The sequence below is a fragment of the Arvicanthis niloticus genome, chromosome 12, assembly GCF_011762505.2.
Source record: "Arvicanthis niloticus isolate mArvNil1 chromosome 12, mArvNil1.pat.X, whole genome shotgun sequence".
NCBI classification, from domain to species: domain Eukaryota; kingdom Metazoa; phylum Chordata; class Mammalia; order Rodentia; family Muridae; genus Arvicanthis; species Arvicanthis niloticus.
This window is the reverse complement of record NC_047669.1, coordinates 67217391-67465132: the sequence shown is the minus strand read 5'-3', so window position 1 is coordinate 67465132 and position 247742 is coordinate 67217391. Positions and strand designations below refer to the sequence as shown.

General features: G+C 38.5%; 1 protein-coding gene and 1 long non-coding RNA gene across 2 annotated transcripts; one reads left to right on the top strand and one right to left on the bottom strand.

The window, feature by feature from the left end:
* The first annotated feature begins 73922 nt into the window (after positions 1-73922).
* Positions 73923-166525, top strand: Cyyr1 (cysteine and tyrosine rich 1). The gene is made up of 4 exons (XM_034514719.2): positions 73923-74314; positions 79510-79612; positions 151743-151897; positions 161890-166525. The coding sequence occupies exons 1-4, from the start codon at positions 73927-73929 to the stop codon at positions 162054-162056; spliced, it is 813 nt and encodes a 270-aa protein (XP_034370610.2). The 5' UTR covers positions 73923-73926; the 3' UTR covers positions 162057-166525.
* A 10160-nt stretch (positions 166526-176685) lies between these two features.
* Positions 176686-222525, bottom strand: LOC143444082 (uncharacterized). The gene is made up of 4 exons (XR_013113626.1): positions 222371-222525; positions 184310-184387; positions 182334-182443; positions 176686-178047 (listed from the first exon to the last, which is right to left on the bottom strand). It is a non-coding gene; the product is annotated as an uncharacterized LOC143444082 (long non-coding RNA).
* Between the last annotated feature and the right edge of the window lie 25217 nt (positions 222526-247742).

Sequence of the window (247742 nt, the reverse complement as noted above, 5' to 3'; positions counted from 1 at the left end):
TACTTGTATCAGCTTGTTAATAACTCCAGAAAATGAACATGAAGAAGTGCCACTAAGGACATCTATTTTAAAATTAAAATTGCTCACTTGTAAAAGTTTCATATCAGGCATGAGCCTCCCATTACTTTCCAGCAGAAGCAAATGTTAAGTTTATGGAAAGTCAGACCCTTGCCTCATTAGTGGAAGGTTGATGATTAGGGATGGTGAACTTGACCTTTGGACCAAATGGACCAAACGATCATCTAGTGACAGCACTGGAATGAGGATGACCTTCATTCCTGTCTGTCAATCAAGTTGACTAGACACTGCAAAGACATAGACACAGGGTTACAAGAAATATAAAACATAAAATTTAAACGGATTAAATTTTTTGATTTCTATTTTCTTAAGCTCTCTTCTTCATTGTCCTTGTTCAGTTGTAAATGCAGAAGGAAAAAAATCACAGCAATATCTATATCCATTCATATATATGACCTTGCAGTCATAAAGACTAAAATCATTTTTATTTCCTATTCTTAACCAAAATTGCAAAAAATCCACATTTGTAACATGTTAATGCTTATTATTAAAATGAAGAACCATTAAGTGAGCATAAATTTCTGATTGTAAAATAAAATTTTAGCAGCTAGAAACCATTCCTAATTCCAAAGACTTCAAAACCTGTGGAACAGAGAGTGAAAGCATTAGTAAGTTTTACACACAAAATTTAAAGAAATAAACATAAGATTAAAAATTAAAAAAAAAAGAACACAAGTTTTCTATTAAAATATACCAACAAGAATCTGTAATGAAAACAAAAAACTATGGTCTTTGAACAACATATCATACTAGAAAATAATCAACACAATTTAATCAGAGTTAATACTTAAAGTACATTAAGAAGACAATCCCAAGATCTATGTTTACTCTACATACAAAGCTAATTTTTATAAATTTGATGTTAAATAATTTGTTTCTTCATAATATTTTCATTGAAAATTATTTAATTCACTTCAGATGTACTACATGTGTGGTAAACCCCAAAAGCATGTTTCCACGTCCCACAGTTGAGCAAAATTTATACAAAAACAAGTCTGCATTTAACATCTTAATGCATATATAGTACAAATGAATAAGTTGACTTTGATACCTATTGATGTTTACACCTTGTTTGTTATTATTTCATTTTGTGGGGTTTCATGTTTCACCAACAATAACTTAAAAATATTTCAGCATTTTTTTTTTGTCAAATTGTAGAGTTACAGAAAAAAAAATGACAAAGAAACATATCCTCAAGGCATAGTGCTGGTGTTATTGGCCTGAAATTACCTTTTTACAAAGATTGCTTTGAAAAATTGTTAACTCAGTGAATCTAATATTAATCTTTATCAATTTTGCTTTTTGTATAGCTGAGAGAACAGAGGCTAATTTATATAATTGAGTAGACAGGAAAAACCATTGATACATTCTTCATTTTGCTGATTTGTTGAATTTAAGATAATTTTAAAGTGAAATAATGCTTCTAGCCACTTTTTGGTTACCCTGTGAGAAAAGGCATCCCAACGGTTTGTGAAATGAGAGAATATCTGTAATGATTTCCCCTTTATAGGCTTTCAAAATGGTTTGCTTCTTATGATATTTATTATAAGAACATTGGGCCTTTAACACTATGTCAATATTAGAGATCTACATTAAATAGAATATTCCATCGGATAAAAATATTCAAAATGACACTGAAGAATCAAACAAATAATCCCTAAATTTATTAAGATGTCAGCCATATGGTACTCTATCCACCCGTCAATATAAGAATGAAATAAAATATTCCAAAAATACAGGTTAGAAATGGCTGAGCAGATTTGGTATGCATGACAATGCCTTGAATATTGGCTAGCAACATGCCTACATTTCTGAAAAAGCATGTGTTTAAATACAACCACAAAACAAGATGTATTTATTTGCCATGAGACCCATTCACTCCCTAAATTTTCAAACCCATTTTCTTTCTGTTTTTATTACATTTTCCTTAGCCTCAAATAGAAACTGTTAATATACCATTTAAAAAATGAGAATTTTAAACAAGCATTGCATGAAACCATTAGATCAGTTCATTCTAAGTGCATCATTGGTGTTGGTTTTTAATCTCAGCTCTCTTCTCCCCTCATTGGGTACATCCACTTTCATTAACATTCAGGGAGCTACGTGCAGGAATTAAGGAAAAGACTGTTCTTTCAGAGTAATGTGGCCAGAGGATTATGACATCATTATTCACCCTTCTGGTTCTGTACTCATAGTCAACATCATTTAGCTATCTCAGATACACCTTAGCAGGAGCTAAGGTGGGAGGAGATGAGGAGAGGAAGAGGAGTAAAGGAGAGAAAGAGGAGGAGTAAAGGAGAGGAAGAGGAAAAGGAAGAGGAGGAGCTAATGAGAGACAGAGAAGGAGAGAAATGGACATGGAGGCTGATGTTTACTTGTTTGTAGCAGTCAAAGGTAGCTAGGTTGTGTATTGGGTTATACCTCTGATTGTAAGAGTATCTTGTTATTGATCATTACTAAATATATAAGCCTTTGGATAATTTAAGCTTTAGAGTCTCATCTGTGCTGAGCCCATGTGGTTGGTGGGATGGTCCAGGCACTGTCCAGCTTTGCAGAGACAGCGTGGAAGATTGGCAAAGCCATATCTCATGCTGGCATCTCGTGGGTGGCAGGGCTGGTGTTTCTGGTTTGGCTGTTTCTAGCTGAGGCACTCATGTGGCCTCATGGCCTCAGAACATGGCGCCTGATCTAGGCAGAGATGCTGCAGCCTAGACAGTCGGCTTCACCAGAGGCCATTTTTAAATAATTACTACAACACACCTCAGCCTGGTTTTATCAACAGGGATCTACAGGGCCATTCTTTGTCCCTTGCTAATTACTTACACTATAATTGTGCACAAAGGTAAGCATAGTAGAACAGGTATTTACAAACTGAGAGAAATGATTCAAATGATTTCTTTTTCTAAAATCTGCTCACTTCCATGAGTGAAAATTTATTAAATTCTGCCTATGAATATGCTAGGTGCTATTGAGGAGCCAACAAGAGAAAAACCCTGACATATTTGTGCACATAACTTGAAGAAACAGCACAACATTAAATAAACAAAGCAATTTTAATGTGTGTCTTTTCGTGGCTTATGAATTTTTGGCATGAGTCATGATGAATGTTCAAAACTGTCTTCAAAGTTATCTTAATGTTACATATAGGCAAGCCCATCTTATTGACATTTTAGGTTTGTATGCTATTGTCATTTATAGAATTAAAGTGACTTTTATTCATATTTCATTCTGAAAATACACATTGATCCATGTGTGGGACTGAGTGTTCCCGTGTATGCAATTTTGTGTGTCTGCAGGTCCATACTTCTGTAAAAATGCACACATACATGCATGTGCTCGAATGTGGAGGACATCTGACAATACCACATCACACGCATTTGTGGATAGTGTTTACCATTACTAAGCTGAGGCTGGGAGTTAAAACAAAAAACAAACAATCAAATAAAAGAACAACAACAACAAAAAAACAACCCTGGGTGAAAAACAACAGCTTATCAAACTCTCTTTATTCCTGAACTAAAGCCAGTATGACTTGTAATAAAAATTGAAAAATGCTAGTTGACCATTGAGAAGAAAAACTACTAAGTCTGAAGTGAGGGCCCAGAGAGGTGAGCTAGTGAGGGAGAACATGACTCCACCAGAAACCAGAACACCTTGGAAAGTATCACCAACAAGACCTCACATCCTACAAGGTTGAACACAGTGGGAGTAAAGCAAGAAAATTGTTGTCTACTGAAGTCTTAAGACTAAAGATGGCGTTCACTGAAGATCAGCAGACACAGAAAGCAGAGGGGCCCCTTAAATAAATTATCCAGATATAATATTCTCTGTGGGTGATTTCCTGCCTTTTATTACCAAACTGTCTTACAGGGATGCTCTGTGCTTGGTATTTGAGTGATTCACTAAAGCATCTTCAGGTCCTTACAACAGAAACAGTACCAACAATCTGGTAGAAACATTAGCTCTTTTGAAAAGCAGGCAGGAGGTTTAACAGGTTTCACTCTTCCACCAAAGCACCAGGAAAGAAACACTGAAATTGGCTTCACAATCTCTTAATTAGTTAGTCTTTGAGTCAGAAGAATCCAGTCAAGCACACATACTAGTAGAAATTCTAAGGTCAGCTATATTCAGGTGGTCAGGTTTTTTTTTTTTTTTTTTTTTTTTTTTTGGTTTTTGGAGACAGGGTTTCTCTGTGTAGCCCTGGCTGTCCTGGAACTCACTCTGTAGACCAGGCTGGCCTTGAACTCAGAAATCCACCTGCCTCTGCCTCCCAAATGCTGGGATTAAAGGCAGGTGCTACCACTGGTCAGTTTTTAAGATTAGACAAGAAAAACTCTATCTCATTTTTCATTTCTTTTTACTTTTACTTAATTTAACGTAAAGTTTTTATATTATTATTATATTTAATTAAGTTAAATAAAAATAATATAAGATAGTAAAAAATTATACATTCAATTAAGTTAATTAAAAATAAAATAATATAAAATTTTGTATTCTAATAAGTTAAATAAAATGGGGGAATGGGGTTTAAAAACAACTTAATTTTTGGTTCAATTTGTGAAAACCTTTCTGTTTCACACTTTGAGTTACAATTTTATCTAACTAGTTCAGATTGTTTTTAAGCAAGGAATATGAGACAGAATTTTCCATGCACAAACTATACTAATTATTAACACCTAAATTATATAAATAATAGTTTTATTTTCTGTCAAATCAAGCTCCTGTCCTCCAAATACTCCTCATTAGCATATCCAACAGAAGAACATTAGATACCCAATAAAATGAATAAGGCAAATGAGCTAAAAACAAATTATAATATATTTCTTCAAGATTCAGACAATGTTAATATACCACTGACAACTCTTAAAATTTCACAGGCTAAAGATCTCATTAAAAATTAGATTCTACATAAGTAACAGTTTTGACTTTTAGAGTCAGGGTCAAGTATTCATACTTTTTAAAAAAATATACATTGATGAAGTCTCTTGCTCTTTCTGGCACAATCTAAATATATAAAGATGGTCATCCTGCCCTTGCTTATAGCTGTTCTCAGTTTTATATGGAGATAAAACACAGTCCTTTATCATAATACATTCATGTTTAGAGCCATAAAAGTCTCTCTTCAACTGAATAGTGTATTCCTCTGCTCCATTTATAATGCAAAATGAAGATCACCAACTGCTTCATCTATTTAAATTATCAAATAAGTTTATAATTACTAAATAAAGAAATATAATTTTCATCATGAATACCTTTACTGGGTATTTTTCTCCTAAGTGATGGTATGGTCAGCTGTATCATCAAATTATGTGATTTAGGGTTAAATGATTCTCTCATATATTCATATTTTCATTATGGTATTTTCATATTTCATATTTAAATTGCTTGAAATTACTTTAACTTCTTTTATTTTTAGTAGAAACAGTCATTATTATGACATACTGATAATTTTAAAATGGGAAAACCATATTCCTTAGATATATAAACTAAAAACAGGCTTAAGTATTTGGAAAGCTACCCTCTCAACTGGGCATCACTCTGGAAAAAGATTCCTGGGACTTTTTTTCTCTGCAGTAGTTCTTTGCCTTCCTTAGTCTTTGGAGACTATAGTCAGTTATCCTCAGATTACCCAAATGTGACAGTATAAATGTTCCTGTAATGATCATGGCAAACAGAAGTCCTAACACAGCAAAAGAATGGAGTCAACAGTAGTGTGTCAGAGAGCCAAGAGTGAAGGTCATTTGGATCTGCAACGAAATTTGCAAAGCATGTAAGGGTGTTTTTTTAGCCAGCATGCATGTATTGCTAATTTGAGCATTGTCTGTCACATTCCATGCACTATGACAAATGGCTGAGATAATCAACATGCAAAAAGGACAGATATATCATGATACATAGATGATAGATGGATGGATGGATAGATAGATAGATAGATAGATAGATAGATAGATACATACATACATACATACATACATAGACAGGCAGACAGACAGACAGATAGACAGATAGGTAGAGTTTCACAGCTATAGAGATTCTAGTCTTTGATCATTTGTCTCCATTGATTTGGGTCCAATGGAAGAATGGTACAACATGGCAGAAGAGTGGTGGAAGGAATCACTTGTCTCATCATGGAAAAGCAAGAAAATGGACAGGGCTAGGAATCATCTGTCTCTAAAAGCATCCCTCAATGAGCTAAAGTCCTTCCACTATCCCCCACCTCCCTAGATAACACAGCATCTGAATGTGCACGTGATGTGCCAGCTGACTTAAGCCAAGCTCGAATGAGGATCGTGAGCCCAAAAGTAGAGCAAAAATATTTGAAAAACTAGTTTTTCCAGGAAAGGGTGTGAGAACACATTTAACTTGGCAGACAAGGGACATACAGACAAGGCAGCTGAAACTGTCAAATGAGATTAGCACTATTAAAAGATGACACTATCTATGTGATGCTCGTTTGGCAGGTATGCAGAGCATAAGTGTTAAAAGTCTTAGGAGAAAATGCATGGTAGTGCTAGAATTTGAGGAGCCCTTCAGTGGGCTATGCATGAATTTTTAAAAGAAATCTAAGTTGCATTAAAAGCACCAAGGTGTTGAAGATGTCAGGAACATAAGCCATCTCCTGAGGAAAGCTTCAGGCTCTGAGTAAAGTTAGCACAAAAAAGGCCATGTATGTGACAAGAGGTGGGATCATAGGGGCAGGACTTCCAAAGGCTATTGGAGCCTTCATCGTGATACTATGTGCCTCAGATCCTGCATATGCTGTTACTATACTAATCTTGCTGGCTTAGAATTTCTCTATAGTCTTTTGTCTTCCCATTTCTCCTTTCTGGAATGGAAACATTTACTCTGACAAGAAACACAGGAACAAAATCTTGGTATGGACAGGAGACTTGAAATGTTGTTTTTTCTGTCTGTGAAGCAAAAGCTTCACATAATACAATGGGTTTGAGCAAGTCAGTGTTTTATGATATTCTTTTAAGGTGTATTAAATGGAGACATAAAAAGAGAACATATTTATTGGGTAATATATGATATGCACATCTATATATGAGGCAACTTTTAAATCAGTGTAAGCATATTTATTTCCACTAACAGTTATTATTTCACTGTGGCAAAAAGTGTCCAACATCCTTTCTTCTAGCCTTTGCAATCTGTTAAGTACATTTTCACTACTTACAGATAACATACTGTGGAACAGAAAAATAGAACTTACTGACAGATTTCAACTATGACTGAACATGAATCCACCAACTATCTCCAACACACAATTTTTTATAACATCCTAGAAACTGTAGTCATCATGGCCTGTCTACCTTATGAATAAGGTAAGCCTTCTAAAATCCCTCCAATTATATTTCTCTTTCTTTAAAAGTGGCTTAAATAAACCCCTTGTTTTAATTGACAGAAGTCTTTAGAAGAGGCAAAATGGTGAACCGAAAGAACAAAAGTTTTGTTGATTGAAAAAGCATTGGGAATTTTTTGGTTTTGTTAAAATTATATTTAATTGTTCTTGTCAATATAATTCTGGAATTCAATATGAAATTCACAGTCCCTAGGTAAGTTTTTATTCAAGTCGGGAAAATACAAATTTGATTAGCTATGATATTGTAATGGCTGGTTTTGTGTCAACCTGACACAAGCTAGAGTTATCACAGAGAAAGGAGCCTCCCTTGAGGAAATGCCTCCAGGAGATAAAGCTATAAGGCATTTTCCCTATTAGTGATCAAGAGTGGGAGAGCCCATTGTGGGAGGTGCCATCCCTGGGCTGGTAGTCCTGGGTTCTATAAGAAAGAAAGCTGAGCAAGCCAGGGGAAGCAAGCCAGTAAGTAACATCCCTCCATGGCCTCTGCATCAGCTCCTGCTTCCTGACCTGCCTGAGTTCCAGTCCTGACTTCCTTTGGTGATGAACAGCAATGTGGAAGCTTAAGCTGAATAAACCCTTTCCTCTACAATTTGCTTTTTGGTCATTATGTTTTATGCAGGAATGGAAACCCTGACTAAGTCAGATACTTATTCCAGGAAATTAAAATTTGAATTTTGTGATTTTGCTGACTGTACTTAAATACACTTTTACTTTTTTATTTGATATTTTATTTATTTACATTTCACATGCCACCCCTTTCCCATTTTTCCTCCTTAGAAGCCCCCTATTCCATTCTCCCTCCTCCTTTTTGCTTTTAAACTATTTTAATTACATTCAAATATTACAGTGAGTTCTAGGTTAAGGAACTAGCAATACAATAGATGCAAATAGTAAAGGAACAAGCAAGACAATAAACACAAATAGTCAAAGAACAAACAAGGCAATAAACAAAGTTCCATGAACACTCCTGTAATCACTGTTTCTAAGGGCTTATCAGGATGATCAAAATATCTGAGCCTATTCCCTGTCCTAGCATAAAGTCATTTTCATGTCTGAATCCTACTTCGTTGTTCTAGACTAAAATTTAGATTCCTGCCTGAAATTACTTTTTTGTTGTAGCTTAATGTCTGATTCCTGCCTGAAGCCCAGTTCCTTGTCTTTGGCCAGTGTCATATTCCTGCCAAGCAGCCCATTTCCTTGTCCTTGGCCCATGTCAGATTCTTGCCAAGGAGCCTTTAAAGCTTTCCACTTCTCGCCCTTTTTTATTTCATAAACAAGACTGAGCCTGTCTTAGGTCATTCTGACAAGAATGCCTTCCTTACCCATCATGGAATATGCATTATCAAAAGCAATGCATTTATGTCTTAGGTTGATAAGGCTCTGTGCAGAACCTTACCTGTCCTTGGCTTGCCAGTCTGTTAAATTAATAACTCTGTCTAGGGGTTCATTTTCAGTTTTAATCCATGTACTTTGGCTGCCAACATGTTGACGTTGTTAAAGACAAGATTTAACACAATGGGCAGGAATAAAGGTATTCCGAAGACAAAAAGGGCTAGCGTGATCAAGCTATATATGCCATTCTTGAAGCTTGACCAAAATAGAAACACTGAGCTCAGGCCATGGGTAATTTTATCAGCAGTATCTGCTATATCAACACTCAGCAGAGCAGCATTCTTTAAATTCATAAGCTCAATATGAAAACTTAAAACATCTAGAGGTGTTAGAATTATGACAAGTACACTGTAAGTGTCTAATTTTTTCCTAATTATAACTACCACTGTAAATTTTATCATCCATTTCTAATTTAGATTCTCCAGCCCAAAGTCTAAGTGAAAGACTAATGAAGAGGAAGAGGGAGATGGGTGGGAGGGTAGAGAGAGAGGGAAGGCATGTTGATAGCTAACTGATGTCAGAAAGTATTCATGAAGGGACTTTAAGAGGTGATGACATGAGAGCTCTTCACAAATAAGTGGCTCCTGTTAAGGTAGAAGTGTTAGTTATGAACATGGATTTGCTGTACAGGCAAAGCATCTCTGTTTTTCTCTTTCTACACTGTGCATGTTTTCTTGACCTCTTTTCACTGTTTGGTAGAACCCAGAAGCCCTACCGAGATGCTAAGACATGCTCTTGGGCTTCCTAGCTTAGAGAGGCAGGATTAAAATAAGCTTCTATCATTTAGGAGTTGCCTATCTTGTGGTGTTTTATTACAGTGGCAGAAAACAGGCCAACACTATTCCCACCTCTCTCTCTCCTTCTCATTTTGTCCCCACTCTCTTGTTCCACATCTCTTCCCCTTACTTGGTTTGTTCTCCTCCCCAATCCTCCTCTTGTCTAGTCAAGGACTTGGTGTAATCCTCTTAAAACTGATCTCCATAGAAGCATTATGAAAATTCCAGTTAACTTTTCCATTTTAAGGTAGGGACTAAAGACCAAGAAGTTTAAATGAATTTTCTAGGTAGTAAATGAGTATCTAAGATATTATACCAAAATCATTTTATTTAGCTAAAGAATGTTTAATGTTAATCTTATACGCATCACTAATTATCACATATATTAGTATGTATTAATATTTATAAATGGAATTTTAGAATCTCACTGACCTCCAAATATTTTCTCTATTTTTGTTTAAAAAGTAGTAAGTCCTTAATGATATAAATGTTTTTCATATTCCACAAGAAAAAATATGACTCAGCAATAAACAGAACAAAAATTGACTCACAAAATTGAGAAACCATTTATCAAATCTAGAAGTACTATTGTAGATATTTATTCCTTCCAACTTTTCAAAATGTCACTCTGAAAATTTAACACCAGGGGAAATAATTTCATCCATGTTTTTAACATTTCAATTTCATCTGGTACTGTGCTCTCTGCATCAAAGAAGAAAGCTCACCTCAAGCCAGACAGTTCTGAGACTGAATTACTCTTGGCTTGTCAAACAAGCAACATATTTTATTACATTAGATTTCAAGAAAAGGAGAGGAGAGGTATAGTTAGTTTATAAATTATAGATGTTTATTTGCATTCTGATTCTGAAGGAGGGGGAAATGAGGGGAATGAAGGGGAGAGGTCAAGAGGAAAGGGGAGGGGAAGGAGTAGGAATGGAGGAGAGGGGAGGGAGTGGATGACTACATGCCACTTTGATTTACTTCAGTTTCTTCTAAAACCTAAGCTCAAATTTAATGACCAATCTAAAAATATTGAGGGATCGAATCCTTAAAAGGTGATCAGTTTATGACTGTAGGCATTAACAATGTTATCACTGATAAATCTTTGGTAGCTCTAATGAAGTTGAATGCACAAAAGCCAGCATACAACCATATGTTGAAATGCACATATTTATAAAAGTGGAAGGAATGTTAAATAATTATTAATAATACCAGAAGACTGGTATTGAAGAGTTACTCCATGCCCTCAAGACCTAAGGTTACTCAAGTGCCTGGGGTCAAAGTCCATCTTTGCCACTCAACAGCCATGTTACCTTAGATGAATTCTGTAGCTCTCTGTATCTGTAAAGTAAATGTGCTCACAGCTTGAAGACTGAATGAATGAACATTTGTAAAATTTCTGGTATGTAATAAGCACCACATGCTTTGGGTTATCTCTTTCACTAAATAATAAATGCTAAGTGATTTATTAGGCACAATCCAGTCTGGAAAAAAAACAAAAAACAAAAACAAACAAACAAACAAAACCTCATGCTAAAGATTTCAAGCAGAGAAGAGTTAATAGAAATTCTATGATTTTTTTTTTCTGTAAGTCAAGTGTTTTTAGTGGTATTTAAAGACTAGAAGAACAAAAGAATATGAGCATTATCAAAAAATACAAAAGGCCACACATGGCCTTTTGACCATGAAATCAGAAACCCATTTACGCCCATAAGCTTAAGTGCTCCTGGGTTGCTAGAATCTTCCACTGTTCTGGTTGCTGGAGTGTGAAGCTTTCCTAAATCTATCAGAAAGTATTTGAAAAGAACAGCTAGATGTTTCCGTTTTTCTTCCTTTCTAAGTTGACGTCGGTTCTCACCAGAGGCTGAACCTCATAAGATACAGCTCTGAGGCAATATAGGAGATAGTGTTGACCAATAGCTAGCCCCAAAGATGTAGGAGAGGCTCAGGTGAACTCTAACCTCAGCCTGAGACTATGAAGAGCTTGCCTCTAAGATAGACACCTCTTTTTAAGTAAGGAGACACATTCATCATTGTCATTTGCTGATAGTGGAGAAAAGGCCTAACCTCCCAGGCACTGCTTAGATATGTGTAGAGTCCCACCCACCTAAAGTAATTCTCAGAAAGGTATGGCCTTTGATTTCTTAGACGTCAATACCATACTTCTACATGGATACTCTGTAGGCTATTTCAAATGATATTTTTGTCTTTTCATATTATTAAATTTGAAACAGACTTCAAATGTTGTCAAATCATTGCCTATGTTAGCAATTATTATTAATGAATAGAAAAATATAATGTCTCTAAAATTTCTAAGTCATTTAACTGTGAACAGGAACCCCAAATCAGCAATATCTATTCAGCTAAAGCTCTTTGGTGTTGTGCTGCTTAATACAGATTAAATTATGTATTTATAACATCATCTATCTATCGATCTATCATGTCTGCATCCGGTTTATTTATATGACAGCTTGCTTCAGAAAGTATTTAATCTTTTTTAAAATATACATCATATGATGATATTACTAACATTTAGTACATGAAGTGAAAGAAAGAAAGAAAGAAAGAAAGAAAGAAAGAAAGAAAGAAAGAAAGAAAGAGAAAGAAAGAAAGAATGAATTTGGGGAAAGTTAACTGAGGTCATAAATAACACTAATGGCCAGATGTATATGCTGTCTTTGACTCTGGATGAAGATCTCCTGTCCATTAAATGTGAACAGAAGTTGAAGCTGGTATTCAGTAGAGGGGGCAGTCACATCAGCATGCACCAGACAACTGTATCCCAGTAACCATAAAATAAAAATAAGCCAATTGCTCAAGACTGCAGTCAATACAGTCCCATAAAGTTGATGAATCTGTTTCTCAAAGAAAATGGCATCTCTCAAAAAAAAAAAAAAAAAAAAAAAAAAAAAAAAAAAAAAAAAAAAAAAAAAAAAAAAAACTTTACAAATAAAAACAGCTCAGTGCCACTGGCTGTTCCTACACATGCATCTATTAAAACCTCCAAAGAGACTAAACAGAATGTAATTTCATTTCAGTTTCACAAAATTATAAATTGACCTTTGTAATAGTATAGCTTGGAATACAAGTGTAGTTAAACTTGTACCTTACTATAATTACATCAGCTTATTTAGGTGGAGATTACAATACATTTCCAAGAGATGGTAAAACTTTCCTATATGGTCTGAAATTCTATAAATTCAAGGTGAAAAGTCCGAGTTGTATATTGTTTTCTGAAAATAATTTATTTTATTATTTTTTTACGCTTGTGTGTTGCCCACATGCATACTTATGACATGGCAACAGATCCTCTCCAATTGGAGTTACAGACAGCTGTGAACTGCCACGTGGAAGCTTGGACTTAAACTTAGGGTCTCTGGAAGAGCAGTGAGTGTTCTTAACTGCTGGACTCATCTCTCCAGCCTGAGGTACAAAAGGTTGTGAAGATAAAAAGGACACAGAGGAAAATTGAGTTACCCATCTATGGTCACAGCCTAAAGAAGAGAAACAAGCCCAAGGTAGCCATTGACTACAAGCTAGTTTCTCTAGACATGTGCTGAATGTAGCCCACTGTTATTCCAAAACTTATTTCAGCTCTGAGAGAGACAGAGACAGAGACAGAGACAGAGACAGAGACAGAGACAGAGACACACACACACACAGAGAGAGAGAGAGAGAGAGAGAGAGAGAGAGAGAGAGAGAGAGAGAGAGAGAGAGAGAGAGCATTCGAGCCCTGCTCCAATCTGACCTCTGGGCTCACTGGCCAGGATCACTAATCTGACATGTTTGAGAGGAGGCTATCAGTTACTCAAGCTGAGAGCCTCTCTGGTTAATAAGCAAATAAAGTGAAAAGCTAACAAGGTACTTCTCTTTCTCTCTCTGTCTCTCTCTGTCTCTCTCTCTCTGTCTTTGTATCTCTCTCTCTGTCTCTATCTCTCCCCTCTCTCTTCGCTCTTCCCATCTTCCCAAGTGTGGATGTGTATGCGGGTGTGTGTGTGTGTGTGTGTGTGTGTGTGTGTGTGTGTGTGAATTAAATGTATTCATCATCGAGTGTCTTTCTCAATTGCTGTCCATTTTACTTTTTAGACAGGATCTCTCACTGAAACCAGAGCTCACCATGTCCTTACGGATAACTGTCCATCAAGCCTTAGAATCCTCTTGTCTCCACTTCTTCAGCTCTGAGGTCATGGGAGTGCACTGTCACAGCTGGCTTTTTATATATAGGTGCTTAGGATCAAACTCAGGTTGTCACACTCCTGAGACAAGCATTTTACTGACTTAGTCACTGTCATTCCAATGCTTATCATTTGATGTTTATCATTCAGAAAACCAACATGAGACTGGGTGGAGCTACCATTTTTGTTGTATCTCAGCCATTGCTTCACGTCTGGGCATTTTTACTTGTTTATTTTTGATGATGCATATTTTCCTTTATATTTCATACTTAAAATGCTTTTGATCACCTAAGTAAAATTTCTCTCATATGTATCCTTCCAAAGACTCATGTAATATACTACCCCAATCAAAAAACATGTACTTTGGAATTATTAATTATATACCAGAAAAATTCAATTCCATTTTTTAATGCCAGGCTTGTACCATATATTTTCCATGAGAGATTAAAAAACAAACAAAAAAAAAAACAAAAAACAAAACCTCTTTATGGCTTCAATCTTTAGCTGTTTGCCTAAGATTTAAATTTTTTTGAACATTTCAATATTTGGTCAGAGCAGCATAAATCAGCAGGTATGAACATTTCAATGAGTTTCTAAGGTCTTAGAAACCTTTTTATAGAAAGAAGGCGGTTTATATTTCTCCACCATTCTTAGAAAATTATCAGTAACTATGGCCTACCTATTTTGAGAGAACAAAGTCTCTAGCCAGTTATTCTGTTTGCTTTATGTAGTATTGAACTCAGCACCTCTAGAATTATCATCCCTAGGGCGAAAACATACCATACCATACCACACCACACCACACCACACCACACCACACCACACCACACCACAGCACACCATACCATACCATACCATACCACTACCTCTTTCTCTCTGCCTGTCACTCCTCCTCTCTACCTTCAAACTCTACAGGCCCATGAGGTACTAGCATCCTGGGTCATAGAACACATTGGAAGGAAGGATCATGAATTGCAAAAGAACAAATGGAAACGAGCACAATCAGTGCTTGCAACTCAGAGCCCGCATAAGGCAATGTGGCAGGGACACATTGTTTAGTATGATTTGAATGTGGCATTTTCTGTGGTGAGATGCTACCAACAGTCTCATCAGGATTCAACATGTGTCAATTGACATCACGCCCTTACATCAGGCTCTGAAATTTTTTTCTCCGACCATCCATATGGTCTTTTGTAGGTCAGCTTTGATACTCAGCTTTGATTGTTAGCTAACTTGCTTATATCTTCCCAATCCCATCCTTGGCATTAGCCTTTGTGTGTGTGTGTGTGTGTGTGTGTGTGTGTGTGTGTGTGTGTTTCCAAGTTGTAAAAGCAGACACAAATCCTTAAATAAGGATATAGTGGATTTGGACAAGTTACCTAGAATGATAAAATCTTACGTCAACAACTATGATTAAGTCAATATGGATTGAGCAAATCATCTCTGCCTAATGTATTTATGTAGAAAAGTTATGTGGCACAACCTGGAGCTCTGCTGTGACAGCACTGAGTCACACAAAAGCCAAATGGTATGGATAGAAGGCAGAAACCCAGAGAACCTGCTGCTTCTCTACTTTACTATGAAGAAAAAAGAAAACAAAACAAAACACCTTGTGGCTTAGAAGGAAAAAAGCAGTAGTGTCAGCTAGTTTCCAGGAAAAATTCCTGCAGGAGCATCCTTTACTGCCTAAGGAAGATGACTAGCCTGTAACGGTTGCCATTTGAAAGCCATGCTCCAGAATTGTAAGCTTCAACATGGAATTTTTAAAATCAGGTAAGCTCTGTTCTAATGGAGATTTACAGGCCTCTCTCAATCTTCAGAACATAATGCATTCAAGAGGGGTTTGCTTTTCTCTTTTTAAAATTCTCCTATCTCCATTAAATATAGACACAGGCTTGTGCTGGTTACTGTGACAAAGGCCAAACCAGTGAAGGCAGCTGAATTATTTTTGCAGGCACAGAGGCAAGCTCTTCTTGTTCTAGAAGCTAATTAAGATGAAGATTTGCTTGGCACGCAATTCTGCTTCCTTAACATCTTTTATATTGAAGTCATTTGACGTAAGAGCATCCTACACAGTCCTCGCTGACCCGGAAAGTACAAAGGATAACTGGTAAAAAGAACCACAATGAGTGATCACTATGAATAACTTGCTGGAAAAAATGTCTCAGACGTGAAGGGCATTTTAATAATAACTCACCACCCTGCTCTAGTAGTCTTAAGGACCAGAGGAGCACAAAGAAAAGAATTGAAATTACACAGTCCTGCTTGTTATAATTTAAAGATATTTTGAGCTAAATTTAGACATATTTTTGGAATGTGGTAGCTTGCTTGGTTGGAGCCAGCTTAATGCAAGATGCTAGTAGTGAAACCTAATCAATAATAAACTATATTTGTATACTTCATGTTTTGTTCTTACTGAGTCTCATTTATATCAGCACAATGTTTTAAAAGTATGCTTCATTTGAAAAGCCATGCCATGCAAAGCAGTTTAAACTGGTTGTATAGTCCCTTATTTTAAAAACAGGACTTCTTTTCTACAACAACTAGTATTGCTGTGAGTGTACACATCTGCTTCATGTGTGACATACATGATGCAGAACACTCCACATATACTTTTCAAATGGAAGTTTTTTTTTTTTTTAATTTCAACTTTTAGCAATTGTGCATAATTTCCTGAGGCTACCCTATCAGATGGCTCTATTAGCATATACCAGTACCACGTACCAGGTACCTTTAAAAACAGAAAAATTTTGTTTGCCTTTCTGTAATTTGGGAGTTCAAGATCAAGGTGTTGGCAGAGTGTTGTCTTCCGAGTGCTATGGAGAGTGTGTTCCATTTTTCTCTAAAAAGAACTGGCTTCCCAGTTTTAGAACTATCACCTAGATCTCTCTGCCTCTCCATGCAAATCCCTGCCCATTATAAGAGGAGTAATCATGTTGAATTAAACATCCTCTCCACTCCAGTAAGACCCTATCCTGACTTAATTACAGACTCTTCCATGACCTCATTTCTATGTCAAGCTATATTTTGAGTATATTTGCAAGTAAGGAGTCAATCTGTGGATTTATAGAGCGTGGTTCTACACATAAGAGCATAAGCATCACATAAAAAAAGGTGAGTCTTTGGTGCTATTTTGGTACAATTATTCCATCTAGAAAGGCAAGTCATGTTTGATCACTAAGTTTCAGAATATTAAAATCAGCCTATGCCCTGGTTGCCCTTACCTTATCAGACATGTCTCTTTGGGGGCTTCCTATGGTTTATGGTCGATGTGTAGCTTTGTGACAACAGAAGCAAATTTCCTTGAAAGTGTCATGTAGGAAACAAAGGCATATAAAACCACTGTCCTCATTTTTGTATATCCTGTTCACCAGGATGGTCTTCTAAAAAATTCCTTCACAAGTAGATATGGGTTTCTCTATATTAAAGGTTCTAGCCAGTCACTGAACTCTGGATATAAATGGGAAAGTCTTTTCCTGCTCTTTGCAGGACAAGTTTCTGTGCTTCCCATCACAGTTCTTTGAGTTTGCAAAGGAAAGCCCACAGTGGCTGCTTCACTTTCAACCTTGACTTCTCAATTGTTCTCAACCCTGTCTCATATCTCCCTTGTTTAATTTTCCCTTTCCAAGTTCATTTTCCTCATCTGCATAAGTGCTTAAGCACAGCAAGCATTACTACACAAGCTATTACAATGTTCTTGTCTGTTCATTTCACCGTCTATCATTTACGTATACTTTACGATGGCCATTTCCTTCGGGAATGGATTGCAAGTCATTGCCTGTCTGGTACTTTTGAACACAGTGCACTTATGTTTTTGAGTGTGCAATTTTTCAGTGTTTTTTTTTAAATATTAAACTTTGTCATTAATTGAAACAGCTTGATTTTTCATCTTCTTTTAAATGGAGTTTTTAATTTAAAAAAATTGAAATGGAATTAACACATATATTTGTGAGGCATAATGTGATATTTCAAAACATGTATACTAAATGGAACAATCTCATTTGAGCAATTAACTCATCTATCGACTCAAACATTTATCATTCATGATGAGAATATTCACAATCTCTTTTCACAGCTCTTTGAAAATAAACAATAATTTTATTGTTAATTACAGTCACACCATGATGCAATTTTAAAAACCCTAGAACTCAATCATGCTATCTTTCTCCACACTGACCAGCCTAGAATCTTGTTTTAAAGACTTGCTAAGGTGTATACCGTGTAATATGGGACTCTGACACATTACTGAGCAACTACTTTTCTCTCTGCCTCTTTGATGAGCAAGTTTTCAATATGGACATTTTTTTCTGTTGTGTTAACAAATAAAATATAGTCTTGCTTGCCTTTTGTGAGTTCTTGGGATTGCTTAGCTGACATCATGCCACCCATGCCTTTCCCAAACTCTTAGCTTGTCACCCAACACATATGAACATCCTGGTGTTCAGCAACAGAGACAATGCTATCCCTGCATAGATCTCTACAACTCTTTCTCATATAGTTTTATCCTTGCAAGAATCCTTGGAAACTGCTATGGAATCATTGTTAAAAAGTTATGTAGGCGCCCATGAAATCAGGAAGACCTGTGTGCTAGTTACTTGCTATAGCAAAATGCCTGAAAGAAACATCTTTTTAAAAAAGAAAGATGGCAGAGACATGCTTTAATGGGTAGAACCTGACATACCGAGTCTGATCCCAGAACCCACAGAAAGAGGAGAAGACAAGCTCCTTAAAATTGTCCCATGACTTCCACACTCCTAAAGAAAAGTTATTCTTCCTCCCAAGCATCCATCAGTCACTCATCACTAGGTGTGGGACATATGGCTACGTTCTCTTCATACTGGAATTTTTATTGACTTGATATTCTTTAGATTATCACAGCTATCAAGAGTTCTTTATACAGCAACCATACCATGTCGAGAGCACAGCATTATATAGCTCTCCTCCCCGATCTCACGTTTTGTTTTTTTCCTACCCATTCTTCCGTGATGTACCCTGAGCTTTAGGGTTGGGAAGGAGATGTTGATCCAGTCACTTACTCTCAGCATGCTGAACATTTTCGAGTCAGTGCAATAAACAGTCTCTCTAATGTTGAGGGCAGAACACAAATCTATGGGTATAAGCAGAAATAGTTAGAAGTCAGCTTGACAACACAACCATTTGGCCATCAGTAGGTTCTTCCTTAGAGCTTAGGAGTTTCTTACTTGGGTTTGACATAAAGTTTTTTAAAGCTGGTTTTAATCATAGGTAAATGTTGAACTTATACATATATTTTCTCCATATGACATTATATAACCATATGACATTTATTCTTTATTTGATCAAGTTAGTAAACCATGTCAGTCATTCTTTTAATTATACTTATCTTACTGGAAATAAGCTCCCCTTGCAGATAAAATTCTCTGAAATATCTTAGGGAAAGTAATTATGAATATGTCAAAGTTTTTCTTGAAAATTTTTCACAAAAGCTATTTAGGAATATGACAGTTTAGATAATTCCTCTTGGAGGGATATTTTTGTCAAGGAAAGGCTGTGTGATAACCATTGGATTAAAGAGAACTGAGCTGTGTTGAGATTTAAGTGCTTTAGGCTTCCTGAGGCTGACCGTGGTTAGGACATTATGCTGTTCATTGGTGATTTCAATGTTAGTGTCCTGTAACTGCAGGCTTTCCTACCCGTGCATAAGTTCCCTGAACCTGTGTAACTTCTTATATATGAATAAATCCCCAGGCCAATGGCTTTGGCTTGTTTCCACTAGCTCATAGCTCATTTTTCCTGTTTAAAGCAGTCTATGTCATGTTACATGGCTGGTTATCTAGTCCTCAGATTCATTTGAGCATCTTCCTCAGTGTCATGACCAATCTCCAGCTTACAACTCAAACCCAGAATTCCTTTCTCTTGGCAGGCTGTTCTACCTTCTAATCCTGCCTCAGTGCATTGGCCAATCAACATTGTATTGACAGGTGAGTGTTTTTACACAGTGCCCAAGAGATTATCTCTACATTGTAGTCTATCAGAAAAGTCCCAGAGAATTTCATCATGAACAGTAGTTATTTCCAATGTGATTCAGTCACATACTGGGCTGTAAAATTCTGTAGACTTAAGATTTGTTTAGGAGTTTCTTTGGTAGACTTGCATTTGAACCCATTGCCTTTCACATGCCAAACAAAGCACTTTATCATCCAAGCTACCTCTCTAGCACCAGAAAAAATTCAATTTGAGGTAAACTGTTTGCTTTATATTGAACCGGGTCAAGAAAAACTATAAAATCTGGCTAAGATTTTTTCATTTGTAGCAAGAACAATAATTAATACTTAACAATCAGGGGTTGAAGGAATAGTGTTATGAGAAACAAGAAGGGGTTTGTGGTATGTTGTTGAGTCCAACTAGTCACTATAGTATGGCGAGTACCCTCTGATCCATCATCTACATTTCTAGTTATTTAATATAGAGGACTAATCATGAATGTTCATTTATGTAAGTAAATTGAGATTTTCCTTATAATTCATGTGCTGAAAACAGGTAAGAAAGGTAAAGTAGTGAAAAGGAGAGTGGGAAAGAGTGAAATGACTGTCAGGAGGTGTGTGGTAATACCTAAGATCCATTACTAGATTAAATAATTCTGAGCAGCTATTCAAATGACCTTTTAGTAAGACTTTAGTAACATGAGAAAATACTGTTAAGTGACAAACAAAAAAGTAAAAAAAACCCCATTAACTGTGTATATATGAATAACACACATGAAACATTAACAGTATATACAAATAATTCACATGAAGTGGTACTTATAAAAGAACATGTACAGAAATTTGAGATATGGTGTGATTATTTTAGAGATAGAAGATGGTTTATGTTTTTTATCTTTTATCTTTCTTCATTATGCTTTTTCTTTTGTAAGATGCTTTGCTATTATAACAAACCTTGTAACAATATTTTGTTTATGTTCCCACATTGCCTTATAAAAGCTCCTAAAAGCCTATTTAAAAAAAGAAGCGTTCCTCTCTGTGAAACACTTCTTAAGCTCACTTTGCAAAATGTTTATTAAAAGACCAAGAGACATACTCCAATTTAACTTCTGCTTTATTTTCTATTCTGCCATACTGAAGCTGCTACATTAGGATGCTTTTATTCTGAGCACGCCTGACACGAGTAAAACACATTACTTTCCCATAGCCCATGGCATCTCTTGTGCGAATCGGCTGTCAAGTAGCCCACAAATGTAATTTGTCCAGTCCTTTTAACATTTGCTGGAGCTTCTAGAATTATTGAAGAACTGGTCAGCTCCTGCATTTCTTTATGGGATCCCCTGGCTCTCCATTAAGCATTGGGACTTGCCTGTACAAAGGAGCAGGTATAAGTACACGGTAAACTTAATTGTTATCTAGTCCATTACAACAGCAAAACTAAATGTAGAGCAACAGCACACAGACAAGTTGTTAAGTCAATCAGGTTCCCATGATAAAAATTAAAAAACACCAACACCACCACTGAACAAAGAAACAAACAAACAAACAAACAAAAATAGTTGTCTGTTGTCTTTCTCCAAGTTCAGTTCCACAAAAGACAGATTTAGGGACCCGGTGTTGCAACAGCCATTTTTCTTTTTTCTTTTTTTTTTTTTCATTTTCATGAGTCTGTGATCTAAAAAATTATTTCCAAAATATTAGTAGTAATAAACGAAGAATAGGAGAAAATATTTTTTTCAAACCTAGGGTGGAAATCAGTTCTTAATTGTCTATATATCTTTTGGTCATAAATAACATATTAAGTTTGGTAGTAATATATCTCTTAACTTAGCAATTATTGCTATCAATTAAGCATCTTTTGTTTTTGTTGTTTTTAGATCTTTCACATTAACAGTATATAGAAATAATTATCATTCAGTGGCATGGTGTTTATTGAATACAGGAACAAACCAGTAAATAACTCCCTAAGGGTTTGAACTATTTCAAATAGCCTAACTAACCATTGATCCTAATATCACCCTTCAAGAAAAGAACTTCTTGACTAATGACTTGTAAATATTGCTTTATATACATTTTAGCTCATACAAAATATGAGCTAAAAATTTATGAGCTAAATTTAGGTCATATGAAATATTCTGTAAGGAAAAAAGGACTTCAGCTATTATGATCTTCTACACTTGAGGACATTCATATCAGTGAATAGAAGGCATGTTGGCCTTTAGTCACCTGGTTTCTTGGAAAATATCATGATTTATTATTCCCTTTTATTATTTGCAGATTTTCAAAGTGTTTAGAACTTTGTCTTATTTATCTCCATATAGATGTTCTGAATACATACAACTTTAGAGGTTTATATTCATGGCAGTTCCCATTTGTAGTCTTGCAGAATTCACAGCACTGGTTTTAGTATATTCATCATTAGAGTTATGTGTCATGGCCTGTTTCTTATTAGTTTATGCCACTTGGTTTTTACTTTTACCTCACTCATGTCCGGACAGTTGATAAGAATGGGACTTAATTCTTAGTGTCTGTGTAATGTGATAGTTAATCTCAATTATAAACTTGAGAAATAAAGTGGAAGATGAACCTGTGGACATATCTATGTGGAATTACTTTGCCTAGGTTAACTGAGGTGGGAAGACCCACCCATACTCATACCATTCCATGGACTGGGATTCTGCATTATATACAATGTTCTCTGGGAAGTTATTTTAGGATAAGCATTCATCTCTCACTCTTAATTATAGATGCCATGCCACCAACCACTTCAAGCTCCTACTGTTTCCTGTTGTGATGAACTGTGTCTGGTATGGTGAGTTATAATAAACCCTATTTCTCTGAGATGCTTATAACAAGTGTTTATTGCAACAACAGGAAAAAATAAGTTATATTACTCACATATTTTTATTTTTAAAATGCTGTATCACAACACTTTTTTTCTAATCCAATTTTTGTTATATTTAGCCATCAACTAACAAATATGCTGGACTGAATATCATTAAAGTTAACAATGAAAGACCAAAACCAAAAAGATGACATTTCAAATTGAACAAAATTATGTCAGCACAAAATGATGCAACTAAAATATTCTTCTGAAGTGAATAAAAGTGGCTTCTCATAATCTTCACAGTAAGTATCATATAGATAGAAATAGCATTGTAATCTACATATAAACCCTAAATTAATAAAAAATATACTTATTACATGGCTGTGTGCAAGGGCACTACAGAAAAGGTATTCATTTTTATATTGATAATGACCAATTTGAAAACCACCTCAAACTTATTAATGATACTAGCAATAATAAACAATAAAACAAGACATTGTGAAGTATATAAAATTCCTTATAAAAACTATAAAACACTATTTATATTACTAAAGTTGATCTAAACAAATAGAGGTGAACTCTATGGCTTGAACAAATATCAGACAGAACTCTAGATATAATAGTTGGTTGAATTAAAAAACACTGTGGACCAAGTGCCTCCCCTCCCACGATGCCAGATGAGGCAGTCCTCTGCTACATATGTAGTGGGAACCATGGACCAGCCCATGTATATTCTTTGGCTGATTGTTTAGTCCCTGGGAACTCTATCTAAGAGGAGATGGTGCATGCATAGATAATTGAATTCGACAAAGAAAAAAACTCTAGACTATGAAAAAAAATCTTGTCTTTTAAACAATCTGTGTTAGATCAATTTAAAATCTACCTGATGAAAAAAGCCCCTTACCATACTGCGTACCATACAAACAGTAGGTGAACATCAGATCTACTTTTAAGCAGTAAAAACAAGTTTTTCTGATTAAAACACATAAAAATATGCTCTTTATCTTAATGTTGGCAGTAATTTCTTTCAAAGTTATTACTAGCTACTCTAGCTTAGTGATCTCGGTCTTGAGGCTGTTAATTTCTTCCAAAGTTATTACCAGCCATTACAGTTTATTAAAAATACACAAAATAAGGTAAAGAACAAATATCAACCAAGACATAATAGGAAGAATGGATATACAAGTTATGACTGCAAAAAGACACTCCTGTATTGTAAAAGACTTCTCAAATGACCAATAAAATATAAGGAGTTTCTTGACTTCACAAATGCCAAAGGAACAGTTAAGCTCACCCAAACTAAACGGCAAGCACTAGCTATGATACATGGAACTGATATCATCATATTGTGGAGATGGAAGTACAAAGTGAAACAATAACACTGGAAAATGTCAGCAATAGTTGATGAAATTCAACAAATGAATTGCCTTGTACTCTAGCAATTACACCACTCAGTACAAATGGATGGAATTATGTACCTGCATACATCTAAAGTCCTGTACATGGATGGATTCTTGTCATGACCCCATTAAGCAACTAATTCCTTAGTATTCACTTTAATGGCCACAAATTAAAGACAATGCATATGCACACCAATCAAAATGAATGACTGCTGTAATATTCAGAGACTAGAAGTCCATCCATGAAATGATTTAAAAATAAATGAACCACAGCAACATTCCTCAACAAAATACAACCTCACAAACATAATACTGAATAAACAAGGCAGGCTAACACGTCAGAGTACAATTCCATTTGTGATTCTTTCCTCTCTGAAAGTCAACATGAAGTTATATTGTATGTGGAAAGAAGATAGTTGTTACCGTCTATCTGGAAATGAGGTTCTCAAAGAAGGTATGAGTAGATCACAAGAATAGACTTTTTAGTTTCTATAGAAAATTTAGAATTTATATTATTTCTACACAAATACCTTAAGTGAATAAAAGTTTAATTAAATGTTGTTAAATATAAAATATTAATTCTTAGGTCTAAAATAAAATTATAAATACCCCACAGAGCTGTGGGGTTCCTATTTCCTAGGAGCCGATCTCTATTGCCATCAAACATCGTGGAATGTTCTGCTTGGGGTTTGAATCATATTTATATCTGCATTTTTCTTCAACTCAAGTTATTTGAAAACGTGTTTAAATAAAAAAACTATTTGTTAATTGCTTACTGAATTTTAATAACGACGCATTTTCAAGTTATTGTGTTTACTTCACATTTTAAGTGTATAAAAACAACAATAACATCATGACCCAAGTTTTTCTCACTGAGAGGCAAGAATATGCCAGTTTTGTGATCTATATAAAACCTGATTCTCTGACTGATGTGATGGCTCAGCAAGTGAAAGTTTTCTTTTGAGCCTAATGACCTGAGTTTGATTCTCAAGTCCCAAGGTAGAAGAAAATGGAATCCTATGAAATGCACCCTGGTGGAAGTACAGATACACACACAGTATGTGTGTGTGTGTGTGTGTGTGTGTGTGTTTCTGGTTAGATTAGCTATAAGCATTCATTTCCATAAAAGCATGTAGGAGGAGCTAAGGTGGAAGGAGTAAGGAGAGGAAGAGGAGGAGGAAGGATCTAGGAGAGAGACAAGATGAGAGAGAGGGGGACATGGAGGCTGATGTTTGCTTGTCTGTAGGAGTCAAAGGTACTTCGAATATCTAGGTTGGGTATTGGGTTACACTTCTGATTATATCGGCATCTTGTTATTGATCTTTACCAAATATATAATCCTTTGGATAATCTAAGCATTAGAGTCTCATCTATACAGAGCCTGTGTGTTTGGCGGGATGGTCCAAACACTGCCCAGCCTTGCAGAGACAGTGTGGAAGATTGGCAGAGCCATCTCCCATGCTGGCGTCTTGTGGGTGGCAGGGCTGGTGTTTCTGGCTGGCTGTTTCTAGCTGCAGCATGCACGTGGCCTCTTGGCCTCGGAACATGGTGTTTGATTTAGGCAGAGACGCTGCAGACTAAACAGTCGACTTGACTTGGGGCTGCTTTTTAAAATAATTACTACAACAAAAGCAAGTTTTCTACTATAAAATGCATCAAGTTGTATGCAAATCATATTGATCCATCAAGATTTGCTATATTGCTTACTTTTCTTGTTGTTGTAACAGAATACCTCATAAAATCAGATTAAGGAAAGAAGGTTTTGGGTGTTGTTTGTTTGTTCCTCAGGGTTTGAGAGTGCTGTCTAAAGGAAGGGAAGTCATTGATGCAGGAGAGTGAGGCTGCTGGTCACATGACCTCAAATCAGGAAGCTGGTGCTCCAACCACAGACATACCGCCATGCTGGGTTTAAGTATTGTGCAGTTGACAGTGAAGAAGGACAATCACTCCTATCACAAGGAAGGACAGTCGAAGTCTGGCACAAGGAATCAGGCTATTTAAATTTCACTTGCTTGAAAATAAGTTTTGAACTCTAAAACTCTGAAAGGGGGAACAGAATTTTAATTTTCAAAACAATATACATGTAATAACAATTGAATAAAAAATTCCATGAATTTGAAAGACGGAATAGAAGGGTATATTGAAAGGTTTGGAGGGAGGAAAGAGAAGAGAGAAATGTAATTATAATCTCAAAAACAAAAAACATAATATGCATATATAAAATTGGGTAATTAACAGCTTGGGTACATTCTGTGGCTACTACTAGAATTCAAATGTATTTTTATCACTCTGAATTATTACTGAGTGAAGCCATTAAAGAGTCTGGGGAGTTTTGGGGAATAATAATCCAGTAAAGAGTTTGTGTTTAGCACAAAATGCCATGGATCATTCTGGTTCTCTCTCTCTCTCTCTCTCTCTCTCTCTCTCTCTCTCTCTCTCTCTCTCTCTCTCTCTCTCTCTCTCTGTCTCTGTCTCTGTCTCTCTCCCATGTTTTCTACTCCTTGAATGACTAAACAAGCTCTAAGTGCAAGGAAAACTGAATAAACACATAAACAAACACATAGACATTGTAACAGAGGCATCATCCTTCTATGGAGAAACTTTCTCCTGCTTTGAAACAGATGTTGTCATCTTCCAACCTTGTAGAACAAATAGAGAAGGACACAGAACCACCATACTCATCATGGATGACTTGTCTTTAGCTCCTTAGATGGTACAGCCAGCTCTGCACAGAGCTATACTGAGTCTTGACTACCACAGTGGCAATGGCTTCAGCTACCTTAGAAGAAACTAGAAGCTACAAAAGGTAATTCACAAATAACAGAAGTACCTTGTGAGTTTTGACAGACCACCAAAAGTACTGTTTAGAGATGTTGTATGAGCTTGAACACGTGAGCCCACCTGAGTCAATTTGAACAGAAAAGTCATTGGTAGAAAAGTATTTACACATACAAATGTGAAGTATTCACTTCAGGAAAAAGAAGCTGAAGAGACCCAGAAAATTCCAGAAGTTCCTTAATTGTGGATGAAAGTAACAACTATTAACATTAATTCAACCCTACCACATTACAAGGCTAATATTAGAAAACATAGATCTATAGGTTAGGCCAGCAACCAACCAATGCAGATGTGGATGCTTGGAGCCAGCCATCAGACTGAGCTAAAGGACACAGGTAGGGGAGCTAGCAGAAGGACTGGAGTTGGGCGAGGGGGGTTGCAACCCCATAGGAAGAACAACATTGGCTAGCCAGACCACCCAATGCTCCCAGGGACTAGCCACCAACCAAGAAGTGTACAAGGAAGGATCCATGGCTCCAGGTACACATGAAGCAGAGGATGGCCTTGTCTAATATCAATGGGAGGGGATGCCCTTGGTCCTGTGGAGGTTTGATGTTCCAGCATAGGGGGATGCTGGAGAGGAGGGGAAGGAGAGGGTGGGTGGTAGAGCACCCTAATAGAGGCAAAAGGGAAAGATAAAAGGGTGGATGTGGAATGGGAGGTTTGTGGAGGGGTAACTGGAAAGTGAGATATCCTTTGAGATGTAAACCAATGGAATGATTAATTTAAAAAAGAAAAGAAAAAAACACTGATCTATTACTTATTTTAGTAAATAGTTTGATTTTAGAGACTATTGTTTATTATTCAAATTTAATTATGTACATAAACATTATGACAAACATTACTCTTATTATTGTTACATTACTCTTACACATTATAACAAAAAAAATGGAATTTTGACAATAAACATTTTCTACTTTCCTCACCCCCAAATGATGGCTTTCCAAAGCCTAAGAGTACATAGAATTACTAACTGACACATGGAGACTCATCACAGTGAAAGGAGAGGCTTTGTGAAACTCCTTCTCACATGTATCATCTAGGTTTGGCCACACAAACTTCTACAAAGTGGCAAAATTACTTGTGAGAAAAACTATTCACCTTCAATATGAAGTCAATGAAAATCTAATCAATAGTCATAGTTGGTTTTTATTGTCAACTTGACATAGACCAAGAGTCACTTGTGAAGATAGTCATGGTCCCTAGTGAAAATGTGCTGCCAATGAATCCAACAGTAAAATGGGCCTAATGATATCACTATACACAGAGATATTGCGTTACTGTGCCCTCATCAGGGACGCTTCTTACAGTAGATGTTGACTAACACAGAGACATACAGCTGGAAAATATACAGAAAATGAAAGAATTTGGAATGCTCAGCTCTTAATCTTTACATCAACCCTCTCCCCTCAAGGCTCAAGGACTTATTGGAAGAGGGAGTTGAAAGTCTGTAAAAATTGAGAAGTGGTTGACAAGTTCTATAAAATAGTGTTTTCAAGACACAGTGAGAATTCAGAGTCTGTAACAGCATACACAAGACCTTCATAAGTTTGAACCAGACAAATTCCCATCAGGGAGATCAGGAAGTGAGCCCAGATCCCCATCCCAAAAAGCTATTTGCAGTTAGTAGTTGTTAGCAGAGGGGAAAAAATCAGTTTCCTTCAATGGCATGATACTGTGTATCGAAATCAAACTCCAGAGAGTTGGTAGGGAGGACAGGAAAGAATCAAAATATAAAAAGTATGGAAAAATGTAGCTTACAAAAGCAAAGAGTGTGCTGTTCAAACATTCATGATCATCTATGAAAGCATTCATAATGACATACCCATCCATTTGTCAAGTTTCATTGAATTTAACATCTGTGCATTTCACAATGTATAAATTTTACCTGGATTATGAAGATACCATCAAGATACCAAAATATAACCTTCTAGTGTTCATCATCCCAGACATACCAGTTTTAACTATTCGTGCAGAAAAAAAATATGTTCATAAATGTTACGAAATTCAGCCTGATGCATCTGAATGCGTCACAGAAACCAGAAAAGGCCCAACAAAAGAGGAGAAAGACACTCTCACAGCATCTATGTCATTAATTATAATTTATGGTGATCTATCATATGGCAGTCATAGTTTTCTATATATTTCTATGATAAAGTATTGAACAAAACTAATTTGGGAAGGGAAATACTTAATTCTTTCACCTTACATCACCATATCATAATCCATCTCTGAGGGAGGGAACTTGTGTAGAAACTTGGAGGCAGGAATTCAAAAAGGGACATAGAGGAATGCTGCTTACTGTCTTGTTTTCTCTGGGTTGATCAGCTCCTTCTCTTGCACATCCCAGTTCCACCTGCCTAGGGATGATGGTACTACCCACTGTAGACCCCCACTTCTTTATCAAAGGCTCCCTACTTGGGTGATTCTAGTTTATGTCACCTTAACAAAAATTGACCAGCACAATAGGACAGTAAATAAGTTATTCTACACCTGAAAGTGTTGAACAGTTTAAAAATTCTTACTAGAAATAAACGACAAGCACGGTAGATGATCAATATGTTATCTACTGCATTCATTGTCATTTCTTTTTCTATACATACAGTGGTATATACTTCCTCATAAATGTATATAGTAATACTTGCCAAATATATTTTAACAAAGCTAGAAGAAACATGACTAAAATAAAATTATCTGAGCACAGCCATTAATTTCTGTCTCTTTTGGTTGGCAATTTCACAGCACAGCTCCAATACAGAATGGGTAATGTATAGAATAAATTTTCGTGTTATTAATTTAAATTTTCTTTAAGTGTTTTGCATCCTCATTTTTTGTTGTACTGATTTCTGATATTTTTATTTTATTTTGGTGTGCCTATTTGTGTGTGCACGCATGCACATGGGTGTGTGTATGCATGTGCACTGGTATGTGTATGCATGTGCATGGGCTTGTGTATGCATGTATGAGCATCTGTGTGTACATGCATGTGCACTGGTGTATGCATGCATGTGTGTGTGTGGGTGTACATGCATGTATACTGGTGTGTGTCGCATGCATGTGTGCAGGTGTGTATATGTGCATATGTGTGTGTGCAAATACATAGGTGTGTGTACACGTGCACTGGTGTGTTATGCATGTGCCTGTGTGTGAACATGCATGTGGACAGATGTGTGCATGCATATGCATGAGTGTGTGTAAGGCATCATTCTGTATCCACTGGATGAAACTTTCTTTTCACTTTTGTTTTTTCCTAAAGGAAATATTTTATCCTTTAATCTCAGTCCAAGCCCACTGTAGGTAAATATAAAAATATGAAGAAAACTACTTATCAGCTGACAACATCAAAATAAATAAAGCTGCTTCCTTGGGGCCAGACTAAACTCACAAGATAAGAATGGTTAATTTCACTGGTCTGCTGACTTTCTATGAACCAGATATTTAATAAAGTTGAATGGAAAAAGAAAATCAGTTTTATCTTTCTCTTGTTCTAAGAGATTGCTTACATGGTGCTTTATGAAGAAAAAGAGTGTAAGAGAATTCTTTCAACCCTGTCCATCTCAGATAAAGTAAAACATCCTGATCCCCTGTTCCCAATATATAATATTACAAGTTCTATGTACCTCGACTGTGCTCTGGATACAAGTCCTGAGAGATGCACATCTTATCATCTTCCTAAAGTCGGTCCCAAGAGAAAGGAGCTTTAGAAAATCACAAATATGAATCATGCTTCTTGAGTTTTTATGATTAAAGAAGGATTCACAAAAGTATAAAAAGCCAAATAAATTTCATGAGATTCATCTGTTTCTCTCTCACATGCTCCCTCCCTCCCTTCTTTTTCTCCTTAAAAATTAGAAGCATTTCAACTTAGAAAATACTTCTTTTTTGAACTCTAACCTTTCATGTGTTTCCAATTTGTTTTTGCTTTTTGTTTTCTTTTTCTTTAGGAAAGTAGAGCATGAACACTTCCTAATCCTTCTGCCACTGACTCTAGAGTTCTGGAATCACAGGAGTGCCTACCAGGTGCACCTTTTTAACACTTCCAGATTAAGTACATTAACTGAAAAAAAAAAAAAAAAAACGAATTATTTTCAGAGCAAAAGACCTCTGAAGTGAAGATTCATTTGCTGTATTCTTATCATTTATTTGTATCTTACAACTGTGCCTTGCCCTTCGTTCTCTTAAACTCTTCACAAAGTTGGTCATCCAGCTCAGGTCCATTCCCCTTCTGTGCAGAGTATTAAAACCCCATAACGCATCTCGGCAGCTCAGACTCCCAGAGGCTGACCTGGTCTTGCTCATAAACCAACTCTTTAACACCCGTGCTCATGTTCCTTCCAGTCTTCCTAGTTCCTGCAATGCTAGTCTAGACTACAACAATACAGAAGTAGCCCAGACTTCCTCCACCACTTGCAATTTTGCACAACTCTTCAAAGATCTTTATTTTTAAACTTACATGATACTTAGAAAAGTAACTTTTGATAATCACAAAATCAAACTGTAAGGCTCATTAAAACTGTTTTTAAAAAGTGACTAGTTAAGTCACAAAAGAACACATATGGCATGTACTCACTGATAAGTGGATATTAGCCAAAAAGGTTAGAATATCCAAGATATCTCAAGATACAACTCACAGACCATATGAAACCCAAAAAGAAGAAAGACCATACCAAAGTGTGAGTCCTACTCAGAAGAAAATTATCTTGGGAGCTAGAGGGAGAGAGGGATTTGGGAGGGAGAGAGAAAGGAGAGGGAAAAGAAGGGACTGGTTCAGATACTGAAGGAGATGGGGGAGAAGTAGAGGGTCAGAAATATGAAAGGATGTGTGTAGCAGTGGGGGAGTGGGAACTTAGGGTAGCCACTAGAAAGCCACAGATGCCAGGGATCCAAGAGGTTCCCAGGACACAACAGGGAGGATAGTAGCTGAAATACCCAACAAAAGAGAGGTACAACCTGTAGAGACCATATTCAGTAGATAGGTACAACCCCCGGTTGATAGTCACACCCACCCACCTCAAAAATAATAATTCAGAATTCTTCCTGTCAAAAAGAAAATGCAGAGACAAAGAGTGGAGCAGAGTCTGAATAAAAGGCAATCCAGAGACCACTCCACCTAAGGATCCATCCCATCTGCAGACACCAAACTCAGACACTATTGCTGATGCCAAGAAAACCTTGCTGAAACGAGCCTGGTATAGCTATCTTCTGAGAGCCTTGGCCAGAGCCTGACCAATACAGATGCGGATGGAGGAGTTAGGGCAAGGACTGAAGGAGCTGAAGGGGTTTGCAACTTCATAGGAAGAATAATATCGACCAACTGGACCCACCAAAACTCCCAGGGACTAAACCACCAACCAAAGAGTATACATGGAGTGACCCATGACTCCACTAGATATGTAGCAGACGATTGCCAAGAAGAGAGCCCCTTGGTCCTGTGGAGGCTTGATGACACAGTGTGGGGAAATGCTAGGGTGCTGAGACAGGAGTGGGTGGGAGAGTAGGGGAGCATTTGCATAGAGACAGGGGAGGGGAAGGGGATAGGTGTTTGTGGAGGGGAAATGAGAAGGGGAAAACACTTGAAATATAAATACATAAAAATAACTAAAACAAAAAGCGGTTAGCTGTATTCCTTGTCCTGTTTCTACAAAATATCCTTTTCAATCTTAGCAATCTTCTTCCCTAAACAAATACACCGGAACTTGGTGAAGTGGAGATCTAAAAGGCATACTGTTGACCAATGTTTACCTGCCTTCCATCCCCAGATCATCCTTCTTGGTAACCATCATTCAATTCTTGACTGCTGTGCACTCAACATTTTAAGCTCTGTGTATTAGTACGATCATTTATTCTCTGTACTCAGCTTATTTCACTCAGCATAATGCCTTCCAAGTTATTTCACGCTGTTATTGATGGCAAGACCTCCCCCTTTAAGGTTGTATACTATCCTGTGTGTATCCATTGTGTACATATATACATAAATATATGTGTATGAATATGTGTACAGATCATGATTTATTTATTTCTTCATCTATCAACAGACATTTAGAACTCTTCTCTATACTGACTTGTGTTGATAATGATGTAATGAAAGACTTCTTTTTGCCAAAGCAAATTCCTTTGGCTATACTGTCCTATATGTGTTTGATCTGTTTTTAATTATTTTCAAAATCCCTGTCACCTTTATATTAGTGGCTATATTAGTTACTTTCCTCACTATTGTAATAAAAGACATCAGAACAAGGTAATGAAGGAGAAGGTTTACCAGAGTGTGCAAGCCATCATGATGGAAAAAGCATGGAAGCTATAGTTGGTCAGCCCACATTAGTAAAAGCTTGCGTGAGTTGACTTCTCACATCTGGGCAGATCAGGAAACAAAATTTGGACAAGAGGTAAGCTCCACTTATGGCCCTCAAGGCTTGCCTCTATTCACCTGTTGGCCGTGTGACCTAACCGCCCTTCAACCTTGCTAAAGAGCTTCATCTACAGAAAAACAAGCATTTAGTCATGTGGGACTACTGGGGACATTTTAATGTAAATTATGATAATAGTTACAGACTATATTCCCAGCAATGGAGACAACAGACAAGGGTCCAATTTTCTGAAAATTCTTGGCAACATGTGTTACCTGTTTTTTTGAAAGCAGCCATTGATAGGAGGGACATCGCACTCTGGAATTGATTTCTACTTCTCTAGTAATGGGTGGTATGGATTTCCTTTTCATGTTGGTACTGCCCCTTTTATGTCATCTTTGTAGCTTATGCTCATTCTTAAATAAAATGTTGCTGCTATTAAATTACACTCATTCCTTTTATGTTTTTAATGGCAGTTTAATCCTTTATCAGGTAGGTGGATTGTATCCTTTCCCCTAACTTACTTGCTGTCTTTCATTTTATTAACTGTTACCTTGTTATCCAAAAGCTTTTAAGTTTCATGCCATCTCATGTATTGTTTTGTTTCCTGGCTTATTGATTTAATATTTAAAGATCATTACTGAAGCCAAACTAAAGTGTTTCTACTTTACATTTTCTTCTAAGAGTTTTATGATGTTAAACATTTGTGAAATGTTTAACATGTTCTAATCTTTGTGTATGGTGGAAAAGAAATACTCTTTATTTTGATTATGTACATTCTGTTTTCCAAGAATCATCTGTTGAAGAAACTATCATTTTCTATTGTGTGTGGTTGGCATGATCAGTCAACCATATAAGCCTTGACTTATTTCTTGGCTGTTCCATGCATTTGAATTTGTGTGTGTATGTGTGTGTGTGTGTGTGTGTGTGTGTGTGTGTGTGTGTGTGTGTGTGTTTGTAGTCTGTTGAGTATTATGTCTGTAATATAAACTGCATGAGGAGAAGTATGGGATTTATAACTTGGTTCCTTCATAAAATTGTTCTGTTGCCTCAGTTATTTTGTGCATCAAAGTAATTTTTAAAAATTAAAAATCTGTTAATATATTATTGGGATTTTGTTAGCTATTGCTCAACTATGTGGGTGATCAGGATATTGTTTTAGTTGACATAGCATTTATTACCCAGAGATTCCAAGATGGAGGCTTGGACCCAAGAGGGGCTGTGCCATGGAGTATCTGAGGTTTTCAGGCAGGGGGCACCCTGAAGTCAATAAGATCAAGGTGTCTTCACCATCATAAACACATTAAAATTTGGCTTATTAGAGTGACTCATGTCTACTAAGTGTGTATTTGTTTCTGTGAGACCTGACTGTTATATAAAGAGTGAATCTGAAGCCTTGAGAGATAACTCAGGGATTATAAGAGCTGGCTGTCTCTTCAGAGGACCCAGATTCAATTCCTACATCCACGTTGTGGCCCATAGCCTTCTATAAATCAAGCTCCACCTGATCTTATGTTCTCTCTGGCCTCCAGGGGCATACAAGTAGTGCTAGTGGTTGTTAAACCCAGGCAAAACACACATATGCATTTTTTAAATGATTTGGAAACTATAAGATTTTCTCTGTGGTTATTAGCCTTAATGAAATGTGGGCCAATTCTCAGTACCAACAGACAGACTTCTGACCCCAGTCCCAGGGTATTCTATACTCTCTTCTGGCCCCAGATGCACCAGACACAACTATGGTGGACAAAACTACATACAGGTAAAGGTAAAACATTCATATAGATAAAGCAAATAACTAAACAAATCAATTTAATTTAATTTAAAACGTGAACCTAGTTCTTGCACCAGTCTCATACACATGTCCCTTCTTCATACAGTTTATTTGTCATTTATTTTGCCAGACTGTTGTGCAACAGCCTTAAGCAAAACTAAGACACTGGCAATAAGCCATCTGGACCCTTCAGCCACCAGAAATAATGAGCTAGAAATTATCTCTTTCCTTAAAAAGCTACAAAGCCTCTTTTACAGTGACATAAATGTATTATAATAGGTAACATGGGCACTTTAACATTGCTTTTAATACATAAGCATGGACTTTTTTCTACAGTTAATTCAAACTTCTTCAACTTTCAATTTTTTTCTATTATTATTTTAGTTTCTGCATACAGATATTTTCTACATACAGATATTTCACTCCTTGCATGCATTTAGTCTTGAACATTTCATTTTTTAACTTATAGTTTTGCATTCATTTATTGATTTGTGCATGCACTCATGTGTGTGTGCACACATGTGCAGAAGAATCTGCAAATGCCACAGTCTGAATGAAGACATTAGAGAACAACTTTCAGGAGTTGGTTCCCTCTACCATGTGTGTTCCAGAGATCAAATCAGGTAACTGTTAGTTTGGCAATCCACACCAGCATCTGCTGAGCCAAGTCATGTCTCACAGGCATCCTAAGTACTTTCGGGTTTGGTTTTTGGTTTTTTTTGGAGGTGTGGGGGGAGATCTCATATATTACTGGCTTGCCTCAGATTTGCTTTAAAAAGCCTATGATAATCTTGAACTTCTGATTTTCTCATGTCTAAAATTCTTATATTATATGCATCACATAGATATACCCTGCCTCAGGTATCCCCATAAATACTCTATGCTATACAAGCCATTGAAGCCAGGGTGTCATGCATGCACATGGTCTGAATGTGTCTCAAATGTCCTACTCACTTTGATTTTCTCAGTTGTATGGTTTCAATTGGTTTATGGGTTTCTCTCAAAGGAAATTGGTCTGCTTTTTCAGTGCATCTGGCAGAGATAGACAGCCAGGGACCTCCTAGTCTAAAACTTTATTGAGGTTCACTTCTCAGAAAATTTGAAAGCTGAAATAAATTTCAGTGTCACTTAGAAAAATAAAACATGAACTGTATGACTGAGTGCTTTGGTCATTCTGCCTTTACCACTGTTGTCAAAAGTCATCAAACAAGATAAAGAAACAAGGTCAGAGGTGAAGAAACAAGTTTCACAAATCATAGGACTATGTACACAAAAAGGGTAAGTAAATAAATCATTTAACTAAAGGAAGAACTAGCGAGTTGAAAAATAATTTGGCATAAAAGTTATAATTTTTGCTGTTAATACTGAATAGAAAATTTCATTTCAGTACAGTGCAGTTTAATACTTGCAAGAAATAACAGCATTTCTAAGACTACATACACATCAGCCTACAAAATTCCATGTAATCAATACCACGAAAAGTATTATGAATCTTTAAACATCTTGAGCTTTATGAATTGAGAACATTCAGATAAATAAGGAATCATCTTGACTCTCCTGCACCTGCAGAATAGCATGACCAACTGGGCAGCCACCAGCCAAACAAATGGGACTGGAAACCCAAGCCTGAGACAGAGAGAAAGACATGTAGGCCTTCTACTTTACAATTTCGTTTTGAGATCTTAAAAACAACAAGATCCGCAAGCATAGAACATTACCAGGATTTGGCATTCAGTTTAGTGCTTGCTGCTAATAGTTTAGCAGTGACCTGAATCACATCCGTACCATTAGCATTCTGTTAGCTTCTACAATGATTGCCACATGATTTTGTGTGCAGAAGCACAATGGCTCAGAATATAAATACAAAATTGATAAGAAAAAGCACTCTGAAATCTGTTGTTTTCATCAGACGAGGTCAGGTTTGGGTTACAGAATGTTCTTTAAAGATATAGCCTATCATAGAAGACTGATTCTCTTACCCCAGCTTCAGTGAATGGCCCCATATGCATTGCATATGGGTAGTACTAATTAGATTTATAGCTATTAAAAAAAGAGGATATAAAGTTGGAAGAGGCATGTTTGGGATGGGTCGGAGGGAGAAAACAAAGGTTAGAGAAGATCACATTTATTGTGTATATGTATGGAAGTCTCAAAGAGTAAATTAATATATCAAAAAACAAATATAATAATTGTAAAGGCATGGCATATAGAATAATGATTATGTTTTCAATGGTCATTATCCTACAGACAGCACACAAAACTTAGAATCATTCCCAAAGATACAGAGAAGTGTCATTGACACCGCACTGTCTTCTTTGCCAAGGTTTCCAGACTGTCAGACCTTTTCATCCTGGCAGCTTAATAAGCATAAAAGGTCATTAATCTAACGTTATTACAGCCAATTTCCATGGGAAGATAAGGAGTCACATAGAAGTCATTCAAATAACCACAGAAGCACATGCCAAATTGCTGTGGTGCTCCACATGATCTCCAAGGACCACTTAGTGTGTACATTAGAGCCATTCTTGAGAAAGCTCACCTTTGAAGAAAAGCAGCGCATTTTCGTTTCAGTTTTCATTATGTGCACAGATGATCCTTGCAGCACTGTTGCAGACCATGTATGAGTACACATACCCCTATTCCATGAAGATGCCTATATTACTTTAAAGCTTGGACATGAGGGACATGTCCCTCTATGCTGTCTATTATTAGTTCAGTGAGTGATATTCTCCATTTACCTCTTCATCTTTGCAATTATTTTCAGGAGACTACCTGCCCTGGGTTTATGATGCCATAAGAGTTTACCACTTCACGTTTAGCATCTAGTAGAGTGTCAGTCAAAATTATATGATGAAAATGATTTGAAAATGTGGTGGTCTTTTCTGTATCAGCATTGGCAGAAATGTCTAACTTATAACAGTAAATGTGAAAACAAGTTTTCCTTGTCTTAGCTCTGCTTAATCCTGCATGTTTGACTCTGACTACATATTAAGCATTGGGGAAGAACAAATAATTTGTACTCTTGAGAAAGTCAGTATTTGATAAAAATGAACAAATAGGCATAATTTTATATATTCTTGTAATTTTTGGTAAACTATGGGAATTCCCAAGAGAAAGACTGTGTACTTCAACAAGGTAATGACAAAAGACTTCAGGAGATTATATAGCAATGCTTTAGTGAATTTTTCAACAAGAGAACAAAAATAAGTCAAAAAGTTTTTTGCTGAAGAAAACTTACTGGCAGAGAGAATAGGCCAACGATGTATGAGAGCATAAATTCTCCAGTTGGGTAACCCGTGAAAAGAGGAAAATGTCAGGTACAGATTAAGAAAACAAAGCTCTTGGGATGGACAAGCATGGGTCATAGGAGCCTCGTGTAAGTGGGCAGAAAATGAGCATTCTTTGATGGATTTCTTTTCTAAAGGTCAATTTTATTTTGGATAGATTATTTTCAGGCTGGTGACTAGATTTCAAAAAGGTCAAGTTTGAAAAATGGGAGACCAATTACAGTGGAGGGTGAGAGACAATTAGTGAATCTCAAGCAGGAGAGGGGGTGACTTGGTCAAGATTCCAGAAATATTTAAGGATATAAATTTGGAAGATCTGGGGTGTGTAGGATAATAAAAAAGGTCTGAGGCTAAAGAAAGTGTGTGTGTGTGTGTGTGTGTGTGTGTGTGTGTGTGTGTGTGTGTGTGACAGAGAGAAAGAGAGAGAGAGAGAGAGAGAGAGAGAGAGAGAGAGAGAGATGAAAGAGATACTAAAACAGAAAATGTAAAAGGTTTTAGGAGCAGATGGAGATTCAGGATGGCAGATTCTGAGTTTCACCAATTATATTTTAGAAAAGGAATGGGCACAGCACTTCACTTAGAACTTAGGTCTAAAGGGAAAGGGAGTTAAATAGAACTCTGGAGGCAGTGAATGCTTTGAAGAAATAGAATGTGAAAATAGATTAAAAGCATCCCTCTAGAGAAGAGGAGTCCTCTCATCACCACTAGGGGAAGAGCAACATTAAGTGATTGAATCCATAGATCTAATGAAACTTAACTCTGAAACAATGCACATTATGTTTCATTTTTGTAAAGGATTTTCAAAGGTGATGTTAACTTATTAGAAACTAATAGCATTCAACGAAACCTTAAAGTCCAACTCCTAGATCGTGTATAGGATTACGCTTTTAAAAAGCATATTTTTTGTGTGACTTGCATGGGCTGTTTTATTTTTCAACTACTTTAAAATCTCTCATTGATGTGTGACAAAAGTTTCCTGGGCAGATGCTACAGTGTAGACAAATTTTAATCCAGCAATATATTTCTTCTAGCAAGGGATCACATACAAACATATAATTCAGCCAGAATGCAGGCATGCCCTAGATTATAATATGATCTGGATGGAGCACAGTCGTCCTTAGCACATCCTTTTTTATCCTTAACAATTAAGGATAAAATGTAGAAGGAAACACCCATGTTTGAAAGCCTCATCTAATTGAGGGGAAGACAAAGTGATGAACCAACGAAAGATTTGACAAAACAAGTCAAAGATAGGATACAACCAACTGTCCTGAGAACAAGACAGGGAAAAGAAGCTACTTAAGAACAGTGAGAGAAAAGAAGGGTTTGAGTGTGGTGGGTGATGGATGGTTTGTGTATATGTCAGTTTTACTGGGACAGTTTTATAGACAGGCTACAGAGTGAACAAGCTAGACATAGGTGAAGACAGAATGAGTCAGAGAAAGAGAGGGAGCCAAAGAGACATATTAGGACATATTGCCAAAGTTGGTATGAGGCCAGAAAGTACAATTCAGTCAGAAGCCAATTGAAGCCATATTGAATCACTCAGTTTGGAAGATTAGATTGTACAGAGGCTGGAAACTTCCAGGCCTAGGCCTGGCCATAGTTAGAGCAAAGAGGGAAACATTCTGGGCTTAGCACAAGCCATGCATTTCCATAGCTTAGGCAAGGCCCTCATCTCACCACTTCATCTGAGGAAATAAAAGTGACATTTACACTATATACACATTTACTCACCACTAATGAAGACCACACAATAAACCAAAGGACAGATACCCCCAAAGTCCAACTTGGTGAATCAATCGGTTTCATTGAGTTTTCTCTAGGAGCAGATTATTCAAAGACAGTTGAGTCACCAGAGCCTATCCCAGCTCTGGGGACAGCTGACAAAAGCTGGGAATCTGGAGCATACTGCACTGCCTGGAAACAGCTCAGCAGGTACAAGTTCTTTCCAGAGGGCTTGGTTGGTCTAAACCTCTTCCAAGCAAATGAGCTGATTTCTGCTTCTTCCAGGCAGCTGGTCCTGGCTCACAACCTTTTTTGCAGCTTGGCTTATGAGAAAGTAACTCTCAGTAGTCTCTGTTTTCTACTCTTGAGAGGGAGGAGCCTAGTGAATCTCATTAGTTCCAGGGACTCTCTGAAGCCATTAAGGATTGTCTACCTTCTGTCTTAAGGAGCTTCCCAGCAGGATAGACTGAATCACAGAGAAAACTGATACATAGCTCTCACTAGTATAAAATTGAAGTAATAGGCTTTCTGAATATCAATACAGTCTCTAATATAGTCTCATGTAGAACACAAATCCATCTCAAGACAAAGAAAAAAAAGAAACAATCAAATAAAAAAGTCTTTAAGACATACATTCAACTAAACATCAAAACCCAAACATTTCTATAATTTTTTTCAAATTAAGAATAAGGTGAATTTGCCAGCTTTTTCACAGGATGTGCCTTATATTTTCTCTGCAAACACTCAAAACCTTTTGTTTCAGGCACTGTATTATGTGTTTGCTGCAGTTAGACAGAGTGAAAGAAAAGATGCAACATCCTAGGGTCCTATCATGTGGGAAAAGCATGGGTAAAAAAGTCAAATAAACTGGTATTCTAATAGAATGCACAAGGTACAAGCAGGTGGGAGGTACACAGAGTGAGACTTCTGTGCTAACAACTATCATCTTTAAAGGGGACAATGTTCTAGAAAGTAACCCTCTGTAAATTAACTGGTGACATTATCAAACTCAAGAAAACACATTTTTACTATTTCTCAGTGTATTAAGAAAACGAAGATCATTTGGTTTGGTTTCAGAAAGTTTGAACTCAGCCTTTATCTTCTAGGATCACAAAGAGAAACAGTGTTTTCATAATGTGAAGCAAAACAGACGGCATCTGTTACTGTTGTAAATTGTTTACAATGTTACTGAGCAATCTTTATTTGGAAACTGCTATATTTCTTGGAAACCAATGGAGATCACATTAAGGTGTTTGTAAAGGTTATTTGTAGAAAATTTTTATTTGTAATGTTAGATCTTAACACACAAAAATAATTTTCAGAATCAAGCATCATAGCAGACTTTAGGTAGGAAGTTTGCAAGGTGAAGGTTAACCTCTACAATTTAACAGGGTCTGTTCCCCAACTATAAAGTAACAATAAGGGACATAAGATAGTTCATACTATAAAGGTATTTGCCTATAAACTGGGTGACTTCACACACATGTAGACACACACAGATATACATTATACATACATATGTGTATATATACATATTATTTCTATATGTTTACAATAAATATATTGCATCACCACCACCATCATCATCACCATTATCTTGAAGTTCTGTTTCTCTTGTTTTCTATGTGTAGAAACACAAATGGTTATTTCATGGATATTCTGGATTCAATGAGAACACACATCCTTATCTTTAACAGTTTTAGTGTCTTATCTCCTCTCCTTTACTCCATTTTGGGCAAAGATGAGTTTCTACATATATTTACATGCTTCACTTTGCTGCCCTGGAGATACATATTCAGTAACCAACAGAAAGCTTTGGAAGCTGAGCAACCTTAACTCACCTGAAGCTGAAATCAGAGGACTGTTGCTAATGTCAGTTTCACTGGGATTTATAAAGGCAGTAGTCATAGCAACATCATTGCCTCATGACACAGAAATGCTCCATTTAATATTTTTTAATAGAGAATCTGAAGGTTCGATTATCATGCCATTTGTCCTCCACCTCCATTCAGGTCCATTTTCATCTGCAAAGAGCTTGTTGGGCATAAAGGATCACTCTTCATTGAAGAGAGAAAAATACACAGAACAGAATTATTTATTGGAAAAATAGTGTTAGAGGATTTAAGAAGATCTGAGGGAAATGATTCCTGAAATTAGAAAAATATTACCTGACCCCAACTCTGAGACCTTGAAAACTAGTTATTTAAGCATGACTGTGTAAATTCAACAAAAGTTCTGTTTAAGGGTCCAATAAAAGCCAGCTTTATAATTCAGCCACACAGGCAAACACTTGACTTCCCTGTGTTTCTCATTTTCTTTGAGGACCAAGTTTGAAAAAGATCAGTTATAATTTTGAATGTTTTTCATTTCTGTGGAGGTGGTTATATGCAGGTGCACATAACAAGGAGTCCAGAAGAGAACACCGAATTCTCTAGAGATGGAATTGCAGGAGGCTGTGAGCTGCAGAAAGGTAAGCAGAGAAGGAAGCCAGGTCCTCAGTAAGAGATACAGATGTTCTTAACTACTGAGCAACTCCCCTGCTCTACAGTTATCAAAAATGATAATGGCTGAAGAAGAAATGGAAGGAACAATTGGTAGTATTATTTTACTTGAAAAAGAAAAACTGATTACTTACTTTTACGCTGTCTCTTCTCTGTCTATCCCCTTTAGTTTGAATGCCCAAAATGCATCTTTTGCTATTATAATTTTATTACAACTATATAAATGTTTTTCAAAGATTTTGGGGGAATTCTAAAATAAGCTTTTGCCCATGAGGCTAGCATAACTTCATTATGAATAAATGCTTGTTTTGTCAATAAAGTAGAATGAGCCTCTTCGGAGCCTGCATGGCCCATTGACTAAGTACAGAATTAGATAAGATATTTCCTGAGGTTGTGCTCAAGCCAATTATAGCACACATTAGGTGAATCAGGAGATACTAATGAAAATATTCAATGCTATCAGTTCTACAAGTAACTCTTCTGTAATGTGTCCATTCTATTTGGAATGTTTCTGAAATTAATTTGTATCAATCACAATGACAAAAATACAGAAGAGAGCATGAAAAAAACAAGCAAATCTATAGTATGGGCCTTAATAGGCCCTTCAGGAGAGTATGTTTTCTTTTCTGCAACTTGCTTCATAATTATAAATCAAGTCAGTTAGAGGGAAAATAAGTGTTAGCTATGGAAATTACTTTAATATGTCTTATCACATTATCATGTGTACAGTCAACTATGTAGCTTATGAATGTGAAATATAGTTTCCAAGCTAAGGCACATACTTTCTTACAAAAAACAAATTAACTTGTCTACAAAGAATACCTGACTGATGGAAATACCTTGGGGGGGGGGTTGTCAAGAAATAGCCAGTTCTAATGAGATACAGTGATTCAACAAGTGACTAACATTTCTAAGTAGATACAAAGCCGTTTGAGTAAGTAGAAGCAAAAATTGGTGACAAACCAATCAATCGTTATGATTACAAAAGGATACTAAAATATATCAATCTCTATTTTTGGTGTTCTTTTTCATATGCATATAAAGTATTTACCTATGATTACATTTTAATGATAGGATTAAGATAATCAAATGTTATATGATTTATTTTTTATTTTAACTAAAATATAATTGTATCACTTTTCCGTTTTCCTTTCCTCTCTCTAGCCTTTCCCATGTATCCTTCTCCGACTCCTCTGTTCCCTCTTTCCATACCCTCTCATGTACCCCGTCCCTCTCAAACAGATGACCTCTTTTTCTTTGATTATGGTCAATAATATAAACATATCAATAAATAGCTATAACCTTGTGAATCCATTTAACATTGCTTGTGTGTGTCTGATTTCAGGACTGACCTCTTGCTATTGGATAACTGGCTACGGGGTTCATCCCTCGGAAAGACTAATTCTCTGTCTCTCCATGTTCATTAGGCACCTGTTATTCCTTGTCTAGGGATGTGGCCATGTAAGATTTCTCCCTTCTCCCATTTGTTCTCTCAGTAGCTTGCCCATTGATATTGTTATTGTTTGGGTATTGCTTAGGCATCCATATTTTTGAGGTATGGGTTTGCCTTCTATGCTATTTCTAGGAGACATAATCTCACAGCAGACTTTCTGGTCTCCTGTCCTTTTCAATCTTTCTGCCACCTCTTCCTTGATGTTCTCTGCACCTTAGGTACAGGCTTTATGTTGGATATGTGTCTGTAGTTTTAGTATATTCATGAAATAGGTATAGTCTTGTATATTGTATTATATATTATATCTTGCATATTATTCATATATTCTTCCAGAATATATTGCAATTTATTTATATATTGCAATTTAATTGTGTCTTTTGACCTTTCATGCATCCTTGCCACTGAAAGTTCTCTAACTTCCTTTATGTCATTGAATCAAATTAACTTTTACTATATGACACACAGGACTTTACTGTGTGTGTCACCTTCTCCAGTATCTCTCATTTTCCTGCCATAGGTTTCCTGTCAGCTCCATGTGCTGCAAACCTGCCTGCCTCTTCCACTGCCGACAAGCACCTCTCTCTTCCTTAAGCAACAGTTTAAATATCTGCCAGTCGATCCTATCAACAGCATACCAACGAAGAAGCCTTCTTTTAATTGTACAAATGTTTATATTTTCCATGAAAATCAAACAAGAACCTGCCCTTTAGCACGCTGTGTGAACTGTCTTGTGTTTTGTGTCCAGGCAACTCTCGTTGGCCTTGAGAGAGAAAGGAAAGACAAAGGAGAGAATTGATAGTGTTTTCTAGGGTGATCTAACCCAGAAAAAAAAGAGGAAGAGTGATATTTTTTGCTTTACACTTACAATTTAATGTTAAGTCTACCCAAAACCCATAGTTTTGACACATTCTATAGAAATCATAGTTTTGCTTGAGAAGTTTAATGAACTGATATTCATCAAAGTTTTAAGGTATTAAATGAAGAGAAGTTAACGATATTGGGCCCTTAAGTTTCCCCAGGTTTTCATTGGAGATCAGGTCTTAGCATTGCATGAAGTTCTGTACTAGAGCTTAGCAGGGACCCTGTTCCCCCTAGCAAGCCACATTTGAATAATCAGTTCAAACAGATGACATTTACCATGCCACCTCACTGGGCTCTCATATTCAGATTGCTCCCTCTCTGTGCATCTTGATGAAGGCCATTATTCCCTGTTTCCTAAACTATCTAAACCAAAGCACTTCATATTGCAGGGTTGGAAATGACATTTTTTAAAAGATGGAAACCACTACATTCATTCCCATCTCCTGCTCTCAGAATGTATTCACTCGGGCGATGAGAGACTCTTCTGAGCCTATAAGTGAATACTTCATACTGTTTCCTGCAAAAATGATCTACCGACTGGGCTACAACTAGGTCACAATAATGTGCTTTTCCCCTTTATTCTTAGTGAGTGAAGCTTCCAACTTACAGAATACAGGATGAAACTAATGATTCTCATGAGGCTCTATCTGCATTCTCTTTTTGCTTTACTTTGCTTTGTTTACCATAAAATGAACTACTGAATTAGATTCAATATTGCATATGGTAAATGAAGAAGCTTTTAAATACATATCCAATAAGCTGAACAACAAAAGTATATATTGCATTAAATGTATTATACCAGTTAAGATTTTATTTATTTTTAATTATTATTACTCTTTAATCTTTTTTAATAGTCCAGTTGTTATTCCCCTCTCAGTCTACCCTTTGACTGTTCCTCATCCCATTCTCCCCAACTCCCACCCCCACCCCTGTCTCCAAGAAGAAGTCCCCACTTCACCTCCCCCACCCTACCAATACCTCCCCACTCCCTGGGGCCTCAAAGGGTTAGTTGCATCTTCTCTCACTGAGGCCAGACCAGGCAGCCCTCTGCTGTATATGTGTCAGGAGCCTCATATCAGCTGGTATATGCTGCCTGGTTGGTGGCTCAGTGTCTGAGAGATCTCAGGGTCCAGGTTAGTTGAGACTTCTGGTCTTCTTATGGGGTTGCTCTCCTCCTCAGCTTCTTCTGGTGTTTCCCTCATTCAATCACAGGGGTTCCGGCTTCTGTCCATTGGTTGGGTGTAAGTATCTGCATCTGACTCAGCTGCTTGTTGGGTCTCTTGGAGCACAGCCATGCTAGGCTCCTGTCTGTAAGCATACCATAGCATCAGTAATAGTGTCAGTATTTTTATCTATATAAAATTTTTAATATTATAGTAACATTTGTTGGGGAGAAATGTCTTTCTCCATTGAATTAGCTTGGTGACTTGCCAAAATTCAATTGTCATTTTAGAAATGTCCGTGCTTATTTTTCTTCTTATTTTTAGTCTCTGTACCCAGTTTCATTGACCCATTTATATTTTCAACAGCACTTTTATTATGTGGTATTTTAATAAAATAGTAAGTTTTGAAAAAGAGAAGGAGAAAATTTAGATTTAGGTAAGAGCATAAGCCAGTTACTACAGGATGCTTCTTTTTATGATTGGAAAAGTTCAAAACAGTCACTCATTCTATATGGTTCCACATTAGAGAGAGTATCAATCAATATACCATCACCTACAGTGGTAAAATTTGGCGGGGTGCTTGTTTTGGGGTGTCACCCCAAAATGCTCGTTTGACTGAAGCTTGATCCTCATTATGGTAAGGTTGAGTAATGAACCTTTAGAGAGTTAAGGCCTAGTAGAACATCATGGGAGGTTTGCCCACAGAGGGGACAATGATGGTTCTTGTGAAATCTGGGTTAATTTTCTCGAGAATTAGTTAACCATTCATTAGAGCTCTTCTTGGGGTTCTAGTTATTGACAGCAAAGCAGATGCATAGGTTCAGGCTGGGAAGAAGATACACCTATTCCTATTTCCTGTATTCCTATCTTTTGCATGCTTCAGATTGGTGGCCATCTCATTTCATAAATATCACATGCATTTGACAGTCTCATAATGCTTGGAAGACCTCAATTTATCAAGTATTGGTCAGATGGCCTGCAGTTGGTGATAAACAATGAGATGGCCTCATGTGTAACCATCAAACACTCATTCATCATCATTCAGTTCCCATCGCCAAGCCCAAAGTCGTTTTGCTGTTCGTTTAAGAAAACATGTTGTTTGACCACACAGGCACAACATTGCTCAAACGTCCTTAGAGAACCAATTTTCAGGATATGTGGCTTGAGAGCTCTATAAGGGATGCATTTTTGTTTTTAAACCAGTACAAGACAGAGAGGATGGTAAACAAAATAAACTAGTCTTAGTAGGTGTTGCCTGCACCGTGGGCTCTGAGATTTCCCTTTCCATTTTGGTTTCTATCACTTTGTTCAAGATCTGTTAAACGGATTTCACAACTCACTAATGGGCCACAAAACACAGTCTGAAGCATACTGTCACACAAGGCCTCAATAATTCTCTTCCTGGGATTCACCAGAGGAACCATAGGACATTCCATTTAGCCAGAGAGAGTTCAAGGAAAATCAATCTTAATTCTTCAAAAGGTCCAAATGGCAAAGCACTTTCCTTCCAAGACCTGCAAAAAAGAATGACCCTCCCCTTCTCTCTGGAGGATAGCAGCCCACAGGTTATTCAAGTGGATCAGAACAGCATCCACTGATACAATCTACACTGTCATCATCAACTAAAAGTGATTCACCAAATGCTTTTTCTTCTTGTTTATAAAAACTAAAATAATTCACTTTTTTTTTTGTTTTTGAGTTAACTATGCTTTAGTAGGAAAAAATGTTTCTAATATCATTCAGAATGCCTTTATGATTGGCGACAAACGGGCTTTCATGGAAAATGGAAAACAAGCCCCTCTTTGGAATGATGGAGGTCAGAATTTATAGAAGAAAAATCCCTACTCCTAGGTGTCCTCAATGTTGGAAACTAAAGAGGAGATACCCAGCTAAGGAAGACCGTCAATTATTCATGGGGAAACAGTAGACAAAATTTATATGTCTAAGGACCAGAATAAGGACTGCATCTTCAACACAGAATTCAAAGAGAAAGTAATTTCTAGTGCTGTGAATAGAAAAGAAAACTTAGGTCATAATAGGATCTGCACTTTCCAGGGATACATGCTTTACCACAGCAGATAATCAGTGCATACGAGCGGACAGACTAGAATCTCACTTCAGTCTGGAGGACACACAACAATTTACACTCAGCTATGGAACACTATCACTATGACAACATGTGTGCTGTCTTGCCTCCTGAGACTAGATGAGAAAACAGAAGGCCATTCCAGAAAGGGGTGTTTGAGTTTTTCTTGCCTACAATACCAATAGATAGTAGATGAAAATACCTGGTGAATTATGAAAAAGGATGAAACTCTTCCATTTAATAAGATGAGTTTATTCAAGGAGATAATAGATCACTACTACACTGTTGAGGTGGAATTGAATTTAAGAATAATCAAAATATGATGCTTCATATTTCATTATGCATCAAAGCTACTTGGACACAGTACAGAACCTCTCTCTTGGCTTTGCTTTTGCTCCCCAGAATTTTACTCACCTGTACCCAACTATAGTCTGAAAAATCTTAAATGGAAAATTCAAGAAATCAACCACTCAGAAATGTCAGTTGCCTATTATTCTACATCATGTGATGAAATCTCATTGAGTTATACTCTTATTTTTTAGGACATGACTCATGCCTTTTCTCAGCATGCACACATGCTGTAGTCACCATACGCTGGCTAGTTGGTAGCCGCTTTGACATTCAGAGAAATTGCCATGCTATCCCAGTATTTCTGTTTCCTCCTTAGCAATTACCTCAAAGCACAAGGTAGTGAAGCCAAGAAGGTGCCAGTGCATAAAATATGGAAGGACAGGTTGACTCTCGTTCAGTGTGGGCAAGCTGCTGGGCATACGAAAATCAGAGTGTATGCATAAGCTTCAATATTATTCACATGAAACCCACAAAGCAAAGCCTTTGTAGGTAAGGGAGATTGCTGTACAATGAGGCAAGATAATGTTTATTCTTAAAAATGACTATTAGAAAGAGAAACAAAGGGTGCATTCAGGTGATAAGAAAATCAGGCATTCACAGACAATCTCGGTTTCAACCTCTGAGTGAGATGCTATTAGAGAACACTATAGAATCTAAAACTATTTTACAATGAATGAGACCATGAGGTATAAAACTCCTTCACCCAGTTCCCAGAAAAAGTTAGTGACAGAGAAAGGACTGGAATCCAGTCCTAGACCATTGTTGATTCTAGCCAAGTCCCTCGTATGGATATTTGGGCCAATCAAAGAGGTAGAAAGCATTTTCATATTCAGTTTCTCTCCATTTTACATCATCTGGAAAGGTAACAAAATAGGAAAGGGAAAACCTTCAATAATCCACTCCTGCAGTTTGTATGTTATGTGTATGATGGACATATCCTAATCCTTATGCCTCTGAGAAGAAATTAAAGGGTAATGAAGTGAAAAACTACAATGCCCTGGTGAAATGTGCAAAAGGAAGACAGATAATCATGGCAAAAGGAAAGCCTCAGTTAAAATCGCAAAGACTGAGATCTGCATTAACATAGTTTTTATACAGAATAGCATTTGTTCCAAGAATAATTCTTAATTTGGTTTGTGACACATAATAGACCATATTCGCAGGAAAACCAAAGTTTCTAGGTGATCACATGTCTAGATTACCATGACAACCTTAAATAAAAACGTGCATGTAAAAACCCAATTGGGGAATTTTCTTTCACAATCCTAAACGCAGTGCTTGAGCCTAGATTCATACCCACATTATTTCTTCATCAGGTCAACATTTCCTACTGTTGATTAATCCTCTTTTCTGTGCACTTATTTCATCTGTCTTTAACCTCTGAGTGCTAGCTAGATCTTTACTGTTCTCAACCATTTGGCTCATGGATGCTCCTTAAAAATGGATGATCCCCTTTCAGTATCAAGCTGTCTGCCACACCCCCCTGTGCTTTATGACCATCAAACACAGAAACCCTTATCAAAGTCTTTTTTTTTTTTTAGTATCTTCTGGCACCCAGAGATTGATGCCTGTATGATCATGAAGTCCTGGACACCCAGCCATATTCCTCACAATCCTCATAACCATCCCACTCTCAATACAGCTTGGCAGAAGTCGGGTTGTAGCACAGAGTCTGGTACCTCCCTCTATTTGATTCTATGCCCTTTAATTCTCAGTAGATACTAATTCCCAGATATTTCTGAATGGTGAATCTGGGTCACCTCAGAGTCACCTTGCTTGTGAACCTGTCCTAAAGATATCACCTTCTCACCCACCAACACTAAACTTTTTTCCACTAAGGAACTGTTCTCACCCAGGTGACTAAAACTAACTTAGTTTCCTACAAATACAAACTCATTGGTTACAAGCATTTGTTACTTTAAAATTTTGGTAAAAGTATGTAATGTGAACTGCAACTTATTGATGATTGAAACTTGTGTTACAATATTAGGAACTGTGTTTTCCTTGCATGGCCAATAGCTGGCAGTTCCCACCTTGCACAACCATGTCCTTCATGTAAACTCTCCCTTCCCCAAGCCCTGTTAACTATCGCATTGCTTACTGCCTTCATGAATTTGACAATATTTCTCACAGAAGAAGAACTATGTAACATTTGTCTTTCTGTGACGCGAATTTCATGTGTATAATCTTCTCAGGGCTCACCAGTACTGCACTAAATGGAAGGAGTGGAATTGCATTAGATGTGTTTGTTATATGTAGCTTATTTATTTATGTATATGTACATCGTGTTATTTTCACCCTTTGATCATTGTAAATATTGCTGTAATCAGTATGGGAGTAAATATGTCTTCAAGATCCTGTTTCCATTCTGACAAAACTCAGAAATGCATTTTATACTAAATTGCTTTGTTCACTTATAAACTTCATACATATGTGTTAAAGTCTTTGTTGAACAAGTGAAAAATATAGAAACAAATTCACCTGGTTGTATCAATCACATTATCATCTGTGTACTTTTTTTTTCATGTATACTACAAAACTGGTGTGGAACATGTTATTTGTAGAGATGGTTTTATTGTTTTACCCAAGATGAAGCACATGAATACTGGCTATCTCTAACTAGTCATTTATGAACAATGAGAACTGTGTCAAGCCATTTTATAGGCTTCATAATAGATGCTTTTATTTACTTAGAAATGTTAGAGTCCTCCTTGTCACATCTCCCCACCACTGAATTTTTGAAATGATTTGATCTACAACACTGGTTGCTTAACAGGAGCATAAATCAAGTTTCCATGGTACTAACATGTCTTGAAAAGAGAGGTTAGCATTCAAGACTTAAGAAACTAAAAACTAAACTGGTCCAGAACTGAGTTTATCTGTGTTTCACCTATGAAGAAAGATCATGAAATGCTTCATGGTGACACTACATTCTCAGTGTTGTAAAGTCTATGATTAAGTTATATTTTCAGTGTCTCATTGCCTTTAGCTCAACATATCAGCCACCTTGTGTTATAACATGACAGTGCTCCATGCTCAAATTTCTTAAAATTTTCTTCTTAATTTAAAAGTTGAAATTTTATTTCTATTTCTGTCCCCAAATAACCACTCTGGGTAGTAACTGAGTCTATGAGTCTATACATATGTAGCTGAGAAGTTAAAAACATAGAAACATTTGATGTCTTCATGATAGCTATTCTGACTGGGGAGGATGAAATGTCAATGTTGTTTCAATTGTATTTTCCTGGAGACTAAGGGTGTTGAAACTTTTTAAAGTGTTTACTAGATAAGTATATCTTCTCCCCATTCAGAGACTTCTCCATTCATATATATAGTCTATTTTTATTGAGTTACTTGTTTTCTTGGTGTATTTTAAATCTCTTTATGTATTCTAGATATTAATGCTCTGTTGGATGTAGAACTGCCAAAGATTTTGACACACTACCCATTTTCTTGCCTGTCTTCTTAACTATAAAGCCTTTAAATTTCAGGGTATCCCAATTCTTCATTGTTGGCCTTATTTCTTGAATGGCCAGAGGTCTATTTTAAGAATCCATACCTGTGCCTAGATGCTGCAGAATTTTTCTGTCTTTCTGTTCTAGCAGTTTCTGAGTGTCAGGTTTTATGTTAATGTCTCTGATGCATTTGGAGTTGATTTGTGTGTAGGTTGAGGGATAAGGATCTGGTTTCACTTTTCTACATATAGACATCCAGTTTTTCCAGCACCATGTGTCAAAACTGCTCTTTTCTCCAGTATGTATTTTTAGAGTCTTCATTGAATATAAGGTAGTTGAAATTTCATAGAGTTAAATCTGGGCCATCTATTTCATTCCGTTGATTTATGTGTCTATTTTCATGCTTGTATCACATTGGTTTTATTCTATGGGTATGTAGTATAACTTGAGATTGAGTATGGTAATATCTTGAACATTATTCTTTTTATTCAGAGTTGACTTGAATATCCAGGATCTATTGTGTCTCCAATTACAGTTTTGGATGGTATGAAGAACATGAAGATTTTCAATGGTACTGTATTATACATAGTTTTGTGTATGATTATCATTTGACAATATTCTATGAGCATGGGCAGGTTTTCTGTCTTTCAATGTCTTCCTTCATTTGTAATTGAGAGTTTTAAATTATTTTCTATGGAGGACTTTGACTATCTGACTAGGTTTGCTCTGAGGGTTTTGTTGTGTTTATTTGTTTGCTTGTGGATGCTAAGAATATATTTTTCCCAGGTTCCTTTCTCTGTGTGTTTGTAGTTGGTAGAATAACAATTGTTAGAGAGGATATGGAGAAAGAAATTTTTATTCACAATTAACGGGGGCAGGGGTGCAAACTGGTACAGTTACCATGAAAGTCAGTTTGGACATTCCTCAAAAACCTGAAAATACAACTAGTGTATGACTCAGTTTTTCCACTCCTAGGAATATGAGCACATATCCTGATGCAGAGATATGTGTTCATCCATGTCCATTGCCATTCTATTCACAGATGTAAGGAAATGGACTCAGCCTAGATGTCAATCAATTGATGAATAAATAATGAAAATGTACATATCCACAATTAAATTTTATTCATCTGTAAAGAAAATGAAATATGGCAATTATTTAGGTAAATGGGTGGAAATGGAGAAAAAATGAGTGAAGCAACCCAGGATTAGAAAAACAATCAAATTGAAGGCCCAGACATAAATCTACACAGCTATCATCACCCGATTTTTGATAAAGAAGCCAGAAATACACACTGGAAAAAAGACAACGTCTTCAACAAACAATGCTGGTCAAGGTGCATGTGTGCCCAAAGAAGAATGCAAATAGATATCTGTATATATTACCCTGCACAAAACTCACTCCAAGTGTGTCAAAGACCTAAGCATGCGCGTGTGCGTGCGCACACACACACACACACACACAAATCCACTGAACCTGATAGAAGAGAAAGTGACGAATAGCCTTGAGTGCATTGTGGCACAGAAGCCAACTTTCTGAACAAAATACTGATAGAATAGGCACAAAGATCAAAGATTAATAAGTGGAACCACATGAAACTGAAAACCTTCTGGAAGGTAATAGACACTGCCAACCAGACAAATAGGAAGCATGCAGTTTGGGGAAACTCTCTTATCAACTCTATATCTGATAGATTACTAATATCCAAAATATGTAAAGAACTGAAGAAACTAAATATCATTTACAACTGCATGGAAGAGCAACAATATTAACCAACCAGATCCCCCCACTCCAGAGCTCCCAGGGACTAAACCTACAACCAAAGAATACACATGGAGCAACCCATGGCCTCAAATGCATATGTAGCAGAGGATGGCCTTGTCAGGCATCATTGGAAGGAGAGGCCAGGGAGGTGGGAGTGGGTGGGTGGATGGGTGAGCACCCTCATAGAAGCAGGGGGAGGAGGGATGGGATAAGAAGGAGGTTTGTTGGGGCGGGGGGGGTAACTGGGAAAGGAGATAACATTTGTAATGTCAATAAAGAAAATATCCAGTAAAAGAAAAGAAAAAATAATCCAATTAAAAATTGGGGTACAGTCTTAGACAAGATTCTTAATAGAGGAGTCTCAAATGAGAAACAAAGAACTGTTCAACAACCCTAGACTTCAGTGCAGTGCAAATCAAAACAACTTTGAGATTTTCTATCTTATACCTGCCAGAATGGCTAAGACTAATAATACAAGTGACAATTCATACAGGTAAGGATGTGGAGCAATGGTGACACTGCTCCATTGCTGGTGAAAGTGCACACATGTACAGCCACTGTGGCAATCAATATGGTGATTCCTCTGAAAATTGGGAATCAATATACCACAAAACCCAGCTATTCCATTCTGGCACAATCCATTCTACCACAAGGACACTTACTCAATTATGTTTTTAGTGGCTTTATTCATAACAGCCAGAAACTGTAAACAAGCTAGGTGTCCTTCAACAAAAGAATGGGTAAAGAACATGTAGTAAATTTATACAACAGAGTATTACTCAATACACACACACACACACACACACACACACACACACACACACACCGAAATGAGTCCTAATGATATTCTGCTATAATCATATATTGGTGCCTTGTCTGGTTGTCACCAGAGAGTCTTTCTCCTTCCTCTCACAACATATGGGAGCAAATACAGAGACTCACTGCCTGACATTATGTGGAGAGAGAGAGGTTAAACTGGAGGTTTCTATCAGGTGCCTTCTCTCAGAGTTTGAGGAGTCCCATGAAAGAGACAGAGGAAAGATTGTAGGAATGGGGGTTGGGGGGGAATGGAGAAGATCAAGAGAACATGGCCCAACAAATCAAATAAGCAGGGCTCATATGGGCTCAGAGAGATGGAAATGACAAATGTGTAGCCTGCAGGGGTCTACACCATGTCTTCTGTAGATATGTTGTGCCTGTTTGCTGGCTGGGGTTCTTGTTGTTGTTGTTTTGTTTTTGTGGGACTCCTAACTATGGAAGCAGGTGTGTCTTTGACTCTTTCCTGCTCTGGGGAGTCTCCTCAGCTTGTTTGCCTTTCCCAGCTTCAGTGTGACGCCTTTGTCTTGTCTTACTGTATTTTGTTTTATTGCAATTGGTAGTTGTCTCCTAGAGGTCTGTTCTTTTCTGAAGGGAGATTGAGGGACAGAAGATCTGGTCGGGAGGGGAATTGTGGAGAAGCTGGAAGGAGCAGAGGGCAGGGAAACAGCGATCTGGATGTAGTGTATGAGAGACCAATTTATTTTCATAAAAAACAAACAAACGAAAACAAAGAAATTCCTGGAGAGGCCAAGAAACTGAAACCTGATCATTGGGAAGGAGATGTCTCAATGGAGAGGGGACAATAAAATGTAAGCATCATGAAACTAGAGAGGGAGAATTCTGGGGGCAGAAGGGCTTAAACAAGGAGTGAAGAGAAGGAGGAGATGGAGGAGGGGATTAAACAAAATGAAGGGGTATAAAAAACATATTGAAACTTACTATCTCATAACTCAATTTTTAAAATATAATTTTTAAAAATTTTGAATATCCACCATGGCTAGAAAAAAATGCTCCTAAAAGCCATAGGTTATTGAACAAAAACCTTAGTGTGGAGAGTGAGGCAGCTCCTTCAGAGTTCTTGTTCTAGGAGGTTCAGAGGAATTTTTGCTCACCAAAGCTAGATGATAAGATGATACAAACTGGTAAAAATAGCACATACTTTGCTTTTCTGATAGAAGTAAATGATGTTGGAATATAGTTGGAAATTTTCTTTCCACTGGCTAGAGTTCCTAGCCATAGCAGGCTGCTAAGTGAGAAAAGATCTCAACAATCTTACCAGCTATGGACACTAAACACTATGAGATCTTTCCGCCAGGTAAAATATGCCAACTTTTGCAATAATGACACTAATATTAAAGGTGAAACCAACACTCCCTGATGGGATTTAAGGCTCAACCCACATATTTAGTACTGTAAACCTGGTAAAAATCCAAGGTTAAGGCAGAAGAATCAAATACTCAGTAAATAAATTGACATTTAGGAACTGCTTTCCAAATATTTATCTCTATAGACAAATTCTACACTTGAGTTAATCAGAGGCTCTTCTGTCCTTTCCAGTGAACTGTGGTGAATACAGACTCATGGCTGCACATGGTTCTCGAATAAGTGATGGGTGAGAGCTCAACTGTAAACAAGACATGTATACCATCCTCGTTAAGGCCCAGTGAACACTGTGGAAAGGGGTCAAAATGAAGCTATGAGCTGGAAAATAGAGAGAAAGGCTAAGAACCATCATTGTCTGCTTGAGACTTGGCCTTTAAAATCATGAATTCATTGTTGTGGATGTCTGCACAATCTCTGAACAAGAAAGGATCCATCACTAGTCACTCATATGTAGAAGGGACACTCAGGAAATCGAATCCTCATAACTGGAATATGTGTTACTGATATATCCAGAAAGAGTGGAAGTCATTACCTTCAGTTGTGTATGTGTGACACTTATATCAGGCTCCAAAAGTGTCTTAGCGTTTCCATTGCTGTAAAGAGAAACCATGACTGAGGTAACTCTTATAAAGGACATCATTTGATTATGGCTGGCTTACTGGTTCCGAGATTAAGTCTGTTAGCATCAGGGGAGAAAGCATTGGCAGTGAACAGTCACACATGACACTTGAGGAGCTAAGATTTCTACATCTTGTTCCAAAGGCAAACAGGATAAGTCCATCTCCCATGGCTAGGAGGAAGTTTCAAAGCCTGCCCTCACAATGACACACTTCCTCCAACAAGGCCACACCTACTTCAACATGGCCACACCTCCTAATAATGCCATTCCCTGAATCAAGCATATTTGAATCACCACAAATAGGTATTTCTAAAATAATGGTGTGCTTTAACTAAATAATTCTCCCCCCCCAAAAAAAAAACCCTAAAAGTCAAAAGTTAAGAGAGGACATTGATAAAAGTGGGGGGATACAAGAGAACATGGTGTGAGAGAAATCAATGCATTATATACATGTATGAAAAAAAACCAATAAAAATTAAAACAAGGCAAACATCTTTTCAGATTCAACTGAAGAAGCCCTGCTGTCTATAATTTGCTCAATACCAAAGGCACGGCTTAGCTGACTCTGAGTCCAGGAGAACTCCCAGCACCCAGCTGGGAACATTTGCCTCAAGTAGTCTTTTTCATTTTCAACTCGAGTTCTGTTAATTCTGTTTCAAAAATATTTTTGCAAGTTGTTTCACTTACACTGCCAACTTCTAAAAGCTTTCTAAGGCTCACCAGACAATAAAGCAGGCAGGATTGCTTTTTACAAAGAGGGAAAAGTCCAAAAGGCCACTTTTAAGAGAGAACCCACAGTTCGGATTTATTGAGAGAAGAGCAAAGAAAAACTTTTAGTTGCTGGAAAAAAAATCTCAGCCATAGGTTTGGACAAGCTTGCACAAGCTTGATACAATGCTGATATAATGGATCTGAGGCCACATGAGTCTGCTTTCTGTTTGATGTTCATCATAAAACATCTAGCACTTAGCATAGTTCTTCCTGTATTACAGAACATAGAATAGCATTTCTGTTCCCTGTACTCCATAGGTTCTTTTTGTCTCTGAGCTATGTTCTCTTCAATTAAGTCAGTTTTGATGCCAAAGGTCTTAAAAATCACAGGAATTTCCCTTTAATCCTATACTGATGATAATCATGCATGTAGCATTAAACAAGCATTTGGTATCCAAGTGGCTTGCCCTGGCAATGGGTTCAAAATAGGTCTCTTGTTTCAGAGATTCTTGGCCTCAAGTTGGACTGTTGCCTGTTTGCTTTTCTTTGGGCACATTATCATTAAGAGCAGGATGGGTGAACCTTGGAGTGGGATTGCCACCACAGAACCTTGCATGTTGCACTAACATTTGGTAAAGAAACTGGGTCAATACATCCTTGGCCTTCCATTCTCAAATCTTTCAACACAGTCATAATACCCACAGATCAATCATTTCTACATAAGCTTCAGACACGGCAGCATCATAATTTTGCAACCTAAGCTGAAGTGTGGTATTTGTTAGCACAGAGACTAATGAGAACTGGACAGTGCTGGTAGAAAGAGAAAACAGAGGGGAGGACAAAGGCAATGGGCTCTGACTCCAGCTCAACTTTAAAACAAAAATTTAGACTAGAAAGTTCTTTTTAAAATAAAATAGAATGAGAGTCTGAAAATCTGGTATGCCAAGGAGGTCTTAACAGTATGACTGTGTCAGCTTCTTTGCTAAAGATTTAATATCAGATAAATTTCCCAAAGTTTTCATTTGGGAACATTCTGTATACTGAACTGGCTGGTTGTAAATATTGTTACATATATAGCATTACTGAACACCTCCATTATTACCACCGAGCCATAAGAATAATTTTTTGCTGCTCTTAACTGTTTAATAATAGATTTTTAATTACTGCTTATTTTTTCCTTGGGATTTGGGAGGTTTGCTTCATTTTCAGTCCACGTTATGAAGAAATAATATACTCAAGGTTTAGCTTCTCAAGGGAATATGAAAACATTCAAGACCTTAGTCCTTATATTCATTCCAGCCCTGTACCAAATGCCATGCCACGGGGTTTGATGAACCCAAATAGTAAATGTACGATAATTTGTCAGCCAAGTGATTAATGAGTTGTTTGCTTCCCCCATGTTCATTCTCATAATTGGGGTGATCTTTTAAATGTGTATTTTCACAATTTTTAGACATTTAGAAAAGAGATTTTTCTCCAATATTTTGGGCTATAAACATTTAGAAATGTTATCTAGTTGACCAACTAAAGGATTGGCCTAGCATGACGTTTTTTAATGTAATGCTTTGAAAAACAAGTGTTTCTTTGTATGGTCTTTTATTTCTTCACTCACAGTTGTTTGCCTACAATGGGAAATTTTTGTTTGGTAGCATAGCAGCTGCTTGAAGCTCAGTGGGAAGCACTTTGTTGATTTGAATTGCCCTGGGTTAAACTGGATACCTCATAATAATATTCCATCTCTTAGCAATAGGCACTGCCTGAAATCCCAGTCATGATTTACTGATTGCTTGGTTATGTTGATCTGCTTTTTGTTTGTTTGAGTTCCCATTAAAAGACATTTTGCTATCTCATTGTGTGCTTCTGCATCATTTTGCTTGCTGAAAAAAAAATGTGCTGTTTGGAGGATGAAAAATTCTATATAATGTTCTTTGCACAGACTAATCATTTAAGCTTCCACCAGCTAATGTCTTGATGGACATGAACTGACAGCTAGTTAAGACAACTATAAATGCTTTCCAAGAGAGAAATATGTTGAAAGAGTGGGAGAATACAAAGATTATTTCCTTCTGTTTCAAAAATACTCTCCAGAGTATCTATTTCAGAGTGGTAGGTTGCATGAAAGCATTTTCCCACTATTGCCTCTAGTCATATCACCAAAATGAGATCAAATAATAAAAAAGCATAAGTCATAATCTTATGAGAATGGGGAATAATAGAATCAAGAACAGGCTAAGCAACAGCAGCTTAAAATCAAGAAAATGAATATGTGTGTAGTAATGGGCTTAGTTGCCCGAAAAAGCAAAGGACCAGTGAAGCCTACAGAACAATCAAAAGACTACAAAAGTATACAAGAATGATTGGGTTCAAAGCATGAGGAATGATTGAGAGCTTATAGGAGCCACCCTTCTTTACTACATCTTCTCTACTCCACACCCCCACCACAAGTAGACCTTTGGGAGTGGAATGAATGCTGGCTTGGTAATAGAGGGTCATACTGTTTTCTCCCCAGTTTCAGGTGAAAGTGAAAGTGGAGAAAAGAATACTTTCACTTCTTTTTATACCACTCAGTGGTATGATAATGCAGTACTGAGGTCAGTGTCTGGATCTGAATAGGCACCTCCCTTGGGATGCAACAGCACATAACTCATGAGCATATAATTAAAAAATGATTTTCTAGTGAGCCTTGAACTGCATTAACAGGAGTTCAGCTTTTTAATTCTTTGCACAGTTTTGTAATTATGCTTTGCCTTGCATTATATTGGTAATATTAAAATTTGTTTCAATTTCTCACTTAGTTGTTGCTGGAGAGTAGGAGACATACTCTAAAGTTGAAGTGGGTGTTAAATATAGAAGAACACCAAAGAAAGATACCTGGTTAACCTAATGGAGCCATACCTTTCATTTTTAATTAACTGCTAATGGTAGCCAATAAATTCCTGCCCAGCCTAAGATTCTATAACATCAATAATGGATCTAAGAATTAAGAGGATCTTTCGGGGTATATTTGTTCCAAGTGCAATTACTGAACCAAAGCTCACCATCCAAAGACTCTGACAAAAGGAAAAATTCCATTTCAACTGATTTTGAGATTGGCTTCTTCGTTTTTCCTAGTTGATAAGCAGAGAATAGCTCTCTGAAGGAGAGGTCTCACCCTGAGAAGGTTGTAGCCTTTCATTCTGTCTCAACAAGACAATCATTTCTGAACACAAGAGCCCTACATGAAGTTACTTCCAAGTATCTAAGTTATTTGCTTTCAGATAAGACTGAGAAATAAAGTGTCCATGCTATCTGAAAACAACTGCCCTTGGCTTTCTGGTTTGTCGTTGTTGTTTGGTTTTTGGGTTATTTTTTATTTTTGTTTTGTTTTGTTTGTTTATTTTTTGTGGGTTTTTTTTTCTTTGAGATATAAGTTGAAAATGATGATGCTTGTACCATTCTCTTGAATTTCTCCTTACCTGGAATGACAGCCTTATTCAAGAAAATACCTGGCCAGGTCGGAAGACATAAAATCTCCAAAACTAAAATATAGTATACCAGTATATTACAATAAAAATATATTCATAAACAGAACATCCCTCCAAGGAGTAACAAAATACATAGATGCAACTATGTAGATTTTCAGTTTTTAACATCTGCAGTCATGTTTACATACTGAGAAAAAGATTCAGAGAAGAAAAAAAGATATGCCAAAAATGCAGAAGAAGTGATACACACAGAAAGCAAGTCTCTTGGAGATATAATAATTACGAGGCAAAATTCAAAGCATAAGTAGGTGGATTAACCTTGGAAAGGAGAAAATGCTGATCTTGGTTTGAGAGTTAAAAATCTACAAAAAGACTCTAATCTAAAATTGAAATCTGTAATACAAGGCAGAAAACCGAAAAATAAAACTTTAGATTTCTTAAAGTTGCACAATTAATGAACTCTTAAGTGGTCTTGGAAAATAAGACTGTGCACTGAGTGAGGTAAGCCAGACCCAGAAAGATAAATACCACAGGTTACCTCTCAACTGTAGGTCCTATCTCCAAATCTTCTGATCTGAGTGTCTAAACTAGAGTAACTGCAGAAATCCAGAAGTAAGAAAGAGACTGAGGGTAGTAAATGGAGCTGTAGAGAAGGAGGGATGGAGGACACACAAGCTCTGATTTGGGGAAATGACAAAGCTGGTGGAGGGACTTTGAGAAGAGAGAAAGAAGGGTAATCCTAAGGGGGGGTGGGGGAGAGAAGAGAGATAAAGGAGACCAAGGGTATCTGGGAAATAAGGGCATAGGAAAACATTCTTTTATGTTTACGTAAAAATACACGTTTATAGGAATCTACACAGAGAGGAACAGCTAAGTAAACAGCTTAAAGGAAGTTATGCCACTTGAGGTGACAATGCTCCCCTACAAGAACGTAGCCTACATAATAGAAATACCAGTGTCAGCCATGGGAAATTTCCCTTTGAGTCATTGGTCAGAGTATCTGAGGGACTCGCAGAACAATGGAGCTATTGCAGTTGCCCTTAGTTTTCTCCCCAGGTGCCACACATTCCAGACTCAGGACCTGATAAAATCAACCAGAACTGACCAGCTTCCATTTTATCAGAAAGGGGGCTACACAAGCTGTCAAGGAAGAAAAAACAAGTGAAAGAAATACCAGCTGTAATGTCTACAAATTACAACTGCCAACCCAGCTAGATACACTCAATAGTGCAATAATGACAATCACACTGTGGGGATAACCAACAGCCAGCTAATTAGAAGTATGACCCAGTTGACAGGAAGGAATTACTGGTTGACACTGTAAACCTACCCAACTATTTGTGGCTGGTGAGTTCATGGGTCTGAGAGGAGAATCTACTATTGGCATTTTACTAAGTCACTATAATTTCCAGTTATATTGGAAATTTCCATCCTAAATTTCTATCCTTACATCCACAGTTAAATATCTCAGTCCTCACCAAGGAAGTGTCTTTTTTTTTCAGCATATGGTCACTGTATTAGTCAGGGTTCTCTAGAGAAACAGAACTGATAGAATGAAAGTATATAGAGAGATTTATTAGAACTCCTTACAGGTTATGGTCCAGCTAGTCCAACAATGACTGTCTACCAATGAAAAGACCAAGAATCCAGCAGTTGTTCAGTCCATGAGACTGGATATATCAGCTTGTCTTTAGTGTATCTCAGAGTCCTGAAGAAATATGTTCTAATACCAGTAAAGAAATGAACATGCCAGAGACAATGAGGACAAGCAAGGAAAAGGAGAGAACAAGCTTCCTTCTTCAATGTCCTTTACATAGGCTGCCACCAGAAGGTGTGGCCCACATTTAAGGTGGATCTTCTCACCTCAAACGATACGTACGGTTTTCAGATGAGTCTCTGCACTCCAAATAAGTCAATCGAGAAAAAAAAAAAGCCCTTATAGGTGCACCCAGGTGTTTAGATTTTAGTTAATTCCAGATGGAATCAGGTTGACAACCGAGCATAAGCATCACGGAGACTATCATAAAAATTCACAACTAGTCAAAATGTAGAGAATGACTTACTCTGTGATGCCGATCTTCAGTTGATACATCCATAAGACAAGCCCCATAGCTAAGGTTCAGATAATATCACAGAGAACAACATGAAAAGAGTATAGGAACAAGAGACCCTGGATGTCTGTTCCAGAATAGTGTCTTGAATCTATGGCAGGGAAGATGCTGCATCCACAAAACATTAATAATATGTCTGCCTAAACAAGGTCTTCACAATGTGGGTGGGGAACATCTCAAAAGGTGCTACCCCTAGAAGAATAGATACAGGCAGGTATTGACTGGTAAGAGAGGGAGAATCAGTCTTCCACAGGTATGAGCCCCTGATAGGTTACCCAAACTCAATTGGTCAACCCCAAACACATACACATAGGAGTAACACTAAACAGACTAAGCAACTTGTGTTTATATGCACGAGTGTATGTGTGTATGTGTGTGCACGCACACGTGCGCGCAGCAATAATAGTTAAAAAAGAGATCACGAAGTTGAGAGAGGGAGTGGGGAACATGGGAAGAATTAGAGAGAAAAGGGAAGGGACAGAGAAGTAAATGCAGTACTCAAGTCAAATCCTAAATTAATAGTAAAATATATGTTAAAAATACTGTCTGCTACCAAAACTTGAATTAACTGTACAGAAAGGAAGAATGACTGCAATTATGACTATCTCTCATACAGAACTAGACAACAACATGTGCTCACAGAAAAGAGAGGGTGGCAAACGTGTATTAAAATATATAACCTCTTCTTCATAATCAAGAGGGAATATACAGGTGAGGCCCTAAATGCATGTCAAATAGTTGTGGAGCAGAGACATTCACTGCTGTAGATAAAGTCAGGGTTTCCATCTCAGTGCCCCATACAGAAAACAAGTTTCCCATTCTGTCTGTGGTATGAAGGACAAATTGTAGCAGAGACCACACTGGATAAGGCATTTGCATACTAAACCAGACCAGCATCCCCTGCTGTGTCCATTTGTAGAAGCTACCACATCTCAGAACTAGAACAACATTGACTATGGGAAGAGAATAAACTTCAAAGTCCTATGACCAAGTTTAAAATTCTGGTGTTGTTTATTAGAGTAATTAGATAGATCTATGAGCTCCTGAACAAGCATTGAAAAGCAGCACCTCACACGTTTTCTAGGTCCCCGGGGGGTCTTCTAATAATCAGCACTAGCATGAGTCACTGAAAAGATGTAGGCATAAGCAAGATAGATACTCGATTTAGAGGGTCTAAGTCAGATGCTGTAAGTCCATCCTTGACTGAAGCTCTGAGTAGCCACTAAGATCAGAAGCCAGCTAGACTCCGTTCCAACCCCATAGACCCTCCAATCGGAGTACATTTTGTTTGGCTCATTTCTTAGCCCAATTTTCTCTAGATAATCTTCTCTAAAATAGTTTCAGCCAGGATTTTGCTCTTGAAAAAGACAAATACAATTTCCTAGGGGTACTTCAGCCCAATATCACAAAACAGGTTCAAAAAAAAAAAAAAAAAAAAGGCAGGTATTTACTGTCTTCACATTCAGGAAGCTAGAAATCCATACAACTAATAACTTTTGTAGCTATTTGGGTTGAAATGTCTTTTTGATCTGTGGAATCAGTTCTTTTTTAAAAAGCCCAAGAGATGCCTACGGACCTCAGCACAGGATTCTTTAGTCTTACCACGGCTTCTATTATGATGTGCCACATCTAGCATCTCTGCAGATCTTTGAAGATTTTAGATCTCTAAACTTTCCATTGTGTAAGGCATGTGTAATTTTCTACTTAACACATACTCTTTTACCAAAGTTACTTTTCACCACCGGGAATATTTCAGGAAGTAATGTATATAAGGTTTACATTCCTGATTTCATAGGTCCTGCATTTACTCAGGAGAAATGTATAGAAAAGAGTAACCGATATGCAAGGAAATAAAAATGATGATTAATGCTACATAGGTAATTAATGCAGTGTGTTGAGATGAAGGACAACAGGATGAGAAGAAAAGAAGATCACAGTAGACTGGGGTCTCAGGAAAAAAGAATATCACTAATCTAACTGCATCTGACTCAAAACCCCAAAGACCGTTACAAGACATAATTAAAGATTTTGAATGTATAAACTCAGAAGGACATTTCCTATAAAGGAAAAATCTGTAATGTATGTACAGATCCATAAGTGTGTCCTTATGCATATGTCATACATGTTAATTAACTTCTCTACTTCACTTCCTCCATTCCGTTGACCCTCCCTTGTTCATTTAAACAAGTAAATAGCTTTTGCATGCTTTTCCATCCTCTCTCCTAATGTAGAATCCTGCATAATTTGCTTCACAGCCATGACTCCTTTGGCTATTTTCTAACTTGAATTCTAATGTATTATAATCCATAAAGGCCCCCCTCCATTGGCTATTTTATTTATTTACATTTGAAATGTCCCCATTCCCAGTTTCTCCTCCACAACCCCCCATCATATCTTCCCTCCCCTTTGCCTCTAAGAGGGTGCTCCTCCACCCACCCACCCATTCCCACCCACTCTCACCTCACCCTTTTACCATCCCCCTTCTCTGGGGCAACAAGCTTCCACAGGACCAAGGGCCTCCCTTCCCACTGATAAGGTAAACTTCTGCTGTGTATGCAGTTGGAACCATGGATCCCTCCATGTATACTCAAATAGGCACTCTTAATTCTTCCCCAAGTGGACATGTTAGTTTTCTTTTGCTGTGACCAAACATCATGCTCAAGGTCACTTATACAAGACAGTCTATTTCATTTACTGTTGCAGAAGCAGATAAGACTCTCATAATGGAGAAACAGCAGTTGTGGAGCCTGTAACAGGATGTTAAGTGCTGACATCTTGAACTACAATGTTAAGGCAGAGAGTGAAAACAGAGAATGTCTCAAGTCTTTAAGATCTCAAAGCCAGCCTCCAATGACACACTTCCTCCAATAAGGTCACAGTACCTCAGCCTCTTCAAAAAAAGCTACCAACTGGACAGCAAGCATTCAAATGTCTGGGACTGTGCTGAATATTTCATATGAAGCACCATAAAGCAATGCTAAAAACTGTTTGGCAGTCTAAAATATGAGTATTCAAATCTGATGGTTATTTTCTTAATCTGATCAACAAAGCTATGAGAGAATAAAATTAGTTTGTATCATCATGTCTGCTTGTAGTTCCCTATGTGTGTCCCTTTATGTGCCTGTGCTCATGTCAGCTTCCCTTAAAGAGTGTGGGTAAACAATTTTTCTGAATGACATAGTTCCAAAGATTGCCAACCAAAGCATCCCTGGCTATGCCCTCAAGGTCACTCTATCCTTCTCATCATCTACATTCCATTTTTAATTTATCTTCTAGAGAAATCCCTTGAAGACATCAGGGAAGCACCTTGACAGTAGCAAAAGTTGGAGCAAAGAGACGAAACGTACCTCTTCTTCCCAAGAGAGTAAGATTGAAACTGATTTTGCCTAAACAGTGAATCAAATATATTTTAGACCTCTTGGTTTAACTTTTCTAGTATGAATTATAATGCCATTTTTTAAAAATCTAAAATTGCTGCACATCCTAATGAGTCAGACCATGTTCAGAAGTCCTGATAAGAACAAATGTGAACAAATCTAAAGCATACTTAAAACAAGCTAGTGTAACTAATGAATCAAATTGTTTCATATATGTCTTTTTTAATTAATTTACGTTTTAACCTAATTCGTTTCATTACTAGAAAATGTTAAATATATTAAAAATCAAATTTAGTATATAACTCCATCTTCACTATTGCACAGGTAGTCTAAATACTGATTAAATACCTCTAATGAAAATTCAAAACTAAAATTAAGATTAATTATAAATATGATGCACAGAGGATTTTGAAGACATTATACTAAAAGGCATTGTAAAATATATAATCATAAATGTGATTGTAAATATATAATCATAAATCATTATATTACTTATAAGTTAAAATGATATTTGAGATTATGTTAAGCAAAAAATATCATTACATTTATTTTATTTTTTATTTTACTTTTAAAATGTAGCTATGAAAAATTTTAATTACATATATGGTTCACATGATTTTACTGGGCAGCAATTTTACAGATCAGTTCTCAAAAATTAATAGGTATCAGAATTTCCTGCAAGTTATTTTAAACCAGTAAGAAGTCTGATCAAGAATAATGGAGGGTTACAAAGATGTGAGCTCAGAGAAAAAAATCATAATCGAGGACGGATGTGTGAAATGGAGAGAGAAAAAAAGGATAGCTCCTAAAAGATAGAATAACATGTAGCCAGGACATGACCAGCTCTTCTGGAAAACTTAAAGGATGCTTAAGTTGCCAGGTCTGATCAGCAAAGAGGACAGAAAATCAGATGCAACTCAAGTTATCCATGATGCTAAGTCTCATAGAAAATCGGAATTATAGTCAAACTCCAAAGAAGCTACATAAAAGAGTTTCAGTTAGCAGATAATCTGGATATATTTCCATTTTTAAAAAGTCTGACATTAGGCTGGAACAAAGAAGAAATTTCAGGCAGAAACCTAAATTTTAGGCTAGAACAAAGAAATTTCATGCAGGAATCTAAATCTTAGGCTAGAACAAAGAAGTAGGCTTCAGGCATGAAAATGACTTTGGGCCAGGACAGGGAAGAAGGCTCAGATATTTGGGTCATCCTTGTAAGCCCTTAGAAATAGGGATCACAGGAGTGATCTGTGATCTGACTCTGTTTATTGTCATGCATATTCTTTAACTATCTGGGGTTATTGTCTTGCTTGTTCCTTGACTATTTGCATCTATTGTATTGCTGGTTCCTCAACCTAGAACTGACCTTAATACTTGAATGTAATTTAAACTGTATAAAGGCAAAAAAGGAGGAGGTATGGAATAGGGGATTAATAGAAAATCGGAATTATAGTCAAACTCCAAAGAAGCTACATAAAAGAGTTTCAGTTAGCAGAGAATCTGGATATATTTCCATTTTTAAAAATTAATGGGGAGGGGGATGGCATCTGAAATGTAAATAAATAAAATATCAAATAAAACTAAACTAAAATAATAATAATAATAATAATAATAATAATAATAATAATAATAATAATAAAAGTCTGGGCAACTAACCCACAAAAGCTGTTTAGAACTGACCAAGAGTAAAAACTGACACACAGAAAGACTATTGCCATATTTAAAGTATGTTAAACAGTCTCCCAAGTACAATGAAGTGAAGCTACAGAAACTAATGAATACAAGCAGTCTTGGGAAAACCTTGCTGTCTTAGTAATGCTCTATTGCTATGAAATGACACCATGACCACAGCAACTCCAGGGCTTACTTACACTCAGATGTTTAGACCAGTATCATGATAGTGGGAAGCATGGCATACAGCAGACATGTAACTGGATCAGTAGGCTTCAGGAAGAAAGAGTCAGTGGGCCTGTCTTGAGCACTTAAACCCCAAATCCCACCTTCAGTGACATACTTCTAGCAATGCCACACTTCTTCCAACAATACCATATCTCCTGTGCCATTCCTTGATGACTAAGCATTCAAATACATGACCCAATTTGGGCCACTCTCATTTTCCACCACACTCATGTCGCAATGTTTACTAAAAAGAAGGTGAGATCATAATTTTATCAATGGCATATTTACACACATATGTTCATGCAGAAAACTTCTATACACCGAGTGAATGAATAAAATAGTATTATTTCTAAATGGCAAAGGGGATTTGGTATTCGAGAAACACAGGCATACAAGATCATGTTGTGAAGATGCACTATTTACTTTTCTGGCTGATGTCACCACATACCTGACAGAGACAAGAATGAAGAGTGAAAACCATGGGAGAATGAACGCCAGTTTTCCTTTCAATTTTTAAATAAATGTACCATTTTACAAAGCAGACTGAGAAATTTGTTCTAACTGATTGAAGAAGTTCTCTCTCATGCCTGGTAATATTTATATATGTGATTATCACTGCAGAGTAAAATCTGTATTGTTTCATTTTAACACACGGAGGCATTCCATTATGATGCCATTCTCTGGGCTGCAAGCACAGACAAGACACCATTCACTAGTGACTAGTTTTAGGCAAACTACATACAAGCTAGAACCATTTTGAAAGCAGGAACCTCAACTGAGAAGATACCCCCGTCAAAATGGCCAATGAGAAAGCCTATGGTGCATTTTATTGATGAAGGATCTGGAACAGTCCAGTTTGCTCTGGGTGGTGCCAGACCTGCACAGGCTGTCCTGGGTGCTATGGAAAATAGGCTGAGTAAGCCAGTAAGCAGTACTCATGTGTGTTCTCTGCTTCAGTTCCTGCCTGCAGGTTGCTGCCTTCTGGAGTTCCTGTCCTGAAGTCCTTTCATGACAGGCTGTGTTCTGAACTTGTAAGAGGAAATAATCATGTTACTCCCTAAGTCATTTTTGGCCATTGTGTTGTTTTATCTCAGCAATAGAAACCCTAAAATGTGGACATTCTATTTATACTAAAGTTGATGCATCCAACCTACAATTGGACAATAATGTTGGTCACTTGATCTCAGGTTGCCATATAAGACTGTTCAGTTAAAAAGGCATGAAATATCTTGTTAAGTACTTATGATTTCTAGACTGCAATATTTCTAGCTTGTTACATGTTAATTTATCTTACCAAATAATTATTTGAGTGATCTTTAAACATATTACTGTTGAGGATAAATTTAAAGATTTGTTAATGATGACTTCGATAATCCGATTTTTTTTTCAAAAAAGGACTAAAAAATTAGTATCTTTTTTTTTATTCTGCTAAGGATCAAAGCCTGAGAATACTACTTAAACAGTAAATCAATTTTACTTCTTAAAAATAAATTGTGGGCTGTCAAGATGGTTGTTGGTAAAAGCACTGTCTACCCAGTCTAACAAGCTGAGTTTGATACAGAGAACCGGCTCCTGAAAGTTTTCCTCTGACCTCTACATATGCTGTGTGACATGCTTATATGCATGTGCTCGTGTGTGTATGTGTGTGTGTGTGTGTGTATGTGTGAGAGAAAGAGAGAGAGAGAAGGTGAGACAGAGAGAGGGACTCAATAAATAAAAATGTAATTAAAAGTTTTGAAAATTAAATGGTAGGCTGAGGATATAGCTGTGTGGTAGAGCACCTGCCCAGTATGAGCAAGGCCTTACATTCAATTCTTAGTTCCAAAAAAAAAAAAGTTAAAATTACTTGATTATGACATACATGATACACAAACATAACAGCAAATTGGTGTAATGTAACTGGCAACATATTACAAGAGATCTACTATCTATGACATAAAATAACTTTTTAATTAAGAGAAATCCAAATCCTACAGAAAATAGGTAATGATAAGAATGAAACCCCACAAAATATCAGCAATAACAGGCCTATGAAAATGTTTAATTTCATCCATACCTAGAGAAATGGAGAAAATTTAATTTCTCCCACTGAGCTGGCAAAACTTGAAAACCAAAAGCTGTACACAATGGGGTGTTATTTATCCTTTTAAAAGAAGAAGGTCATCTCACTGTAGCAGCAAAATATAACAGCCCTTCCCAAAGAGGAGTGTGGCAATGCTTTAAAAACTAAGGATGCATTTACCCTTCAATTCAATAGCCACACTTTTCTTTGAATAGTTTAGAAAACTTGTGTGTGTCCAGATATAAAGAAAGAATGATGAAAATAATAAATGGGATGAATGTCAAAAGGAGGAGACTCGAGGTCAAAGATAACATACCCCAGTATTATTCCTGAAAATTTCTGGCTGATATTATGTTTTGGAAAATTTAAGAGATAAGCATATAAGAAGCAACGTTTCTAATCATTCTGAGTGTTTGCAACTGTTGAAGGTGATAAAAGAAAATTCAAAATGAAATAGGTATAAAAGAAAACGTTCATATAATAAAGCTGCTGTGTTGTGTTCTTTCTTTTACTCAAATTTTGGTGTGTCTTCCATAAATATAAAGAAATTATGCATTGAGTGGTTGAAATAATTTTATAAAATTGCTTGCATCCTCTGGTTAGCAAAAATGGTAGCAATTTTTAAATCAATATGAAGTTCTTAAATGACAGTGTTTAAGACATATAACATAATACAAAGTGTCAGGGCAGGGAGGCAGCAGTGTGTGGATGGGTGGATGGGGGCACACCCTCATAGAAGCAGGGGGAGGGGAGATGGGATGGGGGTTTCCGGAAGAGAAACCAGAAAAGGGGATAACATTTGAAGTGTAAATAAAGAAAATATCCAATTCAAAAGAAAGTTTTTCCCTATGTACTTTAAGTTGGTTTTTTAATTAAAGAAATAAATTTAGTTTAAAAGGTAAAACTAAGTTACCATTCCAAGCATAAGTATTGTTCGAGCATAAGTTCTTCCCATGGTTGTCTGAGCAAAGCTTAAGTGAGCTTATTGAATGGGGCAAACCATGAACTCTCAAAGCCTGGTTTTAGTTCCATGCGATTCATCCGTCCTTTTGAAATATAAAAATGAATAGCCTTAGAATATAACTTTCAGAACTGTGAATAGCAAAACGCAGTGACGAAGCATCACGCTAAAACAAGCATGCAACTAGCAAGAGAACCATCAGTTCAAAACCCTGTTTCCTGACTTTAACACTCCAGTATTTACTATAGCACAACTCAGTCACCAACAGGTCAATTGTAGAGAAATGAGTGAGGAAAATGGAGTCTAGAAACTCCATGGAGTACTAGAAAGTCTATCATTCACAGTAGGCCTGGAGACTATCATGCTAAGTGAGTACGTCAGATTCATCAAGACAACATTCTCCTTACTCACATGGGAATTTTACACAACTGATCACATGACTACAGAGTTACCAGACACTGCAGAGGGTAGCCAGGAAGAAAGGGAACAGACCCCGACCAGTTAGGATCAGGAGTAAGCTCTTGAGTTCTACTGAACAGGGTAGGATAAACAGCTACAGTCAACAATCCTGTAGAGTCAAAAACACTTAGAAAAGAATATATATCTTACTGCAAAGAATGGATAAATGCTTACAAAGATTGGAATGTTAAACATCACAATTGGACCAAAATACTATACCCCATATATGTGTGTGATTAATGTGGATCAATTCAAAATATTATTCTTGATAAACACAGGGTTGCTCATCTCAGGAGGAGCTAGAGGCAGGGGGAATAGTGCCTAGCAGATTGATCTGAGTTGTGTCTCTCATTGTACTGCTAACACAGCTGGATTGCCAGTAAGGAATGTGTTGAAAATGCCGATTCTTGGGCCGGGCGGTGGTGGCACACCTTTAATCCCAGCACTTGGGAGGCAGAGGCAGGCGGATTTCTGCGTTCGAGGCCAGCCTGGTCTACAGAGTGAGTTCCAGGACAGCCAGGGCTACACAGAGAAACCCTGTCTCGAAAAACCAAAAAAAAAAAAAAAAAAAAAAAAGAAAGAAAAGAAAAGAAAAGAAAGAAAACGATTCTTAGGTCTGCCTCTGGTGCTTCTGATCTGGGCTTGGAATCTACTGACCTCTAGTTTAACAAACAGCCTTCAGATAATCCAGATGCCCAGTCAACCTATAGGACAATAACCGCAGCACTGCAGGTGTTATATCTGGAAATTCTGTACTATTAGAGGAAGTTCTGGGCAGGGGACCTATTTCTAATAAAGACTGTAAGGGTCTAAAGTCAGAGAGAAATACAGGCTAAAACTAGAATAGATGGCTCAGCACCCAGAGTGCTTGCTGAACACCCGGATCAGCTGGGTTTGTTCTCTGTGATCCACATGGTAGAAGAAAAGAAAGGTGTCCTTGGGCCTCCGTCCGCGTGTGCCCATAGCGTCCCAGCCTTAAATAAAATAAATGTATGAACCTATTTTTGCAGATTAGGATAGGTTTGAATGGTGTCACTAAAACTTCACTGTGTCTGGCTGGAGGCAAGAGTGGAGTTACTCAGGCTTCACTTGGAGCACTTAGATGGCAGGCTCCTTCTCAGACATTAAATATAGTTAGGGATGCTGTATATTCCCATCCTATGATCTATGGCCCTTGTACACAGGGAAACATTCTTCAAAGAAGATAGACTATGTTGGTATCAGGCTCTGAACCCAGTGAGGTCACATCTAGGCGACCCCCACATCATTGCCAAGGCAACCACCATACATTCCCAGAATCCACCTGGCTACCTCTCACCCTTACCTGCAAGAGGCAATGTCACCGCCCATATAAAATAGGCAGAACACTCTGACCTTGATCTCTTCTTCTTTTTCCTCTTCTCCCCCCACCTGCATCTTTGCCTTATCTCCTGAATAAACCCCACTTGGAACCGTTTGGTCTGGTGCGGTCTGTTCTAAGCCACACGCGGACATATATCAGACTAAATTAAGGTGCAGATACATTTAGCTTTGAACCTGTATGTTGCTTCCTAAAATCAGTAATTTCATTACTTGGTTTTATACTCACAATGACTTCCAATCAATTTAATCTTTTAAAAATGCAGTGAGTTGGCTGTAAATATCTTCAGATTTCTGTTAGCTGACTTCCTGTCCTTACATATTCAATTTCTGTATGAACTTTGGAAGCCAATTTACCTGAAGAGCTTCAGGTTGGCAGTTCTAGTAAGGTCTATTTTATCTTCAATTTTCAGAGTGATGGAGAAAAACACATTATTTTACTGGCTCTTCTTAGCGAAGAGAAGTGTTTTATTTTTCTGTTTCCTTTCTGCATAGTATTGAGGACTTATATTTACAAAGAGAAAAAAACATTTTTTTTTAAGAAAAGAGTTTCTGCTTCGATTCATTTTCCCATACATGTGAACAAGTTACTTGCTAATATTTTCGATTCAGAATGTTATATATATTTTTTCTTTCTCTTATCTAATTGCATAGGACAGTAACACCAGAGCAATAGCTGTGGTCAGACACCTCTTGTTTCACCCTTGCATTTGCTTGAACTGCTTTAAGTGTTTGATAAATGGACGTTTACCAGCTTTCTGTCGAGATACTGTACAGTTTGTGCAGTTTCACATTCCTTGTGCCTTTTAAATCTGAAAACTCACACCTTCATTTGTTTAGACAAGAAGCTAAAGTCTCATCCATTCCTTCAAAAAGAGGGAAAAAAAAAAAAAAAGGATGGGAGTTGTTGTGACCCAGAGAGGACAGTAGACCTGGGGGGTGGGGGTGGGGGTGGGATGGGGTGGGGAGGGTTGGCTAAACTGGAGCAAAAGCCAAACAACTCAGAAGTTCCTTCCTGCTGGAGCCAAGCACCCTGCCATTCTATAGAGGAAAACTCAGCCAAGTGGGGAGGAGTCCGTCACCTCCCCACCCCCATCCCACTTTGGTGCCACCCTCGTAGATGAAACGTGAGCCTGGGTGGCCAAGGACGCCAGAGAGGCTGCCTTTTGCTGCCCGAGCACAGCACCTTTGGGCGGGACATAAAACCCCTGCGGCAACTCATCAGGCTAGGACCACCGGCGCCCAGCTGCCTTGCACCCGGCAGGATTCACCAGGGCTGGGGTCATGGCCAGGACGGCTCTGGATCCTGCCCTCGGGAGCATATCCCTGTTCTCCTGACCGCCTGTATCCTCCGCATCGCTGCTGGGGTTCCTGGCTGTCCCTTCACTCCAGTCTACCCGTCTGTCCTACAGAGCAGCTTGGGCCACCGGCTTGGATGGACGCGTTGAGGCTGCCCTGGCGTCCAGGGGTCCTGCTTCCGAAGTTGGTCCTGCTCTTTGTTTATGCAGGTCAGTGGTAGCGGGAACAGAAACAGCGGGTCCAACCAGGGGCGTGGGGTCAACGCAGGAACGTGGAAGGGTGGCGATTCCCTTAGGAGGCAACACCAGACACTCGCGTGCTCAAACCCCATCTCTCTTTTACCATTACTAATTTGCTGCTTTGCTTTCTTTTTTGTTTGTAAAGCAACTCAAAAGCTCGCATTTAAGAGGATTTTAATCTAGCTAATGTAAAAACACATCCAGGATTTAAATGAACTTTGGTCCAGGCCCGCCAGAGACTCTTTAAAATACTTGAAACTTAAAGGTGAAGTTATTCAAAATAAACGCATTAGCGACTTTTGTATTTTATCTCAGGCTGCTCAAGTCTGGAATAATCCACTTTCCCTCTTTTAGAAGTCAGTTACTTTAGATATGACCCCATTTTTTTTTTTTTTTTAAATTTTAGAAGCAACACAAAATCGACTGAGAAACCTTATACTCTGAGTTATACGGTCTGGGCGAAATAGGATTTTGCCAGGCCAGGCAACTATGATTTTCTTTTTTAAATGTGATTAAGCACCTGTTTGTGAAAGGCCCCTCGTTTCCCTCCTTATAATTATTCGTAGTGGCAATTGCTGATAATTAATGAAGCAGAGTGCTTTCCTTCTTCTAAGCTTGATAGGGAGCCTTAGATGGCCTTTCACTGCTTAGTCAAGTATAAATTTAATTACACGTGTGCTTCTTGCATCCTCGTGTTCACGGGCATCGTGCGCTTAAAAGCATCTTGTGTTTCTAACTTTCTAAGACAATGAATCACAGGCTGACCTAGGCACCGGCAGTGCAGCTCAGTTCTCTACCGCTTCTCAAGACACTCCAACTGAAAGGAAAATGTTCTTCACCCTCCTTCATGACAACAAAACAATTAAATTTCACCACTGCATCAAAATCAAATTACTCACTCCAGAAAGGAGTCCTTGTGGGTTGAAAATTTTCATCTATTAAGATGCAAACTAGAGCCTGGGGTTGAGCACAGTTAGTCAAGTACTTGCCAAACAAACAAAAAAGGCTTGGGTTCAGTCCCTTGTACTGCATTAACCAGCTGAAGAGACCCATGTCTGTAAGCCCAGCACTGGGGAGGTAGAGGCAGGAAAGTCAGAAGTTCTGGGTCATGCTTGGCTGTATAGTTAGTTTAAGACCCCATCCCCACCTCATAGGAGACCCTGTCTCAAAAAGAAGCATATTTTAAAGAGCAAATTGATATCTAAAAGTTATATTAACAATAGTATAAAGGTTTTTTTTTAAGATTTGTTTATTTTATGTATATGAGTACACTGTAGCTCTGTCTTCAGACACACTAGAAGAGGGTATCAAATCCCATCACAGACGGCTGTGAGCCACCATGTGATTGCTGGGAATCGAACTCAGGACCTCTGGAAGAGCAGTCAGTGCTACTTAACCACTGAGCCATCTCTCCAGCCCTAGTATAAAGTTAATAAAAGTAGAAAGAGTACCTCTTACTTGATGAAGACAGTTTCAATTCTAGTGATCGTAGCATTTCTGCTGTTGAGACTGTGTACAGTGTTTCTACCGGAGGCACTAAGTATCAATGGTCCTGGTTATTTTACATCAACATCTCTATTCTAGTTTCTCCCCACCTCTTATCAAAGTAACATAAGACTCAAGAAAATAGCAAGAAGCAAATGATGCTGCAGGTAGTACTGCTGACGTGACTTAGGACCCTCATGGGTCCTCAGCTTCTTGTTTCTGTGTCTCTTCCTTAGAACAGGGCAGGCTAAAAGGCTGCTCTTGTCCATTTCTCACTCTCTGGTTTAAGTTCACAGCTCCTCCAGTGTTCAGGGAACCTCACCAATAGCCAGCAACTATCGAGGTGGTTTCTATAGGTAGTTTTCACTTTCCCAGGCTTCTATCTAATCAGCTGCAGAGGAGTTGCAAGCCCAGCTCTATGGTGGCTTGTTAGCTTGTTTGAGAAATGGTGAGCTCATGAGTTCTTTGGTAAAAATTCCCGAATCTCCTGTTTCAGAAGCTGTTTTAAGGTTACCACACTTATTTGATGCTGGAGTAGAGGTCATGCTCTTGAGTTTTTGGTGGACTGTAAGGTGAGCTCATAGATCAGTTTAACGTGCGAAAGCATGCGTCACAGAACAGGTACAATCTTGTTCTAGAGTTATCAAAGAAGGGGGCCGTTTCAAGAGAGTCAGCCCCTTTGGGTAATGCTTCCTATTTTCACCAAGAGAGCCTCACAGGCAGGCAAGGCTACTAGACCACAGAAGAGCTCAGTCATATCCAGGCATAACTTGGGAAATCTGAATGAAGAAAACAAGCAAGAACAAGACATTTAGAGACTAAAAAAGCCCTGGACCAAGAAAACATTAGGATATAGTATTCACATAGGCTGCATGGTAAAATGGGTAATCCCAACAATGGCTAGTTCAGTTTGGTTGGAACTGAGACATATAAGTAGACACACTTGTTGTGGTTAAATGCCCAAACACTCTAATAAATGAATTCTAATAAGGGATTTTACAACACAGAAAACCCCTTAAGTGGATACATTGACCATGGCCTAGTTATATTGCACAAAGCAAATGAAATACACTCATGTTCTGTTTGGTTAAGCAAAGTTAAGCAAATAGTAATTATCTTCTATGCTTAATACATTGTGGGTTTTTCTTTTTTCCTTTTTTCTGAGTAACTTTTGGAAAGAGTTCCCAATGAACTCTTTATACTATTGTACAGTTCCAACTGCAGGCTACGAAGACAGGATTCGATCAAGGTTTTACCTTCTGGGCCTCAGCCCCTCCTTTTCCTTCCTGTCAACTTCAGCTGTAGCTGGCAGAAGCCATTTCTAAGCAAGAGATTCAAGCCAGATAGAGCTATCCTATACTCCTGTACTACACACTCCTGAAGGTGGGGTGGGCAGGTATGCTGGGGGAACCTCCCAGATGACACCTTTCATTGAAAACTACTAGAAGACAGTCTGAATTCATTTTCAGGGATATTAATTGGGATATTAGGAGTGATTTTTTTTCTAGTCTTTATTTTCAGTGGGCAACTATTTCACAAAGGAGAAACAGCCCAGTGCAGTGCACGCTGTGATCTCCACCAGATTACTCTCATAATATGAGAAAAAAAATGACTACGATAGCACAATTAGCTTCCGGGTCTGATTGGAGAAAGGGCTATGATGGTGAGGACACTCGTCAAGCTACGAAAGTCACCCTTTTCCTTAGTTTAATTCTGGGAAGTAGACAGAAGTGCTAGAAAGTACCAAAAAACAACGAACCATGTGTGACACGGATGTTTGCTGCAGGAATTATCCAGCTTCGTGGCTTGAGACTCTGGGGCTTGGTTTCCTGTAAAGCTGGCTCGCAGTGTTTTGATAACATGGTGTCCTCATGTCAGAAGTAACAGTAACGAGTGCAATGGGGCAGTTGAATCATTCAGTTCCTGAGAAGCTTAATTGGAAGTCAGAGCTCCCAGTCAGCACCAGGAGTGATGGGGTCTACACTTCATGATCTCAGTAGCTATTAAGAACAAAACAACAGCACATCCCTGCTAACCTCTGCAGAGAGCTGACTTGTCTAAATACCTGAATCAATTGAACAACAACAGCAAGGAAAATATCAAGCTGGAGAAATTCACTAAGGACACTGTAGAATAGGAAGCTTAAACAATTACAGTGCCCTAGCTGGGGAAAGTGGCATATGCCTCTAATCCCAATGTGTAGACTATAAAGTCAAGAAATCTGGGGTTAAAGGTCATCTTTAGCATTCAGGTAGCTAGTCCAGCCTGGGCTACACCAACCAGACAATCAAAAAGTGATGCATTTTCTTGAAAACACTGTTGATGTTATAGCTTCTTTCTTGGAGCTATATGATTGATTATGTTTCTCGTGCGGATTTAAGGAGAGTAACAAAAATAATTTCCCTCTCCAGTCAAGTGGAAACTTTTAAAGTTCATTTTGTTCATCTGTGATACAGAAATAAGGTGAAGAGGAAGAAAATATGACCTTTCTCACTTGTTCCAGGAGAACCACATTAATTAACAAAGTCGGACAGCCTCTGCTCCATTTGGATCACGTCTTAGGAAGACCTGGTCTAAAAGCCCCACCCCCCAGGTTTCCTTTTTTAAAAGAAAGCAATAAAATAACATGTGTCCATAAATATAAACCCTTGTACTTTCAATATATTAGCTTTGATAGGAATAAAATCTTTATGTAATTTACAGCATACAATCCACATTACTTTCAGGCGCTGAGCTGGAAGTAGCTCGTTTTGAAATTCTTGAGTATACAATGTAAATTGTGGGACTAAAATGCTTTTAAAATATGTACCTGAAACACATACACTATGATTTCTACTGCTTCTTCGAGCTCAATGATGACTGTATAGTGTAAAATAAATCATTGGGTGGGACAAAAAGTTACTTAAGGTCAGTGTGATTCTTATTAAATACTTCTGCATACATTCTGTTGTTGAAAAGTACATACTGAAAAGCAACATAGTCCTATGAGATCCAACATATTCTTTTAATCAGAAATTTCCTGCTTTCACATTGTGCTAATTTATAGTTTACTGATTCTTCAATATGATATCAAGTAAACTGTGGATTTATAAGTTATTTATATGGACATTTTCTCTAACCAGCTCCTTGCCTTCCCAGCCTAGCAGATCAACAGGATGGAGACACAATTCTGTAATTGTATGTTTAGGAAGTCTAATTATGGAGGTAAAAATAACATAGGAAAAAGCATTACTAAATTACCATGGCAAATATACATATTAGTTTTCAATGATCACTGATGGCATTTTCCATGCCAATAATATTTTTCATTAGTTGAACTTAATAACGAATCAATACTCCAAAGTCAGGAAATTTTGCTGTATAAAAGCTATTATAAAACCTCTACTGGTAACTTTATTGACTGATGAGCAGATACATTCATAATCTTGTTCACCCAAAGCCAACTTTGCAACTGCAGATACAATGTTCAGAGAAGGGGACTTGGGAAGAATGCCTTTATGTCTACCAGCTTAGAGTTTTCCCATGGAGAAAAGCCAATTTAGACTCTTAGGTTTTGGAACTTAGAATGTGAAAATGAACATCTCTTTGCTCTAAAACCTGGTTGGTTTAGACACGAATGAGATAATTTTACCTTAAACTGAGATTTCACAACCTCAACCGCTCTCATTTTTCCTTTGTAGAGGATTGCCTTGCTCAGTGTGGCAAAGAGTGCCGCTCTTACTGCTGTGATGGAAGTACACCCTACTGTTGCTCCTACTACGCCTATATTGGGAACATTCTCTCGTGAGTAGGGGTCAAACCTGACAGCGCTCTTCTCTTCCTTTCTAGTCACTCTTTCAAGAAACACTAAGTTACGAGTGCAAACAAGACAGTGAAGATTCATACAGGAGTTGAGGTGGCTCATGCTTGTAATGTAGTTTCAGCACTGAAAGGCTGAGCCAGAGGAATTGCCAAGAGTTCAAAGGCAGCCTGAGTTACATAATTATTTCCAGTCCAGTCTAGAGTACTGCATGAAATTTCATCATATACACACATGAACACATACACACACACACACAAACACACACACACAAATCAAAAGTTGGTTATTGATTTAAAAGTTTTTACTAGAGATTTAAACACTCATCAATACCATGTATATAATATTACTTGATAGATGTGTAAATTAATAAAAATTGCCTTTATTAGAAGGGAGTTTTAAAAGTATCCTTTCATTGTTTCTTGTATGTATTATAATAATGAGTCAAGTAGTCTTATTATTGATAAACTCTTTCATGATATACTTTGGTCTTCTGTATTGAAGAATGTATAAACTAACATTTCTTGTTAAATTATGGTCAGCTTATTTACCAGCCACACCCAAAATTATCTAATGCATCACTGGTTAAGGAAAATGAGAGATTATAAATAAAGAAAACAATTATATAAAATCTCAGTTATTTATATAATGCATATATGACAATTCAGAAATAAATTTAGAACCTAAATAAAGGTAGGTATGAGTAATGTATAATCACACCCCCCACACAGAAACGCAGACTGTGTTTAGAAGGCCCCCTGTATTAGATTAAGAATGTATTTTATTGCTGTTCTGACCAAAGGACAATGGGGGTGATCCCTGCCTTTGGGTTGAAAGCCTTGAAAATTATTTTTGTAGTTCTGATAAATCCCTCTAAATGTGAGCTTGTGGCTCCTCTGCCCATAGAGTTGAGAAGTGTAAAGCAAGAGTTAGTAAAAAGATTTCCCTTCAGTCAGAGCCTCCTGTGGCTCTCAGCTATGAGCAGTGGTCCAGCTTCTCTTCTGCCGTCCTTCTCCATGTGCCCGTGATGAGTGGAAACTCTTCCTTTCCCAGGGAGCTCAGTTCAACTTCTGTCTCCCGAAGGCTTAGGAGGAAACAGGAAGCTTCCTTAAAGCTTGTTCTCAACAGCCCAGCTGCTCCAAAAAACATGTCCGTTGAGAAGCCTAGCAGCAAAAACCTCTGTTTCTCAAAAGGGAAATCTATCACAACAAAAACTTTCTGGAATCCAAGTTAGATCTACTATTACACATTTGACTAAAGACCTCGTTCCCCCAAAAATCTGGTTTGGGATATTCTTAAAGACTATTAGCTAAGAAAGAAATGCTAGGATAAAATTTTGAAAATGAATGATTTGTTAATTTTAAGTGGAGATTAAATATTCAATGAAGTATAAACTAAGTAAATTTTCTGAATTTTCCCTTATGGAAGATTCAGAGGCAAAGCAATTTATTGCCAATCAGCACATTTTTTTTTACAGGAATGGGATAACTCAAATATCTATAACGACTTTTATGATTGTTGATAGCTACACAGAATATAAGATAATTAAAAGCTTCTGATTAATAAATTATATTTTTAATGATTTCTGAATGTCTTGTACTACCGTTCCAGTATATGTGTGAGTGGAACCAGTCATGGGTATGATTGAGCAAGTTTGGAATTCTTTAGTTCTGAGAACTTAGAGCCCTTGATGCCTCTAAATTTAGTGACGCTCCCTAAATTTCAGTATGTATGGTGTCCAGTTTATTAACTTCCCACCCTGTCTCAGTGGGAAATAAATATTGTGGCTCTAACTATTAAGCAGAATATCTTAAATTTTTTAATTTGAAAATATGCTCTCTGTGGCTTAGATTCCAAAAAGAAATATATACCTTTCCGATCAACACATGAATTGGGGTCACTAGAACCCCATGGCTTGTTATGCATAAACGGAGAAAAAGGAATTGTGTTTTGCACACTGGAAAAGTAAAACCAGATGGCATTATATTTCAGGCAGTTAAAACTGAACTTTCTGTCAAAAATAGAAACTTTTGAGTAAAGCTCTTGCTAAACAATTCTTGGGGGGGGGGGACAAAAACCAAAAAACTTTAAAGTGTTTTTCCCACTGGATGGAGGAGGATACATTTTCAGGATTTCCAGTGATTGTTTAAAATTTGAAAGGAGTTTTCAACTCCACCCAAGCCTTTTTTTTTTTTTTTTTTTTTTTTTTTTTTTTTTTTTGTTATGTTGTAGTAGGTGGTGTTGGGGGGCGGGAGGGGCGGGCAGTGGGCATCAGTCCTAAGAGTGGTCACATGAGCTCTTTTATGCACATGTTTCCTAATATTGCTGGTTCAGAATTCAAAATTTGTACTTCCTTTCTCAAGCTCCTGGGCACATTCTGTGAAATAATTTGAATCATCTTAACAGAAATTTAAACTTTTTAGGTTATCAGGAAAGTAGCAAAGGAAGAAAGGAAGAAAGGAAGAGAGAAAGAAAGAAAGAAAGAAAGAAAGAAAGAAAGAAAGAAAGAGAAAGGGAGATAATAAAAATTAGTCTTGAATAATTATATAAATTGGTTTTATCTTGTGGTTTAGTTTCAAAATAAAAATGCCAACATTTAGTTTAAAACGAAATTAAAAAAAAATAACTGAGGGAGAACTCAGAAGATAACTGGGCCATTCTGTAATGTCTATAAATTGATTAGATGAGGAATATGGGGCCTCTCTCTACCACTGCAGCAATTATAGCTGAGAAGGGATATGTTGCTTTTTAAAACTTAACGTGTGTGTGTGTGTGTCTGTGTGTGTGTGTGTGTCTGTGTGTCTGTGTGTCTGTGTGTGTCTGTGTCTGTATCTGAGAGAGAAAAAGAGAGAGACAGACAGAGACAGAGAGACAAAGAGACAGAGACACTGAAACAGAGACAGAGAAATGTATGTGTTTACAATGAGATGTTTAGAGAAAGCTTCACAAGTGGCACTGGATAAGAGTTTTAAAGGAAGGGTACATGTTTATACAAATGAACAGTGAAGGAAAGGAAATTCCTTCGAGACAGAGAGACTCCTGCACACACAGCCAAAGATAGAAGTGAGGAAATGATCGTTTGGCAAAACCCGTCTTGTTCAAAGTTACCGGAAGGAAAATTAAAGTTGGATTCAGAGATACAAAACTGAGGGGTCAGATAAAAGGTGGATTGTTATTAATAGACTCTTATTGTCTATGCCTCCCTGAATTAAAATAAAACAATTCCATTTCCCATGGAAAAAGTAGACATATGACTTTATGTAGGATAGACACGATCTTAGATATCACTAAGAACATAGAGAGAGAGACGCCCTCAAATAGAGATTTCAAGTATTCCACAGGGCAAATGTGTAGAACACTTTGGATAGACTATAGGACATGATAGTGATTTCTGTATTTAACAGATTTTTGATAATATGAGCAAGTGCTTGAAGTTTAGAAGCCTCTATGTATTAAAAACAAGGTGAGAATTTGAGTTAATTTGAGAAATGAGGAATTTCCCACCAGACTGAGTCACACACATTCAGCAACTCTTCCACAGAGAAGATGGGACATCCTGATGGACATGTAAAGAGATGCTTGCATCTATGTTGTTGATAGAACCCAACTAACATTCCCTAGAAGTGAATCCAGTGAAAAGCTGTGGTTTGTAGGGTACTCTTTAGAACTGGTAGAATCCAAGGAAATACAGGATGTTACAGAGTCACTATCTGCTGTTAACCACTGGAGCAAACTAATAACATAACCTTGCTAAAAATAAAGACACTCCACTGTATCAGAAATTACTGTACAATCTTATTTGTTGGCCAGATTGGCTGGGAGCTACTGTGAGCCAGACCATCAGATGTAGGACTTAATTCTCTAACTCAAAAAGAGGTTTTTGCTTTTCTAGTCTGTCATTTTAAAATGAAGATTAATCCAAGCACATCTAATAGTAGAAAACCATGCCCATAGGAAGCAATCAAGAGGAAGAACTAACAATGCAGATCCTGGTGGGATATGGTTGCTTTTCTTTACAATGAAATATGAAAGATGTATTACTCACAGGTTTGCAAAGACAGCTAATAAATATCACTACTGTGATTTTTAGAGCCATGCTATGCATGAGGGCAAAACGAAGTTAAAGAATAAAGGTTTTCCATTTCAAAATGACATTTATGGTCCTGTGGTAATTAAGTAGCTGAGGATGTTAATTGAACTCAGGAGACTTTTGCATCAGTTAAGAATAGCATTTAAATGGAAATAAAATTATTTTAGTTTCATAAATGAAAAAAAAAAAAAAACTCTGAAAAAAGTAAGCGCTGAGCAAATCCAGTTTGTGAATGTTCTAGCTGTTTCTCTCTTACTGTGATAAACCACACAACCAGAAGCTCCTTCTGGGAGGAAGGAATTGATTGGCTTACACAGTCCTCCATAAAGGGAAGCAAGACTGGAGTCAGATACTGAAACAGGGACCATAAAAGAATGACTTTGTTTCCCATTGCTTGCTTGGCCTGCCTTCTTACACAACCCAGGAATACCAGTCTAGAAGTGGGACCAATTTCCAGTAGACTTGGCTTTTCCATGTCAACCATAAATCTAAAAAATATTGTCCAGTCTATTGGAAGCAATTTCTCAGTTAAACTTCGATTTTCTAGCTAAATTTAGTTTTGGTTGAATTGATAAAAAAAAATACTAACGAATATCATAGAAGTCTCAATTTTGTTTTATTAATAGCGCCATGATGAACAACAACAAAAAAAGACAATGTTAAAAAATGATAAAGATGAACTTGATTGAAAATATAAAGATAATTTCTATTTTATCAAAGTAGAAAGCAGGTGTCTCTCTCAGAGGGTGTAATTATATATTAGGGTTTATTTTATTAACAGCAAATAAAAATGTGTTGATAAATGAAACTTTTTAGTCAAATGTATTATTTGTATTATATACTCTACTTGCCTTTAAAAATGAAGTTTTTATGTAAATATATTTAACATAAATATTAGTTTTGAGGAAACAAACAGGTGAAGATTCTAGGACATAGCCTCAACAAATTATTTGTAGAAATGCACTCCAGCTATTCTGTGCTCTATTCCGACTGCTGCAGGATGAAGCCATCAATAAAACATAGACCTGCCTGTGTGTTTCTTGGAAACTAGCGGGTAACAGAGAGCTCTAAGCACATTACTTAGCCTGCTATGGTTGGTAGAGCTGAAAACCTAGCAGAACCAAAAAGACCAGGCTTCACTCTGCCCTGAGCATGCCCTGAAGGCTTCTTGAAGAGGAATTATTCTAAAATCTAACTCAAGAACTGGACATGTTGTGCAGTTGCTAGAGAACTTGCTTAACATCCAAAAGGCCCTAGCTTGGTTCTCCAGCACTGCCTAAACCAAATATGGTAGTACATACCCATTTATGCCAGTCTTTGGGAGGTGGAGGCAAAGGGGTCAGAAGTTCAAAGTCACCTTTAACTATGAAGAGTTCACAACAGCCCTAACTGCAGCAGACACTGCTATAAATAAATAAATCTCAAAAGGAAAACGAACTGATAAAATGTATTCCACATTGTTCAAACATTTAAAAAATGATGGATAGAGGGGAAATTTTAGGTTAATAGATTATCTTCATAAAGTCAAATCATTTTGCATTAATTCCCATCCTTAGTGGTTTGCAGATGCCTCCCTTTAAAGCCAGTGATAGACAAGCCTGTCTGTTACTGTGGCTACTCAGTACTGTACTGAAAATCTCAATCCGCATGTCCCATAAAGCAGCATAAAGAAGATAAAATAATTGGAAAGGTGGAAACTAAATTATTGATTGTCATTTAAAAATATGTGATCGTGTTAATACAGAGTTTTTAAACTAACAAAGTTTCACCAAGTAGGCAGTGTCTACAATTTGTGTAACAAAATTAGTGGACTGCTATATGCCAGCAACACATACCAGGAATCCTAATGTGTATGCAAATGAACACCCAAACCACCATAAGGGCCATAAGAAAGATGAGTTATGACTCAACAGTGTAGTACTTGCCTTGTATGCAGAAATTCCTGGCTTCCATCCCCATCATTCCTCCCACTCCCAACAAAAGACTCGGGGTAAATAGTAAACAACTCCATATATACTTGATATTTGATGGAGCAACAGAAACACATAAAACTTCAATAGTGTTATATACTTTTGTGTCAATGTGATGAAAACACCTGATTGTATGACTCTCTAGGCGTGGGAAAATTCTCAGGAGCAGGAGGTCATGTGTGGCAAAGGACTTTCCTCACTGTTTTTTTGGCAGGAAGTAGAGAGGAGATAGGCAGTAGTCAAGGATAATCTACCCCAGATTATCAAGGATAATCTGATTCCAGTGGCCTCCCTCCTTCAGTTAGTCCCTACTTTTCCAGAACTTACCAAAACAGCACCACATACTGGGTACCTAGGCTCTACCACATGTGCCTATGAAGGCATTTCATATTCAGACCACATCAGAATGAGGGAGTAAGAGAGGCCAGCATCATTTCTGTGGATGGGATATTGCAGTGATGCCAGTTTTTCCAGGATTATCTGTCACTTCCATGACACTGCAGTCAGAATCCTCAGAGTTGCTTTTCATTGAATTTGGAAGACCGTGCCAAAGGTTTATATGTGATAAAGACCTTAGAAAACTGAAAATGGCTGTAATAAAAGCAAGAACTGGCATTTCCTATAGACATGAGAGATATGAGCATTTATCATACCTCTATAATCCCAATTACTCAGGGGCTTGAAGTCGAATGAGCATGAGTCCAAGGCTAGCCAGGAAAACCATGAGATCCTGTCTCTGAAGGACAGATACTGCCTGTGAGATGTCTCAGTGGGTAAATGTGCTAGCTGAGCAAGGCTGGCAACCTGAGTTTGATCCTCAGAACCCACAATGGAAAGACAGAACTACCTCCTTAGAATCGTCCTTTGATCTACACATGTCTTGCTCCATGACACACACATGACTGTACACACACACACACACACAAACACATAAACATTACACATGTCACAGACGTGTATTACACGTCATACACATCCCACATTTACACACACACCATTACCACCACCACCACCACCAATAACAATAGTAATAATAATACATTTAGAAATAAAAATATACTCATTAGAAAGTAACTTATGTGTTATTGGATTATATAAGCAAAAGACTTTAGGGCTTAGAAATTTTCTAGTAAGCAGAATTCCTAGTCAGCCCAGTACCACAGTAGAAGCAAGTACTGTGCCACAGTGTGGGTCTTATGTGTTAGTCAAGTTACTGTAGCAAAATCCCGGATGCATCCTACATAGTAAAAGGAAAGGTTTGTTGTGATCTGTAAGTTAGAAGGTTTCCATTCAAAATGGTTACTTTCTTTTGTTGCTTTGAGCATGAGGCAGCACAATATATCATTATTGGGGTGTGTAGATAAGGCCTGTTGCTTCCTAGTACCCAGAAATATAGGAGGCAGACAGGACGAAGGTCACAGTATTGTCTTTTAAGAGCACATCCCCAGCTTTCTTCTATTGAATTCTATCTCTGAAAACTCACATATCCAACAGCATCAAACCGAGGAACAATCGTGTAACACATGGGCTTTGGGGGCTATTCCAGATCCAATTGTATTTTCGCATTCTCCATCTTCAAAATGCCCATCTCCCAGTGTGTGAGACAGTCAGTCCTTGTTTTTTTTAAGTGGATGCTTGTCTAAGATAATTTTAGCTAACTCTAGATTAATATAAATATACAAATCTCACTTAAGGTCAGCTCAGTTGAACTTGAGCTTTCTGTAGGACACAGGCATTCAACTTTCCTTGAAGATTTCAAGATGGGGTATATGAAAAGGATCCCTGGCATTCGTTGAAATTAGGAGGACCTTAACAGTCTACTTGGGGTGCTCCCTGTTAGTATTCTGTCTAAACTCCACCTCCCCAGTTACCTGGCAACATCCAGGTAGGCCTGATCCACTATAAAAGGGGCTGCTTGCCCCCTCCTCACTCTCTTCCTCTTATTCTCTTACTCTCTTACTCTCTCTCTTACCCTCTTGTCTCTCTGTCCCCTCCCCCACCTTCCTCTCTCTCCACGTGGTCATGGCCGGCCTCTACTTCTCTTCTCTCTTACCTTTCCACCTTCTTCTCCCCACCTTTCGTCCCATCTCCTGAATAAACCTCTTCCCCCTTGGAATCGTGTGGTCTGGAGTGGTCTGTTCTGAACTGCGGTCGGACTTTTCTTAAAACAACTAACACTCTCTGTCCCCAATGTCTGTTTCTTCTCTGCTAATACTACACTGCCCCTATTATTATTCATAGGTTTCTAAGGTCTCTTGTTTGTCTCCAGGCCTTCAAGGGTAACAAGCCAGTCTTCCAACCCATCATCAAAGCTCTTGGTTCTATAGGATCAATAACATACCGTTTTAATGCAAGTCAGTCCTCCACTGAAACCTGAACACCTTGAGAGTTTGTGGGTGCTAAATTATTAATATGCATCATCAGAATAAATATTTATTTAGAAAATTCAAATCACAATTTGAATATGTTATTGGCTTCCCAGACTATCTTTCCATGGAATACAAATTAGGTGCCGTCCCAGAAAAGGGTATGAGAGTCACTCATCACTTCCTGATCACACTGTTTATGCTAAATTAGAATTAGATGAGGGGGACCAGAGCTGAAACGCTGATCTGATTACGATGATTTACTTCTGTGTTTCCCGGTGGTGAGTGCGCTCCGTCAATGAAGCAAAGTGGCCCAACAGCCACAGATTGTTATGGCAACGGCCTCCTCTACATCTTTATCCACTTCCATAATTGGGGGAGATAAAATGCTTTATTGAGGAGGGGAAAATTCCATACACTGAGTGATTTTTTTCCCTCCATTTTGCCTGAAGAATTCTGGCAGACAGCTGCCGCCCAGAACACAACACCTCCCTAACAGCAGAATGTTAGGAAGAACGTTCTTCATAACTAATGAATTTCTGCAGGCGAGGATAACCTCATAGAGTCTAATAGGATTCCATGTGAAGTGCCACCGGTGAATGTCTGGGCTATTCAACTCACAGAATCTTTGTGACTCAAGACCAACAGAATTTGTGGTTTCTATATCATTGGAATGGAAAGGGCAGAAGGAAGTAGACTTTACCTGTAGCAAGAGAAATGCCTCATATCATTGTGCACATCACAAAAAAATACAAAAAACATCACAAATCCCTTCTTCCCCTGTATTTCTGTACACATTCCCACTGGCTAGGGGTCAGCCGGTGAGTATCTCTCTATGCTACTTTTTGCAAAAACAATAACTACCTGGGGTTGCAGAGAGCCAACTCTAAAATGTTAAAAAAATATTCTTCCTCTACAAATACCAAAAATAATACAATAGCAGCTTCTAAGATATTACTGACAGAAAAATTCTGAACTTTACACATTATTTTTTAAAATTTATTTTTGATGAAACTGTATTAGTTCCACAAGTTTATGGAGTCCAGTGATTGACATATTCAGAAGACATGCAGTGGTCAAACCTAACCTACATTTAGCCATCCACCTCCCAGTTTCCAACCTATGCAACTGTTAATCTACACAAAAGATGATTTTCTTGTTGTAGCTTCTACATAGAAATGTGGTATTTTTGTTTCTGGTTCGTTTTTGCTTAATACATGCTTCCTAGTTCTATCCAGGCTTGTACAAATGACAGCATTCTGTTCTAATAGTTGAGTAGTATTCTGTGATGCTTAATCATTGCCCGTTCATTCATCAGTCCATACATCCTGAATACCTAGGCTGATTTCATATCTTAGTTACAGCTAATGATAAGAATTAATTTAAGCACATCCTTTGTATCTAAACTTTCTACTTTAGGATTATAATATCAAAAAATATCCAACCTTACAAAAACTGGAGAGGCCTCACCCTTTACTAGATCACAAGACATTTTTGGGAGCTTCTTATACTTTGCATTGGTTGTAATAAAAGGAAGTTATAGAAGAATGATCATGAATGTTTAGATGCAGAAAAAAAATTGTCTTTGGAATTCTCTCTGTTTTTCTAACCTCATTGACCCTCTTTTGAAAATAGTTAAAAGAGGAATAAAGGAACACTTTGCTTCTGTGTCCTAAAGGGGCTGGGTGACATATTTATACATGGAAGCATTCAGCAAGGGTTTATGCGTTTTCAACATTAGTAAACATATCAGACTTGGAAAATATCTGGACTAAAAGAGAAAAGAAAACAAGTGCAGATCAGGGTGAATCGACAAGAGAGTTTGGAAAGTTTGAAGGGGGGGGGGCTCTCCTGCTGAGGGACTTTCTTTTGCCTTCTATAGTGCCCACAGAAGAGTAACATCTGCTACAGCCACCTGCTGACACAGGAGCATCTCAGCCCCAGGGAAGCAGTCCTCCCTCTCCATCAAATGTGGTCATAGATTGCTGACTGGAAAGCAGCTCAATAAGTGTTGTGTATCCCTCTGCACAGAGATTGCCAAAAAGTATACCACAGCCCCCAAAGCCACGCAACTTAGGTTTATATGTCTGCAGTGTGACCACAGGCTGGCCAGGGAGTTCGAAAAGGGTCTCAGAAACAGGAACAGGTCTGAATAAGGCTACATAAGTCTTATTTATGAAAAAGAAATCGCACACATAATAATAAAAGCCAAGAGGTAATAATTTGCTTCACAAACAGCTTCATTATAGAATTCTACTTAATTCCCTTTTCGAAATTTAATTCACAAGCTTTCTGGCATCTATTTTGAACATGTCTGGCTCTTCTCTACTGGCACATGAATAATTAATGTACACAGCAGTGTTCTGATGGCTGTGCATTTCAGCAGTAGGATCACAGTGCTCTATAGATAGGAGTGTGTCTTTTCATGTAGCCGTTTAGAATTGTCCTGATTAGGCTTTTTCGAAAATTATGCTAATTAGCAGTTCTCTCAATAAAAGGCTGTGCTTATAAGACTTACAGGGCTGTTAAAAAAAAAAAAAAAACCAGTTTGCCTGGAAGATATTGCATATAATGTACAATCACAGTAGCCTCCAGACAGAAAGCCCTTCTAGCAGTCACAAATAAAAAACAGATTGTATGGCAAATCAAAGCCACTGATTATTGCAAGGACTGAGATCTATCATGTCTAGAAACAATTTCTTTTCATTCATCTTTTTGGCTTCATACAGTCAACTTACTATACGTATGAAGTATGTGCTGTGTTTATCATAGTTTTTTGTTTCTTATTTTTTTTTTTAAGTAGAAACTTTGGTTCTGATTCTGGGCGAGATGGAGAAAGCACATTCTACCCCATGCCACCACTGAATCCAGCTCTCAAACCTGGACAGGGTGTGTACAGCAGGCTATGGATACCTGACAGATTCAAGCCAAATTCATAGTTCTGTCTAACTAATTAAGGCCTTGCTAAGTTTTTTCTTCTATTTAATTCACAGTGGACCAAACATAATGCAGATACTAGGTGGACTTCAGTACCATTCAGAGCGGTAGGAGGAGGTCTCTAGCTCTGGCTGGGCAAGCAATGTCTCTTTATGCTCTGATATTGGGGGGCATTCTGTAATGTTTTCCTTTGCTGTAGTCCTTTGTACCCAACATCTTAGGTGATCCCTTGAACAGTGAAGCAGCAGCAGCAAGGGACACAACCAATCATAAGACTCAGCAGGACCCAAAGCTAGGACAATTGCAGCTGCAGACCTTACTTTCTAATCAGAATGATGTAGGACCAGGAGACTAGAACCTATGGAGCAAGTCTCACTCTCTTCCCAATTCTCATTCATGTGCTGACCCTCCCTCCCTCCCTCCCTCCTTTCTTTCCATCCTCCGTCTGTATGTATGAGTTCATTGTAGATATGTTCAAAATGTTGAGTAAATAAAGCACATCTTTTGGCAAGAGACCCAAAAGGGGTTGTCTTATGGAGGCAGAAAATACTATTGAAATGATAAAGGCTGGAGAAAATCAAGAATAGGCTCTTATAATTACATATGAACTCCTGAACAAATGTCTACTCACCCCAGATAGTGTATTGGCAACAAACCAAAGTAAAGATACCACCTAAGTCAAACTTAGTGAACCAATGAGTTTATTTGGGTTACTTATAAGAATATGGAGGAGGGGTTATTTATGGGAGCAAAACCAACTCAAAAGCAGCTGTATCACAGAAAGCCTACACCAGCATGGGTGATGGTTCATAAGAGAGAAGGAGGGGGCCTAGTGAAACTTGTCAGTTTCAGGAAGTTCCTGAGAATTCCTTGTAGTTTATTTCATGATTTTTAAGGAGCATTATCACAGAATGTCCTGAGTCTTAAAGAGACTCCATGCAGCACAGATGTCCCAACTTGGAGGAAATTGCTATAACAACAACTGCCACTCATAGAAGTTGGATCTATGCTCTCAACTGAATCTAAATGATAATTTTCAGATAAAATTCTGTCTCATGACTTGGACTGAAGAAAGTCCAGGTTACAATACATCATTACTCAACACATAGAAGATCAGGGAAAGGTCTTATCACAAGGGGGAAGAAAATCAAAAGATGGCAATGGTGTAGGGATTACCCACTAGAAAATCGTAGAATAAAGTGGGAAGAGGGGGACATAATGAAGAAATGTCCATTTTGAATCTACATATCCAAGAATTTCTGCCAATTTCAAATTGGAAAAACACAAATAAACTCTCACCCAGGTAGAACATAACAACAAAAAAAAAAAGTAAAAACTAAAGAAAATATTTTGAAAGAACATTCAACCATGGCTTGAATACTTTTTTTTTTTCATCAGAAATACAGAAGACAGAAAAGCAATGCTTTATTTTTTTAAGTGCTGGAAAAGTAGAGATCTACATTTCTACATGCAGTATAAATATCCCTCAGCAAAGACAGCTATGTTGAGATTAAGAAAACAAAAGATTGCATTATTAAGAAAAACTGTGACAGCATTAGGCCAGCAGATCTGACCTAAAAGAATTATTAAACGAAAATAAGCAATAAAGCAGATGGTGCCAGAAAGCAAATGAGATTAAGAACATCTCGTCCAGAGCTGGTAAGTATTAGTCTGCTTTATGCTTCTGCCTAGTCTTTAAAATGCAGCTGATAGTCACATGGAAAGCATAATGTGCTGTAATGCACTTACAGGGTACAGTGCATACAATGGGCATTGCTATGCCACAGGCACAATATCTAATGCAACTAGGAGCAAAGCAGGAGAGCTGGGATGACAAAGTACCTTGTGGAAGTGTTGCTCTCCTATGAAAAGGATACCAAATTCAGTCAAAGTAAAGATAAGTCTGCCTTCTATCATCCCCCTGAGCATCCAGTAAAAACGATAGATTTATTGATCTATAGCACAATGTATCAAAATTCCATAGTTAAAATGGAATGTTAATGATGATGGTCAATTACCACTATCAACGTGATTTGAAGTTCTGTAGCACTACACCCCCGAGTGTGTCTGTTTCCAGAGAGGTGTTGCTGAGAGGAGAAATCTGAACTTGGACAGCTCTATTCTTAAGGTTGGGGTCCTGGACTGAACGAAAGTAAAGGAGCTGAGGAATGAGATTCACCTCTTCTGCAGATGCAGCGCAATGATTCACTTCATTTCCCACTTGCCCCCATGCCTTCCCCATGATGACAGGCTGCCCCCTCACGCCAAGAACTTGTTCCCCATGATGTCTGGCTACACTCTTACTCCACGAGTTTGGTCCCATTATGAAGACTGGGTTCACGCCATGATCTTGTTCCCCATGGCGATGGGCTGCACCCTCACGCCATGACCTTCTTCTCCATTATGACTGCACCCTTACACCATGGCCTTGTCCCCCATGATGATTGGCTGCACTCTTATACGCCATGAGCTATTTCCATTATGATGACTGTACTCCCATGCCACGAGCCAAATCAAACTCTGAAGTTGCTTTACTTGGTTACAGTTTCACGGCAGTGAAGGAAAGAAAATAGCGCACATTGATTTAACCAAACAGGAAGGCACAAAAGGTAATAAAAGGAACAAGGAAACAGATGGAAAGAACAATGTTGTCAGTGTAAGTCCAAAGTTACCAATAATCACACTGATACTCTAAATATACCTAGTAAATGACAAAAAATGGCATCTTAAAATGCAAAATGTAACTCAAATCTATACTGCCTATTTGAAACTCTTCTGAAATATCACTATATAAATTAAAAATCAGGAGGATTGGGAATGATACACCATGGAACCAGTTACTAAAAGAAAGTGGAGTGGCTATATTAACTTAAGCAAAAAGTTCAGAGCACAGGATATCACCAAAGATAAAGTCGAATGTTGCATAATGATGCAGTGGTCCATGAGTCAAGAATATGTGGCCATCCTTTTCACATGCAGCTAAGAATAAAGAACAATCGTTCTTGAAACAGAAACCAGAAGGACAGGGATGCAGAAAAGACAACTCCATACTTAGTGTAGATCCCCTTCTCAAAACACAGAGTTGTTAGGGAGGAAAACCAGCAAAGATTTAGAAGACTTGACCTACACTGTGAACTAATGCACAGAATGCCTCAGACAACAGAAGCCTGTATCTATCTATCGTTTGCAAATGCTTTCGTTAAATATGCGTTAATAAAGACCACATCCTTGGTTAAAAACAAACTTAAAATTGCAAAGAATAAAGTACATAATCTTTCAGCACCATAATTATACTAGAAATCAGGAAACAGAAAGGTAAGAGGAAACTTGATGAAGGAAATACTTGAAAATCGTCCTACTTATGAAAACACATGACTCAAGAAGAAATCATAAGGCCACTGGAAAAAATAGCCTTTAAACTGAAATTAAGAAATAAGGAACGATTCTTATAGTATGTGAAAAGCAATATACAGCATTAAAGCTTATATTAGGAAAAGTATTCTTTGGATCAATAACCTGCTTCCATCCTTAGAAGCCAGGAAAAGACAAAGAAAATAAACTCAAAGCAAAAATCAATGAGCAGAAGAACAAAAGAATGGTAGGAAAAGTAATGAAGTCAAAGCTTATCCTCTGAAAACATCAATAGCACTGACAGGCTTCTAGGAACACTGGGAAAGAAGGAGAGACATAAATTACCAGTGCTCAAAAAGAGTAAACTATCTAAGTTATCTATCACAATAATTTACTTCTGCTGTTATGATAAATAACCATTAAAATGGAGAAATGTCAAGCTGCACAATGAATTTAAATCAAGGGATACACATATCAATTCTTTTTCATTTCTAATATTTTTCTGTTCATCCAGCCAATAAATAATCATTTGATCATTTTCTCTGGGTTTTTCAAGCAATTTATTCTCTCAATTCTTTAGGCATTTCTCCCTTCCATTTACACATTAGTGTCCATGCCAGCTGAGATATCTCTACTTGATTATAAACTCTTAAGGGGACCCTACATCTTCTATTCATTTTTTATATATCTTTCTTTCACTAGGTTTGACACCCAGTCCTTTGGCAATTTAGAGTGTGATAAAGTGCTATCCAGTTAGAAGGCATTTAGAGACTTAAATAAACAAATCTTCACTTGTAAGATCTAGAGAGAGAGAGAGAGAGAGAGAGAGAGAGGCCAACAAAGCCAGGCCCCCTCCTGGTTCTAAGTCTGTTAAATGGGTAAATCTATTCAGGTCTCTAAACCTTAATTTCATCTTACTTGAGAGAAGATTACAATATAAACTTGAAAAATTTTGTGAAGTCTAAACCACAGCAGCACCTATGACTGTGATGGAGTGGGGGTGTACTTATTGGGTTCTGTCACCTATGGCATATTTTTATTAAAAAGTATAGAACTATGTCTAAAAAGGGTGGTTTCCCAACTGTGTTCAACCAAGATCTGTGAAGACAAACCACTAAGCTGTTACTGATAAATCATGGAATTTATGCCTACTTTTATCTTCTCAGTAGAAAATGTCTATTTCTCTGTGTTGTAATGAACATGTAGAATACTGTAATACAAGCATATCAGTTACATGCATACACATCTGTCTTAGTCAGGGTTTCTATTCCTGCATAAAACATCATGGCTAAGGAACAAGTTGGGGAGAAAAGGGTTTACTCAGTTTGCACTTCCACATTGCTGTTCATCACCAAAGGAAGCCAGGACTGGAACTCAAGCAGGTCAGAAAGCAGGAGTTGATGCAGAGGCCATGGATGGATGTTACATACTGGCTTGCTTCCCCTGGCTTGCTCAGCTTGCTTTCTTATAGAACTCAGGACTACCCGCCCAGGGATGGCACCACCCACAATGGGCCTTCCCACCCTTGATCACTAATTGAAAAATGCCTTACAGCTGGAGCTCATGGAGCTATTTCCTCAAGGGAGGCTCCTTTCTCTGTGATAACTCCAGCTTGTGTCAAGTTGACACACAAAACCAGCTAGTACAACATCTTGAAGTTGCGTATAAAAGTGTTTCCTGTATGTGATGAATGAATACACAAGTTTAGAGAAAATGGTTCAGCAATGGACTCAGGGTAAGACATACAAAGATGCATCCTAGCAGTATGATTAGGTTGTCTTGATAGAACAGGATAAAACTCCTGAAATATCTACAGTAGTGGTTTTCAGCTAGTGAGACTTTTGTTCCTACAGTGGATACTTTAAAATGTCTTTTAAAAATATTTAAGAAAACGCGTATCACTGACACCCCTTTGAAATCTTTGAGTTGAACCCCTTTTGGTTGAAGTCAGACATGCTGGTGAACATCCTCTGATACACAGGCTGGTATTTCACAATGGAGAATGATTTGGTTTAAAATGTCAATAGTGGCAAGACTGAGAAATCCTGGCCTGTAAAAGGACATGGCCAGGATTCTAAGTTGCTTTGTGATATAGATACATTTTGAAAACTCCTCTAAGCTTTTTATGTAGAGAGTTTAGTGTATGTATAAAGAATATCTAACAACAGTTGTTTACACTGGACTCAAACATCACTTTCATGGAGCATTAAACTGCTTGATTATTATAGAGTCATTACAGAATAAGACCCATACGTCCTATGTTGGTGTGCATTTACTTATGAGAAATACCTAAGAGTGGTTCCTACCATTTGACTAAAATGTCTCTCTTGTGAGTTGCTGAAATGTGTGGCTATCATAGAATGTGTTGACAACCCGTACTTTGTTGGCATAAAGGAACAAGCAGGTATGACTCTTTGTCAGATAAATAAAAAGAAATTCAGGAACCCATTCCATAAGCCACAATACATTAAAATTTTCAAAAGAGAACGAACACTAAGCCATCCACCACCCACCAAGGACACTAAGTCTCCCATGGTGCATTATTGTGGAGAAATACTTAATGAAAGAATCATAATTCCCTTTTTAAGCAAAAGAATAAATCGAAAGAAGAAAGTTACAGTTTTGATGCTGGATTTTATGAGCAGCAATGAAAAACCTTATGTTTGGAAAAATTATCTCCCAGGAGGGAAAAGAACAACCTATCTATGGTGAAGTTTATGTGGGCATACATGTAATTATTTATCTCTCTCTACTATATTATTAGTGTTGTTATTGTTGTCGTTTGAGACAGGGTTTCTCTGTTTAGTCCTGGATGTCCTGGAACTTTCTTGTTAGACCTGGCTGATCTTGAACTCAGAGATCCCCTTGCCTCTGCCTCTGTAATGCTGAGACTAAGAGCCTACCCCACCACACTCTCTGATATATCTTTAATTTCAATTGACTGTTATTCCAGAGAGTTATAAATAACACAAGGACAGCTTATTTCCCTGCCATTCTACCACAGCTTAAAATCTGAATACACCCTATCATTTGCTATTTGAGCAAGTACCTCAGTTAGTAACTGAAATCGCTGGGGAGATGGTTCACCCCATACATCCACAGTTAACTGGAAACCCACTGCAGCAATAGTTGAACTATTGATGTCATATGCTCTATGGAAAGTGATCCCATAGGTAAGATGGAATAAAGATCAGGACCAGGAAACAGAAAACTAAGGATGTTAATTTTCATAATTTCATTATGAAAATGAGTAAAAATGACTTGAATAGGTTTATTAAGAGAAAATAATGTTTTGTGAAATGTTTCATTGCTATTTGGGAAGGAAGCTAGCAATATTAAAATCAAGACTTTCTCATCATTGGCAGGCTTTCCAAACTATGTTCATACATTTTTTAAAATCCATTAAATAAAAAAATAATCTATCTTTCCTTTTTTTTTTTCTTGTAGCCTAAATATTTAAGAGAGAGCTCACTGAGAACTGAGGAGGCTCCAAATTTATGCATTTCTGGATGGAGGGAAAAAATAGTTCTCTCGGGAAAGAAGCTTAACGTGAAATGATTTTTCCAAAGCCAGTAAAATCTTTTTTGCTTTTCAGATTATGCCATTAGGCATCTCAGTCCCCAGGTGTCTCAATTAATCACTGGTTTGATTTAAACACCTAGAAACCCATGCAAGTTATTTCTTTTCCTGCACAGCATCACTTGTGACAAATAACAATTTCAAACCAGTATCTATTTGTAAGAAAAAAATATCAAATATATCCATTTCTTAAATGGTATGCAAGCTTTTTAAGAGCTTTGCATATATAAACACCAGTCTTCATTGTGTCTATTCAGCAAAACCTAAATCAGAGATTTTACAGCATTTATGTTAGCTTATATTTATGAAATTCTTCTGGGAGTGACTTCTAAAACTACATTTTTCCAGGACTTAATCTAGACATTCAGATACAGTAGGTGAGTGAAATGGGAATGTGACAAATCTGTTTCTACCATCTCTCCTCAAAGGAAAATCCCAGAACAAATGGTCCTGGGAATGTGCTAGCCTAAATAAACCACATCAAAAAATCATTTAATTTTGGAATCCTACTAATGTACTTAATTATCGAATTATGATACGTAATGAAGCAGTCATTTCCTGAGCTGTAACTTCTTTACAACTAAATAGACTGACCCTGAAGCATTATCTTAAATTACTATGGCAATTCTGTTGAGGAGTATTGAAAATGAAACACAAAGGTTCATTTATGTTTGCTTAAAGCGCTTGAATAGAATAGGTAGAGGAGTGAGTTCTCAGAAGTCTGAAAAAGCCAAATTTATAAAGTGCTGCCTCTATGAAAAAAATCGAGGGCCATAAAATGGTGACGTCATTAGAACCTGCCCCATTGGTTCCTACCAGATTAGATGGGTCAAGAACAGGAACTGGTGCTTAGCCATGATTAACAACTGACACATAGTCTTTATCACACTGTGCCTCAAGCATATGGACTAACATATGATGGGTGTTATGGGTTAAATCTAAAATGTCTCTTATGGGTTTATGCTTTGAATGATCAGTCCCCAACTTGTGGCACCAGTTTGAAGGTTGTGGGACCTTCAGAAGATAGAGCTTTGGCAGGCAAGGGTGGGTTACTAGAGGCAAGCCTTGAAAGATATACCCATTTCTGTTTCTAGTCTGTTTCCTATGTTTCCTGCCTATCATAATGGAAGGAACCAGAGTTGTATGCTCTTGGAGCCACTGACAGAGCCTTTCCTACCACTATGCTGTCTCTGCCTTGTGGATTAAATCTTTCTGAAACTGTAACCCACAACAGACTCTTCTTTTGAGATATCACATAATTTAAGTAACACATCTACTGAGTAAGGCAAGAATTGGTACTAGAGTAACTAAAACACAAAGCTACTTCTGTTGTCAGTTTCTTGATGCCACAGAGCTGATGTGTCTACTGAGTTCTGTATGCCATTGTATGATAACATATTGGTTTTGCCTTTTATTCTTACAAATAAATAATATAGACCATCTTTAATTTTATTACATAATGAAGTTATTTCATTATGAACACTTTCTACATATTTTTATTAAATTAATATATGTAATAGCTAGCATATTGATCATGAGATAGGAGCCCTTCCACAATGAACTCGTTTATATGTGCTGTCATTCATGAACTCTGCCATCTTGCACATAAACCTTTGAGTTGTTTATTAGCATCTTTCTGTGAAGAAAGGACAAGAGCAGAGGATGGGATGAAATGATAAAATGGGCTTTGAAGAATACTGATATGCGTGTGGGAATTAAATCCTTCAATTCTGGATGTGAAAATCACATGGGAAAGAACTGAATCTGGAAAAAAAAAAAGTGGTTTTTCAAAACAACTAAGCCTGTGTGTGTGTGTGTGTGTGTGTGTGTGTGTGTGTGTGTGTTGGTGGTAACAAAACAAAGGAGTTTAATATTGGTAAATGTATTTGCCTAATTAAATTTTAAACAGACTATGATACATAGTGACTACATTTTACCATTTAATGTGCTCTGTTTTGTATTGAGCGGAGCAGGCTAAAATGTATGCCACACATAAGGTCCAGCCACTGGTCCTCACTAGCTAATAAAGAGAGGTGAATTAATAGTGAAAAGCAGAAAAGGGAGACTTATTCAATACAGGCATATTGGAAAAGAGACAAAGAGACCAAGAGATCCAGCAAACCCTCAAGTCCATCTTCAGGGTCCTGATGCAAGATTAAAATCTAAATGTAGGGAGGGCCAGGATAGGCAACTAGGCAGGGCCAGTTAGCCTGTGGTCCTGCTTGCTCATCACCAACCCACCTCATCTGGGTTTTAGTCTCATTCTGTATTGGCAGTTCTAACAAGTTGTTAGAATTGTTTGAAATCTCTTACACAAGACAAGTTACCCTGCTGGCTGATGCCTTCCTCCCAGCATGAGATTCCTGGAGAAATCTCCATGTCTTTGGAGTCCATTGTTTCAACAATCTGATGATCAACAGAGAGACCCAAGTGTTGCCTTAGAATACCTTTTTATCAAGCTGGTTACAAAATCAGCTTTAACATTTTATATTTGTAAAAAACTACATTATTTTAATATTAGAAAATATGTTTGCTAATTAAAATTTAAACACAGACCATAATACATAGTGAAGAGATTGTATCGTTTCCTGTTTCTGAACATGGACGTGCTCTCAGATGATTTTGTCACTTAGTTATATGAATAATTAAGTTATATAAATATTTGCATGCCATTTCATGTTCAAAAAATTTATCGTAATTGGTATATATCAAACCTATATGTTTTATTATGAAATTGCTTTTTAAAATATAGGTCAGTATAAAATGTTACATACCATTAAATAATTTAAGGCACATGACTTGCCTTCTAGCACTCTCTTCTGTCTGTGTAGTGCTAGTCGCACCAGAACGTGTTGGAATGTGTCCTCATCAAGAGTGTCAAGAGTTTATAAAAATGTAGCTTTGTAAATTGAAAAGAGATTTATAAAGCTAGCATCCCCCTGATAGTCACTCGGGCAGTAAATCCCACGTAAACTTGGATTTATAAATGTTTCTGTTACCCTTGGGATTTCAGGGGTAGATTTATGAGTCAGTGTACCAAAATCTATAATGTGATCAGGCACAAATCTTACTGTACAATTTTTGCTTTAACATGTAATACATAAATCCCACTCAGCATGTTTTTGGTTTTCTGGATGACCACCCTTAACAGTGAATTCCGTACCTTTTCATTTGAGGGATTGGGTGAAGAAAATTGATTATCTGCATGCAATTCCAATGGTAAATAAAAATACCAGGTAGAAGCAGATATGGTGACTTGGCCTTGGCATCCCAGCACTCAAAAAGGAAAGTCAGGAGGGTAATCATAAGGCCAGATTGGACTACATAAAGGGTTTGGGGGCTAGCTTCAGCTGTTGTGTGAGATCATGCCTCACCAAAAGAAGACAAAACAGAACAATACAACAAATAAAGCAGAGGAACAGGACTTTCTCTGTGTTCTGGTAATTGAGCTTCAAACTCATTGATAATGTTGAAGTATTTTCAAGTTTAAATTGCTATTAAACTTCTTCCTAATTGAATCTTCTAGTCAGTCAGCACTTGGGGGTCAGAACCTGTCTGTTGTTTTCTAACATTCAATCTATGTCTTTTATTTACTGGTAACTGAGGTTTTAACTGAGACCACGATGTCCCAGGATAAACAATCATTCCATTACCTTCTTAACGTGAGGTGTATGTGACTGTTTGACCAACTCTCAGTCAATAATTTGTGAACACTGATCAAGTGTAATCAAACCCTAGTCTATCTAGAGTGCAAAGTCAGTTCAGGAACAGAGAGAGACAAAGGAGAGAGCGTGAGTCAGCAATGAAAGGACTCTTCCTCTAAGTCTGGGATGGCTATGCCTGGATGAGTAAATTAGAGAGAGAGAGAGAGAGAGAGAGAGAGAGAGAGAGAGAGAGAGAGAGAGAGAGAGATGCAGAGACAGGCAGAGAAAAAGAGAGCGGGGAGTATTTGAGTGTAAGTCTGAGAACAGAAGTCAACCTTGATTATTATTCTGTAGGTATTCTCTTTTTGAGTCAGGGTCTCTCATGGTCTGGATTTTGCCAGTTTAGGCTATAATGGCTGGCCAGTATTTCCCAGAGATCCTTCTGTCTTTACCTCCTTAGCATAGGCATTACAGACTACTCCATGATGCCCCCTCTTTGTATTTGAGTCTTGAAGACCAAAATCAGGTCCTCACCCTGCATGGCAGTCACTCTACCGACCAACAACTTCTCTTGGCCACACAACTTCTACATGTTAAAGCAAACTTTAAGTTTCTTTCACAGCAAAGAAGCATTGTATCTGCCTTTTAAATAAATTAGTTAAATATGCTATTCAGTATTCTGCTATTTATTACATAAGTAACTCAAACTTTGCTTCTTGGTTTCATACAAAGTTGTTTTCTTGATGCCTAAGCCTAGGGGGATGCTAAAGGGGTAAGGCAGGAGAGGGTGGGTGGGTGGGTGGGAGAGCACTCTCACAGAGGCAAAGGGGAGGGGGGAGAGGGAAGTTGTGGGATGGGAGACTTGTGAAGGGGTAACCAGGAAGTGGGCTATCATTTGAGATGTAAAAGAATGGACTAATTAATTTAAAAAAAGTTAAAATAATTAAACATAAAGTTTAAGCTACAACATAAAGACATAAACTTGTATGCAGTACTAATTGGGTGTATTAGTTTATTTCTTAACATGCTAATATAGAAGACTGTATTCAGTCCTCCCTAATTGTTTGCTGCTATATTATAAAACTTCATTGTACTGGCTGGTTTTGTGTATCAACTTGACACAAGCTGGAGTTATCACAGAGAAAGGAGCCTCTCTTGAGAAAATGCCTCCATGAGATCCACCTGTAAGGCATTTTCTCAATTAGTGATCAAGGGTGGGAGGGCCCACCATGAGTGGTGCCATCCCTGGGCAGGGAGCCTTGGGTTCTACAAGAAAGCAAGCTAAGCAAGCCAGTAACATCCGTGACCTCTGCATCAGCTCCTGCTTTCTGACCTGCTTGAGTACCAGTCCTGACTTCCTTTGGTGATGAACAGCAATGTGGAAGTGTGAGCTGAATAAACCCTTTCCACCCCAACTTGCTTCTTGGTCATGATGTTTTGTGCAGGAATAGAAACCCTGACTAAACATGCATGTTTTTTAATTACAGTGGGTCCAACAACCTTATTAAATTCACTTTGTACTTTATTGAATGATTTTGTACATTAGTTAAGATTCTCTATGCAATATGTATGTATGTATATATGTATGTATGAATGTACTATATATGTAAATATACTTATTATATAAAATAAGATTTTTACTTCCAACTTCTAATGTATTTCTTTTCACTTCTTGTCTTACCTTACTATTTGGACATGTTAAATTTATTGAATCAAAGTTGTTAGATAAGATAGTTTGTCTTGTTCTAGAGCCTGGGGACAAAATGCTCCATTAAGTGTGACCTTAACCATTTAACTGGGTCTCTTTATTGGACTGAGGGAATTATCTTCTGCATCTAACTCTGGTAAACAAAAACTTGGGCCTCTTATAAGGGATGGAGAAGTTCTTCAATTGCTCTTTCATTGATTGTAAAGATCACCTTATGTTCTCTTGAAAAGTGCTTTAAATTAAATGGCTGATGTTCAAAATTTACATCACTCAAAATTTACATCACTCCTGGATTTCTAGGAAAACATCTTTTTACTCTCCCTCTCTCTCCTCCCTTTTTCTTTTACCTTTCCCCCTCTTCCTCTTCCCCCTCCTCCTCTCCCTTTGTCCCTCTGTTCTTCTGTCCCTCTGTCTATCCATTCCTCCCTCTCTCCCCTTCCCTCTCCTCTCTCCTCCTCTCTCTCTCTCTCTCTCTCTCTCTCTCTCTCTCTCTCTCTCTCTCTCTCATTTTTGTGGTAGGGGATAATCTTCCAGCTTCCAAAGGAGTCTTTGTATTTAGAGTGTATTTCCCTGAGTTTCTGTATTCAAAATACCAGGCTTCTAGAGAGTAAATAATTTGTGCCTCTAAAAGTTGCTTTGGCGCTCTGTACTTTTTAATTAATGTACTTAATTTCAATCAGTATAATTATGGCTATAGTTCGATTTACTGGTTCACTGTGTATTTTCCATTTGCTTGGGCTTCCTGTTTGAGTTTCTCCTACCACTTTTGAAATCATTGAAATTGATTTTGGGGGCTTCAATTTCTTCTATTGGCTTTCTAGATTATTTCTTTCCTTGATTGTTTCAGTAATGATCTATAGATTATTATATAGTACCATTAATTTTTCAGCATGTTGAAAGTTAATGTTGTATGACTTCTAGTAAGCCATAACAGCTTTCTTATAAGTCTTTTCCATCCTCTCTGTAATTTATACAATGTTTTTCACATAATGTGTTATTCATGCTATCATTTAAATTTAAGCAGGCATAAGTATTTAAAGAAATGAATTGTGAAAGTAGCCCAGTGGGTAAGCACTTTCCCCGCATATATAATATTCAAGTCCCAGATGAAAAAAAAAAAAAAACACAGAAAGAAAGAAATGCACACAGACAGAAAGAAAGAAAGGTAACCTGAATTATCCAGCATAGTCTCCCATAGTCTCCCTCTCACCTAAAGGACTTGTCTTAGCTCTTCTTTTAGGAATGATCTACTAGATAATTTCATTCATTTTTCTCTTTGAAAACGTCTCTGTGTCATACTCCCTCACCAGTGCTTAGTGACCACTAAGGAAGAGGACACTGATAGAATGTAGGAGCCAGGAAAGAGCAGGGCAAAACAATGTCTACTGTTTCTAACAATCCATGCATGAGCTGAAGCAGTGGTCTGCACGAGACCAGTACAAGATCAAATCAAGCCAGTCAAAATCCCAGCATGTTGGTGATTCATATACACATGGAAAGTCTCAAACAATTAATTTAAAAATTATAATTTTTTAAAATGAAAGAAAATGCTTATATATTTTCCTGAATATTTTTTTCTCCTGAAAATGTTCCATATGAGTCTGGGTTGATGGCTTGACTAACTTCAACACTGCCCCTGGGTTTGGTTTTCTCCTGTGACATCTAAGAGTTACTTTGATATTTTGTAAAGAGTTTGAAATTGTACTGTCTGTGAGGCAGGATTTGCCCACAAGGAGGATACCATAGCTACTCTTCTCAGAGAAGTACTAGCCATACCTGATAATTGCCTTTGAAGAACAACATATACTAATGTCTTGAACAGAGATCACAAAGTCACCCACAGACAGATGTCTAATAAGTTCCTTCAAGAAACAGTTTTCTAAGACACAAAATAGCGTTTTTAAAATACATCATGCCTGTTTCCTATTTAATTTCTGCCAAACTAAAGGAAGAAATAATTGACTCTTTAGGAAAAGGATAAATTTAAGGTATAATTTTTTTTAAAAAAGTCTATTTATAAATACACCAGGCTTCAGTTACTTTGTGTAGATGGAATGCAAATGTCTACCTAGAATTCCCCTCGAATCTTCACAAAATTATGATGATAAAATAATTCTTTTAAGACATCACAAGGACAAAATGAAGACAGTAGACAGAAAAATAACATTTTGAAATCTGGAAAATAACTCCTGGTCCTTGTTTCAGACTGGAGAACACAGAATAATAGTAAGATATTGTGTACAATGCGTGACGCGGAGCTCAAAAGCTTAGTATCTACATACTAAGCAACAGAATTGTGCAGGTTAGAGTCCACTGGCTCTTTGAAAGCAGATACACAACCCCCTCAAAAACTGGAACTACAAACCTAAGTGTAGCTGAGAGATCAAAGACAAGTTGGACTCCCCATGTTCCCTCAGCACCTCTGCTGAACCAGGAAGAAATCCGGAGCCTATTCTTAAAGCGGTTTCATCAGTCTCTGAACTCGGACACAGCTAATGGACTGGAGATGGAGTGTGATGTGAGGGTCATTAGAAAAGCCATCCCAGTGAGCAGAGGTTTATTCTCTGCATGGTTCAAGAGAGGCTGGAAGTTAGTCAGCTGATTCCTGAAAAAAATCGATCCACCCTGAAGTAAAATCCTAAGGCAGGGATTTTATCCAGTGAGTCTGTGAACCTAAATGAGAACAGTAACTCATCTCCTGTTTTCACAAGCCTCTGAGAGCTAACATTTCTCTCCTGTCTAATGTAAGCAGCAGGCCATCATAATAGAATCACACCTCCAGACTCTGTGACAAACAAGAATCACAGCTTTTATTTTTTCCTGCAGGACTCATCCTTATATTTCTTAAAATTGCACCATTATTTATAAATGACAGCAATCTGAATATATAACTTTGACATGGAGCCCATGTGCTGCACCACAGCACCTTAGCATCAAGGGGTCTTTGGACAATAGACACGAACAGTATTAGTTTCCCCCATCAAAACAATGATCCCACGGTAGCAAACATACAGGGAGGTTGATAACCTGGTAACCATACTCAGGCTGCTGAACGGAGTTCTTGTGACCCTTCTTCCTTTGTCTCCTGCTATACTGAGGACTGAACAGTGAGCTTTTTATAGTCTAGACAAGTACTCCATCATGAAGCCAGACCATTGCTTTTCCTTCTATTTATTTGCTTATTCGTCCACTTATACATGGCCTCACTAAATTGCTCACGTGCCACTGGAACTTGTAATCCCCCTGCCTCAATCTTCTGAGTAGCTGGGATAAGAGGAATGCACAAGGAGACCGTTTGAGGCTCATTTTTAAATATAATTAGACATACAAGAGAGAACAGACACTTGAGGAGAGCTTTGCTTATGAAAATTAGAAGCAGAGCCGATAAAGAATCAAACAAGAACAAAGGGAATACAGACAAAGTGGTAGAGAAGTAAACTAACAGAAACCCAATAATTAATGTCCTAAGAGAAATACAAAACTCCATTGCATCCGCAAAGGAAAACCAGAATTTTACACACAAAAGAACAAAGAGCAGGAGGTAGCTCTTATAATTACACCAGATAGCTTCAGTTAAAAATTCAGCAAATGATTGGAAAGAAATTATTCTTGACCTAGAAAATAGAGTAAAGAAGTGGAATGGTACTTTATACATTATGCTTACTTTACATCTATAAAACACTATATACCCCCCAATAATTACCTTCTAAACTCTACTCCTGTACAACATCCCCTGCCTCCATGTGGAGTTTAAAACAGGTGGTCAGAAGTAAAGAAGGGCCCCAAAATGACTTGGATGAAGGCAGGATACCAGTGTCAGCGATTGGTTCTTTATGGAAACATCACTATCTGACCAAGGGAAGGCTGGTTTCTGTGGTAGTTGCTACTACTGCTCACTGACTCCGTTCACTCAGGCTACAATAACAAGTGCATTAACTGGATAGTACACAAACAACAGAAATGGACGTAGGATGCCTTAGCAGCTGGGTGAGCCAAGATCAAGGCATTGGTAGATACAATGTCTAAAGAGGACCTGATTTTATACACATGTTCTCTTTCACTATGTCTACACGGTGGAAGCTTCCTGTGGCACCCTCAGTCCATTCTTGACTTAGCTCACTCTTCATAAACCTTTTCCAAGGTTGCTTCCTAAAAATATCAATCGCATCAGGGACTAGGCCTCAGGATGAATCTGGAGGATGGATACATGCTGGACCTGTAACAATTGCTGTGTGGCTCCAGCTTTTTACTTAACAGCATTATGGTGGGATTGCTCCACCTATCCCTTTGAGCCTTGTTCTTGGTTTGCCTTTGGCCTGTGCATAACTTACTTTTTTCATTGCTGTGACTAAAGACCTAATTTTAAAAAAAAAGTTAAGGAAAAGAGAATTTAATTTTGCTTACAGATTGTGCAGGACTACAAGCCACTAAGGAGGGTAAGGCATGAGGTGGATAGTCATGTGGCATCCACTGAGAGGATACAGGGAGGACTAGAAGTAGGTCTGGGCTAAGAAACCTGAAGATCCATCCTCAGTGGGCCACAGCCAGCAATGATGTTTTTCTTCTCTCGGGACCTTCCCTCATCTGGGGACCAAGTGTGTAAACAAACAAGCTATGAGCATCATTCCACATCCAAACCCCAGCAGCCAGCAGATACACAGTGCTCCTGGAGAAAGACTGGTTCTCTGCCCCAGTGGAGGAGCCTCTTCCAGCCTGAAATCCTGGGTGCCAATGGAGGACAAAGCACTCCTTTCTGCCAGCTCAGGATATACATTAAATCTTGAAGACTAGATAGATAAGCCTTACAGGCACCAGCACTGAGAGCCCAAGGTTGTTGGTGTTACATAAGAGCAACCATTTACTCCTGTGTGCTCCTCTCTTTTGTGTTGAGTTAGGAATGTGCCTCATCCTCCAATTCCTCTGTTAGAAACCCAACACCCAATTATATATGAAAGTATTAGGATACGAGGCTAATGTTGTGGACACACTGAGATGAGATGAGTTCACAAGGGTGAATGTCATTAGTGAGTTTAAAAGGAAAGGATGAGAGACATGCAGAGCCTTGCTGGGTCTTGCCTTGTGATCCCCGATGCAATGTTATGATGCAGCAAGAAAGACCTCAGCAGATGCTGGACAGGTGTGGTTAAATGTCCCAGACTCGAAACTACAGTGCAAAATAAAGTCAATATAAATTTAAATAGCAACATAAAATAGGTCAAGACATGAACCAAAGGGAGTTGTTTCACCAGAAGAGTAGGAGGGAACAAGCCCAGAATCTCTTTCCATCTGAGCCTTTACCTTATACATTTGGTAGTTGTAAGTCAAACATATTCTAGGCCATTCACTGTGTGAATGAGTCCTTTAAATGTTACCCTTTGTCTCTGATAAGCTACTGCCTAGAATGTCTTTCTTCTATCCCTTTCTGGCTTTTAGTTAACTTGGATTCACTAATTACTAATTCTCTTCTGGATATCTCTTTTCATGAAATGCCTCTGACATCTATTCTCTTCTGGATATCTCTTTCCATGAAATGCCTCTGACATCTATGCATTAAGAAAGCCTGCTTTATTTAAGTCCCTACAATGTAGGCTGGAGAGATGGCTCTGTGGAGCAGTTAGGAGTATTGGAGGATCTAGGTTCAATTGTTCCAGCATCCACATGCTGGCTCATGACAGTCTGTAACTCCAGTCGACACGCAATGGCCTCCGTGGCCAATGCGCGCATGTTGTACACATACATACATACAAATAAAATACTCAAAAATCATAATTTTTTAAAAAAAATTAATTATAAAATATTTCTATGCCATTTACAAATCCGACTAGTCTTTATTATTATTCCTTTTTTCGTTAGAAAATTACTTTTACTTATTTATGAGCACGTGTGTGCACTCATGTGCCACAGTACATGCGGAAGTCAGAGGACAACTGGAGGGAATCCACTGTCTACCATGTGGGTCCCAGAGCTTGACAGCAAGTGCCTTTACCAGCCGAGCATTGCAAAGTTCTTGATCATTTATGCACTTGTCTCTTGGGCTTGGCCAGGAAGTTCGTATTCAGGATTTAAAATTCACTACTTGAGATGCTTCACAGTCAGTCCTCAATGACTGAATGAGCAAGCAAATGGAGCATCAAGAATGCTCAGAAGAAGGCTAAACAACACAGAAATGATGTGGCTTAGGAAATGCAGAAATGAAGATTCTGGAACGGGTGAGAGCAGCGAAAAGACTGCCAGGTAGCGATGCTTGGGTAATGTCACGGAGCAGACACACTTCCTTCCAGTGTCTCGTGTGGCTAGAGTTATAAAAATAGAGATTGAAAAAAAAAATCAAAGTGAAAAAGTTACCGTTTTCTTTCTACCTGAATGTTGAATTTTAAAAAGCAAGCTTCAGGCCCTTCCTATTGACACCAGAGTGACTCCCACCATGCCTTTCAAACAGGAAAAACTCTGAGCTTTGAAACAGTGTTCAAAGTGGATTAACACGACTTGCATCTTCTAAAAAAAAAAAGAACTCTTAAGTTGCTGCCATGCCTGATTTTAAAATGTAATAATTTGACATCTCCTTCCTTTGATCATGTGCACCCGCACTGTGTCTTCAGCTACATGGGTGAGATGCTCAATTGTTACAAATATGATGAAGCATTTTTCATGGAAGCAGGGCTCCATACCTGGGGGTGTATTCCCACAATGAGTTGACCACCCTCTTTCTGAAGCGTCTTTGGCAACCTAACAGTTAACGCCAAAGGATGGATACACACACACACATACACACACACATACACACACACACACACACACACGCTGCTCCTGGATAGAGAGGGGGATGAATATGTGCCTGTGGAAGCCTCAGGCTTCTGCTGCTCTTGAGCCTGGTAAGGGCACTGAAGTAGGCGTGGAGGATGGTGCTCCGTGGGAGGCCATTGATGCAGGACAAGGCAGAATGTAGACACTGTGAGAAACAACACCAACAGTAGAACCCCAATCACTGTGACAGAGAAATCATAGAAACATTTGCGAATGGTAGCAAAGTATTCTGAAGTTCTTGTTTTTTTGAGTAATTACTTAAATTGATTAGAAATAAATGCTGACACAAGGCCCCAAATGGTAAGCAGTAACATGTCATATGTACTTGGAATGGTTTGTCCATGGTTCACTTTGACTTTGAAACCGAATTTTATTTCCTTTGAATCACCCTTGTGCATAGCTGAACTCTAAATTCTAAACGAAAATTTTTAGGCATTTGCCATAAAATAATATGTGGCCTTATTTGGTGAGTATACAAAATAGTGTTTTCTTTCACTCTGTTGAGCTTGGTTTATATTGCTTGTTCTGTTTTTGAGACAGGATCTCCTTATAGCCCAAGTTGGCCAGAAACTTAGTATGTAGCTAAGGCTGTGTCTGAACCTCTGATCCTCCTGCCTCCAGTTCTCAGTAGTTAAACTCAGGTCCACGTGTGTACCATCACACCTATTGAGCTTTAAAGTAGTGTTTTCTAGCATTCACTTTTTAGTCATCTTATGATACCAAGTATCCATCAACATAAATACACATGCACACTACCACCACCAACAACCAAAGTACTGGCAATATCAACAAGCAGACTGTGAAGGTCAGTACTCTGTGTCAGCTTGACTGGCTAAGGGAAACTGGAATGTCCTGTGATGACACTTAGGAACGAGATTAGCATTTAAATCTTGGTCTAGATGAAGCAATCATTCTTGCCAGTGTGAGTGAGCGTCACTTAACGCAATGAGGCCTCAGCCAGAATAAAGGAGCAGAGGGAAAGCAAGGTTGCGGTATTTGATCTGATCTTCTGTCCTTGAGCTTTGGTGCTCACAATTCTCAGAACTTTGAACTCTGAAATTTACTCCGATCCGTAGCCATTCTCCCCCTTCCCCCTCCTCTGTATGGAGTTCTTGAACTCTGGTCAAATCTACCACTGAATTGATTGTTTTTCTCCAGTTTGCAGATGGAGGATGGTGAGGCATCTAGACGACTGTAGTCCTATGAATCATTTTTATAATCTAGATAGTGTTTCACTAAAGTGTGGTATGCATACTGTTCATACTATTTCTCTGAAGAACTCCAATACAGCAACTAATACTTTTATATGGACAGTTTTTGATTATATGGACTAGAGTACCCCATTCATAAAAGATAGTTTTATTATGGACAAAGTAGTTGCTCCGACTTACTATGAGAAGCTTGAGCTCCAGAAGCCATTTCTCAAAGTTTAGTGACTTTCACAATACTAGCAAAGAGTTTGTCAAATCAAAGCTTTATAGTGTAACACAACAGAGCTTAAACTGAGTATGCTAAGTCTCCAGGGGAAATGCTCTATTCTGATGTCAGTGTTCCTGGTGATACTTATCAGTGTTGAACATGGTTCACTACTGTCACTAGACGGGATATTAAAGTGAAATTGTCAAAAATGGAGCCATTGAAGACCAGATGTCTATTACCACATAAGACCTAAGGGTCTGTGCAAGCTCCGAATGTACCCTGGTCCCCTTAATCATTGTAGCAGACAACTAAGTGCTTAATAAGAGAAAATTCAGTTGTAGTGAACCATGCAGACCTTTCTCAAAAGCAGCATTGCCCACAGCTGGTAACTTTAATTTAACTGAAATTAAGATGGATGGCATTGTCCTTGGCTGTTACAAACCATACTAGTCTGCGACTTCATGATGTGTTTCTAAGTGCCATGCTGATTGAGCCAGCCTCCAGTTCTTCAGAGCAGGGAACATCTTCCAAAACCTTGAAAATGGCTGCTCCTACAAAACTCTGCTTCTACAGACTCAGTTCATGCTAGGCAAAACCAAGTAGACTCGCTAGCATTGAAAACCTACAAAGTTCTCACGTGGGCCATTATTGCCGTTATTCCTCACGATGTGTGTACTTTATGAATGTAACATCTGGCATTTAATGAGTGTCTCCCATATATGCTAAAGGATCTTGATTCAAAAAGTTACTTTATCTGGTTTCCCAGTAACTCAATTATCTAAAATACTGCACATCTTCCTTAAAGTATGTAGAGTGAATATATACATATACATATATATTGCTAGAAATAGAATGGATTCCAGACTAGACATTCTACAAATCAAAATGCTTACCATTACCCGTTTACTATGTTACCTCAGACAAGCTACCAAACCCATTAAACCTCGGTTTCTCTATACATTTGATAGCAAGGACAATTTGCACCTACAAGATTGATCCAAGACTTAAGTACCATGTATCTCTATGCACGTGCTGTGGAGAGGCACTTAGAACTCTTGAGAAGGACTGAATATTTTCGCCATAGCCCTTTGCTGGCTGCCTGTAATGGGCTATATTTGCAAAGAACAGACAGTAAACAACAGACTCTTAGAGGCGTAGCCTACTCATCCACTCTGGGAAAACTTTTGCCAAAAGGCTTTAAAGAGATTTATTGGAATGTCCCTTCTTCTCTTATGGTTTTCCTTCACTGATTCCCACCGGATTGTCCATAGCCAGATTTCTTAGTAACAGTCACATTGATTTCTGATCTGGAAATGATCTTTCTCTGTTTAAAAGACAGTACCACCCCTGCAGATTGAACTAACTCTTAGATTTTATGTGTATTGTTTTCTCCATTTAAGTCCTTTTCGATGCTACATTAATACATTTCTGGAAAATATTATTTAATACAAATGCTAAAAGAAGCATTTGAGACTAAAGCGACACTTTACTGATTAACAAAGTGATAGTGGTCTAGTGTAAAATAAACATATCTACTCTGTCAACATTATTTTTTGTAATCATCCTTACTCCTCTTTCACTGATTGACAGCTGTCATGCTTTTTAACAAAGAGGGTATCTGGGCTTTTCAGTCATAAGACATTTTTACTGGCTCCTTTTCTTTGTTTACAGAACCCCATTAGTCACAGAATTAGCTTTTGTTTCTTGAAGCTTCTATGCTGTTCTTAAGAGTTCACATCTTTGTCTGAGCTTTAAGCAACAAAGGCAACGATGTTGTCTTCACCTTCATTATCTTTGACTTTGTTGGAATTATTTAGAAACCCGATGAGTGAAAAAAAACAATGGCTGGACTGTTTGTTGTATGGTTTGAACAAAATGTCCTCCCAGTAACTGGAAAAGATTCTGAGGCTTCAGATTTGAATTTAGCAGCAGATTCTATTGAAATAGCCTGCTCTAGAGCAGCTGAGCTGTCTTATTTATTATGAGTCATCTAGCAATATTCATGCAAAATCAAAGGGATGCAGAAACACAACACTGAAAGGAAGAGTACCTGGGCCAGCACAAGCTGCCTCTCCTCACTGGTGAGAACAAACCCAGTCAACTGGTAGCGACTGCCTATCTAATAAAGGATGTCTAAATCCAGAAAGAATGATAAAAGCCAGTTAGGCTTGTCTTTCTGGTCAACTTACTAACCTTTGATGTTTATGTGACAGGCACTGAGTGAAATTTAGAGTGATGGGCTTTACTTGTTGACTATGTGGCTAGGATGACTTTACATAATTAAAGACATCAAGTGTACCCACCGTCATGCCGAGAGGGGTAGGGGGAGTACTTCAGAAGTCATGCTGGCTAGTTATAATTTCCAAGCCCTCATTTATTGACAAGAGGACAAGAGTTTTATTTTCATAGTATTTTGGCCTGTGGAGAAAAAAAAAGAAAGAAAGAAAGAAAGAAAGTGGGGGATCTCTCAGTGCTTCTGAACTTCTGTCTTCTATCTGGCTTCAGCTAGTTCCATATGTCTCTATTGCCATTTTTATTACCTACATAGCACAGTCACAAGAGAATAGCCACTACCTGACTACTGAGCAGATATGAACTAGAACAGATTTTAGGGGGTAAGGTATTCTTCCACATGACACTGGAGTCAGCTCATTTTATTTTCTATTTCATTTTTAGTGATTGACATAACTCTTAGCTTCTCTTGTGCAGAAAAAAAAAAGAGTATCTTTTCTCGGGCAGATAGAATTAACAAAGTCATAGTGTTTGCAGTTCATGGGATAGATCCTGAACGGGGTTCCTGAATTTTAAAATGCTTTTAGCTTCCTTATTTTCTTTGATACCTAGGAAAATGAGCAAGGACAGGGATTATTCTTCAACTTTAAAGATGAAAAAATGTAAATCAAAGATTAAAGGGGTGAAGGGGAGCTTATAAAATGATCAAAGACACTTAATGAATAAATGGTTCCAGACTGAAATTTGGGTTTTCTGGATTCTGTTCCGAGGTGAAATCATGTGCTTTTGGAGTCTTTTAGCTGGTAGTGAGAAGTTTTCCTTCCATTTAAGCATAATTGTTGTATTGAATTTATTCAGGTAATTTAAATGGCTGTCATGAGATTTAAAAAAGAAGCATCTCCTACCATAGAAATTAGACATTTAAAGTATACGTTTTTTTAAACCATGTAATAGCAGCTAAGAATTGTTTATAGAAAGAAGAAAATTGGAGGAACTGAATTCTTTAATCAAGAAGGACTACCCACATGGACAGTGAATGAAATGATTTAAACGTGAAGACGGATTATAGTGGCCCAGGGAGATCACAGAGCCAATTGCACCTTTAATTAACAAAAAAATCTTTCAGGAAGCAGGGAAGCTTGCACTTAATATGCTGCTGTAAACTCCTTAAATAGCCCATATACAAACAATAATAATGACTTTTTAAATTAAGAAACTGCCCTGCTCAATAACAGCAAATATCTTTGTACACACACATGTACACACACATGCAAATGATTAGCATACCATATTATCATAATTACAAGAAAAGTCAACCAATTAGCACACATTAGAAGTTCAAAATCACCTATGATAGATTCTATTTAATTATTGAATTTTTTATGATGAAAGATAAAAAATGCTATAAAAATGTTGAAAGAGATATAACATGCAAATAGTAATCAGAATTGAGGTTGGCAGAACATCTCAGAGTAAGCAACAACAATAAAACTATTATGAGGCAAAACTGAAGGCAGAGGCACTATTTTATAATATAATTATTAACTATGGGAAAAAATTACTACCCAACAGTAAAGTTATCCTTGTAAAGACACAATCCTAACTCCAACTCTGTACAACTAGAGACATTGTCTTCAACTGAAATAAAGCAAAAGTTGAAAGAATTTTAAAGAGAAACAACTACTAATGCCCCCAAAGGATCATGACAGATGTTAGGGGATATCTCAGACACTAAAATATCTGTACTTAGATAAATATTAACCATTTAAATAAATAGGGTAGGAGCAAAATTTTACCCCAAAATGCTGGAAAACAAGCAGGAAATTTACATTTCTTTTAAGAACACCTGGGGCATTTGAGAAGTTCAACAACACAGAAATTTAAATAGTAGAAAGTAGTATACAGACCAACCAAGGTAAAATTAAATACTAAATGCATCAGGGCAGTTAAAATACAACTACATAATGTTAGAAAAACAGCTTTTGTTGCCATTACTAATAGAAATATAAAAAGAAACATTTTATACAGGAAGAAGTCAAGTTTTAAAGATATTCATTGCAGCATTGGCAGGTAGACATTTCAATAAACTCACAAAAGATCATCCACTAGAAAATACAGATAAATTAATTGTAGGTTATCAGACAATATCCTAAAAGAAGACAACAGTTAACTAAGTCATTGAAATATTCATAGATAAAATTTGATAAAGGAACAGTGTTGCGGATGGATATGGGCATTTAGAAGAATAATGTGGGCCAGCTAAAATTCACATTTATAACAAGTTTAACTTGAAAGGAAAATGGAAGAAAGGAAGAACACAAATAAATTCTTGAGGAAAAGTGATGACATACTCAGGCCAGTTCATTCCACATGGTAGGTACACGAAACTTTAAGTGACCCTTGTTTGATAAAGCAAAATGTTAAATTGCCCAGATTTTAAAACGAGAAAAGTTACAGAAAGGGGCTTAGGGAATAGTGTTGTTGATAAAGTGCTTGTCACACAAATGTGAGTACTGCGTTCAGATCGCTGGCTAGCATGAAGAGCTGCCTGTAATCCCAGTAGTCAGAGGAATATTCGGGTTGCCCAGGGAAAGCTGGCTAGGTAGACTAGAGGAAATTGGAAAGCTCTGAATTCAATAAGAGACCCTGCTTTGGTTTAAAAAAACAAAAAACAAAAACACCAACATCAACAACAACAAAAAATGATAGAGAGTGACTGAGGAAGCTACCTGATAACAACCTCTGTCCTCAACATGCATGTGAGCACACACGTACACACATATAAGCATACACAGACAAACACACACACACACAGAGTGAGTGAGAGAGAGAGAGAGAGAGAGAGAGAGAGAGAGAGAGAGAGAGAGAGAGAGAGAGCTGAGCTTGAGTCTTCCAGGGATGATGATGATGATGGAGCACCAGCAGTTTCTAAGCATCACGGCTCCACTGAATTGGCTAAAGTCCATTTAAGTCGTTACTTCTCCACTGCAAGGTAGTTTATTTTAGACTGTCTAGTAGAATTTGCTGCGGAGGAAAGAGGATTAGGGTTTCATATGTGTACCAATAAAACATATTTCTTCCTTCCCACAACATCGACTTTGACTGGAGTGGCCCAAACATTCAGAGTGAGCTGTTTGGAATTGTTGGGATCAATGAAAGAGTTTGTAATTCCAGCTGAGAGTCAATACTTTGTAGTTACACTTCAGTGAATAAAATATTTAAGCATAAGAAACCTAAGCACTCTGTAACCTGAAAAAGGAATGGGTAAGCAGGTACATATTTTTATCTTAAATGTCAACTTTAAACCTTAAAATACACTTTAATATAAATTATATAATCCTAGTTTGTTCAGCTATCTTACTAAATCTCATTCATCCAACTATAAATTTATCAAAAATTCCCATTCTTTTTTGTTGTTGTTATGTGAGAATAATCCTAGTTTCAATTTAGAGAATTGGACATTAGTCTTCTCTACTCTTAAACATTGTTATAGGGGTCAAGTGGTTCCTTTTTTCTCGCTTCCTGTTGCTTATTGAGGAACTAAATAGACTTCTCTTCCTGTCCTTCTTTCTGATGACCACCATGGAGCTATCTGTATGTCCCTAACTGTGGGGAAAGTTTTGTTCTTAGTAAACTCACCCAGTGTGGCTGACAAAGAGATGGTTCTCTCTAGACAAAACAAAGCAATGAATATTGAACCAAATTTGTTGTCTTCATCACTCAGGTTTCTGTAGCAAGCTACCAATCAGCATGCATTTCTCACCAGTATAGGATCTAGAAGTATAGCGTAGTTAAGGTGCTGGCTATTGAGTTCATAATATAGGCAATGTTTCTGGCTTGTAGAGACCCATCTTTATCCATGTGGCCTTGTCACTTGGCGAGCACAAAAGACCTTGATCTTGCTTCTCTTTTTTATACATTGGGCACTAGTCTCAAGGCTTCATCTGTCCCTAGTTTCTTCCCACAGGCCCACTTCAAAATACCACCACATTGAGAGGAGTTCAATATGTGAATTTTAGGGGCATATAAGTTAGTTGTCTGTCACATGCCAGGTCCCTCTGAAGTGATAAAAATTCTATTTCTTCCAGCTCCAGTGTGGGGTAACTACATGGGACTCTTGAGAACTGGAAATGTTGCTACTGCAACAAAGAGAATGAATTTCTGATTTCACTAAATATTTCATAGCCACATGTGGTTAGTGGCTACTGAATTGAGCAGCACCCTGTTAGACACTCTTCTACACCAGGAAAAGAGCAAGGAGTGCATTGCATAGCCAGCTCTCCCAGCTGTAAGGAAAATGAACAAAAGGAAGACAGAGGAAAAAGAGTAGATATAGAAGAATTTTAACCAGCAACATGACTGCTCTGGCAAGGGGTCATATTGAAAGACCTTCTAGGTCTATGTGATCTGGCCAGAATACAGACACACTCTGGATTATAGTATGATCCAGCTGAAACATAGACACCTTCTTTAGTACACACCTTGAATCCCTAACAATGAAGGTAAGGTTAGTTTGTAGAAGGAAACAGCCATGCTTGAAAGTGATGTCTAATTGAGGGGCAAACAAAGTGATGAAACAGAGAAAGGTTTGACAGAGTGACTTGGAGATAGGATTTTCCCAACTCACATGATAATAGCACAAGAAAGAGAAGCTACTTAAAAGCAGAGAGGGGGGAGGGGTGTCAGGGAGGAGGGAGAGGGATGGCGCTTGTGTGTGTGTGTGTGTGTGTGTGTGTGTGTGTGTGTGTGTGTGTGTGTCTATGAATGTTTAAGTGTATGGTGGTTTTACTGAAACAGTTTTACAGAGATAGATTGCAGAAAGAATAAGTTACACACAGGCAAGGGCAGAACAAGCCAGAGAATGAGGAGAGACAGATGATTAGAACATATTGCCAAAGTTGGTATGAGGCCAAGCAGAGGAATTCAGTCAGAATTGGAGAGAAGCTGGACTGAATCAATCATCTTCAAAGATTAGGTTGTACGAAGACTAGAAGCTTCTAGGCCTAGCCCTGGGTGTTATTAGACCAAAGAAAGAACTGCTCTGGGTTCAGCCCAAGACACGTATTCACACGGCTTAGGTACGGCTCTCATTGGATCCCTTTGTCTGAGGAAATAAAAGTGACATTTACAAGTAGACAGGCTAAGCATGAAAATATCTGCAAACAAAAAACAGAATAAGGCTGATAGCAGCAAAAAATGTGACTGGATGACCATTGGAGGACCACATGGTCAGGAAGCCCGTGGTCCTCAGAGCTGATTCTACCTATTGTTACATCTGTTGGTCTTTGTGCTCAGAACACTTTTGATTTCATTCTATGTCAGGAAAAACTTTTTTACCATTCAAGTTCTGCTTAATCTCCAGCTAGCTCTGGATATACTGGGAATTAAACTGTCCTCGATATGGTCTCATTAAAAGGATTTTCATGCTATGTGATCATTAGCTGTGTCTGAATCTTCTCTGGCGAAAATGACTTTCACAGCCTGTACCTGCTTTTTGTTGTTCTTGTTTTTAATCACTGTAGCATCATCCAATCATCAATGCAGAGTGGTCTCTCTACATTGAACATTAATTGAAATAGATCAAGGTGTATGTTACTATGAAAAAGCATATTGCCTTCCCACAGGTTCAGGAGTGACTCCATCCATCTGTGAAATCAATTATTCTTTTACAAAGATGCAACTTTCTTAGCTTGGCTAGGTCTTGTCAATCACTGTAAGCTGAGATTCACTGATGAAGGAGTCCAGCCCTCTTGACCCATGAGAACAACAATAACACACCTGCAGGTCACAAGCTAATGCTGGAGTCCCCAAGAAATGCCAAAAAAGTCAGCTGGAGTTTCCTACAGGTTCAATAAAGAATGGTCTGTCTAGGTTATCTCAAATCTTAGGACCCTCCTGTTTCTTCTAAAAGCATTTAAACACATGTCTGATTTCCCACGACTCTGTTCCTTTAACAAAATAACATTTTTATATGAATTAAATATATCTAGATGAATGACTAAGTTTTCTCCTGCAATTTTCTTTCACTCACAAACCACTGAGAAATAATTAAGTTTATCTGACAGGGCACTTGAAAGATTAGAAGTAACACCATATTAAGGCTCTATGTAATAACACCAAAAGTGAAAAACAGATTGTAGAAGGAACAAAATTGGACATTCTTAGCATAAGGTTGTTTTTCTTCCACAGTAATTCACTTTATTGAGGGGCCATTATTTTTTTAAGCTTGATTATAGTCAAGGTTATAATTGGATAGATTATCCTAGTAAATTCTTAATCCTGGATAAACCTTGTTTCTATTATTTCCTAGGACCCTTTCATTAATTTTTAGCTTGTACATGATTTTAATATTAAGTAAAAGAAAATGTTTAGAAGCAAATATTGCCTCAAATGTAGAACAGACTCTAGTGAGTAAGATGAGCGACTTTGAACAATATTATCATGCACAGTACAGACAGACACTATTACCTAGTTAGGCAGATAACTAAAAATTGATTTCATTTTGAGAGATCTCCATAAAATTTATCAAATGTAAAGAACATATCACCTGGTAGACTATTTGAGTTTGATATCCTGATGTAACTTTTAGAAGGATGTTCAAGTGTTTAGTTGCAATAGTGGTAAATATTCTGTAGACACTGAAAATGGAAATAGTTTTTATAAGCTTGTACTCATTTGTCATCTATTAATAAAGATATTAATATTAATCAAGTGAGAAGGAAAGTCTCTTTTAATGTAGTTTAAAACATCCTCAAATATGGCTTGCCCTTCAGTTCAAACTGCCTTTCAAGCTCCCAGACTGTTTGCAGCAACGTAAATTATGCAGTAGAGGAAATTATGCAGGGATTTGAATAGAACTTCTTGGCAGCATCCATGAACCTGGGATGCAAATCAGGGTAGAGTTTTGTTAAAGACTGAAAACGAGGCTGCATGCCGATGATACTTTACATACAACTGGCAGGGAGAAGTGCTTGCTTGCCTCCAATCTTCTCAAGATCTCTGCACTCTGGTGGTTAAAACATGCAGGTCATTCAAAGCTACACAGTGAGATACTGCACCGTTTAAAAGAAAGGCAGAAAAGAAGAAAGAGAAGGGAGGGAAAGGCCCAAACTCAGTCATGCCTACTTCTCCCATCTCTTAGAACTACTTCATTCCACAGAATTGTAGACAGAAGAGAGATTAGCATGAATTGGAAGTAAGGAAGTCAGAAGGAGGGGTGATACAAGAACAGCCACCTCAGGATCCCACTTTAATTTCTTCCAAAATAAACTTTTGAAGGAAAAAACTGGAAACATGAAGGGGCCTGTCTTAATTACTTTTCCATTGCTATGATAAGACATGAGGAGCAAAGAGACTATTAGAAGAAAAGATAGATTTGGTGTTTATCGTTCCCAAAGGATAAGAGTCCATCACCATCGAAGGAAAGAGGTGAGGCAGCAGCCAGGCGTGGCAGCTGGAGCAGCAAGCTGAGAGCTTGCATCTTAAACCACAAGCAGGAAGCAGAGAGCAAACTGGGAATGACATGTGACTTCTTAACCTCACAGCCCACCCCTAATGACAGACTTCCTCCAGCAAGCCCATACCTCTTTAAAATAAATAAATAAATAAATATTTATTTATTTATTTGTTTTATGTATATAAGTATACTGTCTCTGTCTTCAGACACACCAGAAGAGGGCATCAGATCCCATTACAGGTAGTTGTGAGCCACCATGTGGTTGCTGGGAATTGAACTCAGGACCTCTGGGAAAACAGTCAGCGTTCTTAACCGTTGAGAACCATCTGTCCAACCCAAGCCCACACCCCTTAAACCTACCCAAGCAGAGCCACCAACTGGGGACCAACTATTCAAATACCCAACACTATGTGGGACATTTTATTAAAATCACCACAGGGCCCAAGCAAGTTATATTTTCTTTCTTCATTCTTGGTAGTGTTTAGTACTTTTGAAACCACTGGTTTTGTATAAATGGCGCTATAAAACACTCATATGAAGTTTAATAAATGAGTCAAAATTATTGAAAGTTTACAGTGGGCTTCTTGAAGTTTTTAAGATGTACAGAAGTATTATTTCAGATCAAGTACAAGCACTATATAAATATTATAGGGGAACATGGTGAAGGAAGAAAGATTATTTCTAAGTTCAGAGATAGGATTGGATTCCACTGACTTTTAGTAAGAGGGGGCATGATATCAGTGATAGACTGAGAAGACCCTAACGTGAAGGAACAACATGGCAGAAGCCATGGCTCTCAGTGTAACTACTTTGTCCAAACATTGATGGCCAGAGATCTAAAGCAGCTCCCCGAGCATTAACTATGTTTTCTAATTTTGTTTTATGTACTGATTCGCTGCTTGTTCAGATCAGGTCTCCTTATATATTCCAGGTTTGCCCTGAGTTCAGGATCTTTCTGCGTCAGCTTATTGGGATCATAGCACATGCTCAGCTCTAATATAATTTTGAAAATTATTCCCTGTGTTTTGTGGAACATATGGCAGACAACACCTGGGTTGTAACCTTCATGGGTCAGCTATAGAAGAGGTGTAAGCTATCTAACAAAGAAATAGTTAGAAGAACAAGGTGAGGAAAGGAGTAACATTGTCAGGTATCCCATGCAGGATCCTCGCAGCCTTTAGCATCTTTATTCCTTTCGTAGCATTTATCAACAAAGTATAAGGTTATAGTGGAAAGCTAATACCAGATCTAGTTTAGGTTCATGTACGCATACTTTTACCAGTTCTACCAATTACTTAGTCCCTGTCGGCCTGCATTTTCTCGTCTATAGAACAGGTGACTTCAGCTTCCTGGTAGAGTTACTGCACACGTGCCACGAGAAATTGTAATCATCGTATCATTGGGTCTGATAAGTAGTGAGCACTCAAGTCAATTTCTCCCGTCTGGTCCTTCTCTACACTCTCCTTGCTTCTCTCTTCTGTGTCCCCTCATATTTACCTATAGCTAGGGACAGGGTTCTTCCTTCACCAGTTTCTCTAATTTTCAGGCTCTGGGTTATATGTATAAGTAGAAGCAAGAATAATTTAAGGAATCCTCAGTGGTTAGGGTTCTGTTCAAATAAGCTTCTGTGGTGGTTTCTCTCTAATATGTGATAAGGTCTTCTATTTTAGAGTCTAGCTGGTCTTCAGTGTAGTATCTGCTGGATTCATATCTGAGCTCATGCTTTTCTTAACCCATTTGTTTCTTATGCATCCCAGCTTGTTCAGCACACCTTTAATTACACAACTAATGTGTCTTTTACAATGCCACTGGAATTTCTTGGGACCTTCAACTGAAGGATGGAATTGAGCTCATTAAGGGTTGACTTGAAGACTAGACTCAGTCACAGTAAATGGAAACTATACTGGGACTGCATACAACTCAAACATCCTTAAAAGTGCATAGATGACCAAGCTCAGTTTTAAAACATAAGGACTATATTATCTATTAGTAGGAAGGTGTCGAATGCATGACTAAAGGCTGTGCAAGAGACCGGGTATAGAATTGTGTAGGAAAAGTTCAAAGTACCATGTGAATTCCTTGAAGCAGAAACTCATATTAGCTTGACACATTTCTGAACTGCCACAATGAAAGTGCTACTTGAGCCTGGTCATCACTGTTAAATATCAGTAGGTAAAGAGAAGAGAAACATGAACACAGACAGGGCTGATCAAGTGGTACCAAGGGAAGAATAAGTAGTGAGAGGAAATGTTAATAAAGAGATTCTCAATTGGTCCAGATTCTGGAAAACCAAGAATGCCTGAGTGGAGAAAACATCACTCAGGCTAACAGATGTTTGATGGGCAGACTGTGGTACACAGCCACACACTTCCAACTTCAGGGGCATTAATTATACACACTGGAGCTTGACAACTCTGTGTGTTATGTGGCCAAATAGCAGACCATTTAGGCTGTGGAGTTTGTGTACTCTAGGGTGCAATTATTCAGCCCTGCCCTTGTCGCTCCAAAGAACTCATCACCAGTGCACTAGTAAAGGATAAAATTCATCCCCAAAGTTTATTTAGGAACATCAAAATTTAATTTGACAAAATACTATTGTGAATTGAATTACCACGACGACTTAACAATGTGAAGAAAAAGTATTTTGATAGCTAGCTGGACATTCAAAAGCAGGCATCAGGCTAAAATTGTAGCCCTTGGGCTGTAGTTTGGTGTGTTCTGATACAAGATCGATGTAAATGGTACAACTGGAGTTGGAAGAAAAGCCACAAAGATGAGGAAGGAAACAAGTTCAGCTGCGCTCATTAGTCAAGCAGACTGTGTGTGAGGTATATGGTGTGTGTGTGTGTGTGTGTGTGTGTGTGTGTGTGTGTGTGTGTGGTGTATATGAGGTGTGGGCTTATGGCATGGTGTGTGCATGGTGTGTATAGAGGATGTGTATATATGAAATGTGTGTCTGTATGAAGTGTGTGTGGTTATGGGGCATGTGTGTATGGGATGGTGTGTGTATGTGGTATATGTGAAGTGTATTATGGTGTGTGGTGTATATTATGATGTGTGTGTATATGGTGTATATGGTGTGTGGTATGGTATGCTGGGGCAGGTGGGGGTGAGTCTGGGCTTTCTATTTTTACACAGCTACTAATATTTTTATTCCAAACACTCTTTACAATGTGCCCTCAACTTGGGAGTGTAGCCATCTGGCTGAGGTGGGTTTTTTTTTTTTTTTTTTTTTTTTTTTTTTTTTTAATTGTAGATGATGGTAGAGGCATTCTAAAGAGAAGAAAAGAAGAAAAGCAATTTTTTCTCAAGGTTACAATCCTTTGCATGGGGATGGGGTGCAGAAGCTCATACCCTTGAGTGAAGACAGTAGTATATGCTTTCAGTAAGTTAAAACAAAGAGGCAGCCACTTTGCAAAAACAACGCATTGTATCACAGCGCTATAAACAACACCCTGCAAAACACACTGCACTGTGCTTGGTCACTTTGCTTGAAAGGTAGGCACTTGGCATGTTTCAAATCGCTGGGGCAGTAAACCTGTAAAAGGTTTTATCTCTTTATCTCTGTGCCATCTGGCTTCCAGAGACTCTCTGAGGGTGTCTATTAATGTCTGGCCTGGCTGAGTCCATTCTCTTTGAGCAACATAGCTGTGCTACATCGACCAACAAGAAAATAGGAAATTTCATGACAAGATTTAATTAGAAGAGTCTCATCTGTATTCTGTGTTGCTTTGCCTAATACTGCTAGTTTATGATCTTGAATAGTTTACATACCCTATCCGTGGCCCTTGAGTGACTTTGAAGATATCCTTACTGGCTAGTGTATACAATACAGCCACTTGCAGCAAGGAACATATTTTAGTCCAGGGACAGGGGAAGTTTCCACAGAGCAAGTGAGCAGCTCACTATATGAAATACTTGCTTCTGAATGCAGATGCACACAGACAAAATGCATCTTCTTCTATATAAAAAATGGCCTGCCATGTGAATAGATGAAGTGCTTATACAGGCAACTTGGTCACTTTGTAACTAATTGGAAAAGATCACATAGATACACATATTTCCGTATCTTTAATTGAATATACCTAAGAGAATTCTTTTGTCTTCTTTATAATACCTTTCCGAATATAGAAACCTGGAAGATTGGATATCATTACTGCTGTTATTAATATTAACCTTTTATCATCGTCAGCCACCTTGCAGAGACTGACAAAAGGCTTAAATTCATTTTCTTTGAAATTGGGCAAGACATGTAGTCGTTAATCATCCAAATCTATAAAAAGTAACACCATTAAGAAGATTTTCATATACTTTTCAACACAACCAATAAGATTTCTCAAATACCTGATATTTGGTCATCATCACACCTTGTACTAAACAGACATGCGTTATGAGCAGTTGCTTATATGATGTGCCAACTTGTCTAGGATGGGAATTCCCCACAGTGGAGCTCCCACACAGACTTCCAGTATTGAGTGCCCTGAGGGTCAGAAGCAATGCAGAGAAGAGTCCTCTGGTGGCCTATAAACTCGGATCTTTACATTATTTAATTGATCTTCCTCATATAAATATAAAATAAATATAAATATTATATATTATATGTGTATAAATAATGTACCCATGAATATAAAATGATCTAATGTCAATTCATAAACAGGTACTTATGTCGGTGCTGAAGTAATTGTCACATCTGGACACAATAACATTCCCTAGGGTCTTAATGAAAATCCAAATTGTTTTATATTATCTGAGCAGATTTCTCCTGTGTATGAAGCACCATTGTCTATATACTACCAATTGAGTGTCAGCCTACGTTTGGAAAGTCTGGTTACAAGCATGCACATAAGGTCCACGTGTACATGCTTGTGTAAGTCCATACGTGTGTTGGGAGGTTCAAGGTCTACAATGAATGGTCTTCCTCTATTACTGTCTACCTTGACTTTTTAAGACAAAGCCCCTCCTTAAGCCTGAAGTTCATACACTAGGCTTCTCTGGATGGCCAGTGAGCTTCAGGAATATGCCCATTTCTGCTTTCCTCACAGCTGGGCTTATGGGCTGGTGTTGCTGTGCACAGCTTTATTTACAATGACTCTAGGGATCGGATTTGGTTCCTTGTGCTTGGAGAGCAAGCATTTTAGTCTCTCGCAACCCTTTGTTTACAAACGTCAGTATTTGCCCTTTGCAACCCCCCGGGTGTAAATAGGGCATATGTCATTTCCCTTTGTTTTCGTTGTTGTTCTTTTGTTTGTTTGCTCTCCCATATGAGTAGATGTTGGCTTAGCCAGGTCTTATGTCCAGCCCTAGTGCATCCTCCTCCTCAGTGGTCAGCACTGTGCCATACTGCAACTTAAGAACACCATCAGCCCAATGTGGATCTAAGCTATGGTATATGTTATTGTTTCATCCATGTTAAAAATGCCCATTATCAAAGACATAACAAACAAGCAAACAAATGCTGGTAAGGCTATGGGGAAAGGAAATTCTTAAACAGGACTGTTGGGCATATAAACTAGTGAAGCAATTGTAATAGATGATATAGAAGTCCCCGCAAAAGCCCCCAAACCATGATTTTGATATGATTCAGAAATGTCCTAGAAAGTCACTATCCAAAGGTATTAAAATAAGTGTATAATTCACAATTGAAAATATGTGGACTCAAGCTAGGCTTTTAGGAATGGAAGAATGGGTAAAAAAAATTATATATATATATATATATATATATATATATATATATATATATATCAATAAAATTATTCAGCTAGGAAGAACAATACATTTCTGTCATTTGCAGAAACATGGATGAAACCAGAGGACATGTCAACTTAAATCAACAAGGCACAAAATAGACAAGTGCTACAGGTTCTCACATGTGGAGGCTTATAAGTTCATCTCTAAGATGCAAAAAGTAAGCTATTAATTATCAGAGCCTGTGAAGGGTGCCAGGGAAGGGAGAGAAAGAGAGTGTGGTTGGATACAGGGGTATAATGCTGAAGATGAAAGGAACTTAAATCAGTGTGCAGCATAACAGAACGACGGTTGACACTAATACATTGCGCACTTCCAAATAGCGTGTAAATGGACATGTACTGTTCTTAATATAGAGAAATAATAAATGTGCTAGGAGATGGCCAAGCCAATTATCTTGATCTGACTATGTGTTTACATTGTACACATGGGTTAAGGTCAGAGAGGTAGGAGGGAGCCCTATCACAAAAGAGCAACCAGCAATGTCAGCCCTTGTTTTGAATAAAATTGTAATCTAATTAAAGCTAAAGTGCGATGTAGTAATTTAGTTGAATTTAGATTCTCCCCCACAGTATATTTTTATTGGAAAATTTTTCATGCAATATATTTTGATCATGTTTTTCCTTCCCCCAAGCCCTCCCAGATCCTCCTCCCCTCCCTACTCTTTCAATTTTATCTTCACTTTCCTTCTCTCTTTAAAAACAAACAAGCAAACAAAATAAGAGGCAAACATGCACAAAACACTACAAAACCACAAAAGCAAAACATTTTTTAAAAACTGTATTTATGATACTGAGCAGTGACTTGCATTACTTGCTATGGCAATGTAATGCCGCCATCACCGATTCTGTGACACTTGACCCAGAAGTAATTCTAGCTGAACCAATACTATTGGTTAGTTCACTGTGTGCATCTATTGGGGATAACCAGACATCTAAGTTCTTTGTACCCTCAGTTGCAGTTCCCTGGTTTGAAATATTTACCAAACAGCTGTCAAAGAGATCATTGCAGTGAACCGGCGGTGGCTCAGCCTGCAGAGGACACCGGTCGGTCCGCGCCCTCTCTCTCTCTGCGCGCTCGAATCCCACTCGCTCCCGCCCGCCTCCTCCTGCGTCTCGTGGGAAAGAGATCATTGCAAGAATCTTTACCTATCTTTCAGAAACTAAAAAGATCATCAGAAAATATAATCTGATATCATGCAAACAATCCCTTGGTGTGTCAACAATGATCATGACAGAGGTGTATTATCTCATGGTATACTGTGAAATTTCTAGATGAAGACTCTAAGAACTCTGGAATTTGTTACCATTGTATTGCTTTTCTCAGTCCAGAAAATTCCCTAGACTTCCCCAGCCAGGAGTCTCGGACATTACTAAAAAGCTTTTTCTCCACCCTGCCTCTCCAGTCTTCTTTCCTACAACTTTATACAGCCTCAGACTTATTTCTTGTTTGGTGGCACATGAATTGTAGAAATGCCCCTGTGAGCTTCCCTGGTGTCCTCATCTCATTGAATACTGTTGAAGACAGTGTCTTCCAAAATAAGATTGATTTATGCCTTATGCAATCCACTTGTTGGATTGAAAGATCCCCTCATGTTCAAATTCCTGGCTGCATGTTTAGTTGCATCTGATGCCATCCTTACACTGCACAGGACGTTGGAGCTATATAAAATAGTTTATTTCCCAAATATCATAAGCTATTTCACACATTTTTGACTTTACAAAAATCCTGCCCTCCAATGGAGGATTTCTATACTGTGTCTTGCTCACAATGCTCCTATGACTTTTTGTACTTGCTTGCATCAGTACCACAAGGTAACTCTTGAATCTCAATCCGCTGAAGCAAAAGCAAATAGTAGGTGCTCAATCACTGTTGAACTCTAAATACAGAACTGCCCCCATGGAAGGGTGTTGACATATCTAAGAGAATGTGGTAAGTGCATCTCGACACACAAACTATGATGCTCAAGAGACAGAAAAGAATATTGTGTTCTCACATACTCCCTTAAGGAATATGGGAATTTATTTCAGCAGTTTATTGGATAACTTAGAAACTGTATAGAATTTTAATATCAAACTTGGTCTTTCATAAAGTAGGGCTTTGTTGATGTTCTTGGTTGTTTATTTGGCATTTTCATGCCCATACATAATTTATCTTTGAAATTCTCATTGGCTTGCCGTGAAATGTCTCTATGGCTGACCTCATTTTATTCTGTTTGATTCTTTGACGATAAAGGAGAAAACACTTAAAAAAAATTAGCCCCTCAATTATGAAATTCTTGGAAGGAACGATTCCTTTAAGGTAGCTATTCCAGAAGCAATAACCAAGCAGTGACACAAAGATGCTTAACTTCAGCAATGCGGCATCGTTTGGTATTTATATTTAGCCCCGTGTTTCTTATTACAGGGTAACATATGTTCTGGGATGGGACATTGCTGGGTTTTGCCTCATCAACTTGAAGCCTCTCTCCAGTCAGCATAAGGTTGGCTAGTGCAGAAGCGTGCTTTTATAGTGGTGCATGAGTCATCTGTTTTCATATTGGTACTGTAAGGAATTGAGACATATGCCTTAAGATTGGGTGTGAATCTGAAAGATGAAAGTAAAGAGAACCCTCAAGCATACTCAGGTGGAGGCTGCTGCAATCTTGTGAGTTGAGCATTTTCAGAGCCGCCATGACTCTCCAAACTTCAGTTTCAGAGTATTCTTTATCCCTTTGTGCAGTGTACAGAAATAATTCTAAGCTCTAGGCACACTATTCTGTGGTAAGGAATATTTCTCTAAGATCAGCTGTAAACCTTGATCTACTTTTATTAACAAAAAAGTCTGTGTTTATTTACCAAACACATGTGAGCAAATGGTCATTGAGGGGCCAGGGTCATTTACCAAGTGGGCATCCACTTGCATTCAGTATAAACCCAACAGGTGTCTATGCAACTTTTTAATTAAAGCTGTTTTTCTTTCCGGAGTGGAAAAAAATCACAACATGAGTATGTGGGTCAGATCTCCAGGGTAATGTTTTGATATGGATGGTAGCATCCGACCAAAACGGCTAAGCACAGTACTTGATGAGTTTACACCCGAACTGGATCCAGACTTTCATTAGGCAGGCCGAGTTTGAGGATGTCGCCTTCCCTACAGATTACATTTATGTCTTCTCAGAATCTATTTTCTCTGAATCCTTACTGAGCCTTTGGTTGGTTTAGGCTGCATAATATGGTTAAAATATCAAAAAACTGTGGTGACACCAACCCTTAGAGATTAATAATTTAGAGAAAGGCCCTATTTGTCAAAAAATACCTTCGTGTAGGAAAACTAGAAAGAGAATGACTTCAACAGAGAACCAAGGTGATCTGGGACAGAGTAAATGAAGTAAAATTAATAGAGGAGAACTACAAGTTAACCAGCAATAGAAACAGAAGCTTCAGAGTATTCAAATACATAAACGTAATCTTATAAAGGACAGAATGTAAACTCTGAAGTCATCAACCAAAATGATACCCCTTTGGGAGGAGGCATCAGTGAACCGAAGGGTCATGATAACGGTTCTATAAGCACATACCAAAATCCATAAACTTCATCAAGCAACACGTTTAAATATTTAGGTACTATTAAGAGCAATAAGGGAATAATAGCAATTAATGTTTAAAAATATCAAGACAGTAGTCACTTGATCATGTTAGTAAACAGCTTAGGGACAGTTTAGAAGGGGAAGAACCTTGATTTCATCCAACTCCAAGAATTAAGAGTTTCTTAATGTGGTCTCTTGTCATTTCTCCCTAATGCCTACAAAAAGGTGTTAGAAAAATTGTTGCCAAGTTATGTTGTTTTTTTTTTTAAGTTAACCTATGTTCTCCAGGAGGGAATGTCCTCCTTAGATGATATTAGGTAGAGAGTAACTTCCTTTCATCTTCTTAGCAAAAGTTCCTGAGTAGCTGAGCCCCATGGCTGCTTGAATAAACTGTCTCCAAAGCTCATGATCCTAGCAGCTTAATTAACCAAGAGATAATGCTAATGGTCATAGCTAATACATATCAAGCATTTGTGAGGGTTCAGGCACACCGCTTGCACACATGCCCTCATTTAATTCTCGTAATATCCTCATAAGTGAAGAATGCTAAGATGGTGCCTTTGTCTTATATTGAAAGAGACTGCTGTGGAGGTTGGCGAGACTGCGCAGCCAGCTTCTGCCTGCACTGTGACTCATTGCAGAACTGAGGTCATCAAAGCTTCATGTTTAACTCCCTGGGAAGCACCATTTCCCAGCATCTCTGAATGCTTATGCTGAAGCTTGTCTTCATTTGCAGCATGGAGTTATAACTGATTTTTCTTAATATGGAAATATAGTTTTTGTAGTAAATATTAGTTTTGAATATTTCACTGTACTTTGGTTACTATGAACACTATATGAAAGTCTTATATAGAATCAATATAAATACAGCAAACTATTAAATACATAAACTACTAAAGTTTGGAAAAGGGGCGCTTACTTTCCCTATGATTGCATTACTGAGTTGTGTTTTAATTCAGATAAGGTTTCTAGATTACAGGTTAACTTTCATTGCATTTCTCATAACTGTAAGTTACCTACCTGCACAACATGTGTGTGGCTTGGATTCTTGGAATCTACTCCAATACAAGATTCTAGGAAGCTATGCAGATATGCAATTCTACACATAGTTTTGTGTTCTTTATCACTCTCCCTGACCATGGCTTTTCTTGTTCCATTTCATGAAACTGTCTATTTTAAAGTTCCTTTGTGCTAAAGAGGATGACAATGGGCAAATGCCAGAGCAGAACCAGACAAAGCAGAGACCTGCAGAATCATTTGAAAAGTCAGAATAAATAAGAAACAAGGAACAGAATGGTTCCCCCTAAATAAGATGGAGATTTTATTTTTATCTGTTCTCTCTCTCTCTCTCTCTCTCTCTCTCTCTCTCTCTCTCTCTCTCTCTGATGCAATGATTTTTAAAAGTTCTTTCCCCCCTTACAGTTTCTACTTTAGTTATTATATATGATTACCTGAATCACTAATATCCAGACAAATATTTTATTATGTCTTTAAAAAATACTGCATGTGCTCAGGAACAAACCAATGATTTCTGTAATTCCCTGTTGAAACCGGTATTAGATGGTCCTTAGCAGTGGTCTCCTGGCAACAGAGTTTCCAGGCAGATCATGCTGAGGACAAAAGTGAGAAGAATACGGTGAGAGATAACAAATTTGGAAAATGAAGACAAAAAAGTGTGTGTGCGTGTGTGTGTGTGTGTGTGTGTGTACATATGTGTGAACGTTTGTATGTGTGGGCATGACTTGAAGAGAAGAATTAAAAGGAAAGATTTTGATTTTTAGTTAACTTCTTAAAGTAGATTGTGAGATGTATAGTTATTTGTTTAGTGGCCTTCTAACTGTTATCAGAAATATCTAATATCTAACATCTTTTTTTTTTAAACAGAAGATTGGCTTACTTTTATTATACATAGTTTTACTAATTTCCTTTTGTATATTGAGAAAAGTTGTTATAATCTGCAGGACTTAAATATTTAAAAATGGGTCCCCCACTCAAGACCAGATTCCAAACACTCTAGAAAAACAAGTTCTCCCCAATTGCCCTTTTATATTAAGAATCTTGAAGTACCATTCACAGTGTTAAATTACCAGAGTGAAATTAGAGCAAGTGTCATAGTGAATAGTTTTTTATGAGGATGGAAGCCAAGAAAGCTCTAAACCTGAGCCTTCTGAAGACAAGAGAAAAAACAACATTATTTCCCATAGTTCAGTCCACTTCAATTCTCCTTGGCTCATTAACCTTCAGAATTAATTATTATATATATATATATGTTTTAACTGCAGCAAGTATACTCAGGCTACATCTACAGAGTGGGTTCTAAATATCCTGACAAAGATCAACTACCATATGTGAATAGTCATAAAAAGAAAAACTCGTCATAAAAATATTCACAAATGGTGGCAGATGCCCACCTGCTCCACAAGGTCCCGAAGAAGAAAGGATTCAGTACACATAACTCTTCCGTGTTTATTACAGATCACTGGTATGCTACAGCCTACAATATGAGACTTAAAAAGGGCTAACGTCATGGCATGAATACCTACTATATACTTAGGGCTAACTGTAGGGCATGGATACCTGCTGTATGGGAAAAAAAAAAAAAAAAAAAAAAAAAAAAAACCTGATTCTTCTAAAAGAACACTGCCTGTGCTTTGGTTTAGATCCAGAGCAGCCGTAGAGTGTCCTTGACATCTTTATCTTGATTCTGCTTCTAGATATCGGCTTTTCTTTTTTGCTTTCCTAAGCAGATAATTCTAAGTTTCTCGGGCATGCTGCCTGACTTCCTTTCAGTCTCGGTGTAGAAACCGAAGCTGTGGTTTAAAACCCTATGCACTTGCTCAGGATACAAAGAACAAGGCGCTATTGATGTGTTAGATTGTTGCACTTTGTGACTGCTTTTATTTTTAAGTTATTGTTACACATACTGTGCTCTACCCTGAGGCATTGAGACATTGGGCCAGACAAGACAAAGACCTCTGTGATGTGGGTTCTTTCCACATTCATTAAAGCATATTTATTAATTGACATTTTTCAATACCATCCAGCCACCACCCCTCCCTCCTTTCTCCTTCCTCTCCCCTCCCCGCTCTCTCCCCCTTCTCCACGTGTTTTTAAGTATTAGAATTCTTATATTAATTATGTGCCCCTTTAGAAAGGCATTAATTCTTACAATACATAAGTGGTCAGATTTTTATTTAGTCTAACTCGGAGTTTGAGATAACAAGATAAAACTGAGACTCATGATGTCCATTGTACACAGATAACAAAAATGAGGCTGAGATGGTTGAGCGTGAGATGGGGGGGGGGGGAGAGGCAAGGTGTGCAAATGAAGAGGAGACTTTCGATCCTTGTTCCCCATCCTGGGTCATTTCATGGACCTGGTTGCAGACTTCTCCTTTGACACAGGAAAGCAAAATGGAATCTGCATATGATACTTTACAATGGTCTCTGTATACCATCATCTCATAATCAGAAGAGATGAGATGAACCACATGCTCTGCACCCTGTGATTAGCACATCCTTGGAGCAGCGCAAGGAATGGGAAAGCGGCCATTTGCCTCCTAGTTGACTTTGTTCTAAGCAAAGGTATCCGTCACTAGCATTTATTAGCAGTAAATGTCCTTCACTTTCAGGGTCTATTCACATAGAACAAACATGAAGCTTATTAGATGCACAAGCCATAGCTATCCCCACTACCTGTTTGCAGGAAGCATTTCTCATCAGGTGGCTCCAATGTATGAGATTTTGGCTCACACTTAACTGTTAAGCCTTATAAGTCTCAAGGTACCATTAATCAAAAGAATGCATCTTGTCTACAACATTGGCAAACATTTCAGATATCATGGGAAGCTTCTCCCCAAAGCCCACATGCATTTGTTAAGAGAAATGTAGATGACTGTGTTTGGCCCACATGGTGGGGGGGGTGTTGGGGTGAAGAGAGCAGAGGACCATCACATGGGGCTGCAGCTCAGCGCCTGACACCTGCTTTCCTTGGCTGCTCTGCCTCCTTTATAGCTGCAAAGCCTCTCTTCTACTGAATGAATTAGCTTGCTGACATCTACAAATGATAACTGTCCCTTGTGCCACCTGCTATCCTGCCACCATTCATCCTACATAGACAGACTCTCTGGGAACGGTCTTATTGTTCTTTCAGGTGGCTATCGCAGAACCTGTCTTACATGTTACTACTGTGTATTCAGTACCTCATCCACAGGTCAACAAACTCCTCGTTGTAAAATGAATATTTACCTCTCCATAGAAACGCAGCTTGCAAAACGGTATCAATATGATGATACTAAATTGCTGAAACCTTTGACAGATTTAAATGAGGATAGAAGGAGTAAAACCCCCTGACAATATGAGTAAATACAGGGAGAAACAGACACATCAGAGTGTTGTAGTAATTTTTTTAAAAGCTGCCACCGGTCAAGCCAACTATCTATACTGTGGCCACTCTGTCTAGCTCAGCTGCCATGTTCTGTGGCCAGAGGCCAAGTGTGCGCCACAGCTAGAAATGGCCAGCCAGAAACACCAGCCCTGCCTCCCATGAGACGCCAGCGTGGGAGATGGCTCTGCCAGTCTTCCATAATGTCTTTACAAGGCTGGGCATTGCCCAGACCATCCCACCATCCATGCGGGCCCAGTAAGAAAATGAGACTCTAATACTTAAAGATTAATCAAAGACTTTATATATTTAGTAATGCTCAGTAACAATATGCCCATACAAAGAGAGTTGTTTCCCAATTAGCTAACCTAAATAAAAGTTGTTACCCATAACTGCTTTCCACACCTGCATGGCTCTCCATCTTCCTCCTCCTCCTTTTCCTTTTCCTTTTTCTCTCCTTACTCTCTTACTCTCCCTCTTCCTCTTCTTACTCCTCCCACCTTAGCTCCTCCTACATAAGAGATTCCTCTCTCTAGCATGTGAAGATACAGAGAGAAGAAGCCATCTGCAAGCAGCTGCCTTAACTGTGAATTTTCCAGCCTATGTAACTGTGAGAAGTAAACAGCTTCTGTTTAACCCCTGCATGCAGTCTCAGTTATATTTGTTCAGGGTATAAAGTCTACCCGTTCTGTGGTAAAATATCTCACTACTCTGCAGTAAACTCCTACTCTTTCAAGGAAATACCGTGTTCTCAATATTTATATTCTCTTTCTAATTTTGCTTTCTACCAGTCAAAAACATCACTTGCCTCTAGCCAGTCTGATCTACTTGCTGATCTTCAGACAGGAGGATCCAGATCCAGTACCTTTTCATAAACATAGCTGACTGACTGCCTGCTCAGATATCTTTTCAGCTACTCACTGGTACATACAGTAGTATCTTGTTTCACTGGGCTTGCTCAGAATCCCCACTGACCTGCACCAACTCCTTTCTCCTGCCATTTCCCTTGCTTTACATGTAGCAGCCATGACAAATTGCCATAAAGAAGCCTTGCTTTTTTTATTCTTTTATTTTTTTTAAAGAATCTTAAGTGTGTTTCCTGAAGTTCTGGGGAGCAGAAGTCACTGATGTGATGACCAGAATCCATGCAACTTTGACATAGTAACACACCATTATAATGTCAGCAATGAAGAGGAAGATCCCACACCCTTTAGCCATCTTTCTAGCTTGGATGTTAAGTTTCTGGTGCTAATGTCAGTCCTTGGACCATACTGATACTTGTTCTAGCACACTTAGTTGCCCATGATCAGGTTGCATTCTCCTTCTACATCTGTGACACCTTCCTTGTGTGTCCCTATGAGAATAGTTGGCACAGGACTCAGTGACTACCCAGATCGCCCTTACTGAGCACAATGCCTCAAAATCCTTAAACTAACTGCTTCTGTTAATGGCCATTTCCAAACACTATAACATTCACAGGGTCTGAGAATTAGGACTTTAACATATCTTTTGTGGGGACACCTCCCCCCTCAAACCACTACACTAATCAATGTCTTTACTTCCCCCAGTCACAATGCAGCCTACTGGCAGATGGCTGTCTTATATCCACTCTTCCTCCTTATGATATAGTTTATTTTCTGCTAGTATCCTTAGGAAACAGGTTGATCCCTGGCACCTAAATTCTTCTATTGCCACCCCACTCAGCCCCATTCTAAGCCCCTTGACCAGGAGCTAATCTCCATGTGAGCTCATCTGCAGCCATTAGTCAATCACTTTTCTACCATCAAAGATACAGAGAGGATCTACCATGTTAAACTCTGTGCTTTTAAAATAGCCTTGTATCCTCTCATGTTTCTATGGGTTTCTACTTTTTCGATTTTTTTTTACCTTAAATAACTCACCCTTAGGTCTGATTGAATTAAAATGTTTAATGCATTACTATCTCAAATAACAGATAGAACTGGTGTGAAACAACCCATCTTCTCTGGGAGAGGTCAAAAGTGATATCTCCTAGGTCACCCTTATATCTACAGAAAAATACTTATAACTGATAATTCTATGAAGAGATGAGGTCCCCGTCACTTTTCCAGGGCTCATCAGCTATGAATGAGGGGAAGTATGAAGGGATGACATCAAATATAGCTGCTTAAAATTTCAAACCAAATAAAAATGTATGAAACAAATGAAACAGGTAGGCTCAGTTTGAGACAACATTCAGCCAATTTACTCCAACAGAAAGCACAAAATACTATTCGCATGTGGATCCACTAGAGGAAATGCTTATGTTTCAGTGTAGACCACCATGTGCTTGCCTATACTATTATACTACAGCAGGGGCCTAGATGCTAATGTATCAGCTCCCCCAAAAAATGATTCATTCCATGTTATTATAGTGTTACTGTATAAGGCACCATGCCTTAGTTAGGTCACAGGACATGGGTTGCACTTCTAGTATTTTTATCATCTTATTAACTTGAATTCAATATTTCAAGAGCACAGGCTGGTTTTCTCACCCTATGGGATTTTGGAGCATTCTTTGGGAATATTTAAGATACAATCTATATGATAGTAGCACAAAGGAAACACAAAGGCCAGGATTCATAGGATGAGGTCTGGAGAGATGGCGCCATCCACTCATTGATTATCTTGCCAGTGTGAATATCTGAGTCCAACCTCAGAATCCATGCAACTTTGACATAGTAACACACCATTGTAATCTCAGCAATGAAGAGGAAGATCCCTGGGGCTTGCTGGCCTTCCTTGGTGATCTCTAGGCCAAGAGAAACTTCCAGGGATGTTTTTGGGGGATTCAGGTTGCCTATAATCTATTTCAGAGCCCAAGGAAAGCAGCACCAGATGGACTTAGATGTACAGAACTAGAACAGAAAGTAATCGTATAATAGTCCCTCAACAAAAGAAGACAGGATCGTAAATAAGCACATTTAAAATAGAAATTACATGGGAGTGATTTTAGGTTTTGTCATTATTTTCTACTCATCCTTATTTTCTTCTACATTCTCAGTCAATTGTATATATGTAGACTATGAAAATATACTGCAAGTGTAACAGTGAATATTTAATATAGAATGCTTTCTTAGTAGGTTATTAATAAGGACTAAATTTAGGGGCTCATGCATGCTAGGCACACACTCTGTCACTCAAATATATCCAGCCATCCAAACATAGGAAACTTTTATAGCTGATCATTATACAAAACTAGCCAAGCAGTGACACAGTGTCCCACAAGCAGAGGCAGTGAACAATTGATGGCAATCTCTTCTGTTCATAGATGGACATTGAAGGATATTCATGACAGTAAGAAAATCTACAGATCAGTGTTTTCAAAATGGGGTGGGGGCGGCAGTCTTGAACCAGAAAATTCCAGATTGACTCAGACCCATCATGTTTCTTAGTCCATTACTAACAATCAGCAAGAAAGGTCATTTTCTAACTAGACACAAGTGAATGTTAATGGAAAGTTGGATGCTAGATTCCTTCAGTCTGTTGCTCATAACCTTCTTTGGTGTGAGATCACAAAGTCCTAGTAATATAAAATACTTTGAAAATATCATCTAGTAATGAAAGGTATTTGTGGGGAAATTTAGATATGCTCACAATTACCCAGATTTAATTTGTAATGGGGACCTTTTCTGCTAAAATCTTCTCATTAGGAAATGGATACAATAAAATATTATAGAGAAAATGCCAATGACCTGTTTATAACACTAGTTTTGGATTAGGCCAGTCAATTCAACACTTTGTAATTTCAAATATTGCTTTATTAATACTGTACCATTTAAGCCATAGCAGATAACATGAAGTCTTTGAGAAGAACTTGGACTTTATTGTACATGGAAGACAATGCTATTAAACTTTCTATTACATTTATTTGTAGGAGAGACATGCAACAACATGCATGTGGAGGTCAGAAGATAACTTCTAGGAATTCCCTCCATCATTTACATGCCAGTGATTAAATTCATGTCATCAGGGTCTGTAGTCCATCAACATTGCTTGAATTCCTTTTGTTACATATCGACGGTTGGTCAATACAGCTTATACTGACTAATTCTCTTCTTTCCTGGAAGGAAAAACTGTTACTTTTCAGGGTACTCCTCTTCCTCACTGTTATCTGTCTTAATTCAGGAACAGATCGAAGATTTCTTGACATTTAAGACACAAAAACACAAAGTGATCTTCTTACAAATTCAACTCTATAAATTCTGCAGCCATGGAAGGGAGAAGTCTTTGACCTATGTAGATATCAACGAATACAAAGAAACACACTCTGCTGCTAAATGAAGAGTACAATTTAAAAAAAAAATCTTTCAATCCTTTTTAATTGGCAAATGAGAAAAATAATGTATGTGTTTACAATGATATTTTGATACACACACACACACACACACACACACACACACACACACACATATATATATATATATATATATATATATATATATATACACACATATACATTGTGGCAAGAAAAATAGTGCTAAGTATCATATTAGCCCTTTAATTCTCTTAAGAAAAAGGACACATGTATAATATCTATGTCACCTTTAGGGTTTTTCTAAGATTTTTGAGATAGAATAAATATTTTTAAAGTAAACATCATGACTTATGAGCCATCTTGGTAATGTGCCACCTACCTGTAAGTTCAGCATCTAGGAAACCCAGGTAGGATAATTCTGAGTTTGATGCCACCCTGGGGTACAAACTGAGAACATGTGTATATGAGGGAGAGAGAAAAAGAGAGGGGGTGACAAAGACAGAGAGACAAAAGATTAAAGCATTGGTTAGATAACATGATAAGATACAATTATAATTACTCCTGAAATATTTATTACTTCCTGTATGGTTATCACATCTCCATACACAAGATTGTTTCTTACTTTGAGAATAAGTGAGATAACAACTATTAAAAAGAGATATTTTTCTTCTCAGAATTGGAGATATTGCCAAAGAATTGTGTGATTAAATGCAGTTTGAATTATAACTAGTCAATGTACATTGAATTTTGTTCCTATTGCTCTATAATTAATTACAACACTGAAATTTAATTCTGTTCCAATCTATATTTTTAGTGCTTATTAGGTTAAGATGTCTCCATTTACTTTGCTGTCCTTTGCTGACCTGCAGCAACAATATTGCTAAAGTAGACTTCATGTTAATTAGTCATGTGCTGGGGAGCTGGAGGGAACCCCAAACATCTCTAAGCCAATTAGATTCTAACTGAACAAAGATCTAGGTAGCAAGATCAGACTGCATGATGTTATCTAATTATATCTCAAAGATGAATTTTTAATTTATGATTCACAGAAGTGTTCCAGAGGTCAGTTAAGAGGTCGAAGATTTTTAAGACCAACGCAAAGTTCCTATTGGTACATGCTTATCTTAAAATTCTACTGAAGACAGTTAAAAATAGATGTGTCTTCTACATACACAATCACCTTTGGAAAATACACTTGATTAAAATCAGACAATTAAGAAACAAGAAGGACAAGTTTATGCCCCAGCCTCCGTGTGATCACTTCCTTAGTCCAACCCTTCTTGTTTTTCATATAAAAGATAAGAGCAACCATTCTGCAGAGCAGTTCTCTTTGAGAGATTAAAAAATTGATAGACTAAATTAATCCTAAAAATTCATATCCGCACAGGAGCACCTTAATATTCTACTTTCCACCATAAAATACATATTACCTCCAGGGTTAGTAACATTTAAACACTGGGATTATTCAAAAGCTTCAAGTGCTTGAAGATAGCAGATGTTTACACTAGGTTTTTGGGAGTTGGATTTGGTGATTCAAAGACAGCCATTGGTGAATTTTCTGCTCTTGAACCGCTCACTCTCCCCCAATCTCTTACATGGCACAATGTTATTGTCAAGCTTAACCTTCTGTATTATTTCCCAAGATCATTGTGTAATTCTTTTACTAGATGTTCTGCATGTTATCTACCATCCAGGTGTGTTCACCCTAATCTATAGTTGGAGCGCTTTCCTTGTTTCCCTTCCTACCCAGTGTCAGATCCTCTAAGATGTCATTGAAGATTTCTTAATCTTCTCACCCAAGAGCCAGCCTACAATGTTGGTATTACTAACTATGCAAACATAGTTAGATGCTCTACAACATGCGTGAACATTTGTGCCTTTGCTTGCCCATGACCTTCCTTCTTCTTCTGGACCACTCTTCTGTCCCTTCTCCTTTAAATCTGTAGTTCCAAATACCAGGCTTGAAGACAGGCAAGTAACCCAAGCTGGGTCACTCAGAATAACCCTGGCTTTGGTAAAAGTGTTTGTTGATCTAGAGATTGTTCTTTGTCCCTAGCTGGTTAATCACATTCCTTTTCTGGAACTGTTTCCTATTGAAACAAGACAAAAGTAAAGTAGTATTTTTTTTTAAGTAGATAATAGTAAGATATAAACTCAGGAACAATTTGCATATATTTATATCTGTCTATCCTGAGAAAAAATAAAACAGTGGTTTGGGGAAAGTGGATTTCTTTATGAATAACTTTAATGAGAATGATATTAGATCCTGGGAAGAAGCCAAAATTGCAGCCCCCTTCCATCACTGCAGACTGGCACAGGTGAGGCTGTGTGCAAGACCAAGAGAGAAATGTAGCAAGGCAGCAGCTGCCAGGTGTGGGCATCCCCCAGCTCAGAAGAGTGACATCCAGAGGATAAATATCAGAGCCAGGCAAACCATAGGCAGGAGACAGCCTCAGTAGATAGTGATCCATCACAAGTTTGTCTACGCACAGACAGGGTCCAGAAAAGGCAATCGCAGTTGTTTGGGAGAGTGGCCAGGTTTGAATGTATAGCCAGCCCGGCTGTTGGCAGAGCCACCTAAGCAAATTCTGAGCAAGGCTCACAGGCTCATTATCCCATAAAGATCCATCACCTGCTCCTGTGGTTCTTTTGGGAAGGTCTCCATGCTCCAGCATCAACCCAAGCCTAAGGGACCTTATTAGACCTCCCAGCTTTAGGCCATGAAAGCCAGCTGCTGCTCTGGCAGGACAATGACTGTGAATGTGAGCGTGGATTTTAAATTCACTACCCCGCGGTCAGTTTAAGTAAAAATATGCCAAGAAAATAATAATAATGATTCTCCTCCTCTTCTTCCTCCTCCTCTTCCTCCTCCTCCTCCTTTGCAAATCTCTTTAATGATTTCACTTAGCACTTGGCTCCTAGGGAATTCTTAGTAACTCATTTCTGTCATCCTCAAAATATTAACATTGCGGGAAGATCATGTAGGTTAGTGTTTTTAGCCTTCACTGATACTTTATTCACAGAATAATAGTAATAACCAAACCATTTGGCATCACAATATTTAATATAATATTTGCATGTATATGTAGCTAGACACAGGGAAAATAATAAGAATGTAGTTCTGAGGCCCTATGATTATTATTGGCAATTATGCAAGTTAACGCTGTTAGAACTGAAAACTGTTCTCCACTGGCTTGTTTTCCTATGTGCGTTGTGCTTGCATGTATATGTGTGCACGACATTCATGAAGGTGTCTGTGGAGGCCAAAAGAGGGTTATGGGTTTCTTGACATTATAGTTGCAGACATTTTGGGTGCTGGGAATTGAATGTGTGTCCTCTTCAAAAGCAGTAAGTGCTCTGGTCTGCTGAGGTATGACTTCAGCCACTTGTTTTCCTATTCTTACAATACTGTGATGATTTAGTAAAGCATCATAGAAGAAAATGTACTCACTCCTTTTAAGTTATGCAAGTTGAAATTTTATTAAATTATCTATCTTATTATAAATTACTAAAATGTTCTGCTAAAATATTGGCTTTGAAAGATATTACTGTAATACGTTGCTCAAAACTCCAAGGTTATTGGGAAATTTGACCATTTTAATGGAGGATTGTGTCATACTTTATTCCTTTTATGTCTATGGCTTACTTTCTTCTGCTGTTGGAATAGGAGCTTTTTTTTTTTCATTGCCCTGTCATTTCATATATAGATTATCATACATAAATTGGGCCATTTAATATTTCTTTCCTCAAGAAAAAATTGGACCTGTTAACTCACTTGTAATTTGTTATAATAAGAAATGAACTCATTTTAAATTTATTCTTTTGAAATTTTCGTTGTTTCTTCCACCAAGTACTCTTCAAAACAATTTATCTCTGGCTCTTGTTACACAGGACTCTTCTTGAGCCACACTGTCGCCATCATGACTTGGGCTGTGTTCTCTTTAAAAGGGTCTCCACAGCTAGGCTTATTGCCTCTTGGCTTTCCCTCATAGAAGGAAAAGGTGGGCGGGTTAAAGAACCCTTATCCAAATATACGGCCCTCTGCCCAACCAGCTGAAGGCAATGTACCCTAACTGTGCATGGTCTCTGGGAGGAGCCAAAAGTGAGCAAGCTGGGAAGACTGAAGGAAAGGGCTCTGTCTAACTGCTCATCTGTGCTGGATTGAGGCCCTCCAGTGTGGCTTCTTTATAGTCTCCCAAGTTCCTTTCCACAACCCCTCACTGATTACTCTATAAATAATTGTATAAACGCATGGCTTCCCCCAGTGGACTCTGGTAGAATTGTTCTGTGGTTTGCCATGAGGACTTAGAAAGAAGGAACACACATAAACACACACACACACACACACACACACACACACACACACACACACACACACACACACTTAGAAAAGACTCTCACAACAGTGGTATTGTTCTTAGAAATTCTTATGTCTATGTGAAAGGCTTCTCCTAACAGACATCATTTCTGATGCTTCATATTTTCATGTGGGCCTTTACTTTTTAATGGCTTCTCTTTATTTTTTCTGCCTCATAGTGACTGATGTCATTAAATTACTACACAGAGTAATCATAAATATTGTATTATGATATGCATTTGCAAATTGAGTCATGTCAGGGAGAAAGGGAACTATTACATAATTTCTTCATATTTACTATTTTACATAAATATCACTTAATAGGAAGCTAGTGTCAAGATGTCTGTACTAAATTGCTGTGGTGAAGCTGAGCTTAGGAAAGAAAGTGCATTATAAATAGTATCAAAACAATGTATTATCAGATTCTTCTTGATACAGGGAAATCTATTTTTAGAGTAGAAGCATTATCTCTGAGACTTGTAATAACCAACTTTCCCGTTATCATTAGAGCCACTAAAATGTATTTGCAGACTTGATTATAAAATGCCATTTGTTACAAACTCTTAATCAATTATTTTGTTTTAGGGGCTTTTTATTTTTGTTGGTGGTAGTGGTGGTGGTTTTTGTTTTGTTTTGTTTTGTTTTTCATTATCAGCAAATGGCCAGCATCTGCAGATAGAAATAAAGAATGGGCATTTGGTAACTACATGAATTGACACTTAAAAAAAAAAAACAGAACAAGGAAAGAAATATAAGAGTTTCTATTGTTCTTTCACACACACATGTGAACACACACACACATACACACACACACACACACACACACACACACACTACTAGGGATTGAACTCAGGGCCTCACACATGTTAAGGAATTGTTTTGCCTATCTCACCTAAGCTCAGTCTTGTTTTTAAGTTTTATTGGAGAACAAGTGTCATTAGGTCACCTAGGCTGTCTTGACTCTCTATGGAGCACAGGTAGGCCTTGAACTTTGATCCTTCTGTCTCAGCCTCCAGTCTAGATGTAAAGATAGGTGTGTGGCACTGTTCCCTGCTGTTGACAATGTCATTCCATTGTGACATTAAGTAATACTAATGAATTGGAATTAGCTTCATTCAGGTTCTTCAGAGGAAATACTCAGTCCAACAAGCTCTCCTCACCTCAGATGCCAGGTACACATTTTTAGTTCTCAGGTTACCAACACTTCTCTGTGCCTTGGCTACAAACTTGAAGCATTCCTACTCTCCCACTATGGGGCTTGGGCATTTGTAGGAACAACTCACAGGACTCCAAAAACATTTACAATTTCATGCTGTTGTTAGTGTCTGTAATTGTTATTAGTTATTATCAGAAAGAGCCAAATGAATGATGTAAAAAGTAAAGTGTTGGGGAGGAGACCTAGTACTTAGGGCGCCATTCCCGTTGCACAGTATCCTCCAGAGAAGCCCACTCAGAGGCAGGGTCAAACCAACAGATAGTCTTTATTAGCCAGCCAGTGACTGCAGAGACCCTAGTGCAGACCCCAGTCTTTCTTGGGGTGAGCTTTTAAGCACAAAGCCTACATCCTGCACTGACACACTACAGGTAGTAAGAACAGGTAGCAGGAAGCAGAACTACAGAACCCCAAAAGTAAGGTTCCTCTATTTAGAGACTCTCCCAGAACTATGGACTTTGATGGGTTCAATCCTGGTTCTGGATTTGGCAGGTGTTACTTTTCTGTGAAGAGTTTCAAAGCCCAAAATAACGCTTCTATCCTGGTGTCAGTCGTCCTACGCTCTGGGGGCCTATAACAATGCCCATTTTGAACGAATTCTTGGCCCCACACCTCAGTGTATAGATACCAGCCTAGAAGCTCTCTGAACCTTTTTGCTTAGGACGGTGTGTATGTGTTCTTTTACCTAACTTACGTGATTAGCATATAAAATAATGGATTTCACTACAACATTTTCATACATACATGTCAATGTAGTTTGTTCATATCCACCCTCACCACCCTACATCCTTCTCCACTCCCAAGGCCTCCTTTTCTCTTTCCAAAGAATTCCTCCACTGCTTTCTTGTCCTATGAACTTATAAATCAAATTTGTGTATATATGGTGTGTGTGTGTGTGTGTGTGTGTGTGTGTGTACAGGAGAACTGGGAGAAAGGAAAAGGCAGAATGAATGTGAGTACTGCAGGAACACAAGGATGCACTATGGCCAGCTGTGGGCTGTGATACTCATGTAGCTCTGTGTGTATGGTAAGCTGACATAGAATTCTGCATTCTTCAGCTTAATGTCAGTTTTCTCACTTGGTTGTTATTCTATAGTTACCTAACAGGCTACCATGGGAAGAAAATGACAAAGGTTGCACCAGACCTCTCTATCACTTTTACAGTTTCCCTGAATTTATAATTGTTCCAAAATAAAAATGTAAAAGAGCGAGAAATATGCCCACCCTTGCAAAACATTCTTTCAAGAACAAAAAAAATTTCTAAAACTTTTTTGCAAGGGACAGTGATGCCGAACTTCCCAGGCTTACAGCTTCTCTCTTTCCTAAGTTATTCAAATATACAAAATTGCTATGTGCTTCTTCTCTCTTTTAATTAATAGCTGAAAAAAAATGGAGCTATGACTTTTATACTTAATGTGTCTTAGGCACTAATTTACAATTGCTAATGGGTAGCAAAGGATCAAGGACACCAAAATCACAATTTAATGTAGAAAAATCTACCAACCTCATTTAGCACACTGCTACAACCCACATGACCTTAAGGATGTGCTTTTGCCAGAACCGTCAACAGAGGGACAAAATGCACTCCATTTTCTACTTTCTTCTATTTTAAAAAGAAGGATTAATGAATATAAATTTGCTCCAATTTTATATCTTAACAGCTTGCAGAACACAGACTTTGGAAACTCTATGTTTAAATAATTGAGCCATTGATTATTTCAGGAGCATAAATTAAACCTTCCAGTTTAATTGTATTTAAAACTGACAATTATAATGCAAAGGAGATTTCCAGATAACTTTTCCTTTTCTTCCTTCAAATTACCTCTGATAAACCTTTTTCTTTGCAGAGAAGTATTTGTTAAATGACTAGACATTGGCATTCTTTAATTGCTAATAGGGTTGTCTCCCATCCAGCCTTAGTAATTCAAGAAGAAAGTAAAAATTCCTGTAAGAAATAAGACCGTTTGGAATTCCTCGGTGGTGTTCTGTTTTTTAAGTGAGTTGGGACAAAGTCTTACAGACAAAATTTTTTTTGGGCAACACAAGTTCAGGTCCTTTGTCTATACTTTCACTTTCCAGAACATTTAAGGATTTCAGAAGCACAGATGAGGATCGATTGGTGAAAGAATAGGCTGGAAGCAACCTGGGGCTTTTTAGTAGTCTCTAGGTAACGGGTGCCTATTAACATTCCTACCTACGTTGTAGAAATATAAATGTTCTCAGACCGCAACAAAGCTGCCTCTGAAACTGACAGACAATATGCCAAGCACATACTGTCCTTTCCAACATTCCAACCTTTCTGGTTTGTGAGATACCTGCTTTGAGTGGAAATTATGAGCTCATCACAGAAGATGTAGGAATGATGCTTGCAGCATACTGGCAGTAGAAATCTATTTATGTGGCAAATGAATATTTTTGTGGCAAAATGAAATTTGTGTGTGAACACAAATTCATGACACAAAATCTGGCAGAAAAAGCTCATAAGCCCCAAGCTGGCTGTCATGTTGAGAATGACAAAGCTAAGGCAAAGAGAGGCTTTGCAACTTGTGTGAGGTGTCCAAGCTGCAGCTAGAAGGTAGTCATAAACCATGGTCTTGAAGCTCTAAGACATCAGTCATGATAGAACAAAAGACTGGGTCTCTGGAGTAAAAGCCTGAGGACTTTCTGAAAACTCACACCTTTCTTGCAAAAACTGCAACTCCCAATTTTCAGTCAGATTCATGTTCTCCACCAATGAAATTGAATAACAAAATCTGCTTTTCTGAAGAAAAAGAAAATCATCAAGAAGACATGAAAACTGAGCTTACCTGATTCATTGATTCATTTGTCAAAATACAGCTTTGCACTCTAAACTTATAGGAGGCAATACCAAACCTCCTTTTTTTCTAAGTAAGAGAGTTCAATTATCTCTACTACATTTCTATAACAAAATATCCATGCTTTAAAAAGAGAGAAAAAGAGAGAAGATTTATTCGTCACACAATTTTAAAATCTGAAAGTCTAAACAGCATGGCTCTATCTCTACCAAGTGCACATGATTCCACCTCTATCACATGACTCCATTTCTATCAAGACCCCATCTGGTTGTGTCTGTCTTGTTAGGGAAAATGGAATCATGATAAGAATACACATGAGGGAACAATTACATTTGAAGAAATGAAAAAAAAATCATGAGGGGACTGAAAACTCCGTTAATCCTTTCATTAGTTCCACATTCAAAGACCTAACCACCTCCCAGGAGGCTCCTCCTTTAACTTCTCCACATTGCACATTAGTGATCAAGCTCCAGGTGGCTTTTGGTAACACTTTAACCACATCCAAAATGAAGCAGAGAATATTCATGAATGTCAAGACAACTGAGCAGGATATTAACTGTGAGCGATCAAATTAGGCAATCAAAAGGAAGGAAGGGTGGAGGAAATACAAGGGGTACAGAAAGCACCAAAGGATGTGGCCATCAGTGCACTGAGAGATGAAAAGAGACTGAATTATGTGTTACAGTAAGGAGAGGGGGGAGAAGAAAGAAGAAAAAAGTAAGAAAGAAAGAAAGAAAGAGAGAAGGAGGAGGAGGATGAGGATGAGGATGAGGAGGAAGGAAGGAGGAGGAGGAAGAAGAAGTAGAAGGAGAAGAAGGAGAGGTAGCAGGAGAGGGAGAAGGAAAGGAAGAAGAAGAAGAAGAAGAAGAAGAAGAAGAAGAAGAAGAAGAAGAAGAAGAAGAAGAGGAAGAGGAAGAGGAAGAGGAAGAGGAAGAGGAAGAGGAAGAGGAAGAGGAAGAGGAGGAGGAGGAGGAGGAGGAGGAGGAGGAGGAGGAGGAGGAGGAGGAAGACTTAAACCAAAATAAACATCCATAAAAGTAAAACATTACTTTTAACACTACAGGAAACATAGTAAAGTACACAGTACAGCAGTTACAAACTAAAGCTGAACTTTGAAGTAAAAAAACCCAACCCCCCCCCCAAAAAAAACAAAAATCAAAATCTTGGGATGATTGAGTAAATGCAATTCTCATAGATAAGAATACACATGTATTTAAACACACATGCACACATGCACATATGCACACACATGCACACATGTACACACATATACACATGCACACACATACACACATGCACACACATACACACATGCACACACATGCACACATGTACACACATGCACACATGCACACATACACACACATACACACATACACACATGCACACACATACACACATGCACACACATACACACATACACGCATGCACACACATACACACATGCACACATATACACACATACACACATGCACACACATACACACATGCACACCATACACACATGCACACACATGCACACATGTACACACATGCACACATGCACACATACACACATGCACACACATACACACATGCACACACATGCACACATGTACACATACACACATGCACACATGCACACACATACACACATGCACACACATACACACATACACACTAATGACAAGGGAGAAGAAATGACAGAAGGAATTGAAGATCAGAAGTTTATCTCAGAACAGGCTCTGGAAGAAAAACCATATTGTAAAGTGGAGCAGCTATTGATTTATGGAGTTTTAAAAATTGAAGACAACGAGCCCTTAAAACTGATGAATCCTAAGGGACTGTCAGTTCTTTGAGAGCCTAGCAACATTAGAAAATTAGATTACTGGCAGAAAATGCTAAGGATTTTTAGAAAAATGGAACAGAAAAAAAAATATCTCCAAAAGGAAGGTAAGGTACTTAGAATTTACGGAATTCTCCTGGGGCAAATTCTAGAGGACGATGAAGAAGGGCCCAAGAGAAACTGTTTTCTTCATCATTCCATATGCAGCTGCGAGGATGTAGGTGAGTGTCTCTCAAAGTCCATCTTCTCAGAGGCATGGTACGTGAGGTGACACTACTGGAAAGTTCTGAAACCACAAAAGCCTGGAGCACAATAAACAGAAGTTGGCTCACTGGTATTGGGTGGTCTTAGCCCCCATCCTCTCACTGTCTTTCTCTTCACTTTGCTTTCAGCCTTCCATAAGGTGAACAACGTCCTCCACTACATTTTTCCATCATAATATACTGCTGCACTAGAAGCTCAAAGACAGCAGGAAGAAGTACCCATGAACAGAGACCCCTGAAACCCTGAGCCAAACTAAAATTTTCTGTCGTATATGGTGAATCATCTGTGCTGTTCACTGTGTAAAAGAAATAACAGAGTACCCTAACTAAGACTCAAAGGAGGGCATAAGATAAAATCATTTTCAGTCACAGGCTTCCTTTTGAATTCCTCCAAAAGAAGCCACTTGGGAATGTGGTCCTGAGCCTGAGAACCTGAAATCCAGGTCCAAATGGAAAGAGCTGTAGATTGAGAAGACCTGTGTTAGGCCTCATAATGTTTCAGAGATTTCCATGGAAATGGAACAAAACTAATACATATTTTTACTGTGCTTACAAATGAACACTCATACAAATTGCATGAAAATTTCAAGGAACAATGGGCAAGGGAACGAATTGCAGCAGTACACGGAGGAATAAAAACAGTAGAACTTCCTTAAAATGGGTTGTAAGAGAAGTCTATGTTTACCACACTCTGCTTGGCCCAACAAGGTACAGTGCAATGGCAATATAAGTACTGGTAACAATTTTAACTACTAATAGTCTTTATGAATTGATTATGCCTGTGAAAGTTACTTATAGATAAGATTGAAAAAAATTAATTAAAAATGGTAACGAGAAATAAGCTTACAACAACTTTCAGCGATGTAGCTGAAAGTTGAAAATGGTATGGGTGCAATGCCCAAATTACAGAATGGAAGAAAGCCTCCATTGTTCCATACTGACCAAATAGCATATATGCATGCATTGAAAAAACCTAGCTCATAAAAAATATAGTTTCTCCCCCATGGTATCGCAGTTACCCTGTGAATTTTGACATTAACTGTTAGTAGTTGTGTTTCCCTTCACTATATTGTTATGGTGTTAGCTATGTTGAGTAGCATACGGATTATACCTCAGTCACTTTGGTGAGCATCCTTGTTAGACTATGCATGCATGCACTGCTGTGCTATATTTCCAGGGAACATTGAGAGAAACAATACCGCTCAGTCAGGTTCTTCATTTTGGTAAAGATGAACCATGTCCAAAGACACTGACAAATATTGATGCTATAAATTATGTTGTACATAAATAACAATAATCTTTTGGAATTTATTTTCACTTAGTTTTGTTGCATGAGCTAATGCTTTCTGGAGAAAACCATTAGCCATAGTGGGAATAGAGGTTTTGCTGACATTGTTACTGAATTTAATGGGGCTATATTTTTTTAGTTTATCCTCTATGTATATGGGGTTACATTTGGTTTTCTTTGTCTTATTCTATGAAGCATTTTAATTGAGAATAAATGTTACATTGCTTTTAAATTTTTTTCAATGACACAAATGTTCTTGTACATAGCAAGATGGTTTTAGATTACTGTTTTATAACTGGGGATGCATACTAGCATGAGTTTATAAATTTTTAAAAGATTTGTGTGTGTGTGTGTGTGTGTGTGTGTGTGTGTGTTTATACATGGATATCTGTGGCAGGGAATATGCATGGAGTGCAGTTGTCTGCAAAGAACAGAAAAGAGTGATGGATCCTCTGGAGCTGGAGATGCAGGTGGAGAGGTACCTCATGTGGGAGTCTGGACCAAACTCAGGTTCCTTTGAAGAGCACTATGTGTTCTTAACTGCTGAGCTATCTTTCCAGCTCCAAATTTAGGAAGTTTTAAACAAAAAATCTGAATGGAGAGATTGTCAACTGTTCTATACAGACTCCCTATAGGCTTTCAATTTTTTTAACTTGTTGAAATACAAGAGGCCATTCGCATGATTAGTTCAAGGGTTCTCATAAATAAACAAGACACTTTCACTTAAGCTGTAGAGAATCATTTAACTTAAAGCCATGAGCTGAGTTTGAGAGTGAACTCCTTTCAGACCTTTGAGCCACATATGCTTTTGTTCCCTTCTCAGGGGCACAGCAATTGCGGGCATCGTGTTTGGAATCGTGTTCATCATGGGGGTCATTGCAGGAATCGCCATATGCATCTGCATGTGCATGAAAAACAACCGGGGGACCCGCGTGGGAGTCATCAGAACAGCGCACATCAATGCTATCTCCTATCCTGGTAAGTGACACAGCTCACTTTCGAAAGAAGAAACAGTTTTGTTGCTGAGGCTCTAGTTCGTCAAAGACATTAAAAGACTCTCGTTGAAATAATCCCCAATTTTCTAGAGTATTTTCAAATAGTGTTATATTGAAGCTTTAGCTTTGAAGAGAGATCTTGGTTAAAAAATAAAAAGAAAGAAAGAAAGAAACAATTCATATTACATTTGAACATAGTGCTACTCTCAATAGCTACAATCGCCAGTCAGCCAGAATGAAGATAAATAGAAAATTCACACCCATTCTGTCTACCTACCAATGAGTTCTGACAAGTAATTATGGAGAAAGTGTGCAATCTGTCTTAATAAACCTGCCTCCGAGGCAGTTGGTATGTATGTCTCTAGGGAAAGTATAGAAAAACCTTCTTATAACCTCATTAAACAAAAAGTATAGCTCCCACATAATATTATCATCTTTAGCAGAGAGAAGAAGTGACATTAATAATTTGACAGATACATGTTAAAAATTTGCTAGAACTTCTACATATAAAAATATTGAGTGCATGAGATTCTATAAACAAGGCCCTTTACTTTGTATTAGAGAATCCAATAGTTTTTTCTGTATCACTTGGTATATGTACCATACAACCTATGAAAGATGAGCAGTTTTATGAACTCACACCAACTGCAGTTTGAACTCTGTATAATATCAAGCCAGTCAAAGTTCTGACATAGAGAAGTAGATGATCTCCTGGCTCCTCCCTTTACTAAGGAGCAATTGAGAGTTTATAGACAGGAGCATCATTCTTCTTCAAGGGTGTGGCCACTTGCAGTTTTCCGCTTAACCATATCTATATGGGTAGTACTAGCAAGAGTTAAGAAAACTATCAGAAAAATAAAATTAATTGAATTGTGAAGGCACATGTTGGGAAGATATCTGGGAGTTGGAGGAAAGGGGGCTAGACATGATTATATTTCATTGTATACCTATATGAAATTTTCAAAAATAATGAAAAATTCAAAAAGTGCTCAACAATAAAGATATGTTGAGCAATTTCTAAATTTGATAACTTGTAGGATATTGTTTTCACACCTCTACCCATATTCATTCTCTCAGTCTCATAAGAAATGGAACAACACAATGTACCTTCTAAGTGCATCCACTGCCAGTCCTTCCTTGTTTAATCTTACCTGCTTCAACTGGAGGAAATGCATTTCAGATGAGTGTAGGAGTATATCTCCATTTGTTCTTTTTTCTTCTCCCATATCCACTCACTCTCAGGTCTTCTTCCATATGGTATTTATCCTTCTGTGGTTCTGTCATTTAACCCTCATAGTAGAAAGAAAGAGAGGGGAGGGGGACAGAGAAAGTGAGAGAGACAGAGAGAGAAAAAGACAAGGAAGGAGGGGAGAGGGAGGAAGGAGAGAGGAAGGGGTAAGTGAGAAGGAGAGGGAAAGGGAGAGAGATCATATACTAATGCTTTCTACAGTTACATATCTCAGTTCCCAAACTGCTTTTCTGATTTTAACATATAATTTATCTCATCACTCATTGGACATCTCCACCAGAATATCTAATCAGTGTGCAGAAATGAACACACTTAAAACTACATTTCTCATCTACTCTCCACTCACTACCTATAGTCTCATCTTTGCTCTTCACAGTAATAGAAAAAAAAAAAAAACTAAGACAGAGTCTCATTACCAGCTTTCACCTTTACTGCTACAGCAGTATCCTAACTTGCCCCTCAGTACCTAGTGCTTCATCCTAGGTATCCACCTTCAAAAGTGGATGCCATATTAACCTTTAAGGGAAGTTGAGCTCCCACCTACCAAAAGGAATCATTTCCCTTTGCCTCCATCAAAAAAGGATATATAGCTCACCAGTTAGCATATACCTGTATTTATCCATGCTACCATCTATCCCTTCTCATTCTTCTACCCTAAAATGCCTCCATCTCGTTCGTTTTTCTTCCTCCCCCAACTATTGCTTCTTCTTCTAACCCAGCTTCTCTTCAAGCTCCTGCTCCTGCTAGTCTCACCATTTTTTTTTCTGTTCTCTATCCCCCTGATGTTTCCTCTTCTCACACAGATAACCCTAACCTTGTCATCTGCTGGCTGTATTCAGTCTCTCCTCTCTCTCTCTCTCTCTCTCTCTCTCTCTCTCTCTTCTCTCTCCTCTCTCTCTCTGTTCCCTGTCTCTCCTCTCTCTCTCTCTCTCTCTCTCTCTCTCTCTCTCTCTCTCTGTCTCTCCTCTCCTCTCTCTCTCTCTCTCTCTCTCTCTCTCTCTCTCCTCTCCTCTTCTCTCTCTCTCTCTCTCTCTCTCTCTCTCTCTCTCTCTCTCTCTCTCTCTCTCTCTCATCTAGACTCTTCCAAATGATTCTGGCTGTTCTCTCTCACATCTACAGTAAACAGCCTTCTGCCTAACCATATCTCAGGGTCATCCTGTTGTCAGTTAATATGGAGGTGTCTCATTCAAACCACACGTATGTATTGAACGATGAGGTAGAGAAATACATACAGTTTTCTTTAACTTTTATTTTAAGGTGGATCAACAAAATAGAGATGAAGTCAGATTTTTTTCCCCATAGAAAACTTTAGTTCATGATATTTTGTATTTTAGCAATAAATATATTTAGATAAAATAAAAAGGGAGCTGGTAAATATAGAGGGTGGGGAGCATTATTAAAGATTAGATTCTTGGCTGGTGAGATGGCTTGGTGTGTAGAGAGCTTGAGGACCTGAGTTTGATCCCGTCAACTCACATAAAGTTGGAAGGAGATAAGTGATTCTACCTCCATGTGTCTGCTGTAGCCCGCACATGCTCAAATACACACCATCTGTACACAGTGATATATTTACATTTTAGAAATCAGAGACTAAGTTTGAGAAGCAGAGTGGTGTACTTTCTTTCCCTTGGAGGCAGTAGATTTGGTGATCAGATTTGAAAATCTCTTCTTCTGTTTTTTCTATTTTCTCAATGAAATAAGAACCCCATCTTCTAAGAGTGAAGAGGGACGTGGATATAGTTAAGGTGAAGAAAAACGAAGAAAACAATCTTAGAGAGAGGAATGTGTGAAATGCCTATGTAATATATGCTTTCTGAGCAACACCAATCCAAGAGCCACCACATCTAAGAAAAGGTCACTGCTTTAAAGTGAGATCAGTCTGCATGGCTGGTTTCTTGTCTGGTTACATAATGCTCCTACAAACAGAATCAGGAGAGTTAAAATGTTGGATTTTAATCAAAGCCTAGGTGCTGTCAGGTAGTCATGCTGCTATAGTTGTTATAGTCAGAGAGTCCGTGCCATGGTAGCCCCAACAAGCTACGCTCAACCACCAATTCTCAATGGGCTAATTAAACAGACAACAATGAAAAACAAAACAACAGTATTTATTCATTGTGACCACACTGGGAAGAGGAACAAATAAACGGAGCCAGGGGTCTCCCCCACTCACCCATCAGTCCATCTTTAAGCACCTGACATCACACTTAGACTTAGAGTACAAGAAGTATACAGTTTAGCAGTCCTGGCCAAGGTATGGTCCCACCTATTACTGACCCATTATGTCTTCGCTATAGTCTCTCCTGCAAGGTGACATCACTTGTCAATCACAGTCCTCGGAGACAAGTTCCTCTTCTGGCTGAGATAAAGCTTTAGCCTTGAGCTCCCAGCTAAAGATTCCTGGTGAAAATTCTAATTCCTAGAGGTCCATGTCCTGATAGCCTAAGAAAACTTTCAGTGTCTCTCTTTAGTCATCCCTCCCACCATGGTTACCATAGGGACAGAATGATGTAAGTGTCTGGATTAACAGATTCAAAGGAGTAATTTGAATGGTACATAAATACCAGATGACAAAGGGCAAGAAAACAGAAGAGAGGTGGCATAAATTTAAGTTGCAATGAGTAGTCTAGAAAAATAAAAAGCAGAAATCATGCTTTAAAGAAAATAATTTGAAATATAATTGCTAATAACAAGTGAGAAAGGATAACAAAAATCATGACTGTCTTAGGGATGTCAGGCAGGCTCACTTGGACCAGGAGTGGTAGCAGACATTTGGGTGGAAAGACAACTGTGGCCCTCTAATAAGTCTTCAGTGAACACAGATTTATAACAGGAAAGGTTACAGATATCTATAAGATATAGAAATGGAATCTTATGGTTTGTGTGGTACAGAAAGCTCAGACCTTTTAAAAGAAAATAAAGAATGGTTTGAAAAATAGCTTTAACATTACATATCAAGCCAAGGCCCTGCAGAATGTAGGATGCAGGAGAAAATTAACTCTGGTTTGATAGTGTGGCAGAAAAAGGCAACTTTGGGGTGGAGGGATTGGATTTTTTTTAAGTTATCATCATCATCATCATCATCATCATCATCATCATCATCATCATCATGTGATATTTGTGACTGTGTGCGTCTCAGAGCACATGTGAAGGCTAGAGAACAACTTGCAGCTGATTCCCTTCTCCCAGCTTTTTGTAGGTTCTGGGTTCCCAGCTTTTTGTAGGTTCAAACATAGTTTCCAGGTTCATAGGGCAGTCGCCTTTATCGCCTTGAGCCATTTCGTCAATGTGAAAATCAAAATTTTAATTAGACACAAGTGTGAAGCTATTGTTTCCAACCATCCCCTAGGATAGCAGTCTTACAATCCACTTCTTTCTCCAAACTCAAGACCTCTTCTGAGCCCACAGCAGCTACCTTCTCCGTGGCTAATATTTCCATGAGAAATACTCATGATCAGGACCATGAGGAGGCAGCAGTTGATGAAGAGCTTACTTCTTAAGCAGAAGGAACTGAGTTAAATCTCCAGCAGTCAGGTAAAAAGCCAGGCATGGTGGCATGGGTGACACTAGGCTCCCTGGGACTTGCTGGCCATCTACTCTAGCCTAATCAATGATGAGCCTCCTAGTGATAGCATCAGTCTTAGTGACTGAGAAAGAGACACTTTTGATTGATCTACTCACACATGCATCAATGCTCAAACCACAAAACAGACAAAGAAGTCACCCATTCTATAGCTGAAGGGATGAAGAAATAGAAGAAAAACACCTAGGACTGTTTGAATCCAGGCTTTTCCCACTGAGATGAGCACACAGCAAAATGGGGAGCAGGGAGTTAGATATACTGGGTGTAGAAAGTCGTCCTGCATTATAAATCTAAAATGAAAGCTGTTCTAGGATATTGTCCTTCTTGTGGTAATAAAAGGATTCAGGATATGATCGGACTTGTCCTGATGTTATCTGTTATCAGAAGAACATAGGATTCTAATATGTCTAGAATTTGTGCTGTGTCAGAGGGTGAGGCAGAAGGAATCATGCCAGCCACTCAGGAGCCTCTGTGTAAACTTTCTGCTCTGGGTGGAGCTCAAGAGGATGAAGTAGAAAAGAACTTGCTTGTAGAAACAGTACTAAAAATTGTGTATAAAAAGAAGTTTTGAACAAGTACATAAATTCCATACATGCATACTATATATATATATATATATATATATATATATATATATACATATACATATATATACACATATACACATATATATATGTATATACACACACAAATACACAGAAACACATACACATGTATATACACACAAATATACACACATATTCACACATACACATAATGTGATTGACTAGTCCCCTCAAATACTAAATATATTTAAAATCAGTAATAGTTAAAATAAGTTTAGTATAAACAGACATACCTGGACCACAGGATGGAGCAAGTAGATTAGCAAGTAGATTTTGTAACTGAAGCATAATAACATGAGCAGTGAGGATTATTTAATGGGCAACATTTAGATAGTTGGCTTAGCCAAGATTAAAACTGTAGAAAGGTAAACTTTACTATGTCTACCAAATATAAAATTGTGGCTCACACCTCGGTAATCTCAGAATTCAGAGAGCTAGTCTGTGCTACATTTTGAAGTGTACATCATCCTACACTTCATAGCAATATGCTGTCTGCAACAATTGTATAATTATATAAAAATAAAAAGGGTAAACTCAGAAACAGAATGGTTATGAATCAAATAAATAAGACTGATTTTATCCTTACAAAGAACAGAACAGTAAAGGTGGGGGGAAAAAACTAACATTTTGTTAAATATACCTTTTAGAGATCAGAATGTCCAAAATTATGTAGTTGAATGAGCAACTTTGACAAATTATTCTGTTTTGTTTGTTTGTCTTTGTTTTTGGAGACATGGCTTCACCCTGCAAAGAATAGGGTGTTCTCAAACTCACAGAGATCTGTCTGCCTCTATCTGAGTGCTGAGCTTAAAGGCACGTGCTGTCAGATCCAGCCAACAAAATATTTTTAAAGTGAAAGATGTCCTTTATAGCCTTGTTACTTTAACTATTCTTAACTCTAAGAGACCAACTTATAAGTTACCAGGCTGAAACAAATGTGAATAAATACATCAATTACCCAGCCTGAACTTCAAGCACCTAAACATAATGTGGAGGCTTTAAAGCCCAGCCTTGACCAGAGAAATGATTGGATAAGATAGCTGTGCTTTCTCATTTATGACTTTTCAAACATGACAACCTGCCTGTGTCATGCTAGAGTCTGTAGACTTTATTATTCTTTTGTAAATAGATTCACCATGCCATGCATTTGCAAATTATAACACCTAAGCATTGTGTAAGTCAGAAGATTTCTAGAATTTCTATTTCAAATAATTCATTTAGAACACTAAAATCTCCTATGAGAAGATGTTTGTCAGTCATTTATAATAAAAATGTTAGCCCCGGAGTAGGTAGATGTAAAGTGAAATCATATATACCCAGTAGCAATAAACTTTAGGGGAAAATACATAGCAACATAAGCAATGCTATGCTATAAAATAGCAAAGATGCTGCCATTTTATGGAACCGCAAATGTATAGATTCACAAATGGCCAGAAATATAGGTGTGATCACTCAGACTGAGGTGACAAAATTCAGGATAATTTTCTTCTGTATCTAAATTTTCCCATCTTTTGAAACATTGCTTGAAGGAGTTGAAAACTTGGCATTTCTTCTCTAATTTTCATGTTTCCCCTCAGTATCTTTTGTTTATTTATTTATTCACTCAGTCAGTCGGTTTGAGACATGGTTTAACTATATCTTCCAGGCTTAGCTGGAACTCAGTTTATAACCCAAGCTGTCCTCAAAATTCAGATCCTCCGGCCTCAGCTCTCCATCACCAGTTTTTTAATAATATAGACATACCTGACATTAAAGATGAATAGCATAATTATACTACTTACATGAGGGAATTGGAATACCAGAAATGCAAGAGTTTCAAAGGATTCTGCTCTATATAGGCATCTGCACATCTTCCAGAAACCACATGCCCAATTGAAAAAGACCGAAGTCCTTAATTAACTAGGATTAATCAGTAATTCCAAAGCTAGTGCCTTGAATATCTAGTTCCTTATGAGACCTTACTGTCATGAAGAGAGATAACACAGTCCATTATACAACACAATTTCAGACATGTCCTCCAGTGACTGTATTGCAAAAGTTGCTCTTCTTTCATGATGAGTAGGCCTCAAAGCACCACTCTCCAGCATTGCTGTCATTTCATCAGAATTCAAAGAACCCACGAATGGCAAACCATTGTTTCATAGCTGAGATTGTGATGTTCAACACACAGCAACATTAACCACAAAGATCCTCATTGACCTGTCCCCCAGCAATGTTCATAGCATGGCAGAGCAAAGCATAAATGCATCACACACACACACACACACACACACACACACACACACACACACACACACACGGTAGGTTCATGACAGAGAAGGAAGGGGTGGAGATCTGTGGATAATTTAGTCTGTGTTCCTCATGCCAAAGGCAAGAGAAACTTCACCCTAATAACCAGAGGGACCCACCTGTTCACCAGCATGATGGGACAGCCCATTGGGACTTGCTAGCTTATGTGAAGGCTGTACATCCTTTCTTCGTATGCATGAAACATTTTGCAATTCTTTGTATCAGCCCTCTTATACTTCACAGAGCCAGAAATTGGGCACGACATCCAGAGAGAAGGTAGATGCCCTCTGCAGAGAATTACTCCATTTGCTAATAGAAGACAGAGCTTAGAGTCAGGCAGGTCTGAAGAAAAGCTAAAGAAGTTGAATCTTTGCTGATACCTGGATACAGCTCAGTTCCCTGATGAAAGACATCTGCCCCACCCCCCAGGACACTAGTGGGTGACTTTACAGCAGAGCAGGGCTCTCTGGGGACATGCCACTCAGTTGGATGGATCCATAGTCCTCTTTTCTCTGGTTACTTAATCCCTTTCCTCACTTTCTCTGTCTATCATGAGGTCAGTAAGAGAATCCAAACATTAGGGTCTTGCTAATGAAAGGTACACCAGAGGTACATGGGTCACTTGTATGTTCATAGTAGTCTAGGCCTAATATGTGCACACGTGCGTCTTTATCACAGTGCTGCAGCTCCTGGGGGGAAAAACAATTTGCTGAAATGCTAGCTGTTCCCTGCTGTCACAGCAATGCTATAAGCTTGGTGACTTAGTCACATTATTGTGACATTAGTTTGGGGATCTATGCTACATTCATAGTGACCAGTTAAGGTCTGTCTCTTCCCAATAGGATCTAGTCTCTGAGAATGATTTCATTTCTGGCTTTTCATCCTGAAGACATAGATGAATTTCAGCTCCCAGGTGCTCCTCTTCCTCCAGTACAGACAGGATTAGGATCACTATAAAGTAGGTGTGTGGGAAACGTCACTATCAAATATAATAAATGTGATTATTAAATGCACTAACATAGTAAATTAAATTCATATATATTTTCAAATAAAATTTAGAAAATGGAATTCCTCATCTCCATTCCCAAACTTGTTGATCCTACGAGTTCCAGGAGCTCTCATCCTGAATGCGCCATGCTTTTACCCCTCTGTTCACCCTCCAACCCTTTTCTACTTTCCCAGCGATCTACAGACTACAGATCTACAGCCACTTGGTGCTTTATGAACATCCACTCTTTAGAAGAGGAGTATGTTCTATTTACTCTTGTAATTCCATCACCTCTAATATCTGCAGCCTTTGTCCTCTCAGCTGAAAGACTGTGTTTGCCAAAGTACAGTCTCTAATCTATTTTTCTATATATCACAAAGATATTTACACACTGGTGTTTACTACAGCACTGTTCAAAGTAACAGTTACACAAACAACCCAGATCGGGTCCCACAACAGAGAGGTAGACAGAATGTGGTCCATATTTGATAGAACTGTCTTTAGTTACAAAGAAGAATGAGATCACATGGTTTGTAGGAAAATGAGTGCAACCAAAGAACATTGTACTAGGGGATTCCTCCAGTCTCAGAAAGATATCATGGCTCCCAATAGTGATCCTAGATTTTATATAGATACCTAAGATCATGTAAGACATGATAAATTAAACAAAGAACAAAGGTGAATAATAATGGGTGAGAGAAAGGGAAAGTGGGGCCTATGGGAAGGGTATTGTGCAATGTGTATTTGTCTGAAAATGTCCTTTTTATAAACAGTGTTGTGTTCAGTGAAGATATGCAATGAGTAATTTTAAAGAACTAAATTTTTTGATCCATTTTCTAAGAATGTCACATCACTGGCCCAGCATGAGGATAGTGAACCCTGTTCCTCACCAAGCTCATCATGGAGATGGTGAACGTTGTTCCTCAGCCTCATTTTCTATGTCTCCCTTTCCTCATTCCTTCTGCTGAAATCCACACACCCTCCTGTTCCTGTGCTCTTAGCCACACTTGAATTGCCTCCCGCTTTCGCACTCTGCCTCTTCAGCATCATACTTCTAAGGGACTTTCTCTAAGCCCCATCTCCAAACACTCTCACCCAGGGCACTGCTTTATAGAGAACTCATTTATTCAGCCAAACCTGTCCACTTTCTCAGCAAATATTACTAGTTTTGCAAGCAGAGAGTGTTTCCACCCTCAAAGTATCTAGCACAGTGATTTAACAGTCACTAAAGCATTTAGTAAATGCCTGATCTTTTCTTTTTCAGTGGCACCGCCCCCTTATACTTATGATCACGAGATGGAATACTGCACAGATATGCCACCACCATACTCTCCAGCTCCACAGTCTTCAGCCCAGCGCTCTCCACCTCCTCCGTATCCTGGAAATCCAAGGAAATATTCCTCCTCTCAGAACAGACTATGTGACAATTAGCAATTTTACCCAGAACAAAAATGCCTCAATTTAGAAACATGCAAAAGAAAAATGTTTGTCTACTGGCTAGGGTCAGATAATATCTCAGGCAGAATGTCCATGTGGAGCTGGCTCTTACCCTGTTCGGAGCTAGGTGGAGAATTATGCTTGGGTCTCTGAAGTCACAGATTAAGCGATTTATGAATCCACAGAGGCACAGTCAGATTAAGCAGTGCAGTTGGCAGACCATCTGATAATCACACTGCTTTAGGACAAGCTGAAGGCAACTTCAGTATTGAACCAGAATACAGGACAGAGGATAGTCTGGTCTACATCAGGAAAGAGCTGCATTCCATATAGCTTTAGGAGAACTAGAACAGTTCATTATTTCATTTATCCACAAATATGTATTAAGTGCCTTAGAGCTCACTTTGTGCCTGGCAACATTAGGGGCCCTGGGTGGAAATAACCAGCGGGAACTTTGGTTCCGGCACAGGCGTACCTCATCTTGTTGCACCTTGACCTTTTGCACTTTGTAAGTGTTGCATTTTTTTTTTTTTTTTACAAATTGAAAATTTGTGGTAACCTTGCACCAAACGATGTCATTTTCCCAACACTAGGAGCATATTCCTTATCCTCGTGTCACATGTTGGTCATTCTTCACAAGATTCCAAACATTTTCATCATCCTATTATTATGTCTGTTATGGTGATCTGTGTTCAGTAATGGTTGGTGGTGTTATAGTAGCCTTTTGTTTGGGGATGTCATGAATTCTGCCCCTATAAAACGGTGAGATTAGTAGATTGATAAATATTGTGTGTATCATATCTGTTCCACTGAAAACCTCCGCCCCTTTCCTCCTCTCTTTCCCCCTATTCCGAGAACAGTATTGAAATTAGGCCACTTAATAAACCAACAGTGACTTCTAAATGTTCAATCTTAAAGAATCATATAGTTCTTGCTTTAGCCCAAAGCTGGAAATAATTCATCTTGGTGACAAGAGCCTCTTCAATTCTGGGATAGGCTGAAAGGCCAGCATCTTACACCAGCTTGTAAGTTAAGCCAAAAACACAGATGAAGCTTTCTCAAAGGAAACTAAAACTGTCTCTCTTCAAACACACCAATGATAGAAAAGAAAGAGAACATCGACCCCATTGTTTACAAGAAGAACTCTTCAGCTGTGTGTGCAGCAGAGCAAGACAGCCATATTCCCACAAGTCCAGAACTAGGACTTAACGCTTCATTCTACAAAGGCTGGCAGAGACGAAAGAGAAATGTAAGCATAGCTTGCATGCTGTAAGAAAAAGATTGAGAGGAACAGAGATCAGGTCCTGAAGTTAAAAAAAGGAGCTACCCCTGTAGTATCAAATGGGAAAATGAAACCTCAGGCACTGCAATGGAGGTCGCTGCCCCCTGTTCTCTCAAAGACCTAGTTAGGATCGCACATAAGATGGCTGCTTAAAGTAGAGTCTACTGTGGAAAGAGTTGCCTCTGGAACTCAGCCAGAACAAACAAGCCATCCTAACTCCCAACCTCAAAAGACAGCCTGGCTTTCTTGTTAGTGTCTATAACACAACTGGTGACTTTCACATGAAGCCAATGTTCAACATTCATTTTCTAGTCAAACATCCTAGCCCTCTTAAGAATACCCAAAGTTTGCTCTGCCTATAGTCTATAAATAGAACAACCAGATCTATTTTTGATGTGACTTAATGAATGTTTTAAACCAAGTGTTGAGACTGCTCAGGGAAAAACAAGGTTTCTTTCAAAACCTTACTGCTCATTGACAATGCGCTGATCACCCAAGTGCTCTGATGGAGATGTACAAAGAAACAAACCATGTTTCCATATGGACTAATGATTCCAATCCTACTCTCTGTTTCTTAGACTATGGTTAGCCTCAACTTCCAAGCCTTATTATTTAATAACTGCCTCTTATAAGGTTATAACTGTTATAGAAATGGAATCTTCTGGAGGCTTGGCGAAGTCATGGAAAGAACCCACGATTGTAGACCCGTGACTCATGAAAAGAAGTCAAGAAGTCAGTTTTAATGCACATGTGGAGGATGTAGATTCCGGCCCTCTTATATAATGTTGCCTTTGTTATGGCTTTGGAGGAGGAAGGACCTACAGACATGGTAAACCCACAAAGCTGCTGAAGGTGCGACCCAGCTACTATGTCTCATGATGTCACTACCAGAGGAACAATTGCTCCTTATGGTGAGCAATGAAAAGATGTTTTGGTTCTTCTGGTGAAACATGCTCCTGGTGAAAGGTGCTGTGGGCAGGGATGAGGTGATAGCACAGGCTTTGGAATATTTGTAAGTGACTTTATAAGACGGCATCGAAATTGGAGAAAATGATAGTTTTGAAGGAAGAAACACCTGCATCAAAAGCCACCAAATGGTATCACATGCCCCAGAGAACCCTTTCGTGAAGTTAAGTTCCAACCCATGTAGCAGACTTCACTGTCTTATTATTGGGAGGAACTAACTAATCTTCCAGCTTGAACAACCACCAGCCTAATTCCCAGCAACTCTCACCTCACCACCACCAAAAAGATTTGGACCTGCTGAAAGCTTTGGTACTAGTTGCCATCTTTTAGCAGTGAAATATTTTCTAAGGGTGTAGACATTACTTATCAAACTGTAGTACAGTACAAACATAATTTAATGTGCACCAGAAAACCAAAAAGTATCCACGTGATTCTCTTGTGAAATTTGCTTTACAAGAAAGACAAGCAGCTGCATGGGTAATGTTGAAGTGTTGCTGGTGTGGGTATATCAAAGGTATGCCATCTTTAATGTATGTCTGTAAAACAAAACAAAAAAGCAAAACAAACAAACAACAACACCCAGTTTCAGCCTTACTGTTGACTAGCTAGCTTTGTGGAGCTCTTCCATCAAGATTCCAAACAAAAAGGTGGCTGTGTAGTAAAGAAATATTCTAGAAAGGATGTCTAAAATGAATGACAGATCAGTCCTTTTAGCCTCAAACTTTCTGCTTATGTTTTAGGTAGGTGGGACAGCTGTATCTGTAGCAATGAAAGCACAGAAAGCAATGAAATCAATCTTATTCATTGACTCTGACTATTTCAACAAGATCATAGATACCCAACAGATTCTGGGAGCTAAGCTCTATACGGTCATTACTAACTCCTCCTAAAAACCCACATGACTTTAGTCAAAGGTATATGAAGGGCGCTACAACCATAGAATAAAAGGTGAGAAATCAAATATTCCCAGGGTTTTTATATCAGTAATAAAACATGTCATTTGACCATACATAAAAAGACTTTTTAAAAGGGCAAATGAATGCTCAAATATAATAGATATTTCTTCCATTTTATAAACTTTAGAAAAGTTATCTAATTAATGGAAAAGGCAAGAAGACACGGGGTTGTCTTTTGCCTGAGTACTAGTTTTTGTGAAGTGCTTACCTTTAAATGTAAAAGCAGTCAATAAAAAATTCCAGTGTGTCATGTTCTACTCCAACTGACCAAGTGGTCCATGTTTTTACATGGGTCTTTTTGTGTACTTTCAAACTGTTTGCCCAATACTAAAAGTAGATGGTCATATCTTTATGCTGCTTTAAAAGAAAACCTAAAACACTCCATCTGGTATCATGATTATAATTCAGTGACATTTCAAAATGATACTTAAGATACTTGATAAATAACCAAAACAAATATCTTACAATATAAGTTATGAAATATGAGCTTGTAGTTGAAAGTTAATATGAATAAATAATGCCTTTTACTGTATCAAATATCTACAACAGAAATGTGTTGGTCTGACTGAACATGGTCTACAGAAGTTATTGAGGCTAGATTTGCTTTGAGTGACTTGCTTGGCTTAGGCAAGAATAATCTTAGCTTTGAAGATGTAAAAGCCTTTGGGGGTCCTGTCTGTTCCAGTAAGAAGCTTCCTGCCTGGCATGAAGTATTGGCATAGTGTTAATAGTACATGGGCTTTGATTTATTTTTCTTTCACTAATGTGATTCGTTTCCACTACTCTACTGCCATAGTTCATAATGTCAAAGTCATGGTGATCCGAGAATGTTGTTTGCAAACCCACTACACACTTCTGAAGAAAAATAGAGGCAAATCCACCGAAATCGAATACTCATCTTGACTCTAATGCACATATACCAAGTGCCTCTGACATTCTATAACTACTGCCTGCACAGAAACCATTTCTGTCCACACTATTTCTCTTTGAGTTGTCTATGGCTCCCCCTAAGGCATAACACAAACTTATATATTTACAATAGATGAAGAATTTTGCTGTTTTTATTAGTATCATAATAACATAGATGTCTAATAATATCGTAGATGTCTAAAGTTCACTGATGATTTCCAAAAGTAATGTATATCAGAGGAAAACAATATTTGATGTAAAAATTTGATCATGGTTATTTAAGAACTAACCTTTGCTATGGCTAATTTGTTTACATGGAGCAATAAAAATGAAAGAATTTATTATAACAAGAGTGGTAGTTTGGGGGTTTTGTTTGGTTTGGGTTTGGGGTTTTGTTTTTGTTTTGAGACAGGGTATTTCTGTGTAGTTTTGGCTGTCTGACATCTCTCTTTGTAGACCAGACTGGCCTCAAACTCAAAGATCCTCCTGCCTCTGCCTCCTGAGTGCTGGGATTAAAGGTGTGCCCCACTACCGGATTAAGAAGAACTGTGTTTTAACTGCCTTGTGTCATTATTCCTCCCTCTTTCCTCCAGAATGAGCTTCTTTTTCTCTTCACAGGAAAATAGATCTGTCGCCACACTGCGTTTTTAATTCGCTCTCACCTAAGTGATTTGAGGAAGAGTATTTTACCTTTGATAGCTAAATGTCTGCTCTATGAAATATGAATGATATAGTGGGTCTCAGGGGTTTCCTGAATACAAGATGAATGTGTGCAATGTTTTTTTTTTGTTTTGTTTTGTTTTGTTTTTTCTTTGTTTGTTTTTTTTTAGTTTGGAGCCTGAGACTTGGAAACTATCCTATCCAAATGAGCCCAAATTAAAATTTAAAAACACATCATAAAATAACAGCATCTAGACCTGTGCATTTAGAGTTAAATTAACTGGAACTAAATTAAGTAAAAAAAAAAAAAGTCTTCAATCTCATCAACCTGTCTCAAGTGATATGGCTGGAGCCAGCCAATGTGCACAATGTGGTGTGCTTGAAAAGTCTGGGAAGACTGTGAGCAAACAGAGAGACTCTAAGGAATTCAATCACTTCCAACCAGAGAGCTTGGTAACTTTGTCAGTTAATTGTAATGACCTTCAATAATGTAGAAAGAAAGTATTGCAGTACTAACAGGCTGTGCTATGCAGGGCCCCATGAGCAATGATGCCCTCTCAGCTCCTTCCAAGAACAGAGACAGGAAAGCTATTGCAAAAGTTAATGAGCTAATGACCGGAGACATACTACTGTCTCATCTTGGAGTTGGTCAGACAACCTTTGTCTCTTCACAGAGTCAAATCCATTCTGCAAAAGCCAGCTCAGCTTTAGACAGCACCAGAGGATTCAGGGCCAGCTTCATCTTCTTAAGGCACAGCACTGCATTATTCTGTTTTCAATAAGCGGCTGTCCTGCACCAAACAGAAACAACACTTGCCACGCATCTGCACTCCTTCAACCTTGTCTTTGCCGAGCAAAGCCCATTTGGACAAATCTCAGTTGTAGACGATGGAGCTCTAATGCCCACGGGACATCAGTACCAAGGTGTGTGGGGGGGGTTAGATGGTGTGATTTCTTCTTTATCTCTTTAGTTTTTTATTGCATGTATATATTCATTGTTCATGACATGTTGTTGTTTCTCTTTTTAGCTTCATAAAAACAACCTAACACCAGATTCTATCATCACAGGATCCCTTGCTAGTCACCACAGAAATATCAAAGGGCTACCAGATCCTCACTCAGAGCCTGCTTAGAAAATAAAACATTTATCAACTGATTGTAGACACAGTCTCTAAGGAATAAGGCTGTGTTTTCATGATGGTCAGTGCCACTGTGTTAGGTTTCAAGTTGTCAGGATCTTTGAAAAGGAAAGTTGTCAGGCAGCCTGCTTTCCACCCTCTCCAGGCCTGCCCCACCCCTTCTGCCTCCACCTCATATTGAGAAAGGAGTCCAGGTTTAGACTAAAGACACTTTGATTTGTGTTTCAGTCTCAACCATGTTCTAACTATATGTTTTCAGGTGTGTGTGTGTGTGTGTGTGTGTGTGTGTGTGTGTGTGTGTGTGTGAGAGAGAGAGAGAGAGAGAGAGAAAATATGTGTGTAAAAACACATAGATTATCACTGTCTTTCAAAATATAATCAATCTCACCTGTATTGGGTTGTTGTAATTATTATAAGCAATGTATGAAGAACGATTGTCACACGGACCTTATCCAGGTGGATGACTCATACAGGCTTTAATGTATATATGGATTCACTTTACAACATTGTACCCCACCCAAAGCCATGCTAACTCTATAATCAAAGATCTAATTAGCCATGTTTGAGTAACAAAATACCATAGAACTGAGTGGTATGAAACAAGATCCATATTCCATTTCAACAGATCAGGATTCCAGGTCTGCCTCAGCTGGGTCTTCTATGGAGCGCAGGAGCTCTCCCAAGCTGCAGTAGTATCAACGCACAGATAAAGAAGAAGTCTGCTTCAAGCTCTCTCCCAGACATAGTTGTTGACACAAATCAGTTCCTTGAAGACATTTGGATTAAGAACCTCCTATGCACATTGGCTTTTGGCCAGAGGCTGCCTTCACTTTCTTACCATGTGGGCCTCTCCATGGAGCAAGCAAATGAGAAGATTCATGGGGTCAGTGAGGATGCTAGTAAAAGATAAAGAAGTAGCAGGAATCACAGAATTTTGAAACTTCATCTCTCTGAATTGAAAGCCCACCATTTCTACCATAGCTCTCACTTAGAAACAGGGTACTGGATTCAGTCTACATAAAACAAGAGGAATCACACCAGGAAACAGAAAGAAATAGGTGGAGAGGGTCAGGGGTCATCTTGGTACTCGTTCCCAGAGCCAGGGTGGCTTATCACATTCTCCTATGGATATATGGACATTAGGCAATGTAGAAAAATAAATGTTTCCTTCTAACAAGGACATAGTGACTCAATAGCTAAAAGCATTTAAAGGCCGTACCTGGCTTTAATCAATTTGCGTTTCTTGAAGTGACAGTGTTAGAGAGAACCTGGCAACACACAGAGGTCATGCTAGCCAAATGCCACATTCCTGAGCAATATTGAAAGAGACATGCCCGGCTTGTGTTTCTCACAAATCTCATCTAGGCTCTACACGTGGCGAATGGCAGAGAAGGGAGTCTGCCACAGACCATTCATGTCTCCAGACTAATCTCATCAGGGTCCCAAATTCACCAGAACAATTCCAAGACAAGTCTCCAAATGAATCTTCGTGGATCAAGTTGCTCCTCAGCCTAATCCTGAATACCTTCAGTAAAAATGGAAACAATAAGCCCAAGGAAAAGCTTGAGACTGCACACATGTGCTCAGAATCTCTGCCTTCTCTGGAACAGGGAGAACCATCAAGTATCTCACAGCTCTGCTTCCTCCTGCTTGGCTTCCCCTCTTCTAAGCCATCATAAGTAACTTCTAAATGTAGACAGACATCATTTTCTCACATGTATTTGGCTGTCTGTGATAAGTGAATGAGAGATCTGGACTTGTCTCCATGGCTTGAAACATGGGCGTTTTAATGTTCTCTGACTAAAATCTATAGACATAAACCAAGATGAGACATTTTTCCCCTTTCTAGACCTTCTCATCAATCACACTTTCTGATGATTTTTTTTTTTTGGAAGCTGACCAAAAGGGTCAACTCTTCCCAATTCACTTCCTGTGAACATGCCTCAAAGAACCCCTCTACGCCCCTCACCATGGTGTGAACACAGGACACTAGCTTGCTTTCCTGTTGGTCTTGGGGATAAATCATTCTCTTGCTTGTTTTGTGGAAATGTATGTGTTCATTACTCAGAACAGCACCAAAGGGCCCAAACTCTGAGGAGAAGACTATAGTTTTCTCAGTCAGCAATCACTTTGTCCATCTGCTTCTCCCCCTTTGTAGCCATTCTGTTTTCTTCATAACCAGGATTAGCTGTCTTTCTCTTTTTCATTGTCTCCTGGGGCTATGATACATTTATATCATGGACTAATTGGGTAATAATATTCAGTCAGAAAAATATTGGACAGTTTAAAATACTAAGATTGGGTTGGGGTGACAGATCAATTAGTAAATGACTTACTGTACAAATATGAGGACCTGAGCTTAAGTCCCAGAACAAACATAAAAAAAGAAAAGAAACCTAGAAATAATGGACAGGCATGTGATACCGGCAGAGGCAGGCAGATCTCTGGAGCTCACTGACCAGCCTCCATTAGCTGAGTTCCAGGTAAAAGTGAAAGACCTTGTCTCCAAAAAACAAGTGGGCAGCTCACGAGTACTGATATTTGAGCTTGTCCTCTGGCCTTCCCACACATGAAAATTCATGTGCATTCACAACTTATACACACTCAGGCACTCACACATATGAGCAAATATACACAAACATACAAAAATTGAGATTTAGGTGGGGCAAGATAACAATAAATAGAATATTCTACATGTTGCCCAGACATGGTGACCAGAATACGAGGTGTGGATCAAACAAATGAGCCAATGTTGTAGTAGTGGTTCTAACTGATGATACATATCTATCCAGACACGAGTGAATTGTGGTGTTAAATACAATGTACATGTCTGTCCATGTAAGTGAATGTATTCATCTTGACTACTTTAAAAAGAGTAAAACTACGTGGCAGCTTCACTTGTCTAGTCCTTTACATTGACATCAAGTTTCTCCTATTTTACCTAAAAAGAATTGCTTCATAAGTCACATTTCCATAGAATAGATTCTGATGTCACTTAAACTTTAGATACAGTGTACAAGTAACTCACTCAAAAGCCACTGTTCTGAAAGGAGATGCCAGGATTCATTCATTTTCATGTCTTGAAGGTGTATTGGAAATATTCTGAAAAGAAATAAATGCAGTTAAAGCAGAATGAAAATGGGAAACAAATGGCAAGCAGCTTCTGTGCTGTTACTGAGTATATGGAGAGCACCAGTGTTTTGATTCACATTGTGCTGTTACTGGGTATGTGAAGAGCAACCATGTACTGATGCACATGGTAAAGAGGAGAACCACCTGTGTACAATGATTCAAAATAGAATTGTCCTTACACATGTCACCTGCCATAACAAGAGTGACAGTATCTGTGTGTATGCCAAGTAGTGTTCCAGCATATCTCATAATTAAATTTGACCCTGCTCAACTCTTTGTGGAAACGACTGTCAACATCCTTAGGTCTTCGTAAATGAAATCTACACTATGTGACTTCACCGTTAAAAAGAAGAACTATTTCTTTCAGTAAGAATAAACTTTGAGTTCCTCAAAGAATACATCCAGATTTGCTCCTTGAGAAACTCACCTGTCAGAGTCTAGGGCCTCATGGAGAGGCTTGAATTCTATGTGAATTCCTCTACATGTCTAAATAGTCTGAATAGTCACCCCCTTCCATTTGTTCATCTGTTGCAATTCTTCTCTGGATTCCAGTTTTTATGACAATATGGGCAAGACAAAAGCAAATGAACTCTGTTATCTCTGAGACAGCTCCTGGGCTCAGCACCCACCTTTACTAGATCCCACCCCCAACTTCCCAGTACCCTGCAACATGAATATTAGATACCACAGTGAATTTTTCCATTCTGATTCTCCTAGAGTGTTAGTTATCTACAACCAACCATGGCCCAAATATAACAGATGAAAAATTCCAGAAATAAACAATTGATAAGTTTCGAGTGGTACACTATTCTGAGAGGCATGATAAAAACCTCACTGGTTTTGCTACATCCCACTCTGGCCATGAATTCTTCCTGAGTCCTGCACACCTACCCTTCATGCTACCCATCATCATAGGTATGTATACATGTATGTATATTTTCCACACATGTGTATGTATGTATGTATGTATGTATGTATGTATGTATGTATGTATGTATACATATATCTATAGGTAAAAACAGACTATATAGTGTTACCTGTACTTTCAAACATCCACTGAATGGCAGGTCTACTTTGTGCAAATATTCTTATGAAGTTTGTAGTTTGTATTGTGTTACCCAGTTTTAGAAGTTCAAGTTTATTGTAGAATATCAAAAAATAGATATGTATATACCAAATAATTTGACATTACTATAGTTAAGAAAGTACTTTAAGATAAAAGTAATGGCTAACTTTAATATTTTACAAAAACAACAGAGTTTAAATATAACTATATTAGATTGTCTTCTGTTGCTGTCCCAGAACACCTGAGACTAGGTCATTTATAATGACTAGGTAATTTATTTGGTTCACAATTGTGGAGGCTGAGAATGCCAAGTGCATTGTCCCAGTTCTGTTTAAGGCCTACCTCATCTGTGGTAGAAGGTAGAATATGAGAAGAAAAGAACAAGGGACAAAGAGAGGACACACACACTTTTATAACAAGTCTACTCTTGGGATGGTGACATTATTCCATTCAGTGAAGCCAAGACCAAGGGTGAGCAAGTCCTGACATGAGGCTCAATCACTTGACTCCTCTTTCTACCGGGTTCCTTATTTACTTTGTGTTGAACAAATGCATAGTATTTAGTGTGTACTAAGTAACATATGAAGCATTTCACAAATACTGCCTCATTTAGCCATAACATAATCTGCATCCCATGGATGAGAAAATTGATTTGTGGAAGATCCACAGTAGCAGAGCTCCTGGGAAGAGAGACCTCTGCACTCATGACAAACAGTCCTGCTCCAAACAGAAGGTGGATGCATAAATCATTGTGATAGAGACAGTCACAATCACATAGCTTCTACACTAATATGCTAATATCCCATGTTATTTTTTTAGCTAATGTTGAAGTTGAAACTGCAACCGAAGTATCTTTTCTGTTACCCATGACACTCTGAGAGAATCTGCTCTATATAACTGTTGGTTCTGCTTGTAATTGCCACTCTCTTTCAAAACTAAGGACTTCTGTGCATCTGTTCCCTGTCTAGTGTTGAATCTTGACCTGACTGGGGATAGGGTTGGGAAGACACAGCACCCCCAGTAACTTGGCATGTTTATTATATAGAGGTGAATGGGATGCAGGGTTATTGCCTGTGGCTGAAATAAGAATGACAGCTATTACATACAAATAAATAGGGAGGCACAATTTATGGTACAGTAAAAGGAGACAGGTTTAGCTAATATCAGAAGGACCAGTACAGAACAGTAGGCAGATAGCCTTTGGGCCATAAACATCTTGAGAGAAAGTTATCATTGATACTTTTCACACATTATCTCAACATCTGCACACGGACCAGATGACTTTGCCATCCATCCCTCAGAGTCACATCCAGGAGGAAAGACTTTACCATTTTCCCATAGGTCTAAGGCTAGAATTTTTGACATGGCCATGCCTAAGACACCAACACACAACCACTCAGGGCTGTCTCCACTCCTTGTAGTTTAGACATTGATGTCTTTTTTCATCCTTCAGAAGTCTTTTCTGATCCTCCACCTGAGTAGGTCTCCAACAGCCTGTTTGTGCATCTTTTTGCATGCTCCCCAAAGACATTAAACTAAATATGCATTGTTTACTTATTTTCATCCCGTATTCTTTCTTCATTGGACTTTAAATTGCATGAGAGTGAGGGCGTGACTGCTGAATTTGTAACTCCCAGGATTCAATACAGGCATTCAATTAAAACAGGGCATGCTGAATTAATGTTTTAATTCATCTTACAGATCTACAATGCAGACTGTAGCAAAAGGAAAATTGAATTTAAGCTCAAACTTCTTCAATCAAGAGTTTCTATTACAGGCTGGAGAGATGGCTCAGTGGGTGAAACATTTGCTGTGTACATATGAAGATCTGAGTCTGAATCCATGGTTGAACAAGGCATGGTATCATGCATCTCTAGTCTCCAATACTTTTGCAGAGATATCGGGAGCCTGACATGAGCAGTGATGAGCCACAGAGCCTGTTTTAAACACCTGTCTTAGTCAGGGTTTGTATTCCTGCAAAAGACATCATGACCAAAAAACAAGTTGAGGAGGCAAGGGTTTACTCAGCTTACACTTCCTCATTGCTGTTCATCACCAAAGGAAGTCAGGACTGGAACTCAGCAGGTCAGGAAGCAGGAGCTGATGCAGAGGCCATGGAGGGATGTTACTAACTGGCTTGCTTCCCCTGGCTTGCTCAGCTTGCTTTCTTATAGAACACAGGACTACCAGCCCAGGGATGGCACCACCTACAATGGGCCATCCCACCCTTGATCACTAATTGGGAAAATGCCTTACAGCTGGATCTCATGGAGGCATTTCCTCAAGGAAGGCTCCTTTCTCTGTGATAACTTCAGCTTGTGTCAAGTTGACACACAAAACCAGCCATTACACAAGGTGAAAGGCAACAAATGACACTGGAGATTATCTTTCAATATTCATATGCATATCCCCATGTGTATGCTCACACTCAGACATAAATGCATGCAAACATACAAACAAGCATCATAAAATGATCTTTCCCCCTTTATGCTTCCCCATGCCACCTTGCTTCTGGGCATAGCTCACAGGGAGGGATTGACTCATCGGTACCAACCAAAGCTATTTGGAACTCTATGTTAGACCTTCAATAGATACCCTATCTATAGAAATATTAGTGATGCTTACTATACTATGAGACACAGCCCTATCCAGGTAACACAAAGCGGGGGTCATTTTCTCCAAGATTTGCTTTCTGAAGGCACCATAAAGATAACCCATAAGATTAGCATGTAATTCTTAAGGTATCATTACTTTCAAAATGTTACCAATGTGTAACAACTATAATAGATGTCATCAGCAATAATGTGCTTCTCTGACTGGGGTGACCTGGAGAGCAAAGGAGTATTGGAAAAGTCAACACTCACTCTTCTTCAAGCTTCAGGGATTGGTGGTTACGTGGTAAAAAGACCTCTCGTGGTGCATTGGCCTCTCTTGCTGTAGTTTTACAATGACAACTATGTCTTACCCAAGTTACTGCTACATGCCACTGCCTCCCAGAGACATATGCAAATACCCAGGATATATTTCTACTTAATAGCAATCTACATTCTACTCGAAGAAAAGCTCCATTTTATTGTTGGTGAGAAGCAAGTTGTAATGTGTGGATAACTAAGGTTCTGGATTATGCATAGCTGATGCTGGATATTTTTGGGTCTTTGTTAGGGGAAATTCCAGCCCAGCAGTGCTGTTTCCTGTTAACCAGATTTGATGCATGCTTTTGGGAATGGGCTTAAGTGAATTAGACCCTGTAACTGTAAGACAGTATTAAAATTAAAATATGAAAAGCCACATTTCTACTTTCATTAGGAAGAACAAAAAAAGACATTTAGCAAAATAAATCAATTGGTAAGGTGACATCTCTGGGAATAAATTTAAAAATAAAATTGGTATAATCCACAAAAGATAATGGTCTCTTCCTATAAAGTTTTCAAAAGTAAGCCTCATGCATCTGCAGATACTTTCTCCAAGATCAGTGTCATTTTTCTAATTTCATGTCCTTTAACTTTAATCTAAAGCCTGCTTTATATTCCACCTTGAGACTAGAGTTACAGCAACAAAGAAACTTGTCATGGTATCTTGACTCACAGAAATAGAGCAGTCTACAAAATAACCACTAAACAATTCATTCAAGTTCAGTTACAGAAAGTGCTGTGAGGACCTTTTTATGATATAGAGTTGAATGGGTGGCATTCAACTGAACAAGTAAGACAGTTATTATGTACAAATAAAACAATGCAGCCTCAAACATCACCAAGTTTCAAACCATTGTCTTCGAAACAAGAGTGGTAAAAACCTGAGGTTGGGGTAGCTGTTGGTGATTTTGCTGCAATCCCTTGGAGATCCATTCTCAGTGTGGCAATGTTGATGCTAAGAGGTAGCACGCTGAGAGCTGGGACCTAGTAAGAAGGAAGATGTTTTCTGGGAGCACTATACTTAAAAGATACTACTGCTAGTCTCACAGAAGCAAGTTTCACTTTTTGGGTGGGTTGTTACTGTGGTATATAGACCATACATAGATTGCTCTGCAAGCAGCTAGATCCCCTTTATCTTCTTTGCCATCTTGTGATTCAACCAAGAGGCAATCGAGTCCCTATTGTTTAGACAGCAGAGTTGTCAGAATGTAAGCCAAATAAACATCATTTCATTCTCTCCATTAATTTATTTATCCCTTCAATTTGCATCCCAATCACAGCCCCCCCCCTCCAAATTTCCTCCTCAGGTTGCCCCTCTTCCAACCCCCTTCCCCTTTCATTCTGAGAAGAAGGAGGTCCCTCCTAGGTTCCACTTCACTCTGGTACCTTAAGTCATTGGATGACTAAGTACATCCTCTCCCTCTGAGGCCAGTCAAGACAGTTCAGTTAGGGGAATGGGATCCACATGCAGGTAATAGAGACAGGGTAAGCTCCCACTCCAGTTTGCCCCATCCAGCAGGGCAGTGAACAGGGTCTGGGGGACCACCTGAAAGAGAGAATGGGGGGAACAGGGCCACACAAAGAACCACGGCTTGTCTATAGGCTGATCAAACTGTTATTTTAATTTTTTCACACAGGGGTTATATACACATAGAGGCAGGATGTAGAGAAGGGGATGATGTAGGAGCGTAGATGTTCTCAGAGGGAGTACAGATATCTTCCAGGACAGGGTTTTGGCTGGGTGAAGAAACAGGGAACAGGTCACTATGACTCTGTCTATGATTCATTTGTTCTTATCTAAGCTGGTACTTCCCATCAAAGCTACCTATCCACAGACCTATGACTACTTGTTCTTATCCAGGCTGGTAGTTTTCCACTAAGGCCACAAGGTCTATAGCTATCTGTTCCAGTGTCCATGCTTTCCCACAGAGACCAAGACTTTGTGTTAGCAGGCATGCATGGCCAATTCAGGCCCATGGCCGATTTAGTCCTTCAGTGTATAAGCAAGGTTACTCTCAACATCTCCTCCCTTCTCTCAGTATAGAAGGACCTTGGTGATTCTAATCTTGCAAAGGTGGGGATAGAGGCCTGACTCCCAGTAATTAAAGAGGACCTTTTAATGGCTTTGGTACGTCTGTCATTGTCCAGTGAGGCATGAGGTCTGATGTCTTTTTTCTGGAGAGGGGATACTTTTGACATCAATCACTATACAGTCAGGCTTGTCCCTCAGGGAACCCAGAAAAATTTTTTAAATTTTTATTTATATTCCCTTGCAGTGCTTAGCCTCGCAGCCTAAACAAGAATTTAGATCACCAGTCAGAGGGGGTTCTGGGTGGCCCCTCTTTGTTTGGTCTAGGGGCAGAAGTCCCCTTTTTTAGGTTGAGTGGAGATGAGTTTTGGGAACACCCTGGATGGAGTAACAACCTCATCTTGAGTCTTGTGGTCCTCTATAGCTAACTTATGATAATGTATCTGAATAGGTTTTGTTGTCAAATCACCTATCTGTTGTTTCACAAAGTTAGTCAGCCTATTTAAGGCCCAGGGACCAAAAGAAGTAAGCAAAAATAACCCAATTAATGGTCCCAATATAGAAGGAAGTGGGGTTGACAACTATGGGAAGGTGGAAAACCAATTCTTGTACCAGCTGTCATCTTTCTCCCTTATGCTCTTTTTAACCATTCCTGTAAAAGCAACATTTTTCTTTAAGGGCTATACACAATCTAGAGCTGTACACAGTCTTTTCTATTGTAAAAGAGTAAATTAAGTCAAATAAAGTCCTTTGCAATTTTTGGAGGACCATTTCAGACAGTGAAAGGAGGGATTTCTCTAGATTAGCGATGTCAATCTCTAGCTATTCGATGTCCTTGTCAATGACTCATCGAAGGTTTCAGTAGTGTAAGTCCAGAGGCCAGCATCAGGATTAGAACCTTCAACAGCAAACACCATGGGTGATTCATTTTTACCTGGAAAGGGAAAAAAAAGGGGGGGGATTCTCAGGGAAATTTCTCTTCCCTGGATGTCAATTTTTATTCATCTTATTTATAATTGGGCCTGGCTTTGTGGGGATATCTATTTATTTCATTAATCTTTTTGGCAGCCATTTAGCTGTGCCTTCTTTGGTATCAAACAGGCATATCAATCCTCGGCCCCATATGAGAACTGGGTCCAGGCCATTCCATTTAAAGGTAAGAGGGTCCCTTCACATAACTGTGGCATAGTTTTTTTTTATTGATCTCAAGATGCCAAAAGCAATCAGTAGCAGATTTGTCATGAGCATCCAGATTGAAAACAAACAAGACATGATGGAGAGTATTTCTGGAAGACTCCTTCCGGGCGTGTAGTTCTCCCTCTTTTGTTTTAAAAGCCAATTTTTCAGAGTTCTTGTAAAACCAAGTCAGAAGTGCCAGTAGATATTTCTCCCCTATGCAGAGAGTTATGAAGATACTATTTTAAAGTTTTATAATATCTGTTTTACAATATCTTGTCCTTGATAACTATAAGGAACTTCAGTAATATGGGTAATATTAAATTGTTAACAAAATATCTCAAATTTCTGATTGTAATAGCCAGTTTTATCTATCTTAATCTGATATGGAACAAACACCAAGCATAAAAAGATAATATAGGCAATTACTAATTACATTTTTAATTATTTTTTTGTTAAAGTAATTGTAACTAGAAAGCCTGAAAAGGTGTCAAATCACATACATATTTTAATTTTCTAAAATCAAAAATGAGTAACATCTACTTATCATAATTGATTAGGTATAAGTCTTCAAGTATTAATACCATTATGAAAAAATTGAGGACACTAAAAACAAATTTTGTAATTTGACTTATATACTTTCTAAAAATATCAAATTGTTGTCTCAAGCTATTATTATTAAACATGGATCTATAAAAATGTACTATTTTGTGGTGATGTTATATAGACAAATAGATGACTTTTTAAATCTTAATGATGATCTTATAAAAATTTTAAAAATTATATCTATGATTATTAAGCTCTTTTATAATGAGACTGTTACTAGGGCTTTTTCTGGTAGTCAAAACTGTAGTAATAATTTTGTCAGTCTCTCAAATAACATCAGTTAATTGTTCTTAGATAATAACCAGACTTTTTTTTTTTTACTCAGAGAACATTCCAGGAGGTTATAAAACAATTTGCCAACGATCATTAAAAAGGGAACCAACAATTTACCACAGGTGCTAGGATAGAAAATAAAATATTGTCTGAGCTCATCTACACAAATCTTCGCTGATAACTTAGTTATAGTTTTAAACCTTCAGTGAACTTGTGGAGCCAGTCAGGTAGGTAATGGATGTTTAGCCATATAATTATTTTTAATATATAAGCATTTTCTGTTATAAACTTTTTATTTCGATTTAATCTTTGGTATAAACTTGTAATGAACTTTGTAACGTGTGATCATATATTTAAAATATATAGATATAGATATAGAGATAGAGATACATAGATACCAAAAACAAAAAGATAAGAGGCAAATATATTGGAGAGATAAAACAGAACTCTTGGCCTTTTTCCACTTAGGATAGCATATAAAGTAGAACTTTTTTTTTTCTTTTTCTCAAATAAAATGGAAGTTTTCTTTGTACTTTTACTTTAGATAGCTTTTATAGGAAACTTTTCACATTTAGTAATAAACTCTTTTTTAAGTGGCCTCAGACTAATAGGTATAAGTTAGAGCCCAGTCTCTTGTTGAGACAAAACAAAAGCTGTTTACTTAATCTTTGGCTTTTTTAAAAATGAGGTGCTAAGTGCTTGAGTGCCAGTTTCTGGCCTCAAAGGATCACAAAACTCAGATCAGCTACAGTGGCACAGCAATCTAGATAAACAAGCTTTTATTGTACAGCAACTCCAGTGTAAAGAATAAAATTGTATGGCCAATTGTTCTTGTAGGGTCTGTAATCTTTCTGATATATAAATTTGTTATGCATTTTTCTGGGGTCCAGGCAATCTAGTATGAGCTCTTAAATGTTTTATAAAATTAAGAAAAAAAATACATGTTTCTTAAATTGAGCTGTATTAGTAAAATTTGAAAATTAGCAATATCTAAAAAGGAATAAGTTTAAGCAATTATAAACCATGAGCTATATACTGGCTATGAGTATACCAATTAAAAGCTTAGCTTTTTGTATTTTAAATCGTGGCTAAAGCACATAGTTCAAGTATTTGTGTTGAAGCAGGGGAAACTCAAGAGAGTAAACATGTAATTTAACTACATATAATGTCTTCCCACTAAATGAGCTGTCTATTAATACAGCAAACATACCTTTTATTTTATATGAAATATAAAAACATGTATAGGGTTAAACTGTAACAAATTAAATATGTATTAGGCCAAATATCAGTACTCTTTAATAACCAATTATATTATTATTATTTGGAATAGGAAATATTTTATTAAGTTCTTCTTTAAAATACCTCTGTGATCTTAACCTATAATTTTATATTAACACAGCAACAGCTTCAAAACAGGATGTTAAAACTTCTTTTGGAAATAAAGAAATATAAATCTATATTAATAATCTTTTTTATCAAAGGACTGTTATAAAACAGCCAACAACTAATCAATCTATATAATATATCAATTAATAATAGCTTCTTTTACTTTTTGTGAAATTACTTCTCTTTTGTCAATTAATTGTTGAGGGAAATTAGGATTTGTATTTCTCTTGAGAACATTAAACAGAGGCTTAAATTTTTTGTGGAGAGCTTAAAATAAGATTTTAACCAATTAGCATCTCCTAGAAACTTTAAAAAATAATTTAAAATAAGTACACTATCTTTTCTTATTTGAATTTTTGTGTCACAATTTATTTAGGAATATAGCTGATGTCTCAGATATTGAAAAGATACTGTTGTTGAAATTTTTTTTGGAGTAACAAGCACTCTCTAAAATTTTAAAGCTCATTGTATGAAAGCAAAGGCTTGTATTAAAACTCCTTTACAGGGATGAACTAATAAGCCAATTGTGGAAAAAAAAAAAAAAAGAAAGTGTTCATTGGGGCCTTGTTTGATCTCAGATAAAACTCTTATTGATATCTCTTTCATACATTTGGTTTTTGAATGACTCTAACTCTGAATTACCAGTTTTAATCCAGCTTTCTTTTACCAAAATTATACATTTTTAATCATTGCCAATAACTTCTAGGCTAATAATGTATAACCAAAACATATGAAATGTATTTATATTTTTAAAACCAGTCAAGAACAAGATAAAATAAACGTACTTCTTATAGATTTTATCTAAACAAATTTCTCTTACCTTTTTTAGCTGTGATTTTAAGAGAAGAGCACCCTTCTACTTGTCAAAATGGAAAAACTGTTATCAATTCTTTTACTGTAGAAGCCAAAAAGCTGTTGGCCTCCTTCCAAGAGCAGCTTGTGCCTTACTCCCAGCCACAGAGCAGGGTAACTTATCAGCCTCTTTTTTCTAAACTGAAACTGTTTTCTCTAAGAAAGTTTTTAAACTAAATCAAGGGGTGGATAGCAAGCAGTTTTAACCAGTTTTTCTTTTGAACATGAAACATTGAACAACAATTATTCAAACAATGAAAGAAAGACAGACAATTGACACACATGGACAGATTGGTGCACTGAGGACAAACAATAGACAGAGAAAGCAGAACTGAGAATCTCTCCAGAGAGAGCCAGAGAGAACAGGGTATCCCCTGATCATCTCTTGTTCCCAGGAGGGCTCTAGTAATAAGCTTTTGTTTGTTTGTTTGTTTGTTTGTTTGTTTGTTTGTTAACACGCCAGAGAGCAGACAACTGTTTTAACCCTTTCTCCCATTTTCAAGATTTAACTTCTTATCTCCTTCTTAGGAGGTATAGCTTTTTTTTTTTTTTTTTAATCAATAGTTTCCTCTTGGAAAAACAACACTAATGAAATCATTTTTTCTTAATACTAGTTCCTCGAATCCTGAGTGACTCACTCCTTGAGCCTGTCATGAATACTGACTGTTTAAAAAATGCCTGTCCCATGTCTTTTATCTCAAGGCCTCACTGTTCTGATCCTCCACAGGATCATCTCACAGGCGGGTAGACCATGGTGTCCTTTCAAGTTGAAGTGCTCTCAAGCACTCTGAGAGTCTTCTCTTTTGGGTACCCCTGAGAAATGCGGAGTCGCTCACAGGGCCTCTGGGAGTCACTCTAAGAAGTGCTCTGTACTCAGGCACTCTGGCCAGTCACCCTCAATGCTCCTGTAAAAACTGGTAGGCCTACCTTCCTCTGAGGAGCTGGCATTCTCTTCTCTGTGATCTCTTAGAGCCCTAGAATGCTGGGCACCAGAACACCCCATCCAGCAGGGAAGTGAACAGGGTCCGGGGGACCACCTGAAAGAGAGAATGGAGGAAACGGGGGCACACAAAGAACCACGGCTTGTCTATAGGCTGATCAAACTGTTATTTTAATTTTTTTCACACAGGAGTTATATATACATAGAGGCAGGATGTAGAGAAGGGGATGATGTAGGAGCGTAGATGTTCTCAGGGGGAGTACAGATGTCTTCCAGGACAGGGTTTTGGTTGGGTGAAGAAACAGGGAATAAGTCACTATGACTCTGTCTATGATTCATTTGTTCTTATCTAAGCTGGTACTTTCCATCAAGGCTACCTATCCACAAGACCGATGTTACTTGTTCTTATTCAGGCTGGTAGTTTTCCACTAAAGCTACCAGTCCACAAGGTCTATAGCTATCTGTTCCAGGGTCAATGCTTTCCCACAGAGACCAAGACTTTGTGTTAGCAGGCATGCATGGCCGACTCAGGCCTGTGGCCGATTTAGTCCTTCAGTGTATAAGCAAGGTTGCTCCCAACACAGTTGTTGGGGGAGCTACATGAAGACTGACCTACATATCTCTTACACATGTGTGGTAGGTCTAGGTCCAGTCCATGCTGGCTCTTTGGTTGGTGATTCAGTCTCTGGGATCCCCCAAGGGTCCAGGTTAGTCGACTCTGTGGTCTTTTTATGAAGCCCATATCTCTTCCAGTTCTTCAGTCTTTCTCTCAACTCTTCCACAAGAGCTCCCTGAGCTCTGTCTAATGTTTGGTTGTGGGCCTCTGCATCTATTCAGTCCGCTGCTGTGTGGAGCCTCTCAGAGGACAGTCATGCTAGGCTCCTGTCTTTGAGCATAACAAAGCATTATTAATAGTGTCAGGGATTGGTTCTTGCCCACGGAATTTCAAGCTGGGACAGTCATTGGTTGGTCATTCCCTCAGTCTCTGCTCCACCTGCACTACTTGTAGGCAGAGCAACTTTTGGGAAAAAGGTTTGGTGGGTAGGTTGGTGTCCTTATTCATATACTAGAAGTCCTGACTGGCTACAGAATGTGGCCACTTTAGGTTCTATATCCTCCATTGCTAGGGATCTCAGATATAGTCACCCTTATAAGCTCCCTGGGGCTTCCCCCATCCCAGTTCTCTGGCATGTCTTAGAGATGTCTTCCTTACCCCTTACTCCCACTCATTTCCTTTTGCTCTCTCAGTCCTCTATCTCTGACTCTCCCACACCTGATATTTTGTTATATCTCTCCCCTTATATATTTTGTTATAGATCAGGAAATGTATTAATACACATGTATCATGGATGAAGAGGATCCATGTACACATGCTTGCAGGATCCTAATAGCAAAATGGTGTTTTATTTACTTTAGCTAAAGTTTATTTAACAACATATTTTAAACCTGATATTTCTTCTCTTTTTGTTTAACATTAGCAAATAATGACACTTGTCATGTTGTTTCTTTAAACCTGTTGATTATAAAGCGATAGTGTGCTGCTGATTGTTTGGATGGGTGGCTGCTTACTTTTTTACCAAGGGCTTATCTATTTTACAGTTTACCAAAACTTTAGAAAGATTGAAACCAGACTAGCAACATATCTTACTCAATAGGTCATAATGCTTGCTGTCAAGCCTGATCCTAGTAACTTAAGTTTAATCTTCAGATCCCACAAGGTGGTAGAGGAAAACTGACTTCCCAAAGTTGACTCTGATATGCCCACTCATGCATTGGTACTCATAATTAACACAGAGAGCGAAAGAGAAAGAGAGAGAGAGAGAGAGAGAGAGAGAGAGAGAGAGAGAGATCAGTACATAAATAAATTAAAGTAAAATATCAGTTGAGCAGCCAAAGAAGAGCTTTGAGTACTATGGAAACCAATCTTAACCAACATTCTTTGGTTCATTCAAGAAGTACTTACTGAGAATCTTGTGTATGTCACCTGTGATTTGTGGGCTTTGTAGATCCCCCAGAGAGCCAAACTCCTTAGTACTTTGTTCTAATAAGGATAAAAGATAAAAGAAAAAGCATTACATCCATTGTGAAAAATTTCTGAGGATCAAAAAGCAAGGATGAAAAAAAGAGAACAGGTTTGGTGTAAAAAACAGCAGGCAATGTTTCAAAGGAAACTGGGGAGACTTTCACTGCCATAATCTTAAGCAGAGAACTAAAGGTGGGGAGGAGGCATGGGGTGCAAGAGCCCACAGGAAGAGGGAGCAGCACATACTCAAGCCCCAGGCAGGGACACCATGAGCTTATTTAAAGAAGAGCAAGGAAACTTTTAAGACTGGGGCAGAATAAATGAAACAAAATGAAGAGGAATACAATATCAGAATGTTAAGGACTTAAAATTGTACTGAGTGAAATGAGAAGAAAAACAATGGTGGATATTGAAACAAATGAGATAGATAGAAGATAGATAATGGTAAATAAGTAGATTGATGGATAACTAATAGATTAGATAGATAGATAGATAGATAGATAGATAGATAGATAGATAGATAATAGATAGATAATAGATAGGTAGATAGATAGAAAAATAGATATGATATATAGATAGATAGATAGATAGATAGATAGATAGATAGATAGATAGATAGATAATAGATAGATAGATATGACAGATTGCCTTACTTAGGGTTTCTATTGCTGTGAAGAGACACCATGACCAAGGCAACTCTTATAAAAGACAACATTTAATTGAGACTGGCTTACAGTTTCAGAGGTTCAGTCCATTAGCATCATGGCATGAAGCATGGCAGTATGCAGGCAGACTTGGTGCTGGAGAAGCTGAGAGTTATACATCTTGATCCAAAGGCAACCAGGAGAGACTGTCATTCCACCAGCCTCCAAGAGGGGGCTCTCTTCTACACTGAGCAAAGCCTGAACATAGGACCTGAAAGTCCATCCCCACAATGACACAATTTCTCCAACAAGGACATCCCTCCTAATAGTTCCTAATAGTACCACTCCCCATGGGCTAGGCATATTCAAACTACCACATAGATGATAGGTAGATAAATAGATGATAGATAGATAGATAGATAGATAGATAGATAGATAGATAGATAGATAGATGTAGGTGATAGATATGAATGTGTTACCAATAATGTATTCAATTCAAATGACAAAATTAGGAAATATATTCCTTAGCATTTGTGTATTGTTCTTTAAATGCCAACGGGCTTCCATTTATAATTGCCAGTGTCCTCACAGAGCTGTTTGATAATAAAAAGAGAAGAGTGTATTCTGGGGAGGGAAGAAGGAAGACAAGGAGAAAGGGAGGAAGGGAAGAAGGAAGAGGGAGTGGGAGAAGGAGAGAAAGAATGGAAGCTGAGTTGATATAAACATATAAGCCCATGATGATTTGATCAATCATTGGCTTCCCATCCATCACAATATTCCAGATGCATGTTTGCATACTACAGAAAATAAAGGAAATTTTAGAGATGTAAGGTCGGTGTGAAGGACCTTGAAGAGGTTAGAGATAGAGGAAGATTTGGGGTAACAGTTTAAAGTGGCAGATAGGGAGTCATTTCTGTAATAAAACAAGGGGCTCTTAACAACAAGAGTTATAGCTCTCTGAGGATATTTTTTTTTCATTTAAATATCCCTTAATACCGAATGAATAATGTAAGAACCATATCCTTCCTGAGTCTATGTTATATATGGGGTATGGGGTTTGTAGGGTGTGTGTGTGTGTGTGTGTGTGTGTGTGTGTGTGTGTGTGTGAATGCATATGTATATCCAGCATTAAAATTTCAATCATAAGGTTAGTTTCAAAAAAGTGTTTTGTGTTTTCATTTTTTTTTTTTAAATCCTTAAGGGGAACTGAGGAGGTAGCGCTGTGGTAGAGCTACTTGCCCAGTGTGTGCAAGGCAGGGATTCCATGTGCTCTGAGGCAGAAAGAAATGAAGGAGGAAGAGAGGGGAAGAAAAGAGAGAGGGAAAAAGAAAAAAAAACGAAGGAAAAATAGAAATTTTGTTAGGTTTTCATCTCTGGAATGTCAGCAGCCTTTTGTAGAGTGCATCCGGCTTCTTTCTGTAGTTCTGCCCATGTGTCTGCTTGGTCATGGTCAGCTTTCTCCGAAATAGAAACATACAGCTGGTTTCCTTCATAGTTTGGATGGCAAATGGGGATAATAAAATTCATGTCAGATAAGATGAAAAGTGAGGGTTGATAAATCTGTGTTTCTTATGAATGTCTGAGTCGAATATTTTCAACCAATTGTCTCTTACAAACAAAATATAACTTTGGCCTCTTCATGAAAACATTATTTGTAAGATATCTAATATCCTTTGTGTAGAGTTTGAGCATTTATAAAGCAAAAGCAGAAAAATAAAGCATCCCTTGCTTGCCCAGTGATGCATAACACTAGCAACAAGTGACAGGAAGTAGGTATATAACTCCCACAACAGTAGCAAAGGAAGCAGAAACATAAGATTCCCTGAGAGCTCATCAAGCAGCTATGGGGAATGGGGTTAGAACTGTACATGTGCACTGTTGCTGGGGGACTCGGCCAAGCAGTCTGGATTTTATACCAGGGTTATATGATTGACTAGACTAAAGTGCTTCCAATTGCTCTAGTCCACTCCTCCCAGATACATAGAGTGCACTGTTGTGACACATTGTTGTGGTTATCACTTTTTCTCTCAGGCTCGGTACATATAGGACTCAGCCTTAGCTACCCCTTGAACAAAGGTGTCTTCATCTTTGTCACAGGACTTTTAAAATTAGAACCTGTCTTAGTTTGAGTTTTATTGCTGAGAGGAGACATCGTGACTAAGCCAATTCTTACAAAGGCAAACATTCAATTGGGGCTGGCTTACAATCTCAATGGTTAAGTCCATTACCATTATGGTGGGAAGCATGATAGCATCCAGACAGACACAGTGCTGAAGGAGCCAAGAGTTCTACTTCTTGATCCAAAGGCAACCAGTAGGAGACTATTTCTCACACTGGGCAGAGCCTGAGCATAGGGAGGCTACTTACACAGTGACACACTTCCTTTAACAAGGCCACACCTCTCCCAATTGGGCCACACCTTCTAATAGTGCCACTCTCTATGGCCAAGCATTCAAACACATCAATCTATTCAGGCAAACATATTCAAATCATAAAAGGACATAAACAAAATTTGGGCATTCTGTTATCTGCAATTGCTACCTTCCTCTCTGACTCAGTTAGTCCATGCCCTATAGCACAACCTCACTGTTCAGATGCCTGTAGCAACAAAAGGCTGTCTGGGACAGGTTTCTTCTACTCTGGCATGAGCTCTGCAGGAGTTAGTAGAAAGCAGGCAAGAACTGAATGAGTGGCTACATACATATACATCAGTCTGATGTGAGGTAATAAAAACATTGGGTTCTTCAGAGTAATTACAGATGAACTCAAATCTCTCTTACATCTCTGAGATGCTGTAGGACCTTGCAGAAATGACCAAATTTCCCAGAGCCTTAGTTTATCTGTCTGTAAGATGTAAACTAGAGTGTGGATTATAGTTTTACTTATACTTCCAAAAGCTATCTGTGATTTTTTTGGGGGGTGGAGGAGAGGGCTGTGTTTCTCAGGCTCTCCTAGAATGAAGTGATGGAATTATAGACCTGGACGACCATATCCAGCCATCTGAAATTTATTTTGTATCATTTTGGTCTATTTGTGGTGCCCGTTTTTCTGTTTAAGGACTAATCTATGCTACTCTGGAAGTATCTGTAGATAAGATGGACATTTGTAATCAGTCGACTGTACGTAAATTGCTTCATACTTCCTTGTGTGGATGTGTCTTGCCAGATCAGTCGAAGACACAGAGGCAAACACTGAGGACTCCGGAGGAAGAAGGGATTCTAAGACATCAGCTTGGAAACCTGGCTGAGTTTTCACCCTTCTGCACCTCAAGGGACATTTTAAACTTGACAGCCTCAATGATCATATGATCTATTTTCTTAAATGATCCCACCAGTAGATGAGGAGTTATAAGTAGCCAACGGTTCCTGAAAGAGGGCAAAACAGTTCCCCCATTGATTAGCTCCTTCATATGTTGTCCAATCACACACACAGTTGTACATGTGATCATCCCTGGACCCATATACAGATGAGCAATATTAAATAAAATCAGTAGATAGTGTATACATACATATATGTACAATGAAAATTAAAGAAGAGATGGGGGATGGGGGATACAGTAGGAGTTGGGGGAGAGGGAGGGACAGGAGTAATATGGATGGAGTGTTTATGTATGAAGTTCTCCAAAAATAAGTGGGGGGGGGGGCGGAATACACACATACACAATAGACCCTGTTTTCTGAAGGTTGATATTATTTACATAATAAGTTACACTGTCTGATCTCATTACTTTCATGGAGAGGATCTACATATTGTAAGAATTTCATAAGTGCTCAGGTTTATCATTGCCTATTCCCTAATAAATATTACAGGACATCCACCCATTAGGCCAGCTCCACTGAAAACTCCTTTGCCTGTTTGTCTTTGTGGGGGGAATCAAGGAAAAGTATAAAGGAGAGAACCCGTTGCTAGGGACTCCTATGAAGAAATAACTGTAGACATTGCTCTGGCTTTTACCACTGTATGTTCACAGGTTCTGCTCATGACAAGAAATAAGTAAATTAAATGATAAAGTCAGTGTGTCATTAGCCATCATTTGATCCAGATCCAGCCCCAAGCAGGGTCTCATTCTACCATAAGAGAGGACCTTAGTCTGGCTACAGTCATGTATTTCACAGAATAACTCTTTGCCCAGTTTCTGAAAGCCATCATACATCAAGTTCAGGATCAAGCTGTGCTTTGCTTGGGCTCTGGCTTCTAACAAAATGTATAGAAAAGGATTTCAAAAATAACCCCATCAACAGGAATGCTGGAAAGTGAGGTAAAGGTTTTTCTTTGTTAGGGAATGTGATAAAAATAATTCAGTTCCTCAAACCCATCACCTCTAGACATGAAAATCCAAAGGAAAAACTTAATCTGAAGTTAGTTCCCTTACCGAGCTTCTAAGCTGTCTTATAAGACAGATGGATGCAGTTGGACTGCCCAATAAACAGAAGTTAATTCTCTCCACACTTGACAACTTCCTATTGTGTGTTCAACTGAGGACATTTCACCTGGGAGAACATTGATATAATCATTGTTTAAAAGAACACTGTCGCAGAGCTCTGCAGTCAAGCTAAATCAATTTAAGAGTTCAGTTTGGCCAGTCTTCTTAATGTTATGAAAACCAATTTCCTGTCAATAAATATGTGTCTAGACAAGGAGTAGAAGACAGATGCAGGCTGCATTTCTTAGGAGGACAAAAAAGCAGCTCTGCCTGAAGAGCACAGAAGTGCGAAGTGTACTTCTTCACTTCTATGGTTCTATGAGCTACAAGAAACAACAGGATAAACTTGTGAGATGTGCTCACAAGTACAGTAGCTGCAAGGATGAATGCAATATTAAATCAGCATAGTTACAGGCTACAATAAACTGTACTCTAAAACAGTCTACATCTACCACAAAGGAGTTGGGTAAAACTACCTGGTGTCCATATTACATAAAACACAAAAGAAAAAGTGAGAATTGATTTGGTTTTAGCATAAATTATATCATCTACATATAAAAGGCAGGAATATACAGGTGCCATGTAAGCTCCCCAAGGAGGAAAGTAACCAGTGGGCCTCCCTAGCTGTGATGCCTATGATCAACTACAATGACCAGCATAATAAGATAACCCTAAGGTGCAACAGTGGCACTTATATCTTGGCAGTAACCAACTGCTGTCTTAATGGACTTAAAGCACAACTCAGCAAAAGAAAAATCATGCACTGGAAACCTACCTGTCCTTGCAGAACAAGTAAAGTCATGGATATTAGAGGAGGTTCTTCTACCACCTTTTTAAATAAGCCAGCATAATGTCTTATCAGATTTTAAATAGTTTTCCTTATACATAAAGATAAGTGTAACTCTCACCCCTCATTAAAGAAATGTTTATTTGCAACACACAGAGAACATTACAGAAAGACACAACTGGTCAAAATGCAGAAAATAATGGGCTAGGGAATGTCTAGCTCCAATAGGTACAATTCCTGTATCTAAGCTCAGGGACCACTGTGGAAGAGAGGGCAGAACGATTGTGAGAGCAAGAAGACCAGAGAATGTGATTATGCTCCCCAGATACAGCAGAGCAGTGATGCTCAGGATGCCTCTATAACATGGCCACCTAACGATGTGACTAAGTACAACACCATGCTAATATAAAAAATGGCAGTATCACAGAGTCCCACCCCCACCATACAACCACCAGCAACTAAGGAATGCTGGGAGCGGAAGAAATAGTATTCTCCAAGGAAGAGCCACCCAGTTGGTTTTCCAATACCAATTGGTCAGCCCTAAAACCATATACAGGCAAATAACACTAACTAGACTGAACAAGTTGTGTTTATATACTTATACATATAACATGTCATTGAAGAAATAGAGGCTAAAAATGTTAGAAGGAACAATGGGGTGCGTGGAAGGAGGTTGGAAGGAGAAAAGAGATGGGGAAAATGATGCATTTTAGTTTCAAAATGTATATATGATATCTATTAGAAGAAATGGCTCTATTACTTCACTTGAAAAAATTATTCTAGGCAAAACATTCATTGGCATCTATAATTAAAAAAACAATCGATAATTACATTTTTACCTGTATGGTTTTTTTCTTATTTTTATGTACTTTAAATGAATATTTTTATTTGGAGGAGTTTCAGATATTTGAAAAATAATGTGTAATGAATGTCAGAAAAGGGAGTAGAGTTGGTTTTTTTTTTCCCAATTCAAACAAAACAGTTTCCAGAATTCAAGTGCTTAATAATCTTCCAAATAAGAACACAGGCTGACATCTCCCAGCTCGGGAGCACGGTTTGTCAGTGTCTGAATCTGCAGTGAGCATGAGCTGTTTGTCAATGAGCCAGTAAGGGGTCTTAAGGACTGACTCCAGGCGCTGTCTGCTCTGAGAACTCCACTGTGACAAAGCTTTTGTCGTCCTCTCGGCTGGAGCTGTTTTGACACTGTCAGCTGCTGTAGAGATTTCTCTTTAGATATTTTCCCATTGATTTTCAAAACAAGGCCTTCTAAAAAATGAACCTCCAACCAGATATGCTTTGTCACAGATTTGGTGATAAAGAACTCAGTTTAGAGGAAGGATGGCTTGCAGAACCAGAAAGCACCTGCTAAGTCACACCAAGCATCAGCAGGCAGTCGGCTCAAAGCACTCAGTAGTGAATCGACCCCCCACCCCCATGGCAATGAGTTCGGTTGCTTCTGGGTTACATGATGTGGAGGTGATGTAAAAAAAATGTAAGAAATTGTATTGGGGTACTGTCTTCGTGAGGATTTTACTGCTGTGAACAGACATCATAACCAAGGCAACTCTTATAAGGACAGCATTTAATTGGGGCTGGGTAACAGGTTCAGAGGTTCAGTCCATTATGACCAAGGTGAGAACACAGCAGCACCCATGCAGGCATGGTACAGGAGGAGCTGAGAGTTCTACATCTTCATCTGAAGGCTGCTAGCAGAATAGTGGCTTCCAGGCAACTAGGATGAGGGTCTTAAAGATTACACCCATGGTGCCATGCCTACTCCAAAAAGGCCACACCCACTTGAACAGGGCCACACCTTCTAATAGTGCCAGTCCCTGGGCCGAGCATATAAAAACCATCACAGGTACTTTGGAACAACAGGAAAGATATCACAAAATGGGATTTGGTAGATTGGCTTGCACAGTAGGAGCTGGGTAGTCCAACAAGAGACATGTGCACATGGAACCTGATAGTTGCCCAGTCTGTGCAGAGGGACTCCTCAACAGTCCCTACCTAGTACTGAAGGCCTACAAGATTCCTGGAGAGTCTCTGGTCTTCACGTCATGTTGGAAGGCTAATGACTGCAAAGGATTGTAGCAGAAGCAGCAGCAAGAAAGGGATCGATGCTCCAGTGAGGATGAAGGTAGAGAGCCATCAGTGCGGCAGCTCTTCTCTCATGCAACTCTGAACCTGGGACACACAAAGAAGGCACTGCCGGCTCTGGGGAAGGGTCTTCCAGTCACCTCCTGTCAATCCTTCCAGGATTAACTCACAGACCTGCCCAGAGACATTAGTTCATTCAGAGCCAATGAACTGGGCAACCAAGATTAACCATAGTAGGAATGAAATCAATAAATATATGTCAATTAAATTAGCAAATGATAAGGCTTATTCTGGGGACCTGTGGTTCACCCAGACTTTAGGGTGTGTGTGTGTGTGTGTATGTGTGTGTGTATGTGTGTGTATTTTTTTTCTGTGTACTTGGGAGGTGAAAATGAGTGTGGACTAAAACCAGGGGAGAGTGTAAGAAAAGTCTTGTAGCCTCAGAATAAGCATAGATTTGATAAATTTATGGCCATGTTTTACCACTGATACAGGCACTCACTTCATACCTCTGGGTTTTGTAACCAGGGTTGTGGTTGGTTCTGGAGACACCCTAATCCCTGTGTGTGTTTCCTCAGGCTAGATTGCAGCATGTGTGAGTTTCAAGATTTCTGAAGAAAACTGTTGCTCACACTCAAGTGAGAGGAGCTATTAGCTTCCAGCAAGTAGAGGCAAGACTCCATCAGAGTCATCTGGTTACAGATGTCCCCAGTCCCCAGTCCCCAGTTAAGAAACATTGCCTTCAGCATTGTATAGGAAAGTTGCAACCAAGAAAGACTTCTAATAATAGTCCTTGCATAGACTCATTGATATGCCAATGACAAACATAGACTTGAATACAAAATGGCAAATCATGAAACCACTTGGCAGCTGCTAACACCTATGCCTACCATAAACATTTTCTTGTTCTTTCTCATGAAAACTCTTCTAGAATTCAAGAATTTAGTACTTATGCTCTTAGAAATGATTATTAGATACTACCTAGATATCTATGCAAAGCAATATTTTAAAGAATTGTGAATTTACAGTTTTAAATTTTTATTTTATGCATGGGTGTTTGGCCGTCATGTATACTGTGTATCACATGCTTGGCTGGTGTCTATGGAGGCCAGAAGAGGGCTTTGGATGCTCTAAAACTAGCATTACAGATAATTATGAGCTACCATATGAGTGCTGGCAGTTGAACTTGAGTCCTCTAGAAGAGCAACAAGTGCTCTTAGCCTCTGAGCCATTTCTCTAGCTCCCAAGAATTGTAAATTTAATGGGAAAAAAGTAGTGTCTGCACTAGTCAGTGTATAATCTTACTTAAGAGCACACAAGCACAAAGGTTAACAATGACAACTTGACGATTTCTAGAATCACCAAAGAGGCCTCTATGCATGTCTGTAGTGGGCTTTCTAGATTCAATTAATTGAGATGGAACACCCTAAATGTATGTTGCATAGTTCCTTGGCCTACAATCCTGCCTGGATAAAGAGAAATAAAAGAAAAAAAGGAAGGAAGGAAGGAAGGAAGGAAGGAAGGAAGGAAGGAAGGAAGGGAAAAAAGAAAGGAGAGGAGAGAGGGATATGGAGAGGGAGGGGGAGGGGAGAGAGGGAGAGGGGTAAGAGGGAGGAGAGGGAGAGGGGTGAGAGAGAGGGGAAGAGGGAGAGGAAGAGGGGGAAGGGGAGGGGGAGGGGGAGAGGGGGAGGAGGAGGGAGAGGGGGAGGGGGAGGAGAAGGGAGAGGGAGAGGGAGAGGGAGAGGGAGAGGGAGAGGGAGAGGGAGGGAGAGGGAGAGGGAGAGGGAGAGGGAGAGGGAGAGGGAGAGGGAGAGGGAGAGGGAGAGGGAGAGGGAGAGGGAGAGGGAGAGGGAGAGGGAGAGGGAGAGGGAGAGGGAGGAGGAGAGGCAGATGGGGGAGGGGGAGGGGGAGGGGGAGGGGGAGGGGGAGGGGGAGGGAGAGGGAGAGGGAGAGGGAGAGGGAGAGGGAGAGGGAGAGGGAGAGGGAGAGGGAGAGGGAGAGGGAGAGGGAGAGGGAGAGGGAGGAGGAGAGGCAGATGGGGGAGGGGGGAGGGGGAGGGGGAGGGGAGGGGGGAGGGGGAGGGGGAGGGGGAGGGGGAGAGGGAGGAAGAATGAAACCTGGGGACTAGGATCCATTTTTACTTGAGCATGATTTGTACAGAGTACAGTATGATCCAAAAGATAATGGACCAGTAGCACATGCCTAAATATCAGGAACAAGATATAGTCACTCTTTGACCTTTGTATTATAAGATATGTGCCCCAAAGTAGCATCTTCAATTGAACACATTCAGTTGAAAATGTTTGTAATGCACATGACCTTCCAAATGACATCATCACGTAACTACACATCACACCTCAGAATAATGGTCATTCGTAGTAATGATGTGAGGCTGACTCGATGTTATGCCTGACAGTCAGTTCCCAGCGTCCTAAGAAAATATGTAACCACCTTTCACTATTTCAGGAGATCAAAATTCAAAATCCAAATGACCAATTTTTACTTAATGGGCATGCCTTTCACACCATTATAAAGTGGAAACTCGTTGTCAAATCATTATACATTAGGAACAATTTGTAATGAATATTTTCAATTATTTTGCTTTGGGAGTTTTCCAGCTATCTCTGGAGATTTAGGTATTACAGACATAATACCTTCTGTTAGCTAGCTATCTGTAGAATGTAAATTAACAAAACTCTTCAAAGTTACACTTTTTACATAATAATGCAAGTGACAAAGTAAAGAGTAAAACAGCAGGCTTCAATGTTGGAAATATTTTTGAAAACTTCTGCCATATCTTTCAATGGCAAATGCCCACAGGGTTGCATGACAATAGGAATGTACTCCCTGCTATCTGACATCTGAGCTTAAATTTGTCAAAACTGTCAATTCTGTGTTATTTATAACTGCCAGGAAAAGCCAACCCCCAAACTAAAAATGTTAAAGCTGAATCTCTTTGGCTAAATTATATGAATTTATTAACACTTGTTTCTGTCTCAAAATCAAAGTAGCTGCCTCTTCCTGTCCCTTCTCTAACTTTGTGGACTGTATTTCTTCATACCCATGTGCCATGGGATGGAAGTCCCTTCTGTCCCTCCCTAACTTAATGTTTTAATGGCAGCTGTTACTTCACAGTAACTCATTGGGAGTGGACTCACACAGCCTTTCCTAACATTGTGGTTCCCCTGTGATCTCATGGTGTAGAGCATTACTGTTGTGACATTTTAGAGACTACATGTTGGCTAAGTCATACCATAAAAGTGAAGGCTAATGCTGTTTCTGGCACTCTCAACATTTGTTATACGCCAAACATAGTGGAAAGACGGTCTTCACTGTTACATTTCCATGTGAATTATCTCCAGCAGCCTTGAGTTTTGAATAGCTAGTGATGCAATTTTGGACAATTGTTAAAACTTTATGGGGCCTGGCCTAGTTGGAGGAAATGTATTTCTGGAGGTGAGCCTTTCTGTGAATATTAGGCCAGGTCTCCAGCTGGCTCCCTTTCTTACTCTGCTTCCTGTCTTCAACAACAATTTCCAGCTATGACTACATGTTTACATTGCCATGGTGATATGCCCAGGCCAAACAAGTACAGACTGAAATATCTGAAACTGTAAGACAAAACAAGCAATTCTCTTCTTTTAGTTGTTTTCCCCAGCTATTTGTCATTCCTATAACCAAAAACTAAAATAACTATGTATCAAAATACTAAGTTTACAAAGGTATTTTACTTTTTTCCTCTGTTGGGTACAGAAGCCTTGGTCTGGAAAGTATTCAATTATAGCTAGAAAAATCTGTCTGGTCATGTCATAGCACCTATTCTTTGATTCAGGTAGACTTCTAGAAAAAGAAAGAAAGACAAAGGTTGGAGGAAAAAGGCCCAATTTGCTTCAAGAGACAAAGTGTGAATATAAACCTCACAAGGAGTTAACCTTAGCATTTGACTATAACTCTGAGCCAACATTTGACTATAACCCTGAGCCAAACTTGGATATATTTTACACTGCCTAGAATTATGTTTTATATTCATGTTTTATGTTTGGATCCTGATCTTCTTGTTCTTCTTCTTGTTCTTGTTATTCTTCTTGTTGTTCTTGTTGTTCTTGTTGTTGTTGTTGTTGTTGTTGTTCTTCTTCTTCTTCTTCTTCTTCTTCTTCTTCTTCTTCTTCTTCTTCTTCGTCTTCGTCTTCGTCTTCGTCTTCGTCTTCGTCTTTGTCTTCTTCTTCTTCTTCTTTTTCTTCCTCTTCCTCCTTTTCCTCCTCTTCCTTCTTTTCTTCTTCCTCCTCCTCCTCCTCCTCCTCCTCTTCCTCATCTTCCTCATCTTCCTCCTCCTCTTCCTCCTCTTCAGCCTCTTCCATCTCTTCTTGTTTTGAATATTAACAGTTTGAAGATGGGAAATTTACCAGAACTGTAGATGACTGAGCATAGAAGCTTGAAGACATGTACCAACAAGACTACCTGGATTCTTCATTCTTCCACACAGACAGTCATTTTCCAGAACTCTACTCCATCCAGGCTGTAAATTCTAAGAAGCTGATGATGTTGTTGCTTTAGTGCCCCACCCTCATTGCCAGAAGACATATGGTTGAAAAAAGTAGTTTCCCAGCATTTTTCTAACTATGTGTCTGCTTTTTTAGTGATCTGTTCAACACAAAGTTTCCCCTAATAGGAATAGGGTCTATACATTATACCTATCTGTATGCTGTATAGCTAATTATCATCTTTACATCACATCCATTTGTTAAATCAAAAGATATTTTACTGTGCTTAGAATATCCCACAGCTGAACGTGAAGTTTTGTTTGGGTTGGACAGTTCTCTGGAGGATCTGGAAAAGAATCATGGGACAGAGGTCCTGTTACCTTACTGACCGGCAGCCCATAACCTCACTCACATCTTCACACATGCCCACTCCATCATCAAAGACAGAGAACAGAAAAATCTTTCTCCAGCTTCACTTGCAGCTAACATCCTCTTCTACTCTCAACCAAGGAAACCCAAAGTTTTCAAGAGTTCATAATTAGAATAGGCAATCTACTTAATGATGGTGGTGATTCCAAGAGTGAAGGTCATGGGGACCATCTTAATATTCACTCCACCACAACTACTAAAGGCCACAGAGTCTCATCACCTGAGAAAGCATGCATGTCTCTACTTTGGAGCTGCATAATCATATGGACAGCTGTAGCTCAAAACTTTAATTGCATTAAACATAGTTTTTAGGCCTTCCATTTATTTGCATAATCATATTTGCAATAATCCTCCCCATCGTTGGTTTTAAGCTATCAACTCTGTAAACTCTATGAGATATCAGTCTCAGTTTTTCTTCCATTATGAATCCTTGTATATACGACTCCAGCATAGTTTAGACTCGACAGTCAAGACCAAACCATGGTGGGTTTACATCCTTCCTACCCAAGTTTATATAACAGGCTCATTTTCTTCCTTGTATTGCTTTTTCTTTTTTTTTTTTAATTTTTAAATTTGGATAGAGAATGCTCAGGCAAAGCGGCTATGATATTCTGGATATAAGAAGAACATAGGCATTTTAGTGAGTTCTTGCTAGCAGGGTTGAGGTATGCATCAGTGAATGACAGGGTTTCCTTCTGTGGAGGGTAGTCCTCTTCTTGAAAGGATCAGTATGCAGCTTAGAGCTTTCATTGAAATAACTAGAAAAGTGGGCTCCAATAGTTCCCAGCCCCCAGGAACAAATCTCACATGTGGTAGAGTGGCTGCCTAGGGATGTGTAACCTCAGCCTGAGCACCCCAGGGCCCAAGTGGCTGAAGGTCTATCCAGATGTGGGGTGGGACCAGAGAAGAGTTTGGCTGGGAAGGAATCTGCGAAGTCTCCTGTCAATCTCCAGCCTCATGTTTAACTAAAGAACTGTGTTCATTTAAGAGGCAGAGTAAATCAAAGGAAAATATAGCAAGGTCATACCCTCACCAAGTCTATAATAAGCACAGTGGCTTACTCTATTGAACATTTCTCCCATGTTTTAAGCAAAATGTATAAGGTCTAAATAAAATCCATTTTATAAGAAGATTAATCAATGCCCTCTCAAATAGCTAGATCACACAGTGAATTTTATTTTCTATTCACATTTTTTAGCTTTACAATGAAAACTTAGAGGAATCTTCTTGGGCTCATGACAGGCCTGTAATATTGGATGCTATATTGGAGGACTTTCTTGGTATTTTGCAGTGTCCTCCCAAAGGTGGTATCATCCACAATTGTTTTCATTTTAAAATACAAGGACACTGAGAATAGGAGTTAGCTTGTGTTTGCCCTTCACTGGTTGTGATTGAATGAGTGACTAATGTGTATTAACCTGGACTTTCCCACAGATAAGTGCTGTATGAATATACATCCGCTTTGACCATGGGTGTAATTTTCTTCTTTTGTTCTGTTTTACTTCTTAGATATGGATTCATTTCTAATAAATATCAACTTTAATTGGGTACAATTTAAAGAAAAATGATAAAACTAGCCAATCAAGCACAGAAAAACACACACACACACACACACACACAAGTTACCTATATGAAAGGTATATTGTCAGATACTGTTCCAAGTCCTTGTTTTCAAATGTTCATGAGAAGTGTTTCATGTTATAATAAGGGCCATTAGCATTGTCTTCTGTCATTGCCTAGGGTACTATATTGGTTGTGTGTTCAGGGCCTTCACTCTGCCTTCTAGACATTGATTCAGCAGTTCTTCACCAATAAAATATTTTAAATATAATATAATAAAATATTTTTATATATAACAAATTATTTTATTAGTTTTTTCATCACAGTCAATATTTGCCGAGTTCATTTAGGTACTGATTCTTCATCAAAAATGGTATTTTTATAAAGAAAACCTCTTACTTTTTCTGAGAAAATGGTCCTCTAGTTTCCAAAATGAGTTTATTAACCATCTAAATTTGAGCTTCTCATAAAGCTAATTTTTAATTGTTTCTGGCAAGTGCATGAAAGGGCTTTAATGTAAGAAAGGAAGAAAGCCAACTATTTTAGGTCAAACCCTTAGTAGCAGAAGAGGTGAATTGTTCTTACTTAATATTTAATAACCATTATATTAATAAGGGCCTAAGACTCTTCTAGTTAATTCCAATTGTATAACCCCGAATGTGGTGTTTATGTAGGACCATGATAAAGGTGATGTCACCTAATGAACAAAAAATTCCCTTTGAGATATATTCTACTAGTCCTCATAAGACATTTTAAAAGTATTTAGAGATTTGTTGTACAAAGTGACATCTCTGTGGTGGCAAAAGATAGTCTTTAGAATTGTAATGATAAATCACTTAATTTTGAGATATCAATGCCCTATTCATAACATGGTTCTAATATGTGAAAATATGTTTTTAGTCTGTAATATGTACTTTTTTGTCCCGGTTACAATCATTTTCTTTCTTTATCATTCCCCCAAACTCTATATTTCCTGGGATGATCTACACACACACACACACACACACACACACCATTCACTTTCTAAATAATCTGAGCATTGTGTTGAACAAGGAGATGAGTAAGTTCAAACAAATGAGAGCTGTGAAATCATATAAACAAAATAAAAAGTATACAGCAGTAATATGTATAACTTGTCATTTAGAAATTTTACAGATTCAAGTATCAAACCACAATACCTGCAGCCTAAACCAGCTACTTATTTACTCTCTTGATCCAACCTCTCAGAATCTCACTGAACTACCAGGGAACAGTCTACCTGCCTCCATTTTGGGGAGAGGAGAATCCAGGAGAGTGATTTTTCTCCAGTACTCACCCAAAACATTTGAAAAATGTGAACACATCTTCCCTCTGGACTTGCTCAGAACATTTTTCTCCTAATAACTCTCTGTAGGAGATGATCCTTGAGAAGCTCCTCTGGGCATGTACAACATCACAGACCTGACAATACATGGAATGAAAAATGGCACGCTGACCCTGCCGTGGAAATCAATCTGTTCCTTGAAACTTTGAAGCTTAAAGGGTTCTTTGTCATTCTCATGGGCTCTCCAGGCATAGCCTGCTCTTGCAACAGTTTCCAGGTCACTATGTAGCATCTTACTTCATTTCTTCCTGTAGGGATGCATGTCCTGAACTTGACTTATAGTCTAGATAGTGACCAAAAAAATGGCATGTTGCAAAAAGTAAATTGACTGAGTCTAGAGCTAAGGCTCCACATCGAGATTTACAGTAGGAATCATGAAGAGAAATAGGTTGTCAAGATAGGCTGATGGGATCCTTGAATTCACGCTTGCTTCATTTCAACCCACCCATGAAATGGAGCCATTACAAGCCTGATCTGACATCCTTGTCTTTTTAAGTAGCTGTGGTCTAAGAGGAATGTTTTTATTCATATTTGGAATCATCGTAGAAGCACTACAACTTGTTGTTATTATGATGCGATGCAGGAGTTCACTAAAGTCACCTGAAGAGAGATAACTTTAAAAGTAAGCAGCCTCAAAAGGTAAGTGTCTTGCCAAAAGGAGTAAGAGAAAGAATCACTGAGAACCTGGAGGAAATCTACTCTCGAAAGCTTTGTGCCCTTAACTACCTACCCAACTTGGACAATCAACCATCTCCATGACTCAATTTTGTTATTCACATATGAGACACAAAATGGTATCTAACATCTTTCTTAATTCAGAGGCTTTAAGATATAAGTCACACATATATCAATAAGGAGTAATGAATACTCATCGCTCTGACAATTCCATATAATACGTGTTGCATGCGTGTTTTTCAATGTTTAATTTTGAGCAACACTTAGAAAGTATTTCATTATAATAAAAAGAAATATGCTTTTATAGAATAGCCAATGTATTGCACTTTACCCAGTACTGTATGTGTTTTATAGCTCTGGTCCCCAGGAAGATCCCTAGTCCAGGAAAACCAGTCAACTAGTGATTCTGTTCTATCAGCATACTAACTAAGCCTGTCACTTCCTGCCATGTCTCTTCCTGTAGCAATTGCTTCCTTCAAACAGGAGTTCTGTTTTCTCCAGCTACTAAATCAATCTCAGCCAACATCAGTCTTACATAAGGAACTGTAAATTCTGTCATTTAAAGAGCTCAGAGGAACCTGGCCACCTGACTGCCTACCTAGAATCTATTCTTGTGCTAGGTCTGAAATTCAGCTCTAACCTCCTGACCTCTTTGCTTTAACATTGCTAACCTGCTGTAGGCTTCCTCCACTCTCCTTACAGGAGCTCATTCTGTCCTTTGCACTCTTCAATGAATGTCAGAGTTTTCTGTTAACCAATTAAACTTCCCATCTATTGTGATCTCTTCTGTTCCCCTGACTTCTATGCAATCGGCTAAATCAGGCTATATTTTCACTAAGCCACTGGAAAGCCTATATAAAACAGAAAGGTCCTTTAAACTTTGGACCTTTCAGCTGTACTGAGTTACCGTTGTCTTTATCACTGGTTCTTTTCAATTCTGGGTTTTCCCACTAGCTGGAATTGCTAGCGGTTTCAGGGTGAGAGATGATGGTAAAACCCAGATAATAATCAGACTCTTGCTCTCTGAAACAGAACCCTGTCATCCCAAGCATGACATTTATCATCTTTGCTTTTCTCATCTTTGGTTTATTGCTAAAGCTTGTGATATAGCTGGTAGATTAGCAGATTTATTGCTAAAACATGTGGTAGGTGCTCACAGCCAGGCTCCTTATGCATACTCAGGTCGCACCCAGGGTCACTGAAGCACCTCTACAAAAGTGGCTAAGTCAGCAAGAGGGTGAGAAAGTTAACCTCCGAGTCTCTTTAAATGCTTAACAGTCAAGTAGAAGTTCATCGATCTTTATTGTACATGGATTATATTGTTATTTAATATGAAAAAGTTATTCTAGGAAGAAACCGGAAGTTTAAGCTTCATATGACTTCTTTAGAAGACTATAGCAATAATAACTAAAACTGAATAAAAATAACTATTATTAGCACTAATAATAACATTACCATCATTGCTACAGTCCCCATAGTAGAGTGCATCACAATAATGAGAAGCTGGCTGTCAATAGATAAACCAAGACTTTGCTTTAATACAGAGCTTGAAGTGATTGCCCAGTTGATAAAATACCTGTTTGTTATGCAGAAATCTCAGTCCTTGACATCAGAAAAGCCATGCTAACTACCTGATGTACCTATAGTCTCAGCATTTGAGAGCTGGATGCAGAAGGAAGTAATAGTCATTTAAGAATATTTTCAGCTAGAGAGCAAGTGTAAAGCCATTCTAGGCTACAGGAGACCCTGTCAAAAACGAGGAGGGGGAAGGAAGAGGAAACAGAGGAGGAAGAAGCAGAGAAATGTATCATAAATCTAACTCACGTTTGTCACCAGAACCTATCCATCCTCAGTAAGAGGCTCAGGCAACAGTGAGTAGGCCTTATGTGCAGCTAAGAGCTTTGTTGCCCTGAGAAGGTTGAGATGGTTGCCATGGTGCTACTGAAGGTAAAGTTAATGTCCTCACCCTAAGCCAAGACATGGACCTCATAAAAGATTGATGTGCAGCTATAAGGAATAATATGACAGCAAGTGTTGTTCATTGGCCCTTCTCAGTACCCTCTTCAGGGAGCCGGAGGCAAGTGTGTCAATAAAAGGAGAAATATTCAATTAACAAGAGCAAAGAGACCTGTACTTGCTACCTCCAAGATAGAAAATGTCACATACATTGGGACATCAGGGTTTAAAGCAGAGGGCAGAGACAGAAGCAGTAGCGAGGTGAGTGGCCATAGGGCAGGAGGCCAAGAGCAGCTGAAGCCAAAAACTGCTGAAGAGGCAGAGTTGGCAGACACCCTAGAACAGGGCAGCAGAGCAGAAGCAAGAGACAAAAGGAGCCATCCATATCAGAGCCCCAGCCAGCTGAGTCAAGGCAAAACTGAGCTCTGTGTGCATAAAACAAGGTCAGACTGGGATACAATGGAGAGGTACCAAGGTGGCGCAACAATGACAGGTAGGAGCCACAGAAACGGAAAGAGGTCGGTTGCTTGCTGCTGTAACCTCATTCTTCCACGTTACTGAGGCACACAGTCCTTAGTTATTGTTCTAGAGTATCTCTTTTGCCACTTTAACCAGGAAGGTCATGGATGTGCAAGCTTCTCAGTGAAAATGAAGTATTTAAATAGTAAACTCAAATACTCCCAAGTCTCATCTGATCAACATGAATAGAGGAAGGGGAACATCACAGCAACCTGCCCCAATGAAAATGTTCACTGTGTCTGAGGCTGAGGGGATTTGATGGAACTCAGGGCAACTTCTCCGAACTCACCACTTCTGCCTAAGCTCTAGTGTGTGTGACAGTGAACCAGGGCAGGAAACAGCTTAGCAAAAGAGATGTGCTTTTCTATGAACCCTACAAATGATTCCATCACCATTCACATCACCACCTCTCAACACTCACGAGCACACACACACAGAAAGAGGCACACTCATAGGCACACTCAGACTCACACACTCCACCATACAGTGTACACATACACCATGTACCATATACCACACACATACCTCACTACGCCATAAATACCACACACACACACAGAAAGAGAGGGGGCAAGAACTCTGAGCAAAGTTGAAACTCTAGAGTTTAAATGTCAAGCAAGATATATAAATTTAAAACCTTGAAACATTACCTAAACATTTAGAGAGTTGATTTCCTTATCTTTAAAATTAAGACAATAATGTTCCCTTCTAAGGTTTATCATAAGCATCAAATAAGGAAATTAAATGAGAAAAGTGTAATTGCTACAAATGTACATCAGAATTACCTAAGGAAATATGATCGACATTTAATGTCTATGGTATTACTATTTGCCTTTATAATGCTTGGCTTGTGCATATATATATATATATATATATATATATGTATACATATATACATATATATACATATATATACCTATATATATCAATATATATATACATATATATACATATATACATATATATACATATATACATATATATGTGTGTATATATGTATATATATGTATATATGTATACATATATATGTATATATATATTGATTATGCATATTAATAGTGTTCTATGTGATATTTCAACACTATGCAGTGTATACTGGAAATGTGGTGTGAATGTACGCTTGTTACTGACATGTTTATAACTGACTGCTATTCAACAATAAAGAATGAAATTTGTCATTTTCATGAAAGTTGGTGAAAGACATCACATTAAGTGATACAAACCAGACTCAGAGAGACAAATACTACAAATTTCTATCACATGTGAAATCTTGAACAAGATCAGACCTTATCTCTATGTTCTTTTGTAAACATGTATGTATCTCCCAGAATAAATACATTTGCCATTCTGGTAAACATGATGAAATACAGAAAACACAAAAGGAATTTAGAACGTCAGGCTAGTCAGAAACACTATTTATTCAAAGTAGTTTTGAGATAATGTCTGCACCATCAGAGAAGTCCCTGATGCTCCCCAGAGCTCTGAGACACTATAGCCCCTCTCGTTTGTTCATGTTCCTTCCCACAGGGAAGGTTCCATGGAAGTCCAGCTTTCATGACACCACAGGGTAAACCAAAAAACGCTGAGTTTGGAGTCAGTAAGTGATCACTCAGGAAACTTCTGAGGGAGCAAACTTTAATTTTCTGTGGCTGGCAAAACGGCAAGGAGAAAAAATCGCACATGCGCGCGCGCTCACACACACACACACACACACACACACACACACACACACACACACGCTTGGTGGATGAAGCGACTTCCAACAAGCTCCAACAATAGAGACAGACAGACAGACAGACAGACGGACAGACAGACAGACAGACAGATATATTGCAGGTACAGAGCAAAGCTCTAAGAAGTAGGCTTCAACAATGTTTTTCCCCCCTTAGTCCTTTTATACCATCTAAGACAGAAATCTTTATGTATGAAAAAGATTGCCTTATAGCTAAAAGTTGCATATTCTCTAAAGTCAATCACCACAAAATCATATTCTTCAGAAACAGATTAAATTCATTACACAAGGGGAAATTATGTATACTACTTTTGAACCTCATACCTACCTAAACATTTCCCATCTACCTTTTTCTCCATAAGTTCATCATAACCCCAAAGCCTTAATTCTTCTCGCACTGATTAAAAAAGTTTAAGCCAGTCTATAATAGCAAGTTCTTCCCTATGCTTAGCTGACAAAATTTGTATTTAACAAGAAACAGATCATCATCTATCTTATATCTTACATCTGAAATCTTGATCAGCTAAACTCGCTAATCATTTGTTCTCTGTTCTTACATACACAATGAAATTACCTACTCTTTGTTCATAACCTTCCTTGTCATGGTGCACACCAATACCTGTGGTCATAGCCCTGGATACAAGACCCAGAAACTCAACCTGGAAAGAATGTCTTCGTTGATCATTAATTTGTCCCAAGCCTATTTTTCTTGCTACTACAATTTACGTGCTTATAACACATGAGCGCTCACTTGTATTTCTTTCTCTAACTTACGCAGCTCTTGCTGTTCTATGAGGAAGGGACATACTCTAGTCTTAGATTCCGACTTTATACTTTCTATCAACTACCCTAACTTCCCCCAAATTACTTAAATTAAACTAACTACCTAAAACTACTGCAAGTCAGAAATTCCATAAAACCATTAACTCATCTAAACAGCATTATCTAGAGGATTATCGTCTTCATGTTGATCTGCAGGAAACTTGTCCAACAGAGTGGGCTGTCATCCAGGAAGAAATCACACCAGGCTATAGGCAGTGAGGTTTTCCCCATGCCTAATCACACCAAGCCAAATAAATGAGGAATATAGCAGAAACAAACATGAAAAAGGCACATCTACCAGGAGCAAGAAGCAATTCTGGGACGAAGCCCCTGGGTCTGTGCTGCTCCCGGGCACACCCATCACAGCATAGCAAAATGGTGGACTGTCTCCAGGAAACTCATTTGCCCAGTGCAGCACTTCCTGCAAAGCATCTGCCAGTTTCGTCCACTTCCCGAATGACCTTTGACCTAGCTAACCATCAAGTAAGACTTCCTGCCCAGAAGATTTAAAATCATATGCTTGTATACAGAAAGCTTATTGAAAATACATCTCTGCCCTTATGTTACACAACACTGTGGCATGCCTAGTATTTTAAGTTTCCTTCCCTTGAAGACAAATTCTGAAACTGTTGTTCTGGCTTTGTGTTCTCTTTACATTTAAGAAAAGGAAGGGGGATGAGCTGGTGAATCAGAAAGTTGGGACCTGTGAAAACAGAGTCCCTGCTCTGTCCAGCTTCATTTAATTAAAAAAACACCAAGGAAATTAGTGAGGAACATGGGGGTGGGGCAGGGGCTGATGGCTGGAGTATTTACAGAATCACCCAGGAGATGAATCTCAGAGCAGGCCTATGGGCAATTATTGTGATTGCATTAATTAGTTTAGGAAGACTTTCCTTAATTATCGGTGAAACCATTCCGGGTTGGAGGATCTTGAACTGTATAAAATAAAAACAACAACAACAACAACAACAACAACAACAACAACAACAACACCAAGCAGAGCACACATGCACATGTTTCTCTTTGTCCTTATTTGTGGATGTAGCTGCTCTTGTCTCCTGATACCTGGACTTCTGCACCATGATGTACTGTACCTTGAACTGAGAACCACTGTAACTATTTGCTCCCCTAAGTTTCTTTCACAAAGGTGTTTTATCACTATAAGGGGGAAAGAAGGTGATATAGGTTTCTGTGAGATTACTTGTGCAAAGAACTGACTAGTAGAAAATGCTTGCCTTGACTATGGAAGGTGCCATCCTATGGTCTAGGATTCTGGAAAGAATAAATGGAGGCAAGGGAGAAAGATAGCTGATGGCCAACATTCATCTCTTTATACTTCCTGATCCATCAGAAAGAGAGCAAATTGCTTTATGTTTTCACCAACAAAGACAACCTGATCATGCTACCATGCCTCCCCCACCGTGATGAGCATATATCTTCAAACCATGAGCCAAAATGAATCCCCGTTTCCACTAAGTTGATTCTTTGGGGGTTTTATTACAACAACAAGTAACTATTTCAGAATGTTATAAAGTTCTGCTGCTTCTAGAATCTGTCTTTCCCACATATGTATATCCGTTTGGTCAGCAAAACTATCTCTTTAGTTTGTTTCCATTCTGGCTTTTCTCTCTTTAACTGACATCAGTCTAATCTCAAACAGAATGTTCAAGGCTTTTACAATACTTCTTTTGGAAAATAACCTAATTATTTCAAACAGATAAACAATGCAAAAGTTTATATAAAGATGGTGTGATGTATGCTTCCATGTTATCCAAGTGAATGAATTCTGCAGTTGTTGTCATTGAGTGATTTACAGTGACAGATAATCTTGGAGACATGGGCATAAAACTAAAAACAAGTCAAATCTACAAATATCTGTAATAAATATATGATAAATGTAAAAGAGAAAAGCAACATGTTCTCACTTGTGAATACAAACATTATAAGATTTCCCTCTTACACAATATGAAGTAAATTCCTTAAATACAATATTTACAAATGATGGTTAAAGGCAGATTTTTCTTATGAATGAGCAGTACAATACACCTCAAATTCCAAAGAAACAAAAGCTAATATACGCTGCAACATTTGGGCTAAATAATATAACCCTTTTAAATGGCTGTTTAAAGAAACTCATTATTTCTCCACAGTAGTGGCTTAAATTTCTTTGATCATTTCCATCAAACAATGGTAGTAATTGGGTATAATTGACCAGTTTTCCATGGAACAGTGATATTCATGTACCATCATAACCCAAAGGAAGTGATTCAGTCTTTCCAAAGCATATTTTAATCAAATTTCATGGAAAAAACTGTGGGACTTACTGTTACACTGTTTATATTATGGTATTAAGATGTTAATATGAGATTTGAAGGATGAAGAAAAGGCCATGGTGTTAGGAGCTGCAGTGAGAGTGACAACATTCACCATTACAAGATGGCATGGGCATCCTGTGCTCCCACAAGTAAACAACTAACTGCGCAGGTGCAAAAGGCAAAAGCGCACCAAAGTCACTGCCCATCCCGGGGCGTAATATGGGGTGATGAGTGAACAGCCAATCAGAAGTGAACACGCCACTCTAGGGTACATATAGCAGTGCCTTTCCCGGGCTTTGGGTCTTTCCGCTTCTGCTGATACAAGAATAAAGCCTCGTTGTAGTAACCACCCGAACACTGCCTCACGTGTCTCTTTCGCGGGTGAAGGGGACTCAAAAAAGGGCGCAGAACACCATGGTTTACATAAATGTTATGGTTTAATAACAGCTGTTAGTGTGTCAAGTCAACATGGGGAGATTGTGCTGCATAGCTTGTCCTTTGCTGCTTTGTGGGTTCTCTTTCTTCTACCATTCTCCTCTCCCTTTTCCATACTTTCTACCACCTAAGGCTAGATAGGAGAGAAAGGGGCACAGAGGGAAAGACAGCAATGTTATCATTAACTACTTTCTGCTGATTAGGGGCATAGAGTTCCTTGGGCCAAATTTGATCTTCTCCACCGATTTATCTAATTTCTTCTTGTTGTTTCTTCTTTGCACATGACTACTCAAAAAAACAGAATCAATAGCAACCAACCAACAGCTACCAACCCACCACCCACCACCACCAGCTATAACAAGAACAATAATGCTAGCATTTATATACCCTCTGAAAAGTCCCTAGAACTTCAAATGTCACACAATCAGAAACTATCTACAGTTGGCAAATATCACACCCCTGCTAGAGCACAAGGCAAATCATAGCCAACTGCTGTGGACAATGAGAAGCAGCCCCCTATCCCACACCTGGAATTATAGTGAAAACACATTCTTATAATAGTTCTGTTTTTAAAGAAACCAAAATTCTCACTACAGTATTGTTTTTTGTTTGTTTGTTTGTTTTTGTCAACGTGATATAAACTTAGACATGTCTTGTAAGAGCTAATTTTAACTGAAAATATCCCTCCAATAGATTGGCCTGTAGGTAAGCCTGGAAGGCATTTAATTTTATTGATGATTAATTTTGGATGGCCTCAATTACTGTAGTGCTGCCAATGTTAGGCAGTTGGTCCTGAGATTATAAAAATGCAGTCTGAGCAAGCCATTCGGGACATTCCAGTATAAACCCTTTCTCTAGGCTTCAGTCCCTGCCTCCAGGTCTCCGCCTTTGAGTCCCTTTCTTGGCTTCCTCTCATGCTAGACTGCAACAGTCAGCTGAAATAATGACTTCAGTTCCCAAATAGTATTTCATCATAGTGTTTGATCACAATGAAATGGAGGCTATCCCAAAAGTTGTTGCCTGTACGTGGGCTATGTTCTTATAACTGGGCTGCCTTGTCTGGCCTCAGTGAGAGAAAAAGCACCTAGACTCACAGAGACTTTCAGTGCTAGGGTGGGGGGATACCCAGGGGGACCTCCACCCACTCAGAGGAGAATAGAAGGGGAGATGGGGAAAGGATTGTGGAAGGGGGTGACCAGGAGAGAGGCAGTAAGTGGGACATGTCACAGTTCTGGAATACAGAAGTCCAAAGTCAAGGTGTTGGCAGGGCCATGCTCTCTCTGAAGGTGCTAAGAAAGAGCTCTTGGCTCTGGTCATTGTTTGGCTTCTAGAGCATAAAACTCTTCCCTTTACAAGGCATGCTCCTTGTATTTATATCTCCTTTTTATATGGCTACAAGTCATACTTTATTAAGGCATATCCTAATGACCTCAGTTTTGACATGAATCCTCAGTAAAGGCCTTATCTTCAATATAGATCACATTCAGAAGTACCACAAGTTAAAACTCCAGTATATTTTTGGAAGATTTGTAAATTCAACCATATGGGGTTGGGGATATAGCTCAATCAATTGCTTGTTTTATAGCATGAGGACCTGAAGTCATTGTCCAAAACCCACATAGAAAAACTTGAAACGGTGCCATGTACTTGTATTCCTGGCACTGGGGAGGTGGGGACAGGCAGTGCCCAAGGGCTCAATGGCTAGCCACTGTAGCCTAGTCAATGAGCTCAAAACTAGTCAGACACCTTCTCTCAAAAAACAAGAAATATATCACCTCAAAAAATGGCACCTGAGATTGATCTCTGACTTTTATAAACACACAGGTGCACACACACAAATCCATTCAATTATATATTCGTCAGTACTCATAGAACAATAGACCTAAACTATGTGCATTGTTTTATATGTAAATTAACTTCATTGAAGTTATGTTTAAAGTTAGACATCTGTGAGATGAATATTATGGGGGAAACGGAGCTTAATATGCTTTCTTTCATGTACTGTAGTGCAATTCAGGGATAGCTCCTTTATTCTCTCTTGCTATGTTAAGTCTTAAATGTTAAACTTAGCAAAAGACGTCATTTGTCCCATCCATTGTCATACGTGACAAATCTTCTGGAATGATGTTCATATCTCAAGCCACTTGAGTTCTCAACAAGAACTGACTCTTTTTTGGAACACAAGACTGTCACTACAGTTAAGGTGACATGAAGCAGTGAGAGTGGAAAGACAGTCAAGGATTGAACAGTATTTTAAGCCAGTCTACTTTGGCCTTATCAGTCAAGCACAATGTCAGAGAGGAAATCTTGGACTGGGTGGCTGGAAACATCGTAAATCCAGGAACTTACAAAGTGAAGGCATTTTAAAGGCCAGTGAGCAACAGGTTCTTCTTTTTAGGGACTTGAAGAGGTCAGGAGGTTTGCTCAAGGCCACATAAAAATGGGAAGCAGACCTCACATTTCCTGACACCTGACTCATGACCTAGCCATTCTGGATTCTTATTGCTAGGTAGGTCAGAAAATTCAGAAAGAGAGAAATATTGAATCTGGTCAGCACAGAAACGAAGGGACAATAATGTCAAATCTCATTTCTTTATAGGAGAAAAAATGCAAAGGTGGGAAGAATGAGCTATGTTGAAACTGAATAAATTGTACTCATTATATTTGGAAATACCCACACTAATTTAGTTTTTCTAGAATTTACTATCATATTCAGTTGTGTGGAAGCTTGGAAAACAGATTTTTTTTTTTAATCTTAAATGGTTCTCAATGTAGATTTTAAATATATTTGTTAAAGTTTATGTATTTAATTACAATATGATTTTGCTTTCAATTATAAAAATAAAATGAGTTTCTTGGCTTTAAACCTAGAAAAGAATTTCATAGCTTTCTAATATTAAAGTAAAATGTATCTTACTTGCCACATTTACTAATATGTTTAATATTGAAGCCAAAGTCTTGGCCTCCTCCCAGAACGAGTAACTGTCAGAAGATCTAGTCCTTTGAAGTATGACCTTTGTGTATCTAGTATATATACAAAAATACTTGTATTTATTTTTTTAATTTATAATAAATTAAAGTTGAACAGAGTATTTATTTCAGATCTGATTCATCACTGAAAAAAAATTGAGATGTAGAAATACTAAAAAGGCTGCATTCTTTCTTTTTACTTATCAGAAATGTTTACTTAGACCATAATAACTCCTAGAACAAAGAAACAGACTCCAGGCCAGCTATCATCAGGCTCGTCAGTGTAGGGACTCTACATGCAGGGATATCCTCAGTTCATTCATTTTTTTTAACATGCTGTGGTTGTTGTAATTGCCCTACACACAACAGAGATATTAAATGAATCCACTGACTCCAGGCAGCTTTCCTTTCTTTGAGGAAAAAAAAAAACCTAAACTAAGCTAAACTAAACTAAATAAATACATAGTGTGAAATGAACTGGGAAAGAGCAGTAAAGCAAAGCAGAGGCGATGGTTATAAAGGATGGGGCATAGTTATTTAAATAAGAAGACCTAGAATGTCCTCTCTGAGGAGACATTTGCATAGAGATCTGAATAAAGGTAGGGCGAGAGCTGTCTATATGTTGGTAGAAACTACTGTAGACAAGGACAAAGCGAAGACAGAAATATAGGTTGGAATTCAATATTTAGTATTTTTAGTGAAGAAGAAAGGAGAGCAGTTTGGCCAGAGCATGGGGTGGGGGGAACGGGTGGATGCATAGAGAGATTATTCTTTGCATTTTATAATAAATGGAAGAAAAAGTCTCTGGGATATTTTTTTGTGATAAGAAAGAATATAATGTGACTGACATTTCTAAAAGGTCACTTTGCTTTCTGTATGTAAATCAGACTTCAGGAGAACAAGCACAGAAGACAAGCTATAAGGCTTTTGGTGGCAGTCCAGGTGGTGATGACGAGGTGCTTAGGAGTTGATCCCGGACCTCAGTGGCCGGGTGAACATCGGTGTCATTTACTCTACTGCAGAGAATTGAAGAGAGGAAGCCACCCTGGTAATATATTCATAGGTAAGAGTTTGTCAGGATATAGGCCTTCTCTTAAATCATACATTTTAATTTTCATAATGGCCATAATAAAATTCAGCCCAGAATGCACTTTTCATATTATCCAGAAATGTTCTGCAGTGCGGTGGGAAAAAATGCTGAGAAATGCAAACCGAAATTCAGTTTCCTTTGAGCCACCAAACGTCTCAGGGCTGATGTGCATCACACAGAGGGTGTGGCCAACTACTGTGCACACCAGAAACACACAATAAACATGAGTTCCATTCAACTGTGTCCCATAGAAATCAAGTCTTAACATGACACTAAAAGTTTCATAATGTTACCTACTAAGTGAAGCTCTGCCCTGTTCACGGCACAGCAGTAAACCAACGCAATTACTATTGCAGAATAGTTAGGAAAAGAAATACTCCTTCAAAGGTCACTGAAAGCTAAGAAAATGAAAAAACAAAATAACCAGTTTTGAGGTAGGAAAAACAATGGGAATTTCCCTTATATTTCTACCTTGTTCAGCTTTGTAAGCTGCAACACAGGAGCCTCTAAATGCTGTGTGCTTCCTCTATGAAATTGTTTTAAGAGTTTTCTCTCAGGCAACTAACATTTAAAAGAGCATTTCCTCTAATTGAATTACTTTAGGCTGTGCATTCCAGGGCAGGCAAGCCTTTCCCTTCAGCCAAGTACCCATCTCTAGAAGACTAAAGCTTTCAGAGCAAGCTTTCTCCAGCCTGGCCTTCTTCAGCAGAGCTGGTGGTGATGTGTCCCAGGACACCTCCCTCTCTCAACTTCCAGTGTTACAACACATCCTGAGGTGACAGGTTTACCAAATCACGACTCATTCTACTTCTAACTCTGAGGTAACCAGGCATTTACTGTGATCCCAGAGCTCTCCACACATTAAAGTCCCTCAGCGCTGAAACTCTGCCATCTGTGCCCTCTGGAGCTTCAGTAGAATGTCACGGAAACAATTGCCAACCCTCAGCTTCTGCCTCAGCTTGTCAACCTCTTAGTCTGTCTGAGACTGGGATCTCTCAGAGGACACGTGGCTCTCATCCTCTCAGAAGGGAGCTGATTTGTTCCTACAATTCTCGGACCTAGCTAGGTCATTCACCTCTCACATCTTGTTCCTACTTACAGGATATTTTTCCTCAACGTTTCCTAAACTCTTAGGTTGTAATCCTTTGTGTTTCTCAAAATAATTTAGCATCAAGGTTGCTGTCTTCAAAACCTACTTCTCTTTCCACTCTTAATAATTGAAATATCAGTCTAAATGATGTTTGTGGACTCCCGAGATTCTCAGTTTTGAGATGTCTCTCATTATAATCTTTTTGAAAAAAAATAGGGGCTAGAGAAATGGCTCAACAGTTAAAATCACTTATTTTTTTTTTCTCACAGAGAGCTGAGGTTCAGTTTCTAGCACCAATATGGTGGCTCACGACCATACTATGGTTCCAGGTATCAAACCCCTTCTTCTGACCTTTATGACACCGGGCATGTGTGAGGTACATATACAGATCTTCAGAAAAGACATACACATAAAAACAAATGAATATAATTCTTTAAAGATTTATTTATTTTTATTTCATATGTATAGGTGTTTGCCCATAGTTAATGTATAGGCATCATATGTGTGCCTAGTGCCCCCAGAGGCCAGACGATGGTCACCTAAAAGTGGAGTTACAGGCAGATATGAGCTAGTACATGGTCATTGTGAACCAAACCCAAGTCCTTCCCCAAAACTATTAATTGCTGAGCCATCTCTCCAACTCTTGTTCATTTATAATCTTGATCGATGCTTCCTCAACCATACCCTTCCGTGGTGATAAACCACACCCTGTGGTAACAAATAAATACAAATTCCCAATTTCCCTTTTCTAACCTCCTAGTCTCTGTTACTGCTAATTAATAATCTCTTTCCCTTAACCATGCTCTCTTTACACTGTGTCTCACACTTCTGCTATCTTGTTTTTCCTCCTTATTGTAACATAAATATTATTTCAATCATCATAAACCCTCCCTGGTAAACAGACCCAATGCATCCCTTGTTCATTTCTGCTTAATTGAACTCCATTAGCAAAGCTTGGACTCTCATCGAATTTATCGTTCATCTGTCTAAACTTCTGTGTACAGAACTAAGTATTCCTAGAGTAAGATGCACAAACATGATGCTTGTTCTCTTTGCAAACGTATGGCTTCCAGCATCTAACTAGTCCTATTGTTTGCAAAAAATTATGTTACAATCATTTCGCCTACTTTTATATTCATCACTAAATAACACTGTATGTAGTTATCTTTGCATGCTGTGACCAAAATGCCCAAGAACCATCTAAAGGGATAATAATAATAATAATAATAATAATAATAATAATAATAATAAATACATAATATTTTTATAAAATTAATCATCACCATAATTATTATTACTATTATTATTATAGCTCATGGTTTCAGAGGTGTCAATTCATAATTGACCCCAAGTGCTTAGACAGAATACTGAACACTGTGTTAGAACACTGTGTGATAGAAGAGTTCTTCTCTTCATTGTAGACAGGAAGGAGGCAAAGACAGGTTACTCCCAGTGGGCTATCCCAGTGACCTATTTCAGCCAGCTATGCTCTACCTGCTAATGCCTACAAAACTAACTAAACAGTGACACTCAAATGATGTCTGAGCATTCAAAACTCGAGTCCATGGAGGGCATTTTGAATTCAAAGTAAAGCACACTATTTTTTCTTTCCTCAAGTCTTCAACTAATTCTCATACAAGAGGGGCCAGGGCATGATGATGAGGCAACAGAGTCATAAGAATTCACTATAATGTATCTCCTAAATAAAAGATGCATAAGGTCAACTTCTTACCTACCAGGTCCTATGAGGCAGTCAGTGAGTCCAAATCTGATGAGTTCTGAAGTAACACTACCCCCCCCCCCAAGATTTCACCAGTCAATCAAGGATGCCAGCCTTCATCCTTCCAACCGGGAATCATATCTAGTTTCTGGTCTCTTCTTTCTCTGACATCTCCCTCCAATTATTCACTAAACCGTATTGGCTATACTTATTCATATCAGGAAAGTTATTCAGTTATTTGTATTAGAAAGTTATTCAGTATGCATTCATTGTACAGAATATTGAGTTTTGCTATGGCATTTTCTCTTTTTCTCAATTCAAATTTCATTAATCAAGAAGCAAAACAAAAAAATAAGAGGGGAAAACAGCTATATATTGACTATATATTATATTCCTGATGCAAATATTTGCATTGATTTTTCTTCTCTAGCTCTACGTTTTCTCAAAATTCTTTGTAATGAGTGGCTGTTTTCTTTCTTCATTAATGAGTTAGTTAATTTTCCATCTCAATCACAGCTTCCTTTTCATGCTTCCCCCCATTTATAAGGTACCTTCATTTCTTTATCTTCTGTATCACCCTCCCTTTCCTTTCTCATATTCCCCCTTCTCCCCATATCCCCCCTTCTATTTCCTTAGCAACAGTTCCCTTCTATGTTCATATCATTTTTAGAGTTGTTTGCTTGTATTAAATGTTACTGATTTGGGGTGTGGGATGACTGCATGCCACAGTGCATGTGCAAAGACTAGCAGACAGCTTGTGAGAGTCTGTTCCCTCTTCCCACTGACTGGGTCGTGAGAATCAAACTCAAGTCATCAGGTTTGATGGCAGGGATATTTAACCGCTGAGCTGTCTCACCAGTTTTGTTTATTATATGTTTGTGCTTTAACGTAATGCTGAGGGTTGGAACACGCACGCTTGATCAAGCTTCTATCTCTGAGCTATATCCCCAGCCTTCTACTTATAAAATTTGTTCAGAAACATGCCATTTCTTTAAACCATCACTGTATTTGACTGTTGAAACATCTATCTTGATTGCTCAAATTATAAGAGAACATCCTTGCTGGCCTCAGAATTCCACCACTGTCCTACCTTGGTCCATGTTTATCTCAGCAACAAGAGAGATTGGTATGTCAGCTCATGCCATCTTCTTACACAGAATTCTTGAGAACATCCCTGCTACGCTCATTGTAAAGACTATGGACTTTACAACTCCTGGCAGTATTCAGGAAATTCTAGTCTGGTGCTTGTCTGATCTCATCCCCTGAGATACTCCCTTTGGCAGTTCTGCCATAATCACAGTGACATCTTCACTGTTCCTGTCACTTGTGAACTTGTGCCTGATGTCCTCTGGTTACCCCTCCAGACAGATTTTCACCCTTCTAAACTCTGCTGGGTCCTGAAGAGACAAACCCCACAAATTGCAACAGTAGTATCCTTGACCATCCTCTTCTGGTGCTTTTGATGGCTGGGCACCCAGCAGAAGGCAGCAAGGAGCAATGGTACATTTGCAGTGTTTGCTCATAGACTGCATTCATTGAGCTTACAGGTCCTGACAAGGAGACTCAGCACAGTGTCTCATAGCCAGGCTGCCTTAATCCACTCTATGTTAGGTAACAAATTAGGGGGCTCATTCCTGAAGAGCTAATTCTCTGCCTCTTGGCAGTCCTTAGTCACCTATAGTTTTTGTCCAGAAGTAGGACCCCATGAGATTTTCTCCTTCTGTGTTAGTATGTCTCTTGATATTGTCATTGTTCTAGTCTTGTATATAGAGTCACCTCTAATAGTCACATAGTAGACTTCTTGGCATTCTGGCTTTTACATTATTTCTGCTCTCATCTTCTGTCAGGTCTCCGGGCCTGGGCTCCCACAGTCTCTTGATCTTTGTGTCCATGTCTGGTTTTCCATGATGGTCTCCATTTACTGGAGAGAGGAGCCTCTTTACTCAGGTGTCACCTCTCAGGTAGACCTCCTCTCTTTTACTAACCAGAGATGCTACTGACCAGAAATGCCATTTCCTCTCCTAGTCCTTGTATACGTTTTTTTTTCTACCTCCATGGTAGAAATTTAAAAAATACTAATGGTACCTCCATTTAAAAAATACTAATTCATTCACTGCTTTGTTCGATTTATTCTCAGCTATAGCAAGAACATTTAGAGCAAGTCCTAATGGCAGGTAGCCAGCATAGAATAGCACATTTTTTTCTAATTCATGTAAAATTAAAAACAAAACAAAACAAAAAACAAAAACAAAACACTGGCTGGGCAGTGGTGGCACACGCCTTTAATCCCAGCACTTGGGAGGCAGAGGCAGGCGGATTTCTGAGTTCGAGGCAAGCCTGGTCTACAGAGTGAGTTCCAGGACAGCCAGGGCTACACAGAGAAACCATGTCTCGAAAAACCAGAAGAAAAAAAAAAAAAAAAGAAAGAAAAAAAAAAAAAACCACTGAACACACTTACACATACAACAACAACAACCAATAAAATAAACAAACACCTTCCAAATCCCTACACAGTTAAAAGAGAGTGAAGAGTTCACAAGTTTAAGTAAATGAATCTTGGTCAGTTTATTCTCCTCCAAACCTGAGTGAACCATTAGCTAGAAAATTTATTGAGGTGATTCAAGATTTCCTGTTTGAACTAGTAAGGTCTAGAAAAGATAGCTCTGCCCTTTGCAGTCCACTTTTACAATACATGTTGTAGCACGTGAATCACTCCAGACACTTCATTAGACACAGAGCCGGGTCTCCAAAGTGTGTCAAACCAGCTTCAGTTTGATGTCTGAGATCAGTCTGTGTTTTCTGTTTCCTGGAAGTTTATCGAGACTATATTTTGGGAGTTTGCAAGAGAAAGTGATTTTGCTCATGTAATTTTGTGTGGATGAATTCCCAACATCCCAGTGCAGTTATTCATAATTTAAAAGCCAAGAAAAGGTAACATTGTTTACTTAAGCAGTACATTATTTTAGTCAGCATATATTAAAAATTTAGTTGATTAAAAGATTATTGTTCCATTAGATTTACCAACAATTAAAATTATGCTTGAATCACACAAATATCTATTGAAATTATTTTTCTTTATGTTCAATTTATGTTTTTAAATTTCATACATGAATATTGTATATTATGTTCACTCCTATCTCATCCCCTAAAACTCCTCCCCTGTTCCACAAAACCCTTCTTGAATTCATGACCTGTTCGTTAATTATTATATACACACACACACATACATGCACACATACATGAATATACACATATACACACTTAAATACAGCCTGCTGAGTTCATTTAGTATTTCATTTGTACAAAGTAAAATGTTTAGGATTGACTACTTGATAATGAATATACCTATCAGGACTCTCATCTTAGATAAAATTGATTCCCTCTCACCACCCATCAATTGCCTATAGCTCTTCATTTAGGGGTGGAGCCTTGTCATTATTGAGGTCTTGTTCAGGCATCCATCTACTCTGGATTTTACAATCTGTCTCCTCCCTCTTCACCTATGATGTTCACTGAGCCTTATGTTTGGGGAATGCTTTATAGCTCTACCAATTGGGGCTGGGTACACCATCACTTCTTTGCGTTTGGACCAGTTGTGGATCTCTGCAACAGGCTCTGTCTACTGCAAAAAAGAAGCCTGGTTGATGAGGTGTGAGAGTTATATTTATCCATGAGCATAAGGATGGGTATTTAGAATATAATTAGAAACAATTTTAATTTAGGAAAATAGCAGTAGTAGATTCTCCTCTAGGATATATAACCTCTCCAAGCGTGGGCACTCGCCTAGGTTTACTGTACCAAGCATGAATTCCTGCCTACCACACAAACCGAAAGCCCAGTTACACATCTGCTGGTTAGATACAAGCACTGCTATTGTGCCACTGGGATTATCTTGCCAGGCCAGTCGTTGTGGTGGTTAGCTTTACAGCTGGGAGGATTTATAATTGCTTTTGCTTGGCAGCTTGCATAGCAAGCACCCCCTGACACTGAGAGCTATCCTCAGGGAGGAGACTTTTAGGTCATTCCAGTTTTATTCCTGCAAGTCCTGCATTCAAGGTGGGGATCGTCTTCAGCAGGAAGATTTATCTTCAGATGACAGTAGCCTATATTATTTTAGAATTTTCTTGGAGTCCCTGACCAACAACTCAAAGGGAGGTTTCCCATGCCTGGTAATGGGATTTTTGTTAAATAGTCTATTGTTAAATATATATGAACGAGAGTATATATGTGCTTCTAAGTAAAGAGAGAGAAGACAGACAGATAAACAGAGACAGAGAGAAAAAAGAAAGTGTGTGTGTGTGTGTGTGTGTGTGTGTGTGTGTGTGTGTGTGTTTGTGTGTGTGTTTCTAAGTAAGCTTGTGGTAGCACATGCCTTTAATCCTAGCACTGCAGGGGCAGAGGCAGGAAGATCTCTATGAATTCAAGACCAGCCTGGACTATATAGAAGTATTTTTATTATTTTTATTTTATGCTTTTTTACAATAGTCATAAAAGTGATAACCTTTCAGGACTTAATGAAAGCAATTACTACAAGGTCCCATTTGACAGAAGAACACACTTCATCCAAGTTTGACCAGAGCTAAAAGGGCCTAATTCCTTGAAGCACACATTGTCCTAGAATGTCATGTTATTCATTGCACGTGACCTTTAGCGAGGTCAGTGTTAAGAACTCCACTCTTTATCACGTCCAAACTGTCTTTGCCCTCAAAGTCTTTAACTACAGGAGCTTACATATGTCACTGGCTGCTGTCTGTAATGTAATTAATTACCAGGGCAGAAACAATCATGGCAGAACAAAGCCCCAGGAGACAACAATCCTATCCCTCCTGTTGTCTCTGACTGGCTCTGGGATGTCACTGTCCCTTCCTTCTACAACATCATGAACTCTGTTTTCTCTGATTTCTAACTTAGGAGTGATCATTACCTTCTGCCCAACAATGCTGTGACCTTCAGATAAGAAGACATGAAGGAAAATAATCTATAAATACAAAATACATATTTCAGCAGTTATGTTTAATAATTAGCAAAACAGCTCAAATACATGAAAAACTGTGGCTCCAGTACCCTGGGATTCTTACAAAGCAGGAGGACATGCAGACCTTCTAATATGCAACAAAGGAATCATCCACATTTTTATCACATTGAGACAATCTCCAAAATACTGCTCGTTTACTGACTGGTTGCATCCTTCAGCTTAGTTGCAACTTTTAAAAGGTGTGTGTGTGTGTGTGTGTGTGTGTGTGTGTGTGTGTCTTTTTAAAGTTCTGGTTTTTTTATTCTTAAGAAATTATTTCATACATGTGTATAATGAATTAGGTAGATACCCGTCCCTTATTTTTCCCCTCAATTATTCTCATTTTGCCCAACATGTCTCTTTCTCAATTTCATTTTTTTAAAATTTTATTTATGATAACCTGCATTAGTACCAACCCAACATTTAATTCTTTTCAAAGGTCTATGAATACTATCAGAAGTTCTGTGGAGTCTTTACACATCCATGGTAATCAATCGGGCTAAGTTCTCCTGATCAAAATAACCACAGATTTCAGGAGGCCTAATGTTTCCTCCAGCAGAATGAAGAAATGCCATTGGTTCCAGGCCATTTGCTAACTGCCTAGGTGAAGTCACAGGCAGGGAGATGGGAAGGAATTGCAATCTGTCTCACTTAGCCTCAGGAAAAGTCAGATCATACATCTGGACTCCAAAGCCGAGGACTAACCTGCAATTTTGCGTTTTCCCGCATCCTCAGTCCCTGAGGCCAAAAGAAATGACTGTGCCTGAATCAGCCACCTGACCACCTTACCTTTATTGTCCTACCCTTCCTAAAGCACCTCCCCCAAGCCCTGCAATCCAGTGCTTCTGGGATTAGAAAGCACCAATGTATTTAAAGAGTGTATACAATACACAATTGATTAGTCTTTCAATCATGGGAAACTGGAGTCAGAGTAACACATTCAGCCTGGTCCAAGCAAAGGATCAAGGCTTACAGAAATAGAAAGTCAGTTCGACACGGTTGATGGCTTTTAGATCAGGCACTCCATCGACGGGCATCCTAACCTAGCTTAAGTCAGCTCTTGCAAGGTTCGTGGTGAGGACTCTTATTATTAACTTGCTGAAAGAAGAAATCAACGTCAGTTAAAGGGGAAAAAATTTATCAGTTGTAAACTGAGACCAGAACTTCTCCAAGTTCCTGTGATTTAGTTGGCAGAAAGAAGAGCAGAGGAAAGAGAACAAGAGAAAGAAAAGAGAGGTCCAGTTGAAAACAGGCTTGAATGAGTCCAAAAGGAAAGAGAAAGTAACATCTCTTCTCGCTGCCTCACACACCCAATTAAAGCAAGTCAATAGTTTGCCTTTGAAGTCTGGAAACAAATTTCTTGCTCAGCTTTAAAACTAAGTAGATTTCTTTCAATAAATTAAACAATGGTCCTGTTATCATTGAGGTTTTTTTTTTTTTCCTTTTTTTTTTTTTTTTTTTAATGTGTTTCTCTCCTTAGCTCACCAGCCCTGGCTGAGGTGTTTTCTACTATTTAGACAGCACATTCTTTTCCTCAGCTCCAGCATCCCCCTGTCCTGACATCACTCCCCCCTCTTCTCCGTTCTTAGTCACAGTCTAAATATCTGAATATCAAACATTCTATCCTCAACTCCCTGTTCTAATCAGCCTATTTCTGCACTAGGTTATCCATGTTCTGGGTAATGTTTGCCTTCAAACTCAGAATTCTCTAGTGGGCTTCAAGCCTACACATCGGACTGGCCATGTGTGGCAAACAGCTAAGTTCAGGACACTCTGTCCCTCCTAGGTCTAGACGCTCTCATTGTCTGTGAAAGGTCTCATACTCAACCACAACCACACACCTCCTGAAGATTCTAAACACTCTCCTCTTACTTACTTGCTTGTGTCAATCTGTTGGGGGACCCTGCTGCTGAAGGTCACAGTCCACCATAAGCTCGAGGCAAAATGGAGGGCTCCTGCTCCTGCAGGACCCTAGGTCCAGAAAGCTTTTTGAGCTTGGTACAAAATGGAGGACTTCCTTCCCCCAGCAGGGCTTCCTGCTCTCTGCCTGACCTTATGTCCCTGAGCAGGGATGCCTAGCTTATCTTAAGTGTGACCTTTGACACAGTTCCCTGCAAATGCTTTCCCTCTGCTGTCCATATGATAATTAGGTATTTCCGCTCGGATGACAGGGCTGCAATGCCTAATGAAAATGAAACATATTTTGAATACTAATTTGTCAATCCCCTAGCTGCTGCTCTCTTCCTATGTATTCCTCTCACCCCCGGAATAAAATTGAGCTGCCTCTGTGAAGCTGATCCCAGTAGTCTGCCCTTCATACCCACAGATCCTCTGAGCCCCGTTCATTGATTCTGTTCTCTCTCACCCCTGTGAACTAGTGGCTAGTGGCCCCCAAAGACTGGACACACCCACATATCCCTAGTTAGTTGGCATGCTATAAATTCTTCTTCCTGCACCTGTTTCAATATCACTTTCCTTCCATCCTCACTGCCATCATTTCGGACCGTCCTCTTATAATTGCACATAAGCCACGTGGAACATAGCCCTCCTTTTGTTTCTAACACCCACATCAGGTATCTCACCACTGCCTAAAACTAACCAACTCCAGGGTGTCTGACACCTCCTTCTGGCTTCCATGGGTACCTACATGAATGTGACATACAGGTACATGCATGAACACACTCACACATACACATAGAGAGTGAGAAAGAGGTCTAATATTCCCCTGTCCATGGGATTCTTCTCTGTGACTTCACTTACTCTGTTATTTCTGGAATATTGTAAGCACTCAGTACAAGTAGGGTGGAGTAAAAGAGAACAAAGTATGCAGGGGAAAATAGTGGGAAGATGGAGAAACTAAGTTATTGCTCACTATGCTAAACTCTCAGGGTCATTTTATTCCTCTACTTTTCAAAGCTCAGACTCTCATTTTTCTGCCTCTAGAGATGGCACCTCCTCCATGTGCAGTTCATGCCTTCATTTCCTGCATACCTTGTCCCGAACAGAGCTGCTCCTGCATGCCCTCCTCAATCAAATCCCTGCCTCCAGCTCCTCTTCATCCACTGTGATCTTCAGATCTTCACCCTACCCTAACAAATGATCCATTACTAATTCTGCAGAGATTTATCCCTTTAATATTCCATGGTTCCCTTGCCATGAAAGGAACTAGAGGAATTTGTACTTTGTTTGTACTGGTCCCTAGTAAGTCAACCACTTGTTGATCAAATATATTGTGAGTGCCTGCTGTTTGCTCGACTGGGCATCAGGCACAAAAAAAAAAAAAAAAAAAAAAAAAAAAAAAAACTCAAAAAGGTTCCCATCCAGGAACCTGGTTTGGCAAGAAACTGGCAGACAAGTGGTTTCTTTCCATTTCTTTTGGAGTCCTTGCTCCATGCCAAACACTGTTCTTGCTCTTATGAAAGCCAGCACCCTGGTAACAAAAACAGAGTACTAAATATTTGGGCAACTCTGTGGAAACAGAATAGAGAGGAGCAAGGGTGACCACTGGGAGATCCATTACCCACCTAGGCTGCCTACCCCATGAAGAATGTCTTGAGAGGTAATGTTGGTGAGAAGTACTGAATTCAGCAGCACCAACTGCATCACTAACAGATGCGAAAGGAGTTATTAAAGAAAATGGCTCCATTGGTAGGTTACATTATGGAAGAGTGAGTTAATTTCTCTTGAATTGGAAAAGTCAGTGAGATCAAGAGATTTCGTCAAGGAAATAAATAAAGCGGTGGGCTAAGAGGAAGGAATGGAAGAATAATAAAGGATGATAAACGATTCATAAAATTATTTAATTGTCTTCTTTGAAGTAGAAAGAATGTGAGAGATAATTCTTTAGTTTCAACTATGATGTACTTGAAATATCTAAAAACAGTAGCAGCAAATATCAATAGAGTAAGTCCCCAGGTGAGGGCCGGGTGTGCAGCTCAGTGATAGACAGTTGCCTAGCAATTCCCATATTCTAGGCCCCATTCCATGTAGCTTATATAATATCAATCTGCTTAATTATTATAATGGCCTATTGGCATACAGTCTATTATCATATCCATTTCATAGATTAGAAAAATGAGACATTGATAAGGTAAGGAATTTGCTCATATAAATTAGGTAGAGAAGATAAAACTTAAACACAGGCTTCATGACTCCCAGGCTTGTGCTCCTACATGGTCCTCTGCCCTGTGCACAGGTCTGCAGGCTGAATATTATGTAAATGTGGTGTTTGAATACCGGTATGAGAGATAACATCGGCATTTCAATCTTTCAAGCCAGAGGACTAGATGAAATTACACAGTAAGTTAGCTCACATGAGAAAACAGTGAATTCAGTTATGGTGGTGCATGTCTTTAATACCAGGGCTTGGGAGAGATGGAGGCAGGCAGATCTTTATGAACTCTAGGCCAGTCTCATTTACATAGCAAGATCCAGGACAGCCGAGGCTACACAGAGAGACCTTATCTCAAAAAAAGGAAGGAAGAGAAGAGAAAGAGAAAGAGAAGGAGGGAGGAAGGAAAGGGAGGACAGAGGGAGGGAGGGAGGGAGGGAGGGAGGGAGGGAGGGAGGGAGGGAGCTGAGCAAGTATGAGACACAATACTGATTTTACAGCCAGGAATTGAAGATGTCACATTGAGAAAGATGTGGAGTTGGGAAGAAGAAACCTAATGGAGAGTGTTGTCTCAGCATCATGCTGTCTTCCGGTGAGGTGACTTCAACCTCCCAGACAAATACAGAGATTAGAATCTCATACAGGATTGGCAAGTATTTACTCCTCCCACAGACATTTTGGACTTGGAAGAAATTGCTCTCTGTTGAAAGGCCTGACTTATGGAGACATCAGTACTTGTATTATGTCCTAAGAAAATGAGATACATTCAAAGAGAGGAAAAAGAAGTCAATGGAAAAGCATGGGGGGGAGGGGTGGCAACAGAAGTACTTTGAATTGCATTCTCTCTGGCCACTCTATGCTTAGGGAAGCCTGACTTTGTTCTCCAGCACATGCAGATGGAAGATTCCAAATAACTCCATCCCTGACTACCATGGGTAGCCTTGTAAATGGGCACTAATGGGATGTAATGTGACGTTACAGAGTAGGGAAGAACGTAGTTTCATATACATAGCTCCAATGTTTTACCACCTCTTCTTTACAAAATTCTATAGAAAAACTAAAAGGAAAAGGAGTCTTTCTTTTTGGAACCTTCTAAACTCCTGTCCCGAAGGTAAGATGTCCTAAAACACTGTTTCCATAAGGAATCAGTTCTTAGACCCTAGAGCAGTGGTTCTCAACCTTCCTGATACTGTGACACTTTAATATAGTTCCTCATGCTGTGGTAACCTCCCAACCATGAAATTATTTTATTGCTACTTCATAACTGTAATCGTGTTACTGTTATGATTCATAAAGTAAATAACTATTTTCCAAGAGTCTTAGGTCACCCCTGTGACAGGATCAATAGACACCCCCCCAGGAGGTCACAACCTACAGGTTGGGGACCACAGCACTAGAGGAATGCCCTTTTTTTAGACTCTATGAACACATATCTCTCCCAAAATATATATGGGTATGCTTTCAAAATACAACTGTATATGTCTTTGCTCCAGTGTTAGGTTGAACCATTACTATACTAATTGCAAATGTGATGTTTAGACATTTGAATAAATTTAGATATCATTTAAAATTATGAGGGAATTCTTGAGAAGAAATTCATGAAGAAAAAAAAGAGTGATGCTTGACCTGAAAACTAAACATTAGAAATAAGACTGAGGCAGAGGATGGAGACTGGAGTGAAACAGGCATCACAAAAAAGAACCATAGTGAAAAGAAGTAAATCACCATGAAAAGAGAGAGCTTGAGAGCTGGAGGCAGATACTGAACGAGGCAGGTCCGGGCTAATTGAAAATGTCTGGGAAAGAGAAAGCTGCACGTGGCAATGAGGAATAAGGGAATTAATTATTGCTCAACATGTCAGACAGACATTCTCACCAGATTATGAGGTTTGAAGAGATTATACTGAAAGGAATAAATGCCCTTTATTATCTGAGCTTCCAAAAAGAAGGATCTGCTCGGATTCAGATTAGAAATGAGACCAAAAAGAGGAATTGATATGGAAAATTAATGTTGGTAGAAACGAATTCTGTTCCGTGGTAAGCTTTATATTTCAGTTAAAAATAATAGGACACTGTAATTTAGCTACCAACATAGAGGGATATCTAATGCATATGTGCTTGCGTATAATCTCCTTGTTTGTATAGGAAAATTATATGCATAAATACTAAATAGCATAATCTATCAATATATACATATATAATATAAATGTATGCATACCTGGAGTAAATATTACCTATTTACTGTCCTCTACCAAACATTTGTAAGAAAGGATTATGGAGAGGATTAAAGGTTAAGATCACACGTTATCATTGGGAGGAAGAACTGCCCTTGAGACCATTGTAAACAGTTAATCCTGAAATGCTTTCTCTCAACCACCATCCTCCTGGATGCTGAGTATTCATCTTTGTTCTGTGGTTTTCCCACTCTCAGCTCTGAATTCCATTCTTCTTTCTCATCCATGGTGTGATTCTCATTTGAGAGATCTTTCCACATGCAAACCTTCAATGGGAGTATGGAAAACATGTTTTCAAATGTTGAAATAAATTTGCATATTTTTCAAAACGGCATATTCAAACATGACTTAATTCTTAGAAAATGTATGGGAAAAAATAAAAAAAAACAAAAGCAAAAACTAGCTTGGCTGTGGTGGTTTGGCTCGAATACCTTTAATCCCAGCACTCAGAGGCAGAGACAGATGGATCTCTGTGAATTCAAGGACAACCTGGTCTACAAAGTGGGTTCCAGACAGGGCTACACAAAGGAACCTGTTTCAAAAAAAAAAAACAAAAAGCAAAACAAAACAAACAAACAAACAAAAAAACAAAAAGAAAAGAAAGAAAGAAAGAAAGACAGAAAGAAAGACAGAAAGGAAGAAGTGTGTGTGTGTGTGTGTGTGTGTGTGTGTGTGTGTGTGTTCATACATGCACGAGTGCACAGGTATCATGGAGACCAGAAGCACTGGATCCTCCTAGAGCTGGGGTTACAAGCAGTTGTTTGTGATGACGCAGTAGGGTTGCTTGAGTGAAAACTTAGTACTTTGTAAGAGCACTTGCCACTTACCTTAGCCATCTCTCCAGCTCTCAAATGTGATTTTTAAAATGATCCAAGATTAACAATTTTTCCAACGTTTCTAACATGGCAATGCATATCTATAACCCCAGCACTCACACATGCAGAAGAATCAAGGCCACTGTAGTCTACGTAGTAAGTCAGGCACTCATCTGAGCTGTACGGTAAGACTCTGGCTCAGTGAACAGCACCAACAGAAATAACTGATCATCAAAACTGACACAGAGAATTTGAAACTTGGAAAGGAACCACAGTCATGGTAAAACATGTTCATCTTGTCGACCATATGTAAACAGAAGCCCCAAGAAGCCAGTGGCCATAGTAATAGGCCTACAGAGCTAGAAAAAGACCTGGTATTAGCCACACCTAGTAGCACAAGCCAAATTACCTTAGCTATTTAGAAGGAATCTAAAGTCAAGATGTGATTAAACTACAGAGTGAGTTCAAGTCTGGGCAACTTCTTGAGAGCCCATCTCAGAATAAAAAGAATAAAGAAAAGTAGGCCTGAAGCTCAATGCCAGAGTACTTGCTTGGCATGCATAAGGTTCTAGTTTTAATATTTACTACAGACAAAGGGTAATTAACTAACACATGAATCTCAACAGCACACATACCATCTTTCGAGAATGAAGCTAAACAATTCAGTGAAAGTTAAGATGGCATGGTAAATTGTAACTGGCCAAAAAAAAAAAAAATGCTAAAGTTTACATCTTTATTATCCATGGGACATGTGGGTGATTATTACCAGAAATCACTGTTCATTGTAAGTTCACCAAACATGGCAAACTGTAATGGCGGTTTCCGGCCGAGGGAATGAAGTTTGAAGTGGCCCTGTTCTTTCCTCTCCAAGTGTTGGCAGTAGAGTCCAATGCATCTTCATCAGAGAAGACAAAGGAAAAAGAATAAGATTGATTAGACAGGAAGGAAGAGGTGCAGAAACTGTTTTAGAAGGAAAAGAATTTCATAAAATATGCAAACAGAGATGCTAACTAAACATTGAAGTGTTTCATTAAAGTCCCTGCAGATTCATTTCTGACATGCTCTTCCTATACATGGGACAGTCCTTGGAGAGAAAGAGGCCCAGTGACTTCAAGGAAGTCTAAAATATTGGGGACAGGTGCTCTTGTCTTTGGTAGATAGAGAAAGAACCATTATAGTAAGACTCTGTAGGGAAATAGAAGGAAAGAGAATAAAACAGGAACCTGCCTGAAAGAGGCAGCAATAGAACATAAGCTAAGGTTTGAACCTATAAGGAGACTGAACCATAGCAACAGAATCCTTGGTCATCATTAGCCCTGAAAGGCAGAAAGATCCAGCATGGGTGACCAGCTTGGTTCTGTCTTCCTTTTCCACATGGGGGGGGGGGGTTACTTACACTGGACTACCAGTGATTATGAATTATTTCTTTCAATCCAAACCATGTGAATAGATTGACAAATGACACTCAAGAAAATAGGGTGTTTGCCCAGAGGACCAGAAACAATGGCCCTTCTCTCTTTTAATACATTAACCTTCAGGGAAGAAAAGTGGCTCTAAGGACAGAGGAAGCCGCCACTTCCCAAGCATTAAAAAGATTAAGGGAAATAGTATTGGACTGGAGCAGAGAGGAAATTATTCGCCTGTCTCAGAGAGGACATTTCTGTTGTTATTGCTCCTATAAACCATCCTCACCCTCAGCTCCAAATCCAGCTGGGCTGATGGGATTTGTTGAGGCAATATATCAAATTAGGCCTGTTGAGGAAACTCCAGAGAGAAGCCTGGAGCCAAGGAGTGCCCGGAAATTTATCTAAATGACAGGATAGTTAGAAAAGCACAACCCCTTGTTCACCAGACACTGTGAACACCACAGCCCCCAAAGTCCTAATTAAAAGAAGGCCAATGTCTTTAGTTCCAGAGAAGATGCCCAGAGTTACCTGGGGACCACCTGAAGTCCCTACAACCAGACATGAACTTGGGTGAGAATTAAAGGAAATATTTCATACACAGAAAAACAAAAGGCAACATTAGGAGAAAATTAGAATCTAAAATCATGCACACCGCTTCGTCCAATCTGTCAGAAATGATCAACATTACACAAACATTGCAAAGCAAGTAAATTCTTTATATGGTTTTAAGGGGAGAAGATGGGAAAAGATATTCAGGGGCTGAGCTTTCATTAAAAAGCTCTGTGCATCCAAGGAGACCTCTGTACCCTATGCTGCTAGGCATTTATTATCCCAAATGTGGTGAGGCATGAAGGATCTTGAACAAAGCCACAAGACACATTCAAACATCCCCCATGGAAAACACAGTGTGCTTACGAATACCTATACTCTTGGTGAGCCATAGAGAATTTGGCTTTTTCATATGGACCAGCAAGCCGTTCTTTCCTCCTGACTCTTACCAGTCACTCCTGTCTTATTTTTTAGATCCCAGATCTAAAACAGAGTTCTACAGAGAATAGAGTTAGCAGAGGAATGGGGTTCAGTACATGAGACAGAATGGAAAAGAAGCAAGAAGACACTGGTGAAACAGAAGAGTCAGGTAGCTCATGGGGAGCTCTGAAGTAAGATCGTCCCCTGCAGAGCAAAAGTGAGCAGAGCCAAGATGGCCAGGATTGAACATGTCCACTAATTGGGATTTGCTGTAGCTCAGGAGATCCCTAAAGGGGCTGCCAGCTGAAGATGGGCAACAACTTCACTCCAATAGCTGGAAGAACAAATCCCAAGGGAGATCTGGGCTACACCATTCACCAGCTTCACCATACACCATTCACCATCCACCAGCTTCACCATACACCATTCACCATTCACCAGCTTCCACATGCTCTATCTGCACTTTCCAGATACACAAGGCAGTCTAGAGAATAAATGTGTAGCTGGAGTTTGAACTCTCAGGTTTTTTTCAACACAGAAATCATAGCAGGAAAAGAAAAATTGCTGAGCACAAAGAAACGGTTGATGACAAGAACCAGGAAGAGTTAACAACAGCCTCTGGATCTACAACCATGAGACAAAAATAGATAAATTCTTCTGCTTTAAAAATAAAGTTTGCCCAGGCCAGCATGATGGCTCAGGGGAGAAAGGTGTTTGCTGCCAAGTTTGACAATTTAAGTTCAATTCCTGGGACTTTGTAGTGGAAAAAGAACTACCTCTCAAAAACCTCATACATGCACAGTGATACACCCATACACACTCATACAATAAACAGATGCAAAAGAAAACGCATCCCCTTTTTGTCCTGAGAAATGATTATGTTTCAATCCACGGTTCCTTACTGAGAGCCTCTTATGTGCTCATAAGTATACTACCTGAGGCTGTGGGAGATCAGAGAAATATTTAAACCACCTCCAACTTAGAGAACATTGTGGTCTAGACAGGAACAGAAACAGAACATGCACTGCATGGGAGAATATCTGTTTATTGTATTGCATTCTCCCTGGAGACTGACATAGTCAAGTATGGCAAACCAACAATGGAAACTCGGTTCTAAATCTGGCCTTTGAATTTGGTCTTAAGTCAGTTCCATTAATGATGTGGGTTTGGGCAGGGCACCCAGGTCTCTGAGGATAAATTTCCACATCTTTACATTGGATCTACCACATGTACTTACATTTGTATTATGAAAATTAAATTCACTGATTTTGTAAAGCATGGAGAATGTGCAAATATTTGCTTTATTTTTTTTTTCTACATAATTCTTAGTGTGTCAATGCTAAGTTTTGGACTAACGTTCCATAATGGCAGTTTTGTTAAAGGTCTAGACTGGTGCCCATAGTCCTATTGGGAGATGCTGGGATGTCAACAGAAGAATCCCAGTGGGAGGAAGTTAGGTTATCAGGGATATACTATTATTATGGTCTTCGTTTTATTATAGTGAGAAAATACAATGACCCAAACCACTGTGGGCAGGCACTGTGTTACAGCTAAAGAAAAGTCAGGGCAGGAACTCAAGTCAGAAACCTGGAGGCAAAGTGAAGCAAGGCATGAAGGAATGCTTTATAAATTGCTCTTTTTGACTTTCTCAGCTATTATTTTATATAACTTAATACCATCTTCCAGGGGTGGCATCGTCCTCCGTAGGCTGCAACCTCCCATATCAACAATTCGTCAAGAAAATGACCCACATACATACATATAGATCAACCCAATGAGGACATTTTCTCAGGTGCAATTCCATCTTATGAAATGACACTAACTTGTATCAAATTGACAAAAACAAACAAAAAGCACCAACACAACTACTGACCACTAGTCAACTTGACAGACAAATACATCACTATTAAACTACAAGTCTTTCCTTTTTTTATTTATCATTAAGATATCATGTAAATGAAACACAGTATAAAACATAGTATAACTTTAGAATTCCACAGTATTTAAATTTTTCAACACTGTAGAAGTCAAAGTTCTCCAAAGATTCTTAACTGTTGGTTCCTGTAAAGTCCACAATAAGTTACAGTTTTCTAATTCCACGAGAGAAGAACCAAGGCACAGTTATAACTAGATCAAAGGAAAACCAAAATTCAACAGATAAATAGCTCCATGTCCAATGTCTTGGACTTATTTGCAATCTTCTAGGATCCAAAGGGCTTGGGCAGCTGCACTTCTTGACCACTTCCAGGACACTCAGCTCTTTCTTAAGCTCAGGCCAGCTCTAGTTCATACCTGTGGCTGTCCTTGATGGTCATCTTGGCACTTCCAATATACTAGACTTTCCACTACAGCTGAGGCTTCATCTTCACCAATAGCTTATAGGTCTTAGGGACCCTGATTCTAAATCATGGTGATAACATCTATCCATGACCCCTTTAGACCTGTCCGGACCAGTTCCATGTGGGAGACTCTTACACATTACCAAGTTCAGCTGCTAGCTTGAGACTTATCCTTGGCTATGCAGGACCACATTTCTGTATGCTAACCCTGAGAAAATACTTTCCAGGATATTTCACCTTAATGACACTGTTCTCTTATTATAATTTCTCTGTCCCACCTGACCAGCATCAATTTTCTAAGTAAAGCAAAAGTGTCACTTCAGTAATGCTGGTTTCTTCTTAATCATAACTGATTCTTCAGCTGTAGATGACTAGAAACCACAGATGCTTAAATCAAAATATAGTATTAATGATCTGATAGTCTTTGAATGACTCTCAAACTTCCCTCTGAAAGTTGATCAGCCAGCTGCCCCAAGTGATGACTCCATTGTTATTCACTGCATTTTTATCTTACAAACATCCATAGAACAGCCCACAAACCTCAAGCTACACAATGATTTCTCCAGCTCAAAGTCCCCAAATCCTTCCATAATTCTCCTAAAAGCATCTTAGCCATGTCTCCCACAGCAATATCCTATGAACTTGGTATCAACTTCTGTTCTAATTTTCTTTCTATTGCGGTGATAAAGCACTGACCAAAAGCTACTTGTAGAGGAAAAGGTTTATAATACATCAGAGACCCGGAGGAAAAAAATTATAGTCAGGGCTACAGAGGAATGCTGCTTGCTGGCTTGCTCTTTATGGCTTGCTCGCCTTGCTTCTTTATATAGCCCAGGACCATTGGGCTAAGGGCGTCACTACCAAAATGCTCCCACAGACATATCCACAGGGCAATCTCTCAATTAAGGTATCCTCTTCTCATAGCAACCAGCAGAGGGGAATTAGGATGCAGTTGCCCTCTAATTCCTTCTTTTCCTTTTCCTCTTGTCTTTCAGGATGAGAACAGATCTGATCTACCACAGGACCTGCACCATGATATGCTGCCGTTTCTTAATCCAAATGCAATGGGGAAGTGCATGTGCACTGAAGCTCCTGAATCTGTAAGTCAAAAATAAGCATTCTCTCTTTTTAAGTTAAATTAGTTGGTTAAATAAGTTGGTGAACACAAAGTATGGTGGTTTGAATAGGAATGGTCCTCATGGACTCATGTGTTTGCATGTTTGGCCGTAGGAAATAAGACTATTAAGAGGTATGGGCTTGTTGGAGTGGGTGTGGTCTTTTTGGAGGAAGTACGTCACTGTTGGAGGTGGGCTTTGAGGTCTTACATGCGCAAGCTGTATCCAGTGTGGTGCGCAGTCTCTTTCTGCAGATCAAGATGCAGAGCTCACAGCTTCTGCACCATGTCTGCCTTCACACTGCTATCTTCCTCCCGTGATAATAATGGACTAAATCTTTGGAACTGTAAGCCAGCCCCAATGAAATCTCTGCCTTTATAAAAGTTGCCGTGGTCATGGTATATACTCACCGCAATGAAACTCAAAATAAAAGTTGGTACCAGTAGTCGGGTATTGCTGTAATAAGCCTAACCTTGCTTTTGTTTGCAGAAATGTAGATCTGGGGATTTTGGATTACAAAATCAGTGAAATGCTTTAAGCAGTACTTGATAGACCATCCTAGTAGGAGTATAGAAGACAGTGGTGCGGAGGGTGACTGGAACTGTGGGTGCCTGGCTCAAAAGATTAGAGGAGAATTTTAGTATGTGATGCTGAAACTGCTATTGTGAGATTTTGGGAAAGAATGTGTCTCCTTTTTGCTCTTGTCAGAGAAATCTGCCTGAGGTAAATTGAAGAGTTTTTGGATTAATTGCATTGGCAGAAGAAATCTCAAAACAGTCTAGTATTGACTCTGCCATGTGGTTATAAGTTGACACTCTTATGCAGAACTATAATGAAAAAAGGAGCAGGATGAGCAAGGAAAAAAAGGTAAAAAGAGCCAATTTGAGAACAAAAGGGTACCAGGAAGTGGAATAGAGCCAATGCTTATGTTCTTGGACTAAAGGGAGTGAGGACCTCAGGGTAAGACTCTACCCAGCTAAGCTTCCAATTTGTGAAAAGAGATTTAAGAACTGTTTAAATCGGGGGATGGTGGTCCTTGCCTTTAGTCTCAGCATTCAGGAGACAGAGGCAAGCAGATCTTCAGGTTCAAGGCCAAGTTCCAGGAGAGCCAAACTTAGTCAGTGAAGGAAGCCATCAAAACCAGAAAGCTGGTGAAGATGTAATTGAGGAAAAGGGGCAAATTCTATCCCCAGCAAGCAGCACAATGTAGCAGCTTTGGCCATGTTGTTCTGGCTTTAGAGTCAAAGACAGACAGAAGAGGTCTTGGAATCTCCCTCTGTGAGTAAGGAAAGCTACTGAGGTTAGGTATGTGGCAGGGATATTTCTGCATGAAAGCATAGAGCGGCCACTGTGAAGTTGTGAAGGTGAAGCCTGGATTGCCTTGGAGACTCCAAGATGTCAGAGATGCCAGAGGCTTGTGATATTTGCCTAGGAAAGCAGCTATCAGGACATAGAGCCAGCCCAAGAGAAAGAAATATGCTGCAATCAACAAAGCTGAAAGTAGTTGGAGATTGGAAGAGTCCTTTGACATCAGACATGGAGACACAGTTTGAAGTTTGCCTAACTGTTTTTTTTTTTTAATCTTGCTTTGGTTCAGTGCTTTCTTACTATGCTTTACATTTGGAACAGTAATGTATATCCTGTGACATATATTGGAATATTTTTTTTTTTTTAGTTTTAAGTTTACAGGCATTTACAGTTAAGAGATTTTGTGAGTCTCAGAAGAGACCTTGAACGTCGGACTTTTAAACATTGTTGAGATCGTGATAGACTATAGGGACTTTTGAAGTGGGAATAAATACATTTTGCATTATGGTTATGGGGGTCAAAGAGTAGAATGTAGTGGTTTGAATAAGAATGGCCCCCATAGACTCATGCGTTTGAATACTTGGCCATTGGAGGTAGTATTATTAAGAGGTATGAACTTGTTGGAGTGAGTGTGGCTTCACTGGAGGAAGTACGTCACTATGAGGGTGAGCTTTGAGATGTTATATGCTCAAACTGTACTCAATATAGCACACAATCTTCTTCAGCTACCTGTGGATCATGATGTAGGACTCTCAGCTCTACAACCACTGTCTGCCTGCACACTGCCATTTTTCCTCCCATGATGGTAGTGGACTAAATCTCTGAAACTGTAAGCCATCGCCAATTAAATGTTCTCCTTTATAAGAGTTGCCATGATCATGGTGTCTCTCCACAGCAATAAAACCCTAAACTAAAACACACAGAGAGAAAATTTGCTGAGTAATTCAGTAATTACAGAAATGTTGTTCTGAATCTTTGTACGAAGGCTTTAGGCTGTCAATATCCCCTAGTGATCCAAAAGCCCACAGTCTCTGAGATGAAGTGTTGAATTTTTGTGGTCATTTGAATGCCTTTGAAAAAGACATGCCCTTTTCAGCTAAGGCAATGCAAATTATTCTTCCTGTCTGTCTGTTAAGCCCACAAATCAGGGACAGGAAAAATGTAAAGACTCTAGAACTACAATATACAGCATCCAAAAAGTGGGATATTTTAGCTACTAGTAGGCTGTTAAATTTTATGCAGGCAGCTGATGGAAGGTAAAGATTTAAGATGTCATGAGAAAAGTAGCAGACAGAAGGGAGATACCTTTTCAGTTTTCTGTTTGCAATGTCACATTGTTCTGTCTTGTCTGAAACCCGCTCACAGGACTACTCTATTAAAACAACAGGCATGTGTTAGGATGAGTTTATAACCCTGTGATAAAGCCCTAGGGTCACTTGCCATACTTCATTTATTTCATTTCAATAAATGCACACATTTTCATACTGTATAGCCTTCGCAGGTGTGTTGGTTTACTGTCATTCTTTGATTGAGGGAGCATAAATTGTAAGAGCATAGGGTAAGGGAGGGCTAATTCTGGGGATAACTTACGGAGGCTATTCAGGATAGGATCTTTTATTTATTTGTTTATTCTAGATGAGGCCTTGCCTTGAATTCTTGAGTTTAAGTGATCTTCCTATTGCAACCTCTATCTGGGACTATAGGTAAAATCTACTCCACCCATTCTGGAAGGAAGCTGAGACAGAACTGAGAAATAGAGGTGAGGGAGGTGTAGTCTCTACAGGAGTCATTCTGAAGTGTGGTCATTAGATACAGAAAGAAGCTCAGTCTCCTGTGAGGAAATGTTAAGAATAGATTCTTGCTCTCCAAGAATAACCCTCTCTAGTTGTGGGTCCTTGTTGTGTTTCTTTAACAGTCTCTAAAGATGATGCAGGAACAGGCTAGAGCCTGAGAACTTGAAAGCATAAAGGAGAATGTTTGAGTGTGGCCAACAGTACGTACAGATAATAAATGCTAGAGTGAGTATGCAAACTGTAGGAGGCGTGGGGCTGAGCTGGACCTGGAAGGATGAGGGAGCATGAGGTTGAGCTGAGGTGGACTCGGGAATGTAAAACCCAGGTGTTCTCTCCCAGGCTAAATCTGGAGCTTGGGAATATAGGTTCAAACACTGCAGTATGCTGACGTCAAAGTGACCCAGAAATGAGATGTTTAAAACCAAAGGCACTTTATAATGCTTTCTGTTGTTGCTGTTGCTGTTGTTGTTGTAGTTTTACCAAAGCAAAGTTGTAACACTCTCAACTTTGGCTGCAGTGGTTTAAGAAAAAGAAAAAAAAAAAGCTTTAAATTGTTCATCCAGAAATGTTAAGGCTATCAGTCAGAGAATTATGGTAATTGAAAGAGATAGTTTAGAGCCAAATTGAAGAGGATGTAAAAGTCACATTAATCGTCCAAGAGGCAGCCTTTGTCCTGAATATGAGAACAAGACCTCAGCTATAAGCTTTTAGTGAAATTAAATCTCTTCACACTTAGCCAAGCTTCTGACTTGTATAATGAAGGACTGAAGCCCACCTCCCGGAAATGAATGTCTACTGCATTCCTGCCAAGGCCTTGTAAGAAAGGAACAACCATCTCCTTGATGATAATGTGGACTTACTGAAATGAATGTTGACAAATGGAGTCATTGCAAACCGAAGTTCGGAAAACTCTAACCACTCTTCTGGGTTGTCTTTGTTTTTCCACGTTGAGCTGTTTTAGCCTTTCGGTGACCCACAAATGTATCTCACCAACTGCCAGCTCTTTTCTACCTCTCTGGCAGCAAAGACTGTGTGTTTTACAAATATCCTCCAACTTAGCTTTGTTTGTGTTGTTCTTTGTTTGTTTGTTTGGTGGGTTTTTTTTTTTCTTGTTTTTAATAGGGGGTAGGGATGGACCCAACAAGGGGACTTAAGGGATGACTCATTTGCATGTTTCTGTTTCCTCTGTATAGCTTGCACAGACATTACTAATTAGGGTCTGGCTTTTACAGATCCATTTATGGTGCAAACAGCTTCTCCCTGTTCTTTTAACTGCACCCTAAGAAATTATCTAGCCACATCATTAGGGGCAAAAAGTAATAACAAGGGTTGGAACAATGACTAAAGAGTCACTTAAGAGTACTTGCTGCTCTTACAGAGAAAAGAATCAAGGTTTGGTCCCCAACACCCACATAGTGGCTCATAATCATGTGTCCCTCCAGATCTACAGGACCTGACCTGACATCCTCTTCTGGACTCTGCTGGTACCAGGCAAGCTTGTGGTACATATAAATGCATGCAGACAAACACTCATACACATGAAGTAAAAATAAATATCTCTTAAAGAGAAGAAAATCTGTGTCTCTAAAAATAAAATAAGAATATTTGTTTAAAACCAGGGCAAAGGGCTCCACATTGAATCAGGATAGCTTCTGGAAACTTGAAGGGGAAAAAAAGGTATGCAGTGCCAGATTAATGGTTTACAGTTTTAGTTCCTAGGAATCTTTGATTTCATTAGATCAGATGCAGGCTTGACAAAAGCATCCGTTCATCAATGGTCATCATGCCCTTCATCAGTAGGGCCATGAATGCCCTCTTCAGGGAAAGAGAGCAATCTCTTTCCTTGCTGATAAGAAAACTATTCCAATGTACTGCCACAGTACTCATTTAATTGGATGGCAGAAGTCTTTTTTTTTTGAAAATTAAATGCAAAACTTGCTCTTTTGTAGACCTGTAAAGAAAGCTGATTTCCAGTACCAAAATACTTTAGGGTGATTGGAGTCTCTTTAAAAAAAAAAAAAAAAAGGAAATTTTGAAAAATCATCTTTATAAAAACTGCACAGAAACCATCCTGCTGTGCTAACCGGCTTTTCTGTTCACTTACCACTTTCCTTTTTCTAAGCTTTCCTTTTGCTTGCACATCACTGTCGATACATTCTTCTCAACGGCGATGGATTTAAGAAACCTTCTAGAAATAGTATCAGAAAAAAAATAAATTACTTTATATTAAACTGCCATAGCACTAAATGATACAAATCATGATGGAATTGGCTATTTACATTCTGGCTATAATGGCCCGCCATTCCTTTTCTTGATGTTTATCACTCGCTAGGAACTTCTTATGCACCTTGCTGTCAAACTGCATAATAACTTAGGATGCGGTGTGTCTCTATGCTGCTATTGACTTTTAAGCTGTTTTATGACAGACACAGAAGTTTAGTGGGAATCTTGACTTGAGGTTAAGTTATGGTTCCAATTGAAAATAGAACTGGCCTTACGGGTCTTTGACTTTTGTAAATTTGGTGACATCTGAAGTTTAAAGCCACATTCATTAAGGACTTATTTAAAACAACAACAAAACAGCATTAGGAGCAAGTCTTTTTGTCTGTAATTTAGTCAGGAGGTACTACAAGTGCCATGGGACTAAAAAACATACTGGGCTGGACAGATAGCTCAGCAGTTAAGAGCACTGACTGCTTTTGCAGAGGACCTGGGTTCAATACCCAACACTTACATAGAGGCTCATAACTATCTGTAACTCTGGTTCCGAAGGATCTGGAGTCCTGATATGGCTTCTGTAAGCATCAGGCAGTACCTGAACATACATGCAGACAGAAAAACTCATATCAGTCACAGTTTTATGGAACAATAGAACTTATAGAGTGAATCCCTCTATATAGAGAAAGAAAGGGGATTTATTAGAATAGTTTACAGGCTGTGGTCCAGCTAATCCAACAATGGCTTCCTATGAACAGAAGGTCTAAGAATCCTGGGTGCCTTAGCTAGTCTTCAGAATGTGCTAGAATCCCAAAAGAAGTAGAAAATAATACCAGTGGAGAAATGGACTTGCTAGTGAGAGTGAGAGCAAGTCATCAAAGAGAGAGAAAAAGATCTTTCCTCTTCCATATTATTTTATAGGCTGCCGTCAGAGGTGTGGTCCACATTTTCCCACCTCAAAGATTTGGGTTAGGAGTGGGTCTTCTTACTTCAAATGATTTGATTAAGAAATAAATAAAAATTGAAAAAATAAAAATAAAAACTCCTCACAAGAGTGCCCAGTCATTTTGGTTTCAGTTACTTTTAGATGTAGTCAAATTGACAACCAAGAATGGACATCATATACCCATACACATAAAATGATAATTAAAATTTTAAAAATCTTCTTATCCCCTGACCATCCTCAAATAAGTATCCAGCCACTGTACCTGGGTATTTCACTGAGAATACTCATGTGAATATTTATGACTAGAAAGAATTTCATCTACCAGATTATTGGCATCTAGTAGATGTTATATCCAAACTGAGCCAGCACCCTCATCTTCCAGCTCTTCCAAGCACTTGTTTCTAAAGTCTCACAGAATCATCTTTCTTGAATGTGCCTGGGAGACAAGCATCCACTACTACAGTCATAACCTTCAGTCAGGGATTTATGTGGCTAGCTTCAGTGTGTGTGGTGTGTGTGTGCTTTTATGTGTTTGTGTTCTTTCAGTCTCTCTGTTTGTGTGTGTATGTGTGTGGGGGTACTCGAATGTGTCTGTGCATATGTGTGTATGTGGCCTGTGTTTTTCTCTGCCTCTCTCTCTGTCTGTCTCTCACCCCCATCTCTGTCTGCCTTTCTGTGTATGTGTTTACATGCATTCCCAGGCCCATGTGAATATCCATATTTGTGTATGTTTATTTGTACAAGGATCTGAAAGAATAACCCTGGGTGTCATTCTTCAAGCACTGTACATCTTTCTTGTCTGTTTGTTTTTGAGACACAGTCTCTCACTAGAGAAGGCTAGGCTGGCTGGCCAGCAAATCCCATTGATCCACCCATCTTTTTTTTTTACCTACCACTCGCCCTATAGGTACACAATCTAATTGTTAATACTATGTAGGCCACCAATTAGTCACCTCAGCTGATAGAATTCTTGGATATTTTGGGTTTCTTATTCCAGATCTAGCTTCTGTCTATCCTTTGTTTTGGGCTCCCAGATGCCAACCTCTGGGTACTGTGTCAATAAGTATCCTAGCCCTGTGGTATCCAGTTTGGCCAATGGAAGATACTTGCCAGGATATTCAAGGATTAACAGGAAACGAAATACTAATTTCATTCAAACAACTACTGTCCTGCCAGCTCACTGTAGTTTGGCTCTGGGCTTCTTCCCAAAGCCACATTTCCCTCTAGGACACCTCTCTGTCAGCTCCTCTGCAGCATCCCCCTACTCGCTTGGCATTCCTGCTTCAATTGACTCTAGAGGGCTCTACGATTACTCTGATTTAATGTAATATTATGCTTAACCCTGCCTACCTGGCTGTAAATATAGCCATTGTTGAATTCTCTTCTCCAGACCTTTGAGTCCCTTATTTCCTGTCTGGATTCTAGATGCAACAACCACAACAAAAGGATATCCTAAGTTAAGGAATCTCAAAACAGAAAATATTTCATACTTCACAAAAATGTAATCTGGTAAAAAATAGTTCAGTAATTTCCATGGCTAGATAATTGTTTAGATAATGCCTGTCATTTTTGTAGATTGATTCTTAGAATATAGTCATTTATTCACTCATTCGTTATGTAATCCACTACTTATTGATCATCAACTAAGATTGATGCTGGGTCATCCATCATAAGCATGAATAGCAAGGGTCTCCTGTGTCATCTACTATATCATAAATTTCTCTTCATTTACTATTTCCAGGTAACCTCTGACCAATGAGTGTAGGTGAATGAAAGTGCAAAAGAGTAGAACGAACACATTGTAGCCTCCAATAAAGTACAAAAGCCCACTAATCATGGAGTAAACGTGACTGACAAGACGAGTGCACTTCAGATAAACAATGGCAGTCCACTCTGCAGAAGGCTCGACAAGGAGGGGGATGAATCTCCATCATGGCAATGTCTGCACCTAGAAGATGCCTGGTGGGTAAATGGACAGCGCTGATGCTATGCAGAAAATTGAGGTGAAAGAGACTCCAGTGCTGCAGTGCTTCGTAAATAATTTCCCAAGGGTCCTACCTAAGGGACACAGCATTCAACAGTGACTAAACAGTCAATTTAGTGAAGGTCAATCACGCATACTGCTTGATATTCTGAGTGCCAAAAGAAAGAAAACAATCGTGTGACCAGATTTTTCATTTTCAAGACAGTCACTGTAGAGAAAATATGAATTTTGCAGATGATTGCTTTTAGTATAAAACTGATGTCTAATCTCTGAGTCATTTCTTTCCTGCTACAGACATCTGGAAACAAAATAAATGCTACAGCGTAAGGAAGTTTTCAAGACAGGAGCTTGATTTAAGACACTACTTATAAAATATCTATATACTTTACCTCACTGTGCTGGTATATCCCTGAAGCACACTGAAATATTTTTTCTCAGAAAATTTATTGCCTAAACCAAAGAAATTGGGTGAAAAAAATCGTGGTAATGAATAAAACATTCTGAACATGACAAAAGTTAAGGATAGTGATCTTCATCCTATTTTGTCCAATTTTATTGGTTATAAAGATTGTTAAATAACTCTAAAAGACTGGAAATAACCTGTAGATCGCAGTCCTGTCGATGATTGAAAACACCATGACAAGGGGTAGGATTGTAGGCTCTGGGTATCAATTTATGCTCAAGAGAGATATGGGGGATGATAGTTTCCATTTTCACATGGTCACACAAGACACACAAAAATCTAGAGGCCAGGGGGCCACTCTATCCTGAGGACTTGTCCCTGGTGCTGCCAGATCATAGGGTGAAACTACCACAAGATACTCCCTGACTTCCCCTTCCCCTTCCCCTTCCCCTTCCCCTTCCCCTTCCCCTTCCCCTTCCCCTTCCCCTTCCCCTTCCCCTTCCCCTTCCCTCCCTTCCCTTCCTTTCCCTTCCCTTCCATTCTACCATTCCAATGTGAGGCAATGAAGGTTACTTGATCTCTCTTAAAGATTGCATGATTGGGAAGTGACACACATTCCTAATTCTGGGCCTTTGGCAGTGTTTGGGGGCTGTGTATTTGTGACACATCTGAAATCTCACTCCAGAACATGAGTCAGAGCTTGGTATAAAATAAACATGTAAATGCTGGCAGTCCAAGCATGCAGTGAATCCGAAATCGTGCGTTTGAGATTTAGCAAAGAGTAGCACAGCCCGACTTCTGTCACCAGAACAAATGACCTCATTCAGTGCACAGAAATTATACCTGCAAAATTTGACAAGAGGTAAGTTTTGGGAAGGTTAATACAGAAAATATGATGTACTCATCTTCCTGGAAAATCAACTACTTCTGTTTACTAATATATTTAAGCCCAAAAGTTTGGTCTTTATGTGTAACCATTAATACACAAGTGTAGGTAAGGTGGATTCTGTCTGTCCTGTAGTATGGGCAAAGTATCAGCACCATATGTCTTTAAGACCACTTATTTCAACTGTGACCAACTGCACTGGAATTCCTGCTCTAGCCTAGTTCTCCTCCCTTTGGCCTACAACCCTTGCATGGGTGTGCATGCAGAAAGACTCAGATATGCATAGATAATGCACAGAGAATGAAGAAAAGGGTAAAGACACAGTCCTGCTTTGAAAAGATGTTTCAAAGATGATTTGAGTTTCCACCTTCCTTATAAGTCTGTTCCATATTGTCTCTCTGTTTCTAGTGAGCAGCTCCTGGTGATTTGGTGCCCAGAGCCATCTCTCTCTGAGGCCATTCACTCCTGACAATCCTATCAGACTGTATCTTGAGGTCCATTCTTCCCTCCCCAGCCAAACCCTGTTCTTTTCCTGTAAGCAGAACTTCCTTTTGCCTGGAACTACATTCTAAAGGCTCAGATTTTTAAGTAAAGCCAAAACCCAAGCTTTAGATTTATAACTACTTATGCTTTCTTCTAAGCTAATATTCATGCAGCAAGAAAATTTTAAAGCCTGGTATCTGCAAAGGAAAAACCAGATAGAATAGATGAAATGTATTTCCTCTGATTTTGCAATACAAAATTGAACTGCTTGCTTAAAATACTGTCAGGGTATTTAAATGTATATTTGAGATACTGAAGTTGGTCAAAACACAGGCCTATGGAAGATGTATTTTAGGGACTGTTTATTAATTGTTGGCTTTAGAATAAAAAAACTTCAACTATATATTTTTACTTGGCACGCCTGAAATTCTAGCAGATTCTAAGGTCCGGGGATGGCACTCGGTGTGATGTATGAAGCTGTATCCATGTATGCCTCCTATAGGCTCTCACTTTGCAGTATCATTTCTCTTCCAGAAGCTTAGCTGCTTGCAGAAGTAAATTTAGAACTCAGGTGGGATGTCTGTTAAATAAAAGCTCAAAAGGCCTGGCAAACAATCTTTTCTAATTTTGGAATATGCCTCTACCTAACGGGTGCAATTCACCACAATGTTATACTGAGGTTAACCCAATGTGTGCACACACAACTTTTCAGAGTAGCATATTCTCTCTGTCAAATGTTTTATTTTAAATGTTATTAGGGCTCAGAAAAGTGTATCTCAAAATGTGGAGTTTTGGTGTGCACAGCTACAGAAATAATCTCAGAATTAACTTCCGTTTAACCTTCCCATGTTCTAGCCCTACGATCTGGAAGGGGCTCTCTCTAAAGCAGCCCCCTCTAATTAAGACAACTCCCCCACTTCAATGTTCCTGTTGGGTATTTAAGCCTCAGCCATCTGTCCTTCCCTCAAGTTCTATGTTTCGTATGAGTTTCATGTCTTTGCGTGGTAAATTTGTTATGTCTTTCTCTTGCTAATCCATATCTGTTAAGTAGATGTCAGTCAGGATTCCTTCTCATTGCCAGGCTCCATTTTCTTCCTCTATTATACAAAGCAAGTTTCTTTCTGAGACATACATGAAATGTATTTTCCAGGGAAGGTGCTGTTCAGAAGCAATTTCGAAAAGTATTATGTGAAATTATTTTCTTCATAAAGTCTAAGAATTGTTTTTCTAGATATTCCCATGGTTCCTTGTAAAAGGTAGTAAGTGAGTGGGTAGATGTACTTGGCATGAGGAAAGGCGACTATCAAGTCCATAGACATAGCCTTAAGCTATGAAACATGAGCTTGTATGAGGGACATTTTCTGTAATTTTGAAGATCTCTTCCTTCATATGAGTTATGAAGTCCCGTAACCTGGCCAATCAGATACCTGTTTTCAAAAACAGTTCCATATTATGTTAATGCATATTTACCAAAAGTTCCAGTGATGCTTTGAAACCCACTTCAGTCTAAAAGTAATTAGCATTGTTTTTAAAAATATCAAGTGCCCAGAGATAACCCAAATCATGGGCTGTCATTACATCCCCAGCTAGGGCCAACAGCAGTTCTATACAGATTTTCTGGTAAAAGCTAAGAATTAAGAGACTAATCTGAAAGGACCTGTGCTTCAGTATTCTTGTTTATTGTGGACTGTATTTGAACTCTTTTTTTTAAATCTTTGTTATTATTGTATGTGGTTTTTCGGGGGACATTCAAAGGTTCCATAGAGACTAGGTTAATGACAGAGAACAACTTGGTGGAGCTGGCTCTTCACTTCCATCTTTACATGGTCTCTGGGGATTAAACTCAGATCATCAGACTTGCGAAAAAAGTTTGTCTACCCACTCAGCCATCTAGCCAAGCCTGTATTCAAACTCTTTGGGAATCATTACATTGTTTTAGATCAATGTAATCATATTTTTATGGAGGATGGATGCTGGGAGTATCCTCTTCCTTGGTCATTTTATTGTGTTTTACACATATAGACTTATGCTGAGTAAGGAATCTTTGAAAGAGAGCAAGGTCTAAGATAACCTTTCTTCACTCTAAAAACCTTACAAGCAACTTCTTAAATTGTCTCTCAGTCAATTTATAAACAAAATTGTCTTTTTGAAGGAGCCTCTTCCTTCAGCACCTCCACTTGGCTCAGATGACTGCTCTTGAAAATACCATAATCCTTTAATACCTTAGAATTAGCCCCATCCTACTACCTCTCTTCCTCTGACTCCCTCTCACCTCATACTGATTCGGAAAATTACCCAGTCCTGTGACTCTATCAGCTCCCATTGGCCTGGTGACAACCTCAACTTGCAGTTAAATATTTTCCACATTATCTCAGTTTTCTTAATTATACTTATTCTTCTGTGCTAGCAGATAATAAGCCATGTTGATGGTAGGTTGGCAGATTATTCTTTGTGAGTAAGCCGTTTTCCATGATAGAATGAACCTTTCTATTCAAGCACTACTAATGCGATCAGAAGAGCAGGCTGTAATCGGAAACAAAATCACACAGACAATGCTTCTCCTAGAGCTGACTTTCATTGTGCTCACAGTCCGTGTGAGACCCCTTCTGATCCGCCCATACACCTGACATCCAAATTAGTTTTGTTCATTCACCTTGTGTTCCCGGGATTCTCATGTTTACCCCTAAAGCATTCCTTCCATCTGTTTCATAGGCTACTCTCTCTAGATGGCTGTATCTGTGTTCTTATCCTTAGAACTTGCCCTTGGAATTCTGGATATCAGTTAGCTAAATATTTCAATGTTGTCACCATTACTAGTACTGTGAGAAGAAAAGACAGGAAAGTTAGCAATCCAGTTTACCTCTGACATTCACTTTACAGGAAACACCATCACCCATCCTTTGTTGGCCAACTCAAAGGACATGGTCAACTAAGAAGCATTACAATACTAGAGGAGGATCCTGACTCAAGAAGTTGGCTGTGGTGTCTGGAGAGATGGCTTAGTGGTTAAGAGCACTGGCTGCTCTTCCAAAGGTCCTGAGTTCAATTCCCAGCAGCCCATGGTGGCTCACAACCATCTATAATGAGATTGGATGCCCTCTTCTAGTGTGTCTGACGACAGCTACAGTGTACTCACATATATAAAATAAAAATGTAAAGAAGTTGGCTCCTGTAGGCTGCCATTATCTGTGCATGCTTCTCATCTCTATGATCCTTCTCAAAAGAATGAACACTTTCCAAAATTGTTCATAAAAAGCCCAAACGAGGGAGAACTTGTACAGCATTATTTAGTGACTTCAAGAAACTGGTCACGTGGCTGCCTACATAAGATATGCAAGGAAAAAAGAAATGGGCCTGCTTTGAATATTTTTTTTTAAAGAATGGCTGGATTGGATCTTAGATCATCCTGTCAGTTGCTACAGCAGCTTGGTTGGCTTTGGCTCCTGAATCACAGCTAAAACACATTCCTTAGCCCACCTTGACAATCTCATCTTTCAAGTCATGTTGTTTTCAAAACTGTCAAACATTGATCCAGAGCATTCTCTTCTAAGAGGGCTACCGGTTCCCTGATTCTTCTGTTGTACCCCATTAGCCACACCTTATTACCAAAGCATTCTATGCTTCAAAAACTTAGATGCTACTCAAGCTTGCTCATCCCAATTGCGTCACAGAATCTATTGTGGCAAGTCAAACCATTTATTTCGACTCTTTGTTTATCTGTGGAAGTCCCCCAATAGTCTGTCTCTGCCTATGTTCTATAAGGGCACTTGTACCTTATGTCATTTTTGATCTGATATTTAAGAAAATCATCAGAGTATAGAGTTTTCCTGAAAGTGACCCACACCATTAAAGGAGAATCAGTAGCCAAGAGTATGTGGGTGGAACTAGCAAAGATATTGCTGGTTTTTAGAAATAGTGAAACCATCTGCTATGTCAACAACATTTTTGCCACAGCCAAAACCAGCTAGTGAGAGGAAAGGCCCTGTGGGATGGCAGGCATTGAAATGTGAGAAGATGGTCCTCCAGAATGAAGGAGGAGCAGGTTTCAGGAGGGAACTGACAACTGGGAAAGAGCCAAAGACAAAGTATAGGCGAAGCAGCATCTATGTTTGCTGAGAAAGCAAAGATCCTTTCTCTGCTGGATACTGCTTAACCAAGTTCCAAGTTGCACTTGACAAGTTCCAAGGATGCACTCATTATATACAAAACCCAAGCTACTCATTGGAACTCTGGATCACAC

Coding starts and splice junctions, on each gene's coding strand:
- Cyyr1 (XM_034514719.2), top strand. CDS start 73,927: ATGAAACGTGAGCCTGGGTGGCCAAGGACGCCAGAGAGGCTGCCTTTT. Junction 74,315..79,509: donor CCTGCTCTTTGTTTATGCAG/GTCAGTGGTAGC, acceptor TTTCCTTTGTAG/AGGATTGCCTTGCTCAGTGT. Junction 151,898..161,889: donor CAATGCTATCTCCTATCCTG/GTAAGTGACACA, acceptor TTTCTTTTTCAG/TGGCACCGCCCCCTTATACT.